At 40.7% G+C, this 286,408-nt stretch overlaps 12 protein-coding genes across 26 annotated transcripts; 7 read left to right on the forward strand and 5 right to left on the reverse strand.

Moving 5' to 3' along the window:
- Window positions 1–994: 994 nt before the first annotated feature.
- On the forward strand, window positions 995–38,813 carry DSE (dermatan sulfate epimerase). Of its 5 annotated transcripts, none has more exons than XM_072855725.1 (7): window positions 995–1,136; window positions 2,291–2,360; window positions 15,914–16,382; window positions 27,940–28,193; window positions 31,989–32,228; window positions 33,733–33,940; window positions 35,799–38,813. In XM_072855725.1, exons 3-7 carry the CDS (start codon window positions 15,967–15,969, stop codon window positions 37,558–37,560), a joined length of 2,880 nt encoding a protein of 959 aa, XP_072711826.1. In that variant the 5' UTR covers window positions 995–1,136; window positions 2,291–2,360; window positions 15,914–15,966; the 3' UTR covers window positions 37,561–38,813. The 5 variants fall into 5 exon arrangements, with proteins under 5 accessions (XP_072711826.1, XP_072711828.1, XP_072711825.1 ...); XM_072855727.1 differs by lacking the exon at window positions 995–1,136 and adding an exon at window positions 1,319–1,465; XM_072855724.1 differs by lacking the exon at window positions 995–1,136 and adding an exon at window positions 1,514–1,635.
- A 1,723-nt stretch (window positions 38,814–40,536) lies between these two features.
- CALHM6 (calcium homeostasis modulator family member 6) lies at window positions 40,537–54,845 on the forward strand. 4 transcript variants are annotated; one of them, XM_072855731.1, is made up of 5 exons: window positions 40,537–41,379; window positions 41,862–42,049; window positions 42,465–42,695; window positions 50,973–51,653; window positions 53,511–54,845. In XM_072855731.1, exons 4-5 carry the CDS (start codon window positions 51,120–51,122, stop codon window positions 53,925–53,927), a joined length of 951 nt encoding a protein of 316 aa, XP_072711832.1. In that variant the 5' UTR covers window positions 40,537–41,379; window positions 41,862–42,049; window positions 42,465–42,695; window positions 50,973–51,119; the 3' UTR covers window positions 53,928–54,845. The 4 variants fall into 4 exon arrangements, with proteins under 4 accessions (XP_072711832.1, XP_072711831.1, XP_072711833.1 ...); XM_072855730.1 differs by having other exon boundaries at window positions 41,862–41,911; XM_072855732.1 differs by lacking the exon at window positions 40,537–41,379 and having other exon boundaries at window positions 41,787–42,049; window positions 50,978–51,653.
- Window positions 54,846–59,067: 4,222 nt separating this feature from the next.
- On the reverse strand, window positions 59,068–93,721 carry TRAPPC3L (trafficking protein particle complex subunit 3L). 2 transcript variants are annotated; one of them, XM_072857886.1, is made up of 5 exons: window positions 93,424–93,721; window positions 77,976–78,073; window positions 74,904–75,003; window positions 61,028–61,213; window positions 59,068–59,954 (listed from the first exon to the last, which is right to left on the reverse strand). In XM_072857886.1, coding segments are annotated over exons 2-5 (408 nt in total). In that variant the 5' UTR covers window positions 77,978–78,073; window positions 93,424–93,721; the 3' UTR covers window positions 59,068–59,834. The 2 variants fall into 2 exon arrangements, with proteins under 2 accessions (XP_072713987.1, XP_072713986.1); XM_072857885.1 differs by lacking the exon at window positions 93,424–93,721 and adding an exon at window positions 81,327–81,398.
- Window positions 61,723–69,376, forward strand: CALHM5 (calcium homeostasis modulator family member 5). 2 transcript variants are annotated; one of them, XR_012041824.1, is made up of 3 exons: window positions 61,723–62,507; window positions 65,893–67,347; window positions 69,125–69,376. XR_012041824.1 is itself a non-coding variant. In XM_072857882.1 (2 exons), exons 1-2 carry the CDS (start codon window positions 61,968–61,970, stop codon window positions 66,280–66,282), a joined length of 930 nt encoding a protein of 309 aa, XP_072713983.1. In that variant the 5' UTR covers window positions 61,723–61,967; the 3' UTR covers window positions 66,283–67,641. The 2 variants fall into 2 exon arrangements, 1 of the variants encoding a protein (XP_072713983.1); XM_072857882.1 differs by lacking the exon at window positions 69,125–69,376 and having other exon boundaries at window positions 65,893–67,641.
- Window positions 87,752–89,566, forward strand: CALHM4 (calcium homeostasis modulator family member 4). Its single transcript, XM_072857884.1, has 2 exons — window positions 87,752–88,309; window positions 89,105–89,566. Exons 1-2 carry the CDS (start codon window positions 87,752–87,754, stop codon window positions 89,507–89,509), a joined length of 963 nt encoding a protein of 320 aa, XP_072713985.1. The 3' UTR covers window positions 89,510–89,566.
- An 89-nt stretch (window positions 93,722–93,810) lies between the features above and the next one.
- RWDD1 (RWD domain containing 1) lies at window positions 93,811–105,647 on the forward strand. The gene is made up of 7 exons (XM_072855733.1): window positions 93,811–93,992; window positions 95,816–95,881; window positions 97,126–97,256; window positions 98,238–98,381; window positions 99,404–99,536; window positions 101,314–101,376; window positions 103,194–105,647. Exons 1-7 carry the CDS (start codon window positions 93,920–93,922, stop codon window positions 103,304–103,306), a joined length of 723 nt encoding a protein of 240 aa, XP_072711834.1. The 5' UTR covers window positions 93,811–93,919; the 3' UTR covers window positions 103,307–105,647.
- A 3,702-nt stretch (window positions 105,648–109,349) lies between these two features.
- On the reverse strand, window positions 109,350–117,019 carry LOC140649879 (amine sulfotransferase-like). The gene is made up of 6 exons (XM_072857715.1): window positions 116,872–117,019; window positions 114,207–114,415; window positions 112,062–112,188; window positions 111,376–111,470; window positions 110,276–110,456; window positions 109,350–109,477 (listed from the first exon to the last, which is right to left on the reverse strand). The coding sequence occupies exons 1-6, from the start codon at window positions 117,008–117,010 to the stop codon at window positions 109,350–109,352; spliced, it is 879 nt and encodes a 292-aa protein (XP_072713816.1). The 5' UTR covers window positions 117,011–117,019.
- Window positions 117,020–134,087: 17,068 nt separating this feature from the next.
- Window positions 134,088–144,219, reverse strand: ZUP1 (zinc finger containing ubiquitin peptidase 1). 2 transcript variants are annotated; one of them, XM_072855740.1, is made up of 9 exons: window positions 143,780–144,219; window positions 141,549–141,665; window positions 140,552–140,661; window positions 139,584–139,752; window positions 137,922–138,110; window positions 137,435–137,603; window positions 136,648–136,799; window positions 136,085–136,305; window positions 134,088–134,859 (listed from the first exon to the last, which is right to left on the reverse strand). In XM_072855740.1, the coding sequence occupies exons 1-9, from the start codon at window positions 144,081–144,083 to the stop codon at window positions 134,812–134,814; spliced, it is 1,479 nt and encodes a 492-aa protein (XP_072711841.1). In that variant the 5' UTR covers window positions 144,084–144,219; the 3' UTR covers window positions 134,088–134,811. The 2 variants fall into 2 exon arrangements, with proteins under 2 accessions (XP_072711841.1, XP_072711842.1); XM_072855741.1 differs by lacking the exon at window positions 143,780–144,219 and adding an exon at window positions 142,101–143,507 and having other exon boundaries at window positions 134,089–134,859.
- Window positions 144,220–144,245: 26 nt separating this feature from the next.
- On the forward strand, window positions 144,246–166,039 carry KPNA5 (karyopherin subunit alpha 5). Of its 5 annotated transcripts, none has more exons than XM_072855735.1 (14): window positions 144,246–144,399; window positions 146,579–146,712; window positions 149,039–149,140; window positions 149,220–149,319; window positions 150,117–150,211; window positions 151,044–151,175; window positions 152,069–152,157; window positions 153,339–153,433; window positions 155,208–155,277; window positions 156,375–156,453; window positions 157,430–157,555; window positions 158,645–158,772; window positions 160,400–160,578; window positions 162,307–166,039. In XM_072855735.1, the coding sequence occupies exons 1-14, from the start codon at window positions 144,396–144,398 to the stop codon at window positions 162,492–162,494; spliced, it is 1,521 nt and encodes a 506-aa protein (XP_072711836.1). In that variant the 5' UTR covers window positions 144,246–144,395; the 3' UTR covers window positions 162,495–166,039. The 5 variants fall into 5 exon arrangements, with proteins under 5 accessions (XP_072711836.1, XP_072711835.1, XP_072711839.1 ...); XM_072855734.1 differs by having other exon boundaries at window positions 144,247–144,399; window positions 153,339–153,438; window positions 155,114–155,277; XM_072855739.1 differs by lacking the exons at window positions 144,246–144,399; window positions 146,579–146,712 and adding exons at window positions 147,431–147,475; window positions 147,694–147,767 and having other exon boundaries at window positions 153,339–153,438; window positions 155,114–155,277.
- On the reverse strand, window positions 165,998–171,050 carry FAM162B (family with sequence similarity 162 member B). Its single transcript, XM_072855742.1, has 4 exons — window positions 170,867–171,050; window positions 170,346–170,457; window positions 167,216–167,324; window positions 165,998–166,976 (listed from the first exon to the last, which is right to left on the reverse strand). The coding sequence occupies exons 1-4, from the start codon at window positions 170,982–170,984 to the stop codon at window positions 166,878–166,880; spliced, it is 438 nt and encodes a 145-aa protein (XP_072711843.1). The 5' UTR covers window positions 170,985–171,050; the 3' UTR covers window positions 165,998–166,877.
- A 5,330-nt stretch (window positions 171,051–176,380) lies between these two features.
- GPRC6A (G protein-coupled receptor class C group 6 member A) lies at window positions 176,381–189,085 on the reverse strand. Its single transcript, XM_072857887.1, has 6 exons — window positions 188,892–189,085; window positions 186,948–187,251; window positions 184,242–185,069; window positions 181,172–181,384; window positions 179,620–179,743; window positions 176,381–177,501 (listed from the first exon to the last, which is right to left on the reverse strand). The coding sequence occupies exons 1-6, from the start codon at window positions 189,083–189,085 to the stop codon at window positions 176,381–176,383; spliced, it is 2,784 nt and encodes a 927-aa protein (XP_072713988.1).
- Window positions 189,086–211,691: 22,606 nt separating this feature from the next.
- Window positions 211,692–248,587, forward strand: RFX6 (regulatory factor X6). Its single transcript, XM_072857888.1, has 19 exons — window positions 211,692–211,890; window positions 212,198–212,354; window positions 214,018–214,141; window positions 215,693–215,754; window positions 223,560–223,637; window positions 226,736–226,763; window positions 231,206–231,313; window positions 233,683–233,760; window positions 233,854–233,967; window positions 236,009–236,058; window positions 236,840–236,999; window positions 238,447–238,591; window positions 239,886–239,995; window positions 242,040–242,157; window positions 243,253–243,375; window positions 244,789–244,998; window positions 245,538–246,047; window positions 247,027–247,245; window positions 248,421–248,587. The coding sequence occupies exons 1-19, from the start codon at window positions 211,692–211,694 to the stop codon at window positions 248,585–248,587; spliced, it is 2,760 nt and encodes a 919-aa protein (XP_072713989.1).
- The last annotated feature ends 37,821 nt before the right edge of the window (window positions 248,588–286,408 follow it).

Genomic DNA, 286,408 nt, shown 5'->3' on the forward strand with positions numbered 1-286,408 from the left:
GTGTCACAACATTAACATTTTACAACTCTACTATCAATGCAGTATAGCATAATACCATTCAAATAGGTGTTTAGAAACATCTTTTCTAATGATTAATCTAGTGTTTCCATGACTGAAACTGAAGCACTTAGTGCTTTTAGGCATGTCATTACTGGTAAAAAAGCAAGGCTTCATTCCAGGCTCTGGCATTGCTCTCAGAGTTTGCAGCAACAGCTTGTGAATCCCTATTCATTTACGCTGAGACTGTCAACAGATACCGCTGGGAAATACAACAGGAGTGAAGGGGTGAAGGGAAATGTATAGTTTCTAGTTTCGTCTACTTTCCACAAGTTTATTAATCTTGATAGAACAGCAGGAAATCACACTGTAAACCACAAAGAGCCTGTTTAAAACCATCCTCAGAAAACACAGCTTTTACATTTTAAAGCCAGGGAACTGAGCACTTAGAGCCCACTGCCTGATTCAGTAACATCAGTAAATACATCATTAACATGAAGAATAAGCTTTGTGAAATGTAAACTTCAGGTAGTTGGACACCATCCTGATCTATCACATGTAAACATTTTTATTTTCTTTTCAGTAGGGTAGTCTGAAGATGGTAAAGCATGCTCAGCTTTCAGAACCCAACAAACATTTGGAATTCTTCACTTTCATACTTTTTATTGGTTATAGTGACTGAGAAAGCAAAGAGAACTGTTCCAAAGGAACACTTATTTTACCCTCTTTTATATTACTTTGCCAAGTATCTTCAGTTGAGTGGCTGCAAAAAAAAATGTCAGGATGGTTGGCTTAAATGGTCGTGGTGTTTCACGTTTTTGTTTTACATGGGAAACATCTATGTAAGTAGTCACACCATACTTAAAAGAGCAGATTGACAAACTGGCTTTTTGTCTCTTTGCTGGTTTGAGGGAACTTTTGGATGAGAGGTCCTATTACTCTCATACAGTGCGGTGACAGCACTAGAGATGGGTATCGCATGTGAATGCGTCACCCTGGATGCTTTAACCGCCACAGCCCGCCTTGCCCCAGCCGCGGCACCGCTGCCGTACTTCCTAGGTGCAGACCATCAAATTGCCGACACTCCGGCGCTGGGCCCTGCGGAGAAACGAGCCCTCCCGCTACAAGGGAGAACGGGGGTATTTCCGTGAACCACGAGCCGGGGAGGAGCGGGCGGGGGGAGGGGAAATCCGTGCGCACGCCAGAGTACAGACAGAAATAAGTAAGCGCACCCAGAGCCAAGCGAGCGCCCCGGGCCGGAGCGCGAGGCTGCGCGGCCCCTGTGCCCGGCCGCAGCCGCAGCCGCGGCGGCGGGGCCGTGAGGGCTCCCCCGCCGCTCCGCTCCGCGCCGCGCCGCGCCCGGCCGTGCCGGCCCCCCCGGCGGGTGGAGCGGGGCCGCGGCGCTGCCCGCCGCCGCCGCCATGGCGTGAGGGGCCGGGGGAGGAGGAGGAGGAGGAGGACCGGGGAGGTAAGGAAGGAGGGCGGGGAGGCGGGAGGTGGAGCGGGAGGGGGGAGTCACTTTCTTCCTGAGTTGAAAAACGCGCCCCCCGCTCCGTCCCCCGGGGCCGCGGAGGAGAAACTTTCTGGCTGCCGAGCGGCGGGTCCGCGCCGCGCCGCGCCAGGCAGGGGCCGCCGGCGGTGAGTGCCCGTGCGGTGCGGGGCAGCGCTCCGCTCCGGCCCGACCCCTCCCTCCCTCCATGCCGTCCCTCACGCTCCGCTCCGCCGGGCGGCCGCCCCCGCCCCTCCTGCCCGCGGCGGGCCCCGGGGCCGCTGGCGGCGGGGAGGGCCCCGGAGCCCCCCTCCGCCCGCGCCGGGCCGGCGGCGCCGGTTGCCGGCGGGTTTGGGAAGTGGGAGGTCGGACCCAGCGCTCCCCCCGCCCGCCACATGTGTCCCCATCCCCAAGGCGCGGGGCGCGCTGCGGGCGCTGGCGGCGGCAGCGGGCACCAGGTGTCGGCGGGGGCCGGGGAGCGGGGCCCGGGTCGATCCGGTGCGGGAGCGGGAACGGGGCGCGGTGGTGGCCGGGGGCGTCCCGCGGGGAGCAGCCTCCGGGCACGGGCTTTTCCGGGCTGCCCCCGGCGGAGCGGAGCGGAGCGCAGGGCGGGTCGGGGCGGCGTGGCGGTTCGGTGCGGGGTTCCGTCGGGGCACCGCCGCTCGGACAGCCGCACCGTTCCGGAGGTGCTGGGCAGCTCGCAGGATGGGCCCCGCGTGTCCGAGGGAGGTGCGTGCGGGGAGACAGCCCGGTGAAAGCTGTACCTCTGGGTGCCGTGTCTAACAGCTCTCTGCTCTTCCCTAGCACCGTTACCGCCAGAGCCTCCGAGCCTTTTGCTAATGAGCTAAGCCTCCCAAACATGCGTGTGTGAAAGGTAAGCCGTAGCATCCTTGTCTTGCACCTGGGGAGGTGAGAGACAGGAAAAGAACGATTTGCCCGATGCAACTTCCTGCCACTTTTATTTTTGTTGTTGGAAAAGTCCTAAGTGCCCTGGGACCACAGTTATTAACTCGTGCAGCCCACTCTCCTCAGCGCCAGGATAGCAAGTTGCAATTCCTTTAGCTATTGTATGAAGGCGATGCATCATCACTTGGTGCATCTCGTGCCAACGCTTGAAATTCAGTTTGGTATGAATGAAAGTAGCCATTCCCTCTACATTTCTGTCATTCCCTCTTGAAACAATATAAAGCTGTGATATTTTCCTGCATTTTCAAGCTGGAGTAGCGTCTTTTTTGGACATAAGCAATGGCAATATAAGAAATAGATACAATTGTGAATGAAATACAGGAAATATTGCTCAACTAATTGGAGATTTTTGGTCACCCTAAGAAGATCAATTGCAATTTAAATAACACTAAAGTTTTAATATGGTCTAAACAAAGGCAAAGAAAATCTCGGCTAAATATTGCCACATTATGTTTATCATGCCAACAATTATTATAACTCAGTGCAGTATTTCAAAAAAGGAACAATTCAGCTGAAGGGCAGCAGTGGGAATCAATAATTCAGATGCTGTTTATTACTCTGAAAGACTCTTGCTGGGTAGCCTCGGGCAAGCCACTCCACCTCTCCATGGCTCTGTCTCCTTCCTCGTAAAACAGATAAATGTGCTTGCTTGCTTCACAAGGGTGTTGAGAAGTTTAATTAATTAATTTGTTTCATAACTACTTGGAGATCCTCGGGTGCATTTTTCTACAGAAGCGCTAAATATTATTTCAACTATGAGTTCTTTTACTGTGTGTCATTGCTTATATGTGTTTCTTCAGTGACCTAAATTAGCTAAATTTTGAGAGGAAGGCAACAAAGTAGCAGGTCTGGATTGGGATTTTCTTGACTATCTGTAAACTTCACTGGGATGCAAAACCAAAATATACTAATCAGAGCGTATTTTGCTGGGACAGAACTACTGGTGCTTTAAGAAAATGTCATTTTATTTTCTTGTTATTCAAAATAAGAGCTTGCTTTTGTTGTTATGTTTGAAGCATTGTGATACTTTGCCTAATTTTGAATTGCCATGAAAAAAACTGAGTGCTGTTATTTAATACAAGGGCAAGAGACAAGAATAGTTTATAAACATACCTGTATCCTCTACTGTGGAGAGTGACCTCAGAAGACACTTGGTGCTGGTTTTCCACTGCATATTCATATACAATCTCTTCTAAAACCTGTTCTTTGGTCATAGAGGATACAAGTTGCAAAGGAAGAAGTACATGAACTGAACAAATTGATTGCCTATGGTAAAAGTGGATGGATTTTGGTTGCCTAAGCAAGCTCAGTGTTTATTACAGTGTATATTAGTTATTCTAACTAGATATTTAGTAAATGTCCGCACCGCAATGGAGAGGAAAATGTGTTTACCTGGCTAAATGTTAGATGTAATTTTCATAGGTTGCATACAGTTATAAGTAAAAAGGAGTAGCTGTAAGCCAGTTTTAGAGTGACATCTTGGTTTTGGTACTTTCTAAGGGCTCACGCCTTTAGAAACACTGTGCTCATGAGCTCTGTGTGTACCATTTCTTTTCCTCAAGTACGATGACAGCAAGCACATAAGCTTTTTCAAAACGGAATTCAAATAAAGCCTAGATCAGTGGTGGTAGAAAGTCATCACCAGGCAGCTGTTGGGTTGTGAATGAACGTAGTGAGTTTATATGCTGGTGGAGAAATGGTGACATTCATCATACCTAGCAGTCTGAGCAGTGAGAACTAGGGTTAAATGAGGCTCTAAGTGAGTCTGGAAACTGGAGTGTCCCTTCTCTCAGAAGTGATTGCATTTAGCTAAAACTGAGTCACATTCCTAGGCTTGTGTGTGGAAACTTGCACATCTGGCACCCACAACATACTCTAGCAATGAGCAGAAAGAAATTTAGTTACTACTGCTATTGTTCCTGGACATTTTGCAAGAAATAAAGCCCGTTTCCCCTGTCCTTATTCTGAAGGGATTAAAAAAAATAAAGAAAGAAACAACTTTCTGTCACCATTGTTTCCTGGTTTAGACTTGCTAATCCAGATGTCTGGAGAGAGAAAGAGAATATGACTTTTGTGTAGCAAGTTGTGTTTAATTGGTAAATATGATATCTCAGCAGCAAGTGTGTCCTGGCTCTTTACACTTTCTTTGCTGTCTCCATTCAGCTGAGTTAGATAAAAGAGCTTAGTTACAGTAGCGTAGTCCCCTAAAGCTGTTAAACCATGGTGCCAGTTTGTGTTCAAGACTGTAGCCACGTATTTATTATAAATAGGCTTGATATGTGGGAGAAAGCCCTTCCTTTGAGCTACTTTTCTGCTTCGGGGGGGTAAGCTTTGTACCCATGTCTGTTAGCCCAGCAAATGGTGGGTGAGGTGTGACAGAGCTGCATTAGCAAAAACCCCAAACCCTTGTGCGCTGCACTTGGGCTGGACTCGGTTATCTGCTCAGGATGGGAACAGAGCAGAGGAAGGGATTAAAGCCTGCTAGGGAAAAGGAAATTTAGCTGATGTAACCTAGGACCTTTCTCATGAATGCTTTTTCAGTAGAAGTTTAGCAGAAATGTTGGTAACGGAGGGCTGGCCGGAGGGGTCTGGCCATTTTGGGAATCACATGAAGGACAGAGCACTGGCAATAGTTTCTCACATCAGGTGCTGACATCACGCTTTCATCCGCTCTTGGGACATGGTCAGCTGTTAAAGCCCAGGCACAGTGAGGCCATTATGTACGCAGTCTGAAATTACCTTTGTTTGGTCTGTCTTTCTTTTTTCACCCTCGCTTAGACTCACAGAGTGTACAGTAGGAATTGGCAATAGCATTATTTAGAGCAGGCAATGGATCGTAAGGACCTTGGTCACGGCTCAGGCAGGTATTGTATTTCAGTACCAGATAAACGTAATTGTAACATAAGAGTTCTTTCACCGCAGTTGTCCTGGTATATATTCTTGGGGGTTTTTTGTTGTTTTTTATCAGAAATAGTAAATGCGATGAATGTTTGATACAAACCTGGTATGCCCTCTTAAGTCTTCTAATCGAATGGCTGCTGAGCTGTTAAAGTATTTTCAGAAGTTGTTTGAAAGCATTTCTGTGGATGTCACGGCATTTTAAAGCTTTTTAACCAGATCCTTTTAACTAAGGTGCATCACATTTTTTGCCAAAACGATGTCAGGTTTCAGTTCTGCTGCGAGAGCCGTGCCTGCACAACTCAAGGTCAGAAATGAGATTATACAATTCTAGATTTCATAATTAACTTGTAATGTAATGGCTGTGTTGATGCCTACTCACACAAATTGGTCATGCCAATTGAGAGTAGCTAAATTTTGCAGGAATAATGTAGCCTTTTAACTCCATTTGCATTTGATGCTTCTACCCATGAAAATGTAATTGTCACTTTTTATCAAGGGTATTCTGGGCGGCAGTGAAGACAGTAATAACCCCGAAGAAACTACAGGACAACACATTTTATTGTTTCTCCAAGTTTGTACCTTGAAAAAAATTGGCTGCATCTGGCTACATATGTATTATATCTATGGATAGATAGATAGATAAACTATATGCTACATTTAGATATCTATAGAAAATGTAGATAATGAGATAACATGAAAGTAGCAGAGGTAACAACAGAATTGTACCAATAATAATGAACAGCATGTTAATCTGCAGTGAGAAGTGACTACCAGGTAGAGTGGTGCAATTTAGGTCTACAAACACAGAGGCATTCATCCTGTAGCAAATGAAAGAGTAGTTCTGCTATGTGAATACACATTTGAGGTCTGCATACACACATCATAAGATTGTATGTAGATAATATAAAAGCAAGCGTTGATTTAAATTGCTTAGGTTGCAGTCTTTTTAGGTTCATAAATTGACTAGCATAGGTGCCTTTGGACTTTGCCTGGTGCTCCTATATACTGTCACAATACTTCAACATAAATAATAAATAAAATTTTAATATAGTTTTGTATGCAAGACTAAGTCATAAACAGGATATGGAAACATAGTTAAAATGCATTTTGATCCCATAGCAACTGAAGGATGTGACGCGTTTTAGAATTCCTGTCTATTAATATGACGTCCTGTGGAAATGCTTTACAAATAAAAATATTTATGCGATGTCTTCAGCTACTGAAGTCTGTAGATAGAGATAGATATACGGAGAGTGAGAACTGGTTTTGTAAAACTCCAGCAGAAACACTTCATTCGTTTCCAATGAATTGCCAATCTTGGCGGCAATTGAATGAAGGACAATAAAAACAATAAGCAGGAAAGATTAAAACTGTTAATTATACATAGTAGAGGAGAACAACAAACCAGGGGACTTAAAACATTTACAAGTATTTGGAAGAGTAAAGGTCAAGGCTAACAAAGAAGTATTAGTTGGAAAAGAGGATAGAAATTAAAGTCAGAAATGGAAACACTAGGCTCAGTATCAGAAGTTTCTGGTGCTGTAATCAGCCTCCTAAAAAGTGAGGGAAGCTGCATGGCATGCAGCAGTCTGAGTGGGCTGGATTAGGCACAAGGAGGAATTCTGCTTTGACAGCAGTAAAATTGGCTTTCCCCTTTTGCAGGTATGATTCTTTTTTTCTGTCCTTTGTTTGCGCCTCCTGGGCATTGCAATCGCCCTCTGAAGGTTTTCCAGCTCTTCCTGTGCACCGTGGTTGTACCACTCAATTCATGCAGAGACCGCGCTCTTGCTTACCTCAAATAATCTCTTCCATTACTCACTTCCTCTTGTGAGGCGCAGCTGCACTTTCGGGTTGTAGGCTGCTGTCAGATGAAACCCTAAACCTGATTTATGATACCCTGCACCAAAGGCTTCAACGCCCTTACAGACCCCCTGAATGGGTCTACGTGCAGGAAGATGGGTTACTTCTTAGCAGCTGCCAAAGTAATACGGTGTCACCAAGCAACTTGTTACAGGCGCTTTTGTTCTGTGCTTCTGCAGTGTCTGTTACTGTCATAGTCCTAGGCCCCAAAAGCGCCCCACGTGCTGTAACAATATAATAGATGGATGAGTGGTTTGATTGACTTCTGGGACATTAATCATAGAATTGTTTAGGTTGGAAAAGACCTTTAAGCTCATCAAGTCCAACCGGTAACCTAGCACTGCCAAGTCCACCACTAAACCCTGTCCCTAAGCATCACATCTACACGTCTTTTAAATACCTCCAGGGATGGTGACTCAACCACTTCCCTGGGCAGCCTGTATCAGTGCTTGACAACTCTTTTGGTGAAGAAATTTTTCCTAATATCCAATCTAAACCTCCCTTGGCGCAACTTGAGGGCATTTCCTCTTGTCATGTGGCTTGTTACTTGGGAGAAGAGACCGACCCCCACCTCTCTACAACCTCCTTTCAAGTGGCTGTAGAGAGCAATAAGCTCTCCCCTGAGCCTCCTTTTCTCCAGACTAAACAACCCCAGTTCCCTCAGCAGCTCCTCATCAGACTTGTGCTCCAGACCCTTCACCAGCTTCGTTGCCCTTCTCTGGACACGCTCCAGCACCTCAATGTCTCTCTTGTAGTGGGGGGCCCAAAACCAAACACAGTATTCGAGGTGCGGCCTCACCAGTGCCGAGTACAGGGGGACGATGGAGCGGACAAACATAGTTAATATATCCTTTTGGCCTATATGAAAATTCTCAAACTGTCTTCCATTAGTGTTAGCATCTGTGAAAACATTTCTGAAAAAAATAACTATGTTTTTAATTATAAAAATGTTTTTTTAAAAGTACTTCAGCTCAGGATACAATGCTGGTGCTCCAAAGGAAATCTTTCTGTAGTAGTTTATAGTTTTATGCCTTTGATGGTAAAAGTGACTGAGCTTTCATTCACTGAACTTGGATGCCTTAACGGGCATGTCTGTACTGGTTGGGAATGATCACCTTCAGGATTCTGGATATCAAAATGACTTTCTTACTCATTCTATACAGTGAAGTATGGAATAAAAGATCCCAGTAAGGGTTAGGAATAGTAATGTTAGTGCAGCAAAAAACTATTGAGAAAGCATTATATGGTAGGTTAAATTCTTTAATAGAAGAAAATTTCAAATTCCCAGATTACGGTTTGGGCATGCAGGCAGTTTAAATCTTGTTTTTGCTTGAGGCAGAGAGAAGGTTATGCATTCAGTGTGCGCATGTGTATGCCCTGTTAATTTATATATACAGCGGTAAAATAGACAAATAAGCTTTTAAATAAAAGGAATAAACAGATGAAACTTCCATCGCAGATACCTTACACATCCTACTGTAAACTGACAAAAACACTTTGCAGTTGTTGTCCTATCTGTAGCATGGTGGAGAATCAGTGCAACCCTCCGTTCTTCCAGAATGATGGTCTCACACGGCTGTGTACTGCTCTAAATAGATCCATTGAATTTTGTGCGTTGATCAAAGGACAGACACAAGATTAAATCTTGACTGCTGACGTGATGTCATATACTGATAATTCCTATAGGAGCTGGTTGGTTTCGGTTGCCTTTATGATTTTCATAGCACAGCTGTTATTCAGACATATAAGTTGATACAAAGCTTCTTTCAAGGTATTTCAGATCACTTCAGAACAAGTGCAATACTAACACCTGGGTACCTGAGCTATACTTTATTTATTGTAGATTTGATTCCGAGTTATATTTGGGATTTCAGTATTTAAGCTTTTAAATACCTGTGATGTTATATAATTATGATGAAGCATATTTCTCATAGTGAAAAAATCAGAGGAAGAAATGAAGTAATGTCCCCTGGTGGTTAAGGTCGTAAGTGGTATTTTTCAAGTTGTAAGCAGTGATTTTTACACCTTTCCAGCATTTTTATTGGAGAGACAGATGGTCACTGGTTTTACCTCAATCACCAAAAAGCAGGTGGAGGAAGGACTCTTGACTGCTCTTATCTTGGGACATGGGAGTTTCCTGCACTGGTGTCCAGCCCCGCAGCTTTGAGAGGGACTCAGCAGTACTACTTTCTGATGTGGGAACTATACAGCTTGGGACTTTGGTCAGTAGATTTATTGTGATTGTTACAGTACAAAGATAAGTTTATAGTTTTCTTGGTCCCACTCTGTCTACTGCCTAATTTTTCTGTATCAGGTATGTTTCTGTGAGTCAGTAGGAACCAAATGGCAATACATATGGGAATTAGTCTCTATTGACCCTTTCACCTCTCTGTTTTTGTGGACTTACCCTGCATTTTTTAGTACTTAAATGTAATTAGATTGAGTTAGAGGACTTAATTGCTCTCCCATTTTTAAATATGTTTGCAAAATATTTAGATCAGTGGTAAAACTGAAAATGTTGGACAAAATAGCCCTCCAGTTGATGTAAATGTCATGATTTTAAAACACAACCATTTCCAACTGATTAATTCAGTTTTAGAGATGCTGCTCCTCTTATCAGCAACAAAGTCAACTGCAATGTGTGTGAAAAGATTTGCTAATTATTTGAGGTATTTGGACGAAGTGCAAAAAAAGAGTTCCTACAGAAGTTTGCTTTTCTCCACTGTGATCTAACCTAGCACTCCTCATAGCAAGCAGTTATGTTTTGGCAGCTGTAAGCATCGATGCAAAAAGATGCACACCCATCTTTATTTAATGGGACAAGATACCATGCACATCTCATTGCAACGTTACCTATTGGTTTCATGGTATTGGATGGCAGCAGCTGTTTCTGGTGGCTGACCATTTCTTGTTAAAATATCTATGGGTCTCTCACCTGTTTTAGCATTGGGTGCTAAAATTGCTTATTTTAGTTTTAGTACTAGTACTTTTGAATGGCTTAACAAGGTGATCTTATGTAATTTAAGTCGTGACAAAAGTATAGTGACACTGTTGTTCAACATGAAATTGAGCATGACAATTATGAGCATTACAATTACAAGCATTACAAAAAACTGAGTAGAAGAAGTTTGCTTTCACTTTCAACAATTTATCAAGAAGTAATGCAAAATTATGAAAGTTAAGTCCTTGCTGATTCAGAGGTCATTGTCTAAGGTAAAACTTTGCAGGCTGAACCTGAAGATTTGCTTTTTGTCAGTATGGTGGAACAGATTTTCCATTAAATATTTGAACACAAGTCTTACCCAAACACTTGTGGGGGTAATTCAGGTAGCAATACTGAGAACTGTAGCCTTTGTGGAAAATAGGAGCTGCCCAAAAGAAGACAAAACCTTGTAAAATCTGTGGAGATAAGTCTTTAAAGGGTAATTTTGAATTTTAAACTAGTTAAAATATATATATATTTTTTTTCTTACAGGCATAAAGGTTGGATACTTGAGCTGAATGTCAGAGCTTCTCTTACCTTCTCTGAAGGCAGCTAGGCACTTTGCAGGGCGGTTCAGAGGAAAGCCAGCATATCCGCAGCAGAGTTGACAGGAGTTTGCCTGCAGCATCTCCTGAGCAATCTAGAAGAAGACAGCATGGGAGTGGGAAACCCAGCTCTCACCGAGGGTGTAACTCCATCCATCTTCTTCTGGCTGGAGAGTCCTGTTCCTGTTTGAGTGTTAGCCTTTCCCAGGGTACTCGGTGAGGTAGAGGAAGGCCTATGACTTCAATGGGTCATGCAGTGAAGTCAAGGAGGGACCATGACCTCGATGGGTCACGCAGTAAGGTGGAGGAGGGCCCGTGTCCTCGATGGGTCACGCAGTGAGGTGCAGGAGGGCCCGTGTCCTCGATGGGTCACGCAGTGAGGTGGAAGAGGGCCCATGACCTCGATGAGTCACGCAGTGAGGTGGAGGAGGGCCCATGTCCTCGATGAGTCACGCAGTGAGGTACAGGAGGGCCCGTGTCCTCGATGGGTCACGCAGTGAGGTGCAGGAGGGCCCATGACCTCAGCAAGTGAAGGCGAGAGCTGTGCGCTGTGACAGTCACTCCTGGTGTGACTGAGTGGGCAGGTCTGACTTGTCCATGTCCCAGCCCTGGGCTCTGGGAAGCTCTTTCATTCAGAAACCTGAGTAATCTGTGGTGTTGTGATGCCTCCAGTTTGTGGAAGTTTTAGTCACCAGAAATCTCATCTTTTCTGTTCCTGGCTGTAAATGTTGGTGAGATGCCCATGTCGGAGGTGAGTCACGGACTAGCGTTGGAGAAGCTAGCAGAGACACCTGCGATTTCTGCTTTTTTAAGAAGTGATACAAGTGTTGTCCCAGCAAAAAGCATCCGCAAAGCATAGTGGCTCTTCAGAACTGATACTGCAGAAAGCCACAATTCGTTACATGTTTTTATTTTTGTAACGATCCACAAGAAGGTCAGATTGCTTCAAGGATAGCTGTGCCAGCTGATGGTCCTAACGGTGCTGTCCTTTCCTCACCCCCCTCTGCTGCCCCTCTCCCACTCCTCTGCTCTCGCTGCTGGAGTGGCCTTTCTGGGCACGAGTGGCAGGAGTAAACAGGACCTCTCTTTTCCTTTAAATAGTGATTCGAACCAAGTTTATTTGGTGAACTTAATTGTATAAACCAATGTCCAGTTCAGTTACTGGCATCAGTTTTACAATACTTTTTTTTTGCTGCAGTTGAACATCTACTCATTGATGCAGATGGGGAGAACTGAAATAGTTAAGATTTAGTCTGTTTTTTCTAGAATAATTGATGTTCTTTACTGTTTGTTTCTGCTGGCAATGGAGTGGAAGTCACAGCAAATGCTCTTTCAATCTAGGACTAAGCAACAACCTTTTCAAAGCATATTGTATATTAGCATTTTCTTCCATGGGCAAGCATCCTTCACTGTCCTTTTAATTTTTACTACTTTATCAGGTCATGGTTTCCAAACTGAATAAAACCCCCTCATTTTTAGAAAAGGTTGAGTTGCTTGGTAAAGTTTTTCTTGGAAGATGTGGCTGGTAATGATGTAGTGTAATATGAGAGTAAGAAATTCTTTTAACTTTAAAAAATGGTATTCTGAGTGCAATTTAAGCGATGAGAAGGCCCAAGCTCCTATTCTTTTGAGCCGTGTGTATCAAACAAACTTGTAGCAGGTTCACTCACAACTGGTAGGTTGGAGCTTATGTGGCCAGTGATCTTTACATGCCTGGCTTCACCTAAACTATGCAGATCATCAAGGTTCATATGTGTGTCTTTGAACAGTGCTATGTGTTTCTTTAGCTTTCAGTATGCAAGTAAGTTAACTAAGGAAACCTAAAAGGATAGAGTTCAACACAGCTGAATATGCATTCTGCTTCAGTGTTTTTGGCTTGGTGTTCCCCCCCCGGGTACATTTATACCATTGTAATGAATTCTAAGTAGTCCCTAAATGTTACTGGTTTTGGTCACATTCTTCTGCTGAAGGTGCTTTGGTTCTTTTGCAACCACCTGATAATTTTGGAAGTGGTTTTATATATATCTTATGAATCAGTGTAGTTTCTAAACAGCTACTGAACTGAGGAATGGTGATCGCGCCCGTTAGCTCTACAGAGTTACCTTGATTAGTCAGTAAGGAAATGAAGTGTGTGGTCAGGTCTGGTCCTAGTCAGCGAAGTGCTTGGTGGTGTGCGTGGTTGAGGGTAGTTCTGCCGTTTGAAATCCCTGCAGGGGTGGTTTGGCATGGCTGTATCCAGAACCATCCAGTTTGTGTTTCCTCACTATCTGGCTGATAGTTTTTATTGCAAGTCCACACATTTATTCTGTTTGGATCTTTGTGGTTGTTTTCATTATTACTTTTGCTGGTCCTGCTTTTAAGGACATCACAGATGAGAAAATGTGGAACATGTGTCTCTCTCCTCACTCTCTGTAGCACCGTTTGAGCCATAGTCATGCCATCCTGGGGCCTCGCATGGACGATTCTCTCCACGTTGTTGTGGCTGGTGCCTCCACAGAGGTTTGGATGGAAAGGAAGGTGGACTCCCTTCTAGCTGCCTCCTCCCATCCACCAGTCACACCAGGCTGAGCCCTACAAAGTTATGGGACAGGGCTCACTGGCCTTACCAAATTGTGGCTGCCATGGGTTATTGTCTTCATATCATAGGACGGGTGTCAGTGTGATTTAACCAAGAATAAATAAGACTGACTTTGTAGTCCTGCTTTTGTCACTGCCTATTGACTTTCTTCCAGATCTCGACTCTGAATATGCTGCCTATGAATATACTATAGATCGGTTTTCCAGCTATTGCTGTTGTTAGTCTAAACAATGTAGTATGGTGGTTGCTTCTCATGTACAAGGTAAAAAAAGGGTTTACCTTCTCTATTAAATGCACACATGCATGAGGGGAGAAAATGAGGGGGGTTATTGAATTCTTAAAATATGGACTATGAATTTTAGATAACACTGGAGGTGTTTGATGTTGGTGAAATGCTGGGAAATGTGTGTCCAGATTTACAAAGAAGGAGTTCTGGGAAACCTTACTGTATACTCCCTAATTTCTGGTCAGAAAGACCCTAATTTAGGGAACTCTTAAAACCATCCCTAAATTTATGTATGTGCTTAATTCTCATTGATGTGCAGAAGTACTTACAGAAATCAAACCAAGGAAAAGAATGAATGAAGTCCTTAGTGCTAGCTTGGATTTTTTTCTGATTGCGTAAGCCAGGAAACTTCTTTTAATGTATGATCATCACAGAAAAAGTTACAGGCATTTTTTGCTTTTTTTCTGATTTTTGTTTTAGGTTCTTTCCTCTGTCCCCAGTTCTAAAGGATCATAGAGGCTTTAGAAAAAACTATGTTGTTGTTTGTTTTTTTTAATTATGAAAAAGCAGTTCTTTTCAACAGTTAAAAAATGACATTGTGTTTCAAACATAATGTACTGGTTTGGCTGGTTTTTACCTCATCCTTTCAAAATATACGGTTGTATGGTTTCCTTATAGATGAGAATATGAGTAGACTTGAGTATGCTTGTATAAACTATGGTGCATATTTCTTTGTATGTGTGTATGTGGTGAGAGACTATGTAGCTATAGTAAAAGTATTACCAAATAAACCACCCTGTGATCTGCATAATGTGTCCTGTAATGATTGGTTTACATCCAAAGAAGGGTAAAACTTACTTGTAAAATGCATTAAAATACTATGAAAATGTCATCTTCCATTACGCTCTGTTAAAGCAATTATGCTACGCACTGTACTATATAAATGTAGGCAGTTACAGGGTGCAATATTATTTTTACCCTAGGCAGGAATGCACAAGAAAATACGTACTTCTTGGCCAAAGATGTTTGCTCCCAAATTCATTTTAGGAGCTGAACACAAGCACCTAGAGGGTCTGTGTACCCAGTAGTCATGGAGGGACCCAGTCTATCAAGGTTGTCTCCTTGTCTATGATCATATTAATGACATCGTTGAATCAGGATGTGGGTCTCTAAATAAGGTTTTAGCAGCCTAAGTTTCTGTTAGAAAATTTTGGCATCTATAGGTAGGGAACTGTGGGGAGAAATAAAAGGTTGCTTTGTACTTCAGCTTCTTATGAGTTTTATGACTGAATCCTATGAAACAGGTTTTCCATGGAAAAAAACATTTCATATTTGTTTTTAGGTTTTCTTTCCTTCTGTGTATTTCTCCTTTTAATAATTGAAAACTACTGTTCATTATTTACATAAAACTGTCTCTCTTGGGTCTGCTTTCTGCAACCTTTCCCCTCGGAAGAATTCTAGGAATTTGCTGGCTTTCCTCAGGGGGATCCTGGCCATGTTTTATCTGAGACTTCAGGCTAGATAGTTGGTAATTTTTATGAAGTAACTTACTATGTTTAAATACTTGCATTTAACCTCTGCATAGATTTGTCATTTGAGCACATTTTGAGAAGTCATGTACGTAGGAAAATATGTGCTTTAATTCAACGTTCAGCCTTCTTGGTAGCTGGCAGTAAATCTCCACATGCAAAATGGAGAGCCCCTTAGAAAAATAATAATAATAATGCAAAAACTCTAAATGCCCTGAAGGCAAGGTATTTCAGCTGTTTTTCTAAGGCTTTGCCGCTTTCTCTTTCTCTTTTTTCTTTCTGACTTGTTCTTTTTTTTTTTTTTTTTTGAAAATGAAGACGTGTCAGAACCAGAGGCCTCGAGCGCGGTATAAAATGACCCCGGCACAAACCTCCAGCATTCCTCATCCTTCCCTCTCCAGCTGCTAACATCAGCCAAGGCAGCATGCAGGCTTGGCTGCCGCCAGCACAAACTCCCTGGCTCTCCCCCTTCCTCCTCCCCTCCTGCCCTTCTCTGCTTGCCAGTACAGTCAGCACTGCTTCATATTAGGCACCGTTGCAATTATTTGCAATCTCCAGTACAAGAGCTGTCAGCGCGTTCCTTTGCCTCGTATCAGCTACTAGAGGGAAAGATGTGGGAAGGAGGGGCTTTCTTCAAAGTGTACAGGTTTTTCTTTAGGATGAATTGCTCAGTAGGTATTTTGTCTGAAGTATTCATATAGAAATGATTTGAAAGCCACCTGGACAATACGTGAGGTTCTTTAAGTCTAGATGGAATCGTATTTCCTAGAGAGCATCCTGAATTATAGTGCCTCATGGACTCATTTTCTAACTCTCTCTTTCACGTCCATCTGCCATAGGATATTTCAAAGATGGTTTGGCTGCCATTGAGACTTGGAGATCTGATGCCACAATGAGGACTCACACACGGGGAGCCCCAAGTGTGTTTTTCATACACGCAGTTTGCTTCGCCTTTGCCTACGGCACCAGGGAAGACCCAGACGCCATGGTTCCTTTTGTCAATGCCAACTATGACAGCTACCCCATGCTCTACTTCTCCAAAGGGGACGTGGAGGCTCTGCGTCTCCAGGCTGCCACCACGCACCAGCACATCGCGGCTCGTCTGATTGAGGCAGTGCAAACGATGCTGTCGAATCCCCTGGAGTACCTTCCTCCCTGGGACCCAAAGGAGTTCAGCGCTCGGTGGAATGAAATTTATGGCAACAACCTCGGGGCCCTGGCAATGTTCTGTGTGCTCTACCCTGAAAACATCGAGGCCATCAACATGGCCAAGGATTACATGGAGAGGATGGCGGCTCAGCCTAGTTGGTAGATTTTTGTCTTTTTTTTTTTTAAGTTGTTCTTGCTGTATAAACTGTTTGCAGTTGGAGGAGTGAGTGGATGAGTGAATTGCTTAAATTATTTCAGTTGTTCTAACATTCACTTTAACAGTGACTAACTTGCTGAATGCATTTACCCTCATCTTGACCAGCAGTGACACACAGCTTTTCACCTTCACTGGACTTACCCTCTTGTAAATTGATGCTGAAAGAAGGAGCATGTCCCCTTGTGTACCATTCTAATTGCTGTAAAGTAAAAAAAAAAAAAAAATCCCAAACCACTCCCAATCAGAAGGCAGGGTTTCACACCTGATTTGTGGCAGGAAGTGCTGAAAGTGTTATTATTTTAATCTCTTTTTTTCCAGACTTGTGCATATCTTTTGGGTAATTCTTCCTTAGGAAGAATTCAAGAAAGGGGGGCCTATGAAAAAGGTATAATTAGGTGTAGGTAAAAATGGCACTTTTGAGTTTCTGCAGTCTGCTCTAACATCTGTCCGAGCTTCAGTTCAGACTTGCAGCTCCACTTGGCTGTACAGTTCTTGTGCTTCTCCTTAAAACATACTAGGACATGATAAAGATAGTTGTCCATCTGATTACTTTACTGGAATTACCTGAGTAACTGCCTGGGCATTTTGATAACCACCTCCTGGATCAACTTCACCTGGATATGAGTTGTCATCCACAAGTTCTCTGCCCTCACTGTGCCACATTCTTTCTATGGGGACAGAAGTTAATGTTCTCACTGTATGAGTGAGTCTAGCAATTGGGACCCCAAGGTCTCTCTCCTTCTCCTCATCTTCCTTTTTCATACCCACCAGCAATTTATCTCCCTTTTTTTCTCAGGCAGACACGTTTCCCCTACCCCCCTGCAGCAGTTGCCACTTGGTGCACCTTGCAGACCCCAGGGTTGCTGCCACAGTGAGGAGGTCAGAGGATGGAAACCTGGGCTTTGCCCAGACAGTGGCTTCTGCCCAGGGCAACGAGCTGGAGCTGCCATGGGGCACCGCTCCCCTCTGTGGCAGCTGCTGTCCTACAGCTCCGTGCTGGCAGCAGCTCAGCAGAAGTCTGAGTCAGGTTTCAAGTCAGCACAGGAAGAAGCATTAGCTGTTCAAGCAGTATTCATTGCTCAAACTACTATTCCTTACCTTCTTTGGGTTAAGACCAACTAGTAGTGTCCTGTAAATGGCATCCATCCATGGACCATCATTGGAATTATGCTGGATTTGAGCTAGCATAACTTAGGATCCATTTCCTCTTCATGGGCATGATTTAAAAGGCATTACAGTGTTGGGGTTCCCCTATACCAGGTATTAAAGTGGTGAATGCCACAGAAGTACAGGAACTAGAACAAAAGAAGTGGTGGGAGAGAGAAGGACACAGTGGGCTTAAGTTACTTGCATGTCACGGAAGAGAGGACACACAGGAGTTGGGAAGAAAAGTATTGGCACAACAGGATGGTGGTAATTTCCAAAAACTTCCACTGAATACAGTAGCAATACAAACAGTCTTACTTACCTCCAGAGGCAGTCTGTGTTTCTCCTGGCATGCTGGCAGAGGGATAGAGCTGTACAGAGGTGAATCCAAGGATGTGTAACCTTCTCCACCAGGACCTACGGACTGCTACAAAGTCAACACCTTCCTCCCTAGTTTCATTGTTCGCACTCTTTCTTAACTTGCTTTGGGTAGTGTAAACACATAGTTACATGGCCATCTGTTTTAATGCAATAAGAAAGAGGAGCAAGTAGTATTTTGAGTAGTGGAACTTACTTGTGTCTGTCTTTCTCAGTTTCCTACATCTCACTCACTGTCTAAATAACCTCATTTCAGTTCCTTGTGTCCTGTGATTGCTGCCCTGGATTAATTGTGGTTCCTCTGTCCCTTGCCATAATGCTCTGCTTTGTCCCAGCTGACCAGATACCAATCAGAACTGAGCAGATATCCTATTTCTACTTGGCTTTGATGATATTTACCTCCCCAAACTACTGGTTTTCTCAAGCAAGTATATTGCATTACCTCCGTGAAAGAGAAGCCATGTTTTTCCCATCTTTCCCTTCTGATATAGATATGTAATTCAGCAAACAATCAAGGTTTAATCAAAGTTCTCTGCTTTGCAAAAGAAGCGGGTGCAATGTGCTTAGTAGGGCAAGTACAGAAGGAGGAAATTAGAAACATAGGCGATAGGGCTGGGGTAAGCTGCCCTTTGGATAACCTCCAACTGGCCAGCTTTTCAGATGCTGTGACAGAAACATGGATCTGGTTTCCATTTTTGTTTTTCCCCTGAGAACTTATGGCTGAATGCTGTCAACATGGAGTTCACACTGTAGCTCCATCAGTAATGGCAGTAATATAGATCCCTCTCCCTTGTCCAACACTGGTTTTCAGGAAACTGTAGGAATGTAACATCTACGAGGCATGTACTGCTCTGTCTGGCTTTGCTCACATAGGTCAGCAGGTATAGAAGCTGAAGGAGTGGACAGACAGATTAGGTAAATCTGTTTTTCCTAAGAAACCCAACAAAAAAGTACCAGAAAACATATTACTGCACACACTTCTCCACTTAGGATAAGACTAGGAGAACAAACATGGCAAATAGGAGGGTGGTGGCCTGAGCACTACTAGCAGGCATTTGGATGTTATGACATCTAAAGCACTGCGTAAGACTGTACATGAACTGTTCTGGCAATGTCACAGTAATGGAATTTAAAAAAAAAAGTTGTCCAGTCTATTCAGGCATGTTTAGTTTCCCTCGGATTTTGGGGAAGATATCATTCTGGGTAATATATTACTAATGTTATCCTTATTAAATAATTTGAGGGCACACCTGTTCAGGAGGGTGGAAGGAAAGAGCAGTTTTGATGTTGCCCAAGTTTGGAGCCTTGAAAGTTAGGAGACTCATCTGCCAAAACTCCTTATGTCATCAGTAAATAGGACTTGTCCAGAGAGGTATCAGTAAGATAAGTAAATCAGAGGAACTTTTCTCTCCGTAGACTTCCTCTATAATGTAGGTGCCTAGACTGCCATGTAAATTGACCGAAAAATGTCCTTTTATCACTGACAGATTCATCAACGTGTGTTGGAAAGTTAAATCTGGTGGTGATATAGATTCCTTGTTGGCAGCTTGATTATTTCAGCAGTATAATCTGAATTTCTTTTGACTTCTGCTGACATGGCATTGACTCTAAAATAGCTCTAGAATTAAAAAAAAAAAAAAAAAAAATCCATTTGGATGAGTTTCCTCTAATTTTTGTGGTGATATTAAATAAAATTTAAGCCTTACCAGAAAACAAAAGTGTGTTTTGGTAGTGTGTGCAGTAGTTGGATAAAATAAATATGGTTTAAAATGTCACTGGTTATTTTTCCCAGAATGCCAGGAGATTAAGGAGACTGACATTTTAAATTTCATTTTTACATTAGTGAGAATCCTCAGTAGTCCAAATATGGTCCAATGTCTCAGGATACAATTATGAGAAAGTGTACTGGTAATTGATACATGAATGGAAGGGGCATGTAATTAAGCACTTTTGTCTTTTCTTATCTATTATAGTAGTCATTTTATATCACATAATAAAGTACATCCTTAATGGAGTTCCCATTCATGTAGGCTAACAGCTTGAGACGTTTGTCATAACAACCGATGTTGATAGGCATGTTGCTCGTAACAGAGCATCCGTAATTGCTACATCCTGCAGTAGGTTTACATTTTAAAATAAACAAAGGGGCGATGGCTAATAGCTAACTATAGCAATCACCCAAAATAATATGGAAACAGACAATGTTTTGGAGACTAGCAAGAGCAGGGAAATGTAGTGCATTAATATTTCAATAAAAATAGATGAACTTTAATGGTTTTGCCTGTAAAAATTAAAAGCTGGTTTTCCTGGGATTTGATATCTAGATGCTGCCTAAAATCTTAGGGAAAGTTTGTCCTTATATTTAAGCCATATTCTCTTATTTTACAGAGAACAGAGGATATAGATGTGTTTTCTGGCATTTTATCTCTGACTGGCCCCTAGAGCACTCCCCACCAGAAGTGCGTTTTTGGCCGAGGGGATCTACTCGTGATTCTTTCCATATGCCGCCTCGGCCCGTTCCCGCACTGAGCAGAGTGATGTAATCGGAGTCACACATCGTGCAGAAATAAGAGTCCAGTCAGATTCTGTGTTTTGGACAAAGCAGTGAAAAACTCTTTTCTTTACTAAGCCCGCCTTATAAACAAATGCCTTAGAAGTTCACAAATTCTGCACCGTTCTTACAGCAGGAGAGACGTACCCATTTGCAATTGCCAGACAAGAGATTTCTGTACTTTTTCTTTTTTTGCACGTAGTTGACGCACCATTTTTAAAGAGAAGTATGTTACCAATGTGCAGTAAGGTGTGGGATTTAACAGTAGGCCTGGCTCTGTGGGTTTCATAGGGGAGATAATTACTGTCGAGCACGTGCAAACATTCCAAGGAAATAGCAGCGAGTAAGGAGAAGCTAACGGGAGGCTTTGGCATAACAAAGCTATGGCCTTTCTGCTATTTCTTATTAACCAGCAATCCTATAGCCTTCTGTTAGTCCCTGTTTATTAAAAGTATTGGAGCATGCTGTAGGACCGTTGCTGTTAGTATCCCGATAGTGCTCGGTGTTGAACAACATGGATTACAAAGTAAAAATACATAAATAGAAATAATTAAATGTGTAGATAAATGTATAACTAAAATAAATGCACATGTGCCGAGTTGCAATAAAGCGAGTCTCTGTGCTGACACCACAAATTTAGAACATCTGTTTGACTCCCAATAATCAACCAGCAGTCACATTCAAAGAAAACTTAGGAGGGTTTTATAAGACTGCGGCATACTAAGAAGTTAGTATAAAAGAGGCTTGGGGGATGCTGAGATAGTCTCCTACAGGGAGGAAGAAAAAGAAAAGGAAGGGTAGGAGGATGAATTTGGTATCTGGAATATATATTATGTTAGTAAGTGAAATATCAAACCCTTATGCTGTTTTTATCTTTTTCATATGTAGCATTTAAAAATAGAAATTGTGCATGGCTGTGAAATTAAATGGCTAGCTGGATTTTGAAGAGTTTCTTTTATACCTTCTTTTTTAATTGATAGGATCTCTAGGAGATAAATTGTCACTGAAGCCCTGTGGTAGCTACAGGGAGCTCACTTTGTGGCATGCCTGGTATAAAAATTTGCTACAACAAAAGCTAGAGGTAATCTGTTGAAATAATAACATAACTAAATTTCTGTGTCTGCTTAGTATGGCACTGAAAACTACTAAAACAGACTCAGTTCTTGTTTATTAATGTGTCAACACAGAATGATCATGGTTGATAGTAAGAGCGAGTTGATAGTAAAAGGACTCTCCTGCGATCAAAGCCAAAATGAGAAACAGGATCTGAAAGAAGCTTTAGAAGTGGCAGAATGATGATTATAGACCTAAGGGGAAACAGAGAGAAAGAGAATAGAAAGTAGATGAAGGTTTCCAAAGGAGTAAAGTTTTCGTTGCCTCCTCAACATCCAAGCAGTACAACCCTACTTTTATAGTAAGCTCTTAAAACTTCTGAAAAATGTTGTCTATATGTTGCCTTTTTTTTTCCTTATTGATATGAATGTAGCCCTTTACATTTACCCACTCCTTTGCCTGTCTTCCTGTGAACTGAGCTGCAATGAACACGAGCATGTCGGAGCGGCTGCTGCTGAAACGCGACTGGTAAAGAGATAGGGGCAAACTTGTAATGTTTTACCTTAGACACCGGAAATATAAATCATCAATTTTTCAAGGACATTTTTTATTCTTAACATTTTTGTTGTTGCAAATGACCGAGCAACTTAGGTCGTGCAGATAATGGGGTTTTTGTTTTGGCAGTCAACCAGAAAAATGTGGAAAGGGTGAAAGCTGAGAGGTTGTTTTGGATGAAAGATTTTTTCAAGGATTTTTCTTTTTTCTTTCCAAAACAAAAATTGGAAGATATTGTTCCATTAATGAAGAAAATGTTCCATTTGAGCACAAGAAAATATTTTGTTTTGGAGGCTTTGTAAGAAAAATACTGAAAATTTAGTCTAGTTTATAAAATAAATGTTGGTGGTCTCATTCCCCTTGGTAGGTATACTCCCTCTTGGTATGTATACTCCCTCTGACCACGGAAGAATATTTCTCTTCTTTGCCTGACGAGAGGTTTAAAGCTGTATCTCCTTCTCCCAGAAGTGGGTCAGAACAATAGCAAGGGTCTGTGGAGTGCCAGGGCATGGCCATTGCCATTGCCATTGGGAAGACTACAATTACGCAATCAATTTCAGGATCAGTTGGCCCCATTGCGTGCCCCCTATTGCATGCCACATTTCCATCCACACTTGACATTTAATGTGCGTTAAACTCAACCATGCTGTTAGCTAGCTACCATGTCTAAGATAGATTGCGTCGAAATGCACTAGAGGGCTGTCCTTGAACTAATTTTCACCTGTGAGCCTTTAGAAAAGAGCCCTGACTCATTTCCTTTGCATCCACCTAGTGAGAGTGAGAGGTTCAGTACTGAGGATGGAGTATTGGCATGCTTCCTTCAATCATTAGCTTAATCTGCCCTCAACCTCCAAGAGTTACTCTGCAGTAAGTAATTTGTCATGGGAAAGTTCGGAGCATTAAACTTCAGGATGTGGATTACTTGTGTAATATACGTGTCAAGATGTGCTTAATGCTTCATTTTGCATGCAGTGATGCCATATTACTTATTGACAAAGAGGCTAGAAATCAGATCTCACACTGCCTGGAAGGGTATTCTATTTCTCAAGTTAGAGAGCGTTATTTTCCTGTTTGCTTCTATTTGTTGTTAAGAACTGGATACAAAGTGAAGGAAAGGCGATTCTAAACATCCCACAGATGATGATCAGGCAACTCACTTAGGCAGGAGTGTTTGATTTAAGTCCTGCCTTGAACTGGGCAGACAGTGTTTTTTCCCTCTTGGCTTATATTTCTTAGAGAAATGCTAATACTCCTGGCCTCAGGAAGGAAGTAGTTATTAGTAGAGAGAAATGAGGGAAAAATACAGAAAACCATTTCTACTGAGAGAAGAGACATTACTAGCATTAGGAATGTTGTCAAGAAATGGAGAGGTTGTGGTAATCTCACCACAATTTTTCTTGTTTTTATTGTTGTTGTTGATATTGATTTTTACTTCCCATCCAAAATTTTATACAATTGGTATACTTATTTAGAGCACAGAATCGCATTTAGTGAAGGTGGTATGTACACTCTTAGCCTTGGACAATGCAGTGCATGCGTCATGGTTCTTGACATCATAAATTGATGACTGAAGAACTGGGTCTTAACCCCCCCTTCAGATTCATTGTTCATTGTAGAAGGCAGCAAATCTAAAACAGATAACCACGTTGCACCATGCTAAAATTCTCAACACGTGTAGGAAAACCATAATACTTATCCATAATACCAACCTTATCCATGATCTCTATTTCTCCAGTTTCTTCATGGAGGATTTATATCAAACTCTAAATGTTTAAAATAAAGTAACAAAAATACTTTATATGACACAGATGAAGAGAACTTAACACCCCTGGCATGTATTTGTCCTGTGCCGTTCACAGAATTTGTCCAGACAGCAGTTCTTTGTGCGGAATGATGCATATGGCTTTGGATGTTTATAGAGTTTGATCATTAGGCAGCAAACCTGTTCAGCACTTTTTGCTCTTTTATAAACCTTCTCAAGTTTCCAGACAGGCACCTCTTCCAAATACAGGTATAGGTATATAGGTGTAAAAAAAAAAATTTTTTTTGTACTATCTGTAGGGATGCATTTATGGTTTAGCTGTTATTTTAAAATATGCTTTAGAATTTTTGGAACAACTGTCTTTGCAAAAAGTCCTTGTGTTTGCAACTAAGTAGTTGCTCTATACTAAAGAATCCATTACAGATATTTTTATTTGCTTTGGATTCTTTTTTGGTAACATCTGATATCTTTAAAAGACCGAAGAGGCTAATGCACCATTGAGGTAAAGGTTACTTGCTGTCTTCAGACACAGTTAATTGCTAAGCTGAGGTTCATACTATCTGATGCTAAGTTTTACTCCTGAGAGGCTTAGAAAATAGCTGTTTTCCAGTGCAAAGCATTGGCATGTTTTTATCTATCTTTATTTGTACAAACACACACAATTTTTCTTCAGTATTTCAGAGCAGAGTAGTTAATAGATAGCCCTGAAAACTCTTTTTTCACATACTATGTTCAGTGCAGGCCTATGGTACCATGCTTTCCCACGGTTTATCAGCCAGGCTGTTTACCAAATCTGACACTGGAGATCCACTTGAAAAATGAGAGCGTAATTTAGATACAAAAAGCATTTAGTGCTTGCTACTTGACCATTATTCTTGTGAATCATGTTCTACATTGTTTGGTGTACATTGCTTGGTTCCATTGAAATTCAGTTAATGGAGGCGCACTGATTTATATCAGCTAAAGATATATTACATCAAGAGAGCTTCATTTTAAGAACAGATGTTGACTGTGGTTTTGTATGTTTAGAAATGATGGTCTTTAAATCGTCATATTTAATTTTCTCTATTATTTGTGTGCATCTCCTGTGATATAGAAGTTCTATACAAGACTTACTATACAGAACTGCAATTTGAGGGAAGTTATGACAAAATTACTTTGTCTAACATGAGGTGGGTAACTATGCCAGTATGTAGGCTTAGGATTCCTAACATAAGGTTTGTTACACTGAAGGGGTTTTTTTTTGCTAAAGAAATTGACAATCTAACTGCAGTCATAACTGATTGATTTAGCACTTCCCGTGTAGAAGAGTGCTTTCTATTTTATCAGGAGTGGTGCCATAGAGACTAATATATACTCTTATACTATAGAATTTGATGCAGTATTGCATTCGAAACCAAACATAAAGTTAGTGTACATCTTAACAATGAAAGTTACAATAAATCAGTTCCACTGTCAAATCCCATTTAAGATGAAGTCAAGTAAAGATCATTAAATAGCTTTAAGCACATTCTAATTAGCAATTTGTATGTTGTTATAAGGATACTGAACTTTGAATTAAATGTTTTAAATTAACTCAAATTCTTTTATTGTTCTTTTGTTCCCCCTAATGTATAGCTTAGCCTCAATCACTTTGTAATTGTTCCACGCAGGGGCCTTTAAAGTGATATTTCCTGTACCCATTTGAACTCTGATTTCTGAATGTGCAAAGGTTTAGTGAAAGGCAAAACTAAAAATACTTTGGAAATTAGGATTCATTATATAGCTGGTCAAAGGTATGTTCGTGTGTCAGAGGATTTCTGACAGCAATCACAGTGCCAGGGTGTTGCATATAACCAGCATAGAATGCAACTTTACTTTCACATATAGGACTAACAACATTTTCAGAGCTTTTTCAATGATAAGGAAAGATGAAAAAGCAGAAATAAAGATGCAGAGAATTAACTGAGATTGGCAAATAATCAGTTAACTCGGATTTTCAATTTTTGTGCTTCAGTGATGCAGTATAAATAAATGTGGAGAGTCGGAAGAGTTGCTTGTCCAGTTCAGCTATGTTTTCTTCCAGTTAATCTGGAAATACAGAAAGAATGAGCATCTAGGAAAAGCATGTAAATGTTTTGGCTTACAGGTCTGTAATTTTTTGCACAACAATTAAGTGAAAACATAAGTAAGCAATTCTACTATGCCTGGCTGGAAGTCTTCACTGATAAGTTCAGAGTTTGAACCAGGGAAAAAACAACAGATAAATGTTCCTGATGTTGACCACAGAGAATAGCATGTGGATGTGGAGAAGATGAGTAGTAAATTTCTAGAACTTTTTTTCCTGATGCTTTGACAGTTATTTGTTACCACACTTATAGCTGTCTGTCTTAATATGGTTCACAACCATTTTCTGTCAATGCCTGTCTGTTAGTCAAGAAACAAAATTCTGCAAACAAAATAATCTAGACCAATAAAAACACTGGTTCAAAAAAAAAAAGTCAAATCCTGCTGCTCAATGCTGAATGCATTCATGTATTTAATTTAAAATCTGTGAGATAAAGATTTCATTTAAAAAAAGGAAAAATGAATGTATAACTTCCCTCAGCAGAAGATAGGATTGAAGCTGAGGGAAGGTGAACACTTAAAACTGTTGGAAATTCAGCTAATCAAAAAGCCTACAGAGGCTTTCCTTACATACAGGTGTGAATGTGCCAAGTTCATTTGAGTTATTCCAGTGATCTTAGATATACTGAAATAAAAATTAAAGGTCATTCTTCTCATTTGTACATGTTGTGTTTTACCATAGTTGCAGTGCCCTAGGCTGATGGTCATAATTTCTACGTGGTTCATTCATGCACATTGAGTGCAAATAAATGCTCCTATAGCAGAATGAGGATTTTTTAAAAATCTTGCTCTTTTGGTATTTTTTCTCATCTGTTTGTTCACACTACTGCTTACACAAATTAAGATGAAATCATATTTATAGAGTCATAGAATAGTTGAAGCTGGAAGGTGCATGTCTTCAAGAGCACAACACAATTTCCACAGATTGCAGTAGGACACTCTCTCATCTCAACAATTTAAAATTCATTTCTGTAATAAAAAATATATTGCAAAGAAAGTGAAAGAACAACCATGAAAGCAACTGATGATGGTTCAGTTTATCACAGATTTTTTTTTCACTATGTATTCCTTCACATTTCCTTTTCTGTAGAACCGTGGTTTGAAAGTACTGTCAGCACTGCAAAACTAAGTCTTTGATACACAATATATGCTTGATTTAAGAGAAGTATTTGTTCTACACTACCTCCACCTCCATTATGAATTTTCTTGGTACAAATTTACTATTTTGCTAAATTCAATGTAATCATTGAATACAAGCAGGTAGTTCCTAGAAAATAATTTTGAGTAGTGGCATCATTTTACCTCTATTTTATGTTAAACACTGTTTTTTTTAATGTTATTAAGTATGTTAATTTGAATTGTAGTCATGAAAGTAAATTTCATCATCTCTACTTCTATCCTTGAATGCATTTCGGAAATGAAGAAACAGCATAGTGAGTTATTTTATTATACTTGCTTTAAAGACAACTTCAGTCCCATAGCCACCATTCAGGAATTTATCAACATTTGGCTCCTTTGGAAAAGAAAAAGGTTGTTACAGATTTTTGGAGGAGTATAAACTCTGGGATATTACTTTCTCACAAAAATGATGTGAATCTTGCTTTAGATAAATAGATTCCATTTCTGTACAATCAATATTCTGCATATCATCTGTTTCTCCTAGCAAACCCCAGAATATTGCAAGCACTGTTTTAATATTTAACAACTTAATCTTTCTAATAAAATTAATGAGCTTTGAAGTTAATGTTGTCCATACTTAGGAAAGAAAAAAATGGTCTCAGAGACTTGGTAAGTAGCTTACTACTGTGTTAAAATTCCACATGAATTGCCTAACTTCAGAAACATTAAGTCATACACACCTCACAGTATGGTAATGGAGAAAAATAAGTAGGTGAAATCAGCATATTAATTAATTAATTAATTGATCGGCATCTTTCTTTATTGACAGGCTAGTGAAGGATGCCCCATGGGATGAGGTCCCTCTCGCTCACTCCTTAGTTGGTTTTGCCACTGCATATGACTTCTTGTACAGCTATCTTAGCAAGACTCAACAGGAGAGATTTCTTGAGGTAATTGCCAATGCCTCGGGATATATGTACGAAACATCATACAGACGTGGATGGGGCTTCCAGTACCTCCACAACCACCAGCCTACCAACTGTGTGGCCCTGCTGGCTGGGAGCCTGGTTCTGATGAATCAAGGTATGTGCTAAACCATAGGAACATTTTTCTGAAGTTTGTCAACTTAATCATTTATGCAGCAAAGTTCAGGAACTGATAGAAATGCCTCTGAGAGTACGGCTGGATTGGGTTTGCTCTTTTGCTGCTTAGAAAAATTTAATTTACTGAATAGAACAAAAGTCTGTGAGCAGATGTACAAGGTGTAATATGTATGCATATATCCCTGTGTATAAAAATTCAGTTATCTAAGTGATTCTGAAACTCTTATCTCACTGTTTGTAAGAATTAAAAATCCCCTTGTGTATAGTCTGTCCAGTCCAGATTTACAGACAGGGTCTTTCAGGGTAGATTATCAGTAAAGTGCGGTGCCCTTGGTCTCCTTACACAACACATTGAGAAGGTCAGCACTCCATGCTCTGAGCTGGGAGCTAGGCAACAGGATAACCTGGAATTTCATCCAAGACTTCTGTCCTGTCTCCCTGAGAGAGCTGTAAAGGTGTCACTTTATCCACCCAAAGGCCACAGCTCAGGACCTTTCTTTCCAGCATCCTTTTCTATGGCAATGAGCAGGACTTTACCTTTTTCCCTCTGAACTATGCCCTTGCACTCCGCAACCTTCCTCCAAGAGGTGTCTGTGCCAGGTGTCATCTCCTTCTTTGCTTCAGGGACGTCCTTCCCAGTTCCCAGGTGAATAACCTCACCAGTTCCTTTTGGCTGCTCTGCCTGGGACTATCCGTCTCCTCCTGTCTGAGTGATACACAGTGTAAACGAGAATGCAAGTCACAGAGTCAGAGGGAGAGAGCAGATAAGAAATCCTGACCTTAAACCCCAGTGGTACTTCGGCTGAGAGGTGGAAGTCATGGAGCCAGCTCCTGCTTTTATAAGAATGCGTCAGTATTTTATCAAGTGATTATTTAATATGTACTAGAAGTATTTTGAAAACAGGATGCCCAATGGAAATACTTAGTTGCTGCAAGTCAAGGAGAATCTAGTTTCTGGATGCTGATGGCATTGCCAAGCTCTACAGCCCTGCCAAGCAAAGGCACATCTGCACATTGTTGGAGCTTTCAGATGCCCAAAGAAGTGTGAAAAAAAACTTTGACACCTACTGTGTTTGGGAGGGTCATCTTTTTGTTGACTCTTTGTCAAAACAAGCACATTCACTGAAGTGCATGTGCTGAAAAGCAGCAAGAGTATGTGTGAAAGTTATTCCCTTTCCTCCTATCTTGCCTTGCACAAATTGAAGACTCAGATCATGTTTATTCAGTGGGTTTTGCTAAATTCCTCATAATTCCATCCTTCCCTGAGCCTCCGTTGTTGCAGAAAGCTGACAGTTTGCGAGATGACTCTGCTTTTCATTAGAGTATAGACCATAAGTATGCAAGTTGTGCCAGACAATGGTAACATCACAAAGTTGGGCAATATTTCTTTCACCAAAGGTTGGTGGGTTTGGGTTTTGGTTGTTTTTTTTTTTTGGGGGGGGGGAATTCAGCAACACTTGAGCAATTTGAAAATTTGTGCTGATATTTCAAATGAAAATAGGTCAAAACATCCAGACTCTATATTTCTGAATTAAAATTCTGTTGTTTTCAATATAAAGCAACTTTATTTTAAAAAAAATGAAATTTAAATGAAGTTCTTCTGTTTGTCTAAAACAAAAAAAAAATGGTTTCTTAAAAATTCTCATTCCAAGATGAAAGGCTTTTTCTGAAGGAGAAGAAAAAAAGGGAGGGAGAAAAGGAGTAAACATACTATTCTCCCTGTAGCAGATGCATAGCAATTGCAAATAGTGTATCCCAGTGTAGACCTTTCTTCCAAAAGGTTTAAATTTCAACTAATAATTTTAAACACTATTCAGCTATTGAAGCATGCAGAGACTAAGTAGCCAGATTAAAAACATGTAAACATTGTCATAGGACTGAAAAGTGAAACTAATTGAAATGAATTCCAGGCACACAGATATACTGAATTCTTTGCAGTTAAAATAAACACTCAGATATTCAAAAAAGAAACTTGAGTAAGGCCTAGTTTGATATAGATACTGCTAATTTTAGGTGAGATTTGTTCTGTTTTGTTGTGTAGCCTGACCCAGTGTTGAGTCTCTTACTTCTTTATTCTAACATATTATTATTCTTTTAATATTCTACAAGTATAGGGTTATAGCATAGATATAAACTAAGTAAACAGAACATATATGCATTACAATGGTAAATAGACTGTGAAGAACCATGGAAAATAGCATTCTTGCTAGTGCAGTAGTCAAAAGCTAGCTATTGTGGCTGTTAATGTCACAAGGGAAAACAAGGGTGGAAGCATTTGGGATTTTACTCGGACAGAGCGCTGTGCTCTCAACTCCATCAGAGTAATGAAGCATTGTCAAGATAGCTGTGAGTGAAGTAAGTAGAAGTTAAGTAGTTCCACCTGTCCCTGTTGCTCAGGCCTTCCCCACCGTATTTATCTCCTCCGCCAGCGGATAAAAATACCACGTTAGATTCAGGTTGTCTGTTTAATTTAGATATTGCAACTTTTTTTCCTCTCTGTTAACCAAGCAGGATTTGGCAGCCTTGACTAGTAGGAAGCCTGAATTGCTCATCACTCTGCTGAGCATAAATACAGTAATTGTGGCAATGACATGAAACAGTCTTAGTAGCAGGTTTGAATGTAGCTCATACTCACTTAGCCTGGCATGTGCACTTCATTCAGCAGGCACCGCTTCACAACGTAATGGGGCGTAATGTATGCCAGCTGAGCTCTGCTATATGGTGGAAATAAGTCTGGTTAAATCTGTGTCCAGACACTTTGAGCTGGGTAGACACTAAGTTGTCATATAGAAGCACGAGCCAGTTGGTCTCTCTTTAGTCCTACCTCTCTTGCCAGTGAATCCAAAAGAAAATAAGAGAAGGCACGTAGCCTTTCCTCTGCTGGGATCCACGTGCTGCCTTCTGCAATACATAAATGCAGTGCTGAGGCTCTTGTGCTTGTACTTGTTCCTTGGTGAAGGCAGACAAGCCCTGAGAAGGTCTTCTCACAACCTCTTCCCTGCTCTCGATTTGTGTAGAGCAGACAAAAATAGTAAGATCTCTGAAAGTCTTTTCTTTAGAAGAAATATAACTGTTTAGGGCTTGTATATGTGGAGGCTGAAACTTAACCTAGCTGGAAGAGTAATTTTACTCTGGAACTGAGGAATCTGCATTTGGAATTAACCATGCAAAACTTTTCCAAAATAAATTCTATTTGGATAACCCTTTAGGTTGTACAATAAAATAAAAATGAAAGTAGAACGGAGCATGTCTTAAAATAGAGCAAGTATTAGTAGAATATCAGTTGACTGCAGCTCAGATGTGAACTTCTTTGGTTTTTGAAACTCTGAGGACCTCCTTACCATGCTGGTGATCATGCCAGTGAAAAATGACTGATTAGAATATTTGCATTATTGGAGCCCTCTAGTGGGGATCGTAAGTCTGTTTTCATACGGCTTTAATTTGAAATACAGTAGTCTTGGCGTGGCTCTTCCCTTTTTGCATGTTCTGAATGCATTAAGGAAATTTTCTCTTTAAGATGGGAAGCATAATCCCACATTATTAGCAAAAGGCGTTTGATAGATTTTCCCTGCTCATGTGACCTTGCTTTGCTGTGTTTAAATATAGCGTTTTATTTTTCACCCTAGAACTACAGGGACGCTGCAGCTCTAGGTTGTATTTGAGAGCTCTGGATTGCAGATTCCTTGCTGCAAAGGATCCCACTGTGGGAGTACAGATGACATAATCTATGACCTATGGTGTTGTAATAAGATTTGCCAACATCTTTTTCTTTCAGGCTACCTTCAGGAAGCTTACTTGTGGACCAAGCAAGTGCTGGCAATCATGGAGAAGTCAGTAGTCCTGCTGCAGGAGGTCACAGATGGCTCCCTCTATGAAGGGGTGGCTTATGGCAGCTACACGACCAGATCGCTGTTTCAGTACATGTTTCTTGTCCAAAGGCACTTTGATATCAATCACTTCAGCCACCCCTGGCTCAAGCAGCACTTTGCATTTATGTACAGGACTGTCCTGCCAGGTAGGTCATTTGGGTGAATGAAGATGAATCTTCTAATTCTTGAAGCAGCAGTAAATTTCATACTTGAAGTAGGCCATTTTTAAATAACATTGTACTTGCATTTTTTTTTAAATAACCTTTTTCTTGGATTTTACCTTCATCATCCATCAAAACAGTGACATCCTTGTTTATCACTGCTTATTAAAGATCATTGTTTATTAAACTCTTTAAAAGCAGTCAAAAGATAGGAACATCATTTGGGAGAAAAAACAGTGATTCAGAATTTGATTTCTGGTTTTCAGAGTTTGAAACAGACCTGTTTCTGGGGTTTTCCATTTGAAAAATGATATTCTTCGAGATTCTAACGGGTTTTTTCCTTTGCCAAAAGTCACACACTAAAATACTAGGTGAAGGGAATAGAAAATGATGAAGCCAGGGGAAAAGTATCAACAAAGTATAGGAAAGTTTTATATGATCACCAGTTTTCCACAAAACACTGAAATAGATTTTTATACCATTTTTATTAAAATATTTTTTCATATGGAAAATGTAATTGACTCAAATGATAGGTTTCTCTGTGCAGGGGTACACAAACCATTTTCTTTTTTCAATGTGAAAATTAAACAGAAATATCTGATGTCACTAATGGATCAATTTTGCAGGCTTTTAATAGTTCTGTTCTTTTGCTGGATCTCTCCAATCTCTCACAGAGTGTTTTAGCATCTCTGATTTGAAGTCCTAGCTGTGACTGAAAGATGGAGATGTACAAATACGAAACCATTTATAAGTTAATAAATATTGCTGACCCCTTCTAGCTTCAGAAGAGATTTAGTTTCAGGCAGCCTTGCAAGTTTTAGATGATGGTTTTCTGTTGCTTATTTGCAGGACAATTAATTAGGAACTTATATTGTTCAAATTCCTGGTTGAAAAGACAGTGATAACTTTATTGGCTATAAGAATCGCAGATCTAGCTGTCTGTGTAAGGGGGGCTGAGTGCAGCTTTGGCATGCCAGCATAGGCATGTAAGGAGGTCTCTCCATGTGAGACCTCGGGCGTCTGCTGGGAAGAGGCTCCTAAGAGCAAAGTGAACTCATGCTAGCTGTTTCAGGGTGAAGCTGATTTTTTTTTCCTTGGGGGAACCTGTTTTCTTTCTTCAGAGAGTTTGGATTGATACTGTTTGGATTGATAGGAAAAGTGAAAGCTGTAAAGGGAAAGTTACCTTTGCCAGATTTGAGTGAGGAGAGGAAGTGGATGGGACATTGCTTCTTACACTTTTTTGTAGTACTTTGACTGTCTGTAGCCCATAGCCGAAGAAGAAAGGCGAGTATTCAAGTTAGCTACAGCAGAAGGAAACAGCTCCTGTGTAACCTGTTTATGGCTCATTTACAAGTAGGTCTATAAACATCTGAAAAGGCTGTTTCTGTTTGTGTCTGTTAGTACTGCTTGGCTTCACCGTCATGCCCTACAAATGCATCCTTGTACGTTTATTTGTTCTTTCTTACCTTCCTTTTCACTTTTTCCCAAGGGTTTCAGAGAACCGTGGCCATCGCAGATTCCAACTATAACTGGTTCTATGGGCCAGAGAGCCAGCTGGTGTTTCTCGACAAATTTGTCATGCGCAATGGCAGCGGAAACTGGTTGGCAGAGCAGATCAGAAGGAACCGAGTGGTGGAGGGCCCGGGGACACCATCCAAAGGGCAGAGGTGGTGCACTCTCCACACTGAATTTCTCTGGTATGAAAGGGAATGAGTGGGCTCAAACGGAACCTGACAGCTGTTTGCTATTAGTGATAATTCATTATCTTTAGATTTGTACTGTAGAAACAGAGATCAGACTGGCCGTGTGCGACCCAGATAGTCATTAGGGTCAGAAGAACTTCTTCACTTGGCATAGATGCACAGTATCTATCGCTACAAGGAACACCTTGGTCTTGTCCTACATCTGCTTTTGTGTTTACCTTCTGTTGTCTATTGCTTTTATAGATAAGCTTTCTTTTAAAAGCTAAAGTAATGTAAGCAGTAGGGCATTGTGCTCAGAAAAAAAATCATGATAGATGATCAGATCCATATTTTCCTTGTAATTTACAGCTCCGCTAACTTGTATGTCAGTCTTCTAAAGGTAAGAAATGAAAAGACCCAAGAGGCTTTAGATATACATATAAATTCCCTCAGTTTGTGGAGAGAACAAGTACATTTTTGAGGAGTCAGTGTAGCTCTATTTCTCTCTTTTACAAGAAAAATATTATTGAATATATATTGTTTTGCATTTATGGTACACCCATTAGAATGCATGTTTATTAGGCTCCAAGCACCCTTCATCTTGTTATTTGCAAAATACAGAATCTCTCCTCTACAACCCCATTCCATCATTCTTTTCTCCTGTGTCTCCACGGAAATCTTGGGAATTTATACTTAGAAAATTATTTTTGATGTCAAAGAGAAAGAAATTTTTTAAGAGCACCTGAGTAAAAAAAAAAAGAAGAAAAAAAGAAAAAAATTATCGGAGTATTCCCACAATTGCCTTTTCCCCATGCTGCAGTGTTGCTCTTGTGATGAGCGTGTCCACTTGCATTGGAGTCTCAGGAAAGAGGTCTGCTTTTAGGGGAATCTCCATCAGGGACCAGTAGATAAAGAGTAGGCTCCCGGCGCTGATTGGAATTACCTGAAGCTGTATGCAGGACGTAAGCTGTGATTGTCTAGGGCCTGACAGAGGCTCCTGGTTAGCTGTAGAGAGTAAATCTGATGAGGAACCATCTAACAGAAATATTACTGGGCTTAATTATGGTTTTGTTTATTTTGGTTGCTTAACAACAATGCCAGAAGGTTAGGTTTTGTTCTCCATGGTTGTTTTTTTTTGTTTGTTTTAACTCCTGTAGATCAAATAAAACAAAAATTATAAGCATTTTAACCTTTTCTGGAATTAAGACCTCTTTTTAAACTGAATGTCTTATATCTTACAATTTGTACAAGCAAGCCATGCAAATTTTTCTTCAACCTAGTTGGAGAAGGAAACTAACATACACCGTTATATAAATCATAAAAATTTATCCTTTAAAATGCCTTTTCATTAATTTTTAGCTTATTGCTAGTTCTGTTTGGAGACTACAGACTTCTATAACCATCAGTTTGGGGAAACAGATACTCTGCTTCTCTTGGTTAAGTAGTCAGTAAATAGGTGCAAATGTTGATGTCTAGTGTAAAATAGACAGTGTCTACAGCCTGGTCCTAATGTGCCTTTTTTAAAGATTTGTATTGCAGTCAGTAGCTTTATGATATAAGGCAAAACGTGGCTAGTTTGAAATTAGTGGTACTCTTATTTTTGGACTGCAGAAGGATTGCTTGCTTTAAATGTGGAGCAGATGCTTTCAGCTATTATTTTGTAAAAAGCACACAACAAATTTGTATAGGGATTAGTATGATAAATATAATTACAACTACATGACTAGTTCACTCAGGAAGCATACATGTAGGCTTTATATTGTTAGCTTGCTCCTTGATGTAAATATTGAATCGTTTTTTGAGTTTTGTGCAGGTGCTGATAATGGAATCAGTCAAGTGATTTGTAAACCCATTTTCCTCGTCTTTTTGGCAGGTATGATGCAAGTTTGCGCTCCGTACCTCCGCCAGACTACGGGGTTCCTAAGCTGCATTATTTTGAGGACTGGGGAGTAGTAACCTATGGAAGTGCTTTGCCGGCTGAAATCAACAGGCCTTTCCTTTCCTTCAAGTCAGGAAAGCTGGGAGGACGTGCAATATATGATATTGTTCATAAGAACAAGTACAAAGAGTGGATCAAGGGGTGGAGGAACTTTAATGCTGGCCATGAACACCCGGACCAAAACTCCTTTACTTTTGCTCCCAACGGCGTACCTTTCATAACAGAAGCTCTGTATGGGCCAAAATATACTTTTTTTAATAATGTGTTGATGTTTTCCCCTGCCGTGTCCAAGAGCTGCTTCTCCCCATGGGAAGGGCAGATTACAGAGGACTGTTCCTCAAAGTGGCTTAAATATAAACATGACTTGGCTGGTGACTGTCAGGGACGAGTGGTTGCTGCCATGGAGAGAAGCGGGGTGGTTTTTATCAGGGGAGAAGGAGTGGGTGCATACAATCCTAAACTGAAGCTGAGAAAATTGCAAAGAAACCTCATACTTCTCCATCCCCAGCTTCTCTTGCTAGTGGACCAAATCCATCTAGAAGATGACAGCCCCCTGGAGGCAGCGACCAGTTTCTTCCACAATGTGGATGTGCCTTTTGAAGAAACAGTTGTTGATGATGTCCATGGGGCCTTTATTAGGCACCGTGATGGGATATATAAGATGTACTGGATGGATGACACTGGCCACAGCGAGAAAGCTACCATTGCCTCAAGGATGTATCCCCGGGGCTACCCATACAATGGAACGAACTATGTGAATGTAACAACCTTCTTGCGGCACCCCGTCACGAGGGCCATTTACCTTTTCATTGGGCCCTCTGTCGACGTGCAGAGCTTCACCGTCCGTGGAGATTCTCCACAGCTGGATGTTTTCGTTACCACCAGCGAGCACGCCTACGCAGTGTACCTGTGGCCCGTTGAGGATGGGTCCCGCTCTGCCTTTGCACAGGTTATTGCAGACCGCCAGAAAATTGTCTTTGACCGAGCCTCTGCCATTAGGACCTCCGCAGTGCCAGAAGTGAAGGACTACGTAGGGATCGTGGAGAGGAACCTGCAGCATTTTAAGCCTGTTTTCCAGCAGCTCGAGAAGCAGATCTTATCTCGTGTACGCAACACGGCTAGCTTTAGGAAGACTGCTGAGCGCCTGCTGAGGTTTTCAGATAAGAGACAGACAGAGGAGGCCATTGACAGGATATTTGCAATCTCACAGAGGCAGCAGCAGCAGCACGGCAGAGCAAAGAAAAACAGAAAGGTAGCCAAAGGCTACAAATTTGTTGATGCCGTTCCTGACATTTTTGCACAAATTGAGGTAAATGAAAGAAAAGTGCGACAAAAGGCACAGACTCAAGCACAAAAAGAGTTGCCTGTAGATGAAGACGAGGAAATGAAAGATCTTCTGGATTTTGCAGATATCACTTATGTGAAGCATAAAACTGGGGTGTCAATCAAAGGCCGATCAGGGCTGGCACAGATGGTGACGACTGCTCGAAGTAGTGCCCCATCAATATCAGCTTCTTATACCCGCCTCTTTCTAATTCTCAACATTGCTATTTTTTTTGTCATGTTAGCAATGCAGCTCACATATTTTCAGAAGGCCAAGAGACTGCATGGCCAAAGATGTCTGTATGCAATACTTTTAGTAGACAGCTGTATATTATTGTGGCTGTATTCTTCCTGTTCTCAGTCACAATGTTAGCAGAAGACCTCTACTAGTCGACCAGTTTATGGTCATATATGTCTATGCAAAAGCATTAACCCTAATAGGGCCAAAGTTTATCTTCTTTTTTCAGAAACATTCCAAAAACAGCTGGGGAAAGATTGGTTTCAGACCAGAAGGGATGGAAGAATAGGGCAAGCAATGAATATCTCAGAAAACTAAGTACTTAATAAGTACTCCTCCTTTGTGTTTTGAGTTGGGCCTCACATCTGAGGGAATGTTATGCTTTGTTCATCAGAGTTCAGTAATGTAAAGTTGTAATTAATTTTTTGGTGAGAAGAGCCCTTGTGATAGATTTGTTTCTAAGGGCTTTCTTTTTTATACAGAATTGGGTTTGCATTTAGTGAGTTTTCATTTCAGGCTGCTATGGATGTCTCAGGACATTCAAACACAAGTATGCAAGGCAGATCTTAGCAGTAGACTTCATTTCTCTCTGCCAAACCAAAGAATGCTTCAATATGGGATACTCCTGTATAATTATTGCAGACCCTTACATCATGTCATCTCTTCCATGCTTTACAATCATCTGGCATGGTGGGAAGTGGCAATCATGTCAGTACTTTCCAAGTGAGAGGCACAATGCCTAGTAGGCAGTAGCAGAAGGCAAATACAGGGCTAACTCAAAGTATAAAGGAACACAATTCTCAGGAAAAAAAACCTTTATCTTTCAGTCAAGTGTAGACTGTAGAAGGATGAATGCTATAGGGTCTGTTCTCAATTTTACAAGGCAGGGTTTCACAAAAGCTTTCTGTAGTTTGAAGCACATCTTAGTAGGGAAATAATGTCCTAGATCACTGCCCTTCCATATGCAATTGTAAAAATACAAACAAAAAACCAAAGCAATCCTGTGGTAACCTCAGCAATTGCCAGTATGGAAAAAGAGGTATTAAGGAAGTATTTAATGTCTTTTTTCTGTTCACACGGCTAGAAACAGAGGACAGTTAAAACTGTGTGAACAGCCTGTTCTCTATAAAGCAGCAGCAAGGGTTCTGCAAGCTCTTGGTGGCCCCAGGTCAATTATTTGGGGATTAGTGGTAAATGGAATAATGTGGTTTATGACAAAAATAAGTTTGACGTCTCCACATATATCCCCTTCTGTTCATTAAATTGATTTCAAAAAATCGTAGCTATTTGAGAGAGTGGAAGCTCTATGGAATTGCGGCATATCTGTATGTCTTTACAGAAAAACAGTTCTTCCAGTACATTTGCTAAATAAAAGCATTATAATTGTCTCTGTGGAAAAGTTGTTTTTCTTTGATTAAAATATTTTTCCCGATAATTCCAGTAGTGATGTTCATCAGCACTTTGTTCAAACCACAAACCTTTGTTTCCTCTTCCTTACACCTGGTTAGGTATCTGTTATCTACATTGCTGCTGTTAAGCCTTCTGCAAGTCTGTGTGTTGAAATGTGATGAGCTTTCCTTGTCTAAACATCTTCAGTGAACAGATCAGAATATTTTCACTAGGTTCCAGCTACTGAGCCAGTTCTGAGCACTGTATTCACATACATAGGCCCTACTACAGTCTCCAATGCCTGGATTTAGCCAATGAAATTTGGTACATTTGGTCTGAGCAAAGATTTAGGACCCCAGTTAATTTCTGATCCATGCATAGTCAGTGGAGAAAGAGAGCCTTCAGATAGCTACTTGGTCCACCTAAGACCTTGAAACACCTTCAAGACATACCTTTCCCTTTTCCCTAATTGCTAAAGGCATGTAGGGTGGTTAATCACCTATTTCAATTCACCCACTTAATTGCTTAAGGTGAAGGGAGCTGAGCCTGGGGAGCGTTGTCCAGTATAGCTCCATGTTTGTAGTGGTACCTGCTGAAAGTATGACTAGATTGTGACAGGCTGTGTATCACTGGAAATCTCCTTATTTCTGCCTTTGCACTGTGATGACATGAAGACACACAGAAATAGCTGTTGGGTTATGTTCCGTTTCAAAGACACTGTTGCTTAGTTTTCCAATATTAGGTGATATGTTATTGGCCATGAAACACTGAAAAATCAAGACACAGGTACTGTTGCAGTTTAGTTGTACGGCCTGGCACATCCCTCCACTGGGAGCTGGTGCCATAAAATTGCCCCAGGTTAATTCAGGGAGTTGTTATTCCTTATAAGCAAATAACCTGTGCTTGTGTCTCCATGTCCTCTTTGTAGACATATGAACCTTCAGGAAAATAAAGAGCTGTGGTAGCTTTTAGCCTTTATTGGGCTAATGTCAACAGTGGAGTTCATACAAATATTTCACTTCATTTCATGTCTATGCACATGTACCATGTGTCAATTTGCTATTGCTTTGAACAATCAGCTATAGAAAGCCAACCTATAGTCTAGAAGACTTTTGAGAAATACCTTCATTTCTTGGTCTGCTTTGTAGTGTGGCATCTGAATTCTAGCATGGGATTTGTGTAGCTGTCAAATGAAACTGCAGAATTACAGAGATTAGAAAGTAAGGTATGGTCGTGCACATTAGTGCTCATTTACACTATGCTTGTCTGCACTGTTCTAGCAATGCAAAGGGAAAGAGGTGGTTGCAAGAGCTGCCCATGCTCACAGCCAGGTCTTAAAGTAGCTTTTAAAGCAGACCAGCATTCAAATTAATAGTGTACATGCCATGATGGCGTGAAAGGAAATGAAATGGGTCAGGTCTCCTCCTGAATGGGAGACCAGATCCATTTCAGCATAAAGTGGGAAGCCAAGGGTTTTCCAGCCTGTGCTTGGTTTGCATCTGATACCTTTCTATTAAAAATTTATGCATTACCTGCATATGACTGTCATTACTGGCCACTCTGAACTCCGCTTACACAGATGTAACTTTGATTCAGATAGGGCAACTACAGTTTCCTTCAACTATTGATGAAGCTGTAATCATGCTGAGTATATTTCAGATATGAAAAGAATCTTGTGTACTGTCTTACTTATTATTTTCCAGGTCAGAGCCTTTCAAAAGTCCCTCTCCAATGGTCGTGTAAGTTTTGTTTCTATTCTTTGCTTCCATTCTTCGTCCCTCTCATTTCTTATCAAAGATCATAATTTTTTAATGGAATTTGAAGCAAATGGCAGAACAGATGGTTCCATGCCATCAGCAACCAGCAACTCGGGCTGTTGGGTAGAAGTGTCTGTGTCACAATGAAGAAACAGTTCGAGCCCTCAGATGGCAGCATACACTGAAAAATCTGAGCTGCCCTTGCTTTACTAGGAAGTGCGGTGAGGAAGAGCAGGTAAATGGGATCAGTCCAGAGAGCCGTCCTGGCCGGTGGGAGGGCTGGAGAAGGTTGGTGTTCCTCAACACTTGCTGACACAAGAGAGGATGCTGTCCTTGCCTGTGTGTCCTTTGTCTGAAATGCAAGAGCGAAGCAGTCTCAGTAAGCAATACATCCACGGCAGAGGCACTTAGCACTAGTTTCATCTGGATTGGGTATACTCAACAATTTTTGAAATGTCACTGTATGGTACCCAGTAGCGAAGTTATCTTTCACTCCTTATTTTAAATGGAGTCGCAACACTGAAGTGTTTTCTGGCACATGCCTCTGCTCCCATTCTTATTCTGCTTCTTTTTGGTTTCTAGAAATGTTAATTTTCTGCATCTCTGGCCACAGGAAAAGATGGCTATCCTACATCTGAGTGTATGTGGATGGGTTCCTGTATTCATCTGAGACCCCGCTGACTTCACTCAACTTCTCTTCAATAGCTGATGTTCAGTCATGCATGCTTCAGTTCGGGGCTGCAGTCTAAATTAGTCTAAAGTTAGTTCAGTGTATTCTGAACAAAGCGAATGGGAATTCAGCCCACAGGTAGCAGTGTGTATGTTTGGGGGTGGAATCTGGTTCTTAGATTTTTTTTAATGATTTTTTGAATCCAGCTACAAATTGGCTATCTATATTCTATATACGTCATTGTGACTAAAGGAAGCAAAGGGAATGGAGTACATTACCTCATTTCTTAAAACTTGTAAGATCAAAGCTTATTCTGAAGGTTTATATGTCTGAAATACATCAAATTCTTCTGTTGGCCTATGTATTTTCCACTGATGAAAAGTTTTTTCTCAGTGTTTGAAAGCACATAGCGTTTGGAAAATAGCTGTATTTCTGCACCGGGACATTACATTCACATTTATTTGGTCTGCAAAAGTCTTAGCTGGGATCAAACGTACTTTTGTCTAACTTTAATCCCTTTGCTCTGGCTACTCTGTTAAAATTCAGTAGGGTAACTTCAAGCTGGTAAGTCAGACTCAGCTAACGAAGCCAAGATGTGATTTTCTGTCTTTTCTTGGCAGTTGACTCCAGGAGCACTCTGCAGCAGGAGGCCTATGCAATCCAGTGCTGGGTATGTCCACACTGTCATCAGTACACAGACTGTTTTCTAAATGAGTTCAACCTTGAAACAAATAATGTCAAAGCACTTCAAAGAAAGAGCCCAGGATCCTTTCCAGGAAGGAACATAGCTGTTGTCTGCTTGAGGCAGGTGGGAGAACTGGACCCAACCCAACTACACAATATATAAGTCCATTCTAAAAAATACTCTGAAAAACAGAGTTATCGTTGGGTCTTCCACAAAGCTAGCATCAGTTTTTCTCCTGATAATAACTAATACAGATGGGTGACTAACTTAAATTTGTGCTTGCCTTGGTTGCTACTCTACACTGCATAGTGTCTGCAACCATTTAAGTCAACAGGAAAACTAATTTCATGAGAATTTAGATTTTATCTTCAGTGAAACTGAACATAACTGCAGTGGCCATGAGATACTAAGGAGCACATGCATCCATATATACAAGGCCATATCCTCTCTGCTTTAATTCATATTAATAAAAATAGCAAGAGAACAATGCAAATCATGCATGTGGTAGTGATGTTCTTGTGGTAACTGAATTATGCAGTTAAATCCCACAGATTTGTTCTCAGTCAAATTCCAAAAGGCAGAAAAAAGCAGGAGGAGAGATGCTGTTGGCATGCCTTTATATGTCCATGCTCACCACAAGAATGCCTGCAACACTACCAGAGTTACTGTGGGAATCCTCATTATACTGAAAGACAAGCAGTGGGATCCTAATAGTCCCCCTGGGCCTTGGTGATGCTGTGAAAGCTGTGCTCTTCTCATCTGTTCTCAGGTAAGCTTTAACTTGTAGGTGTAAGGTGAGCTGGGACTTCAGAGCTCTTCAGAGTCTAATCTTGAGCTCTTCAGAGTCTAATCAGAATCTAACTTGGGGCTGGCCAACATATGGCCCCATCCATCCGGGCTGCAGATATTCACCAGTCACAGAAAGGAAAAGCACTGTGGGGTCCCCTAGGAAAGACAGCCATGAGGAATGGGCTGTGACCACCATTTGTCTGGCTGGTAGCCTGCTCTGTCTATGAGAGACCCCTGGGGAAGACATCAGTCCGGTAGGGTCTCCGTGACTTGTCACAGTGGTGACAGCCCACTCCCAGCTTCCCTCTTTTCCAAGAACCTCTGACACGTAGGCAGGCAGCAGCATACTGATGTTCACATGCACAGCATACACACAGAAAGGTTGGCATGTGTCAAGCCTACTACGCATGAGTTGTATCACATTCAGTCATTTGACAGGACAGGGTCCAGTACGTGTGTCTTCCATGACATACATAGTGTATCCCACTGCAACAGCAAAGTTGGGCATTGCCACCTAAGCAAGGGGCACTTGCTTTTTCCTCATACATAAGCCTGCTGTAGGCAATGAGCTGTGGCACAGGCATATGCCTCTATGAGGAAAGAAGCTCTCAATCTTGTTATCCTGTTTGCCATTTTATCCCAGTGTATTTAGCCATTCCTTCAGCTAAATGCATGTGTAGCATTTCCCCCAGATGCTATCTGTCCTACCAGGTTCCTCAGGCTGATAAAAGAAAACAGCATTCATAGCATTTATGATGATTTTCCAGAAGTTTAGGGACTCAGAGAAAAAATGCTTAGCATTTGAAATGCATTGTTGTGTAAGCTATTTAGCAGCCTTTTTTCCCTTTGACCTGTGCCCAAACCCACCAGTGATTTTACTGGTTTCACTCCTAACTGACCCTGGGACAATCAAGAGGAAAGCTGTCCCCCTTCAGCCCCAGGGCTGTGCTACCATGAACAATAATCTGTAACAAAAGGATATATGAATTTATGATTTTCCCCAAAACATTAACAGACATTTTTTCACCAGTAAGCACTTTCACTCCAAACTTTACACACTCAGTTTAGCTACGTACCTACCACCAGTTGGAAGGCAATCTTCAAGGAGGTGGAATGATTCTAAAATCATAAGTACAAAATCTCTGGTTTTCCACTTTGTCTTCGTAAAGGTAGTAACACAGGAAGCTAGGAATGCCAGGAAAGATGGGCCCATTGGATCTGCCCACAGGAAATGCCAGTGAAGAAAACTTGAGGAGGATGGGGCACAGAAACTTCCCTAGACTGCCACACTGCTGTGAGAGTAAGCTAGATGAATTTAGCCTGTGGCAAGAGAGAGTAGGTGATCAGCATATGCATTTATTTTTCTCCCTGAAGAACAGGACTATCCTTAGGATAAAGAGCTGAACTCTTCAGGACATGCTAAGGAAGGCCAAGTTGCTTCATGACCTAGTAAAGATGCTAAAGCAGTTATAGTAGATCTTAACTGATAATTATAGTCTAGATCTATATTAACTTCTCTCATGCTTGTCTTTTTTTAGATGGCATAACCCTTATTTTGATCAAGTAAAGTAATTGTATTCTTTCATTTATTGTTTGTCAGGGAATGCAGGTGACTGTGATTGACCCATTGGCAATGATGAGATCCCATTTCCCTAGTGAGTGGTGAACAGTATGCAATGGATTAGCCTTTAAATGTCATATATCTTACTCTGCCTCAGAGGGCCCAAGGCTCCACAGGACACTCCTCCAATAAGGTGTGTGGAGGATCCTGCTCTGACAGCAGAAGTGGTAAACTCTGGTAAAACACAGTCTTGTATGCCTCATGAAGTTTCCTCTGGTGGACCCAACTGCACGTTGCTAGCAATGGGAAAATGGGCAGAGGACCAGAGTCCCTGGGAGGCACTTAAATAACTCTGTCTTTATGTAAGGTAGAGGAATATAGAAGATGTTCACTAATGCTATAGAAACGCTTACAGCTGCAAATGCCTTGCAAATAAAATGACAATGATGATGGAATATTTGAGCATTGCAGAATAAATGAGGGCAGACCCAGAGACTTGGAAAGTTACTGCTAACATAAAATATAGGCAACTGGGAATGCTTTCTCCTTATGTCCCAACTATCATTCTTTCCTTTTGACTCATATCTTCCTATCAAAAAAAGAAAAAAAGATTTTCTCTGCCAGTTACAATGTCGTAGATTCTCCCAAATGGCAGGACAGGCTGACAGCAGGACTAGCTGCGTACAAAAGGCAAGTACTGCAAGCGCACACACAAGTGCTGTTGAGTGTGATAGAGTTCAGCCTTTAAGACAAGCCAGACGTAGCTACCATAGAGTCTGACACAGCTCATACATTTGTGGTAAACTGAAACAGCTTGGGTATTCTGCAGGTAAGGAATGAGATTGATTAGAAAAACTATATGAACAAGTGAGGTTGAGGACCAGAAGCCAGAAACTTTTCAATTCTGTAAGAACAAAACTCAGTTACAGGAGACTGAGACCATTTCTAGACCTCCCTCATGATCATCATTGCTGAATGAAGAGCAGGATGAATGTTCATTCTGCAGAAAGAAATGTATGCTAAATTTTAATTAGATGCTATATGTAGTATATCATGTAGGCTCTTTGGTGGGAGAGGGGTTGAAAAATCTGCGGTGAAGCCTAGTCACCCTTCATTTCCTTTGACAAAGTAGTGCTTCCTGGTGAAGTTATCTTCCTCCAGGGGTATGTTAGAAGTAGTAGCTGTTGCTACAAATTTCTTTTCACTGGTAAAAGTGTATTAATATTTTTGAGCAGTTTCTTCTATATAGATGATTGGTTTGCCTGTCTTCTAAACTTATTGAGAAGAAATGACTGGCATCCCTTCACAGGAAGATTCATTAGGTTTCTTTGTTTTCATTCTTAACTTGCTCACCTGATTTTGCCCAGAGGAGACTGCGAACTTATTGGCATAACTCAGATAGCTGCATGTGGACAGCTTTGAAAGGGATAGGGTCTCAGCTCTTGTACTGCCTTACTGTTAGAAAAAAATACTTTAAGTAACAAAATTTGGGCAGCAAAGGAGCCCAGGGTGGGAAACTGGAGACAGGGGAAAGGAGTGTACTACCATGAACTGAAGAACTAGTTAATTAGTTAAAGTTTAAAAAGAGGGGGAAGGATTAATTGAATGAAAAAGTACAGAGCATATTTTGTAGCATATGATCAGACAGCATTAGGCCACACACACACACAGAAGGAGTGGAACAGAATCAAATCTCAGCTATCAGCAATTCCAAGACAGCAAGATGTGATGGCATGAACTGAAGAAAGCAAGGACACATGGAATACAAAACATTTATAATAAGAGTATAGAAATATTACAGGTTTAATGTGCTTAGATTTGCAAAGTAATTTTATGGCATTTCATTTTCCACAGTAAATGAAAAAGACTGAGCTTTGTTTTCTTAGAACTGACTAGTTGACTACCCAGGGTGATTTACCTGATTACAAATGAGTTAACTCTATAATCTGCCTCACTAAGGCTCCTTAATTTCATCATAAAACCTGACTACTTCTAGCTTTCTAATCCTGTGAAAATATCATATATTTTCTTACAAACTCAGCAAATATTTTTCACTTAATCCACAGCCAACACTTAAAGAATTGCGCAGACTTATTTATGGCGTGTATAGATTGTAGATTAGCGTAGATTGAACAGTAAAGCCCTCACAGTGCTGGTTGCTGTAGGACACTTGGCTGGGGTTACAGGACCCTCCCCGTCCAGAAATGAGACCTGTAGTGGACCTTTAGTTAGAAGAGCAGCAGTAAATAATAGCAAAAGAAAATGAGTGCAATGGCTTATGTGACTGTGTACCAGGGCTCACCCCTCCTTCAGAGCTACGCTTGTGTTTGCAGACCTGGTTCCTTCCTACCCACTAAAATTCGTTTTCAGCCAAAAACTGCTAATAAATGTAATGCCTTAAAATAGCAGTATAATGTACACAAATGCTTGTAAGCTGTACATGCCCAGTCACAGTGCTACTTCTCAGGCTGCTGCTCTGCTAAGTATTAGTACTATTAATGATTTATGTGGTGCCACTGAGCTGTGTGACACTTCACAAACATGTAAGAAGACTGGTTCAACTGTAAAGTCAGAATAACTTCCTCGGTTTCACAAACTGAGGTAATGGCCCTCCAGGGGAGGTCAGTCCACCTGGAGGGTAGGTACAGATCTGCTTGCGGACAAGACTCCCACTAGTTAAGCATTAATTTCACCTGGAACGAGACAAAAGGCGTTGCAAGAATTTTCCTAGAATAAAAATACTTTTCCATATGTCTTTTTGAACTGGGCACTGATAAAGGCAGCTTACACTTTAAGAAGCAAGTCCAGTTGTTAGAAAAGGAAGGCCAGTGCTGAGGTGCTCTTTTCCATTGTATCCATGGATGTACAAGATTTTAGATGAATAATGTGAAGAGGAAGTTGAGCTTGATAATGACTGGAATTTAGGACAGGATGGGCCTTGGTCAGAGCAGCTAGAAAGAGAATGATTTGTAGAAAAACAAAACCGGTCTTTTGCTATTCCAAACAAATAGCAAATATCCCAGCAAAATAATAAATAACCTATTGTAAGGACTTACTAACACAACTGAAACAAGATCTACTCAGTATGTACTGGCAAAGCCCCCAGCGCGCATGCACACACACGCTGCATTTAAGACCGGTATTATGCATTTGATGGAACCACAGAACTAGTTAGACTACAGCTTTTTCCGCCTAGAAAATGTCTGAGATTCATTCAGCTGCAAATAAAAGGACAGAAATTAAAACATCAGGGAGAAACTTGATAAAATATTAAACAAGTCAATTTGTTTTCAGCTGACCCCTTCATTTTAATAAAGTGTATCTCAAAATGAAAAGATGTTTCAAATAACAAGAATAATCTTTTTGTTCTAAAAATGTCCGTCTTTTTCATTCTGGCATTGTTTTCATTGCCCTTGGAAGGCATGAAATTTAATGCAAATCAATGCAAAAACAACCATTAAATTGGAATTCTGGGTTCTTTAACAGAAGACTATTTTTCTGAACACTTCCCAGTTAATGCTTTACAGCTGTTGCGGCCAGACAAGTGTTACTTCAGAGGGCAAGAAAGAGCTGCCCTGGGAGAACGATGCTCTGAGGTGAACAGGACGCCAGAAGCAGCTGGGCCCTATGGCTCCCCGCTCCCCTGCCCCCCCGGCTCCTCCTGCCCGGGACCCTCCAGCTCCCGGCTCCCGGGGCTGCCCGCAGCGGGGCTCGCCCGGGCCATCGCTGCCCCCCACTTGGCTCCCAGCACAGCTATTCCCCCGCTTTCCAACCAGGGTGGTCTCTCCTCCCTCTCCCACCTCTTTCTGCGAGTATTTACTGGAAACACGTTTGCTCGGAGGGGAAGGTTAATCCTTTTTCACACAGAGCTCCCCTCCCTTTTCCCAGGAAGCTTGTTGCTGAAGTTATATTTTATTACAGATAAACAAAGCACGGCTAAAATTAGGCTCTGAAGGCGAAGTAGCAGGGTTTCTTGGCTGTATTCTTTCCCCTGTGTGGTCGTTATCTGCTCCGGAGAGCTGCAGCTGGTCGTTAGGTTCCCTTGTCAAACCAGTGGTTCTCAGAGGCAGCCCATGTCCCTGCCTCCATAATGAGGTGCCTTTGCAGCGATTTCACCCTGCTCCTGTTATTTCTGCCATCCTGACATCTGCTAAGACCTTTTCAGACATGGTGAATTCTGGTTTCAAGGGAGGCTAACCTTTGCCTCTAGCTGCCTCTAGGTAAAAATCAGGGCAACAGTATTTGCCAATAATACAAAGTTATTCTGGAGAGTTAAAAACAAACCTCTGCTTTAAAGAACTGCAGATATACTTTCTTAGACTGCCTGACCAGAAAGCAAAACAGCAGGTCAAATTCAGTGTAGAAGAAGTGGTGTTCAAAGTGAAACCAAATCCAACCTTCATATATACACTGATAGACTCTGAGCTGACTGACAGTACCCCTCAGGGCTGAGATTTTTTTATTATAGTACATAGCTCACTAAAATACCAACTCAGTGCTTCACGGATGATCAAAAAGCAGTTAAAATTCTAGAAATTATTACAAGGAAATAGAAAGCAAAGTCATGTCAGTATGCTGTTATAGCAAACTGTGATTCAGCTGTGCCTTCAATGCACTGCAAATCTGGTATACCCCCCATTTCCCCTCATGTAAAAAATGATACCTGAATCCTAGAGAACGGTTCAGGTGGCAACATGGATTAAAAAAAAGAGTATACAAGGAATGGCTAAATATATTAGGGGCTCCTCAGCCTGTAAAAGAGGGGGCTATGATGAAGGTGTACAGGATCATGAGTTGATGGAGACACCAGGTAGGGATCCACTGTTTTATCTCTTCCCCTTCCAGAATATGGGGGCATCGAATGGGGTGGTGTCACATTTGAATGAAGGTTAAGCACGCTTGGTATACGATGTTTTGGATGTTAAAAAGTATGCATGGGTTAAAATTAAAACCAGACAAATTTACAGAATAAATACCTCAACAGGTGTTAGACACAAAGGAAATCTCTGAAATGCAGATTCACAGGGTGTGAGTGCGTTCCTGAGCTTGCCTCCCCTGTCCCTGTGCTCCTCCTCAGCTATCCGCTGTAACCCAGAGGTGACCAGACTAACTCAACCTTCAGTCTGATTCACTCTTGCTGCTTTTACGTCCTTTTTGGTTTTATGTCTTTATGTTATACTGTTGTATACAAAGCAAAGGCTCCTCCAGATCAAGGCAAGCATTTCAGTTAGTGGCATGTTTTCCTCTGCAGCAGAAGCTTGGTGCTGAGCACAGCATGTCTGGTGCAAGCCTGGTGGCCACCTGCACCAGTGCTGCCTGCTCTGGCTCCTCCATGCCATCTACTCAGCTGCCCAAAGAGCTGCAAGGACCCTCTGGAAGGTTTAAATGACCCCCAAAGTTCATTGGAAGTAATTTAGGTTCTCACAGAGTTTTGACAAGCCATTGTGTTTCCACCGTGCCTGGTTCCTGCAGCCCTGGGTACTGCATGGAGTGATACAGGCAGCATCACGCAGCGCTGTCTTGCCTGAAGTAGCCAGTACCAAAATCAGGCTGGCCCAGCTGGAGGCAATGTTTGCCGGAGCCTGGGGTGAGGCTCTGCCTTTGTGGTTAACCTCTGTGCCATGATAATGCCCAGGAAGAATCAGTGCAGTATAAATTGCAGCATTCGAAATCTGACCAGGATGAATTCATATTGCTGATGCACCCAGTGAGGCCAGAGAGCTCCCGGTTCATGCAAGAGGCAGGTGATTTTGACTCTAAAATCCCGGATAAGTAGTTGTGGCAGAGAAGATGACAGTGACCTCGAGCTCCCCGGCTGCACATCTGGGCATTGCCAAGCATGTGCCCACAGCAAACTACTGCACTGCCTACGTTGCCTCGGAGAGCTTCAGCTACGTGGCTACGAGCAAGCAACAAAGCTTCAACTTCCTTAATTCTGAGTGCCAGTTCGCCTCATCTAGATTTAGCCAAGACAAACCTTAGCTAGGAGCCTGGTTGAGCTCCCTCAGAGTGTGAATGAAACCTAGGACTCTGGGAGCAAATGTTTTCATAGGCAGCTCAGTCTTCCAAGCCCAGGAATCCCTTCCAGATATTTTTCTTCATTATGCAAGCCTTCTCCATCATTTTTCCACCTCATGCCATCTACTTAGTTTCTGTTGGTTTAGGGGTGGGTTTTTTTCTGGGCTACAAAGCTGCCGCTACCTGCTATAGAGGAGGCAGTCCAAAGCCTGGTTCCTGGCAAATGGTACTCTGGTAGCTGGAGCTTCAGTGGAAACCACTGGCTGGGTCATTGCTATGTGTACACTGGCTAATTTGCTCTAACTACTTTAAAAAGATTAATTGAGTAGCTGGAAAAATTAACATGATCATAGTTAAATTTTCCTCCATAAGAGAATAAGCCATATCGTATTGCTAATAATAAGGCAGGACAACAAACTGTACACAGTTCTGGGTGGTTTTCTCATGTTTTATTCCCACTTTGAATCTGTTGCCTCACTGAAAAGCTTCACTGAAAAGATGATGAGGTTTAAGCCATTGCTAGTTACAATGCATGTGTGGACAAATACAAACCATTTTTATAGAAACAAAGATAGATCTTGGTTGTTCTGATGTTGATTACTGGGGGGGGCTTCTGCTGTGGTCTCCACTTGACCTTGATACTGTGCAATGAGGCTCTGCTCTGTTGTTTCCTCTAAGGACAGCTGCTTCCCCGCCTCACTACTGCCAGCAGAAAGTGAAAGCTCTGCAAGTTTTTCTAAGCTGTGAGAACTTCAGGACATTTCTCTTTCTCTTTTCCTTCTCTGACTGAGATTCTTCTCTCCTCAAAGTAAGAGGGGGCAGAAAATGGATAAGCTACACAAGGTGCTGGATTTCTGCATCCACCACCAGACCATTCTGGGTTACAGCACTGTGTCCCTGCTGACGGCTGCCAGCGAGCACATCTTCTCCTCTGTGGTGTTCAAGTGTCCCTGCAATTCTGAGAACATGCTGTACGGCTCTGTCTTCCTCATAGTGCCTGCCTTCATCCTCTTTCTGCTCGGCTACGTGGTGAACGCCAGGACATGGCACCTGCTGACGGGCAGCTGCCCTCCAGAGAAGCGCTGCAGCTGCAGCCTTCGTGGAACCTGTGCCCGCTACTGCCTCGTGCTGGCGCCGGTGACAGCCAGAGCCCTGGTGGCCCCCCTCACCTGGATCGCGGTGGCCCTGCTTGGAGCCAGCTTCTACGAGTGCGCAGCCAGCGGGAATGGCCTGATAAAGAGCTTCATGTGTAAAGATAAAGGACAAGAGTGCCACAACCTGCTGGCCAAAATACCCTGCAATGTGAAGTTATTGGAGAAGATACCGGATGAACTCCCCAGCCTTCAGGCACAGTCTCAGGTAATGCCTCGCCACTCTTCACTCTATGGGCTTCAACCCTGGCTGCTCAATGTATGCTGGTACCTGCTGGGGACTGTAAACAGTCCTTCTCTCTCGTGCTACGTAATTGCCAAAAGTACACGATTAGCAAAAATTCATTGGCAAAAAAACACTAACAGAAAGGTAATAAATGCATACTTGTGCTATTTTCTGGTTTTGCATGTTTGCATGGCAATTGCTTGGCACTGCTATTTACAAAACCTCTTTCAAAGCTGGGCAGGGAACCAGCCTAGAGACCAGGACTTTCCACAGCAAGTTTTCTTTTCATTTAACTTAGGCATGCTGCGAGTTCTTCTCTTTCTCCACTTTTACCCCTCTAAGTATCTCTAAATGTCTCAAACTTTTGTAAGTACGCATTAGCTAAGGGGAAGTTGAATAGAGCTGATGTCTCCCAGCGACAGAGAACTGGCAAGTGAAACAAATAAGAACAGCTTGTTTGACTATGAATCTCAATGCTTGAACTTATTAATAATTTCACACATGTATTCTAAAAGAATAGTTAAAATACGTATCTGTCTTGTTAAAGTGTTCTTGTGCTGAAGGCCAACTGCATGATCAAAAAAATAGCACTTGTGGGTGGATTTCTTTGTCTGAAGTGAAATGAAACCCCCAAATTTTGGCAGCACTCCAGTTTTGTTTCTAGGTTTGTTTGGTCGTCGTCTTAACTCCAGTAGAAAAATCAGGTTTTATCACTTTTTCTCAGTAAAATATTAAGGCTGGTTAATGGAGTTAAGTTTATAAGAGATTATAATTACTTGGATTTTTATAAGTTCCTGTTTAGTACAAATGCTTATTAAAATACAAAAAGTGTTTACATTTCTTAAATATTTAGCATGTTCCTCCTCCAAGAAAAAGGCTGAAAAGGGGCAAACTCTATACCATTGGATTCAGATAGGGTAAGAAAGGAGCAAAATCAAGGAAGACTGACTGTTACTGGTATTGCAATGAAATCTAAAAGAAACAAACCAGTCAAACAAAAAGAGAAAAAGTGTGCGAGCATTTTTATTACTGACCATTATTTTTAATATCTGATCTAGTTTCAATAAAATTAAGAACCAAAAAGAACACAAACTCATTTTTCTTTAGCACTCAATGTTTTTCCCTTGAAAAAAAATCAGCTGGAGGTGCAAGGGGATCCTGTGAGATCTCTGCCTGGAGCTTCCAGCTAAGTACCACTGGGTAGTACTTAAGGGGGGATCAGCATCTACTAGGACACCCGCTTTAGGTGGGGCCTCTGAGACTTATCTAGGGATGTTAAAATCATGTATAAAACAAGAATGAATTCCCATATTCGATAGTCAAATCCATGTCCTGCCTACAAAAGACACAGGACACAACTTTTCCTGTGTGCTGTGGCAACTGGCTATTTTTTGCAGGCTCAGACATCAGGGAGAGGAGGTACCTTCCAAGAGCAGATAAAACACAGTCAGCAGAAGGTCTGATTCACAGCACCAGAAGTGGACAGGGTGATTCTGCACCCTCTGTACCATAAATCTGACCACAACTGCAGAAACTGCTAGTCAGTATCTTGACTTTAAAGTTAAGAAAGCTGGATATAAGTGAGGAAAGAACCTCACTCCACCTTCTCTTTTTTTGGTATTCATCCTCAGTCCAACAAGATCAGCTCAGGGGTGCAGAAGCTCTGTAAGGCTGGCTGAATTGTGTGCATGGGATCCTCTCTTTCCGCAGTGAGCAGACTGTTACAGGCACTCCAGGGTGTCTTCACTTACAGTTTTCAGGTCTGCTTCAATGTTAAGTTCTATACTCCTACATATGACCATGCAAAACCACCGTTAACCCATCTATCTCTTTTCCAAGCTGATAGGATGGCTCCTGATAGCCAGCATCATGACTGTGGCACTGATTTCCACATGTGTCAGCCGCTGTTACTCCCCGGTTAGCTATCTTCAGCTCAAGTTCTGGAAAATGTACTTGGAGAAGGAACAGGACCTCTTTCAGATCAAGGCTAAAGAGCATGCAACCAAGCTGGCAGAAACAAATATTAATTGCTTTTTTGAAGCCACAGACCCAGCACCGTTTCAGACTCCCAGCAATGAAGACTGGCGGAAGATTTCATTCTTGTATACCTTTGATTCGGAAGAGCAGTATTACAGCATGATACACAAGTACATTAACACAAACAGAGGCAAGAACGTCAGATTCGGGGAAGAAGGTCAGAAACCCTCTGTTTTAGGATTTGTGGATGAAACAAGCGCAAACGAATCAGGGTTTTAATGAAACAAATCCTTTGCATGCTGGCATTCTTTTAACCCTACTGATATAAGAAGAGTCTTATTCTGTGCTTTTATTGAAATCTATGCAAATTGTATGTAAAAGCTGATAGTTGTAACCCTCAGCAGATTTGTTTTTAAATACACTTTATTACTTTTGGTTGAGTACATTTAAGTAAATACATCTGTCACGATGGGAGTTTTCATATGTCGTTGTTCATTAAGAAGAGTCTCACATGTAAAATAATAAGCATCCACAAAGATGACAGCACATACTATGTCAAATTATTACCAAACACCTTAAGGGCATTTGGCAGCTGGAGTCACGATATCAAACCTTCATACCTGGTAGTATCAAAGAGACAAAAAGGAATAGAAGTTTTGATCAGAAATTCAGCTTAGTTTATTAGCTCTCACTTGACAATATATCTTTCAGTGGAGCATAGAGTGAGCTCTAGACTAAAATACTTACTTTCAGTCAATTAGTTTCTCAAGGTAAGGACCGTATCTTTTAAAATCTGGGAAGCCGTTAGCATTTTGGAGCCACCTGTGCACAACAAAGGAGTCCATCGGAATTACTTCAGCTGCTTATCATTTTGAACAGATGAGCAGAAAGATTCCAGCCTTTTTACCTCTACATGCTTAGCGGCTTTAAGTAATAACAGTGAAAGTAAAAACTTCCATGGTGGTGAATTTTCTTTACCCCTGCCTGATCTTGATCACCTTTTGCAGCAGGCCTTCTTAATTAGCTCTACTGCACATTTTCTGTAATTGTAAAGCTCTTTAATGGAAAAAAATAGGCATTGGAATACTGCAGGGAAAACACACCCACATTAAACTTCCTGTTTATATCCCATTTATATTTTGTCTATTTTTTTCTGAAAAATACGTAATTATTATGGGGTTTTTTTAATATATAATATTACATATAGGATTTTGGCCCCGGCATCAGTACCTAAGCTACACCTGGATGTCCCTGCCAAATACACTATTTAACTTGATCCAGAATGGAGTCTAAGTGCAAATTAGCATACCTTGAGGGGTTAGGCTTATGCATAACATGGCAGTATAGGTGAAGCTTGTATTAACAAACATTTATAGCACAGCTACATATAAAGGACATTATAAGGACATTATAAATCTGAAATCCGTATTAGCAAATAATAACATTCTTATCAAATAACATTTAATTATAAGAAACAAAGACACCATTTCTGAGTGAAGAATGATAAAGTTCAGTTTTTCTCTGAAAAGGTTTTTTTAGAGAGCATTTTAGAGAGGTGAGTCAGACTGTTTGGTCAGGGCTGTCCTTTCACTCCTCCTAGAAATCTTCTCCTTCCAGACAGTAAACTCTAACTTGGAAACTATTCAGACAGACAGAGAGGAATCCCATGAAGTTGGTTGTTACAGTCATTTTCCACAGAAGAAGGAAGGGAAGAGCCTATTTTTAACAAGCTGAATATAACTAGCTCGGAAGCTTCATTCTTCTTATAAACTGAAAATATAACACATAAAGGGAAAACAAGATTTGATTCTGTATGTGAAAATAATTTTTAAAAGCATTCTTTTTGTCACGGAGTCACTGACTTGCTCAGTGCTCTTTTCCTTCCAAGAAACTTGATGATAATAGAGTAACAAGTGTCCAGTTTGTTACTTGTGCCTCCAGGAAGCACGGCTGTTAAAAATGTTCCATTTCACCTCTCATATTGAAGAGTTAATTTGTTCATTGACATCTAGAGAAGGATAAATCTACTCTGGAGTGTCATAAATGGGAAGGAAACAATGTCCTGGCCCCACTGCGATCAGTGCCAAAATGTTGCTTGACACAGTGGGGCCAGGCTTTATGTTAGAGAGATAAAATACTTCAGGATAGACTGAAAGCCTCCAGGAACAAGCCATGCCTTATTTCATTTCCTGACGAGAAGCTGCAGTGAAAACACCCTCAGAATTCGTGTTAATCCCCTCAGCTGCATCTGGGTGGGCTTTTGCCACTTCCCACTGTGAGGGTGTGCTTCGCCCCCCTCCCCACCTAACCTTTATCTCCCATAACCCCACTCAAATGATAACCACCCGTGGTGGTCCTCATGGGTGCATCTGGTCATGATGGCTGCATCTGGCTCAAAGTGGATTTGGGGGACAGTCAATAACACAATAGCCAAGGGCTAATTTGAGCGGTGCCCACCTAACCACAGTGCTGGTCAATGTCCAACTCAAGCCAAATTTGGAAGAAGCTAAAGTCTGTGGTCGGTATGCAAACATGACTATGGGGCAATCATCTTACCCCCATAAATCGTGAGCAGCCCAAGAGCCCTTTGAGCTCTCCTGCACGGCAGCGGACTACACGCCAGGATCTCCCCTTGAGCAGGGACGCCTCTCAAGGTTACGCCTGCCACAGAGATCCCTTACTCCTCAATACTGAGAGAATCCTTGCTGCAACAGATCCTTGGTAAGTGACTAATAGCTTGCTAAACTTTGTAAGCTTCGCTAAGATTATATTTTGGATTGATTGTGCACATATAATCCTTTAGACATAAACCATTGACCAAGTCCAGGACTAAGTTTGGATCCAGCCGCACCTAGACTTCTCTAAGGGAAGGAGTTTAGAACACAAAGAGGTCCTCTCTGAACCTCGTGACTCAACGGGAGGGTCTCCCGAACAGTTTTGTCTGACGCTGTCCTCTATGCAGTAAATAATCAAGTGTACCTTGCCATCGAATCTTGTTAAACCACTGTAGCATTTACTGTCAAACTTTCTTAAATCGCTGTTTTATATCAATAAACATATTGCTGCTTCTCTCTTACGGGTGGAGTGCATCTCTCCATCCATGACACCCATTCACGGTCGCAACTGCCAGGGTCTCGTTACCAAAGCTGCCTCGGCTTTCCAGGGAAGACATAGAGCCGGCACTTCTCATTAAAATCAATGAGCAAAGGCTTCAAATGAGACTGCAAGATATATCTTCAAGTTTGCTGGCAATTATGGCAGTCTATTTTTCACAGATAAAGTGACTTTTGGGGAAAGGAAAAAATTTATATCTATGTATAAGGATAGAAGCAGATATTTATATATTGGTTTTGTATGCAGTCATGTTTAAATTTTGATTTTTCCTCATGTTTATGTAACACTCATATCTTCTGTATGTAATTACATTTATAACAAGAAATTTCAAAGAGAATCTTCAGCACACTTGTGAGTGCTCTGTTAGACACCTTCAAAAGAAGGGCCTATACTAAAATGAAACACTGAGGAACACTTCTGCCAATATGCTACCAAGCGAGGCAAGCAAAAAACTGTATGTGCATAGGGTAGCTAATGTCAGCAACTAATGGTAACATAGTGTGGGTCACTGTTTTTTCTATTGTTTATTACTGGGTTTCTACCTAACATTTACTTAGTCCATCTTTAGAATACAATGGACGAGGTGATCCAGTGTAGGAAAAAAATGCAAAAAACACTAACAGCAAAACGTGTGCATTGAGCGTGTCTGCCCAGCACAGAGCGGAGCCAAGAGGAGTGATTGCTGCACAACCAAATGCACAAGCAGGATATGGCATGAGTAGGAACTAGCACCCAGCCTAGTCTGGCAGTCTCATGTCACCTCTTGGCTTGATCTCCAATCTGTGCTGCTTCGACTGGCTCAGGCATTTCTGCTGTATGTTCATTTGCACAGTGGAAGCTTATCCTTCAAAATCTACTGTGTCCAAGTAGAAGTAAAAATTTCCTCAGGCTGTTTATTCTGAAATACCGAAACCTAAAGAAACAGCTTTGATGTCCTACATGGAGCATCACTGCAAATGTTTGACATTGAAGGAAGGGAAGGAAGCCTTGGCCACACGAAAGCCAGTGTGGTAAGACTGCAGAGGCCCCAGGATGATGCTAATGGTCCTTGCTTTAAAAACGTAATATCCAGCCTTGACTTTGCTAGCTAATGCTTGCAGGCAGAAACTCTTTAATAGGCCCTGAATACACAGGAGCCAGCCTAGAATACACAGGAGCCAGACTACGGGTCACTGCAATGTGGTGACTGACGCTTTTTAGCCAGAGCAGACCTCGACAGAAAATGTTACCATGGGTGTGTGCATGCACACACACCTGCGTGCAAGTCTAATGCAACACAGGTTTAAGTAAGAGAATTGTATCTTACAAAACAAGGACAGTACAGGTTATTCACTTTCCAGATAATAATAAAAAGAGGAGAATATTCGGTTGGTAGCATGTTGCTGGAAAAAGGAGAAATGGCCATTGCCTTGTAAAGAACCTTTCTGTGGTCAGCCAAAGTTGCCAGGTGTCCATCTCAGCCAGCTGGGCATAACCAGCAAAAATCCCACCAAGGGCTCCTGCACAGGCAGTGAAATCAGGCAAATTCCACAAGACCTTTCAGCCCTGAATAAAAAAAGAAAAAAAAAAAGTAGGGAAACTTGTTCCTGGTTGTAACACATTGTTACATGTTGTAACTCGTTATTCCTGGCAGGTAACAGCGTGTTGGGCTGAGCCCAAGGCTGGGTAATGAATAGCTTAGGTTTTGTTCTGTACAAAATTATTCTCTTAAAGCTCCATTACACTATGCCACCACTGTACGACACTGTTAAGACAAATGAAGGGAGAAAGATTATCGTGAGGATTGTACAGATCTGGTGGGAATGCACCCCACTGTCCCCAAGGTAAGAAGTACCCCTCACTTAGCAGGATTAAGAGGCAAACAGACTGAGGGAAAAATAGGAGATGAGGGTACAAATCACAGTGATAAAATCAGAGTTAACTCTGGGCTTCACTGAACTGAACTGGGGGGGTTTGTATTTCGGTTTAAAATAAGTGCTTTTGTGAGAAGAAGGCGAGCTGGCTTTGTGGGTAGGCTACTGTGCTGCTTGGGTTTTTGTCCAACCCTTACCCAGATATCTTGCATTACACTGGACAACATTAAACCCTTCCTATAACTCACGTCTCTGCGAGGCTGCTATTTCTCTACTTCCCAGTCATGTTTTGGTAAGACGTCCACTGCCAAGGGGAAGATGTTCAACAGCTGGTGATGAAGGTCAGGTAAGAACAGACACAACAACCAGCAACCAGCTGTGTGGCAATCTCTGAATTTTTATTCAAGTTTCCTTAGGTGAGTACAGATCCACAGTGACAACACATTAAAGAGGGCATGCTTTGTTCAGTTTGGTCATAAGATCAGTGCTCTTGAAGAGAAGACGGACATAAAGAGGCCCATAGCTTGAAGCAACACAAGCATTGCTGCAGTCATCAGAGTGCTGCAGCCTGCCGTATGCACGGGGCTGAACAGGCACGACAGCAAAACTGCATGTGGGGCCTGAGAGAGCAGTAACGAACTGAACCGGCTCCTGCCATTGCTGAAGCTGCATCCCTCTCTGGTTTTAAAGGGAGCGGGATGTCCGGTGTGGAGGACAACGAATGGCAAACTATCATGCATGAAAACAGGCACCTGACAGCGAGACATGGCATACAGCAGTCACAGCAGATGAATTCATTACTCCCACCCACAAACAGCCAGGGAATAAAGCACCTCTTAGCAACCATGCTTTGAAACATTACCAACAAACAAAACGGGAAAAGGTGGTCATGTTTAGCTGAAAACAGTTGGTGTCCGAATGAATATTTTGCATCCAGCATGCACCGAATACTGAGACCAAACTTTCATTGAGCATAAGACCATGGTTATGTGAGAAGGAAGGGCAGGCCATTTGGGTCTTTTATACTGATCTCTGTGCCATGACAATTAACATTGCTCTCCCCCTGCTTTGCCCCTCCTGTTTCCTGCCCAGCTCTCTTCACCTTTCAAACGCATGACTGGTGCAGCTGGCTCAGCAAAGCCATTTTTACCCTGCATGTCTTCTTCAGAAACAAAAGGCGCAAAATATCCCTCAGCAAGGGTTTCTTCCAATATTTCTTTCATTTATTTCTTTTGTGCTTTCTGTCTTCAGCCTTCCTTAAAAACGTAATTCCTATTTCTGTCACAGCATCGCCCTTCAGCCTGTCCTGGAGGAAGGTAACTTCTGCTGCTAAGTGAACCTAGAAAGAATCAGGTCTGATCAGTTAGCAAAGAAATGCCCAGTTTTTCTCCCTCCTCCAGTATAACAAGCTTTTTCTCTCTCTCTTACCACAAGGAGACCCCCTTTCTCAGGTTTTGTAAGAAACAGATTTTGAGATCATTTTAAAATATCTTTCCTAACTAAGTTAATAAAAAGGAAGTTTATAGACACTGGAATTTGTATAATGCTTTAGCCTTCATTCCAGTGCTTTGCTTTCTTCCAAGAACCTAAATTATGTACTTGATGATTGTGTGATCACAAAATTTCCTGGTCACGTGCTAACGGTTATGATATAATACTTTTGCTAATTAGTCTTATATCAGATACTATAATTCTGAGACTGATGTACATACATAGTACTTGTACAGCTTTTGTTTGCTTGAAATATAAGATATATGACAAATTAGATATTGACAGAAACATAAAGCAGCCCAAAAGCCCAAAAATCTTCCAGAAAATGGCACAGAAGCTGTACCACTCAGTGGCTTTCAAATGATGTCCTTTGTTTATTCTTTTGTAAAAGTCTTAAATCTAAGAACAAAACTTGGAATGCCATCTGATACACTTCTGATGCTTTGGTTTTAACATTATACTCATCCACACTTTGTTCTGCCTTTCAGCAGGCGCTGCGGTAACCTGAGAATATAATTTATCTTCATGTATTTGGAAAGAATCAGGGATGGCTATTACTGGTTACCCCTATGCAGGAAAATGAGACCGGCTCAAGGAGCAGCGGAGTCGTCCAGCATGCCCCCCCGGCTCTCCACATTACGTGTTAGCTGGCTCCCCGGTCCCGCCGGGCTTTTGCACCCGAGTCAGCCACTGAAGAGCCAAGCAGGGACAGTGTGGAGGTGGAGGTGAGCCAACACGTGTGCTTCTCTGCCTCGGGATCCAGGATCAGTCTGGCCCCCTTTTATTTAGGTAGAGACATTTAATCTGAGAGAGAGATTAAACACTACTAAATTTCCTTCATTTATCTGAGCAAGTGGTTTTGCTTTCCTGTGCCTCTGCATATTAACAAAGAATGGAGAAAACGTTTGTGCATTTCCTTACCATTTCCAAGGCACCTCGAATCACCCCGCAGAGGAGGTTACAGTAGCAAAGTGATGCTCGTTCTGCTGGCAGCTCCTCCACAAAGTCCACTAGTGGGTTTTTGTCCAGGATTAAGGAGAATTCATTTCCTGTGGCACTACTGCAGCTCACACTAGGGGTGACCCCAAGGTACATCTTGAAAGCAACCTGCAAAAGGATGAAACTCCGCTGCTTGAACCTGTTGTATGCAAACCAGAGGTGAAACTTGAGGATGCAGCATCCTACAGACCAGCTTTACCCAGGGAAATAGGGGGAAGGGCCAGACAGGTTGGAAATCAAACTAGATTTGTCTCTTCTGTGATCAGCTTGAGCAAGAGACACAAATCTGGAGCTATGTGATACTCCAGGGAAGTACAGCAGAAGGCTGCTTATTCTGTCTTTGATGTTCCTACATTTACAACCCCATACAAAGTGGTTTTACTGTTATCACTCGTCTGCTTTCAGTCACGTCACACTCCCTTGGGACCATTAGCATCTATATTAGCTCCTTCACTACTTTGCCGGCAACTTTGATAATCACAGCTCAAGAACTCCTGCAATTGGTGAGTATGTGCTTTTACTCTGATCTCCATCTGCAGTCACAAAAAACCCAACAACCCACCAAGAATAAGACTGCCAAGACTGCAAACTTATTTGATTATATAGAGCATTGCTCGCTTTCCTTCTGCTGCTGCTGAATGTTACTGTAAATGTGCAACATCTGCTCTGCTAGTGGAGGGGTCCCCTGTGAGCGCGTTTCTCCAGACAGTGACATCACGGCGTTATCTAGGCAGCGCATACGCAGGCAGGCTAGCAGCAGGCTATTCTTCCTCTGGAGAGCTCTCCCCTGCTACACCACTACAGCCTGCTACAAGCGAAGATAAAAGTGTCTTGATTTTTACCTCTTTAGTGAGTATCAAACATGGACGGTTTCCAAACAATCCTGAAATTCTTTATGAACCGGAAAACCGCTATAGGTTACAGTTTTATGGCGCTGCTGACAATGGGAGGTGAACGTGTGTTTTCTCTTGTTGCTTTCAGATGCCCCTGCAGCAATGAAAACTTCAGGTACGGTTTGGTATTTCTCTTCTCCCCAGCTTTTGTTTTGCTAGTTATTGGATATTTCTTGAACAGCAAGACCTGGAAACTCTTTACAGGCTGCTGGGTGAATCCCAGAAAAATATTCCCCAGAGGGAATATCTGCCATTTCTTCTACGTCTTCGGACAAATCACTTTAAACGCTCTGGTAGCCCCAGTGATGTGGCTTTCTGTGGCTTTGCTCAACGGGACTTTTTATGAATGTGCCATGAGTGGCTTGAAAAATCCTGCCTACTTACATGCAGTTTGCCACAGCAAATCTGCAAAGTGCTTCGAAGAGCTACACAAGGTAGCCTGTGACAAAAGCTCCATGCCCTTTTCAGAGAGTGACGAACTGAAACGAACTCTTCAAGCACAGTCCCAGGTAAGAAAAATAAATAAAGAGCATTATGCAGTTTGTACTGCCGCTGTGATTTATCTGTGGAAGATCCTGATGTCAGATGCTAAGATAAAACTGTTGGTTTCACATAAAGAAAGTTTTGGCATGATGTAGCCTTGCAAAATACAATCAATCCATCTTCTAGTTCAGTTTGAGCTGTGCCGTGCTTCCTGGGGGGCCCCACTGATGGCAGCATCAAAAGACCAGATAACCTAAAGCTTTCTTCCTGAATGAAGATTGCTCTAAAATCCATACCACACTCTCCTATTTTATACCATCATGGTAACTGTAATGAAATCTTAGGTCACTAATAGTAGAAAAATACTGGAAAATAAGATTTGTGACAGATTTGTGGCTGCTTACATAATATGTTTCTGTTTGTGTTCCTCATGTTCATGATGCCAGATAAGAGCATGTTTCTGTCCTGCTTGCGGGAAGGAAGAAACACTAAAATAGAACAAGCAGAACATGGAAAGCTGAGATAGTATTACATTTTACCATATTTGTGTGATACAGTTCTGCTCACTGCCTTGTAATGTAAATAAATTCAGAGACAAAAAATCAAAACAAAGGGGAAAAAAAAAGAAAAAAAGGCTACAGAAAATGATGGAAAGATGATTGTCAGCAGGAAGGAAAAACAATCTGTGGAGCCAGTAAGTTTTTGTTGGACAATTGTATCCATCTGGAACCATTTCCTCCCCAAGAGCTGGTTTTATTTTCAAGTCCTCATGCAAATAGGACTGGAATGCAGACAAAGCCTGCACTGCAGACGAAGCGATTTATTTGAGAGTTTTAGAAGGAAATAACAAACAGTGCTTAAGACTTCAAGTTGTATGTATAGGAAATAGTGAAAGACCCACAGTGACTCAGTTTATAGACGAGAATACATGGATTATACCCCAAGCTGCAAGAAAGTGAAAACCTGCTAAAAAGAGCAGTTTCTCAAATACCCATAGAAATCACTGGTCAGTACAAAGTGACTGGAAAAATAAAAGAAAACAAAGCTATTCTTCCATACCAGTCCCTAAGAATAACTGTTTGTCAAGTTTCTCTGTTTCATACATTTCCCTGAGGAAAGTTTCTATATTGCCTCAGCTAAATACAGATTTTTACTGGCGGTCATTTTTTTTAAATCAGTGCAAGAATTCACATGAGAAAGGTTGCAGCTCTCCATATCATCACCATTAAAGCATGGGAAATCAGTTCCAGTTCATATGGGTCTCTGAAACCTAGAAGATTTGCTCCACACTGGAATTTGTTCCACTGTTTGAAAACAAGTAATTTTTTTGCAAATGTTACACATTGCAGTGGAGTAGGTGGGTAAAACTATTGGCTAGGCCAGTGGCACTAGGCATGAAAAAAATTGTGTTCGCACCTCTGCCCTCCTTAGAGGAGAACATCCCACAATAAGAATTTCAAGCACATTTTCCCACCCTCAGCCCTTGCTCTAATCCTGGACGTAGCTCTTTATTTTAAAATGTTCTTAACAGAATTTTGTCAAACTCTGAAGTTGCTACAAAAAAAGTTGAGTGATGCTGGAAAAGCATATTTTAGCAAAAACAAAGTTCTCTGAAAATAGAGCAACTATTTCTAATCAGTGTGTAGATGAATTGGGCTCTATTCCAGTGCCAACACAGCCCTGCCAACACACACGCTATTTCTTCTTTCTCATGCCCTCTCCTCCCAGCATTCTCACAGGATTGGGCAAGAAGGCAATTTAAAACCCGTTTTGACATAAAAATGATTTTCCACTACAAAGGGCTGATTCATCAAAGTCAAAAAAAGTTCACAAGAATAGCACAGATTTCAGTGAATCTCCTGATAAAAGAATTGGTGAACACTTTTTAAATTCAAGACCATCTTTTCTATTCCTGTTAGCTAATTAATGCAGTTGTTGGGTTTTTTTAATTAAAAAGAAGTCTGAAAACAACACATCTAAAAATGGTCACAGTTTAAAAGATTGATTGCCCTGGTTTTGGCTGGGATAGAGTTAATTTTCCTCCTAGTAGCTGGTAGAGTGCTGTGTTTTGGATTTAGTATGAGAACAATGTTGATAACACACTGATGTTTTGGTTGTTGCTAAGCGGTGTTTACACTGGTCAAGGACTTTTCAGCTTCCCATGCTCTGCCAGGTGCACAAGAAGCTGGGAGGGGGCACAGCCAGGACAGCTGACCCACACTGCCCAAAGGGCTATTCCATACCATATGGCATCATGCTCAGCATAGAAACTGGGGGAGTTGTCTGGGAGGCAGCGATCGCTGCTTGGGGCCTGGCTGGGCATCGGTGGGTGGGTGGTGAGCAGTTGCATCACTGGGGGTTTTTTGTTTTTTCCCTGGGTTTTGTTCCTTTCTCTCTCCTTCTTTTGTTATTTGCCTTTTCATTACAATTTTTTTATTATTATTATCACTATTATTATAATAATATTTTATGTCAATTATTAAACTGTTCTTATCTCAGCCCACGAGTTTTCTTATTTTTGCTTTTCAGATTCTCCCCCCCATTCCACCAGGAGGGACTGATTGATCTGGGACAAAAGTTACTTACCCTTTTTGGTTTTGTAGTTTGTCACAATTCAGAATTGTGTCTTAATCCTAATTCTTGCTGGGTAATTTTATTTAACTCTTTCAGGAGATAGAAAACCATTTACCATCTAGTGATTGTGATATTTTATTCTCCCTATGCACTTTTCCCTTTGTGTGACAGAATTCAGTGAGCAATTCCAACACACTACATGCCAGATGGTTATAGTTTTGCAAGAAACTCTCATCAATACCCTCTCTAAATTACCCGGACACTACTCCTGCTACTCCTGCTCTCAGGTCCGCTCCATCTTCTGTATAGCTCTATTCAGCCATAACATTATTTGATTGATCATTTAGACCTCTCTTAGATTTTTCTTCATACACAGTCTTGTAGTTGAGGTCTGATTTGAGATCATCTGTCCCTGACCCTGCCATTGCCGTTGCGCTGGACACGTCTCTTCAGCTGTTGTTATCTGAGTTCCCTTCATTATAAAATGGGATGGGGAGGCAGCCAAACTCTAATATAAACCAACTTTTCTTGAGCGTTTTACCTTCCACTGTAAAAATCAACCACCTTTTGCCTGCCTGAGAAAGAGACATCAAAATGAACACTATCAAGAAGCCTCAATCCTGATGTCTTCTGCTTCCCTTTGGTCCCCATATGGACGCCCCATTAACACTAATGCCAGGCACCGAATGCAAACTGGGACGAGACACCCGCAGGAGAGTCCCAAGAGGAGCGGCAGGCCCCCCATACAAAGTCTGGTCGCTCCGTCAGACACTTGATTTAAGTAGCATTTTCACTTGGGCCTTTTTAACCTGAAACTCATTTCTTTTGTTTTCCCAGATTTTAGGCTGGTGTGTGATCGTCACCACAGCTCTTCTCTCCCTGCTAACCACTTGCTGTGCCAGCTGCCAGTCGAAAGTCAGCCACCTCCAGCTGATGTTCTGGAGGGTGTACACAGAGAAGGAGAAGGAGCAACTGGAGCAGATTTTCCAGCTGTATGCCACCAAGCTGAGCGAGCGAAACCTGAAGTGCTTTTTTGAGAACAAGGAACCAGAAGCAATTCCCCTGCCAGCTTTTCAGGCATGGGAAGATGCTTCCCAGCTCTACTCTTTCAGCGGGAGCAAACAGCATTATAGCACAATTCACAGGCTAGTTGAAGAAGGCCAGAAAGAAATCAATGAGGAAAGAGAGACCATGCTGGACATTGTAGACAGAAGGGAAATACCATAGATCAAACATATTTTCAGCTTCTTTATATCTTGCTAATACAGCATACTTCTAGCTGGTTTCATCTTTATATTTTTTCACAATGGCCTCTTTCTTCTTCATCACATTCCCTCCCAGTTACAAACTTGCTCCAAAAGGACGGAATGAAATTATTTCCCTACATCAGTGAAAAGGCTGCAGTCCTCAATGGCACTTAGGGTTCATGCCCTACTAATGTCACTGGCTCTGGATCAAGAGCTGACAGCAAAAAGAGATTAATAATAACTTCTACAAAAGGGTTTTAACAATATCCTATGTAAAAGGCGCTATACTATGCTCGTCCTATGTAAATCAAGAGACTATCATAAAGTAACACCATGTAAAAGGCGTGAATATAATAACAGAAGATGTGTGTGGCTTTCTGACAGCCCACAGAAAGTAAAGGTTTTGCTTCCAGGTCCTTTGCAGCTACAGCATTGTTCTGAGGCACCAGTGGTCACTCAAGGCATCTCAGTGTCTTTGGACTCCTGTTGCACCTAGAACGCCACAGATGGTCACATCCATCAGCCTTGGTCTTCTAGTCCCTGAGACATCTGCCTGGGACATGGGGCAGTGACCTCCACTGACGGCAAAGTGCCAGGCAGTCCTTTAGACAAATCTTACAGCCAAAGTGTAGGCTACCAAGAACTTGAAATTACCAAATCGTTCAGCATTTTTGTGTTTTTGTTAAAAAACGACATGCTATTTTGATACATAATAAGTTGTTGTTAGTGCTTTGTTACTATAATGAAAATGCATCACTGATATTTTGCCTCCACAGAGTACTCGGTATTATCTTCTCCCACTGAGAATTTCTCTTTGTATGGCTATAAAGCTCCTGTTTCGAGTGGGTTTCGGGCACTGGGTGCAGCCTGTAGAGCTATGTAATATTGTTTGTACTGGGCCTGCAGCCAGTGTATGACAGAGGGCCTGGAAGGAAATTCCACATTTTAAGACAAGAAAATATTTTTGCAGCAGGCTGATTTTCATTTTTCTGAATATCTTAGGAAACTTAGTGTCTGGAGCAAGAGGAACCGGCAGGCAACGCAGGTGAGGCGACTGCACGATCAGTGCTTCTGACAAATGAGTTTCACCCCAGAAGCCTACACTTTACCTCACCCACTTGGAATTCACCACGTGGCTCTCACACGGGGTGTCCAGAGTCTTTGCAAATACTGTATAAAAGGATAACAAAGCTTCTGCAAGTTTCTTTCCCTGGGGTGACTGGGCAGGCTTTTATGCAGCATTTTACTGCCAGTCTCCCTGAGCCTGCAAAGAATCATATTTTTGCCCTGCTTGAATCAGGCTCTTATCAACAAACCAGGGTACTCTGCCCAGCTGTTCTCATACTCACTGCGCTTCTTCAGCAGAAAAAAACATCTATCTGCATTTACGGACTACTACTCTTTTTTAAAATAAAATCCAAGAGCTTATTGCACTGTCTGCTTAGAATTTTCTCTGTGTGTTTTGAAGAACTTGTGGTCTTTGAGCAAATGTTTTAACATTTTTTATCCCAGCTGACCCACTTTGCAGCAAACTTAGAACATGTTATATGCCTAAATGTACCTGCTGCAGCTGAATGCACAGAGGCAACACTGCCAAAATGCAAGTCACAACAGCAGGCATGTCTGACACCATGTCTGGCACATATGCATGTTTTTCCCCGGGCTCCTCTCCTGGCATAGCAACTATCTAATTCCAGGGTACACGTCCCTTCCCATTTGCCTGCTTTTCTCTTTCTTTATGAGAGATGCCCCAACATTTACTGCCCAGCCCCATCTCAGCTCCTCCCTACATGCATGGGGAGAGGAGACACCACCTAACAGGATGTCCCCACTGCCTGGGCCAAACTTCCCTTCCCAAAACCATCTTTCCACCTCCTTCCTCACTGGTGCCACAGAAAAACAAAGCAAGTAGGGATGCAAAGGGAAGGACACTAAGTAGGTGTCGTGGCTTAACCCCAGTCGGCAACTGAGCACCACACAGCCACTCACTCACCCCCGCCTCCCCAGTGGACTGGGGGAGAGAATCAGAAAAAAAAAAGTAAAACCCGTCAGTTGAGATAGAGGTAGTTTAATAGAACAGCAAAGGAAGAGAAAATGAAATAATAATAACAACAACAACAACAAAAATGATAAAAGAATGTACAAAACAAGTGATGCACAATGCAATTGCTCACCACCCACTGACCGATGCCCAGCCAGCCCCCGAGCAGCGATCGCTGCCCCCTGGCCAGCTCCCCCAGTTTCTATGCTGAGCATGATGCCATATGGTATGGAATAGCCCTTTGGCCAGTTGGGGTCAGCTGTCCTGGCTGTGCCCCCTCCCAGCTCCTTGTGCACCTGGCAGAGCATGGGAAGCTGAAAAGTCCTTGATTTAGTATAAGCACTGCTTAACAACAACTAAAACGTCAGTGTGTTGTCAACATTATTCTCATACTAAATCCAAAACACAGCACTCTACCAGCTACTAGGAAGAAAATTAACTCTATCCCAGCCAAAACCAGGAGAGTAGGCTAATGAGCTGATCAAGGAATATGGGAAACAGGTGGGCTGATGTAAGGATGAGGTCTCCACTGTGATATAAGAGCTGGGACACAGAGGCAAGAGCATAGCTGGCAGAGGGAAAGGTGGGAGGAGAGAGGTATCCCACTCTGGGTTTTTGGCACCCTTTTTTTCCTCAGGAGAAAGCTCAAAGCTCTGCATCTGAGTAGCCAGGACCATCTGAAACAGGCGTGTTTCCCAGCCCAGCCTTCTCCTTTATCATGGAGGGGCAAAACCAAGGTGCTTTCTCCTCTCCTCACCCTTGCCCTGCTTCATGTTCACAGGTAACTCATGTTGAGAGGGTCTCCACCTCCAAGAGCAGCTACTGAACACTTAGTGCTGCAGCACGTGCCTCGTAGGAGCCTGCATCTCTCGCTGACCCTCATTCCCAGGGCTGTGTTACTCTAACTGTGTTGTCTTACCAAAGTGCCTGTGACTTCATGCAATTGCCATGTGGATGCTGGAATACTTCTACAAAAACAGACAAAAACAAAAGCCAGTTTGACCCTATGTTTTCAACTGGAATCTGGTTTTGGCAAATTTAACCCTGTCCCTCAAGCAGCTATCGCAAAAGCTGTTTTGTATCAATGTTGTCCCTGAATTAATGTTCAGCAGCTACCATGGCAGCTCAGAAAGAGGCGAAGACTATTGTCAACACCAGCCAAAACAAAGTGGAAAAAACCCCTCAGACAGCAGAATCAACATTTTCTTTTGGAAAATTTAGATTTTGTATTAACTGTGATGTCCATCAAAATATGAGTGCACAAATAAACAGGAAACTTCTGTTCAATTCTCTGTGCTTTGTCCCTCGGTTTACTATTTCTTCTCCTCTGTGAGAAGCCAATTTTCTCATTTAAATTCTCTTAACTCTTCTTCCGTTACACATTTGCTGCTCCATTAAGCTTCAAGTCTTTGTTACAAGAACAAAAACTAGTTAACCATGCTAGGTCCTCATATGCTTTCAATTTCATTTCAGCTGTACTTTGCATTAAAGTATGATGAAACTGTCCAAATTCTATTGTTAAAATTTCCTGTGTAAAAGAGAACTTGCATGGAAACTATGCAAAACCAGTAGCTAGTTTGCAATGGAGCACCAAATTAAGGCAAAATTCAAAGCTATGAAGTGAAAATTGTAAAAAAGTCTCAGCAGAAAAAATAATTTAAGTACATAGATAAGTAATTCAATGAATAGATATGAACATTTTTTTTAAAACCAGGCTGTGACTGGACAGAAATTCCTTTAAAACTACCATACACAACTTCTCAGAGGGTAAAACAAAGGTCTTTTCAATCTTTCTTTGTGACTCCAAAAGACAGGGAAGTAAAACGAATGAGCAGTTTTGAAAGCTGCATCCATAAATCTGTCTCATTTCTATCTATATGAAATGGAAGATAAAATAATATCTATTTAGACATGTACGTAGGCTGACCATCAAAGTGACACCCATATAAAGCAAAATCTCTCTTTTGAAAATGTTACTTGCAACTCTATGGGATTATATATTGCTCAATGTCAAACAACAAATCCATGCAGTCAGAATTAAAAAAGTACCACTGCCCTTTTTCAAAGTCTCAACCAGCATCCCATCTCTCTAAATTCATTAACATTTTGATGGTGTTCAAATGTAGTCTAGAGTTACTGAACTATTTAGGAGGCCACTAACTTATCCGTCCCTTTATATACTAGTGGGGACTTTTCACTACCAAACATTGTATGTGTAAGTAATGTTGCAAAGTAAGTGATAATATAGACTGTTAAAAAAACTGAAACTATAATTTCAGATGACATAATAACAAGATTAATGAAGGACCAGAATTAATCTGCTTAGAAGGGGAAAGGCAGCCAAAATAACATTTTTGCTAGCATACTTTTCATTCTTAGTACGTTTCCACAGTCAGTGTTTGGGAAGAGCAAGATGCTTTAAAGGTCTTGCCATCTGTTCCTGATTCCATGTACTCACAAACTTTTCTTTACTCTTTACAGTGCAGCACTTCATTTTTCAGTTTACTGTCTACCACTTAGCACAGCAACCTGCTGTATGCACTTCCCTCTCACTGTTGAGATCTGAGAAACAACATTTACCAGCTTCGTAAATTCTGCCAGCTTCTGTCAGACTTTCAAACTGGCCATATGTCAATATATAGGGACCTTGTGTGGCAGGGCCTCCCACGGGAAGGGGAATCACATCTCTTGTCCTACAGCTCTGGGCTTGGGGGTGACATGGTTGGATTACCCCAGCCCTGGTGGTCCCCAAGGGCCTCTCCACAAGCAGCTGCACAGACGTATGTTTGCTGCATTCGTGGGGTACTGAGCTTCCACAATAAAGCCCATCTCTCCAGCCACTGCTTCCCAGCAAGGGATATATCCTTAGGCATAGCACTGTATTAACACAACTCTGGAGCCTGTGAGCCAGCACTGGCTCACTGTGGACCAGAGGGTACGGCCCGGCTGCTCCCACCTGTAGCACACACAGACACCTCCTGGGGCACGGTGACATTGTGCTATAGAAGGTAACACTCCTCTGGGATTAGACATAAAACCAGAAGCTGTTTATTTTTTGCATCTCTTTCGATCAGATCAATGATGTCAAGGTCTTGTGAGGAGGCATTGAAGTAACAGTTTGATGTTGTAGGATTATAGAGGAAAATTATCACTCTCTTTTCAAAAGTAATCCTCAGTTATACTGAGATCCAAATTCTGAATCCAGTCTTGGACATTACTTCTTCAACTGACCTTTGTTCTTAATACCATTCCTCAATTGCTTTCCATTTTCTTACCCCAATTTGGCAGCCTACATGTAAAAATCTACTTTTACATGGCCTGTTTTATCTTTTTGTATTCAGTCCCGACTCTAACCACGCAAAGTCACAGCACCAACAGGAGAAGTCAAGTGAGCACCATGGGAACTCGGTGTAGAAGGCCTCGCTTTGGCTCATCATCAAAACTTGTTGGCCCTTCTCCAGTCCAGTATAAGCTAGCAGTAAATCCCAGGCTTTGCAGTCTGAACCAGTGGTTGAAGTTTTAAGCCCGCAGTCTCTGCCTTAGGTGCACCCTTCCTCTGGTATTTATTTCTTAATATGGCAAGCTGGCTTTGTACTCCTCATTTTATGTTTTTTCCTTTGCTTCATCTCTTTCCATTTCCACAGGGAACACCGACAGCCTGACCTTACAGACTTCTCCTTTGCTTTCCAAAGGACTGCAGGATAACAGCTATGTTTACAGGACATTTGGCTCTCACTACTTGAACTGCTTAACTGCCTTAATTACTTTAATTTTTAACTGGTTTTACGCTACACACTCATCCTCAAACAGATTTCTACCTCAGAATAGTCAATGCAGTTAAGTATTTAAGCACTTTCTCCTGGCTGAGAACATTACTGCTGAAGAGTTAAAGAGATTATGTAAACAACTGTGTAATTCTGAACCAATAACTTTAACAGCGTATTTGCAGTTACTTGCTGGGTCATTTTACATATGTTTTGTTGGTATGTGCCTCAGACAAATGCGCTTGAAGACTATTTAAAAAACGTTTTGCCAAAGAAATGTGAAAATGCTTTCCATATCACATTTTGTCTCAGAAAGGTTATACTCCTACTACGGAACTCCTCTTTTAGTTTGCTAAAAATAGTCTTTTCAAGAGACTGTGTGCTTTAAAGTCTGTTCCAATCTTTCCAAGTAATTTTATTTCTCTCAGTAAGTGTCTTTTGAAGTACAATCTGCAATCTTCTTCCTTACTTTGATGATTAATTTCTCACTATAATTTGTTGTTGAATCCCCTGTACTTAAGAATGATGGTTCAACTGTACTAAAGCATTTGTAAATAAGGGAACCATGAGAAATAAGACTCAGAAAACCAGAGATCTGGCATATATGTGAAAATCCAGAGAAAATAAAGTACAAGTACCACCTGAAGAAGAACATAAGAGTGAACAAAAACATGATTTTGCAGCCTGGTATCATTCCCTTAACAAGGCAGTGCATTTTAATAGCGATTGAAATTCTGCTTGTCTCATGGTTTTCATTCCGCTGCCCTCGCTGTCACCAATGGATCCTCTACCCTGGCTCAGCTCCTCCAGTGGAGGAGCTTTGTTATACATCATCCTGATTTGAGACTCCAAAATACACTTTACTTCAGGAAGAAATTTAGTTTCCACTCTTTTATGAGCTAATGGGATCTGGCTGGCTTTTAGTTGTGTCACCTGCTTCTGCTTTAAACTTTGGCAGATCATGGTGTATGCGTGTGTTGTGCACATGTGCACTTTATAGTCCTACCAGCAACAGCAAATGCAAAGAGGTCCTTTATTTCTGTGACAGCCATCAGTTCCTCTATAACAAGCATTTTAGAATGGTAACATAACTTCTGTCCTTCCATTTCAGTCAGATGTAACATAGGTATTTCTGACATGGGTAACGTGAGCAGGATCACACATCACCCGATAACATCCACGTACACTTTGAACTAAGATACTCCGGTATAACCAGCATATACTGGTGCCTTAGTTCACTGTACAGAAAGCCTGATGTTTCCCAGTTCTGCAGTCAGCGGTTAAACATAATGCTCACATTTAGCTGATGCTGCTGGTAATTCTCAAGCAATCAAAAAGTATGCCAGGCATATTTTTGTCTCCTAAAACGAGCCAATGGAAATGAATCTCAGTTCAATTAAGTGATGCCCTGATCTCTCCTCTTAAAACAAACGACTACCTAGCAAACGGTTCTTTGCTATAAAGTGTGGTTAATTTTTGCCATTGGGAAAGGCCATTGGCAACACTTCAGAGCTGAAAATCATAAAGGATAAAAGGGATCATTCACCATGACCTGAGCAGGTATTAGTCTGAGCTAACTCAGTATCTGTGAACTACCACCTCTTTTACAGTGACTCAGCAGTCTAAAGTGGCTGGATGTCCTATGGATTTCTCTTTGAGCTTCCCCAGGAAATCTGACTTGCCCATGGGGGCAAAAATACATCTTTAGAAACCTGTGTATTGCCACTAAATTTCCTCCTAGATCTTTCTTGTCTGACAATAGTGTGAAAGACTACTCAATAAAAGGGAAATTTCCATCAAAGAAGGCGAAAGTACCCACTCTGATTTTATCCTTTTGATTTTATTATTAGATTTTTGGGTAGTGAGGAAAAGGTTCCTCTCATTTTCTTTTCCTGAAGTTCTTCTCTGCTACGACTGAGTTTTCCTTTTGCAGAAAATGCTGCAGCTTATTCCTAATATTACCACTTTAAGGTTAAAAAACATCTAAGATAATTATGGAGATGCTGAGGTGATTCAGATGGCAGGAGTAAGAATATCAAAGTTTAAGATCTGTATGAGATGGTTAAGGCTTATGCTCCTAGAAAAAGAGAAAAAGCGAGGGAATATATGATTTGAAGTTTGTTAAAACTGGATAATTTTTTGTTGTTTGCTGCATTCTCTGGCAAGAGTAGAAGAAATCAGCTTAAGCTGCAGCAAACAAAAAGAAACTTTTAAATTCTTCTAATGACAAAACGCCTCATGGGCTACTAGGAACAGAAGAAATTTAATTTCAGTTTAGCGACTGACTTTAAGGTCAGTTTAGGTCAGGGGCTGGCAGCCTCTCAGAGGTGGTATCCCATTTTGTGTTCTCTGTCCTCAGCTCTGATATAAAACTAATACCCATGTGAACCAATTCTGTGGTTCTGATGACTCTTTGTGGTTAACTTACGACTGTGGGTTTATCAAGACCATCCGCAAAATTCTTATCTCACTAAACATCACATTTTTTGTGTTCTGTTGAATGTTGTTTTTTTCCCAGCCTGATGTAGCACTATGCTACAGAGGTAGAAACTGATGTCTCCTCTCAAGGCCAACCTTTGTGAGCCACTAGTTGATATGAAGTTGTAGATAAGGAAAAGGCTGTACTTCCCCCAATAGAAGCATGGCTGTGATTGTGGAGATGAGTGGTTTTTGATAAGACAATCATGATATAGCAGAAAATGTAGGTAACTGTTCTGGCGCAAAGTGATAGAGGAGGAGGGCAAAGCTAAGCCCATTGAAGCTGATGAAGCTCTAGAGAATGTAAATTTTATTTACCTGTGCAATCACGTCTGCCGTTTCAGAATAACTGCGGCACTTTTTCACAGCTGAATGAGCTAAAAAATCGTCAATCAGCCTTATGCCAATGCCATATCCCCTAAGGAGAAAACAAAGAAAGTTAACATGCAAAATGGGGGACTTCTTTCCACCTACCATCTCCCTAATCTTTCTCTTGTGCTTTCTCCTCAAAACAGCTGCATGTTCCTAAATGAATGGCTTTGAGGGACAACAGATTTTGCTGGTCTAGATTCTTCTTTCTACCGCATTTTGCAGTACAGTGGAATTGCTGTTCATGTAGTCATTTAAGGAATCATACTCCTTTAAGCACGATACTCCTGGCAAGGATGACATGAATGTTGTTCATATATACATTATCTATACATACATTTATATTTACATATATGAATAAATATTAGATGTTAGATAGATGAGTAGAATATATAAATAGTATACAAATAATACATCTGATTAATACTGCTTTGTCACTAAAAATAGGATAGGGTAACATAGCACAGGATTTTCTCCGTTCCTCTGTGATCCCCAGAGTTCATCTCACAGTGTCTCTGTCAAGGAGAACAGAGCAACTGCCCCTTCAGGTCACAGCATTCGCCTCTGGGCTGGCACGGAGTTCAGCAAATGCTGGGCACCCTCACTGCAGCGTTTGGGTACCAGGAAAGCCCATAGGAAATGGACTCACACCTGATCTCTTTCACTTTATCCTCTTATCTCTTCACCTCATTTTTCTCTCTCCCTCCACATTTTCCTCTTTGTCTTTTTTCTAACATGTTCTCCCCCTTCATCTACTAGTTGCAGAAAGAATCCAGAAGTTGCTAGTTAATATGCAGTTTCAGTACACCACTACCTTCATTTTGTATTTAAAACACTACAATTTCAGAGAAATGAAATAAAGAAGGATGGAAGTTAATGGAATTTTTTATAAAACAAATATTCGTTCCTAGCTCTCACACAGTAACAAAGGTCAGCAACTACACAGCGTGCAAAATAGCCATGCCTCCAAGCATTTTTTGAAAAGGGGAAAGAGATTGACACAAATGTTATGAAAGAATGTGAACTCAACTCAGAAATGTTTATAGGGAATTTTTCCCTTCCACGTATGTGGATGTTGGCAGTCTCTGCCTGTTTGTCAGAGGCCCTACACCCTCAGTGAAGCAGCCTGAACTCGATGGAGTTTCTTACTGATTTTGACACGTCTTTGACAAGAAGCCAAGAAGTGATCAGATGTCTAATGTGATGACAAGACCAAAAAGTGGTTTTGGCAGCGTGAAGTTTAAAATTGCAGTATGTCATGCATCAGAAAACAATGAAATATTTATTTATCGCCTAAGTATCAATATCAATAACGTTGGTAAATGTCATCAGCAGTTAGCAAGGTATGTATTGGTGATGTACAAGACTACTTAGATCCTTTTCAACTTTTAGGCCTTAGATTTGCAAAGTCAAATGAATAATAAATTGACAAGCAGCTATTTGGCAACTGTACAGTGAAAAACACCCTTCTCACTACGGATTACATATGCACATATATAGAGAGAGTGCACTAAGAATACAGTCCCCAACTGCCACAGGTCTGCTAATCTATAAGGTTTCTTCCTGAAGCTGGGCTGTTTTCATCTTCACAAAAGCAAAGATGGCCATATTGCTTTAATGAAACCTGTCATTATTTTATCAAGTCTTTATCAAGACAAAACCAAAAAGATTTTACAGAAACAGCTATAATAATAAAAACACAAGGAGCAAAATATGTCTCCATACCTTCCAAAACTACCCTTTAGTAATTTCTACCATAGCATCATAAAGAAGCCTGTGTATTTTTTAAATGTATCATTTTAATCAGAGCTGAATGAGAGGTGAAATAAAATAAATATCTGAGAGATGTTGTCCCTTCTTAGTTTGTGAATAAATTTCTTTTTTCCAATCAATGACTTTCTTTACTCACTTCCGTAGATAGCTATTGGACTATAGCTTGTTTGCAAACTTTCTGATTAACAGCAAAGTAGTCAGGTATTCTGTGCACTGTGATTGTTGTAAATCCATTTTGCATGTCCATTTTGCCTGAAAACACAAGCCTTACTCTTCTGCCAAAGATCTTAGTACACCATCTTGTTAACCAGCTCAAAAGTTGTTTCTTGCTGATTTTCTGTGATATCATTATGTTTACTGTGATAATGCCTCGGAATCTCAGCCAGGATGACAGGATCCTATAAACATAGGATCGTCATTTTCCAAAGAGGTTATCCATGTAAAAATCAGTTCCTCATTGACCATTTGTGCTATCTCACTCATTGCAGCATGGTCTTTTAAAGGTGAGAGGCCCGTCTGCCCCTGACCCAGGGAGTGGGGAAGAGAGCCAGCCCACAAGGGACAATTCAGAGTGCCCAAGCCAGAGACCTGAATTACATCCTCGAGGAAGGCGACGGACTGCACAAGGAGGCTGCCTATTGACTGACTCACCTAAGCCAAACCCCTGCAACCTGGAATTGTGATATTTCTTAGCTGGCCAAGTCATAAAACCACCATGTAGCTAGATGAGGGGGAGCCATGGGAAGGCCACATTGACACAGTGAACACAGACATGCACGTTAACTAGAAAATACCTGTGAGACACAAAAAGGTTGTCTAGTTTGAAATAACATGGGTACGAAGAAATAGAAGAGGAGGGTTAACGTGGAAGTTGAAATTTAATACATGGATATAGGAGACGAAATTTAGAAGTTTATAGCATAAACTTAGAAGTTTAAGCATAAACGTAGCATAAACTTTAGAAGTTTATAGTTTAATTAGCATAACAAAGGATCAACAAGGAACAAGCATAAGCTATCAAAACAATCCTGACACTTTTATTCTGAGAATTCAAGAGCTAGTTGTTGATCTTAATTCACAAACTAGTGTTATTACTGTTGACAGAATATTGAACCTTATCCCCCTGATCTCTGTAATCCTAGACAGAGTGCTGGAACTCGTTAAGATAACAGACATAAAGCTTAAAGGTAACGTATAGGTGGACAAATAGCATTATCGATGAAGTTGAACAGTTAAAGCAGTACTTACATTCTATCTAAACAGGTGTTGACATCTTCATCTTTTTCATAGTCCTTGCACAGCTGGGCTACCAAAGCCCCATACGTGAGTACAAAAAGCTCTCTGCTCTGCCAGAAAAGGTGGAAATCAAAAATGAAGCAAACTAGAATCAAACTTTTCCATGCTTTTGAGCTACTACTGTATTAAAAGCAAGTAAAAATAACATTTACATTAATAAAAAAACTTTTGTCCATGGACGTGTAATCACTGAAATCCATATTTCAAGTGTGACAGAACCTGAATTGATCATCAATTGAGGCTCTGTACAGGGATTTTGCTTGTCAGAAATACCATTTCTTGGGATACACCTACTTTCCTCAGGTGCATTCTTGCATCCTATAACCACACATGTGTACGTTGGATTGATAAATGCTGTCAAATGCCATCCAAGATTAATGACAAGCATTTAGTTGCAGGAAGAATAATAGAGGCAATGAGCTATTAGTCCTTTTAAAATAGGAACAACAGTATATACACTGAAATTCCAGTTCCTTCACAAAGGTATGGTTGATCTGATGCAGATCATCAGCTGCTTTCCCAAAAAAATAAAAAGTAGATTAAAAAATTAGCTCAGAATAATGAAAAAATACTATAATTCAGCACAAGTGTAAAGAATAACAACAAGCAGAGCAGAAAAGAATCAGTCCCACTGACATTTCCCCTTCTTTATCAGTCTTCACAAGTAACTTGAATCACTGTCAATACTAGCTGTCCAAATGCCTGGACAATCTCGTTGTGACGTTATTTCTGTATCTTAGTACAGAAGATGTGGTTGGTTTGGCTCCACTGCATGAGCAAGATGAAGGGGATGGGTGACGATTACAGCCGCCTGCCCAAGGAGCATGGAGAGCAACTGAAGAGGTCAAAGGCATAGCTCTGCACAGATCCTGTCACAAGCACTAGTCGGGGATCTTCAGCTGTGCCCCAATCTGGAAGAAAGTTTTCTTCCCTCCCTGCCCTGCCAGATCACCTCCATGGCACTGCAGAATTGCCTGTATTTAGCAGGAGTAGCAGCGGGCCTTTAGGCGAGAGACTAGGTTGACTCTCACTAAACTTCTTGGATAGGAATTAATTAAAGGTAGTGCTACAGGCCTGTGGGCAGACTAGAGGTGCTTTTTGTTTATAGCCTGTGGAAAAATAGTAGTGAATACCACTGAAAATAATAGAACAAATCACACAAGGAAAGGAAGAATGGCTTGGTGGAAAGACCTCTTCCTGCTCCCTTTGCATCAAAAGCTGGGAGTTTAATCAATGTTCCCATTTTAACAAGTCACTGTTCAAAATCTTAAGTAGTATGGAACCATTTCCTAAACTCGCCTTGGTGATAACTCCTGTTTACAATAATATTGCACACTTTGCCAAATTCTCGTTAACAAGTTTTTAATGGAGTAAATGGATGTCATATAGGTTCTGTATTGTTCTAGTCTCAGCAAAAAGTCTGTGTTGTATTAAGACAAATACCTTAGAGAAACTTAAGCATACTATATCAACATAATTGCATTTATCAGCCACTCTTGCAATCCGTTGGAGTATTTTTTGTCCATAAACTTATATATATTAACTTTAATTATATTATATTATATTATATTATATTATATTATATTATATTATATTATATTGTATTGTATTATATTGTATTATATTGTATTATATTGTATTTTTCTATTTCTTTTTCAGTGGAGACCTCAATCCCCTTTTCAGAAATTGACACAACATTGTCTTAAAGCCTTCTGGAACTTCTCCACTGCCCCAACTCCTATCAAAAATCACCATTCACCATCCAGAGAGCCCTAAGGCTCTAAGTTCCTGAAGAAAGATTTGTGTGGAACTGAACCATCCAAACACAGAACACAGATCTCCTTCTCTCTGTGTTTCATTTAATGACTGTCTAACCACAGAGGCACATAAACTTGGCTGGCATTTCTACCTTTGACCATAAACCTCTCTAAGCACTTAGATCTCTGCTTCTGAACAGATCCCAGACTCAGAAACTTTGTGCCCATCTTTGCTAAGCCTGTTCAGAATCTCAGCACCAGGGATAAAGTAAAAACATGCAGTTAAGTGCCCAGTGAGTGAGACAGTCACTTTGTTTTTGTTATCAGTCCTCTACAGTTGTCTATGTTCTCTTTTCCTTACTAGCAACTTCCTCTCTCTTCAGCTTGTTATACATATGTATACATAGATACGTGTGTCATAATTATACTTTAGGATGCAAACATATTCTCTTCAAGACACAATACTATTACTGAGGTTTTTAAACCTCTGTGGCCTTATTTCCACATTACAGCACTTTGGTTTTTTGGACTTGTGGTAAAATATTCCTAAACAGTTAGAAATTTTCAACCACAGATGGAGATTCTGAGGAAACTTGCTATCTGAATTTTTCGTATTTAGACACACCACTGCCAGAGAACAGGAAGGAGAATAACTGATGTCTTTAATGGCACAAAATCCTGCTTTTTGTGACGGTGCAGTCTAAGAGGGCCTCTTGGGAAAATCTTGCATAGAGTATATTTAAAACAACTGCTGGAGCTTTAGGAGAATATTAACATGAAGTGCAGAAAAAGAAGGAAGTTTTGGTCTATATAACTTCTATTTGATAGAATTCTGTGCTATGTGATCAAGGGTCAAAGCCAACATTCAAAGACAATGGTTACAGTTCTACCATTGTTTCCCCAAGAACCAGATTTTGGCCTTAAAGCCAGATGTTGAGATCCTGTGATGGTGCACTCCCTGTGCATAGAAAAATCACAACATTAGGAGGATGAAGAAGGACCCCTGCTCATGCAACATCACCCCCAAAAGAAGATGTGGTCTGCTATGTAGGAGGCACACAGTGGGTACCAGGTACGCTGTGGTTCCAGATGAACCATCTCTTCCTGTAACTGTTCATGGGGTAGAGATGTGGCTGGCACAGCTTCTTTTCTCCAAAACGAGACAGAATTTTGGCCTCAAGGATTCATATTGAGGGCAGGACTGTCTGAAAATCATTTCATGTCATAGTCAAGGTAGCTGGAGAGATATGAAGGCTCCTAGAGCAAATCTCAATATTACTGCTCAGTCAAAGAGACTCCAAGTCCTATGAGCAGGCTTTTTAATGTCACTGCTTAATAGCTGACAGCTTGTTGGCAGCTCACAAGGGGGTCCCACTGTAGCCATAAATGCTGCTAGCGCCTCTGCTCTCATACTGGCAGACTCATCCCCACCCTCTCCATACTTTCAGGCTATTCGGAAATATGACTGTATAAAACACATCAATACAATAATAGCTTATTCTTACTCCATGCACAATTTTAATCGCACATTACAAAAATGTCTTACTATTTTGTGGTTCTCCTGCTTTCTTCCTGGTGGCCGAGACATGTTGCTTGTGTCGCACCTGATGTACTTGATTGTCAGTTTATGTCTTTTCTTCCTCAGGCAGCATAGTTTTCTCTCAATCACTGTATTTTCTCTTCCCCTTCTCTAAAGTTTTCTTCTTACTGCTCTTCTGCCTTTTGCATGAGATGTGTTTGCTGCAATCTGTAATGCTGCTGATGCTCCTCCTATTCTCTACGTGTACCGAGCCCTTTGGGAGGAATTTGACTGGCAACAGATCTGTCCTTGTACACAGCATAAACAACTGCTCCATCCATAAGAATGATTCGTAATCAAATACACAGCAAACAGCCATGGGAAGTCAAACCAGGCAGCCCCAAGAGATTCACAGGTCTTAAGTTTTTAGGGACAGCAAATTCATTCTGTTATTTGTGTCAGGTTTTGGTGTTTGGAGAGTTAAGAAAAGCTCCCTCTCTGAAGAGTAAAAACACAATTGCAAAATACTGCTGCACGAGGTAATTAAAAATTGATCATTTTCAACTTAAAGGAGCTATAGTCCTCTGTCAGCTCTGACTGCTTTAGTCTGGTGAGTCAACGTCTGCCTAGGCAGGAGCAGTATGGGTTACAAGGCACTACTACCACCATGTTGCTGCAAAGCTGGCAGGACAGATCTAGAACACCCAAACTCCCAGGGGAATAAACTGTGTACCTGCTACAGCTGACAGCTTGTGCAAATGGCACTTTCATTAATGATGTTTCTAGGGGATCTTATTTCATTCCTAACCTATTATAACCCCTATTTGTAAACATCCCTGCTATGAACATCCAGGAAGGTTCAGCTTACTTTTTCTGTTTTCCCCTGAGTTAAATTTGGCCTATTCTGTTAGATTAGATTTGAAATACATTTAGACTATGGTCACTAGTGAATTTAGAAATGAATCAGGTAGCTGTCTTTCCTTATAGGACTTACCTACACATATATTCCCACTCAGTCCTCTCAGGAAAGGAAGTAAAAATACATGGCCTCATCTGAATGCCATGCTGTTATTACATTTCAATTAATTAATAGATTCGGTGCTAGAGTAAAGTTACAGGTATTTACTACTCCAGATACACCGAAAGCAGCAGATGTGATTCATTAGGGATAAGAAGGATTAATTTACTTTAAAAAATGGTAGTTTAAAGTTATGACACAATTCAACAACAAAAAATAGGACAGATAAAATGATTTTCAGCTTTTTCTGTGGAAAACACAGTCATCCTAACAGCTTTCATTTTACACAGAACGAGCTGGTGTTGACAACTTTACAATATAATAAGCCTCTTCCATTTTTTTCTAGGCACTTTTCTGGCCCTGTAAAATCCGACTCCATCTTGTAAATGAAACTATTGTAGGTACTTCCCATATCTAAATTTAAATAAGTTATAAAGCCAGGCATTACAATTCTCTAGATAGTTACTTGAATTTCTAAATTGAATCTGAGATGGGTTTGTTTCTCAGATTGTCTCCAACTGGCGACAAGCACCTAATATGTCTCTCATTGCAAGAGACATCCCATATTCCATAAGAAAGTGTACTGCATTGCATTTTAAAAAACAGCTCTAAAAGATTATCTTTAGCACAATTTAACTGCAGTGAAACCATCACAAGGCATTTAAGGCTACCCATAAATGACCACCATTTTATCTACCCAGTTCTGAATATAAGGATGAATTACTTCAGCCTGCGTTATTAATACTACAATCATGAAGGAACACTGTGGACCAGACAGTGCAATGCATGGTAAGAACACATCAGCATTGTTTGGAAAACACATACGTGCACACATGTATACATGTAAATTCACACATATAATATGATGTATTAGGTAGAATGTACTATGTTTTGAAAGGTTTGTGCATGATTGGGAAAATGAAGCTGAAATGGCGTGTCCAAATAAACTGGGGATTCAGTGGCGCCAGTGAGGGAAACAAGTCAATGGTGGACTGCATCCACATCTGCAGGAACAGAACAAAACCACCTTCTTAATTTTAACTGTCGTCTGACCTGCAGCCCTGTGAAAAGAGCAGAGGTTGACACATATCTGGCACCTGTTTTAAACCTTAACATAGACTTCTCAGAAATAAACCAAGGCAATTTGAATAGTGAGGAAGTTAGCATCTCCCTCCACCTCCCTTTCTGTCATGTTTGTCAGGAGAAGATTTTAGCCTTCAGCCCCAAGAAGGTTGGTCTGGAACACTGCTTGAGTATTAGACTATACCAGTTCTCTTCATTCCCATCAAACTGAAAAAAAACAACCCACATAATATCTCCTGAAGTTCAAAAGCATGCATAAAAGTGTGCACCAGCACCCTGTCTCTTATAGTGGACTGACTATTGTGGGAAAGCTGAAACCTGTAGAGCTAAGCACATGATCTCTTTAGTAGTCCAGTATCTAAGGATTCTCCAAAACATGAATATCCCAGAGCAGACTGCAATATAAAAGTCAATAATGAATTAGGTGTCAAGTGCCTAAAAAAATACCTAAAAAAGTTTTTTGAGCCAAAACAAGAATACACTTGCCACAAAAGATGGGTGTCCAAATTAATACAATACAGGATCAGGCTTTTGTTTGCTCTCTGTCTCCAGCTCAATAGTTCTTGTGTTAAATATTTCACTCACAGAAAATTGAATTCTTTCAAATCACAAGAAGGTAGGTGATGGGGGTTTGAAGCTACATGAAAAAAAAGTACTTGAACACAGGTTTCCCACATCAGAAATGAGTGCTTTTACTCAAAGTCCACTGCGGCTTCTGCTTTGGCCATATTTCAGATAAAGCAGTGCTGTTGCTGCCACCTTGCCTGTAGTGCCCTGCCTGGGAAGCGTTTTTAGCGTGAGCTGCTGAAACTTCCTTGGTTAGGTTAGGCATCTCAGGAACTGTTTTCAAGACAGTGGTTTTGGATTCGGGTGCTTACTTTCTGCTGAAACTCCCTGCAGGCACCTAAAATCTCATATAAATTTGCCTATAAAGCACAGCTGAATTCTGAAGCAAAAGATGTAAGTTAAAAATATCATTAACAGGTTTCTATTCTTCCCTTAACATAAAGCTTATTGATGATTTTCTCATCAGTGCTTGTCCTGGTTAAGGGGAGAGGAACTTCTCCCTTTACCAGGCCAAAAAGACCATGAAAATGACTTGGCAGCCTGAAGCCAACCTGCGACCAGGCAGAACACAGGACATGGGCAGTGCTCCCCTATGCTCCCACAGGAAATCTGCCATGCAGGTACTTTCATAGCATGCTTTCTAACATGCACAGGCAGGCTTGACATCCATGCAAAATATAACTCAAAATGCAGCTAGAGGAGGCACAGAATGTCAGCCTTTTGACTGCTAACTCAGTGATGAAAACACTTGTGCAGGACTGCAGAGACCAGGGTTCAGTCTTCTCCTTCAAACTTCACAGGAAGCAACCTTCAGATGGAAAATAGAAGAACACTTCCCCTTTTCTCTCTACCTTTTCCTGGCCATTAGGTAACAAAATCCTAATCTTTTTCTGATCCAATAAACATCAAAATCCTCTCTGTGGGGAACTAAGTGCAACTGGTAGAACTATGGCAGGAAAGCTGGAGAATATAGCTTCTTCCCACCACAGTCACACCACATCACTAATAATAACTGAGCTCTTGGAAGAAAGAGATGAGTGAGCGAGTTTTGACTGGATCAGGTGGAGAAGGGAACCGAAACCAATCTCTCCCTTCTGCTGTGGCTGCTTTATTTCAACAAAAAGCCAACAAAAGAATAAAAACTGTTTGCTTGTGTATGGGAGGATAGGAAGGTGTAAAATGTCTTCCAATAACTATGTTTTAAAAGAAACTGACAAACCATTCTCAGTTCTTCGAAAAAATCACTTATTCTTGTAAGTGAGGTTCTTGGCAGTGAATTTAAGCTGACAGAGCCCTACAAAATGACAAGCAAAACCATGGCTAAGGCTTGCCCATGTATCCTATTTGCCCCAGACATCAGCTATAAGCATCTCTTTGCCTCAGAGGCAAGCTGGCTGTCACCTCAGGTAGTGGTATTTTGGATTGCATTCAGTCCTAACTCTTCCTGGGCATCAGTCAGATAATGAGCCTAAATGTCTACCTCAGGACTCCGGGTTCCTCTGCAAAGGCGAGTGCTTAAAGGTTTGATGTGCTGCCCAAGCTCTTAATTGGATCCAACCTTGTAATTTGTTCCACAATAGGATGAGCCAGCAGGATTATTTACAGCACAGCATGAAAGCAAATGCCAAAGTGACAATGCAGGAGTACAAAGTTGTTGTATTGATTGAATAAATTGCCTCATTCAACAGCCTTAGGCTGACTATGAATATTTCAGTGTTGTACCTCTCTTCAGTTTCACATCTAATGTGTTTCTTGAGTAAACAAGTGATGCTTGGGAAAGCCTTCCTCCCTTAATACAAAATAAGACATGGGTTCCCAAAGAAAGCTCAGCAGCAATCAATGAGAGATTTTAATATTAACTGAGGCATAATGGAAGACTCTTATAAAACACCTCTTCAAAATAATTCTGCCATGGCCAGATGGGTTTATTCCACTGAATTTAAAGGAGGTAAATTTTTTCAAAATATAATGCCACTAGTACAAAATAAAGTTATTGAAAATCCTGTGATACTGAAAGAAAATGAAGTTTCAAAATGGCAGTGTTCAGACAGCACTGGGATTTTGTGCTACTACTCTGCCCAAACAACCAAGAACTTATCAACAGGTTCCAGAAAAGCTGTGGCAAACTGCTGCCGGATGTTTCAGCATGTTTCTCTGTCGCTTTTAATTTTATGTAATGGTGTCACATAGTCTTGAGAGGCAATTACCAGCAAGGACCTCGTTCACAGATTATGACTGGGGATGAGATGAGCAGGCGTCCACCCTAACAGCACGCTGGAGGAGCAAGGTCTTGCCTAGTAAACAGGCAAGACATGCATAACATGCCATCCATGCGTATAACAGCTGTGAGAGTGTCTCTGCTATCCAAGCAGATACCATGGGTGCTAAAACTACTTTTTGAGCTGAAAGTTATTATTAGCAACCCTCTCTGCAAGGGGAGAGAAGAGGCTGTGCAGCCAGACACTATTATATCATGCAACCAAGTCCGCATATGCTGGAGATAGCCATCTGTAATGGTAAGACAATTTTCCCCATAGATTTTCTGGCTAATTTTTTTCTGTTCTTGGTAAAAATGTTTATATTACAGACAGTTAGACTTCTCAGAACTTAAACACAAGTATTTGCATATTCCGATCAGCGTAGGATATGCAATGTGCAGAACTACTGGATAGTATGACCATAGAAAAGTGTGACCTGGAGAAAATAATCAGGAGCGAAACGTTTTAAATTAACCTCTGTTTAAGGCTTGCTTTCTGAGAGCTGGGGAGAGCCCAGATCATACATCCCAAAATTCAGAAACCAGCTCTGGAAAAATTTAACTGAAAAATTTCTATCTACCTCTGCCCACAGAACGGGACTGACAATACCTACAGAAAATCTTAAAACTTGTAGTCACAAGCATGCTATATAAATGCCAGCTATTACTATGAGCATGCCTGAAGCTGGCTTGACACTGTGAAGTGAATAGCAGGTTACACATTACCAAAAACACTTTCCGAAGGAAACATTCAACACTGTCAGGAAAAGAGACTTGCTAGCTTCTTGCCACCTACAGGTGAAACACGAAAATCCTCATGGTCCAGAAGCTAACTACATCTCAGACTCCAGTGTTTGGGGAGCAAATTGCCTCAGAACCAGAACTGACATTAAATATGAACAGCATTGGGATTCCAAACTTTGCGCAACTTATGGAATCTTTCCTGGTTTTATTTTAAAGTTGAAGCATTTTAAATTTTAAATGCTTGTTTTTTTTATAATCAGTCCATTTGACAAGGCTTTGTTTGGTTAGTTTTTTATGAAGAATAGCTGAAAGATCTCCTTTTTTCCTTTTTTTTTTTTCCTAGTCCCACGCCATGCTTCTGCTAATTACCACTGATTAGCAAACAGCTTGCCAATTAACCCTGACAGGGTAGTCATCGGTTTGATAGCACTGCATGTCATCTGAAAGGTAGGGAGAATTTCTTGTTAGTTTCAGACAATTAGCAAGGGGCTCGCAGAGCTCACAATTGCCTAAAGCTAAATGTTCCAGAACCGCTGAGACAAATTATTTAATCAATTAAAACACGTGATTGGATGTCTGTAAGTATATTTAAAGCTAGCAAACAAGCTTCTAGCTGTCATGGAGCAGAATCAAAAATTAGTGGGAGGAGAAAGACTAGCAGGGTTTTTTTTTTTAAGCTGTTGGAGTTTGTTCTGTTCTAGTCTGCCATTAACATTAGTAAGATATAACTAAAAGCTAGTATTGACTTAAAGCAAAAGCATCTGGTAAAGAGTAAGATCTAAAATGACTTTCCTTCCAAAGTGGTTAACTTTTCTAAAAGGCAAAGAGATTGTTATTGCTAATGCTATAATTGCAATATTGACAATTGGTGGGCAGCAACTTTTCTCTTTTTTTACATTCAGCTGTCCCTGTCATGTTGGGCAGAATCTTATCTATGGGCTGGCTTTCCTAGGAGTTCCTGCACTGATCCTTCTGGTTGTTGGCTATGCCCTGAATAACCAGACTTGGAGGCTGGTTACAGGCAAAAGGTCTCCTCTTGAGGAAGTGACTACACCAAACCGGTTACTGCAATGCAAACTGATCTGCTTTGTCTTGTGCAGCATCACTGGGAGAGCACTGGTTGCTCCAGTAACGTGGCTAGCAGTTACCCTGATAAATGGTTCCTATTATGTCTGTGCCATGAGTGAGTATGTCTCTGTGCATTATTATGGAGCTAATCCTAATGCTACTGCTAGCGAACGCAGAACGATATTGGCTGCATTTCCATGCAGTCAGTTAGTTCCACCGGAGCTGACCCGGGCAAGAGATGAAGTGATTCTCCTACTCCGATACCAGTCACAAGTGAGTAACTCATGTTGCTTCTGTTGCCTGCAGATCTAATGATGAGAACTAGAGTTAATTCAGCAAGCAAAGTGTTAGGATAAAACAGGATCGGTATCTCCTGCCTTGAGTGCCAAATCTCTATGTGTTTTGAAGCCTGCCTTGTTCCTGTGAGTGGAACTGAACTTTAGGTATATAAATTACTATGTCTGGCTGTCCCATTTGTTACCTGCTACTGGAGGATATATTCTTCCTTGCGTAGTATCTTGAAAAGTACTATCAAGTAAAACAAATGGAAGTTCAAGAGCCAGGGAGGGTATGAAGTTTCTTCATTCAAGCACAAGAAACGTGTGACTAAGGGGTCCAGGCTATGAGAGCTCCACATGAACCAAATTAAAATCTTGGTTTTAGATCAGACTCAATTCTAAAAGCTTACATACTGGGTAAATAATAGGGGGAATATTAAGTTGTCACTTCAGAGAAAATCGGTTTTAAATAGGCTATAAGCCAATATAGGCTAGGAATTAGATGGCTTCTCTTCTCACAATAACAGCTGTGGAGGCAAAATCCTTAGCAAATTATACAACAGAACTTCCTTAAACTTAACAGAAAGAAGCAGCGTTACTACATGGCTACCTCCAGTAGGCGGGGACTGGGTTTGATGGCAACAGACCCTTACCAGGCTTATACCTTGTTAACCTTATTATTCAGGAAAAGCAAGTAAAGATCATTTTAAGGATTTTTCTGATGCTCAGAAGTTACCACTGTGAGTATTTTCAGCTGTAACAGGTTTTATCTTTTCTTTTTCTTTGTAAGGTGGCTGGCTGGCTTCTGATTGCTGTGGTAGTCATTACTGTCTTCCTGTCTTACTGCCTGGCAAGCTGTTTCTCCCCACTCAGCTTTCTACATTTCAGATACTGGAGCAGCTATGTTCACAATGAGCAGGAGCTCTTTGATGAAGCAACAGACCAGCACTCCAGGCTCTATGCCATGCAGCATGTAAGGAAGTTCTTTGGCTTTGTCCCAGGGAGTGAAAATGTAAAGGAAATCCGTATCCCATCTCTCAGAGAGTGGCAAGCTATTTCTGGACTGGCCTTTCTAAAACGAGTGGATGAGGAGCACTATGACTACAGCCTCCTCCATGACTGGGCACTCAAGGAGTCTGTAAATGGAAAATACCTGAAGACTGATGAAGACCCTGTGATCAGAACACAGCCCTGAGGGTCCAAGCCCCCACCAACACCTTGCAGAAAAGCAGGAACGTGTCTAGCTCCACATCTGACCTGAGCTGCTCTGGAACTTTTCGATGCCTTATTACACTGATATATAAAGTATGTGAGCAAGTACATCTTGTTACTGTAGTCCTTTAGCACATGCGTACAGATGCCTTTCCTGATTATGTCTGACTCCTGTGGGATGTGATGGTCTATGTCTAGATTAGGGTGGGCTGTTTCAAGCTGCAGCTCTCTGCTTTCTCATACTTGTGCTAAAAGGATGAGTATGTACTGGGGGAGAAAGTGATTCCCAAATGCTTTTTCTTTCCTCCCATTAAAAAATTTTTAAAAATTAATAGCTACTTTGATTGGATCCTATGAGTTAGTCCATTCTGTACAGAGCAAAAGCAGATATCCAGCTTTGTCTTAGTGATCCTTAGCGGAAATGCCTTATTTCTGCTCTTCCACATCTTGTATTACGTGAATAAAATATAGTGAGCTAACTACAAGCTAAGTCTGTGGCTATAGCAGCACAGAAAAAACATATGGGGGAACTTCAGCAACAAAGGCTGGGTCTAGATACAGTGATAAGAGAACTTTCAATTCTGCTAAGGCGATAAAATGCCCACTGAGAGGCACAGGATGGAGGGGTGCAACATGTAGCAGCTGTATGAACAAACCCTTTACATGTGGAAAACTGAGTTTAAATGTATTCTGGCTGAAAGCAATAGCAAGGTCAGTCTCCTGATCTTTTTAGATATACTTCAAAATCTCTTGGGTGTTTGTGTGCTTGTCTACTGTACAAATAGCAAATCAGGATGGGAAACAAACCTCACTGCAGTAAGGTTTGCTTTGCCTGTGAAAAACCTACAATTTAGTTGTACAACTGTGTGCATGAATATTACTGTGATTAAAAACTACTGAATTTAGTGAAAGAAGGCTTAATGGTGTTTTTGTGTTAATTCAGTGTGGTATGATGTGATGTTACTGCATCTCATCTCTAACTCCCTGTGCAGACATTTCTAACTCTAAGGGGGGAAAAATGCATACCATAGTTTTTCCTAATGCTTCCTGTATTGCCTTGCCATGTACATGTGTGTGCTACAAAGCCATATGCTAGATTATGACACTATCTGCTGTTAATAAGTCACCCCAGAGTGTTGAAGTGGAAAAATATAATTTAGTACATTTTACTAGAAAATGCAGGAGCCAGAAGTAAGTTAAATTGCAGATCTTGGTAAATGTGTTTGGTCTTGAAAACTTAAACTTTGAAACAAAAGCAAGCACTTTAGAAAAAGCAAATGATGTATGTGCTGAATAACTGGAGAATGATACATATTTTACATCACTAAAATTCTTAAATTCCCACACATGTATTTCATCTGAATCCTAAACTTTCAGGTATGCTGTGGGTCGACTGTGGCTGGATGCCAGGTCAACCCACCAAAGCTGCTCTTGTCACTCCCCTCCTCAGCTGGACAGGGGAGAGAAAAATACAAGGAAAGGCTCGTAGGTCAAGATAAGGACAGGGAGAGATCACTCAGCAATTGCTGTCACAGGCAAAACACACTCAATGTGGGCGAATTAGTTTAATTTATTACCAATCAAATCAGGGTAAGATAATAAGAAATAAAACCAAATCTTAAAAACACCTTCCCCCCACCCCTCCCTTCTTCCCAGGCTTAACTTTACTCCTGAATTCTCTACCTCCTGCCCCGCAGCAGCACAGAGGGACCGGGAATGGGAGTTGCAGTCAGTTCATCACATGCTGTCGCTGCTGCTGCTCCTCCTTCCTCCTCAGGGGGAGGACTCCTCACACTCCTCCCCTGCTCCACCTGGGGTCCCTCCCACAGGAGACAGTGCTCCATGAACTTCTGCAACGTGGGTCCTTCCCATGGGCTGCAGTTCTTCAGGAACTGCTCCAGAGTGGGTCCCTTCCATGGGGTGCAGTCCTTCAGGAACAGACTGCTCCAGCATGGGTCCCCCATGGGGTCACAAGCCCTGCCAGCAAACCTGCTCCAGCATGGGCTCCTCTCTGTCCACAGGTCCTGCCAGGAGCCTGCTCCAGCACAGGCTTCCCACAGGCTTACAGCCTCCTTTGGGCATCCACCTGCTCCAGCATGAGGTCCTCCATGGGCTGCAGGTGGATATCTGCTCCACCATTAACCTCCATGGGCTGCAGGAGGACAGTCTGCCTCACAATGGTCTTCTCCACAGGCTGCAGGGGAATCTCTGCTCCAGCACCCAGAGGGCCTCCTCCCCCTCCTTCTTCACTGACCTTGGAGCCTGCAGAGTTGTTTCTCTCACATATTCTCACTCCTCTCTTCAGCTTCAGTTGCACAGTTTTCTTTTTCCCCTTCTTAAATATGTTATCCCAGAGGCACTACCACCATCACTGACTGGCTCAGCCTTGGCCAGCGGCGGGTCTGTCTTGGAGCCAGCTGGCATTGGTTCTATCAGACACAGGGGAAGCTTCTAGCAGCTTCTCACAGAAGCTATCCCTGTAGCCCCCCCGCTACCAAAACCCTGCTACCAAACCCAATACAAGGTAATAGAACTGCACTGTTTATATGAACTCCTTAAGAAGCAAAGTACCTCTGTTAGTAAACACAATCTCTAATTTAACTTTAAAAATCTTTAAGTAAGATGGAACACTATGTGTAATCTGGAATACATGCAACTGACTTGTGTATCTGAAAGTTTTAGCAAAAAACCCCTATGCTGATGTGTGGATCCAAACAACAAAAAACTAACTGCTGTCTTTATTCTATGTGGGTTCTTTCCACTTCTTCCCTTGTTTTACAGCACCACTATAAAATGATGCAATGTTTGCAGCTAAGAGTGAGCTGTCAAATTCTTTTAACTTCTTGCTAAACTAACTTTTAAATTAAACTTCATGTTTTCCAATTTTGTCCCAATTGCTGTCCTGTATTTTTTTTATAGTTTATAATTTAAAATACTGAGTGGAAGTACTAGCTGTATCTGCCATTGTGAAATCAGCCCACCAGTACACAAATACACTATCAGCCTGTTAGCATATATTAATCCACAGTACTAAATACAGCTGTAGTACTACAGGTGATTTGGTGTATTTCCCTTCACTCCTCTGCTCCCTGAAACACATCATGGACTGGTAGTGAAAGCACAGCTTTCAAAAGAATTCATGATTACAGAAAAATCAATGAGTTGGTACTGAACAGTCTAACTGTGCCTGCTAAAACCTGAGTAATCTTACCCAAAATCAATTTAGAATTGCAGTTTGCTCACTTGAAGTGAAAATCCTTCTCTTTATGTCCACAGTAAAAGTTTTCTGGAAACTCTGAGCTTGTAAAATGCACCTGAAGGAAAAGTGCTGGCCATACACCCAGGAAACTGATGCACCTTAAAACTACTCTGTGTACCAAGTACCCATCTTAAAACTACTCTGTGTACCAAGTACCCATCAGGGTCTGCTCTTGTTTAACCCTCAACAGTCTTAAATTCATCCTTGCAGGTAACCCACAAGTATGGGAGCTCCCAGTATCACTTGCCTTGACAACTCCTGTTCTGCACTTCCATATGATTCTGCTTATGCAATGCAACTTCTGAAACCAGTGTGAACGTCTCCTGGCAAGTTCACAGGTGGCTTTTAACTCCAAGCTGTACCACCAACTGATTTTTCCAGCTGCATCGAATTAACTTCCAACTTCAGGCTGAAATGGCATTCAGCTGCCACCATGGCACCCTTATGCTATTCCTAGAGCAACAGTTTTGAATCCCCTTCAGTTTGCTGATCCCTATAAATTTTCAATGAAAGAATAACAAACAGGGAAGACCAGCCTAGCAGCAATGCACTTTTAAAAAGTAACTCTGAAGCCTGCGTCTTTACGTGGGAGTCCACAGACCTTCAGAAGCTGAAGTAACAGAGCCTGGCTACCTCACCGCTTCAAACCGCTGCGATTCCCAGCGGGGGAGGGGGAAGCCAGAGCAGGTGTGGTGCAGACGAAGAAGACAGCATTTTTCGAGCCCGTCAGGTACAGGGGGGTAAACACATCAAGTCCGTTGTGCCCAGAGAGATGAACGCCGAGCGGCAAGTACTAGAATTAACTGGCCAGAAGGCACCACACTGGATCACTCCTTGTGAAGGCAACCCAAAACCAGTCAGGCTAATTAGCTGCACCCTCAAACGGCTTTCGAGCCCGCCCGCTCTGGGCCGCCCGCCTCAGCGGAGGGCGCGGGCCGCTCGCCAGCTGCCGCACCTCCCACCTCCCCCTCAGCCCAAAGGCATCCACCGCCGATCAGGGACGCGCGGGAACGGCGCTAGGCATGCCTAGCCGATGCCGGAGGGGAGCGCGCATGCGCGGGCCGCCGTGAGCAGCGGGGTGGGGGTCGCTTCGCGGTGCGGGCGGCCCATGGCCGGTGGCGGCGGCGGGCGACCATGACCGACTACAGCGAGGAGCAGCGCAACGAGCTGGAGGCCTTGGAGTCCATCTACCCGGACTCGTTCACGGGTGAGCCGCGGCGGGGCCCGCGCCTCGCACAGCCGCGGCGAGCCGGTATGAGGGAGGAGCGGGAGGCCCCGCCGGGCGGCAGCCGCCCCCCGCGCCGTGCCTGCCCGGGCTCCTTCGGGCGTCTCCTTGCCTGTAGCTGCGCGGGTTGAGTATTTTTCGTCTTTTTCTCGGTTTGCCCTAGGCGGGAAAACCAAAGCGCTTGATGGCGCTTTTCGCCGGGCTCTGTGTTGCCGGCGTGGGCGCTGCCCGCCTCAGCGGCGTGTAACGCCGTGGTACCGCAGCCCAGCGTGGGCTCCCGTTCCTGTATCTGACCCGAGTTGTGGCTAGTGGAAGGATGATGCTCTTTGGAGAAACCTTTCAAAAGCTGCGGCCCTGGGTGGAAATTGGGGAATTGGCTTGTGTGTCGACCAGTTTTCCCTTCTGGTAACGGCTTTTCACAGCCGTGGAGCACGGGATGTTTTGGGGTACTTAAAGGTGCGTGGCCAGCATCTGCCTTATTCCATTGCAGATCTGTGGTGGAACAAAGGCAAGCTTTAATTCCCAGGTGCAGTATGTTATATTGTGAAACTTTCATCTGATGGATACGTTGGTTCATCAGATTTTCAGGACTTCCTAGTTACCGTCAAACAATTAAGAGTATCTGCCGTGCTAGCTAATGCAACGTGATTTATGGTGCCCAGTAGCCAAAGAATTTTGATGGTGAAAACCCCTGCATTTTCTCTTTCCTTCTTGCACAGTATCTACTCTGCCCGAAGTCCCACAGTGTCTTACTTGGCAGTAACTTCATCACACAGATACTTGCTCAGTACATTTGCCCATTGCTTTAATCTGAAAATCTTTTAGGTTCTTCAGTTTTGTGTTAAAGGTATATGAATTGATCTCTGGTAGCTGGGGGTGCTGAATCACTGGTGTATATATATGGAAGTAATACACTTTCATGTAGCCTCTACTCTGATGTTTACTCTGAGTTATTGTTCATTCATGTAATGCTCTTATGCCCAAAAGAAGAGGGAGCAAAAAGGATGGTAGTAGTAGTAGTACATTAGCAATTAATACTGTGAGAGCATACATATTAGATTGGGCATAGGTTATAACAGTGATACAGAGCAGTTCTAATTTGAGGATATGGTCTGCAACCCACAATTGTGTGATGAGGTTTCTAGTCTGTGAAACTTTAGATCACAGGGCTTGCATTTTGTGCATCTCTATAGAGCCGCTTGTTGTCTGTCTTCTAGCTGCCTCATTCATGCAATTTCATTCTAGTATATTACTTGAGTAGCACATTCTTGAAGGAGAGCACTGTGTATTCCTTTTTTGTTTTAAGAAGCATTTGTTACATTAAGCTGTCCTAAATATAGAAATAGGTGCAGACATACTGTAAAAATAGTCCAGGGTCAAGAGTGCACTGGATGCTTATCATGCATATCTAGTGCAATAAAGAAAATTAGCTTTGGGAGCTTTCTGCACACATTCAGTGCGCTAACGTAAGTCATTTGATGGTAGGTAGATTTGCACTTGTTGGAAAAATGAAACTTCCGAAAGAGAAAACTTTCCAAAAGAGAAACTTTTTGGTATTGTTGATATTATATGGTCTCATTCAAAGAGAACTCCAAACATCACATCATATGGAAAATAGCTGTTAATTGAAAAGTATGAATGAAAAGGAAATGAAAAGTATTCATTAATAAGGTAAAAAGGCCCTTAACGCTGTATCAAGAGCTTCCTTGCTTCGTTAGTCCTTGAGAAGTTCAGATTTAATGACGGGAAGAAGTAGTTGTCTGATTTTAAGGAATCTGTCTCTTTTTTTTTTTTTCTTTGAACAGTATTGTCAGAAAAGCCAACGACATTCACAATCACTGTGACATCTGAAGCGGGAGAAAATGATGAAAGTGAGTTGATCATGTCTTAAACATATGTAGGAGGAGTTTCTGTGTAAGCCTAATTCTATCGCCAACAACTAGGTATACCTCAACTTAAGTCCTCCTAGGGGCCTGATCCAGCAAGCATTCCTCAGAAGGTGTAGTTCAAGGATTCTGGTGATCTGTGTTTAGTTTACAGAAATGTTGCACTCTGTCACTAGGGCTACTTTCTGACATGCTGAATCTCAAATGCTTTGTAGTGTAGCTTCAAAAAGTATGGGTTGTCATCATCCCCATAGTAGCTTACAGCCATGTTGTGGGGTCATTTTTTTTTTTCCTAGCAGCTGTATGTGTACCAGCCACACAGGAGAGTTGAGTCTGTGTATTGTGAATATGCAGCCCTTAAGGAACAGTTCCAGAGAAAAGAGCTGTGGGTCCCAAGTCCCTATGTATTTGTTGGGTATCAGTGGTTGCACAGGCTTGTTGTAAGCAAGCCTTGCTCCAAGTAAGTTTGAGAGCTGCTCTTCTGGGTTACTGTATAAGAAGGAAGAAACTGGTGCTGTCTCCTTCAGTTTTAAAGGAGCAAGTCCTGCTCAGAGCAGGTGTCATGTTTTGAAGAGAATGCTGGGCTGCCAGAACTGTGAGTCTGGAACTGAAGGAAGTCTTCTCCCTGGTATTCTGGCAGGATGCGTGAAAGGAACTTGATTCTCTTTTGCCTTGTTTCCATGTTATCCTAGCTCTGGGTGGCTTCAGGTAGAATGCGTTCTCCTTAGGCCATTCTCTGCTTAATAACATCTACTGGACATTGTGTCCTTGTCATATAATTTATGTGGAGCCCTGGTACCCAACGCAGAGGTTGATACTCCAGCCAGGCACGCAGAATTTAAAGCATTAATATGCTGAGATTCTCTCTAGATAGATCTGTTGTTAGGACTCTTCCTCATTTTCTCCAGCTTTAAGTGGAATATGAGGGAAAAGAGATTACTGCTCTAGTACCCACCGTACCACAGAAGGTTTTCCAGTTTTTCTAAAGACCTTTCAGACATTAGTAGCCTGTAATAGTTTATGTAAGGGTAAACGTCATCGTCTTAATTTCTCAGAACTCATGCGTTATATTTAAATCTGTTCATATAGTTTTAACATCTGTGTAAGATGGCTGTTCCTTTAAGACAAGAATATTTTATACTTTAAAATCTTCAGGATGCAATAGAAAAATATACAATTAAAGTTATGTAGAGTTATCACCATAAGAATATGTGTTTTTTATTTTGTAGCTGTCCAAACAACCCTTAAATTTACCTATAGAGAAAAATATCCTGATGAAACTCCACTTTATGAAATTGTCTCACAGGAGAATCTTGACGATAATGATGTCACGGACATAATAAAACTACTAGAACAACAGGTAAGGAAAATGGAATATCTCAGTTCAGCTTGATATCACTTCATACTTTGGCCAGAATTTCTCTCTCAAATCAGTTCTGTTCTGAGGTATGTGCTACTGATTTGAAACCTATTGCATACTGTAGGGACTGACTTTGAGGTTTGAGTTTGGTAAATGACATTATTGAGGCAAATTATGTTAATGAGGTAAAATATAGGGCTAACTCAGTGTGCACAGGTACAATAATGAAATGGAAGTGCTCTAGGTCTTCCCCTCTTTTGCAGTTCTAGCTTTAAGGTGAATTTGTTTAACTGTATATATAGTGTTTGTGGAAATAAGCCACTTTATTTCGAAAGATTAAAAAATGCTGCATTGATTCTTGATTCTTTTTAATAACTATTTGGAGGGGGGGTGAGGATCTCTTCAACCTTTGGCATCAGTGAGATTGTGAAGGAATGAGAAGGAGACGCTTTGGTTTCAGGAATTCTTGACAAGTCCTCCCTTCCTTGAAATTGCCATAATATGTTCAGTAGGCATTCTTGCTTTTCAGTTTGTCATATAACCTTCCTTCCATCAACTGATGTTTTTTGTTTTTCCTGGGAAACTCTCCCACTTCAAAGGGGCATGTAATGGGATTAAGAAATAAGCCGTTTCAGGAGAGGAAAGGTTCTGAGTGACTGTTGTCTCTTATGATTTATGATATTAAAATCTTGGAGTTGTATTCCTATTATAGGTTTTGTTTTATTAATGAAAAAGCCTTCCAGATGTGTTGATAACCTGAGCACAGGTGTTCATCATCGGTGTTTTGCTGCACACCCATTTGGGAGTAACTTTTGGGCCAATTGACTTGAATTTTCAGCGCGCTTTTGAGACTGGTGCAAAGTGCCTCAGCTGTGTTATCTGCATTTGCACAGCATACTGCTTTCTGAACATACTTATGCATTCAGCTGCTGAAGGTTTGAGGTTCTCCTTCTGTTTGAAGTTGCCTTCTTTGTGTTGTAGGCAGAAGAAAATTTAGGAATGGTAATGATCTTCACTCTAGTCTCAGCAGTACAGGAGAAATTAAATGAAATAGTGGATCAAATAAAAACACGAAGAGAAGAGGAAAAGAAACAGAAAGAAAGAGAAGCAGAAGAAGAAGAAAAAGTATGTAAAATAATGTTATCCACTAAAAAATTCCTGCTTTTTTTACATGTGTGGGTTTGATGCAGGAGCAGTTCTCGGTTGCAGTGGGAGAGGAACATCTCTCCCAAAACTGATATAATTAACACTTAAGTGCACTAAAGAATCTTTTAGTCCTTAAGTGATTCCCCTGCCCCCGTTTTCTAAAGGAGTCTTTTCAGAGACATATTGCATGTTCACAGTCCCTTCTAGCATTACTTCCTAAGGTAGGGGCAGGGATTTTTCCCAAATGAAATCAAAGTTACTGTAGCCAGTTTTTTGCTTGAAGAGGCAAGAGGGGATGGGGAGCAAAAAAGGCTAGAATATGGCATGCTGCACACAGGCTGCATGGGCTGAGGAAGCCTCTCTTCCTTGGTAGACTGAGTGGGTAGGGTGGAAGCAGTGGGACCAGTCTTCAAGACTGGTTTGTCCTCTCTGCACATGTCCCTTCTACCAGCCACTGTGGAATAGTTTCTCCATTCATGGAATGTGTTGTGATAAGTCCTACTACTGAGTCTTCACTTTCTTCCTCAGAAATAGCTAGAGGGTGATGGGACTTGGAAGGTTCCATTTCTGAAAATGGCAGAAAAATAGCTGGGAGAAAAGCATCCTTTTTTCTGTCTCAACAAGATAGAAGGTTTAATGTATTTTAATGGAAAATATTTCAGTGTAGATTGCACTTAGCAGCTGATAAGAAGTGCTGCCTGCTTATAGATAGCCTGTATTAGTGGTGTGTTGCTAACTATTGCACTGTAGGTCCAAAAGTAGTACGCGGGGTTTTTCCATAAGAATTTCCACCTCATTACAGCTCTCTGAAGGGAGAGTCCCATGACAAAAAACCCAGTAAGATTGTGTTCTTTGTATATTCTCAGAGTTAGAATTAATTTCTCAGAATACTTCACAGCAAGCAGTGCTTCTGGAATGTTGTAATATAAATAATTAAGAGAATGCTCATCTTCACTCGTAGCTTTGCAAGTTGTGTTTGCAGCCTTGTTTTCTGTTTTCAGCAACGTTTTCACGGCACTCCTGTTACCATTGAGAATTTTCTAAGTTGGAAAGCGAAGTTTGATGCAGAACTGCTAGAAATAAAAAGGAAAAAAATGAAAGAAGAAGAACAAGCAGGCAAAAATAAATTAAGCGGTATGATTTAAAACTGGTCCTGAAGCTTTTGCGATGTTACCAGACTATAACAACAAGCCTAAGAGTAATTTTTACACTGAAAGATGATGGTAGTAAATAAACTCTTAATGCAGTATTTTATTATTGTCCTCCATGTCGCATGAGGTCTTTCTGAGTGCTGGTTTGGGGCTAAATACAAAGCTAATAGATTCAGGATTTCTGCTGAAGTCATTACTGTTCCCAACCTGTGTGTTTAAGCTTCTTGGGTTTTATGCCAGAGAGTATGTCACTTGGAGCTGCCACTGACAAGCTTTGTTCTGGCAGAAGTAGTTGGGGTTTGTTAAGCAACAGAAAGAATTACGTCAGACAGTTTTTTGGTTTGGCCTTTATTGCACTGGATTGTACAGTGACTTCAGATTATTCAAGTGCACGTACGAGTTTGGGATGCTGTTGCTGGACTGAAGCAACAGAGAGGCTGGCTACTGCGTATGACAAGCTTATGATGACGAGTGAGAATGGCTCTGATATTTTGGGGAAGAGTTTGTCATAGCAGTGGTTTTGGGCTCTTTGTTTTGCAGATCACAGTTTGTCTAGCAGAAAGCAAACTCTGTTTCCAGAGGGCAAAATGTGGAGGAAATGACTTTCCTTATGAGAACCTGTAGATAAGAATTAAAACTTGGGCATCCTCCACTCTGTCCATGGCTTAGCTTTGGACTGGTTCTCCTGTGATGTTGGATCTACTTTTTAACCTGATTACCTGAGAAAACATGACCAGTGTGATCATGCTGTATCACTGCTGTCTTTTGTCCTCCCTTCTGAAGGCTTTTGAAAGTTTTGGCTAGTTTTGATGGAATTTCACAGAAATACGGAGATTTTAATGGTAGTAAGTTTCATGAAAAGCTGTACAGGGCAGGGGACATGTTTGATTCCCCTCTGAAGGGAATGCATTTGGGAATCTGCAAAGATGAAATAGTAGAAATCAGGCTTCTTCTAGTTTTCCTGTTCTTAAAATTCTTGTTAGCATGCTGTGTCAATTTTGCTCTATACAAGTATAATTTATAGAAGCTCACCTTTACAAAACTAAAAACAGGCTTATTCTCAGATGTCATGAGTGTAACCCCAGTAGAGGTAAAAGGTGTCTTAAATGTTTTACCATGAACACCAACCAGTCTTGTTGGTGGAAGCTTGCATAAGCAATGCAAATACAGATGGAAGACAGGTAGTTTATGTGGAAAGAGTCCTGAGCTTTTCTTCCCCTACCTCCCAATTAGAAAGGCTTCACTTTGCCTTGTGTGATGTTTCCTTCACAGATGTGTGTGTGCAGGAGATGGTGATTTGTGCGTAGATCCAAGTTGCTTTTCGAATGGGAGGATATATAGAAAAAGATGGAGGAGGCAGCTAATTTCCTTTCCAGTTCTCACAGTGGATTTCTTGTGGAATGCAAGACAAGGACTAAAGCAATAAGGACTGAGCAAAGGCTGTGGGCCAGTATGGTGTACATTTTCCCACCCTCCATTATTAAAGCCATAGTAACATGAAAGTGACTATAAGAAACAGTGACCCATTTCACATATAAGAAGAGGAAGCCTGTTGGCGTGGAAGAATCCTGGATGAATAGTCAAAAAATCAGAATGGGGAACTCATAGAAACGAGCAGCTTAAAAAAAAAAAAAAAAAAGACTGCCTGACTTGGTTAATTTGAAAAGCCTAAAATACATGTGCTAACTATTGTTGCCTTAGGTTGATAGTTATTTCAGAATTCTACTTGCTTATATATTATTTTTTTATTTTATTTCTAGGTAAACAGCTGTTTGAAATGGATCACAACCTTGACACCTCTGACATCCAGTTCTTGGAGGAAGGTAAATTTCTGTTTGTTTCCACAACTGAAAGACAGTGGCTTAAAATAGGTCAAAATTCTTAAGCAAAATCTGTATTATATTTCTGACTTAACAGCATACCTCAGTATCACTTTTACATCAGAAGAACTTTCTAAGAAGTACTGTTTTGCAGATTGAACAGAAGTTATTTTAACTGCTTTCAAAAACAAACAAAACATTTTCAAGATGCTCAAGCGTATTTATTCGCAGTTTTGAGCTTGAGTTGGTCTTATTTCTGTTGCTTCTATTGAAGTGTTTGGACTGGAAGCAATACCAAAAACAAGCAAAGCAAAACAAAAATAAAACAAAAAACCCCCAACCAAACCCTGCTGCTGCTTTTTTTCCTGATAGCCAGCCTTCTTACCCTGATTTCAAGCACAGATCTTGAAGTTGTGTCTCCTCTCTGAACCTCAACACCAATAGTAAACATCTTGTAGGTCAAATTAAATGCTATTTGCCTCTGTGTAACTCAGTTCTTCTTCATGGTTTTGTGCAGATTTGTCTGTTATCTTACTGAAAATATCTGACCTGGTGCCAGCTGAAAATTTTGTAAGCTTGTGCCAAAAGATATTAAACTTGGAAAATTTGTTGGAGATAAATTAAATAAATCTACTCACAGTCACATATCTATTTAATTTTCTGTACTGCCTTTTATCATCCTAGTTTAAAAGACCGATTTTTTCAGTTAAGACAATTCTTTAATGTCTATTATCATATCTACCAGCATTATCTACTGGTATTGCAAAATACACATGCAGAAGAGAGTCAATAATTTTCTCTGCAAGTAACAATTTAAAAAAAAAAGTTGATTAACATCAGTGAGTATAAACTTGAAATGTCAGTAATGGGGGAGTTGAGTTTCTTTTAGTTAGAGGGCATAATTTAACCTTGTCTTCCTCCGGAATGCCTAAAGTGAAGATGGGTTGTTGATGGAACATTTGGCTGTCTCGGGAAGGAACGCATCTCTCTATGTGGGCTCTGTGCCCAAATGATTTGAGATTAATGTATTAACTTTTAATCCTGTTGCTATCGGTGATTAAAAACTCCTGTCCTTATTGCTGTTTGCGTTCTATCATAAATGCAACAGGTTACTAACTGCAATTTAATATTACAATACCGTGTAATAAGTAATATTAATTTTCACAGCTTAAACAGGGTAATGGCGTTATCTTTTAGGCAGAAACGGTTATAAAGGCTCTTTCAAATCCATGAAAGAACAGGACCTTATTCAGGGGCCAGAAGATGTCGCTGTTGGTACACACAAATAAAATAGCAATAGTCCTCAAGTTTTATCCTTAGGTCAGCATCTCTTTCAGAAGAAAATGTGAAAGCATACAAATAATCATATGGCTTTTAAAATTTAAATCTGAAAACAAATGTAGATATATATAAATGGTGTGTAAGGGGTTTTTTTTAAGAAACCTTATGTGTTTCTGTGGCTATGATAGTTGTAACTGTTCCAGCTGTGGGGTCCTGAGCTCCTACTTTGACAATACCTAGGAGAAAGAATCTCTGCTTCTGGGAACATCAGAATGTTAACTTCATTCTCCCAATGGATTCTGAGGTCCTGTGTGACATTTCTCTTGACTAGGTTTTGGTATGAGGGAAAAAAGCTTCACTTTAGCTGTAAAAAGATAAAATGTGGAATTTCCTTTTCCATATCTATTTGATATATAAAAAGCCAAGTAAGTTAACAGCTACCTACATTGAAGAATAAATATGAAAGTGTTGTGTATTTTGTTGTTCAGGTACTGTTTTCCTACTTGCATGAAAATAAATTATTTTTCTGTTCTTTGCAGCTGGAAACAGCGTGGAGGTTGATGAATCTTTATTCCAAGAAATGGATGATTTAGAATTGGAGGATGAAGAGGATGACCCTGACTACAACCCCGTTAATTTAGATAGTGATTAGACTTTTTTTGAACTGGCTCTGTCATCAGTATGGACGTATGTAAGGAGAGAAGGGCAGGCAGGAAAGCCACAGCATCTGTGGTTTTAGTAATGTGTATCAGTTTTCTTTTTTTTCTTTCCTTTTTTTCTTTTTTCCCAAAGAAAAAAAACCAAAATATTTTAAATCCAGGAGAATGGTCTTCTGATGACTTTCATAATAAATAAATTGACTTTAATATTTCAAATGAAAAATTTGATGAATATTGATCTGTCTGAAAAAGCTATTCTAGTTTCTCTTATTTTTCCTTCCCATTTCTGTAACTGTCCTTTGAAGAGATGTAACAACGAGCAAGATGGAAAGATTTTATAGCAAGTGCTAAACACACCTGCATCTGAAGGCTGAGTAGCTGTTCTGCTATCTTCCACCTAGGATATACATGGGCAGATTTGGTGAATAAAAGGGATCACATACCATGCAGTTTTTTTTTTTTTCTTCTGTGGAATTTTATAACACTTCAAGTAATGGTCAGTTCTGGTGCCCCAACCTATGAGCTGTAGATAGGCAGCACTAGTCACCTTTTTAATAAGGTATAGCCTTATTAAAGTTTAATGGAAACCATTTTCATGCTGCTAGAGTAAAATCTTTTGCCGCAGTTGAGGATAATAGTTTCAAAATGACTAGTTCAAGTCTGTAGGAAAAAAATCAGAATGAGATTAAGTTCTCTTAAAGTTTGGTTGATGTGTTCAGAGACTGTTTTTTTTATTTTGAACTTGTGCGTCAATGGACTTCCACGGAAAGAAAACCCAACACCCTAGGAAAATTAGTTTGCTTTTGGCAACAGACTACGTTGAAATACTCTCAGTGGAGTGCAGAATACAGAACCAGGATTTATAGAGTACTTATAGGTTTGAATATAATGGGTGGTGTTTTAGAAGCATCTTGTTGGCAGCCCATAAAGGTTAGCACAACACACAGTAAAGCTACACATCAACTCGTGGATGTTAACCATCCTGCAGAGTTGCTTGTGGAGCTAATAGCTTGATGTTAGACTCCTTCTCCCTTTCCACCCCCAAAAAAAACCCCAAAACACTGCAAAAACTGGTGTTTAAGCTAGAAGAATGATGGTATGGATGCAGGTTTCAAAAGACGGCTCTCCAAATAGAGAACCACCAGGCACCTCAATGGTTAAACACTGTGTGCTGAATTTTAAAATACTGTTAGTAGACTGTCTTAATGGCACCAGCTTCAACCTCTGAAGAGGATTGCACTAAAGTATCACACAGTGCTTAGAGGAATAATAGATTTATGAACTTTAATATTTGGAAATTCTGTATTCAAAATGAGAAATTTAATTCTGGAAATAATTTAATGGTGTATAAGATTCTCTGCTCATATCACTTGAGAACATCTGTTTAGGATGATCTCCTTTAACATGTTTCAGTAGTCTTTTCTTTTTGTATTCAAGATGAATGCGTTTCTATTAGAAATAAATGTTCAAGTACCCTGTAAATAATTTTATAAATTAACCATGTGCCTTTGTTCCTACTGTCCTCTATTTGATCTTTTTAATTTTGACTACTAAGAACGCTAGACAAGCATCTAGGGTTCAATGATAATGTATGTTTCAAAGCAATAAGCAGGATCTGTGTTTCAGCAGAGTTACCAAATATATTAAAAAATTGTGAGCTGGTGTGATATTAAATCTGACTTTTCCAAAGATATGGTTGGATTGAAAGCTTCATAGTGACTACATCCAGCTTCCTGTGTAATTGCTAGTATGCTTTAAAATGCTGGTCAGCACTGAACTTAATTTACTTCTGGAATGTCTCAATTCAGCTGCATAAAAACATTTAACTCTTAAGGCTGCTTTCCATTTTCAGCTATGTATGTTTAAAACTAGTCTTTTTTCATAAAAGGAGTGAATTAGTTCTCTCTAAATCTGGACTGAATCCAAGAATGCTGTGTAGTCTGTGCAAAATGTGGTAATCTGAGAAAATTTTCCAAGTGGGTCACCAACAAGAATCACCTGTGTATTAAAAATAAGTTTCTTGTTAATGGTATTTCTAGATTGATGAGATTTTCTAGTCTGTTTTCACACTAACATATTTATTGGTTTTCATGCAGAGGATGTATAGCTTAAAAATGCTAAAACGATGTCAAGTTAAAATGTGAAACTGTGTTTTCACTGTTACATCTTACATTTCAAAGCAGAGGAAATAATAAGGGTTAAAGTGACAAAAAATTGTGTAAAGTCCATTCCTCCAAGTCTTTGGAACAAGTTTCAGTGACTCAATCTGAACTTCAGATTTGTTTAGCTTTATTAGCAGTTAACTTCTGTGAAATAAAAGGGAATTGACTGAGAGTGAACTTGGCTATGTTTGCGTGTTTTAGTTTGCTGAAATGGACTGAGATACTTTTTTTTTTTTGTGGAAGAAGTTTAGGTGAGAGATTTAAAGTTACTTATGCACTTTGGATTACATTGAAGTAATTCATATTAATCTAATAAAATTCCATTGATAAACTTTGATGAAATTTTAGTAATTCAAAATCATGGTGCTGACAACTGTGCTTGTATCTTGCTTTTAATTTTCTAAGTCCAAAGCTTACACTGTAATGCATGTAGGGAGATTATTTCGAGTTGCAACACTGCACTACAACCAGAGCTAATTTAGATTTGATCATGCTGAACTTTTTCAATAGCTGGTGCCTGAGCTCTATTAAAATTCAGAGGATCGTGCCCACCACATCAAGATGCTGTAGGAGTACAAGCTTGGGCATGCTGCAAAGCCTAGGATTTTGCATCCAAATTATGATTGCATTGTGATCTGCTTTAAAGCAAACAAAACCTAGGGGTGGTATACTTCTCTCTCCCCCCCCCCCCCCCTTTTTCCTTCTCTCTCTCTTCCCCCCCCCCTCTTTTTTTCCCCCTCCTCTCTTTTTTTTTTCCCTTCTTTCTCTCTTTTTTTTCTTTCCCCTTTTTCTAATAGGTCAGTGGTCAGTGTATTTTGGCCAAAAATGGGAAGCTTGAAGTACAATTCCTGCGGGGAGAATCGGCTTCAGTCTTTCTTCTAGGAGACTTATAACCATTAGGCTACCTTTTAAACTGTGTGGTTACTAAAATAAATTCAGAGTTTGTTGGACCAGGCAGTAGACTGTGCCTGGATCCAAGATGCTGATACCCTAGGTCCTGAGAGAAAGAGCTGTCATGTGAGTGCTCTCTTTTGTGTTGCAGAATCTGACAGGGCCTGAAATAGTACTTTTTTGTTTGGTTGGGGGGGAGGGGTGTTCGTGTTTTTTTTTTAAATTTTAAATTAGCCCTTCAGTGCCTTGCAACTTGGCTCAGAGTAGAGGGAGAAAGAGAGGGGGAGAGGTGTTTCAATTATTTGACATAATTGCATTTATTGCCATGAACTTGATTTTACTTTCTGCACTGCGTGCTCATGAAATCTGCAACTGATAGTGAGCTGATGGCATTGGGCTGCGGCATACAGCGTAGTGTGAGGTTTATGTGGCTTTTATTACTATGCTGGGACTTCCCGTCATTGGAAAAAGAGTAAAGATCAAGGTCCTACTTGTAATCAGGAGTTCTGTTTGTACTTACAGCAATTTCAGCAAAAGGCCTGTGTTAGGCTTCTGACTTTGAACTAGTTTCACCTTTGCTGTGGCCAGGGTAGATATGTACAGGTGAAAAAAGTCACTGGTCCCCTTGTGGGAAGTTCAAACTCAGAGGTCAGTGGTTATGTAAGTCGCATAAGGGGTTTCTTTGAACTTATTTTCTTGGTATTGGGGATGCAAAGTTCCAGAATGAAAGATGATCTGGCAGTACCATTAAAGGACATGGAAATACTGGTTTGTAGGCGAATTATATGAGGTCACCTTTGCCTAATAGTCCCTAACAGCATGCTGCGCATGAAGTAATTCTGTCCAGGAAAAAAGTGGGTACAATGTATCAGAAGGCTAAAATGGGTGGATTGAAAATGAGAAGAAAGAGCTGGTCCCTTGGGACCAGTGACGGAAGTAAACAAACAAAAAAGCCGGTATGTGAACTGGAAGGATTTTTTATGTTTTCCAAACAGTTTATGGGAAAGCCAAGGTTAGATGTTCTTTGTCAAATCAAAATGATAATTTGAAATGTTTTTGAAATTAGAAGTTATATCCTGCTGTGGCTGCTTGGTAGGACACTGAATCAATAGCAACCAAAAGCAGTTGCCATAGTTTGATCATGTAGACACCATAGCAGGAAGCAGGAATGAGGGTCCAAAACTTGCCTTCCCCGCCAGGGAAGTGCAGTTGATGTGTCAAAAAAAGTTAGAACAAAATGTTTCCTCCTCAGATCATGTCCTTTCCCTCTGCCCTCCTGATTGAGGCTGTGCTGAAAAGGATGGATTGGAGGGGAAAAAAATGTTAGAGATGTATCACAGACTTAAAAGTGCATACATGGGGAGAGGAGGAATTACAGCTCTAGTTTGTGAGTAGTTTCAATGGATTGAGTTGAGAAATATGCAGGAGTTGGACTTCCCTTGTAAGCAACATAAAAGGCATTACTGTCTACAAAGGTGATGTGCCAGTTTTGATGGGATAGAGTTTAATTTTCTTCACAGTAGCTAGTATGGGGCTATGTTTTGGATTTGTGCTGGAAACAGTGTTGATATCACAGGGATGTTTTTGTTATTGCTGAGCAGTGCTCACACAGAGTCAAGGCCTTTTCTGCTTCTCACCCCACCCCACCAGCGAGTAGGCTGGGGGTGCATAAGAAGCTGGGAGGGGACACAGCTGGGACAGCTGACCCCAACTGACCAAAGGGCTATTCCATACCATATGGCGTCATGCTCAGCATATAAAGCTGGGGGAAGAAGGAAGGGGGGGGGGGATGTTTGGAGTGATGGCGTTTGTCTTCCCAAGTAACCGTTATGCGTGATGGAGCCCTGCTTTCCTGGAGATGGCTGAACACCTGCCTGCCCGTGGGAAGGAGTGAATGACTTCCCTGTTTTGCTTTGCTGTGTGTGCAGCTTTTGCTTTCCCTATTAAACTGTCTTTATCTCAACCCATGAGTTTTGTCACTTTTACTCTTCCAATTCTCTCCCCCATCCCACCAGGGGGGAGTGAGCAAGTGGCTGTGTGGGGCTTAGTTGCCAGCTGGGGTTAAACCACAACAGGTGTATATATCATAGACCATATGCATGTCAGGAGTGGGGTTGTTGAATTTGCAACTATTTTTTGAGTTGTTGATAGAAAAAAATCTTGTGTTACGTCTCTGTACTTATCTTCTCAGGGGAAGCCCATGGGCAAGCTGCTGCACAGACATGAATCATGAACAGGTTAAACCGTGATAGTGAGTCAATGAATATATGAGGAAGCATGTAGTCATAGATAGCTGGTAGTTTTTTACACCAGTAGCCCTAGCAGGTCATCAGGTACGATAGAGTGGATGTTCACTTAAAAACTGCTATGACTATGGCTTGTCTTTTTTCTCAATATTTCAAGTAGCAAATTGTCAGACATGACCTCGAGAACCATAACAGACAGTGCAATGAAGTGTTTCAGTCAACAGGCAACACCAGAGAATGCAACGTAAGGTCACTTTAATAGCAAATGGTTGATTATCAGTGTTTACCAAGGAAACAGGTAAGGAACTCAGACATATCAAAGTATAACCATACCACAGTTTGTCACTCTTACTTCCAGTCTGGGCATTGAAGCTTCTACCAAAAGAAGCCTCATGAAATGCACAAGTGAAACATTTTTCAGAAAGTTTTTAGCAACACCAATCTGTCCTCACTTGGTTATCTACAACTCTGGTGTTATTGAAGCCCATGAAATTAAAAGCAAACATGAAGAAAGGAAGTCAATTTACTAAGAAAGTTAATTAAAATACCTTGTAAAATTACAAACAGGAAACTGGTGGAATTGAATATCTTCCTCAGACAACTCACATCTTGTGACTGAGTTGTCATCATTATTATTTCTATAACATAGCTGAAAATGGATGTGTGTTCTTCTTCCAGAACTTCAGATACGTCCATCCAGCATAAACACCAAAGGATGATGGAACTCAAAAACCAGCCTATGTTTCATCATTAATATCCCAGATGAATTTGATAGGCAGGAGGGTCTTCATTTTCTCTTTAAGAACTTCATCAAACCTTTCACTCTGTGCCACTGTCATGATGTTTTTCCAGTCTCCAACAGTGCCTGAGGAAAGAGACAGCAAAGGGAGGTAAGAAGCAGAAGGTGCACCTCTCTGAAGGCCGCTGCAAAGAGCGAGTGCTAGGCTTGGGAAGCAATTCCTGGCTTCCTCAGCATCTCCCAGTCACTGGCCTGCCGAGTGAGGTTCTGTGTGCTCTTTTGAGGACGTGCTTCCAAATCTAGGTGCTGTGAATAAAACACAGCGTAGACCTAAAATCCTGACTTCTCATAAAGTTATTCAGCTCATTTGTTCTGGTGTTTTACTGATTCCTTTGAGATCAAAGAGGAAATTATTAAATGCAACACCTCTTGTTTTTCTCTCAGTGCACCACTCTCTCTAATCCCTGGAGTTCTCCTACGCTGAGCATTAGGACATCTTAGCAATGCCCAGGAGCCCAGGGATGCCATGTATGGACTCAGAGGGTAGTTGGTCAAGGAGGTCTATGCTTACACAATTAAGGTGACTCTTGCCTTGAAAAGTAAGAAACAGTAAAAAAAAAAAAAAAAAAAGTATTATCTTACCCCTGGCTTGGTACAACCCTTAAATCCTTTCCTGTATCTGACAAGCCTGTTACAACTTGCATTACAATCAGTAAAACATTACCTTTTTATTATCCTCAGGAAAATACGGTAAAATTACTGATGCCACAGCAATAAAACTGCTTTTATAAGTTTAATTTGCCACTAACCTGAACTCTTCCTCTGAAAATGGGGCATTCCAGCTGAGACCAGAAACCCTACGTTCATCTCACACCAAGAAATGTGGGATTAAATAGTTGTTGCATCAGACTGCTTCCACTTTACCTTTTCGTAGAAAGCCACCCTTGTCTTTCACTACCATGTCATCTGGCAGGTTCTTATAGTTTGCCCTGGGATCTTTTATCATGTTCTCAAATGTAGCCTGTCTCACAACACTGTCCACTTCCTCTTCGCTCAGCTTCTTGCCCAGGAAGTTGCAGATCTTTAGCACAGCACTTCTGAGATCCTGCAATAACGTTACTTTGAAGAGTCTTGATGATGCAAAGAACTAAATGCATACAGTAGTGGAATACAGGATAATAAAGGACATACATTTGGGTGCAAAACTGACCATAATTTTTACGTGAGCATCGTCTTGCTTGCATCAGTTGAATACTGGAGAGCAGTGACGCAGTAGCTCACTGCAGCAGCGTGCCCTGGGAGATGGGGAATTCTGTGTTCTGCTCCCCATGCTACAAACCCAGTCTGCATCTCGCGTCAGATGCCCTGGCAAAGTCACCCCTGGAATCTTGCCTGTCACTGTGAAGGCACTCAACCTGTGGGGGTTTTGTCAGTCTTGTTGTCCTAGCAAGTGACTTGACGTGAGCAACCCCAGGCTCCGAAGGGTGAGGGACCTGTGCAGTGGATGTGACATGGGCTGCGCTGCCGTGGCTGGGGTGCTCTGGGGCTTGCCCATGAGGAGAAGGGCAGCCACCTCAGAGAAATGAGAAGTTGTACAAAGGCGTGGGCAGCCACCAAGCAGGAAACTTCTGGTCAGCAATTTGATTGCTCCTCAGGTACTTTAGAGCCTGCCTCTTAAGCATTTCTTTCCTTTAGTGGAACTGTCCTTATGAGCACAGAATTCCTATTGAAGATACTTGAGAAAGTCTTGTTCTGTGCTATTTCAGAAAGGGTTTTTTGGGGTGGCAGTGAAGAAAACTTCTGTCATATTGGAAAGTGTTTTACCTAATAATTGTCTAGTAATTGATAAGACCTTGAACCAGTGAGACAAATTACTTCATCCTCTTAGAAGTCTCAATTTGAATCTACTCCACAACAGATTAAGCACTTTCCAATATAAAGTGTTCCAATATAAAGAGCTGTCTGAAAATGCACTCAATATAGGAAGAGAGTATCTTGAATACAGTGATGCTAATTGACCTCACCTTTTTCATTTCTTCGTAGGTAAGGAAGAGTATATTGAAATCCTCTGCATGACTGTACCAGCCTGCAACGTGATCCAGCCACGAACTGGCAAGTACTTAGCAAGGGAAATCATTAAAACAAAAAAATAAAGAGAAATACTATTAACAGCTAACAGTAAAACAGTAAAATTATCAGTCATTTAGGTCTTTGAAAGAGTTTTTTTAAATAATATTTTTTGATAATTTGAGGGATGCATGCTCACAGTCTTTGTGACAATTCTCTGAGCTAATGTGGCAACTCCCCTTTTGTTTCTAGTAACCTGAACTAATACTGGCAGAAGCAAAAAACTACTACTCTGTCTTTGCTGTACAGTGTTTATTCTTATGCGTTCAGCTCCACTAACCAAGTGCAGAAAGTGTTAAGAGATTTTCAGTCATAATAGTTATATTCTGAATCAGCATCCAATTCAGATAAAATAAGCAGCTTGTATGTTGTAGGGGAGCAGCAAAGCCATGACTATGCTACTCCCTTTGGACCAGCTTTCATCAGAAAATTGTGTCAAGCTCAGACAACCTCTGCAGCTTTGGATTCAGGTTATGGCACAGCTGAGGATTCTAGTCAGTGATATTTACTGATATAATTAATCTCGATTCAATCTGAGGTCATGGAATAGGATTTGGGCTCCTTAGTAAAAAAGATATCCTACCTTTGCCAGCTAAAAATCTCTCCATAAAAAGGTTAAAATCTGGTACTTCCTCTAGCAGGGACATGAATTTGGAGAAGTGGTAGTAAGAAACCATAACATCCTTAGGGTTCCTGGTAACATAAATAATCTGCAAAACAATAAGAAGGCTAGTCTCAGAGATATTAAAGTACTCCATTATGCTGACCATCAGTGCATTTTTCCATACAGGTCCCACTAAAAATGTGTGGAAACAGTCTGAAGGTGACAATCACATTAGGTAAATTCTGGATAAGGTAGTGCTGTCAATTTGTTTATAGGTGGTGGTATTTCTGTAGTTGCAGTCATTCAGTGCCTGTGGCTAACTCTTCACTTGATCAGTGGGACAGGCTTCAGTGATACTGTTCACTTGTGCAAGGCAGTCAGGTTGCAATAACAACACTAGAAAATCATTAGGTTGATTCAGCTTCACATTTCTGTGTACAGTCATGATGAAATGAAGAAAAGTTTCTTGTAAATCCCAGCTTTGGTAGTGTTGACAGCATCAGTACTCTGTGAACTAAACGCCTGGCCCAGCCAAAGGCAGCACGCAGGCAGATTTTGAATGACATGTAAGAGAGAACCCTGGCATCTTAAAAGAAGGAGCTGTTATGGGCAAGAGTTATTTTGGCTCCTGCTGACTCCTGACCACAGGAGAGCTGCTGCCTCAGGTACAGACCAGGCACCACCAGTGAGATGGGCAGCCTTCTGCCTCTTGACTGGCAGCATGTGCCAGCTTCTACTTAAGTTTCTGCTCCTTAACGCTTAGTTTCTAATTAGGGAGAGAAAATAGAGCCTGGCATGTTGCCCTTATGAAGTTACAAAGGTTTGCAGGGAGAGATAGAAGAATCATGCTCTCGTACTGCCTTTCTAACTGGGTAAAATTACTACTTTTGATTCGTGATAATTGAAAATGTATCTGATTATCTTTAGCAAAACCAAAACCATTATTTCCAAGGTATATAAAGTAAGGATTCCTAAACACATTGCAGGAAAATTCAATAAACGCCTAGTTCAAAAGCTCTGACCTGAAATCACAGACAAAGTTATTCTACGGTTTGATACAAAAACAAACAATCTGAGTGACATATTCAAGCAGAGGTGGAAAAGATCCCCTCCACAAGCAATATTTTCCTTAAGTCACAATAATTTCCATATTTTCTCATATGTGTCCTCTGTGTGATTTTGGGGCAATTTTCTCATGCTTTGTTGGGCATCATTTGGATTTCAAATCTTCTGCATGTGAGCCTTCTCTTCCAGACTTCACTGGTACTGTGAAGAAAATGGTGAGCACATTGCAGTTTCCCATTGCACCTGTATCTGTGAAGAAGGTAACGCAGCACTAAGAACTTGCCTCCGTAGCCCCTGCAGGCAGAGCTCTGCCACAGCTCTCTGCTCACTCAGCCATGGGAAGCCCTACATCAGAGATAAGGATGGAAGGGGCAGAAGTCATTGGGACCACTATAAGAAAGACTAGCAGAAGTATGAGATCCTTTGCCAGGGAGCAAAGTAACAACTTGCTGTAAGGTGCCTAAGGCAATTGTTGGTGTGCTGTTAGAAGTATACATCCCATATACATCTTCAGACTTGCCCGTATGTCTGTGTTCTGTCAGTGAGCCTTAGTGTAGCAGCCTGGTTACACCTGTCTCTAAGGAGGCATTTTTCATGGGAGACAGGCCCTGAGCACAGTTCATGATGGAGAGTCCTATTCAGAAACTCACAGCACTGGGGAGCAAGAAAAGGCAGTTCTCACATTCCCTCTCTACCTACTGTAGTCCTGTCCTCTCCTATTTCAGCGTGGGAGACTTTTTTTCAGACTTACAACTTCGCTGGAATTGGACGTTTTCACAAGGGGAAAATCAGCGCAAGTCTTTGACCCTGGCAGATCCTCCTGAGATGCACCACCCCTCTCTCTAACAGTGTTGGGGCTGTGAGATTTGGCAAAAGGAGACAGAAGAAATGGGCTTTAGAAGGTCCCTGATCTCCCCACATATACGAAGCAGATGATATTTAGCAGTGTCCCCCAAGACGTGGGGAACTGAAAGAGGAAAAAGGTAGGATTTGGACCAATTCACCGAGGCAAATTGGCATGATTGGTTTTAAGGAAATTGTAAAAATAACATCACTTACACGTCCTCTTTTGTTTCTCAGGTCTCTTGGAACTAGGTAGTAAGGCAGGTGGGTGGCAAAAGCACGAGGCAAAGGAAGATCTGCATAATCCTTATTTTTTGTTTTGTATTCCAGCCATGGGATTCTGTTCATGGTCTCCACATTTTCTGTTCCATTACGGTGGCCTTCATGAATTATTAAGCTCAAAATGTTCTGAGTCCACACAGTTCCTGAGAAGGAAACCTTTTTATTTGAACCTCGCTTAATTTTTTTTTTAAATTAAAGATAGTATATTGTCATAAACAGAGCTTCTCCACAGCTATAATGAGTTTCACTTTGTGAATATAAATACAACTTCACATACTGAAGAAAGCAAACACTTTCTTGGTGACTGTTGAGTGCAGAAGAGAAGCATATTTTTGTTTTGTCCCTGCAGAAAAGCTATGGCCAGTAACTAAACCTTCAGTTCCTTCACCAAATATACTCAACTTCCACACAAATTATGTCTGTCCTTACCCTCTTGTGGCAACATGAATTGGTGCATCTCTGTGGGCCACGCACCTGAAAATATCTCATACTGAGTGGATCTGGAAAAGACCTTTGCTTCTAGAACTCCTGCAAAGTGTTGTGAGATGTCATGAAACAAACAGCTGATAACACCATGTTTGTAAAGCACAAATGAGCCCCACAAAGCAAATGCTTGTGGCAACAGGCTCTCTAAAGTTCCTTGGGAAGGTTTAACTCCTGGGTCACAGCTGCTGGCAAGGATGATCTAAAAAGGCAGGACCTTGAAGGTGGCTGACCGCTGTGCCAGTATGTGTTCATGTGCCAGCTGGTAATGGTGGGAGGCAAATCCTGAATGATTAGCCCACTTGGGCAATGAGCAGCACTGTTTAGCTCCGGGTCCTGTGGCCTTCTCAGCACTATACTTGCACCGGTTCCTTTCCCTTTTTATACCATAGCCTGGTAAAGATGGACACTTGAGAGAATTCAAATCAATGCAGAAGAGCATTGAATTATTGCTGTAGGTTACCCTGAACAAGCAGAGAGAAAGGAAGGCATCTGAAACTGAAGCCTAGTTGTTAAGACCTCACCTGGGAAGGAAGCTCTTGGTTCTGGAGATTAGACTTTATGCATGTTGTAGATTTAAAGTCACTGGGCAAGAAAAAGAAATAGCCCTAGGATTCAGAGGAACAATACCTGGTGATTTCACAGCTGTAGTGACTGTCTTGCTCTGCTTGCCATAATCAACCTGGACAATTTTTCTGCACAGTGGTAGAAATTCAACAGAAGGATTGGAAGGTACCTTAGATTGATAACTGGTGAGGAAGAAAGAGGATGGTGGGACAGGATAGAGGAAAAGGTGTGAATGAGAGAGAGATGACATTCTGTGCAATTCATAACTCAAAATCACCTTCCAACTCCTTCCTGTCCCAGGGTAGCCCATCCCTTTGCAACATGAAACTTCTACTTCCAAAGATGTGCCATCTCATCTCAGTGCCATAACGTCTTTACCCCTTAAATACTGCCTTCTTATCCTCCCTCTCTGCCTTACAGCTCACCCTGCCTTACAGCTCTCTTGGACAGCTCACCCCGGTGCTGCCTGACAACGAGCTAGCATCATCTGGGCTCCCTGTCCCCTCGCTCTGTCGCCCATGACCCCTGCACAGGCTTCTCATCACATCTACCTTCACCACAACCAAATCTGGTGCTCGCTGCCACTCTTTCTGGGCTTCACTCAAGAGTGTCTTTCTGAATTCCAGCAAGAATTCCAGCAAGATGTTCAGTGACCCTAGGAAAAGGATATATGCTAACAAAACACTGGTTATGTTATCCAAAGGCTGTGTCTTGAAGGCTGCTGAAGAAAACCTAAGGATAATGGCAGAGGTTCCCAAGAGCACAAACAGAGGCCTTCAAAGTACAAGCACAGACTGGTACCAGAGATGTCAAGGCTTTAGTCATAAATCACTGCTTAATGCATGATAAAGTCATTAATTACTAATCACTAAAGAAATGTAATCTTGAAAAATGGGTATACCAGTTTTAGAGCATAAAGTGAACCTGTAAGGAAACATACAGGTCTATGCATGTCAAGGCTTTAGATGCTATGTAAGATGACAGTGAAGCCAGGTGGTTGCTCAGTTGCATTTGCTTCAGAAATAGGAATGCAGAATTCATCACACTGGTGTCCTGTATTGCTATGTAGGTAAATGGTAGTTCATTATCCTTGAAAGGAGATGTATATCATTGACTCACATTTGCTCTGATCTCCTGCTTGGTTGTAATTTGGATGCAGCAACCCCCAAACCACCTTCCATGTGAGCCCACAAATCATTCCAGATATCCCACAGTCATCTCCAACAGTCATGCACCCAGCCCTACCAAAACTATATATGTGTTTTGTGAGGCACAGGAGGTCAGTTTGGTTTGTGTGTAGCTTGCTCTGAGTACACCTACAAGATTGAGTCCAAGAACGAGGTAGACCAGTTTGGTTGGACACGAGCAGGACCCTTGTGTCTGGCTGTTCAGGCCATGGCTATGCAGGGTTTGTACTTAATGCCACGCTGCATATACTCAGAGACGATTCAGGCCTAAAAGCAAAGCTAACAATCCTAGGTACTTCTGCAGTTAGATGGCTGAATAAAGGTGGATTTTTTCCTCCCTTTAGAAACAATTCCATTCTTACCTGATTTTGGGTAAGTAGCTATAAATATGTCACTATCTTTGATTTCAAAATCCTCCAGGGAAGCTACATACTCAAGTGAAGTATTTACACCAAAATAAAACCCTTTGTATTTGAATAGATATTCTTTTGATGGTTCCATTGTTAATCTGTTGTCCTTATAGGCGAATAACCTGCAATAACAAAATATAAAGTTATATCTTTTTCTTTGGTTGTCATCTCACAGAAACAAACAAACAAACGAACAAACGAGTAATTCAAACAAAGAATCCAGTGCTGGCAAATTTTAGCAAAATGCATTTCAGCAAAATTCTGGAAACAATACACTGAAATTTAGCTTTCAGATTTTCACAGGAACATCACTCAGGATATATTTCTAATGAAAAAAAAAAAGAAAGGTGTATAGCAATACCCTTTACTCATATACAAGTGTATGCCACGTGCATGTAAAAACTAATATAACTGAAGGCAACCTATGTAAAAATCACTTGTCAAGATTCCTCTAGGATCTGAGTGACTGTAGAGTTTTCTTTGGGTTGTCAGTAGCTCTTGAAGAGAGCTAGCTTAGCTACCAAGTTCTCATTCTGAATTTTGTGACTGAAACTGTGTTCAGAATATCTTATTACAATTTCTGCCTCCTTCTACTTATTCTCTGTCTCATTACTAATGTTTCTCCCATAGTAAGCATAATTTCTGCAAACTAGGACGGGTAATCATGAACATGTGTTATTTTCTTAAACACGCCTACTGATTTTATGAGATTGTTGTCTTGTGTCTCATTAACACCATTGCCATATATTTGCCAGAAAAAGACATTAATCATCATTGTTGTGGTGACTAGGGAAGAGCAAACGCTTGGGGAGATACATGAAGAGTAACAGAGAGACTGAAGAGAGAGACTGACGCCTGTAGCTGAGCCAGAGCCAGATGGAGCATCTAGGTTTGAAGGTTTTGGTCTGTGTCTCTTCTGCAGTCTTTGAGCTGAACGAGGCATCCATGGATTTCAGTGAGCTTAACATCCTGGTCCCTCCTTCCCTACTCTGTAGATGAACTCTTTATTAATACCATTAGACAATGTACAAGCCTTGGCAGAAATTACATAAGCAAGTTCACTTCCAGACTTGGATATCACAAGCATTGTCTTATGTGGGTTAAAACATATTCGGAAAGACAGACTTTCCTATCTGGAATTTTCTCTGGGTTGCTGTCCCCTGCCTTCTCCTTGCAATGCGACCATTCCCATGCCTTCCTGGACTGCTGCGTTTGCCACTGCTTCACCGTCGGGATATCACCATTGCTCCGCCGTTGGGATATCACCCTTGCCCAGAAGTGTCGAATCAGCAGATTGTGCAAGACGTACTGGCCAAGCGATCTGAATTCACCACAACAGGCAGTCCTTGGAAATGAGGCTGCCGATCCCACCTGTTATCGGTAGTTTCTCTCCAGTTCGTGCTCTGCTTCCCCTTTGCCTTCCTGGTCTGTGAACCCCCCTGGCCGGGCGCGTGTTCCCCGCCCGGCCCGTGCCGGGCCCCGCTGGGCGCCAGCAGGGCTGCTGTGGTGGGAGCACTGCCCTTCAACCCACCCAGCCGGGGACGTGCTCTCCCGCTCGGACGCCTCGGAAGGCACCTGGGGCTCTGCGGTGGCGTGGCCGCTCGGGCTGGGTGGCAGGGCAGGGGAAGGGGTGTAGTGGCCACTGACAGGGACCAGGACCGGGGAACCCCGGCAGACAGGGCCGGGTTACCGCCAGCGGCCACTGACAGGGACCAGGACTGGGGAGCCCCGGCAGACGGGGCCGGATTACCTCCAGCGGCCACTGACGGGGACCAGGACTGGGGAGCCCCGGCAGACGGGGCCGGATTACCTCCAGCGGCCGCAGGAGGACACAGGGACATCCCTCAGACGCGGCAAAGGCTGTGGCAGGCCCTGATCTAAACAACTCCTTGGGCGTGCAGTGCTACCAAGTTTTAAGACAAACACATGCCTTTGTATTATGAGATTAATCAAATTTAGTTTCTCCTATTAACACCCGCACTTGGTATCATCAGACAACAAAAAAATCCTTTGCTTTGGGGGATGCACAAGCTCAGTTCTACTGCCAAAGACCCGCGGGCAAAGGAATGCGGCTGGATGTCTCCTTCCTGGGAGTACCGACCCCTGTGCTTGCGCTGCGCTCCCTCCACCCATGATGGCGGCATGGGCCATGGCCAGGACAGGGAGGGCAGGGAGGGCAGGGCGGGCAGCGAGGGAGGGGAGCCGCTGCTGCGTGTGATGAGGGGCTGCCTGCCTCACCTCACGGCGACGGGCATCGCCCGCATCAAAGCCTGTAAGGTGCTTCAGCCTCACAGCAAAGCCTGCGTTTCACTGACTGAAACAACCCCCAACAAATCGGAGCTCTAAATGGAGAAAAACCCACGTTCAGAAACAAAGGGATTGGTACACTTTTAAATTCAAGTTGTGATAACAAAGCTGGGGAAGTCCTAAGAATGCAAAGATATGGAGAATGAATGAAAAAAGTTACTGACACAGGAGAAAGAGCAGGAATTTGTGGGAAACAAAAAGGGGACACATTCAATGCACAGTATACAGCAACCTTCTTGATCTTGTTCTGTCAAAACCATGAGTTTTTCTATCACTTTTGGATAAAGGTTATTGCACTGGTTGGTTCTTACAGATGTATGAACATACCATGAAAAAATATACCATGGAAAAAAAAGCTTTGCCCCATTTCCTGGAAAGCCTATTCATGATCTAGTGTATATGATGGGAGAAAAAATAAACATTCAGGTGTGCTCATACCGGCCAGCTACGCATCTCAAAAAAGCATCTCAAAAATCTGTGTCCAGATGCAGACACCATGGTGTCTGCCAGTTTATCTCCTAAATCCACAGTGACCGCACACTTTTACTCTGCTTAGTTAATTATCTCACAGCTACGACTCCAATTTCTTTGTTGAGTGATACAGAAAAGCCCATGTGAGACTCCGGTTTCCACACCAGCACTGAGATAACCCTGCTCTGGACAGCCGTCCTCCTCTCAAGCACGGACCAGCTCTAGCCCCTAGTTCTCTGCAACTCTTTCTGGCAGTACCTGCCAAAACAGTCTACAAAAGAGGTCTATGTACAACTATTATTATTGTACTGAGAGGGTAACAGAGCATCATTTAACTCACACATCTACCGTTCTAATAATTTCAGGCATACTTACCTCCTCTGCTCTCCATGTGGTGCCCACGGAGATGTATGCTACTACTTCCCAGCTCGGTGAATGCGAGTAATTCTAGAGAGGCGTGAGCCATCACATTTCCTTTTTAACTGAGATGTGAACCCGTGGACGCTGTGCTGGCTCGCTTGCTTTCAATATTTGCTTATCTTTAACGCAGACAGCGATTAGAGAACTAATACAACTCGCGAAAAAGTGAAAGCAGTCCAGATTTTTTTTAATTATTTAAATGCTCATTTTGATTTCTGTTCCTCCTTTTTTCATCAACAGCACTGTTGAGGAAGATCGGAGAGGAGCAGAAGTGAATAAAATCTATTGCTTTTTGCTAGATTTGGGGTTTTTTTTCTCAGTTTTCACTGAACTTTTGCCCCAATTGGTTTTTATCTCCAAGCTATGTGTGACAGTAGTCTCAAAGAATAGCCTGAATCCACTACTCCAGTGAAGTGATTGATCAGACTGGTCCAACCTGGTCTCAGCCATGAGCCTGGAATGAGCTACTTGGGTTAATCACGTGTATGTGCTCATGTTAAGTTTTTCTGTGAGGTATTTTATAACTGAAATAAAATAATGCCTGAGACATTTCTCACTGAAACCTGCACTCCAGCAACATCACAAAGAAGAACGTTTTGTTCTCCAGTTCTGTGTTGTGTTTTGTATAGGGTTACTTTTTAACCTGGATCAATGCCCCAGGTAGTCCCTGAACTTGCACAACCGCTCAGTCAGGTTGGTCAGCATGGGAATGAGCCAGAAAGAGGAGTAGGGCTGAGATTTTTTTCACCACAGAGGAAACACGGCGAAAGATTAAGCCTGTTTTTCTTTGCTTTCTGCTCCAATCAGGCATGTGTCTAGTATTTTTTAACTGCAATTTCTATTCTAAGTGTTTAATAATAATGAAAGACAACATCTATCCATCCCAAAACTGGATGGGGAGGTGCTCCACCAGGTGTTCCAGCCCCTGGCACATCGCTCTGAAGAATCCAAAGAGTAACAGCTATGGTCCCACATCAGCTTCGTGAACTAGCTGGAAAGCCAACAAGGTGTGAGTTAGGGCAAGAAGCGATGTTTTCCAGTGAAAAGAAATAGCGTGTGAAGCCATTTGGCCTTTGGACAGATAGTGAGTGGGGAAAGCATATGAATCCTAAGGATATTGTAAAACGTCAGCATCCTAAAGTTAGGATTTGTCCATGCTTGTCAGTAACACTGAATAACAGTCTATCTGCAGTTAACTGAACATAGGTTTCATGTATATTATCTTTTTCAGGATAAATAGGCCATTGCAATATTAATAATTAATTTCCTAACATATATTGCAGGTGCCGTTGCACAAAGTTCAGTGGGAGACTGGGAAAGGAAATGCATGGTTTATTGTATAATTTAAACAAAACCAGTGTTCTCAGTGCTATTAACATCCTGTGTCCTTCTCTGGTTGTTTCCTCTGGTACTTTGCACCAATACATTCCTGTGCATACTAATCATAGTTCTTTCACAAGCCTCTACAGTGACAGCAAACTGGTGTAGCTCTGAAGTTCCCTATACAGACAATAGACAGGTCTCCTGCCTACCTATACTCTAAAATGAAAATGTAAAGTAAATGCCTAAATTAGGCACATGGAATCCCACAATAAGTTTCATGTAAGTTACTGCAAAATACATTCAAGATGTCATAGCAAAAAAGGGCAAACTAAATTAGACCACTTCAACACTCATTTTAGGAATCTGCATGGGAACAGATTGTTGCCCACCAACGGAGGGGAAAAAAAAAAAAAGTTTGTAAGGCATTCCTTTATTTTAGACATGCCTCAGGTACTATTACATACCAATAACATCTAGTATTGACTCTTATGGCACAAAATCCATGCCAAAGATACATGATGCCTGAGTTACTAGAGAAGCTTCTCAGAAGTTAGCATTACCTAAGAGCCACAGTCAGTGTGGAAGGCTCAGTGTAGCCATATCTCATGAACACTGTGTCTGCTCTCTCCTACAGGATTTCTGTCACCGGCATACTCTGTCTCCCTCTTTTCTTTCACTCCTGTAATTCACAACTGAATGTGTCTTACCTGTGTGTCTTGTATCCAAGTTCCCAAGTTCAGCAAAGTGGCAGGGGGATTTTAGGTTGCCACAACAATTCTGAAACACTATGAAACGGATTTGTCTTTGGAAGATGAGGCGTTTGGACAGTTTTGTTTGTGTATCCCCGCTAATGCACCCAAGCAGGATTCCAGCAGAGATGCTTAAACAAGTGCTGTTAATTTGAGGGTACATTTTTTTCTTTCTTTGAGAGACAGTTTTCTCTCTGATAGTCATTAGTTTGTGTTCTGTCCCCAAAGATTTCTAGCTAGAATGAGGGAAGAGTTTGGTGCATTTTACACTGCAGAAAAATGAACAGGGTGAAATTGAGGCCTGAGTAGTTTGGAAAGAGTTAGAGGGATGGTGTCAAAGCCAAACGTATATGCTGCACACTGGGAATCACACGCTTTCACATAACGTGAGTGGTATGTGAAAAGGAGATGTGGCCAGGGCTAAGTGTATAGCAGTCACAAGGAGGATTGGGCTAATTTTCCTCAGCAAAGGATATGGAATGGTGAACCAAATAGGTTTACCATTTGGTGAAACAAATTCTGAATTTTCTACTATTATGTGTATTATTTGCACGCTTTAACTTGCATTTATCTGTTACTTTTCTTCTGGGAAAGCAAACTAATTAACATGAATGTCAGTGACTTAGCTGTGGGCTAGCTGCAAGTGCTTGCTCCTTGACTCATACGCTCCAGAGGATATGTCAGTAAATATGAATTTCCATGCTGTTTTCAAATGGATAAAAAAACCCCTAGAAAACAAGCTAGTCCAGCTAAAAAAAAGTGCTTGATCACCCTAATATTTTTCAGTCTTTAGATACAAACTCATTTTACAAAGTTAAGCTCATAGGGAATGGGATGAATCTTGAGTAACACCTTGGTAAGGGAAGTACGAGAACCAGGACAGGAGGTGGTCTAGAAAAGATCACTTTTGTTATATTTTTTGCTTAATTTTTTACTAGACCCTGACCCCCTGGTTCAGTATATTACTCGTCAATGAAAGTCAGAGTTTCAAAATATATACAGTGAAGAATAATATCAGCTATTTAAGAAAAGCAGGCTAACAGCCTGAGCACGGGATTCCTCTGTTCTAGTTTCAAAAATAGTGTCTTCCTTTTGAGTATGAGGAATTGACTAGTGCTGCATTATAACCCATTTTTCATAGGTTCTGCTTTTACTGGGAGATCAAAGTCATAACCAAACTGAAAGATGAATGATTTACAAGAGTGTGTTAAATTTTGAATGGAGAATCTGAGAACATCATGCCCAAGAAAGCAACTGTCAACTGGAAAACAGCTTTTTAAAACTATAATGACTTTTTTCCAATAATTTAAAATACTAAAATCCACTAGGGTAAGAGGAAACTGAGAGGAATGTTAAAAATTATAAACATTAAATGTTGTAAAATATGTCTGGCCTAAGAAATGTGACAAAACCAATGATATGACAATAGTCTCACCTTTGAATTAGGCCTAAAACTCTCTCTTTTAACAAAGTCTAGCCACTTACTTTGTCTAGAGCTGAGCATTGAACTCTCCATTTCACACAACACTGTGGAGCCATCTCCTTGCATTTCCTGCCTTACAGTAAAATATGCCTGTGGTCACAGTTATCCATGTATTTAATTCACATCTGTGTGTGTGTGCACATGTTTTAACAGAATTAAAAAAAAAAACAAACCTTGAAAAGTCCAGGGATTGAAGAACATAATTTTCTTTTATCTCAGTTAGAGTAAAGACCTCAGATCCTTCAAATTGCTTTGCATGTCCAGTAGCTGAAAAGCCTTACACCATCTACACAGTTTTTCTGTATGCATAGCAAAAATTATCAACTAGATATCTTATTACTTCTGTCTTGGCTGTTCTCCTCTAAAATTTTCTGTATCTTTTCCACAAGCCTCCACCCTTTCAAGAACTATTTAAAGTGTTACTGGTTTATGCTGTTGTAATGTTGTTTGCTTAACCCTGTTACACTTTCTTGTATTCAAGGTATTTACAAGCACTTGTCTTTTACAGCTCTGCTTTTCTCCCTTTAGCCTGATTCAACTTCTGATATATCAGCTTGACACTCTTGTTTGACATTTGAATGAAAACTTTCTCCTTAAATCTATTTGGAAAGACCTCATAGTTTGCCTTGGGATCATTTTTTGTATCTTCGGATGTAACCTGTTCCCACCACAGGCTCCAGTTCACCTTTTATTCAGATTTTTTTCTTCAGAGCTGTAGATTTTCAACACAGCATCTCTCACATCCTGTGAAGGAAGGAGTAGATCCTGTGAAGGAAGGAGTAGATGGGGGCTGGAGGACTATACCATTAAATATCCCATTTGCTCCATTCAAGATGAGGTTTATCGAGGCACTTTTTGACATTTCACCTCTACATGCCACTTCGAACAAAGTTAAGTGCCAAAAACTCTATGTTGGGAAGAGGAACTCTTGATGTCTCTGGATTTGAACCAATTAATGGAGAAATCTATTTGCTTAGTCTGTCTACTTTGAGACTTCTTCTCCAAGTGAGATGATGGGCTAATGCTGATTTTGGTCTTTAAAATCTCCAATTTTTTTTCTCAAAATTCTACAGACTCTCCAGTTTGTTAAACCACTGCAAAGGACATAGGCTTTTTTTCTGTGGAATTTAAGCTAGGATGCCACAAACTATATTATAGGTGACATAACACACAAAAACCAGAGCTGTAATCTTGGGGCCACTAGCTGTCCATAGAGGAATGAAAAGTATTACCCTGTTGTAAACTGCTGAACATCTGAGAATGAGGAACAGACTTTGCGTGTTTTTCACTGGTAAGTCTTGCACTCTGTGATCCCACTTAGAATATGATTTGTCCTGTGTTATCATGTAGCCATCAGTCCAGTTAAAGTTGCAGCTCATTGCCTACATTGCACTGGAAGTTTGAGGTGAAAGGTAAATGAGAAAAAAGCTGTAGCGAAAACATGATATGAAATTATATCCCTGCGAGGAAAAGTATTGTCTGAAAGTGAACACAAAAGAAAATTGCAAACTGCAGAGAGCAGAATTCACTCCATAGCCCTGCTTCTGAAGATAGCAAGGGAAGAGATTGGAAAGGTGGCAAAAATCCTTGTTTGTTTGCTTGTTTGTTTATTGTGTCACTATCATGCAATTATTTTTATCAATTAGAGCTTATTTAATTATCCTTCTGTTACAGATTATTCACATCTTTTCATGAATATATTCCCTCATCAATACTGCCTAGTTCATGGATGGATCATATCATGGATCTGAGGCTGATACAGACTTCAAATATCTTCTTCCTTACCCACAAGGAAGTTACAAAGACAATGAATATCACTGCACTTAACATATTGTATCTAGTTTTAATTTGCTCACACAATACAGTGTACAAGAGACTGAAATACATGAAACTCTCAAGTACGTAACAGCTATTGATCTGATTTCATAAAGTATGGGGTTTTCAAAGTTTTTGGGAAAAAACTAAGATGAGTAACAGTACCAAATTAAGAACCAGGTAGTGACATATGCAGAAAAATTTTCTGTGGGCTTTAGATGCGGACTCCCCCTTGCACTCTAACACTTCCACAAGGAGAAGGAGGGTGTGAGATCATTCCTTACCATGTCTGTCACCCCACAACCCTCCCTTTTTTTCGGTGCAAAACTGTAGGCATGACACACCTGATACGTAGGTAGCTTTTTACATTTACATACCTATATAAGCTGCAAATGTGAACCCACTGTGATTTATAGTATACAGATACACAAGTAAACCCTCTGGCAAAACCCGTTTCTTTATCAAGCCACATCCAAAAGAACAGTGCCTTGAGCTGAAACTTTTATTTGCCCTTTTTTTTTTGCTTTTTGTTTTCTTTTTTCTGTTGGCAGGCTCTGGAGGTGGAGAAGGGAAGGGGAAGAAGAAAGGCCTTAAAAGCTCCTAAATCCACCATTCACATGGAGGAGGAGAAGTTTATGCTGGGAACATGTGTTAAGGACAAGGGCTTATAATGCATTATCTGTGATCTCTAAACAAGTTGCAGAAATAACATTCTCTCCTACCTCTCTGCTCTTTCCTTTCCTGGAGCTGAATGGTAAAGCAAGTGCATAGCAAACAAATGAGGTGATGGTCCATGTTATTTAAAATAAACCCCTGCCATAGATTCTTAGCCCTTATTTCCATGCCTTGTCTTCCTCAGAAAAGATTAAACTCAAAATATTCTGAGCCCACATAGTCTCTTGAAAGAAAATAAAGGCCCCTGAAGGCTATTTTATTATCATGTTATTCATTTAGGTGCAATAGTGCCTCATAAACACATCTCTTAACAGCTACCTTTGGTTTCAGATTATCTAAGTCAAAGTATACATTTAAAGGTAAAAAAGTAATAAACTCTTGGAATTCATCTGTACAGCTGGAAAGCATTATATTTTGGTAAACTATGATTGCAGTGCAGATCAGCCATGGCCTCACCTATCATCTGACAAGCATTATATTGCCAGCCTCCACAACAGGGCAAGAGTGACAAAGAACTGAGTTTTCTCCTCAATTCCTCTGTATGCAGGGGTATCTCTGTTCATAGTACATAGAACAGGTCACCGACACATACAATATCTTCTGTTTTAAAGCATTTGAAAATACTATTTGATTTAAAGGAGCCTGAAAAATACTGCGGACTGCCATGGACCAGCTGGTGTGATTATACGGTCAGAGCTCAGCACAGCCTCCGAGACAGCTAAGGCAGATGAAGGATTGTATCTAGAGGATACTACTATTACATTATGTTCCTCCCACTGCTGACCCAAAGGTTGAGCCCTTGTAAAAGATTGAAAAATACACTAGTTCTTTAGGAATAAGTTGAATTCAAAACTCAACAGAGGACATAATTCACTTTTTCATAACTCCTCTGACTTCTTCCTGGCAGAAATTGATGTGCTGGTAAGAGAACACATAAAAATGGAACAACGCTATTTATAAAATCCTCATGGAGGAAGAGGAAAAATAAAACAATCTTTGCTTTTCATGGAAAGCTCAGCTCCCCCTTGTTGTGGCCCTGTAAGAGAAGTCCCTGTGCTTTGGGATGGCAGCTGCTGTTATATCCCTGCCTGCCTCTCTCCCATCTCCTGGGACGCTGCCATCACATGCCAGAGGCCGGGCTCTTGCAACAAGAGTCGCTTTATAGCACTGGGATGACTCTGGAGGGCAGAGGCACAGGCAGTAGGAGCCTTTGCTAGCAAGATGTAGTGTATACAAGTAGAGCAAATCACAACAAGCTGCGACCAGCTTGATCCCCCTTGCAGGTGCGGTTCTCCGTGGTGGGAGACATGGGACCTCGATGAATGGTCCTTCCTCCTTCTGTGAAGGGGCTGCTGCAGCGTGTCATTCAACCTACACAGTACCTCCTTTCACCATCTACAGACATATATTAGGCTTTATCAGAATAGTTATATTTGGCAAGACAATGAAATCATCCTAGTTTCAGGTCACTTCGTCCCAGTTCCACATCAAAGTGCTCCTATCAGCAGCAGTCTCATTTCAACAAGCTAGTAATATACTTAGAGGTCCTACGTATCAGCAAAAGATTCGCCACAGTTGCAATTACCAGCAAAACAGAACTATAAAAGTGTATACTGAACACAGGTAAGCGATGAAGAAGTCTATGCGTCTGGCTATGCTATTGCATAGGATTGCGTTGGCCCAAGTGAGACGATGGGAAGGCCTCTGGCAGTGGTACGGCTGTTTCTGCTTTTAGCTGTGATATGAACCTGGCTGGGACTAACAATATTTTTCCAGTTCCTCAGGGGGTCCAGAGGTATTACCTTCTGCCAAGGGGATATGCTCCTCCAGGAGTGGCATGGGGGAAGGCAGCTACAGATGTCCACATTTTAATCACAGGGTCCTTTAATTTGAGGAAGCAGGTTCCTTTACATTTAGTGTTGGGCTTTACCAGAAAGCATCTCAGGAAAGTTAGTTTTTAAAAATAGTCATTGTTCTTTGAGTGCTTATTGCTGTTCACCTTTGATATAAGCATTGAGACTGTTTTTACCTTGTTCTTGTCCTGAGAAATGAAGAGCATGCCAAATTCATCCTTGTGTGCATACCAACCCTTTAAACGGTCAAACCAAGAGCTTCCCACCACTGCTAGCAAAACAAGATGACAAACTATGCTTATCAGCTATCCTGGTAGTTTATACAATGATTTCCCATGTGTTTTTACTGGGCTACGAGAGGTTGTACGTGGTTGGATGGAAGCCATGCAACAGTCTATCTATCTCAGTCTCTCTGTGACTCCATGCAGCCAACAGAAAGGGTAAGAAAGACCTTTTGTCTATGTATTGTATCATACGTTAGACATTATATCATAACAACAAGGTCCAAAAGTGTCGTCTTCAGTCTTTGCCTTTGACAAAATTCAAACAAATTAGCAAATTAAGCTGCTCATGCATGTGTGATGAAAAAGAATGAGTATAAATAGACACTGAGAGTAAGGCACAACAAATAGACGCTCTCTGTTTTCTGCTTACTTCTTGTAAAAGAAGTTCCAAAACTGTTTGTCTGTTAGTCATCTGAAACTGTGACCTTCCAATTTTTGTTCTTTTAAGTAACAGTCACCACTAAAAAAGAGCAGGGAGGAACAAATTCCAAAGAGTCCGTCAATGTAGAGGCCATCAATAATGTACATATCAGTTGATATAAATGTCTCCTATGGATCTGCAAGAACATGATGAACATATTTGGCTCCTTCTCCCTTAAACTTGTGAAGCAAATACTCTTTGCCTGTCCAAGTCCCACTTTGTCAGCAGAAGAAAGAAGGAAGTTTGCCTGCACTTTCAAGATTTAGACAGTTTATTTCCTCCTACCTCTTTTCTTTTTCAGTGTTAAGGACCTTTAAGTGACCTTCATGTCATCTTCTATCACACTCCTGTGATATTCTTCATCATACCTAAGACAAATGCCTTCTAAACACCTACAAAACAAGATCGTTTTTCTTCCTTAAATCCCTTCTTCAGACAGCCCTATGCGATGATACCTGTAAACCACTTGTCAGCAGATGGACATTCATTGCTGTGATCATTGTCTATCACACTGACTAATTCTGTCTCCTTATTTCCTTTTTCTCTGGGACATGGGTATGTCCATCTGTTCGTTGCCTTATTTTTAGATTGTAAATGCATTAATCCTCTGTGTGTGCACTTAGCATTCTGGAATTTGACTAGGCATTTAGGCTTTTAGGCACTACTTCAGTATAAATTCATAACGTTTTTTATAATGAATTGATAAATGAAATGTCAATACTAAATGTTAATAAAACAATGTAAACTTTGGGACATTCTTCCTTCTATCATACCACAGGCAAAACAAATGCATACTCAACTACACTGGCCACAGGTGAAACCAACAATATACAAGATACTGTTGTGATCTCAAGAGAGAGGAATGAACATTCAGATGGAGATATAAAATGGAGAAAATGTCGTGGTGTCAGTCACCCTGCTCCTGTGATCAGAACAAAAGCAGGTAAAGAAATAAACCAAAGGAATTCTGATGCATAGACACATGGAGAAAGTTTTTTGAACAGAACCAACAGCATGTTGTCAAACTGACCAGCCTTTATTTTTTTTATTGGAATTTCCAGGCAGTATCTGAAAGTTGCATAAAGAAAAAAGGGACCAGAATCAAGACAAGCAGATATTCATGATGAAACCTATGTGTAGGTTACAACTTCTTTTATGAAGCTTTGTACAGATTTGACTAGTTTTCCTACGTCATTTCAATAACCTCTTTTGATCTGAGGCAATAGTTTTCATTGTACCACTATCAACACTTTATTAAGTGCACCTCAGCTGTTTATGTGCTTTTGGCACATCTGGTTGTAAAAGTCGTTTATTGCTACTTACTGCTCAATACTTTCTTCATAAGAAAGAAGAAGAGTCATTCCTGTGCATACACTAACCTTTACCCTGATCTAACAATGAGATGATTGCCATAACAAGTAGAGGACAAAAAAAACACAACAGAAATAATCTATTAATGTATGAACTACTGTGAACTCGTGATATGCAAGTTTCATAAGCCAGGCAGGACAGTAACAGGGAACTGCTGCCATAAACCTCACCCATTGCTTTTATTTGAAGATGATGGGGAGAGGGAAAGGAAAAGTCAAAGGGAACAGAAGAGTTCTGGAAAAAAAGATTAGACAGAAGGAATTGAAAAATAGTTAAAGGAGGTTTTGATTTTTTTTTTTACATTTGGATTTTTTACTGAGGTATATAAAGAGGTAATTTATTCAACTTAAAAAATATTTTAATAAGTAAAATATCACATTTCAAGGATTCATTGTCAGTAATGGATGTGCTGCATGAAAAGCAGGCAACTTGAGAGGGAGTAGTTGCATACCGACATTTTGTTCTTTCCTCAAGCAAGAGCTTTATGATATTTCCTCTCCTATTTATTTAGGAGAAACTCACTTTTTTACACAATAACAACTGCTTTGCTTAAGTGACAGTGGATAAACCCTTATCTTTTCTCTCTTCAGGAAATCCTCCAGATTTGATTTCTCTAACCTGATTATGCTTTTGAAGGAATGAATAAAGACTAACCTATCCTTAAATTTTCTATAGACACGAATAGTCTGCAAGAAAACTTTTTTTTTTAAAAAAAAAACCTCAGGGAAGATACATTACCTCAAAACATTAATTAGATGTGATTTAGAAACAGACACAAATTCTCCATGAGAATGAATTTATCACCCAAGATGCCAGAATGGGCAGAGATGAATGCTGACTTTGTGCTGACACTACAAAATAATGAAACACTGATGTATGACACCTGACAGCTTTCAGGAAATAAATGCTTCCCAACTGGAACATAAGCCCTCTCATCACTTGCTGCTTAGCAATACATATGGTATGAAGAATACTGTTTTTATAATTTGCGCTCAAATGGCAGTGGTTCCTCATAGCAACACCCTTCTCTAAACTCTTCATCTCTAGAATCTGACTGCCATTAAAAAAACATAGAAAACCTTTATCTGCTTTGCTTGCATGGAAGACACAGTGTAACCCATACAGTGGTGTCTGAATGTTCTCTGCGTATGAAAACTATTATGAAATAACCATGAGATGGAATTAAAACTTATCGCTTCTCTCCAGTCTACAGGTGCCTCCTGCATGACTCCCTGGGATGTCCCCATGCCAGCTGTAAAAAGTAGAGGAACGGCACTGAAATAATATGCTTGAAAACACCCCGTACAGGTGAGTTCTTGTCTGCGCAGAGGAAATCATCACTTTCAGGGCTGGAGGATGCAATGAAATTCACTGCCATATAGCCCAAGAGAATAATTGGAATGTGTTGAAATTTTTTTCTGTGAGAAAAATCTAGGGGTCACCAAAATCCATATTTTTCACTGGAACCCTCAATTAGGAACATTTAATCTAAAAATGCCTACCTATAAAGCAATGTGAATTAGAATTAAATACTAGAATTACTAGAATATTACTAACATACTAGAATTAGATGACTTTATTTTTTGCTTCAAAATAACATTCACATTAAAGTCTCTAGAAGTTCTTAATATTATAGTATATAAGATAAATTGAATATAAATAGACAAAAAAGAATGAAACTTTGCCCCTAAAATTTGGAATTTACAGAGAGTTTTGGCATTGTTCCCAATGAGAAATTAACACATTTTCAAAATCGTGGTAAACAGTTACAGCTTCTGAAGAATCCAAGTGGCAATTTTCACAATAATCACCTGAAGCTTTTCTGCAAGTTAGTTTATTCCATGTAAAGAATAAACTGCTTCAGCACTCGATGTATAGCAGACTCAGGAGGCCTTTCAGTAATCAGTTTGTGCTCTGTCTTGCATAGGTTCATAGACACTCCTTCACTGCTTTTTTCAGAAAATACAGTTTGCAGCTGAACACGAACAGCTAGGACCCCCAGCAATGACAGCAAAGTCTCTGTGATTTACTTCTGATTACAAAAGTGTGCTACTCCTTCCGTTGCCCTGCCACCTGGGAAGAGAAAAGTGGATCAAAGTCCTTCTTGGAATTTCAGGAACACACCATCAGTTTCTTCACCCAAGTGGTTAATAAAATATTCAGGGTCTTGCAAACAGATCCAAACAGGATCCTGTTGTTTCTCTGAGGCAACTATTTGCAAAGAAAATAAAAAGTTCAGCTTCTGTGAACCCAGGGGAGTCCAACGATAAGAGGCAACATCCCTTAAGCAGTTATTTTAGTTAGTATTGAGCCCAAATGTATTCATTCTCTCTCAGGGCAAACTTTTGGTAGCAATTCAGGCTATAGTCCTGGGTCTCATTAGGGTTATTTTAATGTTTTGTTACCCCACTGCTTTCTTTCCAGCAGTGCCCAACTAATGTTTGAAAGTGACCCCATTACCCTGCCCCAGCTGCAATTCCCTGAAAAGGCTATTTTTTGTTATACCATGACTACCTTGCTTGGTCAGACCTTTATATGGCATCCCTGGAGTCAAGCTGAAACAAGTGAGACAACAGGAACATGACCTTAATAAATCTGTAATTAGGCTTGTGTTGCTCTGACACTCCCAGAGTGCTTGTTAAAAAAAAAAAAAACAAAACCCAAACAAACAAAAACATACAACAAAACCACAAAACACCAAACAAAAAAACCCCAACAAAACAAAGACAACAAAATTAATTGGTATCTTGGCATAAGGTCATGCTTACATGGGCAATCAAACATCTCAAGTGGCTGGTCACTGTCCAGGTGGTGCCTGGAATCACCGTTGCAAGGGCTCTTGCAGAGGCATCTTTAGCTGGATCAAGTGAGACTCCACTCTTCTGCTCCCTTGTTATCTAGCTGCCTCATGGTGACTACGTAGGAATCAAACAGCACGTACAAGGCAGTACAAAGAGGTATTTCAAATCTGGCACATTATAGCATTTCACTGAAACACCAGCTTAGTCCCAATGGCAGTTTGAACACATTAGTGAAGAGCGAGGGCTGAGCTGCAATTCCTGCTTCTTAGGCTTGCACATCTGGACACAGTGTCACACTGGGAAAGAACATACTCGGTCTGGAATTAGCAGAGCCTTAGCCAGGAACAGACCCAGCCCCAGTCACAGGGAAGGTGAGGGAAGAGTGCAGAAAAGATCGAAGTGTATCTGTGAAAGGTTTTGCATGGCTGCAAAACCTCACATGGCCCAAGAACACGTGCCACACAGACCAGGGCTTATGTGGGAGCAGATGGTCCCCCAATTCCCAGGAACTCTGTCCCTAGACTTAGCCTTTCCAGTGTCCTAAATATTTAACCCTTTCACAAGCTACAGGTCACTTCTACATACCTACTGGAATTCATGCATTTTCATAATTAAAATTTTTACTTCCATGCATGTTTCAGAAAAATTACCGATTTATAGGTTGTAATATCTTTACATGTTCCCGCATTTCACTGCTTCCAAAGATTACTAGTTCTTCTTGCCAGAGCATATTAAACATGAGAGAAACAGATTAAGGGTAAAACTTCTACACCTACACCTAGGTGTCAACATGCAAGAGTCTAAATGAAAGGGAAGTATATTAACTCTAGTTACAGTAAATGGATATCATGGCATGATTCAGTTGCTTAAACAAGGCATCTAGTGCTCTTTGCAACACACTCGACCATCCCTCCCACGCTCCAGCTGCCCTGCTGGAGAGGCATGACTCTTACATTCAGCCACAGCAGCATCTCTTAAGAGACAGTTCAGTGCCTCAAACACCCAAAGATACTTGTCTCAGCAGATAGCTCTAGTGTCTTAAATGGCACCACCCATGCACTATGGAGCCCCTAGTCAACAGTCAGTTCAAATGTCCTTTTGAGATCCCTCTGAAGCCTAGGGGCTGTACATTATAAAACATACACAAAAAATAGAAATTTAAAAAAGTATGAAATAAAGATGAAATAAACACTTTTAAAAAATTTTATTTATTCGTGGTACAAAAGAAATACTTTCTTCCTATACCCCAACGGATTGTCCTGCATAGCCCCTAGTGCGCACACACCCCAATTTGGACACCACTGTCTCAGACCTCACAGCCAATGCTAACACTGATCCAGCTCCTAAGCACACACGTTAATGTTTAAAAGTGATACATCTAGAGAAGCCAGCTAACTGAAAAGAAGTTCAGTAGTAAACTAATCCCTGGTGGAACAGACTGTATCATGTGAAATCATTGAACGGTCTCTGTACATTGCAAATAGTTGCAGGAGAATTTGCTGAGGCATAATAGATATTTGTTGATCAAATTTGGCCAGAGTCAGCATAAATATATTTACAGAGGCACTCCAATAAAGTAGTTCCATGGTATCTCTTATCCACTGCTTATTGACAGTTAACTATGGTGCATAGTTTGCTACAGGATGGTAGGTGTTGCTTTGTGATTTAAGCAACTAAGAAAATAGCAAATTTTCTAGTAAGACAAGGACTGTAATACTTCAGAGTTACAGATTCATCAGGAGGGCAGTTTTGACTGAAGATCAAAACTACAGGTTTACTCCAGCGTTGTGCTTCTCCAGAACGCCCAAACATTTATGGAGACATAGTTTAAGTCTAGAAATTGTTGAGTTAGGGTCACAGTCCAGATATTTTAATGTTTTGCATCCAGCAGACTCCAGAAGAGGTAATAAAGGCATCCTTTAAGGAATCTTCTCTGATGTTAAGACCTGAGAAGCACAGCAGCGAGCCTAAAAAAAGGTGGGGAGAAGGGAAAGAGAATAGTTTACTGAATGAAAATGCCACTTTAAAGAGCATTTTCCAAATTAGTAGTTTAGTAAGCTTTATGAGTATAAGGGGTTATATTTCATCTTAATTAAATGGGAGATTTCAAGACAAAATTCTAAATAACTGACATTTTTAAATATAAATCAAATCTTTGAAAAGAGGAAAAAACCTAAAACCAAAGCACCCCACACAAATCCCATACAACACTCTTCCTTTTACTGTGTCCTGAATTGTAAAGTTTTTGCCAGTAGGAGGAAAAGAGGATGGCTGTGTTTCATTGCTATATGTGACATGTTCAGGGCCAGCAAACACTTAAGACAATACCTCATTTCAATATACAGATGTTAAATACAGTTGAGCAGGTGACTCAGTCACCAGTTATTTCATAGTTTAAATAAAAGTCTGTCCCGATGCTTGAACATGCTGAACAGTGCTGATAAGACACCACAGAATTGGAACATGGTTCATCAGAATCAATTTGTTAGTGCAGGAAAGAGAAGGCTTAAGAAACAAAAATCATATCTGACATTCAGCTGAAAACTTCTAAGGTCTTAAAAAGTTACAATGCCCAAAGTGAAACATGTGGATAGGATTTATAAAAATGCTGACACCTCAAACATGTAAGTTGCTCAGAGCTGTGTTTTGAATATAGGAAGTTCTAATTACTTTCAGAAAGCAGAAGGCACTAGTTCTAGTGTCCAAGCTGAGGAGACATTGGCTGGTTAGGCCTCAGTATCTGTGCGCCTTGTTCTTCACCTATCAAAGGCTGATGGACACCACATAGCTCTACAAAGTTGCAATAAAAACCCCTGAACATAATTTTGGACTATGAATTCTTTGTAAGTACCTTGTATGCCCACAATAAGTTACTTAAGAGAAAATATTGTAAGAAAATGAAAAGAAAAAAAAGAAGCCTAATTTACACGTGCAAATGGCTGCAAGCTTCATAAAAGACTTAGAAGTTGTCAGTTACATCAAGATGGCATGCATTTACATGCAAAACCTTTTTGGTACTGATATCCTGTGATTCTGCTTATTCTCTTTGTAGCAGACAAGAACAATGAGGAAAGTGAAGAGATAAAAAAAATTCACCATGCAACCATACATGCATATGCATTTGAATATTAAAGAAGAGATGCAGATTCTCTTAAATTTTCTTAGACAGAAACTATTTTCCAAAATACTTACAGCTTTCTCTTCCGATGAGAGTACACCATCTACAGCCACTATCTGGTATTGCTTTTCTTTTAAGCTACCCACAAATTTCCGAAGTAGTTTGAGACTAGTACCATCACTGTTTTGTTTTAGCAGTTTCTGCATTTCTTGGGAAGGGCATCCCGGGTCAAACAGTAGCAAACATAAGGTTTTATTCTTCTTCTCTTCTATTCCAACAACAGTACGGCTATGACCTAATTTCAAAATAGATTTTCAGTATTTTAAAAACACATAAATCCCATTTACTTCCTCGTAGCAAACTAATTATTTTCAGATCAAGGAAGATATTACTTCAAATTTAACAAGGTAGTTATAAGTAAAGAACAGATGTCAAAAAGTTGAGATCCCAGTCACACCCAGTCTTCCATCCAATAAAAATACAAACTTTAATGTTGCTCTTACTAAATAAAAAAATAACAGGAAATAAAGCCATGACTTCGAATAAATGAAGAAGGAATGTAAAACGCTGCTCTGAATTGCAGCACATATAAAGAAAGATAAAGAACAGAAAGAAACCAGGATATCGTGATACTGACCTTGATGTTGCAAGTAGATAGGTGGTTTGGAAGTACACACTACCTTTGCACCACCTTCATTATCTGTAGAATAGTAACGCAAAACCCACTCAAATAAACGAGGATGCGTACCCATAGGGCCAGTCGGTTTGTGAAAGTCAATGATTTGACACCTACAGAACATTTAGAATGAAAACAACAATAAAATTTCAAGCAGGTTGTTTGTTAAAGACATCTTTTTCACCTCTCAGTCCCTTCTTCCTACACCAAGAATGTCTTGTAGACACAGCAATTCCAGGCACCTAGTGGTCATTACCACATTTTTTAAAAAATACAGGAGTAGAGGACACATAATTACAAAGCAATACAATATATACTGTTCAAAACTGGAAGATTTATTCTGTAACAAAGAAACACTCTGTTCAGTCTAACAAGAACTTGTGAAGCTTGCAAAAATTAAAATGTTTTATTTTGTGTGATACACATACACTAGAGAATCCAAGTAACAGCTTTCAGAATATGCAAGCGAATAGCTGAAATTCAGATTCTTCTTGAGAAGAAACTTCTAGAGAAATTAAGTTTTTAACCAATGTTTGATTTTATGCATGTGTGACATAATTCTTCATCAAGTCTCAATGATCTATTAGCATAGCATAAAGCTGTGTAACATCAGCTCTGTTTTTAGGTTGGTTAAATTTAAAGCCACTAAGGTGGCTTTGTCATTGCAGCGTTGGTAATTCTGACCTTTAAAGGTACAGTACTTCAATCAGCACTTAAAAATAATAACAACAAAAAAAGCAATATTTACTTTATCCTGAGACTGGTTAACAGTGAATAAATTTCACATGCTCCTATCCATGCTTTGGAACCGTGTAATCTGTTGTTGAAGTGAGATGCCCCATGAGGATCAAAGCCTTCTCTCCAGGCATCTTCAATCATGGACTGAATCTTTGGTATACTAGGAATTAGTGTAGTATCTGGAACAGAAAAGCTTTTGAATTATGGTTACCATTACTGAAATAGATGATAAATTAAAAATATTCAGCTTCTTTTATAAGAGGCGGGTAATGTTACAAAGATGCACCAAAAAACCCTAAAGCTAAAACTTCAACCACATCATGCCTTGACAGTATTCACCCCTCTGATTCTTTCCACAGTAAGCTGCAGTGGTATAACAAGCATTTACTAGGTATCATTGACCTAGTAAGCCTTGCTGTGTAAATGAAAGTAAAACATCAGTCAGCAGGTTGTCATCCAAAGTATGTGAAAAAAATAGGCAGCTTTTTGTTTAATACCTCTCAAGCAGTCATTATACAAGCTGGTTTGCAACAGTGAGGAAAGGAGCATTTGGAAATTCCTGTAACCGCATCCCCAGCCTCTGTCGCCCAAAGATGAGTGGAAGTGATCTACTCCTGTTGAAAGCCATACACGCCTCACATCTTTGTTTTCATTCTGATAATACTTGCACAATGCTTCAATGACTCCTAAAAGAAGACCAAATATAAAGTTTATCTGTAAAATGAACTATAAAATTTGACAGAAAAAGATTCTTTACCCATCTTGGAACAGATACAGGTTGAGACAATTTATTTTAAAACTTCTAAGTGATCCTACGTTACATCTAGAACCCAAATCACAAAAACAGTGGACATTGCACCTATTTCATTTCAATGGTCTTTACTTTGATGAATTTATGTACTACAAAGCTTTCAGAATTCAAGCTATTTTTTCACTGCTGCTACACAATGAATATTTTAAATTAAACAGCTTGGACTACATTATAAACTGTGATATGCACAGGAACTATTACAATGAAACAGGAAAAGTAATGTCACCAATAAAGCATTTCTATGCCACCGCCACCTCCAGTACAACATCCCCTTAAAAACATTGAAACACTTATGCATACTATGTAATCCTTTTATTCCCCCCAAATTACTTCTCCTGGAGAAACTAAGACAAGAAAAGGAATGGCACAGAATCTGAGAATTACTGTAAATATTTTTTTAAAATCCACTCGCAGGGTATTTCAAATCCTCCTTTGTTACATGAAAGAACATGCTTGCGAGTACTCTCTCCAATCTGTATACATAAATTCTGAAAGGCCCTTTATTGCCATGCTATTGTGAGGACAATCATTCCATAGCCATCACAGATTATTTTCTGAATTCCTCTCCGAAGTCTAAAATCATTACCAAGAATGAAAACTTTAAAGGTATTATTTCCACTCAATACATTTTACAGAAGAAATTTTGTTTTACCTGTCAAGAACCAAATGGGTATTTTGTAAGCTAGAACAACTAGCAATAAGCTAAAAGACCTTTGAACTGTGGTCTTGGCAAGTAAAGACAAGAAAGCCTCTTGAAAGGGACACAGAAATCCATTGGCACTGCATTTTTGTACCAATTATAAAACATTTCAAAGAAGATGTATCTACTCCATCAAGGTGTCTACTCCTCCCAGTCCTCCCTTGGACTTTGTAATCAGATGAACACTGTGCTTACCTGGGACCAGCTTACACAATACCACAACTAACTGAAACACAAGATTAAAAGCTACTGTAAGTGTTAGCAACACCAGGTAAGGAACCAATGAGTACTGAACAGTAAACAAGCATACACTCAAGGACAACCAACTTGTAATAAGACATTTGCATAATTTGATACATATTGTATTTGGGCCCTTAACCAGACAACTTGGTTCCAAGGTTCCACAGAAAAAAGAAAAAAAAAAGAAAAAAGTCTTCAGGTTAAAATAAATATTAGAAATATACCAAGCTTTAATTTCCTTATTACTTTAGGACTAAAATGGTTCAGATTGATCTAGAAAATAAGGATTAGAATTAGGACATAACCAATATTAAACATCCAATTATATGCTTTGTTAAAGACAGGTTTGGTCACTACAACCTAGGTCTAAAAAATACAGTCTTAGCTGTATAATTTCAGCATTTTTACCTGAGGTCTTTGTTTTCCCATCATCTATACCAAAAGCTAAAGATTCCATCATGTCAGCTTTTCTCTTGTGATATTCAAAAGGCTGCATCCTTCCTCTATCAACTTCCCTTTCCATATTCTTTAGGAATTGCTGCTTGTAGCCTCCAGAATTATCCAAGCCATACCGTCTCTGTTAGGGATGGAATGTGCATGATTTAAATCACATTTTTTAAATTCACCTTTAGTGATTCTGAGAAGCTGCATGCACAATCAGTAACTTTGAAAAATAGTGAACAGTGACAGATAAAAACTTCAGATTTATTGTATTTTAGAGCTGAAGGCCAAGCTTCACTCCTGAATAGGAATGTGGGACTAGGAAAGTCACACGTGGAAGAGCAGGCACATCCCTCTGCTCCCTCTTGGGCAGACAGCCATTGGCACAGAGGCAGTCAATGGCCAGGAGGTAGCGAGAGGGAGAAATGAGCTATCAGGGCTGTCAGGGGGGAGGGAGAGGGAAGCAGGACCTAGCAGGGGAGTGGTCACTGGAGCAGGTGATGGTATCCAGGAAGAGGATAGCCAGGATGCTCAGGGCCTCAAGCTCTCTGTCAGGGAACACGCTGCAGGCTGCACTGCAAGGCTGAGCACTAGAGCTGGGTGGACTGCAGTACGAGGCAGCAGGCGTGCCAGGGCCCCTGGTGAGAGCAGTCTGTCAAGCACAGGGAGCACCTGCCCCCATCCTGAGCCAGCACCACTCAAAGCAGTAAAGCCAAGTAGCTCAAGGCAGGCATGCCCAGCACCTGTGCCAGGACCAGGGCTGCTGAGAGCTTGCATTTGCCTGCAACCCACTCCTGCACCACCACCTCAACACAGCCTGTCTGACTACACGGGTCTGACCTGGTATGTCTGTTCCAGGTCATTACAGTTCCAAAATACTCAGCTTCTAATGGCACAACTGTTCGAAATTTTACCATATAGAAATATTACTGTACTTGCAGCTTTTTAAATTCTTCCCTCTCTCGCTTCTCTTCTTCTGATCTCTGCCATTTATCTTCTTCAGTTTGGAGTTGCTGAGCCAGTTCTAGATCTCTTATGCCTCCACCTAGCCAGGAATAACATTCCAAAGAGAGAGGACTTAATCAGGACGTTAACAATGCTTTGATGGATCTGGGCATTAATTTTAGGAGATACATCCCACTATTTTGAGCTACTAGCAACGAACACTAAACAGGACTGACTGCATTCAGTCTACCAAGACTCAGACTCTTGACTTGGACAAAGTTTATGGAGAGTTACACAAGCAATTACTTGGAAAATAATGCATGTATCTCTACTACTAAGAAAACAGTTTTGATTTATTATGTTTCACTTCATTGTTACCAAGAAGTCCCAGTTTCTTGAATTCCACACACTTAGCAGCTTCTAGGATCACTGCCAGCAGTCTCGTAACAGTGACAAAAACAAATTTAGGATCAGAGAACTGGATAGGGAATCTCTAGGATTTTATTAGCCATACTCATAAATAAATTTGATTTTTATTCCTTTACTTTATCACTATTACTAATGAAGCATTTAGAGAAAAGCATTGAGAAAAAATTTGAAGTTTTTGTAAGCTATAGATTTTCAGCTCATCACACTGGAATGTACTACTCAATTCCATGTATGTAAACCTATAGAGCTAGAAAAAAATACATAATATGGCTGTCTTTTAAACATTTTTTGCTCTAAGTTTTAGTTTTGGCTAACATACAGTGCATTTACTTAACATGCATGCATAGATAAATATTTCTTTTAGCATGTGTAATTACGTAGAGCACTTCGGCAAGTGATAGGACTTGCTATTAACCATGTTAACTTCATTATGTATGTGTCCAGTTCTCTTTAAATAAGGAAATATTTAGTTTAAATTTTGTCTGAGATTCTATACTGCAACATGCAAATACTTGTAAATACTTTCAAGTATTATCAAGCCTATATCCTTCCATGTACCTCCCGAAAAGCTTTGTTCCTCTAAGTGTAAATCCACATGTTCTTCAAGAATCTGAATGTTTGTACAGGTAAGACTGCACATTGGACATTCATATAGCTGTTCACCATTTCCTGTGTCTGAAAAAGAAATGCAGTTTCTTGATTAATGCAATTCCTGTTTTTTGTGAGAATCTCCCCCCCAGCTGATACACAGCCAAAGATAAACACACAGTAATGAATTTGCCATTGTTGCCATTGAAATTCCCCAGTGAAAGGCAGCAAATTCTAAACAGCTGTTACTCTCTTAACCAATTAAGAATTTGTATCCAAATACCTGACGATTTTAAGACATATTTTCCTTCTATTAATGAAGTTTTGCTCCATTTAACTCATAGATCACAATTTGCTATGATAATATTTGTATTAAGAAATGCTTAGTCTGAAATATCAAACTGTTAATAAAAAGATCTGTCCTGCTAACACGACGACTTGCTTACAAAACTTTAATATTAATGTGATAACACAGCAGTTGGTTGGCAGAAAGAATGAAGTAAAACGTGCTGTCATTCTTACTTTTTGTTGGTCTTCCTGCGTCTCCTCAAATAAAAAAAATATTATTTCTGCAGTTTTAGTATTAGTAGTGAAGAGCACCACATAGAATAGGTAAGGTTCAAAAGGACTTCTAGAGATCATCTAGTCCATCAAAGCAGGGTCAAATTAAACAGGTTAAACAGTTACAAATTAAACAAATTAAACAGTTACATAGAGCCTTTTCCAATCAGTTTCGAGTAATTCCAAGGATAGACACTTCACAAGCTCCCCAGACAACTTATTCCAGCGTTTGACCGCTCTCACAGTAAAAAAACATAAAAGTGTTCTTGTGTTTAAATGGCATTTCCCATATTTCAACTTGTGCCCACTGCCTGTTGTCCTGTCACTGGACACCAGAGAGGAGAGACTGACTCCTCCTTTACTACCCTCCCTTAGATTTTACTTGCAACTTCCTAGGTTCACAAAACACAGGAATTAATATGCTATGTTAGCTGTTTCTGGAAAGCATTTGCCCAAGCCAGAAGTTCATGACTGGCTGGAAGGAAACTTGATGGTATAATAATCTAAATTCACCAGCAACATTTTGCATAATGCTGCAAATATATAGTTTCCTGAAATGCACTATGTACATAAAAAAAAAAAAATCCTTTAACACAACTATTTTTAAAATAGAAATTAGCATGCAGACAAGTAAATTATTTATTCAAGCTCTGCATTATTTGCACCCATAGAAGTAAAATATTATTCAATACTAAGATCTTGATTTTTTAAGAAAAACATATTTTTTAATCACAGAATATGTACTGTGGTTGATTATACTGCCACATTCTGCATCCTCATCATAATTTGTTTTTCTTGTCAGTATACGTAACTTGTTACATCAAGGATACTAGCCTTCTAAGAGAATTACCCACTAGCAGAGATGCCATTACTAAGTTTCTGAAATAGCTACCAGCAACTTTGGACAGTGAGTCAGAATAAAATTCTGACATGCTTAAAATAAAATACAGTATTCAAATAAATAACTCTTTTCCTCATTCCAACTTTATCCCCCGAAACATCCTTGTGGTCTCCAAATCAACGTTTAGTACTTCAGAATACTTCAGTGCTGGGTCTTTCCTAAGTCTTTACTTCAACCTGAAAACTACCTTTCCCTAACGAGTACTGCAGCTGCTCCACAGGATCCTGTCAAAGATGAGACTTCAAGAGGCAAATTCAAACCTTTGCGACCAAACGTACGCGAAATAGGTGAAAAACACCTCCCTACCCACAAAAGCTTTACAGTTTGCTTTCACTGACACGGATGGCGCTTTTTGGGCGTGCAAACCAGTGCAGGTTCCTCTGCATTAGTGTTTTTAGCTCTGTTCTGGAGCAGATTTTTCAAGTGACGCCCCCATCGTCTTCACTCACTGTCCCTCTCCAAGTGACTTCCCTCTACCGCCTGCAGTCGCCGCCCCTTGTCTGCACCCACGCGCGGTCTCGGAGCACTCCAGCTGCATCCGCCGAGACAACGCAGCGGCAGAGGCACTCCGGCAGCGCCCCCAACACAGTGCAGTCACCCCCGGGCAGCCAGTCCCTGGTACAGGCGGCAAAGCGCCGCAGCGCAGCTCTCCGCTCTCCGCCCGGCCGGCCAGCCCCAACCTCCGCGGGGCCCAGGCGCGACGCCCCCCGCCGCCGCCGCCGCCGCCGCCACCGCCCACCTGTGCCCGGGGCGCCCAGGAGCTGCCCATGCCGCGCCCTGACGTGCGCCTCCAGCTCCCGCCCCGCCGCCTCCCCACAGAAGGGGCACTCGGGCGGCCCCGCGGCGAGCTCAGGGCGGCGGGCGCCCGGCGGCTCCGGCTCCGGGTGGGCCGCCTCGATGTGCCGGCGAAGCTCCTCACAGCCCGGGGCGGCGGCACCGCAGAGCGGGCAGCGGGGCTGGTGGCCCAGGTGTGCGCGCCGCAGGTGCCGCCGCACCGCCGCCTCCGAGGACAGTGCCTGCCCGCAGACATCGCACACCAGCATCGCGCCGCCAACCGCTGCCTCCCCCGGGAAACGAAACCGCCGCACTCCCACCCAACGGCCGCCCCGCGCCGGCGGCTCGTCACGTCCTGCCGGCGCCCGCTGCCTGCTGGGAAGTGGCGTTTCCCTGCCCGGGGCGAGTGCCCGCGCGCGCAGAGCCTGCTGGGAGCGGAGGGGCCCGCCCCCCGGCCAGTGCGGCGCGCGGCGGGGCGGCGTCCGCCATCTTGAATTGCGATCCGCTGCCGGCCCCGCGGTCCGCAGCGGAGCGGGGTTTTCTCGCTCGGGGGGCGGCGGGCGCCGTGCGGCTCCGCTTCGATGGGTAAGAGCGCTAAGAGCCGGTGGGAAGGGGTAGGAGGGGCTGTGCCCCCCTCCGGGGCGGGGTGCGGTGCCCCTTGCTGTAAGGCTCCCCGGCGGAGGCCGGTCTCCTGTCTGCTCGAGGTCGGCTGGCAGCAGCGGGGCGTTGCCGCGCACGGCAGCTCGGTCCCCGCCAGGCGGGGCGGTCGGTGCTGGGACGGGGTCTTCCCGCGCTGTTCTCCGCCGCTTCCTCCGTCAGAGGGCTGCCTTCCTCCCGCTTCCCTGCCCTGCTGCTGAGGGAGGGGACTTTTCCACCCCCTCTTCAAGGGACGTGGGTGAAGAGCTTCTCTAGTCGCTCTTTTTGGCCGGGGTAGCTGTCTTCTCGGCCGGGCAGCCGGCAAGGGGACTTGCCGTCTGACCCGGCCCTGCGCCAGGGTCTTGGCCGGTGCGAAGCCTGCGGGCAGCCCCTGTAAGGCCGTGCCGCCTCCCCCGGCGCTGCCAGTCGGGGAGGGGGCGGTGGTACGGCGAGGCGCGCTATTTAGGGAGCCTTATGTAGGCAGGGAGAAAAAAACCTATTACTAGGGTAGGTCTTAGTCTAGGCACAACAAGTGGGCGAGATGCAGGATGTGGTGGGTAGAGGGATTTAGTGTTAAAACGAGCATAGTTTTGCAGAGCAGAAGTGCAGACTTGGATCTAGATGGAGAAGTTGTGAAGCCTGAATAGATCAGGCGCTGCTGACTTTTGCCCTTATGATGTCTATACCAAAACCCTTGTGCTGAATGAAGCTATAAATTCATAAGCTTTTCTTTTTGAAAATAGTTTTGATGGGAGCTTTCTCCCCGTTGTGTTTCTGTAACTCTTTATTGAGCTGGTGACCTAAACTGGGTTACTTTGAATGCACGCTTCTCTTGTTTGGTTCATTGCGTGGCCTGAGAGTTTTGTTGGCGCAACTAAATTGGCAAGACGTGGATTAAGGAAGTGATGATGTTCTAGGACTAGTTAAGCCAGTAGTGTTTTTGGGAAAATGATGTTCTTAAATTGTAGCTCAAAAGTTTTATGGCAGTTACTAGGAAATTGCTTTGTGGTCCAGAGATGGCAGTAGTTTACTAAGGCTCTTGTGAAGCAAATGTGTTTGGGTGAAACAGGCTGCTGAGTCCTCAGAGTGTCTTGTTGATGTCAGCCTAAGCCTGTGGGCTGTTTTCCTCTCATAGCTTGTGTTTATTGCTCAGCAGTCCTTGGTACTGCTGATACAAAAAAATAAATAGTCCCAGCGTGGAAGTTGATAGAGAATTGTGTGCAGCTCAAGAGATGTAGTTTAGATATTCTTCTGTCTGTTTTCATGTTGTGGAACAATTTCAAACAAGTGAGAGCTCATGTAGAGTCTTAAATCATATTTTTGACAGTTATTTCTCAGATGAAAGCTACAGTTTTAGCTTTAAAAACTAGCACCATGCTATTACCAACCTTTTTCAGTCAGTTTGATCATTTCAGTGACAGAATCATGTTTTATCGCTTTTATCTTTTCACAATTGATATGCCTGAAATGACAGACAGATTCTAATCCTCTAATCCATCAAAAGAGCTGTTAATTAGAATGGGTCAATCATTTTGTTAGTTTAAAATGGAAAAGAGTATGCCTGTCTGGGTGCTACTGACCCTTAATTTGTTTTACTGCAGAGTTTTTTCTGCATACAGTTTAGAAGGAAACACAGCATGACCTTTAGATCCTGTGTTATGTTTGCGAGATAGACATAAAAAAAAAAAAGAAACAATGCAGTAAGATAGTAAATGAAGCAGTAATTACTGCAGGTTTTCTTCTTGGATTTGTCCTTATTTTTTAATACATTTAATGTCTCCTTTATGAGAGGAGGAAGCAAATTCCTTTACTTGCTTACAGAATAAAAATTTAGCAATGTAATGTTTTTGCTTTTTTCTTTCTCAGTTTGCTCATAAGACCCATAACTTCTTTTTGCAGTAGCTTATGCCCTTTAATGAAGTATCTGATCCCTGAGATGATCTGTAGTTTAATCTGCAGTTTAGAAATGCCTGTCTAGGCAAAGATTTTTCTCTGATTTCTGCCTTAGAGATTTGTGTTGATGAACTGGGATTGCAAGCAGCTATAGCTGCTACTGTAGGTACTTTTGAGATGGCATGTTTGCCTTGCAGGGTTTGGCCTTTTAGAGTAATTTTTCTTTTTTTGATAGACAACATGGCAAGCCCGGGTAAAGATAACTTCAGAATGAAAAGCTACAAGAATAATGCACTTAATCCCCAAGAAATGCGCAGACGAAGAGAGGAGGAAGGAATCCAGCTTCGGAAACAGAAAAGGGAAGAACAGGTAAGTATCTTGGTGAGCTGTTAACTGTTAAGTACTTGAGAAGCTAAATTCAGATATGTGAAAGGACTTGAGCAGACTCGTCCTGTGGAGCAGAATCCAGAGTGCCAGGTTGAATGTCTGTTTTCTGTGCAGTCTTGGGGAGCACCAGGCACTTCTCAACAGGATCATAAAACAAAAAAGTGAACAGAAGCCCTCTTAAGTCACTAGGGCACACAGAGGAGAGACCCGTGTCTTAAGTTTAATCCTTAGTCTAGGTTTAAACATGTAAGACTGGGCTGAAAGGATACTCTTACTTCCAATAAGGATTAGAAACCTTGCATTCTCTTCTAGAGTTTGGACCAAAGTTGTACTGTTAGAAGGGAGAGGATTATTTTCATCTTTGAAGCCATACTTCAAATTGCCCAAGAGCTTGTCTACAGTAACTTAGTAAAGTGGCTACCAATTAATGATCCCTGAGCTATTATATATAACATTTGCAGTTTTCCTTATTGAATTTTTAGTGATCAGAGTACATGGAGCATTGTATAATTTAATGGTTCGTGGTAGTTCTTTTTCTCAAAATGTTTAGTAGTTTCTTGCCAGGAAAGTAAGGAATGTAGTTTTGTTTCTGCTTGGTCTAAAGTGGCTGAATTTGTCTCCCACAACCTAGAGAGTGTCCCAGGCACTGATCTACAGTCTTCTCTGAGGTGGGAATGCTTACCCTTCTCCTGGGAAAATGGTGCTACTGCATGGAAAAAGAATTTAAATTAGTTGGGCCAGAGAGGTAAGAGTAAGAAGTAGTGTCACACTGGAGCATTTACCTGTGAATGGGTAACTGCACTGCAGTTCCTGATGAAAGTTTTGTTTGTGTATTTTGTAGTAAATACTCCCTAGGTAAATTATGAAGATAATGGGTGTTTCCTCTCCCATGCTGACTGTTGTAATAATGAGAATACTGTTATGTTCTCCTTGATCTTAATTTGTTGGACTGGTGTTTTTCAGCTCTTCTTGAACTGGGGAGGACACGTTTATGCAGGGAGATGAGACCGCTGTTGCTCCAAAAGAAATTATAACTGGTAGATAGACCATGATCCTAAACAAAAACAGTTTATACATTTCAACCAAGAGCTTCTGTGTCCTTGTTGAGTGCTAGAAAGAATGGCTGGTCTTCCGAAAGAGAAATGTTATTTCTTCTTCCTTTTGGGTTAAATGGAGTTAAACTTTGTTCATGGCCAGGATTCTGCAGTTGTTTTGTGTCCAGGATTGTGCCCAATACAGAAGTGTGTTGAACAAGGGAGAGAATGCTTTGTTTTAGGTTCCTGTTTGAAATATAGGTAGATGTAAACATGGAGTTGCTTCTGCAGTTTTGGGCATGTACAATAGCAGAAGTTTGGGTGTCTATAGACACCTAGAGGACAAAACCTTCAGGATTTAGTAGGAGGTTTCATTATTATGCTTACAGATGAAATCTTAGTCAATGGACTGAGATTCTAACATTTATTTTTATATACCAACGTGATATTCTTAGAATTGTTAATTACAGTAGTTCTAAGTGTAGTATAGGATTAAAGATAAAAATTTAGGTTTGGTTTCTAGAAGAAAACAGGCTAATGCAAATGTTTTGCTTTTATGACAGAAAATGAAGAGGCAGTCATTAAGCACTACAGTGCAGGTATATATTTTGAGCATAGGCAGTGCCCGCAGCCAATGTTAAAGCGATTTTTGGCATAGAGAATGTTTAATGTTACATAATTTGAAAGTTCACCTTGAACCTACACCATTTTTTCTCCAAGTATATTAAAATAATGTTTCTGTTTTAATCTTTCTGCAACTGTATATTAAATATAGGTGCTGTTTAATTGGCATGCAAAGAAAGTACATAGATCTTAGACCTTCTGTTGAAGGGAGGAATGGGGTGTGCTGAGACACAAACATTGGCTCTGTGTTGATGACTTTAGCCTATAAACTAAAAAAGGAGAAAGTAGCTTGTAGAATACTGTTTCCTGCTTAAAAATAAATGCTAATTGTGGGGGATACAAGAATAAAAGTAAAAAGATCTTTCTTACATGTTGAAAAATTTATGGAACTTTGCTAATTAAAAAGAACTTCAGTTTTTAAATGTCTCTCTGAAAGTTGCAGTGCAGTTTATCAAGATACAGATATAGTAGTGTATTTCTCCTTTATGTTCTTTAAACTTTCATGTAGAATTCCATTTGCATGGATGAGTAGGAAGGTGAGTGGTTGAAATACTTTGCCTAGTATTGGTGAAAGCATTTCTTCAAGTGTATGTCATCAGTACCCACTCTATGGTAAGTTCAAATGTCTCAAAAGTTTCTTCTTTGTTTAGCTGTTTAAACGCCGAAATGTTTCTCTCCCGGGAAATGAAGAATCTATGGTAGAAAGTCCAATTCAGGATCCTGATGTCAGCTCTACTGTACCTATTCCAGAGGTAATTACTTTAGAGTGTGTTTAAAATGTTACCTGTTAATGTGCATAGTACTAGACATAAATCCTCCTTTCATTTTTAGGAAGAAGTTATTACAGTTGATATGGTGCAGATGATTTTCTCAGATGATCCTGATCAGCAACTCACAGCAACTCAGAAGTTCAGAAAATTACTATCTAAAGGTACGTAAACATTGCCTGATTTTAATTGTTCCCCCTGTGTTGTTATTACGAATTTTTGTCATAGAGATTCAGTTAACCTTTAGTTTTGTTTTACTTTTAAATAGAGCTTGCTGAAACTTCTAGTTCTGTGTATAGAGAAACGGTGCCAAATCTGTTCCGACCTAGTGGCTAAATACAGAAAGCTTCATTATTCTAATGTTAAGTCTTTCAGACAAAGTAACAAAAGCAAGGATATTTTGATAGAAGTGTCCAGGGCAGTAACTAACTGCACACTAACATTACTTACAGTACTTGTTGCAGTGATTCAACTTCTGATTCTCATTCTGTGTTTGAGGCGAGAAAAATTACATGGCTGCCAAAGAACAGTTGTAACTTATTTTTGTTGAGACTGTAAGACATGTAGTCTTAAATTGATGCTGGTATTTGTATAGCATGATACGTAAAGGTATGCTTGGTCATTTAAAATAGTATCTAATCATAATTACTCTTCCACTGACCTGAGCTACTGATTGAGGGAACAGCGTTTTGTAATGAGTTAATAACATGCCAATGGATAATAGTATGTGTTACTATTATTATACATAGTAGGGTGTTTACTAAATTGTAGAACTTTATGGAGATGATCCTGCAGTGTTCTAAAGTGTAAAGTTTAACTCCTTCATTTGACATTAAAATGTATGCTAAAAATTATGATAAGAACTGAGAATCGTATTAATGTTTTGTGTCATACTGAAAAAGTAATTTATTTGGTCTCTTTTTGTTAGACTTAAACAAATATGTTTGTTTTTATCCCCTAGAGCCTAATCCACCTATAGATGAAGTCATACAAAAACCAGGAGTAGTACAGAGATTTGTGAAATTTCTAGAGAGAAATGAGAATTACACTCTGCAAGTGAGTTTGGCTGGTACTGATTGGGGGTTTGGAATGGGATTAGAAGCCCTCCCAAACATCTTTGGAACGCATGTGATTATTATTTATTTTTTTAATAACCAAATTTGGTTATTTGTAACCACCAAAGCTGTGAATTTTAGTTGTCTAAAATGTCAGGTATTGCCACTGATTTTGACTTGACTCTTGCGGATTTCACAGTAGTCTTTAGGGTTGTGTATTCAACTGGTCAAATACATGGGTGTTGAAAGCAGAATGTGTTCAAGAGAGTTTCCAGACTGGTATATTAAGATCATCAGCATTGATGTGTGAGCAGAATCTCTTTTGTTTGTGTTGAGTGTATTGTACTAGTTTCCAGTTTTAATCTTGGAAAAGAAGAAAAATATACACTAAACTGAAAGACTTGTAGAAACCCCTTTAGAAAAATCTTAGAAAAATATATAACTAACGGTAGGAGTAACTAGTTCTGTCTACTTGTGATAGCCCATGGAATGGCACTTACACCTTGTGTACATTCGTACTAGAAGAATTAACTTAGTATAGAGTAAACAGAAGGGATTTGTACTAGTTAAGAGATTTGAAATCTTCCTTACAGTTAGAGCTGCAAGCCAAAACCTAAAAATAATTTAGATACTGAAAGTGCTTGTTAAATAGAGACTTTGTCAATCCCAATTATTTTATTGTATAGAAAGTACAATAATGGTAGTAATTGCATTTCAGTGGAAAGGAGAAAAAAAAGTTGGAAAATTAACCCCTGCAAAACTCTCATGTCAAACTGTTTTTTAAGCTTTACTGCTGAGTGGTTTAACATGGTCATCTTTGTGCTCCTCAACAGTTTGAAGCAGCGTGGGCTTTGACAAACATAGCATCTGGAACTTTTCTACACACCAAAGTTGTAATTGAAACCGGAGCTGTTCCAATTTTTATTAAGTTGCTTAGTTCAGAACATGAAGACGTACAGGAGCAGGTAACTGTTTTCTTGGGGTGTTTTATAACTACTTAAAATTAATTTATGAATGTCTTCTGGGGGTGTGTGTGGTTAGAGAGGTTTTGAGCCCCATTCAGCTGCTAGCCCATTGATCTGGCTCCAGGAAGATAAAAATTTACCTTCAGTGTATTTTTTCCTTCATGTGTTTTTTCTTATGATTCTTTCAGGTTTCTTTGAACCTGTTTTTTATTTCATGTTATTGAGTAATTTGAAGAAAGCACCTCATTTCTGTTGCAGCATTTACAGGTGGATGGGATCTAGAACACCATAATAGAAAGAATATAGTAGAAAACAATGTGGATTTTTTTTTCCCTATGTTATCTCGCAGCTTTATTTCCTATATACTTGTGCTCTTCCATCTTGTTACGTTACAGTCTTCATTAACATTTTCCTGAACTTGGGGTTTTTTGTTTGGTTTGGGGTTTTTTTTTGTTTGAGAGGCTGTAATTTACTGGCTTTTATTTAGCATGTTTGAAAGTTTGTATATTGAAAGTTCATGATTTAACTTTTTTATTCCTCACACATTGTTTGCAACTTTGAGCCAGTTTTATTGAATCTATTACACATAGTTAGCAAATGTAACTGTTGAAAAGAGTGCGTGTATCCTTTTTATTGAAAAGCACATAAATCAACATATTTTCATAACAAGACTTTCTTTCCTTGAAAGGATGACTTGAAGTGTAGGTAATTGACCTTGTGTGAATTCACAAAAAATACAATATAGAAATCAGTAGTCTTCTGAAATTTTATATTTGGAATGATACTGCTTTTTTACTTCTATAATATTTGCTGTAAAAAAAAAATGTATAGATGATCTGTAAAATTTGATTTGCAAGCAAGTATAAATTCACTTCGATGCTTTGCTTTTTAAGGCAGTGTGGGCTCTTGGTAACATTGCTGGTGATAATGCAGAATGCAGAGACTTTGTTTTAAACTGTGGGATATTACCACCCCTCTTGGAGTAAGTATTGTAAATTAATACTGTAACTATAGTGTACAGGTATAGATAACTGTAAACTTCAACTTAAAGTTTATTCAAAAAGAATACAAGCTTTTTGCTAAATTGAGAATGTTTCTTTTTTTATTGTATTGCTATGACTCTAATGTTTTGGATTACCTGAGCTTCATGCATATCTTAAGTCCATGACTGGAAGCTTTCCAGTGTTTGCAAAAGGAGAGAAGTGTTATTTCACAGGTATGAAATTTCTGTATTGTGCAGAACTCTGTGTTACCAGAGTTCTGGATATATAGGTTGGGAGAGATTATTTAATTCACACTTGTGTTTGTGTGATTCCAACTGGCTAGGCAATAGGCTGGTGTCACCACCTTTGTCCTGTAGCTCCAAGCTCTGGCCTTGCTATTTATCCGTTTGCTTGTTGAGACGAGCTGGCAGAGTAGCTGTTACATGAGCTGTGTTCCACCAGAAGATTTCTCTTCACTAGGAATATCATTCCAGCATTTACTGTACGCTTATGATAGGATGTAAGGTAGCTTCATCACAGGGAAAAATGTACACAACACTAATTTTGTTCAATTTGTTATTGCTTAAAATAATAAAATGGTTTAAAACATTTGTAAAATAGCTTAAAATAATAGAGGAGAATGTGATTACCTTCCTCAAGGATTTAAAGGATTAACAATTTTAGACATTTGGTATGTATCTGAAAGTGAACCTGTTTTTTCAGGTGTTGAATCTTTCGCATTCTATTCAGCAAAAACAGTAAAGTGTTAATTTTTTTTAGATCTTTTCAGTTCTAACTTTTTATGGAACTATTTTTATTATTATTAATTGTGTTCTTTCAATGAAAACCTCAAAATTAATTCAAGGGAGGGTTGTATCTCCTAGCCCCTTCTGAAGACCCTCAGAAAAGATTAGCTGAATGATTTTTCATATGAGCAATGGTTTACTTTATGCATGTACTTGATTTGGGAATGAGATGTCCATGCAAAAATACTCTATTCAGATTCAGTTGATTCTAAGAAAGTACTTGCAGCATGTAAGCTATGAAGAGAAATAAATTGAAACTATTGCCCAATAATAGGATTTCTTTTCCTGATTTGAAGTACTGTTGGTAATAATAGACATAAAAAGATGTACCTTTTCAATAAGAAATGATTATTATTGTTGTCTCTCTTTGATAGACTGTTAACAAATTCAAATCGTCTTACAACAACTAGAAATGCAGTCTGGGCTCTCTCAAATCTCTGTAGAGGAAAGAACCCTCCTCCAGACTTCAGTAAGGTATAATAAACTATTCATTTTGAGAAATGAGAAAGCTGAAGAAGACTTATGTTTGTAATATGTTATAATACACAGAATCTTTGAATTTGGAGATAGACTCAATTTTGTCTTTTTAATGTAATCACACAGTCTTGTCCATCTGTTGTATCTGCAAAAAATAATCTGCTTTGACACCTGTCAGCAATAAAATTAAATTACTTAAAAACTTGAGATTGTAGCTAGTGATATGCAAATAGTCATTCACTGGTATGAAATGATGGACAAATAATACATTCAGCACTAAACCCCTTGGGGCTGTATTTTCTCCAGATCTGTTTTAGAGGATGTGAGTTATGATTGAAGCTTTTTCAAAATTTTTTTCTTTGTTTATTTTTATTTTATGATTGTGAGTGCATGCTGCAGGAATAAAATTTCAAGTTTTCTGCTCTGTCAGATGCAGTTAAATCAGACTATGATGACAGAGGTGATTTGCCTGTATGCTTTCCCCTTCACTTCCTCCTCTCCTCCTGTATGTGGTTACAAAGACAGTAAGACTGTAGAGGCTAGTAGGAGTATTATTTATTTTTATTTTATCTTTATTTTCAGTATGAAATTAATTTCTGGTAAGGTTAATGACATTAAAGGATTAAAAGAACTGAACATTGGATATTCTGGTAGAAGAGGCTGAGGTTAAATGATCATTAAAGATAATCTGGAGAGAATTTACATGTCTTGAAGCTTACCTCATGAGGTAGTAATTACTGTCATTGCTACTTAATTCTTGGAGAGATTGACAAAAAGTGGGGATTTCTGATGTCAATTAATCAACCACCTCACAATTGCTCTGCCCAAGTTATATCCTTCAGTAGTGTTTTTTTCTGGTAGTAAAAAAACAACAAGATCTCTTGCTGCTTAAACACTTACAACTTCAGTGGAAAAGGATACCCTGTAGGCAGCTGCTAGTAAGAATAGCTCTTTTGCTTTTTGCCCTTTGTAGTAGCACTAATTGGACACAGAAAGGAGGCTGAATTGCATAATTGATGTAAGATAAAGAATTAAGTTCTACAAAGAATATGAAATTCCCAAGCTGTACAGCTGAAACCTGTCAAGTTCCAGGTGGTGTTAAGATGGTCTAGTTCATTTGTCTGTGTCTGTGTGGAACTTGTAGGAGATTAAGGCCAGAGGCTACGGTTGCGGTGAGAACTGAAGTGAGCCGTTGCTTGTTTGATTTGGTTCAGTGAATGTTGAGTCCTCTGTGAATTGCTCTGAGTTTCTTTGTGGTAAAGCAATTATAAATTGGTTATTTCAAATAACCTCCAGTACTCCTACAAAGAACAATATCAAAAAAAGGTTATTAGTTTGAAATTCTGTTCCCTGAGTGATTAAAAAAAGCATCAGTAATCTCTGATCGTCTGGTTACCTGTAAAAGCAGATGGTTTTTGTTTAAGCTGAACAATTATATACCTAATACAGTATCTCTAAATAAATAGGCTGTGAATCAGAATTTATCTAATTTGCTAGTTTGAATTGGATGTCTAGTTTAATCAGGAAGTGTTCCACCTAGGTCCTGGTTCATTAATGAGCTTGTGTGCTTTGGCAGTAAATAGTTTTGCAGTTCTATGCCTTTGCAGAATGTTGTCTGAAACTTGAAAAATAAGAAACACCTAATTTTATGTAATATTTTTCTTTAACCTAGGTTGCTCCTTGCTTAAATGTTTTATCAAGACTGTTGTTTAGCAGTGACCCAGATGTATTAGCAGATGCTTGCTGGGCCCTTTCTTACCTTTCAGATGGTCCCAATGATAAAATTCAAGCTGTTATTGATTCTGGAGTGTGTCGAAGATTGGTAGAGCTGCTTATGTAAGTCTTCAGCAAATAAATGTCTTACAGTACTGTTAATATTAAATTACTTCAAATTGAGTTGTTTTTTCTCACCTCAAGTCTGGATTTATTTTGTGAGAAGTGATGAGCATGAATTCAGTCTGAGACCTTTTTTTAAGTTGCTTGCTAGGTTGCTTGGCTCCTGGGATTTTTCCTAAGATTGATAGTGGAAAAAAGTTTTCTCCAAAGTATTCCATTATATTCTTTAAAATTTAATGTAGGGTTTCATTTACATGGAGGAGTAGAAAGGTGAAGACTGAAGACCAAGCTTGAATTGTAAATTAATCTCTCAGCTTATTTTTTTTATGTCACTGTTGTATTTTGTTTTCTTGCCTTTCTAGGAGATGTAGTTGCAATACAGACAGTTCTTGGACTCATGAAGTCCAGAGGCAGGCTTGTGCCACTTTTGAACTGTTCCAGTATATTTGGTTTATGGTTCATTATTTTCCTAGAAAGGGAGACTAAATCCCTGTGTTCACATGGGGACTGCAGAGAAGGTCAGGGATAGTAGTACCCAGCACTGACAGCTCAGCACAGTTCCCTGTGAAAAGCTCATTTGTATAGTGTTAGGAGAGGGTGAGGTTGCTTTCTCTTCTGTAGAAGCTTTAGGACAACTGAGTAGATTTCCTTCCCCCACACCTCAGACAGTTGAATATGGGAATATGGCCTTCATGTATTGGCTTCTAGGGTTACTGACTTACAAAAGGGGGAAGTTCACTTGCAAAGGAGGGCTGCTAAGTTTTAGTATACAGCTAAAAACACCCCTTTTGTTTCTGTGGCTATTGAATGATGCAGGCTCCAGTATTGTATTCAATAATACTTGAGTTGGGTGAAATGAATCTGCTGGACAGATAGATTGCTCGAAGTTGTGTTGTTCCATAGAGATGCCCCTTTCCTTGAATCAGCAATTCAGTTGTGGGCTTGCAGTTGTCACATTTGGCTAAATAGCGGGAAAGTGTAAGAAGTAATGCAGTGGTTTTTATAACTAAAAATTTAGCACCTGAAGTAAACCATTGTTCACTGAAAATGCAAAATTAACACTTGGTAATATCAAGCAATTTAATATTTGTCTCCAGGCATAATGATTACAAGGTGGTATCCCCTGCATTAAGAGCAGTTGGAAATATTGTTACTGGGGATGATATCCAAACACAGGTAAGACTAGTTGATTTAAGAAAAATGAATTGGCAGGACAGAATTATGTAAAAATTGTGACAAAATACATGTCCAGTACAGGTATCTGCATACGTCAGTGAAAGAGACTCTGTACAAATCTGTATTGTTAATTTGACAGTTTAGGCTGCTATTTTAAACATTAAATTACTGTAAGAATGAACACTTTCTTACAGCACTGTATGTAGTGGGTTGCTTCATTCCTGTACAATACTTTGACTGTTGCTTCCCATTCACGATGAAAGTAACTTCTTCCCCTGCCCCCCAGTGGGAGTTCAATTATTTATTATCATTCCCTTTTTTTAAGTCTTCAAATGCAGTCAAAGTTTTCACTTGTAAGCAACAGTCATACTTGATTTGTCCATGAATTTGTATGTGATAGTCTTACTGATGCAATTTGTTCTAAAGATTTATTTTTTAACTTTAGGCAATGGAATTGAGTTTGCAGCAATGCAGGAAATACTAAGACAGGTCCTGCTTTAAAGGAAGCTGTGTCTAAAAGGCTGACAGAACTAGTGTAAAGGGCAAATAAGGAAATAAGTTAATTACATAATTTGTTGTGAGCTCTGTGAGAGAGGATTTTGCTAAGGAATTAAATAGAAAACATCTGTCTCTTAAAAAAACAAATTAACAAACAACTATACAAATTGGATTTACACTGCTCAGTTATTCATATTCTAGAGGCAAGCAGCCTTATTTAGTCTTGCTGTTGTCAGTCTTCTGGTCTGAACTTAATCGAGGGCAGATTCTTTCAAATTGCTGGACTGTCTGTTCACACACTACAGCATTGAACACTTCAGTTTTGCAAGATGTTATCTATGATACTTTGTGTAACATAAATTTGTTGCAAAATCTTTTGAAGTCACCTGTAAAGTGCTTTTATATATATATCTATATTGCACAAGCCTATATATATGTATACTGTACAACCCAATTTTCAATTTTCACATTATTTTAGGTGATTCTAAACTGCTCTGCATTACCCTGTCTCTTGCACTTGCTTAGTAGTCCCAAGGAATCTATTCGAAAAGAAGCATGCTGGACTGTTTCTAATATTACTGCAGGAAACAGAGCTCAGATTCAGGTAAAGCCTGTATATTTGTTTCCTTCACAAGGAGAAATAAGTAGATACTACATTGACTCTGCATTATTTGTTTTAGTCCTAACTGTCTATAATTTTACCTAACTTAAATGTTTTCTTCTAAATTTTGAAAGATTATTATAAATAACTTCATAAAATAATACTTTAAAAATAGCTGTCATGATTTGTACTAGAGAAACTGATTCATTTCTCTCAAAGGAATTTAGTTGATGCTTATAAAAGAAATGAAAGGATACTTAAAATATTCTCTTAGATCTCATATCAACAGTTATTTTTCCCTGTGGGAGCATCATCTACCGGTATATTCTCTTTAATTTTGTTATGCATTGTAATAGACATGTTAAAGTAATAAGCCATTTTTCTTTTTAAAAAAGTTGAAACAAAACATCTTGCACAAACTAGTCTAGAGAAAAGTGGACAATTTACCAGTTCTACCTATTTGGAAATGTTGAACGTTTTGCTTGGATAAAAAACCTGCATGATGTCATCAATACTGAGTTGTATTCTTGTGGAAACTACTAAATCCCGACTATTGCTTCAGGTGTCTGGAGTTACCTGAAAAAAGGTGCTGTTTGACAAAAATGAGAATTCTGAATCAGAATACATGTTTCAATATGATTTTTTTTTTCTTCCCCCTCTACTTCAATCAGGGATGAAAATGTTACCTCTTAATGTCATTTAAAATACATAATATAGTCTTTCTGTGGAGACCACAAACTTGGACAAAGGGAAGTTTTGCCTGAGGCTTGATCTCCAGTTCAAAACCTCAGGTTTAGCGCTTATGTCATACGATATTTTTTAAACGGGCCTATCCAGTAAGCAGTATTCTGTCCACCAGAGACAGAGAAGTCAACAAAGAAGATACTCTGATGGCTGCTGTAGTGCAATGTTGGAATAATTCTGAATTTCAGTTTAGCGTTTCTAGTTAGTGTGGTGCCTTCTAAGAAAACATGGTTTGCTTTGATACCAGCAGGCATCACTGACCTTTGTAGTGAAGGGTAGTAATGTTCTTTCTCTGTGTATACTAAATCTTTATTAATTATTATAAAATATTATAATTTCATCTCTTAGGCTGTTATAGATGCAAATATTTTTCCAATATTGATCGAAATTCTTCAAAAAGCTGAATTTCGCACCAGAAAGGAAGCAGCATGGGCCATAACTAATGCAACATCAGGAGGAACCCCTGAACAGATTAGGTAAGTTTGTGCGTGTTACTATTTTCTCTGCCTAAGTATCTTTTGTAAGGCATTTTTATTTCTGCAGTTGAATCTTGACAAACATAGCAGCAAAATCCTAAACACAACCGTAACTCCTTGTAACTCTGTTGACACAGGGACTAAACATATAGAAGCTCAGAAGAATGAGTGAAATGTATGCAGTCGACTTAATAACAAATTGACTGATGCTGCTTTGTTTCAGTGATATTACAGCTAAAGCTTTCACAAGGTTATCTTCCAGAGTTGATACTATATTGTCAAACACAATTGGAACAGTTAACAAACAGTTTCAGTGTTTGAAAATGGAAAAATTTGGGATAGTTGTTTAGAAAACATGCTCAATGGGATTGTCAGGAATTTTCGTGGTTTCTTCATGTATTTTAAACTCACTATCAGTATTATTTTAAAGCAGATATTTAAACTCCTTTTTCACAATTGAGTTTGATTAAAATTTTACTGTCAGCAGCTATTTATGTGCTGCAAAGATTGGACTTCTTGAATGACTCGAATAAAACATTCTCTGGTTTCTCTGAATACCATCAGCATAGCGTTCAGTTTGAATCAGTAGTTGATAAATGGATTTAAAAATGACTGTATTATTTGGAAGCCAGAACTGAAAGTGATGTGATAACTCTTCCACCACATTTGGGAGATCTGTTGCAATAAGTGCATGCTGATTTACTTAAAATGTAAACGGTCCTGGTTTTCTTATAACCACTAAGTGTTATCAGAGGTAACAAAAGTTTGTTGATGTTTTTTTTTGCTATTATTTTGATTGCTTGCATAATGTAACATCTTAAAATTTAGCGTATTTTAATTCAGGATCTTCAAATAGTAAATGTGCATGTAATACCATAAAAGTAGCTTCTCATCACAAAATACAGATATGTTGTTATGTCATGAAATTTTAGCCCTTTTAACATCAAGGTACTACTGTCTAACTGCAGGATAATTTAAAACCACTAAATAAACTGTATTTAAGCAACCTTTTGTTGCTTGCAAACGTTCATTTTACTTGCACACTAGAAACAAGGACACAGGTTCCGACTTCCAAAATTCCTACACAATTTTGTGCAAAATTGGAAAAAGGAATAGGATACTCAGAATCCCATTATCTTTTTTGTATTTACAATTATGTCCTTCCTTTTACAGTAGGTAATGCTAATATCTTAATGGGCTGCTGGTGTGGACTACGTTAGTACATAGCAGCGTCCAATGTTCATATCTGTCTCTAACGTGTTTACTTGATGTTTTTGCCACTACAAAATTTGAAATGCCTGAGAAAAGAACTTACTGCTAAAACTAACTTTTCTATTCAGTTAAACTCATCTGAAGATCATAAGTGAAAAGGAGTTGAAAAGATTACAAATTCTGAACTCCAGTTAGGAATATGCACATTAAATTTTCTCATTGGGATAAATTAGAATATTTATTCAGTTTCAGACTAAGATTATCTTTGTGTTGTGGTTTAGAAATCTTTTGTTAGCCACTTCTTTTAGCAAAATTAAGGACCAGTAGTGATAGACAGGCATATCGGAATAAATGTGCTGGATTATCAGTCCTTCTTTTTCTCCCCATCCCCCTCTGTTTTTCTGCTGTTATAAAGGTATTTGGTAGCACTAGGTTGTACCAAGCCTCTTTGTGACCTCCTGACTGTGATGGATTCAAAAATAGTACAGGTGGCTTTAAATGGACTTGAAAATATTCTGCGTCTTGGAGAACAAGAGTCTAAGCAAAATGGAATGGGCATTAATCCTTATTGTGCCCTTATAGAGGAAGCATATGGTAAGAAATTACTTCTTGTAAAACTACATACCTGAACTTCCTTATTTCAGGCTGTAAAAACAAAACCATTGTGAACCATTTGTAGGTAAGTTTAATATTAGAATTTTTACTTCAAGCATAAGTGAACATGAATGCATCATAAATTAAGTAATGTAACATGATGGGAAAAGCAGTTAAACGCAGAAAACCTGCGGATGTTTGTGGTCAATTTAAGAAATGTGCCTCTAGAGAAACACTCTCAGAAGTATTTAATACACAGGTGTCCTAGTCTACTGGAGCCATGGTTTGGATAAATTTATCAGCCAATCCTAAATATAGTTTTATTACTTTAATAATAGTCCTGTCTAGTACAGTTTCATTACCAACAAGGATGCGAGATCAGAGTTTGTTTTACTTATTCCCAAAGTCGGATCACTTTTTAGCATAGTAAATATCAGTAATAGCAAAATCAACTTCAGATCATAAAATAAAATAAGTTTGTACTTAATTTGTGAAAGTATTTTGTTCTGTTTCTTCTTTTAAGAGTTGTTGAATTAAACCATTTTAAAAGCAGAGTTTCAAAACTAAAATAACGTTTGTGGAATTTCATGACTAGATGCTTTTGATTTAACAAAATTAATGTTAAACCTGGCTTATAATGAATCTGGCATTATTTATGGAGGGTTATCTTTTTGTAGCTCTGACAAAACAAAATTGGCAGACATTTGTGTTTCAGAAACTGCTAATAACAATTATAGTTGACCACATTATGTCTGATTAGATGGTACTAACTTTTCTGTAAAGCAGCCTTTAAATCTGAATTCCCTGTTACAGAGTTTCATTTCTAAAATCAAGTGCATACTTGGAGAACTTATTTTGCAATCTAACGTGTAAGAGGAATAAGTACTGAATACATTAATGGAATTTATTCTCTTCCAGATTTTGAGTCCGTTTATAATTTCAACTGTTGAATTTCTGGTTCTTTTTTTTTTTTTTCTTTACCAGTTAAGTGTAGGCTGCTGAAGCTGTAGAGTAAGTTCAAGTAGGGGAAACAGCTAATTACGTCACCCTCATTGCTGTGGACTCTGTAGTCACCAGAAGGGTTTGTATGAGCTCTTCCTAATCCAGCTTAAGTGAAAACTGAATTATCTTAAATAGCTAAAAAGGAGTTTTGAATCAACCTAGCTGACCGCCAAGCACTTAATTCTCCCAGCAGGGCAGAGGTTATGTCCTCTAGCTTGCAAATGATAAGCCTTTGGAAAGATAGTATCTTCAAATCTTAAAATTAAATTTGAAAAAAGATACTAGACTGTGCCCAGTGATGACTCCATAATAGGGGATAGAATTTAGAGTTGGGGAAGACTGAAAGAGTGAAAGAAAAGAAATGGGGATATTAGAAATTGCTATAGCAACCAGTTTTATGCTGCCCTAATTCTATACAGATGCAATTTCTTTGTAGGCATGGCATATTTCTTTGTAGTTACTACAGTCTCCTCCTCCTCCTCAGTTTAATTGTTATTCTTTTAGCATAGTTTTAAAGTCAGTTTGGACATCAGAAAATGCTGCGGAAAACGAAGACTAGAAATACACAACTTAGGAAATTAAGAGTCAATGATATTGAATGAATGGAGATGATTTGGGATTGCATTTTTTTATCTAAGAAGTACTACTATACTATAAGCTGTTTCCCTTTGAATTCATCATTCATTTAAGCAACTAGATTTTGAAAATGTTTTGTTTTGAATTTAGGACTTGATAAAATTGAATTTCTTCAGAGGCATGAAAACCAAGAGATCTACCAAAAGGCTTTTGAACTCATAGAACATTACTTTGGTGTTGAAGAAGAGGACTCCAGTATTGCACCTCAGGTGGATGAAAGTCAGCAGCAGTTTGTGTTTCAACAGCAGGAGGCTCCAATGGAGGGGTTTCAGCTGTAAACTATTGAAGTGAAGACAAGCATAAAATGTAAACACTTGTAGAGGTTTGGGTTTTTTTTCCCCAGAGGTCTTTTCTTTATGGCCAAAGTTAGAGGAAAAGTTGAATATGTTTTGCAGAAATAGATGAAGCAGCTCATGCACTTTTATATATTGTGTTAGATACAATTGTTCTTTGTTTTGTATTTGTGTTTTTCATTATCTCTTATGTACAGAAAACAACTGTGAGTAATCATGTCTAAAGTTAAAGCATTAAATGTGATTTAACAAGAACTGTTAAGCTAAGACTTGGTAGGATTTTAGGTAGTGGTTCTGAATTTTTCATGTAGTCTCAAACTGCATATCAGCAATACAGTTACTGACAGTTGCATTTTTGGCAGTAGGCTTGACTTGCCTGGTCTCTTTCAAATCTACCTCTTGTATTGAAGCAAAAACATTGCTTCAGAACTAAAGCATGAAATAAAGATGAGCTTGTAAGAAGCTGAATTGGAATGTGAAAAATATTTATTTAAATTGTGAAACTTTTATGCATTACTTGCTTTACAAAACACTGTTGGAATTTATTTATAAAATGTATTTTAAAACATAATAGATATAAGTATATAAAGCTAATTACCTAATATAATATCAAATATATGAAAAAGCTTTTTCTGAATTATGTGGGAAGAGGACTATTTCAGAGGTTTTCAAATTGGAATCAGCAGAGAGCTTGCTGGTCATTTGCTGTTGACTGTGTAATTAAAGCTGCTAAATGGCATTAAAAGTCAGCCACAAGTACAGTACTTTGCAGTGGAAGCAGTTGCTGTAGTTACCACAAGAATGCTGCGATTATCAATGACAGAGATGGTGATTTGCACAAATCACCAAGCAGATGGTTTACAGCTGTTTCCTGTCAAAATGTGGTAACATCACTTTAGTTTGAGAAACATTGCAATGTTTGCCTTTCTAGTGCAGTAGCTTCTTAAAAGTTTAGAGAGTAGGCATTATTTTTTTGACCAAATACGCTACCGCCATGTGAATTGTTCTTTAAGTTAACTAACTTGGTTTTCTTTTGGTAAGACAATAGAAATACTGCAGTGAAGAATGAATAGTGAATCACTCCTTTCCAGTTGAAGGAAAAGTTTGTTGTACTGTAAATAGCATTAAGTATGTGGACACCAAAACTAACTAGAAGTTATTGTCATCTAAATATTTAGGCTCTACAATGTCCAGTGTTTGCTGTTAAACACTAAAAGAAATAGAATTCTAACACTTACATTAACAATTTTGAATACAGAAAAATGTATGCTCTGCTTTTATTTGCATATAAGTAGTGTTTCTGGTGTATTAGTAGTATATCTCATTTGGAGAAATTAATACTTTGGGTTAACTCTGAAGTATGATTATTTTTTATTACCTGTAATTAATGTATTAACATAAAACTCCTGGGTTAAGTGAAATCCTTGACATACGAGAGCATTTCATGCTTCATAAAAAGCTGCAATTTAAACTTCAGATTACTTACCCCATGGCACTGTGCTTGTCACTAAACAATATTTTAATGCACTGAAAAATACAGGTTAAAGGTGGTATCATTTACAGTACCATTTTATATTTAGAATTTTTTTTACATGCAGGTTAAGATTCTAAGATGTTTCACTTTGATGTTACAGCAATATATACTATATTGTAATTGAACGGGGACTTGAAGTGGATTTTCTAAGATTAATGGTCAGTTTTGACTAAGATGTAACTGGGAGGGAAGAAACCTCTTTTTGAAGTCTTTTTAGTGGAAGATAGAAGTGTATATAGGAGTGCTGTTACTTTATGAACTCTGAATATTGAGATATTTTAGCAAATGACACTTTAAACCTAGATTTGTACAGCATACAACCGTTTTGAATAGTGTGATAATCTTGAGTACAGCTGCCAAATTTTCATATAATGTTAGATGATTGTATTTGTGCCCTTTTTACTCTCATAGTTTTAGGTTTTCATATACTGACCTTCCTTCTCCGCCCCCCCCCCACCCCCCCGCCATCTGTTCAAAGTACAGGGTAACAATCATGGAAATCTACCAGGATTACTAGTAAATGCTGAATTTCAGTGTTCTTTTAGTATAAGAAAATTATTCAGGTAACAGGGTATTCCATTGTTTCTAACAACCTTGCTTTGATAACATAACCAGCTGTGCCTGCTTTTTATTTGGAGAACCCTGTAAAAACTGCATTTATAAGCCTCTCTAAACCAAACCTGAACTATAAAAATCTTGATTAAAAGACTTGAAAATGAAGAAAAGAGGGGACATTTAAAGTATTATATTTGTTTTGAAAGACTGTCTTCAGTTTTGTGGATATATTGTTCTATATGTGTGAACAGTTAGTGACTGCACTTTACGCATTTAGATAAACTATATTTCATGCCTCTGATACATTTATATGTAATAGTTTAAAAGGGAACTAAAATTGATGGACTTTTGGCTAATGAAAATAATTATTTAAACTCAACATTTGGTTTACCCTAAAATTGTTAAAAAATAATAATGACAATTCTTCTTTAAAGGATAAATGTACAGGATAGCCTCTCCTATTTTATCACTGGGTTTACATCACACTTTGTTAAAAGCACATAAACGAACAATATAAAACCAGAGGTGATGACTTACGGTCAGCTCTGGTGTAGTCATTTGCAGGTAGGGGCGTGAATATGATGATGTTGCCTAAACAGATGAAACCAGTGTGGAGGGAAAAAAAAAAAACAACTGAGAGAAGAAAATCTCTTTGTTTGGTATTTTGTATGGAATCTGAAGTACCCCATCAGTTACAAAGTCTGTTTAAAAATACAGGGGTTTGGTTTTTGTGGTTTTGGTTTTAATTAAAAGGGTACCATTTGTTCTGCTTAAATGTGAATACTGACTAGCTAATCTATGCAACTATGCAAAGCATAAGATTTATTTTTTTTTTAGTTCCCTACTCTTGATACACTGAATCATATCTAATTTTTTCATCATTGCACTTTTGTCTGAGGACTGGTTCATACAGCTTTTTAATTTTCTAGTATTTGCTTTAAACACTGTTGCTAGCAGCAATCAGAAAATAGTAATAATGTTGGCACAGAAATAAGTTAGCTGTAGAACAAGTTTGCAACTGGAAAATATTTATTGTCGGGTCTGTCTTTAAAAAAAAAAAAAAAAAGAAAAGATGCACTATTGTCTTTCCTCCACGGTTAGTTCTCAGTTGGTTTAAATTTATTAAATTGTACAACTGAGGATTTTTGTAATAGGTCTGCCAATTGATATGCCAAGTTTAACTGTGACCTCAAGAGTTCACTGAAATCTGGAATGAGAAATTTCAGTTACTTATGGCACAATATCTTCATATAATGTGTGGAAACTAAAATACCTATACTAACTTCAGATAGTAATAGTGCATCTTTAAATCCAGGCCAAAGGCCCATTACTGTAATAGAACACATATGAGTAGTATGCAATATTATGGAATGTTAAATCTCCAAATACCATACAGAAACCAATAAAACCTATTTTACAGATGTTTATTGTATTTATTTAGTGTTTCAATAAGTGTGGCTTCTTAAACTAGAAAACACAAATGCCATTTTGAATACAGCATTGAGGCAAATGAATTCAAACTGGCTGATTTGTGCACTGTAAAACTAGGCACTGTCACCAGACAGAAAACGTTTTGGTTTTAAACGTTTTGTAAATATCTAACCAAACCTGTACTTGTACGATAACCACAGTTCTGTCTCTGCCTGCAGAACTGACCACTTCTTTGGGAATTCCCATGAAGTTTATAAGGCCTTGAGAATTTGTGGAATTATCAGCCTATTTCCCCTCCCCTCACTTCTCCAAACCATCTCTTCTCAGTGTATAAGACTTGTAATATTCTGGCTGATGACAGTTTGTTCTTTATTTGGAATTGCAAAAGTGAAGTTCATAAGTCTCCTTGTTTCTGCAGTTTTCACACCTTCGCTACTGCTTGGTCTTCGCTGCATTTAACCTTTCATTGAAAAATACAGCTAGCTTTTCTGTAAGGAACTCTTACCTGCGTAACAGCTCAAGATAAGCCTGAAAGAAAGTTTTTTAAGAAGGCTAGTGGAAACTTGGCTCCCTCCGTACCTGACATCCTTAGGAAACTACCTCATCTCCACTGAAATTAATTACTGCTTTTAATCATGTGCAAAACATTATAATTTTAATAATTTGAAACAAGTACATCGAATATCCCTAGTGAAAGAGACCCTGCGTTTCTCTCTGTGATCCTCTAACTACCCTTGTTGGCTCCAGCGTGTGCAATACTACGGTTTTCCATTTATTGGTGACATTCACTAACCGCTCAGCAACAGTTAATTTTGCTCCTAGAAGGACATTTGGCATTTCATATTAAGTTACTTGGTCTTCGACTCCGCTGCTAGCGCGGCCTCTTTCCGCCACTTGGCCTTCTTTGCCAGGTTCCAGCTTGTTAAGGACTCGTGACGTGCAGCAGCCTGCAGAAGTAGAACACTGCTTAAGAGTAGTGTAGTAGGAGTAACGATGCACCGCGGGGACAGCTACCCCATCGCAGCAACAGCCAGCAGCGACTTGCGTGTCAGGGGTGATGGGAACACAGGTTAGCCAAAACTAGGGCAGGTGTAAGCTGCTGCTGTTTGTTCAGGTTTGTCTACTTTTGACAGAATTCCATCAGTTTCAAGTATGCTATGTGATAACGAGCTAGTGCTCTACTCACCTTTTTAGCTGAGGCAATCACTGCAAAACAGGCAACAATCGAGAGTCCGATCATGATGTAACAAGCTTTAACTCGAGCTTTGTTTCTTGCCCTGTCTAGCATCTCTGGCCTGCAATTAAAGTTACAGAATTGAATCATTACAAAACTGTGAAGTATCTCTTCTTCAAAGCATTGCAGACATAACATCACCATTGAAAAATAGAATAACTTCTAAAACAAGCATCTTCAGCTTGCTATGAGTGGTTATGTACCACCCAAGAACTTTGCATTTTCTGACCCTAATCCATTGCCAGTGGAAAAGCAACATTTAATGGATTTAAGCTGATTTTTTAAAGATGGGGAAAAAAAATTGCTCATGCAATAAATATTTGCATTTAAATACCTGGGGTCAATACACCAGAAATCACACCTTAAGCTCTTTTTAAACATAGTGAAAAGTAAAGGGTTTTATCTATTTGAAACAGATGGAGAAGCGTATGTGGTGTCAACCAGATGTGGTGAAAGCAAGTTCCTTTTATTCAAAATTAACTTTAGAAATTAATTACTGTCATATCTAACCTGTTTAGATGGCATCCTGCATACTGTAGGCTAGGGACTTTATGTACTTGGATAGGTGATTAAAACAGTTTGTACTGCTACGAGTTAAGAGTTTTTAGTTCTTGAGGAAAGCAGCAGTTTTATGTAAAGTGGGCGGCTGATGTCAGCCTTCTCGCTATTCCAGGAACACACACCTAAACAAGAACAATCGACTTGATTGTTTTTGCTGGTCATCAAAGGCAAAAGTAATGAAAACTTCTCCCCTGCGTTTGGCAGTAACTGCTGCAAGAGAGGCACTGTACGGCCCAGCAAGCTGCACGGGTACAGCTCCCCTTTCCACCCTCCACCGCTGTGGGCAGGCTGCGTACCCCTGAGAACCAGCAGTACAGGAAATCTCCCTATCACTAAAATAGTCTCCAAACTTTCAGCTAAGCCTTCTTCTGAGTCAGACATTACACTTGGGAGTACAGATTTTAAGATGTTCATTATAATGCTGGCTCTGCACTATTCTCCTTTCATAAATCACATGAGAATGCTTTATATATATAAAGATATATATTCGTAAGATATAGAATATAAATATACATAATATAGTTATCATTTTATGCGTATATATACATAAAAGGATAGTTGCACAAAGAATTGATTTCATGTTGTGAGTAAAGATCTTTTAATGATCTCTTTCCCCCCAAACACCTTTAGCTTTACTTTAAAGAGGATGAGTGGTGGGATGGGGCAGAGCTGGAGTTTTTGTAGTGGAGGTTCTGCCCATGGCAGTGTGTGCCAAGGCTGAGGGTGCAGTGCTTCTCTTGAAGGCTTTAATGCAACAGAAGAGGGCAGGTCTGACGAGCGGCTACGCCATACTACCCCCCTCCCGGCCAACACACACACACACACTCATGTTGTACATGCCACGTTTCTTGCGGATGAGTGACAATGCCTGCAGTTCTAAGTAACTGCTTCTGTTTTGTACAATGGTAAACGCACATCATCTTTAAAACAAACCACACATCAGACTAGCACATAAAATCATTAATCCACTAATCCACTTGTAGCAACAAAAGCAAAACCATAAATGTTATTAGTCTGGCTTATTAGCCTAATCATATTTCACAATGCACTAATCAAAACACTTCTGAAGCAGATTTTCACTTTCTGCCTGCTTTCTGCTTCTGCTTTAAGGAAAACAGACCTTATTATGTTCTTCCCTAATTGCACATTAGGGCCTCTGCTCCTCAATCCTTTATCAAGACTCTGGTTAAACTGCTGCTGAAGTCAGTAACAGCTGTTTAAAAAAAAAATCAAACCACAACAACCCAACAACCTTGAATAAGGACTGCAGATTTGACCCTTAGTACAAACTATCTTCAGCAGCTAGACTGTGTTCACAGGTAACAATATTTTGCAATTCTTTCATTTTTTTTAACAGTTAGAGCAGTGACACAATTCAGCTTCAATGTCTCACAATTAACTTCTTTTAGTGTATTACTATTTATGATCTTACCGTTCTAAAAAGTCTTTGCTCACCCAGAAAGCACAAAGTAGTGACACGCACTTGGCAGGCAGCTACCGCACAGAAATGAGCAACTGGCATGTGCGTACGTGTATGCACTGGCAAATGTGTGTGTCTTTATAAACGCCTCCTGACGACTTGAATAGCTTTTAAAGCTTCTGAGACCTGTCTGAGCCTTTCTGTAGGGGAAGATGGTGGGACTAACACAGCGCAAGAGAGGTGGGACAATGGAAAGCCACTGTCCAGCTCAGGAAACATCAGTGAAACTGTCAGGAACCAACAGGAACAGGCAGAGGACGTACCTGTTGCTTAACGCAGCTCTGCACACTGCTTACGTGCAACTTACCACCCAAGACAGGGATGTACTGTGATGATAAAAAGTAGTGTCCTGGAGAGAGATGTCTAACACGCTATCGAACATCCTGAGAAAAAGGCAGCAACTGGCATTAGAGGGGTTTCACGTGTCCAGTGACTGACTTCCCCGGGGGATGCTAGCCTTCAGCAAGTCAGAGAACCACAGAATCAGCGTGGTTTGGGTGGGAAGGGACCTTCAAAGATCCTCTAGTCCAGTGGGTCAGCAAGAATGGGAGGCTAAGGCTATGTCAAGTACTCGGTTTTCCTTGGTGGGGGATGTTTCTCTCATAAGCTTCTTCTCTATTTTTCCTTAAATTCGATAATAAATCATCATTTGTTGGATGTAATCATTCAGTGACAGACAGCTCCCTTCGAACTGTTCATGGGAGCTATAAACAGAAAATATTGTTTACCAATAACATCTTTCCCTGATTGCACGTTAGGAATAAGCAAAATAAACAAGCCAGTACATAAATGTAACCAAGGCTATCTACTCAGATGGATCCAGTTCTTAATCCCAGGCTCTGGGGACCCCAGTAAGGAACATTTTTTCATCTTAACCTCTAACCAGGACAGGAAATTCTTTTGCCCTCTCATTTGTGTTTCCAAGTTTTCACTGTTGAAAAACTAACTGCTTCAAACTCTGTGGAAAAGCTTTAGATCAGGATCACGCCGCTGCTTTCCCTTTGGCTCCATGCTCCCCTTGGACAAGAGCAGCACACTTACGGGATCCTCGGAGGAATCTCTTCTTCTGCCTTGAAACGCCCAGTCCAGAGGAGGATTTTTTTGTCAAAATTCGAAGGTTTGTAACTTGCAACGACCTTGTGAGCCTGCTCAGCTTCAAGATTAGGAAGAAAACACTTCGTCAAACCGTGCACTAAGAGTCAATGATGGGTGGCAGTAAGGGTGGAAGGGGAAAACACCCGCCCGTCCTGCTCGTTGAAAGGGTAACTCGGGGATTAACCTTCCCCATCTCCGCCACGCAGAGTTATCTCCACGCCGTCTCTTGAACCCCCCGCGTTCCACCTCCCCGCAGCCAGCCGGGCGGGTCCCCCCGCCAGCAGGCGAACGCCTGGCGCCCCCCGAGCTGCCCTGCCACCCGCGGGCCGCGCTGCGGGCCCGGCCGCCGGGGAGCCCCAGCCCCGCTCCGCCGCGGCCCCGAGCCGCCCGCCCGCCGCCGCACCTCCCCGTCAGCCCCAGGCGCTGCCGCCGCCGCGGAGCCAGCCCCGCCGCCCCAGCCCCCTTACCGCGGGTGGGGCCCGGGCTCCGGGCGGGCTCCCCGCCGGCGGCGGCTCCCCGCGGCGCGGGCTGGCGGAGCGGCGCGGCGAGCAGGAGCCGCCGCGGGCGGAGGCGCGCCGGCAGCATGGCGAGGGCGGCGAGGAGCGGCGGGGCACTCCGCCTCGGCGGGAGCGGGAGCGGTCCCGGCCCCGGCCCCGGCCCCGGCCCCGGCACCGCCCGCCCCCGCCCCGTCCCGCCGACCCCCTCCGGCCGCGCCCGGAGGCGAGGCGAGGCGGGGCGGGGCGGCCGCCGGCAAGGGGGGGCCGGTCCTCCTGGGGAGCCGTCCTGCCCACCCGGCGCACCGGTGTGCGGCACCTCTGCCCTCGAAGCTTCAACGCTGAAGGCAAAACTCGGTGAAAGAAACACGCGAGGTGGTTCGGCTCCACGGCTCGGCGCAGGGTGGACTCAAGGCTGTAACGCAGACCCGCGCACGTCCGCGCTCTGTCATTTTACCGCTTCCAGGAGCTTCAGACGTACCGATTCTCATCACATGCTTTTCTGTTTATTTCAGATGAAAACACTTCTTTTTTCCTTTCACGTCCTGAGCAGAGTAAACCTTTATTTATGTGCCCCTGCACTCGGCACTGGTGAGGCCGCACCTCGAACACTGTGTTCAGTTTTGGGCCCCTCACTACAAGAGAGACATGGAGGTGCTGGAGCGTGTCCAGAGAAGGGCAACGAAGCTGGTGAAGGGTCTGGAGCACAAGTCTTCTGAGGAGCGGCTGAGGGAACTGGGGTTGTTTAGCCTGGAGAAAAGGAGGCTGAGGGGAGACCTTATGACTCTCTACAACCACCTGAAAGGAGGTTGTAGAGAGGTGGGGGTCGGTCTCTTCTCCCAAGTAACAAGCGATAGGACGAGAGGAAATGGCCTCAAGTTGCACCAGGAGAGGTTTAGATTGGATATTAGGAAAAATTTCTTTACTGAAAGGGTGGTCAAGCATTGGAACAGGCTGCCCAGAGAGGTGGTGGAGTCACCATCCCTGGAGGAGTTCAAAAAACATGTAGATGTGGCACTTCAGGACATGGTTTAGTAGGCATGGAGGTGTTGGGTTGACGGTTGGACTAGATGATCCTAGAGGTCTTTTCCAACCTTAATGATTCTATGATTCTATTAAAAAATGAAAAAATAAGAAATTCAGTACAAACACATCCTTGAAAAAATTAATTCAGAAAAGTCAGCACAGAATACATATTTAGTAAGCAACCGCCCGTGCCAGCACGATACCAGTGCCAGTACAACACCGTGTCTCAGCAGAAGGATGTCTGATGCACCAAACAGTGGAAGATTTTGCATCCGTCAACCAGGGCCATACTGCCTGCAGATGAGCGGCAGAAGCCCTGCTCCCCAGGGATGGGTCACTGCCCGGCAGCAGCTAAAGCCCTGTGCTCAGCGTGATGGCACGGATGAGGAGTCCTGAACCTTTTGTAGCCAAAACCTCCAGTTATCTATTTTCAGGAGCAGAGCCAGAGGTAAGCAGCTCTTTCTGAAAGCAAATCGTTGAGTAGAGGAAATCAGAAATTTGTTACCATGACTGAGTTCTAGGGTCCTCGATAGTAAAAGTTTTTTAAAATGCTGTTTGGACAACATTTCACTCTGGAAATATATTCAAAAAAGCATTTTCTATTCAGTAAGTAGTCCCATGGTGATGTTTTCTTATTCACACATGTACAGTTTCCATTCCAAAATCATTAAAGCAACAAAATGTCCTTATTAAAACATCAAAGCCATTCCAATCCATTTAACTCATACCAACTTAAAAAAAAAAAAAAATCAATCTTCCCACATTCTATTTCAGAACAAAATTTCTGTTTGCAAATGAGCCATTCTCTAAACAGAAGAACCCAGCTCCCTGAATCAAAGCCCCACACTGGCTTTCTCATGTCCTAAAAATAACAAAAAGAGTATGCACCTCTTTGCACACCCACCCACCCACCCCCCGAGCAGCTCTGCCATATTTCAGAACGTTGTTGGGGAGATGAAGACTAATCAATAGAAATGATCTAGAGGGTGATACTGGGCGTTACAGGTCCTAGTCTGCCCATAGCCTCTTTGCCTTTGCCTTCTTCCTGCTCAAAGAGAGCGGTGTAGCGTCAAGCAGTGCTCCTTGTCTCTGGAGACACAGCTGGGAAGGGTAGGAAGCGTCAGCACAGCTGGGCTGGGCTGCTCAGCATTGTGTGTTATGAGCAGCATCCCAAACACTGCTATTAGTTGCTAGTCATGCTGGTCACCCACACATTTAGAGTCATTGCAGTTCCAACAGCCATCGGCAGAGCTGCTGGGAGGAAGCCGGGAGCTCGCAGAAATAGTTCCCAGCACTCGCCAAAGAACTGCTCTACAGATTATGGGCAGCTGAAAGACATCTGCACAGCTAGAGCTGCTGAAATCCTGAGGGAATTATGCCCTGAAGGAGAGGGCTTGAAAAACTTGGTGGCCTTCATAGTCTTCAGTCTCCTTGAAGATACTGTACACTGTGTGACAGTGGCTTCAGAATGCATCATTTAACATTATTAACAATGGATGACATAAAACCCCAAAAGGGTAAACAGCAGCTGCATCCAGAGCAGCCTCCCACTGACCTCAACAAATGCCATTTTCACACTTGCCTTCTCTATAGACAGCACTGTATTTGGCGACCCTCTGTCCTCCCTGTTGCTCTTGGAAATAGAAAGCTTGCAGGTGGGCACATACGGATGTTAGCATTTTGAGAAGTAGTGTTGGGGTCTTTTCAAAGTAAGCAAGCAGAGCGTGCTCTGAGCTGGAAAGAAGAGCTGACCCCTTCGGCCCCGCATGGCCTGACCTACGGGCCATGGCTTCGCTATGACTCGGGAAGGTGGTTCCTGTGCTGTGCTCGGGTGAAAACCTGTTTCAGGCTCATTTAAAGTCTGTGCCTGGTAACAGGAATGGTTAATTGCTGGAATGCTTACTGTTCTGGGCAGGGGGATGCATGCAAATGCTCCCCTTAGTCTTGTGAACCCCTGTTTTCGGCTTTTTTATCCTCTGTATAGGATAGCACAATCCCCTTATGTTCTACCTACATATGATCGCTTGCTTCTTGCAGACGAGGGATTTAAAGACGCATGCAACACAGCTTGGTACAGTGTCTCCTTTTTTCTGGGAAGCCTAGCTAACAGATCTGTTACATCCTCTCAGCTCCACCCTTGACCGTGCTTTATGCAGAAGACCTGAGTAGCTGGAGAGGCAGACATGGTGTGCAGGACTCCTTTCAAATTCTGCCATATGTGATGTCTTTCCTTAAAGATACCTCTGTAGAGACCTTCAGATTGCTGTCCCCACTCCCTATTCCTCAAGACACTTTGCTCATTGTCCTGGAGGGGGAATGCCCTGCCGTACTTAGCTTTCAACCTAAAGGACATTTGTAAGAAGCAGACGGAGATCTACTGGGTGGAAACACTCTACAGGTGCGTGTATCGCTGCTGTTCAAGGCCAAACCAGAGTTCGTGGGGAAAGGTAAGGAAATTAAGTAAGCAAACTCAATTTTAAATAACAATATGGCTTTAATCATCCCCTTTCCTTATATCTTCAAGACAGGACATGCTCAACACTTTTGAAAACAATAAATACAGGTGCAATGTTCGAGCCAAATTAACTTTTCTAACCAGCTTAGTGCTGGCAGTCGTTGTGCAATGTAAGCTTTGCTTCTCTCTTTTAGGGAGAGACTCTTGCTGCATTGGCAGTCAAATTGCAGGAATTTTAACCTTATCGTACATAACTGCATATTCAGAACAGTATTTGCCACAACTAATGTATGAACAGCATTCGTCATATAAATAGATATGCAGAAACCTTCATTCTTCCAATCAGCTACAGAACTTACATAATTACTCAAATATGTATGTAAATTGCACCCTTGCCATTCAAATTACTTTAAAAATGTCTTCACAAATACGTAGTACATACATAGTCTACGTTACAGTAATTTCATTGCCTGTGTCCATTGTTGAAGCATGATTCATAGCTATTTTTAACAAAATATGAGTAGAAAAATCATATGGATAAGGGTTACAACATCTAAATAGAAATGATAGAAAAATAGATATATCGTACATAGCAATAATACAGTAAGTCTGTGTAACACCAAATCTACTGAACTTTATTTTGGCCTGCCACAACATCCAGTTATTCCAGATCTAAACAGAATCATGGACAAAACTCAAGAAATTTCATATTATTTCACAGTAACATGGCACAGAAGTTAAAATAGAAAATTTTCTGTGGTCTGAGCTTTATGAACACGGAAAAGTATTTTTCACCATCCTGGATTGGCAACATAGCTCTGCTGTTTAGGGTTTGAAAGAGCTCTGTGGTACCATTGTCCCAATAGAAAAATTCTTCCTTCTCTGAACGTGCCTTTTGCCTCTCACACAGAAGGCACAGCATAGCTGTACTGACGGAGCCACAGAGCAGAGACTCATCCAGTGCAGCTCATATGAGTTCATTCTGGTGCTATTTCTAGGTATCGGAATGGTGCCTTGTCATTTCCCTGTTGAAAATCAGTTTTTTTAAATATGTATCAAAAAAGCTAAAATTCCCAGGATGCGCTTATGCTGATCCTGGTCATTACATTATTTATGCTAATGAGAGGAATCAATTAGTGTTTATAAGTTTTGACATTACACATTGACATTACATCCTCAACTAGGAGGACACATGGGGACAAACATGGTGGGTCCCCTCTCCTCATGCATCAGAGGAGGTGCATGAGGTGAATCAGTGTATTTCCTCTGAGTATGGGGAAAAAAAGTAGATGAACACGCATATAACTACAGAGCTCCAGATAAATTATTTAATTTTTAGATAGACCTGTCTCTGTTTCATTATCATCCTGGTAAATACAAAGAACTTTAAAAGTTACTGCAGCACTCATCTGGAATAAGGTGTGCAATCTGGGGGAGGAAAAAAAAGGATTCACTGATACCAGGTGAAAAGGGTTACTTTTGGATGTTCAGGAGAATGGAAAGCCTGTCTTAAAAGGAGACTAAAGGACTGGGCTTGTTTATCCTAGCAAACAAAGGCTGGGAGAGGGTTCTGTTTGATCTGTAAAACAGAGCCAGGTGAGAAGAAGAGCTCCGTAAACAATTGGGCATCAAAGGCGCAAAAGAAGTGGGGTAAACCCATATGTTCCCACCTACATGTCTGTGAGAAATAATAGTTTCCTGATGCTTCTACCTCACTCGGGGAAGTAGGATTGCAGAATAGGTCCCTGCAGGTCTACGTGAGCGGGCTGGGGAAGGAAGGGAGCCCCTGAAGGGGCCTGCACCTCATGGTGCCTGCAGGAGCAGGGGCTGGACTCCGTGAGCAAGGAAAGCCTTGCAAATCTGGTAATGGATAACTGCTTAAGTACCAGAGGAGAAGGCATTTCGTGTGGCCTGCTCTCTTTGGGGATGCCAAAAGGAAAGAGATCTGAAAGAGAAATGGCTCCCAAAGATGGCTTTTCATCTTCTAGTACTTTAACGCTGCCCAGTCATATGCTGGAGAGTCTTTTCCTGGACATAGTCCTTGCACTATTTTTAGGAAGAACTTTCCCTTTTATTAGTCTCTGCCCAGGCACTTGGAAATGGCTGTTTCCAGTCACAGAGTTTTTCTCAGATTTACATGAGTCTGAGATAGTAGCTCGGGAGCTGGAAGACTTTGAATCCAAAGAAATCTGACTAACAGAAACGCTGCCTGCGCTCTTGGAGGAATATGTGTAAATCATTTTGAGAAAGGCAGATTTTGTGTTTGTTTCTTGCTTATAAATGATGATATAGCACTTTGGAAGAAAAGTGCAGCAGAGGATTCCATAATTGGATATTAAAACAACAATGATTTCCACTGCTGGCAGGTATTTGCCAAATGTAGTTGCATAGACAGGGATAAATACAATCCACGCTATAAAGTAAATTAGCATGCCAAAGGTGATGAATTTAGCCTCATTGTAGTTCTCTGGCAACTTCCTACCTTTAAAGGCAAATATGAAGCAAATGAAGGCTAGGGCAGCGATGTAGCCCAACATGATCCCAAAAGCCACAACAGAGCCCTCGTTGCACTCCAGAATTATTGCTCTCGGGATTGAGAAATTTTGCTTGACAAAAGGTGTCCTAAATATTAGCCAGAAGGTGCAAATGATAACTTGAATTCCAGTGCAGGTGACCACAGTGGGAATAGGTTTATACATGCATTTCAGGAAATTCTGCAGCTTGGGATCAAAGCTGAAGGCTAGTAAAATTTTTAGTGACTTTATTAAAATACATGAAATGCAGAGTGCAAAACTTATGCCAAAGAGGGCTTGCCTAGTTTTACACTTGAATTCTGTGGGTTCATCTATGAAGAAGACGGTGCTTAAAAAAATTAAGAAGTGGCCAAAGAGAATAATATAGCAGACAGTTAGACCTCCGGACGCCTTTACAACCGGCGTGTTCAAGTTTTTAGTAAATATTACGCTAATTGACAAAACCAGCACAACCCCAAAAGCGGAGAGGAAGAGGAGGAAAATAGCAAACCAGTCAGTCCAGGCGAGGAAATGGATTGTCTTCCTGTAGCATGTGGTACTGTTGATGGGAGCCCAGTAGGTTTTGTTGTTACATCGGTAGCAGTAATCCATATCTGAAAGAAGAAAAAGGAAGATAACTTAGAAACCCGAAGTAAATAAACTGCGAAGTGGATTATCGAGGCTTGAGATACAGGAGGAATGTGGGAAGGGATGCTAAGGGGAGTAGGCAGGGCTGATGGCTTCCGACTATTGCAGCCGCCGTCCGGGAGGAGGAGCTGCGGGGCTGCGGTGGCAGCGGTGGCAGAGGTGGCTGTGGTGGCTGCGGTGGCAGAGGTGGCAGAGGTGGCTGTGGTGGCAGAGGTGGCTGTGGTGGAGAGGTGGCAGAGGTGGCAGAGGTGGCAGTGGTGGCAGAGGCGGCAGAGGTGGCAGAGGTGGCTGTGGTGGCAGAGGTGGCTGTGGTGGAGAGGTGGCAGAGGTGGCAGAGGTGGCTGTGGTGGCAGAGGTGGCAGTGGTGGCTGTGGTGGCTGCGGTGGCAGAGGTGGCAGAGGTGGCTGTGGTGGCAGAGGTGGCAGTGGTGGCTGTGGTGGCAGAGGTAGCAGTGGTGGCTGTGGTGGCAGTGGTGGCAGAGGTTGCAGAGGTGGCAGTGGTGGCTGTAGTGGCTGTGGTGGCAGAGGTGGCTGTGGTGGAGAGGTGGCAGAGGTGGCAGAGATGGCAGTGGTGGCTGTGGTGGCAGAGGTGGCAGAGGTTGCAGAGGTGGCAGTGGTGGCTGCGGTGGCAGAGGTGGCAGAGGTGGCTGTGGTGGCAGAGGTGGCTGTGGTGGAGAGGTGGCAGAGGTGGCAGAGGTGGCTGTGGTGGCAGAGGTGGCAGTGGTGGCTGTGGTGGCTGCGGTGGCAGAGGTGGCAGAGGTGGCTGTGGTGGCAGAGGTGGCAGTGGTGGCTGTGGTGGCAGTGGTGGCTGTAGTGGCTGTGGTGGCAGAGGTGGCTGTGGTGGCAGAGGTGGCAGAGGTGGCTGTGGTGGCAGCTGTGGCTGCAGTGGCAGTGGCAGCAGGAGCAAAGGAGGAGTGCCTGCCAGCTGGGAGCAGGGGCTGCCTGCAGCCAGGGGCAGGGAGGGGACAGGGAGAATGAGAAGGATCCTAAAACTGCCTTGGTCATCGCTGACTGGCGATACAGAACCTGGCCAGAGCTCTGGACAGGCAAACTCGAACTGAAACCTGAATAATGACTTGAGAGTAAATCAGTTCTCTTGCAGAAATTGGAACTATGTTTCTCTCACCCATTTCAACGAGGAAAAAACCCAACTTTCTCTTTACAGACAGCTTTTAAAATACAACAGCAAGAATAAACATTGCTTTAGATTATGCTTTGAAAGGTTACTTTTGCTTTAAAATTCCTATCCTCTGATATGGAGAAATTTCACCATTATTTGAATTAAAAAGATAAAATTTCATTTCCTTCTGCTCTCAGGATATTAAAAGTACATTGTACTGCAATTTTCTTAATTCCATCTCTCTCCTCCATATTTAATTTTCCTCTTTAAAAAATTTTGCTCAAACCTATAAATGAACCAGTGGTAAAGTACACATCAGATTTTATACTAGAAAATATTACTGTACAGTTATATCAAACTTCGCAGTACTCCCTGGTAAGACAGAAAATATGCTGGTAAGCAAAATACACAGCCCTTGAACTTCATAGACTCATAGAATGGTTTGGGCTGGAAGGCACCTTCAAAGATCATCTAGTCCAACCCCCTGCAAAGATCAGGAATGTCTTTCCCTAGATCAGGTTGCTCAAAGCCCCATCCAACCTCAGTTTGAACACTTCCAGGGGTGGGGCATCCACAACTTCTCTGGACAACCTGTTCCAGTGCCTCACCACCCTCATCGTAAAAAAAAATTTCTTCCTTATTGGGCTGGGTGTACTGCAGAAGGACAGGGAAGCAAGGCTCTCTTTTAATGAGAGTCCGTCTCACTGATAAATCAGCCAGACTTTCCATCCTAACAAAGGATAATCCTAGTCAACTGGAAAATCTAATTGCTTTACATTTGGTCTTCTAAAAAGCGCTTAAACCAAGTTTTATAGGCCAAACACTCATATTTGGGAAACTGAGCATAAACACATATTTTAATCCCATTCCAAAGTTATACCCGAGGTTGCCAAGGCACATTATATGCAAACAAAACAACTGTATTGATATCTAAATAAACCTTTATTTGGATCACAATTCCTTACCTGTTTGATTGCTGTAATGGTTTTCTGGGCAGTAAACACACTCATAGCAGCATGTGTGTGGACTTTCTGTAACCTTTTTCATCTGGCCTGGCCTGCAGTGCTGGGAACATGTTGACTGAACCTTCTGCAGTGTGCAGAGAACAAAAAAAATCAGCTCAGGCCCAACTAATTACCAAGAACCATTAAAATAAACCTCCAGTAATTCTGCAATTTGCACTCTTTTTGTAGCTAACGTATTTTAAGGGAATCTGAAAATTTTGCTGAAAAAAGGCATTGTAGGCTCCACGTTTCTTGTATTTTCTCCACACATTCAACAAGTGACAGGATGGGGCATTATCTACCTGATAATTTTATTTTTTGGCCCTGAATGCCAATCAGTGGAACTGTCTGTATCTTTAAAATCCAGATCAAAGTGTCTCATCCAGCTTAGAACCTCGGATTTAGACTGCTGAGGATCAGCTCCAAAGAAAGCTCAGAAGTATCTGGTGGGGGATTCGAGTGGACTGCTTCACAAGCGAGAACCTGAAACTCTGCTCAGCCGCTCTGAGCCTGGTGGAGACACCTCGACTCGGGGAGACACCTGGGCAGGTGCTCTGCACTGCAGCTCCAACGTTCCTGACCCTTGGCAGCTCATCCCTGAGTCGTGAAGCACGACGCTGGGGGGTGTGATCAGGACCTTCTCTCGAGGTCTGAGTTCAGGTCCTCTTTCCAAAGACAATTTTTTGTAAAATGGAGAAGCAGTCCTGAGGGACACTACTATGTCTTCTCCCTTCAGGATGGTGGTCACAAGGAGGTGGAGACATTTCCTTGCCATCCTGGGCAATGCCACAAAGAGAGACAAGATTTGAGGTTTTCTTCTGTCCTCAGCCTTTTCTATCAGCTGAAACTCGAATTCAGGCCACCTAGTAAGCAGCCTCTCCCCGTCCCATTACTGGTGCATACTTTGCAGCACGGAGCTGCACAATGAACCAAGACCTCCACCCATGCACAGATGACAGATTATCCAGCTGGAACTGGCCAGGGCCACCGACTAGTCCTGTCTACACCAGCGCCAGGGCTCCAGGTGGTGCCACCTACCTCAGACTCCTGTAGCTGTGCTGACCCCAGCTCTAATAGGAGCAAATAATCAACAAAACCCTTTTCTTTTCTTTTTTTTTTAAACAGTAAAGTCAACAGATATGAGTCTTCATGTACAAAATAAACGGTGGTGTTACGTAAAAGAGGGGGCTTTTATACATAGTCATTTTTTATTTTAAATCCCCTTTTCAAGATTCTGGAATAGCATCCTTAGGACAGACATAACTTCTGTTGCTTATCTTAGTAGACCTCTTAGAAGCATTCTGGAGAAATAACTCAATTTCAAATCACTGAGCTTGCTCACAGGCTAACATGGTTCTCAGGGTGCATGAAGGTGGTCAAATAAACCCAGAGAGAATTCTTTGCTCTAACAGGACAACATGAAACCACAAGAGATTTTCAGTTGCAAATACTGGAGGGAGAAGAAGACACATGAAGCAAATTTCACATGTTATGTCAACAAATTAAAAGTTACCTTTAAATCCAGAAATTCTTTTTTTTTCTCCTCATTCTCAAAGATAAAGTCACCTTTCTCTGGGTCATATTCTGCCATAGTGGTGATTTCCATGTGGCCATCAATTTCTTTCCAAAGAAGTACATCGTAACTGGTGCTCATATCTCCCTTGGAGTCAAACTTGATTTCTTTATCATCATCAATGATTGTAACTTTTTTAAGTTCTTCAAGGAGCTGAACATAAGGAAAAATAACATACATCAGTATCGTGACAGCATGATAAACTCAATAGTTTAACATCTGTATGATAATACCAAGTTAAAAAGAAATGTTGCTTTTTAGGAGTAAAAGAAATCTTAAAATTAAAAGGCATCTTTATAACTGTTTAATTTGACATTCTGTGCAGAATTACATTATTCAGACAATCCTGTTGACCTTAAAAATCTATTAATAAAAAAATCGTCATTTCTTAACTCTATGCAATGCGTACAAATACTCATGTTATTATTTTTTCCTAGCCTTGAAAATTTTGGTTTGAAGATGGGAAAGAAAAGACTTTTTGCTTGCAAGAACTAACAGCCTTTTGGAACTCCCCTTCTTGTAAAGAACGACCGTGAATGATGCTCCTGTTGTTACTTTACTGTCACCAGAGTCAATCTGGGCAAGATTTGCTTCCACAGTAACCTCCCCCAGGGTGTCTGGAAATTTCTAACATTGTTTTCAGCTGTGACTCTGACTGATATTGTGTGTTGCAAGGTGAGACTCAGAACTGTTACATGAACAATACATGCCAGTTTGCTCAGATGAAGTGATCAGTGGCACAATGGCAATAAACAGCTAGGCCATATGTGATAGATCGTAGGAAATATCAGAACAAGCATGCTTTGATAAGGCAACTGTCCAGCTTCGTATTGCAACCCATTCTGTTCAACAGGGGGAAATTTCTGTCTCCCTCATCACAAACAGCCAGATCAAAAATTTCTGTGTGAATCTAGAAAAGGACAGGTCAAGGCACATATAACCCACTCCCAATTCATGGGGACACCATAGAAGGACTTTCATTAGCTACTGTGGTTCTTAACTGAAGCAAAAGCTTTATCCCTGTGAAAGCCTAATGATTTTTGGCATCAGTGATTAATTAACAAGAAAAAACCCCAAGGTTTTGGTGAAAGGCTGAATTTACTGCCCTTTGAAAAGCATGCTCTTACATGGATCCATTGTGATATTTATAGCATTTAATGAACATACCGACAGGTATATTACTTCAATAGGCTTTGGCAAATACATGTATATAACACATCTGGTATATATAATGTCATTTTTTCATGTATAATGTAATTTTTTTGAGAGTTCATATACTTTCACTGCATCTCTACCAATTTATGAAGAACCAAAGTGTGCTTCTAACCAATATTGCATTTGAGTTGGATGTTGCATAGTTGTGTGGGAATGAATAGGAATTTTTAAATTATATATACTCAGGCTAGTCATTTAATCTTTCTCTTCTCCACTTTTCCAATTTCTTTAACAGTATGGGAACAACAGAGCTTTTTGAATACATCTTGAGCTTCAGACAGAAGGGGCTAATAATTAGCAACATTTCATGTAAGTGATGGTTATTTTTGCAAAGTCTGTTACACCAATGACTCTGTTGTTGCTCTATATGTGGAGATGTGTGGTATGGATTAGTTGCATCCTAACCTTCATGTATATATATATCCATTTCTAGAGGGTTTAAATTTAGTGTAGAGGAAACATATTATGAAAACAGCACAGGGGGAATAACTGTCTCTTTCAGTTTTCTTCATGAGTTCTTAGCCTCATAACAGGACTTTTAGTTTGGGTGGTTTGCAATTTAATTCAGCAATGATGTAAATGCAGCTCCATAAAGTTGCATCCCCTGTAGAGCAGTCCTGAATTTGTCCCATTTGCATTTACAAATTCATGTAAGAGTCTGATTGTTACTGGGGTTTTTTTTTCAAATCTCCTATCTTGGTTTGACCTGCCCTGACCTAGGATAAGAGGTCAGAGCAAGTCAGAGTGCTACAGTGGTTGTTTGACTTTTAAATGAACTTTTGTTTAATCCTCTGAGTAAAAGTGTGTAAAAGTGAATACTCCTGAGCAGGTTCTTGGGTAAAAGGTCAGGTCAGGTTTACTTCTCTGATTTTTCCTCTTCTTTTCCCACCCAGTAGAGTTTGATAACAAGTACCTCACCCATCTTAAAGATTGTGTCTAATTTTCCTACCAGTCACTTCAGTATAAATCAAGATCAGACAGAAGAATAGTCTGTTGCATTTTCACTTTCAAGTAAAGATTCATTATAGAGGAAAATACCTGAATTAAAACAAAACAGAGACAATGGTGAGAGAGAGAGAGAAGAAAATTAAAACTCTTTGGTGAATGCTCCTATCCCACAATATCCCCGTCTCTCAAGAGCACTCGTTGCTGTGTATTACAGTGGTTTGCAGTAACAGGACCAACCACTAGTAGCTGAATAGCTGATAAGTCAACTGTAGATTGACTGTACTTTTTATTCTATCCCACATGAGTAGCTAGCAAGACGTTCCAGCAAGGAGCCTACAGACTGGAGCCTTCATCCAAGCTGGTGCCTACTCTGTGTGCTCTTTGAAGTTGATGGGGGAAGTGTTAGGGTAGCTAATGAAGCTCAGCAGCTAAAGATCCCTTCTGCACCTGTGGAGCCATGTGTTTACAGCCATTGCTATTGTATCCATGAAGGAGGAGATGGTGGGTATGCAGTTACTCACAATCAGTTAGCTATCCGTATGTGAAATGAAATAATCATTCTCTATCATCCACAGCAGAACACAGCCATGACTTAGCACCAGCAGCTTCTCTGTCTACATGGGCCAAAAAAAGGGATTAAAAACTGGATTCTAGTTCTCAGCACTGCAGCAGTTAGATAGTGCTGCTCCAGCACATAGTCTGTGATTTCAGTTGGTGAAGAAAGGCAGGAACAGGAATAAAAAGTCATTTAGTAAAAGGACAAAGTGAGTAAACCCAGGAATGTGGGAGCAAAAATGAGATGAAAGTTTTGCAGAGAGAATGAGACCTGAAAGAATTAACATCATACCTCCCAGGGGGTGAAGGCAGAGTGATCCTTGCAGTTTCTGTCTTTGCATTGCCCTTTAATGGCATGAGCAATGGCATAGACTGCAAGTATAGTGCTATGGATAAATCCTGGTTCAATGTTGGCATTCAAAAAATCATTTCTCCAGATCTGATGTTTATTTTCAACATTTTGCAATAGATCATCCTGGGACTGGTTTGAAATGCACGTTTGAAAATCATGGTATTCCAGGTGTGCACAGACTGACAAAAGCATAACGTATTCATGTAAAAACTTGTTGTTGTCAGTGGGCTTTTCATGAAGTTTTCTCAGAAAGTCTTGGAATGTGGAGATGTCTCCGCTTTTAAATCCAAATCCCACAATGGTCCCCAGCTGTCTGATATTGGGAATTGTACTGATTTTGACTGCAGCCGACCAATTATCACTTGCAATCCAGATTTTATTTACATTCCTCTCAATTGCCTTCTTAAACAGTTTTAGCACATGGAACTGTCTCATAAAGACAACAATAACATTTACTCTGGTTTCCTTGACAATCTTCTCAACTGCGTGATCAACTTTGGTGTGAAAGGTGTTGTCAGAGAGATAGGCAGGCAGCATTTCTTTAAAAGCTATGCAAACGTTGTTTGCCATGACCTGGACCCCAAAGCTCTCCAGAGCAAAGCGCCCATTGTCATCATCGGTGGCTATTACTCCAATCCAATTCCACCCAGACTCACAGATCAAGTGGGCCATTGCTCTTGTCTGATGGAAATCACTGGGGATAGTCCTGAAGAAAGAAGGAAACCGGATTTTGTCACTGAGGATTTCAGCTGATGATGCAGGGCTGACCTAGGAAGAGCAGACAATTCAGTTACGGAAGAGGTCTCCTGCAAAGGATGCCAAGAGATCCAAAACTGCCATGATTACTCTTTCATCCAGCCTGACCCAGGCCTCCCTCCTGCTGTGACTGGACATCAACAAGGTGCAGCCAAATGGGGCAGGTTCCCTCACCCTGCTGTTCGGATGCAGACTCATGCCCAGTACCGCTTCCACTATTTTCATCCTCATGCACATAATTACTTACTTCAGTAAGGGCAGGGAATAAAACCTTTCAAAATGGGTATGACAATTATGCTGGTATAAGGATTTTGTTTTACTCTGTTCAGATACCATCAACACGCTAGTCAAAATATTTAAAACATTGGAAGCATTAAGTATTGTTTGTGTTATTATTCAAATTGCTAGTACCCTTACATTTTGCAGTATTTTTCTGTCACTGAGTATGTTAGTATGGTTCACTCACATATGTATTTTCTCTCCAAGATTTAATTACTACATTTTGAAAGGATCATTAAGTCTGTTAGAAGAACCTCCCAGAAAAACAGTAACCAATACTACAGAATGCTATGATTCTTTAATATAAAAGATTTATTACCTTTTCCTTGTGAATGTAGCTAGGAAAAGGTAAAGGGAACATTGTTATTTAAATCTCTTTGGTTTTAATCCTTGTCTATTTGTTTGTAGGAGGGCTTTTTCCCTACACTTATATTTCATACGTCGCTTGACAGTTCTTAAAAAATAAATCTAAACTTTCCAAAGTAAGAGTCACCTGTCTGGAGGGGATACCATATCTTACTATTGTCAGAAGATTAGAGATGCTATTGATGAGAAAAATCTGCTGGGTCACCTTTTCCATCTCTATGTCCCAATGCAGATTTGTTTAATCACTTGTCTTTTGATTATGTTCAAGTGTGGCATTTTAATTTTCATACTTACTATTGCTCCTGTGGTGGAGCTGGAGGTCATAACTACTTCTTACCATTGCAGAGGAAAAGACTCAGTTAGAAGTTATGTTTACTTCAGATTTTGTGTCTTTTGCACGTTTGGTTACTCTGTTGCTACTTTGCAGTAAGGTAATTTATGTCAAATTGCCCAACTCAGCCTGCAACACAGGATGGTGTGGAAGTGGACCTCCTTTTTCTTTGTTGGTCCTGGCCTTGACCCCAACTCTTTTACAATGGTGAAAATAGAAATGTAAGCACTAGCCTAAGTGCAAGTGTAGTCCTAGAGAGGTCAGAAAGAGAGAAGGATGTTTTGGGAAGGACCAGTGTGGATCTAGACTTGTATTCCTTCTTTTCCATAGCTGCTTGAAGAGTAACAGGAGTAAAACTGTGTTTTAGAGCAAGATTCCTCACTTCCCTGTCCATAGTTAAAACGGACTCCAAAATCCAACCTATCTCAGGCAGGAGATAATTTCCAAATTTCTGGCCAGATTTGATTTTGTCTTCTTTTTTTTTTTTTTTCCAGTTTGAGATTAGGTATTGTCATATTCACCACCAGCCAGACTAGACACGGCGGGTGTAACTTGGTGGCCTGAATAAAGTCCTTGAGTGGCATCCGAGGTACACTAGAGTAACTGGCACAGCCATGCAGGACTGACTAATGGTGCTGCCAGGCTGACAAGAGCCCAGTGTCATCCTGAAATAGCACTTGGAGGCACATGCCTTGGGCATATAAAATAGCCCTTACTGCCTTTGTTTAGGCAAGTGAATCAAGCTCTCCATTTCGAGTTGGATCCCACCCCTCCTGATGTCCTTAGGTTGAGTCGAATCCTGCCCCGTAGCAAACATGTGGCTTTTGCAATCCCTATGATTAGAGCCGCACCTTTATTCTAAGCATGGTAAATTTGACCCTCTGTCCAAAATGAAATAGCTCCCTCAGACCTACCTGTGGGATTAGTTGCAAAGCCAACAGCCTTGAAACTGCCATTGACACCTCCGAGTAGCTGGCTCCAGTGACTGCCTTAATTCTCGGGATGTAGTCTGAGTAGTTACACTTGAACTCTACAACATCCTTTGAAGAATTGAATTTACCCAGGAACCTCAGAGCAGATGCCATGGCTTTTGTAACTTCTGCACATGTGTCATAGATTTCGTAGCCCAGAGTAACTCCAGATAAGAGTGTTGAATTGTTGATCATTTCAATAGCATGTATCATTGCAAGTGTCTGAAGAAAAATTTGAACTTCGAAGCTGTCAGGAAACACAGAAGTTTTATTTTAGAAAAACATTGCTGGGAACAAGGCTGAAGCAAAGTCCGTTTTGAGCATATCCCTTATAATTTGACAACTACTGAAAAGAAGTGATAGATAGTATGTTTTGTGTCATTTGCTTGGGTTTTAGTGTACAAAAGATTAGAAACCGTATATTTTTGTCTCACCTAAATGGGAGACTAAACAAAATAAACACAAAACTTAAGATATACCTGAATAAAAGTGTTTTCCTGAAAAAAAAAAAAAACAACCAACCAAAACAGGGTACTAAAAAATTAATTTTCATGTTACATGAAAATTTGCAAGTGATATCTTGCAAATTGGAATAGCTTCAGTGAAGCTATTCCAATTTACTTCCTCTGCCCAGTAAGCTTTTTTAAAAATGTATTTACTTTCACCAAAAGCATGAAACAAAGAAAAGAAAGGACTAAATATTTCAGAATAGAAGAAAATATTTCAGAGGTTGAGGTCTTCTAGTGGTTGCATCGATGTTCCTAAAATCCTCTCTAAACCTGATGAAGTTAGTACAGCTATTCCCCTTATCTCCAGTGGATATAACAGATGCTTAATCAGAACTGTGCTAGCACAAAATGTCTGCATTACAACCAACCCTCCTCTCAGGCACGCTTCTCTAAAGTTTACAAATCTTGCAAACTAAATTAAATTTCAAATGGACCTGAGACAATTTATGACTCCATAGAAAAATAATGGAAGATTGACAAAATTATCAACTTTGTCATCATTTTGAAATAAATCCAGATGAATACTCGCCTGTCCAGCTGATTATTAGATTCAGATGTGGGATTAAGTTGCATGTAAAATTCAAATAAAATTTGAGGATTTGCACCTGCATTAAAATTAAAGAAAATGCATATTTGTAATTCCTGGGCTTAGGAAAGCTTTATTATGTACTTAAAATGAAGTTCTTCACCAGGTTTCCTTTGCATTCTTTCCAGAAAAATGGATGTTTCAAGCACAGTAGGATTTGGAGCCAACAAAATAAATATTCTGATGCACAGTCTGAACCTGAATGCATATATGACATGGTGTTTACATATAGTCTATCTTGTAACATAATGTCCCAATTACAATACAAAGTGTAATGATTACAGTAATTATAACAATAATTACAATCTAGTCAGCAAGGTACTATCATAGATTACAACTGAGCTATCCTGTGAGGTGGGGGACCTACTTTGATATGTGCTTAGGTAAAATGGAACAGTCTGCCTGTGCTCAAATCATGTAGGTGCAACTTCATAACAAATAACGAACAACTGCACAGCAGAGTACTTCAGACATATAGCAACAAAGTAGCATTTACATGGAAATTAAACGATTGTCCAGCACAAACCTGCAGAGCTATTTGATTATATATGAAGATTGAAACAGGATCAAATGCTCATTCCCTTCCTCAGGCAGCCACAGTATTTTTTACTGTAACTTTGCCATACTTTGTCATTCTGTATTAATTTACGCACAATTTATGTGATGTCCAAGGTCTTTTTAAAGACTAAGAAATGCAGGAGAACCAGATTTTGCTGATCTTAGTATAAGAAGTACATGCCCCATGTCAGTGATCTCTTCTTTGCTATATATGTAATTTCCAGTATTACTCACCCAGCGCAATTCTGAATTACTGGCTTGATGGGATATTCTTCCGGACGCAGCATTTCACTATGAACTGCAAACAAGCCTCCAATAACAATGTCCCCCGGAGAACTGGCGCCCACGAAATCATCGGTGTTCTGGCAAGAGAAAGCGATATCAGTGCCGATCACAAAGCAGGGGATCAGAAAGCTAACGAATGCCATGTTTCTGTTTCCCTTGCTCACTACCAGCTTTAAGTCAATTAAGCGAGCTGCAGGGCCAACAAGGGCTCCTAGGTCATCTATAAACAGCTGCAAAGGGAAAAAAGGGCTGCACTCAGAAGTCAGTCACACCTCATAAGGTGCTTGTGTTTGCTTCACTGGCTGAGGCTATTTTATTGAAGGTACTAAAGCAATGCTGTCACATAAAATGTGAGGGTGCAGGGGTGTGAGAGTGAAGAGGGAGGGAGAAAGGTAAATGAGTTTAAAAGGAAATGTTGGACCTAAAATCTGTTCTGCTGTGTTCAAAGTTTATTATACCTTATCTGAAACAAATGGCAAATATTTTGGTATAAATTTTGCTTGTCTTGAATACCTTCCAACTGAGTGCAGGGTGAGAAGAAGCAATCATATAATACGGTAGTGATATTGCTGCAACCATATTTTAAGGATCTGGTCCAGAGAGTACTGATAAAAGAACCCCTTGCCACAGTGTGCTTTCGGTCAGACTCTGGTCCAAAAAAACCCACCCCAAAACTATCAAAAGACTGCTTTTCTCTCAATCCTTTCCTTATAATTTTTAAAATCTTGGTATAAAAATGGCTTGGATAAGCTAATATTTATGGTTCTGATGCACACACAGCACCTAGTGGCTTCAGTGGGCTTTGGATCAGGGTCTGTATTTACAAGCCAGGCCATGTCTGCTGATGGTTAATCTGACAAACACAGAGCAGTGGGAAAACATAATACTAGTCCTAGTTTTTTGACAGGAGAGAAGCATGCTCTCTTCCCCCTCTGACGGAGGACACCAGCACACGAGCAGCAGCTCCGGTGCTGTGGGAGGACTGGGAAGTATCTGGTTTTGGTGCCACTGTTTCCCTCCGATTCACAGGAATCAGATGCTGTGCCAGAAGGGAACTGGGGGAAAAGAGAAGCAGAGGCTGGACTCTCAGCTTTCATAAACTCCAACCATAAACACCAAAGTGAACCTCTTTAGGACAGAAACATGACCGATGCTACTAAACAATACCAATTTACTTAAGAGACACAGATTTGACAATAATCCTTTTCTGTTCTTGACATTGGCTTATTTCTCTGTTTTCTTATAATGGCTTCATCAGATTTTGCTTCTTTTGGTAGTATGTCAAAACACTTCCAGAAGAATGGGGTCAGTCATAGTGTTTATTGCCTATAATTTACTATAAAAAAAGCTGTGTTTTACACAGAAAATTTGAATTAAGGATTGTTTTCTGGCAAGCAAAAAAGATAAATGGGATGTCTGTTACATTTTTTTTCCAATAAGCATAATGCATACCATATAAATTATTTAAATTATTATACTTTGCTTTTTTTTCTCACTAGTCTCTGCATAGTTAGGGTATCCATTTACAACAGAGATATTTCTTGCAAATGCAAATGTTAATCCCCAGTGAAGTCACAATTCAGCCTCTTCTTTGTTATAATATAACAGCTTGTGTTTCTTTCATCTGCCTTCTTTCTTTCCATGTGTTTCTCTCACTGCTGGGTCAGGGCATATAGTAAACAGCTGCCTGCATTTTCTTTAATATATCTGATCACATGCATTTATGGGCAAGTGATGACACCAATCTATTCTGCTTCTGCACTGACTTGCAAAAATTCCAGTTATTCCAAAGGTTTTCCTCTTGACTTATAGCAACGTAAGGGTAGTCAGACTCTGGCCCTGAGTTATGAGACATTCACTTGCAAATATTCATGTACCCATTCCTTTCCATCCAGGTAATGCACCTTAAAGCCTGGCTCCATGGACTCTTGTGTTTCCTTTTCCCTGACTTTGCATATAACTTTGCATATAAACCTCCTGCCAAATGATACTTTATGTCCTTAAAGTATAAGATTGGAACTAGTCATTGCCTTAAGCAAGCCACAAGAATATTCAGCCATATGCTTCTAGTATAAAATGTAACTTTTAAGGAACTAACACTAAGAATTGCATTAGGGATTCAATGGAAATACGGTACTGATAATTTTAAACTGTAGATTTGTTATAATTTATGATTAGAAGCAGAAAAGAAACTCTAGTCTGTCCAGTCTCTAAAATGCTATTAATTTCTATAGAAAAGGATTTTACCTACAAACAAAAATCCTTACTTGGTCACTTTGGAAAGTGGAAGTTGACAAAATAAACCACATATAATTGGTGCATAATTTCATGTTATTTATAAAAACAACACAAAATGATGTGTGCTTCAAATTCAACTACATTGAGTTTACATCACAGTGTAGAGTATTTTCACAGGGAAGAGTTTTTATTGTTATTGTTTGTTTTCAAGACCTATATCTCATAATTACTGCTAGTGATGAGAAGTACTTAGAATTGTTACTGAGATAGCTCAGCCTAACCTAGTACTGCAGAATTAATTGGAAGTGTTTGCAAATACCCTTTTTCATTGACACTTAAGTACCAATAGAAATAAGTATATAGCACAAAATGTTCTTTGCTTAAGATTTAGTGACGTATTATTGTAACATCGCTAGACTTTCACAGTTGTCTGCATAGGAGCATTTCCTGGCAGGTAGAATCAAGCATAAGATTCAGGGGAAGTCTTGAAGTACCATCATCTCTAGAAAGCAACCTTTACAGGACTGTACAAAGGCAGAAAACAGGACCTACCAAACCCGGAGCTAATCTGAGAGCCGCAGAGGAATTCTAAGAGGCTTTAGAGAATCTGGTGGGAGACAGAGATACTCTGGTAGTATCACTGTATGCCTCAAAGTTACCTGCTGTCGTGCCAAAATGGCTACTGCTTCTACCTGGGCTTCAGCTGCCCTTTGAGAAGGACCAGAATAGGTGGGTTTTGGAAGACGGCCCTGTCAAGCTCAACACTAATCCTGCAGGTGACTTCTGGTAAATTTACAGTTAATAAATTTTTGAAAACAGTACCACATCTATTGAAAGGCTCCACAATCCAAAATGTGTGAAAGAAGCCAAGGGAACTTTGGATATTCTCACTGTTATTCAAAAGAGTGGGATAACCCCTCCTCACTCAGGCCAGGACCTACTCTGACACAAGGGAGATTACCATGTTTGGAGAACCCAGCAGCATTCAAATAAAATCCTGTCATTTGTAGGGAAGCTGATGCTTGTGTAAGTTAAGAGTCACCACTCCTTCTCGGATCATTCTTGGGGAAGACATGAGCCACAAAGAAAGGAAGATGAGCCATAATTTTAAAGCCCTGAACTGAGTGGGTTTTTTCCCAGTTCTAGCACTGACTTCTTGTGCCTGATCTGCACAGACTTCTGCCATGACTTCCCAACCCTAGTCAGTTGTTCACAGTCAGGTTTCTGAAAGACTCCTTCTCTCTCTCAAATTAAGTAGTGCCAAAATGCCTTGAAACTCTAGACTTCTTCTGATTCATATAATAACTGCAAAATAGAGAACAATGTTGCCTTTTCATCCAGATCATTAACTCTTTAGAATAACTACTGTCCTTCACTCATGGTGAGCCCCCAGATTGTATAGGGTATTTTGATACAAGTAATAAGTAACATAACAACAAGGCAGAAGAAAACAAGCTAAACTAAGCCAAGTTCAAGTATAAATCAGTGCTGCAATAGAGGAACATGACTTATTCATGTTTTACTGTAAAGAAGCTGTGTGTTTTCCCATCAGCCTTCATATTTTGCCTTGAATGAGGTGTTTATTTTAAAAAGTATGACTTTTCACGTAACGGCCTGGCAGTACTGTAAAATGCTGTGGTTGCAGAAGCCTTAACCCACCAGGGAGCTGTTCAGCAGCCTGTGTCGGCTGCCATCTCCCTTCTACTCAAGAGCAGATAGGGTATCGCATTGCTTTGGCCAGCAAGCCACCTCTCGGTTTGCCTTTGTTTTGAGGCAGTAACCAGCGTGCTTGAAAGGCTCCCAGGTAGCCCAGCTGCTGCTCCCGCATGGTCTTACTGAATTCCATGGGAGCTGCTGTGCCTCACAACCAAGGCTGAAAGGCTGGTTGAAGGCTAATGTACTGAAAAGAAAACCAGAGAGTCAAAGTGAGAAGCTCAGTATATATTGACTACGAGCAGAGTTTGGGAATGCTTCAAAAACCAGAAATACCAAGGAAACACGTGTGGAACTGCTCTCTAAAATCACCACTAAAAAACCCTGTGCAATTGGAAACAACCATTGTTTCCAGCAGGGAAACCGTTACAAATGAGTACGCCAGTAAGAAGGAATTGTCCCTTCTGAAATCATTTTATTTTCCATGCATTCCGTTTATGGAGCCATTTCCTTTCAGTAAGATAGACTGCATCTATACTAATAAAGACAGTAGATAGTGCTGAGGTCAAAACATTAAGAAGAGTAGATATTGGTTAGGATTGCCAGCTTTCTAGACCAATAGAACCATTGTATTTAACCCAATGATTTTGGATTACTCAGTTTCTTTTAAGGAAGTTTAAACAATGGAGAGAAAAAAAAAGAAGCAGGTATTGCATTACTTAATTTTAATTATCTTTTAAAAAATTATTCTATTTACTGGGACCCTACATAGCTTAATATTAAACATTAAAATTAAAGAATGGGAAGGAGAATACCCATTATTTTGATTTGTGGTCTGTCATAAAAAAAAAACAACTTAAAAATTAAAAACACATCAACAGTGAAATCGAATTTGGATAGAAGCCAAGTGGTCACATTAATTCCTGAGAAACAAACTAACTCAATTTTCAAGTTCATTGGGTTTGTCCTCTAGAGCGTGTCAGCTGAGCTGCATGATGGGGAGGACGAGTCCTGTTTTTCTCTGTCATGTCACAATACTATAAATTGTCTCCTGATGTTCTCTGAAAGCTGAATTTTCCCCTGATGCAAATGGCCTTGGTGGAGTACTTCTGGTAGAAAACTGAGATGCTGAAGGTCTGCCTAGAGGAGAGCTGTGACAGTGCCTTCAGCCTCCTGCTCAGACTGTCAGGGCAGTCCTGGGCAGCCCCACAGTAATTTCTTTTTCAGAAAGTGTTTTAGTCAATAGTCAGTGTTGTGCATGTTTGGTGCACCTCTGCTGTTTATATTACAATAGACCTGTAAGAAATTAAAGCAGAGTTGTGAAGGGGGGGAATACAACTAATTTCTGAGTTCAGAGCAGAGATTTTTGTTTCATTTATCTTCCCTAATATTTTAATATACTTAGATTAAAGTTCAAGTCAAATGTAATTTTGAAATGAAAGATCAAATAGATTTGACTTTTCTGATGTTGAGGACAAGTACTTTTAGCCATTCCAAAATTGAATTTCTCTATAAATGAACTGTTTTGGGGTTTTTTTTTCCAAATAATCTAGGAAGGCTGCTCCTATCCCACCCATCCAAGAAGATAGTCAGCTATCAGGACGGAGTCAGGATGGATGCAGGACAGTTTTTCATAAAAGCCAGCGTGGTAGGCATGACCCAGTTGATCGAGCTGCTATTTTCAGAATTCTTCATCAGGTTTTATTTCTCTCCTTTGTTCTGCGTCTTCTTCCCTGAATTGGAAAACAAGTGAGCAAAAACGTCATTCATCTATTGACTATGCAAACATTTGGGCCCAGCCTGTAGTAAAAGGGCCACCCAGAGGGAAAGAAAACCTCCAGCCTTGATATCTGGGCTTTCTCCTGAGAGGCTGGAGGCTGGGGGTCCTGCCCTTCTACCAATGACTGCTCACAATCCTATAGTGAGACCTTTGCTACATAAAGGAGGGGACTCAAGTCTTTCTGCTCCCAGTGCCCTCTACTCATTGGAATGTCATTGATGATTTGTTTGAGAAAGCCCTTCTAGCCTGAGCATTAGGAACCCTCCTCAGAGAGTCAGTATATTCAGAAACTGTCAGGGGTGTATTGCCTTGTATATACGGCACATTCTGGAAATGCCTATCTGCAAGAAAGCCAGGCTGGAGATCATCTCACATGAAGTTATTGATGCCAAACCTCTCAGCGTTATTAATACCGACCACACCTTAAAATAGAATTAGGCTTACAGGGATTTTGAGTTTAAAAATACACACAGTTGCAGTTTTTAGACATCTCCAATTGACTGTGGGGGACCTAAGCGTCTTAGTTTTGGATATAGAATGTTAAAGGGACAGCTAGCTACCTAAATCCAAATAGCTGTCTTAGTGTCCTTGTGCTTATTCTCATTGAATCACTTTTGTAAATAGTACTTAGTGATTTTTTAAGTCTTACAGTACTTGTCCCACATAAACTCCTTTAAAAATATGAGCACTTTGCTTCAGTCATTTTGGAGCTGAAACAGAAATGATAATATCAAACAGTAAGTAGAATAAGAGAAATAAAAAAGGGAAAAAAGGTTCAGTTTTGGGAGCAGGGACTGAAAGTCAGGTAGACTCTACTTTTAAGGGAATGCCTTGATCACTAGAAGATATCATGGAAATGCTTGCTTTCTCTCTGGCCCAAGCCTTCAATTACTCTGTGCAAATATCAGCATAGGAAAGAATGAGAACTCATTTGCTTCCCTTCCTCAGCATACTTTATCAAGAACGCTTTTGGAAAACATGGGTCTAAACCTCTTCAGATTGAAGAGAAAATCGAGTCCATGTCTCCCAAATGTGCTGGCTGACAGGATCTAGAACAGGACACCAGGGAAAGGGCTGGTTTTCACTTGCCCTGTCATACAAGTCCCTGTCTTGTCACTGTCTTGAAACCACATATCTGAGCAAGTGCAGATGTGTTTACCTTCTCCCTGAACACTGAGTTATTGGACACAGATAAAAATAATTTGGGGTTGGACTAGATGCTCTCCAGAGGTCCTTTCCGACCTCAACTAATGTGATTCTGTGATAATGCTGCTTTCAGCGGTATTTTGTGGGAAGGGCTGGTGTCCATAGGTGCCAAACTGTAGAAGATTTGGGATCTGAGGGTGATAGAAGGGTGGGATTTGAGGCTCCTCTCAGTACTGGCTACTGTAGGCAGTCCTGGGCTCAGCCAGCTGGTCTTGGGGAGAACCCTGTTTTTGGGAACCTAAATGTCCTTCAGTTCATACAGGAGGTAAGCTGTTAGGAGGTCCTTACTCAGCTGTAAGGAGCTCTGCAGGCAAGGGCCAAGATTCCTGAAGATAGATACGTTTTTATGCCTTAGTTAACTCAGTTCAGGTTTGATGCTTAAATACATTTAACATTGACTCGAAAACTTTTTCAACCCTAGGACTCCAGCTCTCAACTTATTTTGTCTTTTTTTTTGAGAATGGATTCAAGGTTGTCATTGTCACCCTTATTCTGGACTTTATTTATTTTGGTTTTCTTTTGAGATCTTAAAAGATCTCAGCTCACCTTACAAGGTTTAACTGATTGTGTTATAAAAGTAAACATACATCTGCAAGAGAGTACAGGCAGAACAGGTAACACTCATAAAAATTCCTTTCAGATAAGGAAAAGAACTCCAAACAGCAAATCTGCAGGAGTCACTTTGGAGACTGACTTCAATCTTCAGAGTTAAAGACTGAGGAAAAAAAAAGATCCACAAACTAAGGCCATTGGGAATGGTTCCTGCTAAAAAGTTCACTCCTAAAATCTTGTAGAATAGCATAGGACTCTACACACTTCCTACAGAATATTGTGCACTGTTGGTTAAGGAGAACTTGCATACACAAAAATACTGCACTTTGGCTAATGAGAAAATAGGACACAAGACTTTGCTTTAAGTCATTTGTGCTCCCTGACAAGAAATTGTCTTTGAAGACATACCACAAGAATGGATAAAATCGTTAATCTGCAGTTACGTCCCCATGTATTCTGCTTATCCACATCTTTTAGAAATACAGTACAAAGTAGTTAACAGTACATAAACCCATGATTGATCTTAAGTTTGGTATTAAATCTCTTTGCAATCACTCAGCCTTTAAAGCTGAGGGTGGTAGAACAACTATCATTAACTTCATTAACTGGAAGAAGAAACAAGTTATGTCAGCAGCTATCCAAAAGACAGCGAGAATTTACTAGAAGCAACCAAGGACAGAAAGAAAAAGCCATTAGCTATGTGAATTTTTCAGGTTTTTATTTTACATTTCTTCAGAGTAGATTTTCAGGCATTCAATTTCCTGCAATTTTCAGGTACTCCCATTGTGACCTATGCTGATGAAATCGTTATTGCCACACTGCAAGACAGAAATTGCGAGATTTCATAGGAAAGCAATGAAGTTTTATTTGAAAAATAAAAAAAATTAGCATTTTCCTAGAGGTGTATTTAAATATCTGTATTTTTAAAAGGTTACTTCCTTTACCAGTGTTTTCTGTTAAATAGACCCACTTTAAAATCTGAAAGGATGAGCATAAAACCTTGTCCTACAAGTTGCTCTGAAGATTTCCCTTGCTTCAACAGCAAAAGTGTTTTATATCAGCTTTATAATCCAGAGGGGCAGAGAGAAAAAAGATCTTCAGGAGTATGAAGCTAGGGCATGTAGTGTTTTCCCATCTGTTTTGTTTTGTTTTTTTTTAATCAGTATGGTTTCCTTCTCACACATCAACTTGTTTACATAGATTTCCATCACTCACTGGGGAAGTCCTGTTTTCACTTTATTCCTAGTGATAAGAAAAATCATATTTGTGGAGCACCTCAGAAAAACAAAACATAAACTTAAAAAAAGTCTTGATTTAAAGGAAACTACAGCTGTGATTTCATAACCAATGGCTGCCAAAGTTGTACTATGAACTCATAACTTTAATATACAAACTCATTAAAATCCTTCATCTACCTCAAATACATTGAAATGCAGATATTACTTTCTCTAAAACTATAGAATAAATGTTCTTGTTTACATGGATGCAGAGTTCTTTAACATACATTTGTCTAAGAAGCTGTATGTGGACTGCAGATTCTTAGACTCGTAGAATGGTTTGGGCTGGAAGGGACCTTCAAAGATCATCTAGTCCAACCCCCTGCCATGGGCCAGGACATCTCTCACTACATCAGGTTGCTCAAAGGCCCATCCAACCTGACTTTGAACACTTCCAGGGATGGGGCATCCACAACTTCTCTGGGCAACCTGTTCCAGTGCCTCACCACCCTCATCGTAAAAAATTTCTTCCATATATCCAATCTAAATCTACTCTCTTTCAATTTAAAACCATTGCCCCTTGTCCTGTCACTACAGGCCTTGGTAAACAGTCTTTCTCCATCTTTCTTGTAAGCCCCCTTTATATATTGAAAGGCCGCAAAAATGTTCTCATTGTTCTTGAGACAATGTTTTGTTTTTAAAAGATAATGTCGTTATTTCCACATACAAGCATTCATAAATCATCAACCAGGCACAATAAAAAAATGATGATGATGATAATGATGATGATGATGATGATGATGATGATGATGATGATGGTAGGTAGCATTTCCATTAGTTCTCATTAGAGTCTCTGAATATATCTATAGGTTAATGAAAGGTGATTTATAATTACATGGTTCCAAGAAGTAAGGCAGTAAGAAAGGTCTCTGCACAGGTACCACATCTAGTCCTATCTCATTAGTGAGAAATTAGGAAACAGAAAACCAAATTCTTTTCTGAATTACACCAGAGTAATTCACAGCTTAATTCTGCAGAGGTGTTTTGGCTACAATAGACTGATCTGTACTCTCCAGGACTGAACCATGACAGATCTCCAGATTAACTGAGACTATCACATTTAGGAATGCACCAACATACCTTCAAATTCAAAACACAATGCAACCTGTTAACTACCAAGGTCTTTGAAGACAGCATTTTTAATATATGGCAATGTAACATATGCATTGCATTATTAAGATATAAATGTTAATGGAAGAATGAAAGAAAAATGGAAATAGCTCATCTGCAAGAAATACTAGCTTTGTATATGCATCCAAGTAGCAAGCAAAAGCAAGCAGCTAGAACAAGGAAAACAATTACAGAATTATTTTGTCGTGAGTATGATTGCCTGTGGTATTATAGTATTCCTGACACATCATTCAGTATATGTATGTCAAACAGTTCCTTACCCTTCCCATCCTCTGCCCTTGCACAGATCATACATTTTGGTGACAGACTAACGTTCAATGCTTGCTGGCAGACTGATTCAAAACATCAAGTAGTAGAGCAGTAGACAATGTGATGTCAAGTTTGAATGCCAGTGAAAGACTACCTTGTTGTATTTAAGTATTCCTAAACTACGATGGCACCATTATTGTTTCTCATACACAAAAAACCCCAACCCAAAAGAACAACAAAAAAGTTCAGTTATAATCGCAAGTGAATCTTGTTAGTAGTAATTATTATACAGCCTTTATTTTGATACCTAAATGACTTGTCCACTGTTAAACGACAGGCAAAACAAATCCCCTTCCCTACCAGTACTGACAAGTGCTTAAAGAATGAAATGGACTTGTAAATGGACAGAACTCTTTTAAATAGTTCAACGTCTGAAGGGAGGCAGAATGAAGAGATGGATGAACATGTGAACTTGATCTAATTTTTTCCTAATCGCCTAGCTTTACACTAGATACCACTGAGCCAGACATTGATTGTTGTATCACCTATCCTACCTCTCATCAACAATAGCAAAACTCCTTCATAATAGAATAAAAAAAAGGAGCACTTATCTTGGGCCTGTTCACCTCTGGACAGTGATCTATGCTAAGAAGAGTGAAATTCTCTATAGCAGTTTTGCACAGAAAATCCTAAACTCTGGCCCCCATAGGTTGCCCATAGTTATGCTTCTCTAGGCTTAGAGTCATCCTACATTTTCTGGCATAGTGATCACACAGTAATCAGAAAATAAAAATTGAAGAGACATTCAAAATTAAAGGGGATCTATTCAAACAAATATTCACTGTAAAAATAATTTTATTCTGTGAGATAAGTAAGGAGGAAAAAAGGAAAACATCTCTGGTTCATGTCACTAATTGGAAAATTATGTTTCAGAAGATTTAACACATATGCACCGTCACTGGAAATCTCTATCCTAACCCCTTTTGCACATAAGTACACAGCTTCCTCTATGCTCACATTACAGATAATATCCTTGTTTGAAGACTAACTTAGGCACAGAAATTTTGAAAGTACTTCTTCAAAGTGCCTTTCCAGGACTACATTAATAGAGGAATTGAGGAAGTTGCTGCTGTTGTGAGCTATATAAAATGCCAGAGAAAAAAATCATTCTTAAATGCATATGTAGGTGTTCATCAAAAGTTCCATATGTGAATTTTAGGGTCAGAATTGTTTAATCCCATCAATCCAACACAAAATGTTTTGAAGAAACATAATCTCCAGAGTTTCTCATCATGAATTTCATTCCCATGAGAGCTCTCCTGTTCTTACCAGGTCTAGCCCTTATTCTGTCTGGTTTATTTATGTTATTTTCCATTTGTAAACAGTGCACGTCCAAGTGCCTTGTTTTTAATGAAGTGTAGCAGTAGCATTTGATTGGAATTTAGATAAACAAGCATATAAATCCATGTCTGTTTTCTGCAAGTTTATATGCATATATATGAAAAGTTAAAAATGTAGCTAGATAAATACCAAAGGCTGGTCTTTGTTACCATGTCTTATCATTTTTCACCCCAAAATAGAAAGTATTATGGGATCAACAAAGTTCTTTATGGGATTCCCCTTACTGTTGAAATAAAAGTATTATGAGTTAATCTCTTGTGGAGTCCTTATAAAGAATAGTAGGAGGGTTGCATGGAAAATTCAGAAAAAAATACACTTATAAAATATTAAGAACTTCTTTGTCCTGTACAAGATAATTGTAATGGCCCTTTTCATAAATATCAACATATACTATTACTTGTTGTATTTCAGTAGTTTGAGACTATAAGAATATGTATAGCATACTAGGCACTAGACATAGTAAGAAACAGTTCTTCCCCCAAAACATTTACAAGCTAACTGAACCCAAGGAACCATTTAACTTTATTTTACAGATAGAGCAGGTGACTTTTCCAAGGGCAAATCAGACGTGCTGGAAGCAAGCAATCAGACCTGTCTCTTACAGCACCCTTTACCGAGTACCATCACAACAACCCACCCATCACTTCAGTACGCCATTAACTTGAGCACACATTAGTTCAGATTGCAGTGGGATGTACTGCTAAATCCTGCACAAATGTTCTGTTTGCTTATTCTGTTGATAAGACGCATAGCAAAGACCTTTCTGATATTTTCAAAACATGTAGCAGGTTGAACAGGTGGTGTTGAAGGTGTTCTGGGTGAAGGAAAGGACTAGCTGAGGCTGGCTGGGGCTGAGGAGATACTCAACCTCCTTTGGCTTGGTGTGTTAAACTGAGCAGGAAATAAGCAAACTTGCTTATTTTGCGCCAGTGGTTTGGAAAGCGCCTTGCCCACCGGGAACCTGACGGTTACTGAATGTATCTATCTAGTACCCCTTTACCAAGCAACCTGTACCAATGCAGATCTCTCAGTCCTCGGCAGCATGGGAGGTTTCACACTGCGCTCTCCCCAGGGCACGGCTGGGTTTCTGTCCGCTATCCCAGGTATCCCAAGGATCTTGTCTTTGGCCAGTATTTATGCTCAGCTGCTGTGAAAGCAATGTGACCACTTTGTGGTTGGAGATAAGAGATCTTTGACAATAAGCAACGTCACTTCTCTGACATGGGTATCAGAGTCCATTTTTCTCCTGAGCAGATTCCAGAATCTGTTACAGGTAAGAACCTGTGGTTTCACGTAGAGCACAATACTTCTGTGACTGCGTACACGCAACAAACTGAACTTTTATCTATTGTTTACTTATCAAATAAGGACCTAATCAACAGCCCATTGAGGACAGTGGGCAGAATACTATTGCCTTTGGATCAGGCATTGAATTGCTCTGACATTGTCTGTCATTAAGCATAATATATATTAAAAATGCTTTAAAAAATATTGTCCAAATATACTATGCAGAAAAACACCATAATTTTTTCTTCTGTCCCAGAATTTAAAAATAACCAGCTATAATATGTCAATTTCTGGCAAGCACCATTGTGTCACTGACAATCAGGGACAGGTGACTGCAAACACTTGGTTCCTAACCTTAGAAAACTCTTGCTGGAATTGTTATAACTCAGAGACTAGTGAGTACATGAATCTGTCCAGGAAACAGATTCAGAGCCTGACTCCTGCAGCTCAATACAGAGCATACGCTACAAATGGGAATATGCAAAAGGGCAAGCAGTAGTTTTGTTTCCAGATTAATCAAGGGCCTGAGCAACTTCCAAGTGAAGGCACTGTCTGTCCCTGAGGCTTTCTGTAGACTGTGGCTAACCAATCTCAAGAAAAAAAATATTTTCTGGAGTGAAAAAACAGAATTATCCAAAGCAACAAAACACCAGACTCAGATACACCTAGTCATAACACTGAGTAGATTCCTAGTGCAGCGTGCTTCTGTTCACGCCTAGCAGGAAGAACATTGGTAATATTCTATAAAAGATGGAAAGTCAAGCCTGGGATTAAAAAAAAAAAAAGGAAAAAAGGAAGAGGTTAGTTATACATTACAGAATGGTAACATTGCACAGTATCTGTGTGAGATCATTTGTTTAACGAAGGCTGCATAAATCTAAGAAGCATCTTTTGCCAGTTGCATATCACCCATGACAACTATGAATATGTCTGCGGTTCCACAGACAATTCACAGATCTGACCGCTTATTGCTGCAGGACTGAGGAGATCTTGCTCCCCCCCCATCCTCACATACCCTCTCCCTCCTCTGTCCTACGCTGTCCTCCTTTCTTTTCCCTCACTCCCAGCTGTACCATCCCACCCATATTCTGGCTCTCATCACACTCCCTGGATGATTTAACTCATTGAAATGTCAGAAAGCTGTTCATTGGGTTTTCCTGGTCTTGTTTTCTGTTATTTCTGTGAATTAAACTGACACAGAAGTGTCTGACAAGTGCTGAAGCTGGCACAAGGTTAGCAGTGGGAGTGTGTGGCCAGGAACAGGGTGGACAGAGAGATACAGAAGGGGAAAACAACCTGTTTTCAGCAACGGTGAGTTGTCTGTGAAATGCGGCACTCTAGGGAGCGGTACCCAACTGGTGGTAGAAGCCTTTAGGAGTCGGCTTTACATAAAGAGAATAGTCCCTTGACTTTAGTGGTTTGCTTCTGTTAACACCTATTTAGCAGTTATTTGCAGATAGGCTAGGTATACAGGAACAAGTGTTGCTAATAGAGCTGTTTGGAGTATCTGCAGAAACTCTCAAAACCACTTCGTCAAGGGTGAACACATTCTCTAACCTCAGCTCTATTCTTGGATCATTCACAGGGAAACTGGAGATGTTTGTATAGCTTCCCAGTGAAAAACTTGGCTGGCCTCCTTACTTTTCTTCTCCTGGATGCTGCCCACCAAAGCACAGTGCAAATACATGAATAGTGAAGTGGCTGTTCAGTCTGCGAGCTTGTAGGAGCAGGTACTTCTATGAATACAAACATTTTCTCCCAATTTGGCAAAGGAAAACAGAATACATACTGAAAAATGGCATTTTAAAATCAAGATAAGCAACCTGAGATAACTGTCTAACATCAACTTGAGAGAGAGGTAATTGTGGGAAATTTTTACTTCCATGTAGCTACATAAGGTCAGACTACGATGTCCCCACCTGCAGTTCACTCCGACCTCCTACAGACTGTAGAGTTTCCCTGTGTTTGTAGAGGATGGAGACACATGAACTGTGAAGGGCTTAGTGTAAAACAAATATATAATGTTAGTTTATTTATTTTGAAGCTTGCTCTTTGGGGAGAAAAAAAGAAGCATCTACTTCTATAGAAAAGAGAAAGATTTTTCATTCAAAGATCGTAAGAGCAGGAGATAAGTAAAATGCCCAAATATAAAGAGACAGACAGACATATCTGGCTTTGTCAGCTGGAGACAGAGCAGGAAATACATTATTAAACATCACCATCTACTGGATGCCAGCATTTGTTCCTTACAAAGGGAACTCTAAGCTTCTATGGTGAATTAACTGGTCAGACAAGCCTCCACTTTCACAGATCTGACACTGCTTGTATAGTTATTGGCAGGCCAAGGTTTGTGGAAATTTTCAGCATCAGGCTGGGAAAAGATTTTCATCATTATGAAAACAAACACAAAAAGTTCTGGGTGATATAATGCAGGCTGTGAAATTGTTAATAGGCCACAACGGGAACTTTAAAAAGAGGTGGGGGTAGTCAGGCATGGGGGCAATAGCATCCTTTGGGTAATCGGTTTGTTTACTTGTGGTATGTTTGTGTAGACAGACGCACACACACATGCATAGCATGGGGCGGCACGGCCGTCCCCTGGGTAGCACATGATGGCTGCAGTTCCATAATTTTGAACATTATCTGCTCAATCTCTTGGCACAGATAATATTCAACCATATTTGTGTGATTTTACAGCATTGGGACTAGCAGCGGGGCTCACAGAGCTTGCTGAGGGCAAAAGGCACCAGTGCAGGTTGCACTCCCCTGCTGCAGCTGCTGGGCTGGCCCTGCTTGGGCAGTGAAGGGTGCTCCTGCCCTTCTCCACTGAGGACAGAAGTCCCTGGCCCCAAGTTAAGGATGGCTGTTTCTTTCCCTGATGCTTCTCTCCACCTCCTTTTTTCTTCAAACTTCAGAGAAGTCACAGCCCTGTGTGGCAGCAAGGGATGATACGCATATCCTCCTCTGCCACCAGAACTAAATAAATTCTTTAGAGAAATTATTTGAAAAACATTGCTGAGGTATAAACACCTTGGGAAGGGCTCAGGAAAAAGCTGCAATAAACATGCAAAGGCTAAGAAATTTTTCTTACAGTGAGTGATGCCCTAAAGCCATCATTACAATTAGTTTACCAAAAGCAATGATTGTATAACTATTGGAAACAATAAACCTAAGATTATGGAGGATGCTTCAATGCTTTGACCCTTTAATTCATAGATAGATATTTCCCTAAAGAAATTTGTGTTATTAAAAAATTTCTTCCTGGTTATATCCTTTCAAAAGGCATTGGCAGTGACAGGGCTAAATGCACAGGGGCTTTCAGCTTAGTGCACTGACTTTTTTTTCTCAAGAGCAAAATACTCAGAAAAAGTAAACACTGAAATGTGGCAAGGACCAAAAAAAATGGGAAAGCTGTCTTGTTTGAAGTGTTGGTAGTTAAAATTGTTCCTTGTAATGAGCCACAGGAAATGAGAAATGGAGCTTCAGAAAGAGCTAGATTCATGCTACATCAAGGCAGAGAGAATGACAAAGACTGATGATAATGAGAAATTACTTCATTATTTCCTTGTGGAATACTGGTATGCACCATACTGTACTGTTATTGTACTGTCAGCATATGTGGAAAGAAATAGGTGTTAGAGTCTACCAAATAGTCCTGACATCAACACGGTATCAGAGCTTCTATGTAGTTCATTTGTCTGGGGAGGATATGAAGTGAAACATTTTCCAACACTTATGTAAACATCATTAAATTACACAGGAACAGATCAATAACAAATTGTATTTCTATTGCTGCATTTACCTTCCAAGCCTTCTTCAGTTCAACACACAGAATCCCTCAAGTAAATTGTTGTTACTGCCAAGTCACACTGATATAAGTAAAGTTGGAAACATTTTGTTTCAATGATGTGCTGTGTTGGCAACAAGGAAAAGGAACATTGCAGCAAATTGACATGGTGCAATACCCGAGTGCCGGTAATTCTGCTGTGCTGCAGAGCACATGTATCTGAGCATTTACTCCAGGATGTATAACACAATCTGTTGAATTTTGGTGGGATTACACCATTACAAAATTCACCTAAAACTAAGCAAAACTTCCTAGGCTCTCAGGACAGACAAAGAAGAGAAACAGGTTTGCAAGAGGATGATTTGTTTCAGTGCCTAATGTGCCTGGTATGAATTATCCCTGGGAGACACCTTTTCTTCTCCACTGACTATGAAGGGAGACTGAGGTGACAGGATTAGACTCAGAAAACTAACTTTGAGACAAAGTTAAAGAAGATGTATCCCATGCTTCATGTCCAGGGACAAACACCATGATTGCAATTAGCATATATATATATAAGTGCAATTTTTGAATAGGAAAATAATAAACATATATATGTGGATATATGTTTTACCAGTTCTACTTCATAATTTAGATTTCCCTCAGTAATGAGCAATATTAATAGGATACCAATTCTCGATGGACACACCACCAAATGATAATAAAAATTCCTAGGCACTAGCAGTGCTATAATGTCCATGGTACTTACAGCTCCAGCTAGCCCAACTCTGCATCTGTCCCCTCCCTTCTGTCTGCCAAAGGCTGAGATCATACATCTTGGGTGGACTGTCCACTCCAGCAGCAGGGGCTTCAAATGGTGGATAGGATTGCCCACCTGCCTTAGCTTTTTGTGTCCCTCCTTTGCTCCAGCAAAGAGCTGGAGCACACAGAGCTGCCACTCAGAGAGGGTGTGTGGATCTCACAAGAGGATTGAGCTGGGGAGAGCTTGTGTGCTGGAATAGCCAGTCTCTTAATCCTGGGAACAGGAGAAGAGGATGAGGAGGTCCCAGGGCCCTGTGGCTCACTTTATTCTGCAGCCTGCACCAAACAGTAAAGTCACCAAGAGCTCAAATGTGGAGTTAATGATGAGAAAAAGAAAATTATATTCCAGGCCAACACAAACCACCCTGAGCCTCCCTGGCCTCATCTCCAAACAGGTCAGCAGTGCACAGTACTGTTTGATTCTAGTGTCAGGAAATGTTGAAACAGTGTTTCCCATCCCTGTGTCTATGGCACTGCTTACCAGAAACCAACCTCCTCACTAATACAGGATGGGAACCGTGTTCCCAGCTTCCTGGGAAACCTGAAACATACCTCTTCTCAGCTGCGGCAGCAAGTGTTCAAAACACAGATGATCAGATTTAGCCTTTGGCTAAAGAGCCTTTGGCTCTTCTTTCTTATGACATTACTAGCTTAAACATTTTTTTTTCTTAGGCAAAATATGAAATATCATGCTCTAAAATTACTGCTTCTTTGACTCCTAAGACACCTATAGAACATCCACCTGTAATCAACTGAAGTACAGGGACATTCTCCCCATCTGCTGCATTATTTGTTAGATGCTGCTGTGCTGATTCGCGCGCAGTGCAGGGAGAAAAGCAGTCCCTGCTGCAGGAGGGTTAGTCCAAGAGTCCATTCTTCTAAGCACATTGAGGCTATAGATGGACAATAGCTTAAAACTTGAGTTAGACCCTGAAGATTTGTTTCTACCATGGAATCCATTTTGAAAATTTTGGGCTTGCAGCTCAGAGATGTTTGCTAACTCAAGAGCACTTTTCTAGCCATGATATTAGCCTTGGAGGAGAGCACAAGGATGCTAAACGATAGTGAAAGCAGTATGTTTAGTTTATATGAAATATGACCTTTCCATCAGGATGAATGCTTCTAAGAGTACATCAAACAACAGAAAACTAGGAGTTTTGAGGTTAAAAGAGTGTGCCAGTTATTTTGTAAGAGACCTTTTCAGTTGCCTCAAATCAACACCTTCAATAGGCAGGTGTGAGAACGTCTCACATTTAAGGTCCAGTAAACAGAAGATGGACTCATGACAATTTGCTTATGCTGGAACAGGTACTTCAGAATACATTAGTGAGGCAAAGGCTCTAGGGAAGTCAGGCAAATAAACAAAAATAATAGCAAAGGGGTCACTGAAGGCAGAGTTGAAGTCTGGCTCAATAGACTGGTAAATGGACTTGAAAATTGAAGCAGCATGGTACAAAGAGAATGGTAGGAACTGGATGGAAGCAGGAATGGTCTGAAAGAAGGTAATGAGGGATGAAATAAGTAAGATAGAAGATGAAGACCAAAGCTAGGGCAATTGTTTTAGTTCCAAGAGTGTGAAGGTATCACAATTTTTAAGGAAGTTGTAAAGAAAATTGCAAAGTGGCGAAGAAAATTGCTTGAGACTGCAAACCCGTGGACAACTGCCTGGGCTTTTTGGCTGGGTTTGGCAGTCCATGTTGGGAGTTCCACGGTGCCATTAAAATACTACAGATGTACCATGCAGGTACCAGAAATATGACAATTAAAACTACTCTGAGAACTCCCTGACAGCAAAGCATGACATGGCGACTGCTGAGTAGGTATACTCTGAGGAATGGAAAACATATCTTCCATGGTGATACAAAAAGGCAAAAATAAGTTCAAGCAAAGAGAAAAAATAAGTTGAAAAGAGTTGGGAGGCTGGAGCAACAGTTGAAGACACAAGGAGGTGCAAGAAACTGGTACAGTCAATTTAATCATACTGGTTTGGTTTTAGTAATGAAATGACAGAGAGTCAGAGAGGAGACTTGATAACGGTCCTCAAATACTGAAAAAGTGATGAAAATAGAACTGAAAAGAGTAATCATGTTCTTAGATACTGTTCTCTGTCATCATGTTCTCTGAAAAGAGTAATCATTCTTAGACAGAAAAAAGAAGCAATGGACACAAGCTGAAGGGAGATTGTTTGACACTAATAAACATTTTTCATTGACAGATGATCTGGGTATGATGTGACCCTCCATCACCGGAGATCTTTAAGAACAAGTGAGACAAACAGTTTTGGGAATCATATAGGTATAAATACCTGCCTGTAATCCTGCCTTGTTTCCACTGGAAGGGATGGGATGGACAAGACGATCTCTATCAGTCCATTAAGTCTTTCAGCACTATAGTCCATGACTGTGAAAATGAGACTGAATGAGAGAATAAGCCAAAATTTCAAGAACATCAGCAGGAATAAATGGCAGAGGATAAGATACTGAACTTGAAAACTGTATGTCCACATTGCCAAGCACACCTACAGCACTAGTATAAGCAGGAGGGACAAGTTCATAATGACAAGAGTCATAGGCTGGCTGAGCTGAGCAGCAGTCCCTGTGACTTTGTAAACAGACACAGCACCAACCTCTGACTATAGAAAAATATTCTCTATAAAGCAAAAGGATTTGTCTGTTTTATTGCTGCACGAGTGAACAGTTCAAACACCACAATTTCCCTTTGCTTGCCAGTATTAATCTTTCCATCCTATAAATTACTTTAATTGCCAATGATTTCATATAGAACCTTTTAAAAACAATTTGAGTTTATTAAAGAGCACTGTCTGTCCCCTGTCAGAGGAAAATATTTAATATTTAATTTATTGTATGTTATTTATTTAAAAAAAATCCCTTATTTCTATTAATTATGGAGTAGATGTGTTTGCTCACATATTGGCACTGGATGATGTACCTGTTCTCGTGCATGCTTTAAACATTATGTGTTTACTTAGGAGCACTGGCCTGCCCACTTCTCTTTCTTTACTACTGTAAACATAAGCCTAGTTTTATACAAAACTGGTAACACCACACAACAGTCTTTCACTGGCTTTGAAAGAACAAGTAGGGGATGGTTTGTATGAGCCAGAAAAGGTTACTAGGTCCAAGGAGAACTTCTGTTTACTGAAAAAGCTCTTAAAAACATCACCAGTTTTAGGTAAAGCTAATTAAATCAGTGCCTGCCCTCAGATGGGACAGGAAGGGACTACAAATGGTTGTTGCTCCAAGGTAGAAACTAGCTGGCCCCTGGCCAGACCCCTCACTCAGTTACTCCCTGTGTTGATGGTGGCTAGAATTCATTAGCGTCACCAAGGATATTCTGACATCATAGCAAAGGGGAATCCTGCTCTTACGCAACAACTAACTACATTTAGCTCCATATTTCTAAAAAGACAATGGCATATTGGATTTTGCTCACAAAAGATTCAACACAACAATTAGTAGCTGGGAGGTTCTATTATACCATAGAAATACTGATCCTCGTGGGCCAAATTCTGAAGTACTTGGGTCAGCCAAAAGTCACAGAGGAGTCAGAGGGTCAAATGAAATTTTACTGTAACCTCAAAACAAAGCCATTGTAACCAGAAGTTGAACTGTCTCAGCCAGTTATGCTAAGCACTGATGCACTGACAAAGTCATGTATGGACACAGGCATATGGACAAAGTCATGTATAGCATCACATATGAAGTGAGAAGGGGATATGGGAACAGTGAAGAAATATTTAAATAGAGTAACCAGTAAGGAAGGAAATACATTTTATACAGTTAAGGGAAGAGGTGTAAGTAGAAGCAGCAGAAAGTTCAGGCTAAATGCCATTTTTGACTCTGGGACTCTCTCACAGGTCTTCCTCATTTCTGAAGTCCATCATTCATACTTGCGATGCGGTTTTGGGCCTTTTGGCAGATATGGGCACACCTAGGGCGTTGTTAAATATGGATATGATAGCTGATAGCTGGTCTGATAATGCGTCTGTGCAGGAGTGGAAGTGGTAATATTCTGCTGCTTTGTGCCAATGGGATCAATGACTTGAGGTGCAACAGATTGGAAGAGAATAGAAGGAAGAACAGCTCTTCACAAGCTTTGTGTCTGTGGCAGCCCAACAGTACTCGATGGCTAGAAGAACGCCTCTGACATCCATCAGATAGAGCGTTTCAGGGCTGCTTGCCACCACAAGCCATGCTACAGTTTCCCAGCCCTTACCTGGGAGGAGCACAGCGCCCAAGATTTTGCTTTAACAAGGACATATTAGAACAGTAGATGTTGCAGCCATCAGGCTAATTTTCCATTCTACTGACAACTTTGCTCTCTGGAGAAAGCAGGGACCATCTTTCTGTGATTGTCCCCCGCCATCTCTCTCAGTCAGCATGCTGAAACGGAGCAAAGCAAAGACACGTCTGCCAGATCCATGTGATTTATTTGTACGACATCAAGACGTTTTGTTCCAACACCCACACAATTCCACTAGGAACTGACAGTAACAGAGGGTGCCCAGGAGGGTCCCGCGGCCTGCCAGCCACGGCCGGCTCGCCCTCTTGGCCTTGTGGCTGTCAAGAGGCTGCTGCGAGGAGCCGGGCGCCCGTCGGCCGCCCCTCGCCTCACCCGGAGGGGATGAGGAGAGCGCCCGCGGCCGCCCTTTGCCGTGAAGAGAGGAGGGGAGCCCCCGCGGCCGCCCTCTGCCGTGAAGAGAGGAGGGGAGCCCCCGCGGCCGCCCCTTGCCTTCGCCGCGGCCGGGCGGCGGGCCAAGAGCCTTGTGTGAGGGACAGCCACCGCCGGCGGGAGTTAATCATTAAGTCCCCAGCAGATCCGCTCCCGGCCGGCTCCCCTGAACCTCCCGGACCTTCAGCCATGCCCCGTCCCCTCCCGGCCAGGCGCGACCAGCCTGACTGAGCACCGAGGCGGCGGGGAGGCGGGAGGCAGGGCCGGGGAGACCCGTCCGCTGCCGCCCGACAGCGACCTCCGGGACCCCATCCAAGGCGGAGCCCCCTCCGCGGGCGCGGGGGAGCTGCCGTGAGGAGGGAGTGGCGCCCGCGGGCCCGGCCGCCTCTGCCCGCACGGGAGCCATGCAGCCTCCCTGGAAGGCGCCGTAGGGCACACCTGTCCCCCGCCGCCTCCGCCCCCGCATCGCATCTCCTCCCCTGGCGCTGCCGGCGCCGGTGCTTGGCTGACACCGTCTCCCGCCGAGGTGACAGAGCCACGCACAAACGGCCGGCGCGGCCCATGCCCCAGCCGGCGCCCCCCGCGCCCTGAGGCCGCCGCCGCCGCCGCGCCCGCCCCGTCCCGTCCCGTCCCCTCCCGCCGCCCATGGGCGCCGCCTGCGCCGCGGCGGGGCTGAGCAGGCGCCGGTGAGGAGCATGGCCAAGGGACCCGAGCAAGAGGACGCCTTCCTGCACCTGCCGGCCGCGCAGGCAGTGTCCGCCGCCGCGCAGGAGGATTGCTACGCGGACTTGGTGGGGCGAGGCTTGCTGCCCTACGCCGAGGAGGGGCTGTGCGCCGCGGCGGGCGCCGAGAGGGGGCTCCCGGAGCCGGCGCTGCCCGCCGGCATCAAGTCAGGTAAGAGGTGGGGTGCCGGCAGCGTTCCCTTTTCAGCCCGCCGTCAGGGCAGGTGCGGGCGGCCAGGGCGAGGCGCGGCAGGCGCCCGAACCGTCGCTGCTGCTGGGGATGCGGCGGGGAGGCGAGGTAAGGCGGGCGCGGCTGCCTGGCCTCGGGGCGGCCGGGCCCGTCCCCTCAGGCAGCGGCGGGCAGCCGGCCGGTTAAACGGGCGCCTGCGGGGCCGCAGTCGCGTCGGGAGGAGGCGGCGTGCTGCCTGACCGTAACGATGCCCTCGGGTTTCTCTTCTTGTTCCCCCCGCGGCGCTCAGAAACACACTTTACCAGCGAAGCCCTCTCCTCGGAAGAAGAGGATGCGGATACTCGCGACGGCGCACTAAAAGCCGCGGACCAGAGCCCGTCTGCGAAGAAGAGCATCACGCAGATCATGAAGGACAAGAAGAAGCAGACGCAGCTCACCCTGCAATGGTAGGGCTCCGGCGGCGAGCCCCCGCTGCTCGCCCCCGCCCCGGGGCGGCCGCGCTGCGCGGCCGGCGGTGGCGGAGCCCCCGCGCCCGGAGCCCCGTCGGGGCCACGGGCCTGGCCGCTCGGCGGGGACAGCCCGCGTCTTCCCTGCGCTGCCAGCGGCAGGACCGAGCCGGTGTGTCCGTCAGGCCCAAAGGAACATTTCTTCAAAAGCTGAGCCGGCAAGGAGGGTTACATCTCACAGCTCTTTTAGAAATACTTGTCATTTGTGTTCTTTTTTTTTCCTAGATAAGCCTCGTCTACAAATAAGGACACCCACCCCCAAATCTGTGATTTTTTAAATTAGCAGAGGTTTATCAGTTAACAGAAATCTCTGTCAGATTCTCGCAATATGTGGCAATCAATGAAATGTAGAAAATCGATGAAATGTATCAAAAAATGTAGAAATGAAACATTACTTAAGAATTACATTTGTGAATGGATGTTTTAATTATCCTTTAAGGCTATGAATGTTAGGTTTTCACTGTCTTATAATGTATTTTTTTACATTATATTCTACCATCCATGGAAGCCCTAACTTTACTTAGTTTTATCTGGGCAAAAATTAACCAAATAAGAGGTCAAATTCTGCAGACATTAATTGATAAATGTTTCTATTAAAGCACACTTGAAATTAGGGAGGAGTGCTGCTGAATTAAATGGGAACTTAGTTACCAAATGCAAATGTAGATTTTTTTCCTTCTAACTGAAAAATTAGAGTAATCCAAATTTCCCAGTTTCTTGGTCTAGTTTACATCTGACTCCTGAGTGAAAATTGTAAGAATTTGAGTCTGGTGAGTCAGTGCAAAATTATTCAGTGTGCAGCGTCCACTACACACTATTTTCTTACAGATTTGTGTAATTTGAGAAATAAATTTATTACACATCATCCCAGGAGTAGCAAATAATGTAAACTGATAAAGAAAAGAAACAGGACAACAGTGAAATACCCAGCTGTTACCAAGAGTTCAATTCAAGTGAAGACAACCAGTTTTTTACTTCAGTTTTTTAAATTTACTTTAATGACCATCACTAGGCACTTGTATTCTGTAAACTGTTTGGGAAGCTACATAAAAATGCATCCCCTTCAGAAAAAGCCAGTTCTTTGCTTTTCAGTACGGTTTGGTCAAGAAACAGTTTAAGGTCCAGCGTGGAAATTAAAAAACAAAAGTAGGAAGAAAAGAGACATTAGCCTGGATGTCAAAGATACAGTGGGACAGAAGATGCAAGTTCAAGCCCCTGCTCTATTCAAAGGACAGACTTAAACCCAAGTCTTTCATAGTCTAGTTAGTGCTCTTATTTTCAGAGCAAGGCTGGCTCTTAGGTCATGTTCATTTAATAATTTAGAGAAAGCAAAAAATGTCCAGACATTGAAAAAAGACTCATTAAGAAAAGGGACCTGGCCCCAGGTTTTCTGTATTCTGCAACTACCCTAAGCACCAAGTATGGAATCAGTCTCTAGTGTCTGCCTCATTCAGTAGCAACTCATCTGTGTCCTCTCATGGAAATCTTCAGTAGAATTAAAAAAAAAAAAAAAAAAGAGGGCAGTACCAAAAACCAGAAGGAAAATAAAATGGGGAGACATGGCATGTTGCTTCTTACTCTGGCAGTTTCTTTCTCTGTACAGGCTGGAAGAAAACTACATTGTCTGTGAAGGAGTTTGTTTACCAAGATGCATCCTCTATGCACATTATTTAGACTTCTGCAGAAAAGAGAAGCTGGAACCTGCCTGTGCTGCAACTTTTGGGAAGGTAAAGAGCAAATGTCTTCATAATTTGTTAGCCTAATTCTTTGATAGAATGACAATTTAGTACACCTGAGTCAAAATGCCTCTCAAATTCACATGTTTTCTACTGCTAACGTACATGGAATCAAACTAACTACACTGTTCCATATGAAGGGATTTCATGACACCGCCGTATAGGAGAGTGAAGCTGAAATTCCCTTTGATTTCTTGTTATTTTGCATTAGGAAAAAAGCATTCTCTCCAGGAGCTTTTTTTTTCTTTTTTTTTTTCTTCTTTTTTGATGATGACATTAATAGGGTTCTTTCCACAAAAACAGATCTGACATGGAAGACACTTTTAATTATACTAAAGGCAGTGTAAAGTGAGATGTGACACAAGAAGCAATACAAGAAGAGGAATAAAAATTAATAACACAAAGAGCTCCTGAATGAAAAATTGTTGATTCATCCTCTTTTCTACTCTTCCCTACAATTAATCCTGAAATAATTTAATGAAAGGGAGATGTGAACTCTCCAAATTAAATCCTGAGTAGTTAGTGAAACAGGAAACCAAAAATGCTTCAAGGATCATCTTTTTTTAAACACTGCTGATCTAGTCATTGTTCATACATAGCAAAATGCATTAATTTAATTAAATAATAATAATGGATTTAAAATCTAGTTCATAAAATGTTAACTTACTAATTTTTTCCTCTTGAATTGGATATACTGAGAAAGTGTATATCTAATTTTCATTACACAGGTTCAGTATAAATGAGGAAGACAATAGCTTTCCATTTAAACATTGTTTTTACATTGATCTATTTATTAGATGTATCTATTAGATCTACCTCTATTACTGAATTACTTTTTTACTTAATAAACCTTTTGCCTTAAGCATCATTCTTTACAGGAAGAGTAGGATGTTTTTAGGGCACTAATCTCAATCTCAGGAGTCCAGTGACAGAATGTTTTGCTTGCCTTGGATTAAATCACATAACATGAATTCTTTATGTGCATCATAAAGCTAACAGAAACTTTCATAGGGTTTCAGTGAGCATAAATAAGTTTAAGACTGTCCAGCACTTTTGATAGTGGAGGACACAGAAATACCTGAGAGGCAAATATTTGCTTGCTTTAAGCTTCAGATCACACTTTTCAAATAAAAAATCAATTTATTTTTAGTTGTTTTACTTTGAAAACAGAATAGCTAGAGGGCACATCTTTCCCTGGTTCTGTTTAGATCTCTGAAGCAAAAGATACAGTTGTACTTTAGGGACCTGAATGAAACAGGATCCTGGCGAAGAAAATTAGCTTTTAAGCTGTAGAAGTGAAAACGGAAAGGAAGAACAGGTGGGAAGGTGGGAACAAGCTTATGGGTGGGAAGACTGGAGGTACACAGCAAGATGGACGAGGTTGGAAGGATCCCTGAAGTGTAAAACGTGCTTAATTGTTTATGTTGTGACATAAGTGTCACAAATATTTTTTCATGGACTACATTAGACCATATATTTACAGTACAGATTGCTAAGAAAGTATACCAGTGTTAGAAATTAATACAGTTATTTTCTCTTTAGACCATTCGCCAGAAATTCCCTCTCCTTACCACAAGGCGACTTGGAACAAGGGGCCATTCAAAGTAAGGCACGATTATCTGTGTATCCACTTACAGAATACATTCTAGGCATGACATGTTTTTCCGTGTCTCCATAATATGTACTAATTGGCAGGGAGGGTTATTCAGATGACAAGCTGCAAGTGATAACTTTCATGTACATGATGAAACTGATATGGAGTTTGAGTTTGAAAACATTGCTGCAGGCATAATTTCTAAAATTAAACTGATTAAGCTTCTAAAAATTGTCATTTTATTTATAGAACCATGCATTTTTTGCAAATATATGTCAAAATGTTATATATAAAAACATAATATAATACATATATCTTTGTTACAGCTGTTCATCTTTCTATAAATAATGTGCAATTTAACTATGATTTTATTTGCCTTTTGCAAACCTAACAATGTTCATTGTGTTCTCTACATAACAATATGGATTAATTTAAAGACACTAGAAAAAAGCATTGTCTTAAACTGAGAAGAAGGTATACGTCTGCTCTTTGTTGTGAGTGGTTTATAAAAACTCTGAAAAGTACACAACCTATAGTGCTGTCATTTCATAAATAAGGTATCCAATTAATTTGTATATTTGATCTGTGGAATATTAGGCTGTGAGAATAGATCCCAGATAATTCTATATCAACTGTGGTGATATTTTTATTAATTCTGGTTCTGGCATTATGCTTTTGGCCATGATAAAGTTATTGTAAAACTGTCGGGAACAGTGGTAACAACATATTCCCTTACATCCACCCTCCCTCCTATGGCCTGATATCAAGACTGCTGAGGAAGGACTGATGAATTGTACGCAATCTGATTTTGTTTTTTAATAGGGGAATGCTACTTCTTAAGGAAATGAAAAACTGTGCGGTGTATTAATGTAAGGAAAGTAGAGAAGTCAAAATAATGCTCTAGGGTATTGCTAGTGTCAAGCTATGAGTTAGGTAATTCTGGGAAACTATCCCTGTTTGGGGATTCACAAATACAACAGCTCTCTGTATTGCCTGAAACCAAGACTGGCTCTGAGCTTTTCTGACTGTTGTGCTTTAAATTGTTATTAGTGTTTATTAATATCTAGTTTTAAAAAATATTTAAACCTAAATAGTGTGCCCATACCATTCTACATAAAATCGGACTAGTTAAATAATTTTGTTCTTTTAAAATAACTCTCCAAAGAACTAATGGTTTTCAATCCCAAATCAAATTTAGACTAGATCCGTATCTGTATATTTCTATTGATTTCAAAACAAGTTTTCCTAAAAATAAGACATTGCTATGAGGAGCAAATTAGGATAGATATTGTGTCCAGCTTTCTGTGTATACACAGAAATTAAACATTAATTATTAATGCCTATATTTTAGGAGATGCATGCCTTTAAATATGTGAGTAGCCCTAGGATTTTTCTCATGCTTAAAATTGCAAATGTGTTTATGTACTTACTGAATAAGATTCATGGAACTATCCTTGACTTATAGAAGAAAGCACAAAGAGTTGATGGTTTATTGAAATACAACTAAACCCCAGAAAATTATCAAAGAAACATTTTGCTAATGAATAAGAGAGAAAACCAGAATACTGGTAGTAATAGAAGAAACTCAAACATTCTGTTTGTTTGGGAAAAATCTTTATTTTGAATGACTTAGCCTTGAAAGACAAAGTTACTCTTGTCTTTCAGTAATTTATAAGTAAAACTCAAAACAAAAGGAGACCGAAAAGGAAAAGAACTACAAGATTGTGGTTTTCCTAAGTGCTTGCAATATATTAGGAATGTCTGAAAGATGCATTGTTTACTTTTATAATTTTGGGGGGTCGTTTCATGTTGTTATGTTTGGTTTTCTTCCTGCCTTAGAGATATAAGAAATAGCCAGTTGATTCCACCTTAGTTCTGCTGAAGAATGCATAGGAGATGTCATTTGTGAATTTTAGGTTTTGTTGCATTATAAATGAAGGTGGGGAAGAATTTAAATTCCAAATTTTTACAAAGACATTCTATTTCTTGGGTATGTTTCAAGTATTTATTTTAAATAATCACTAATAAAAATAAAATCCAAAGGAAATAAAGCCTGCATAGAATATTTTTCCTTTTTTAACGGGGAACAGTTCTTTCTGTCATGGTCTTACAAATTTGCAATCCATTGTTTTTTTTTCAGGAGAGAGTACACAATCTGTATTGTATAGAGGAAAACTGGAACTAAAGTTCATTTCTCTTTTTGTAGATGACCTATAGATAATGAATAGAGGGGTTTTGAGGAGACTTACTATTAGAAAAGTTATTTATAGGGGAAAAGAGGGATTTCATATATTGTCTGCTGTGGTGAAGTTCAGGTATGGTTACAGGCATAAGCTGATGTAGACTTAGTCAGCTTTGCAAATGCATACTTGCTGCTGGTGTTGTGTTTAAGTTTTTAGGAGATCTGGCATTCACAATCTGTGCAGGAATATTTGACAACCTACTAGTTCATCAATGCCTTGGTTAAGTAAGTCTTAGTCAGGTTCATAACCTAACGTATTTGCAGAATCACTTTCAAGTTATAATGAATGAGAGAATACAAGTGGAAAAGTCTCCCAAACGCTCATTATATTTTTGATCTGACATATCTAATAAATTGATAAACAAGATCCAATCAGGATCCAAACTTCCTAAACATATCTGTATAACTTAAAGCACAGTAAGTCAAAGTCTATTAAGTAGAGGAGTATGTTTCAAATCTAGTTTTTGACATGGGAATCTAGCTACAAAATTAATTGTGTGCCGACATGTATCACTATATGCCTGTTTTCTCTAAGACATTTAACAGTATTAGCACAGAAACACCTCATGCCCAGCACTTCTTCAGCAGATCCCATATCCCTACTGACCTTGGTGGTATTATGTGCCATATTTTCATATGGATTAACTGTTCTTGAACAATTTCCTCAAAGGGATGAGGCATCAGCAGGTTTTGTTCGGACATCTGGCATTTGTTTCTTCTTATTTTTTTGTCAAAGTTTTCCTTAGAGACTTTTCCTCTGCAATTGTCATTTCCACTAAGGTACATTTACATTGTTTTTGTTGTGCAAAAAAGGGCCTCGCAAAAGGCACAAGTGACAATATCTCCAGTTCAGAGACTGAATACAGCAGCAAGTAGTCATAGAGAAGTGGCAGTATAAAATAAAAATCTCTGATTATTATTTCTCTGTCTCTGATGTTGTGGACCATATGCCCCTCAGAACCATGGTCTCAGTGAGGAGTGAATGAATTTCTGCTTTCACCAGGTAGCAGGTAGTCACACAAGTATCATTTACAGAAGTATTTCCATTAAATTCATAAGGAAATTAAGGGACTGTTCATCAGTTTCAGTAAATTATTAGTTACCCTCTGCTTTTATGTCAGCATGAACTCTAAATGTTGTAAGCTGTTTCTGTGTGGAACAAAGCTAGGTTACTAGGACTGGTAAGAGAGACTTCTTACTAGCAATTAAATCCTATTTTTTTAAGCATGGTAGTGCAGTGACATTGTTTTATTTCTGTTGTTGCTATCATCATTTCGATATAAAGCTAGTAGGAGCAGTAATAGTACTAACTATTCCTGACAGTCATGTTTTGTACTGCGGTATTGCCTGGGAGCTCTGATCATTCATTGTCCAAGGCTCTACTGAACCAGATGCTGCAAAAGCATGAAAGGAAAGAGGCAATTCTTCTCCAATGGAAGCATTGTTCTTATATTGCAAAGAAAGGCTAACTCCCCAGGAACAGAGTTCCTTGCTGCACACTGCATGCATACACAGTAATGTATTGATAGAGCCTGGCTGTGGTCAGAAGAAAGCAAAGAAAATTGGTTCCCTTTTCCATCATCTCCAAGGTGACAGAAGTTGATTTTCTCCCACACCAAAAAAAGGCAAAGCTCTTTCTAGCATTCTCATGAGAGTGAACTGGATTTGAGAAAGAACTGCTGCTCTAAGGTGTGGGATACAGGTGCTACTCTAAGGTGTGAGATACACAAATGTTAGTTCCTCCTCTGATTCCAAGCAGCATTTGTCATCTCCTCTTCTGGGAAAAGGAGAGATTTAAAAATGGGTCTAATAAATCCTAGAACTTTGAGTCAGAGTCTCTCTCTCTCTGTATTTACATCCAACAAGCCATTTGTACAAAAGCATCAATAATAAAACACTCATTTAAACATTTGGCCAAGAAGGGACAATACATGGGATACAATTTTGTTAACAAAGTTAATCCATCTCTCATGCCCATGCTAATCCCTCCAGACTGCTGAATGTAAGGGAAGTTTTCTATGTTCCTGCTGAGTGGAAGAAGATCCAGCACAATAAATACTGCAAACTGCTCTCTTAGATTAGTATTTCATAAGCAACAGTTGTCTGTGCAGCAGGTTCTGAATCCGCCTTTTTGCATAGGTAATGTTGAACATACTGTGGTGACTGCTAGAATTCAGTTATAATCTTCACGGTACATGAATTACCTGGAGCAGCTATTTGAGAAAACGTACATACTGCTCAGTCCATACACACAGAAGACTGTTTGAGCTCAAGTTACAATTTAATTTCTTTGTAGACTTTGATCAATGATGAATCTTAGCTTTTATCCATCATGTCTGAAAACGATTATCTTATTTATTAGGAGTGATTTAGTGGGTTAATAAAACTGATATGGCAGCTGGCCCCGTGATAACAAGTTATTGCAAGTCCCTGAACAGCTTAAGCCTATCATTTCCTTATCAGCTATCATTTGTGTCAGCGTATGCTAAAATCAGGGCTACTAGTTGCGTAGGAACATATGTTACAACAAACCACTGAAATTAAAAGAGGAAAGCAGTTCATCTTGTTTTTTAAAAGGTTTGTTACAAAAATTGAGAATAAGTTCCTTATGATGACTGGTTTAATGTTATTAATTATGCAATAGAAATATAAATAGTAAAATACATATATACTGTACATACACATAGAAATACGCATATAAAGAGACAGAAAGAAGGTACTTGAAGTTGTAGGTTAAAGATGTTATCAGTGTGTCTGGAATGGGTATAGTATTCTCAAAAGGGAGTCCAAAATAAGCTATTCAGCTAATTAATTCGGCTTGTAAAAGAATAAAAATCTTTATACCTTGTTAGTCTATGAAGTATGCCAGACAGAGCTTGAAAAGTACAGATTATAATTTTTTTAATTGCTTCTGTGTCATGACTGGAAAGCTGTATTTTTTTAGTACTAAAAATTCAACTACACAAATTGCTGAAGGAAATCAGAATGATAACTGCTTTGCCTTTAAGACACACTGAGTAGGTACTGCAAATATCTATTCTTTACATAACAAAATGTCACAATGGTAAATTCTGGTATCTTGGGGCATTCCAGAGCAAGAACAAGTATATTGCCTACCACTGGAAACCTAAGAATCCAAATCATACAATAGTTCCTGTTTCTAGCCCAAATATGTTTATATTGAATTAGATGTTGAATAATCTAGATATTGAATCCTGACTTTGTAAAGAAGTAATGCTTTTCCTTGCCTCTGGCCCACTCCAACTTTAGCAGGAGGGATTTTCAAATTTGTGGTGAAAGTGTGAAGTTTTATTTTTAGAATTTAAAAAATGGCATGTCATTGAAACTAGGAAATTTAGGGTGTTGGAATGAGATGTAGGCAACTGCTTGCTTACATGGCCAATGACAAATGTGCAGATAACATTGTTAAAGAAGTGGTCACAGCTCTATTTTGTTTTTCATCCTGTTCAATGCACAACCTTTGCAATGTCAGGACTAAGTAAATACTGTTATTTCAAAGAATCCATACATGTATATTTTCAATACCTCTTGTGTCACATCTAAAATTACTTCATTTTCATGAAAGAAGAAAAAATGTTCATGCCTTTAGCATTTGTGTCAGAACTCTGTCAAATATTATGAATTTCCAGATCCAGGTCTTTGGCCCAAGTCTATCTGTTTAATACTCCTAAAGCAAAAGAAGTGATGGAAAACCTTCAGGACTTTAATTCACAACATAGGTGACACAGTTCTGTATGTGAAATGGAGGACAACTGTCTAGCATTATGACATTTAATGAAAGGTCCCATCGGCATCCTAAACCACCTTGAGGTGTCACTTTGATCAGCCAGCTCTGACTTTAACAGATAAAAAGGGAACTGTTATGAGCAGATGGTCCTATGTCTGAGCTTCTGAGTATTAACGGGTATCTAAAAATGGTCAGTTCACTACATCACCATCCCTCAGCAAAATACACTTACAGGGCAAGAAAACTAACAGTGAAGAAATAGGTGAGAAACTTTTGGCCTTCCTATGGGTCACCAGGTCCTACTGCGATCTAGTGGTGTTATGTAGACTCATCAGTTTCAGGCAAACAGTAAAATCTATGATGTTTAACAGTAGCTACTTTTCTGTCACATTTCTTGTCTGTAAAACCCTGAAGGCACAGAACAGTGTCCAGAAACAGAATGACTATTTCAGCTGAGATTTTCAAAGCTACCTAGGCTAAGCAAATATATCATCCTAATGAAAATTTTCTTAAATATCATTTGTATCTAATGCCTTTAGTCAGCTTTGTAAATATAAGACATTTGAGGGTTTTGTTCTTATCTGTGACTGTCCCATACAAGAACCAACAGTAAGATTGTGATTTTTTTTTTTAATGGGCATCACCAGGAACAGCAGAGATGAGCTGAAAACTTTTGTTTATGTGTTTTATGAACTATTTGCTGGGGGCTTTGTGTCTTAAGAGTGCATTTCTTCAAGCTTTTGAGAAGTTTCAGTGAAATTAGTGCAATGCCTTGCAAAGTGTTACCTCTATGTTAGGCTTGGTTTACATGCAATGTACTTGAACTACAAGTGTTACTTTGAAGCAGTTCAGTTAAACCAGCTGCCATCGTGTTTTCAAGCTAACTTTAGTAAAAAACAAATAATCCTGAGTATACTGTCCATAACATTCTTAGACAAATTTGGTTTAACACAATCAGTTTTTAAATCTATTGAGTGGAATTTATAAGACAGGGCCTATCACCTTTGATAGATGAACTCAAGCAAACTTTGCTCTGACCAGTAAAGAAAGAGCTGCCCCCAGCTTGCTCTCCTGCCCTTCTCCTGAAGGTCACTTCTTTTGTAGCAAAATCAGTGGAAAGTAATAAGTATCTACTGCATAGCCAGTTTTCTTAGCACCAATCCACCCTCTTTAGTGTCTTTGCTTAAGGTGTTGGGCTCAGCACTGCAGAGGCTGAGCAATAGGAACGTGTTTCCTTCTTCCAACTTGGGGAGCAATAATTTCCAGGAGAGCAGCAAGGGAGACGAATGTGGATGAGAACTGCTTAAGCAGCTAAATAATTCAGCAAAGTTGGTCACCCTGAGAGAAGAATGAATGAATGACATGTTAGCATTTTTAGTCATAGGAGGCTGAATACTAATTTAGAGGGTACACTGGCGAGTTATTTTCACCTGAAAAGTGCTCTGTGGGACTGTCTAAATATAGCAGTGGTAAGCCAGATAAAATAAACCTGGTAGGCCAAACCCAGCACCCTTTCAATAAACGAAGTAAAGTGAAAGAGAATGCACATTAAGGAAAAGAGATGTAACATGTTTCTAGGAGATTTGCTGTTTCAGGAAAATTCTTGTAAGAGAGTAAGTATTTCAAATTTAAAGAAGATCCCAGCCTTGAATTTTGGATCAAATCATGACAATACTGTTTTCTATGAGACCAGATTTTGTTCCATGTCAGTGAAAGGAATTGGTAGACACTGTTAAGAAAAGTTTTCAGAAAGCATTGAAAATCAATTTGACAGTTTGCTTTACTTGACATGTCACTCATAAACACGCCTCTTTTTTTTCCACAGGTATCACTATTATGGAATTGGCATTAAAGAAAGTAGCGCATATTACCACTCTGTGTATTCTGGAAAAGGCTTAACCAGGTACAATAACACAAATTGTGAGACTTAGTCAGTAAAGTTCTAACTTTAACCTTCTCTTAGGAAGGTATTTGTAGGACAGTAATTGTTGTTGATATTAGAACTAGTATTGCTGCATATCTCAATGTCTGGCATGCCCAGATTTAGGTAGCAGTTTGCTCTCTAAAGACATCAATTTTCTTTTAGCAGATTGATCTACATCTTTTGCTAGTATCATCCAGTATGGCCTGACCTCAGTCAGTGTAGAGCTGCATCACTTATACCAGCAGAGGATTGGTTCAAGTTAGTGTAAGGCAGCAAAACACCATCTCCAGAACACTTGTCTCATTTTGTTTGCTTGTGTGTCACCCTCTGAGTTCTTTCCCCAGGACAGCTTCCCATTATGAAACGTCTGGAGAATGGTGTGAAGCTGGCACCTGTGGGCAGGAGGGAGGGGTCAGCGTAGATTAATATTTACAGGTCCTTTGACTGGCTAATATCAGTTTAAACCTAACCCAGGAAGCTCTAATTATATTTATTTAAGGGACAGCTAGCAGGATCAATATGTTACGATAGCTGCCTGTTGGTTTGCGAAAGATTAATAGTTCGTAAAACAAATGTCTCTGTTCACATATGGCTTGAATGATGGCTTTCATTGTCTACAGCAGTTTACCTGTATAAGTGGGGACTCTGAGAAATGAAAGGAATAAATGAGTTTATAATCACACATAGAAAATTCAACTGCTGGCAGATTTAGGTTATACCCAAAGAGACTTTTTCCAAACAAAGGACAAGTGTAAAAATCGAGGGTAATGTTGCCAGTGACGCTTAAAAGGAGGGATCTCTCCATTGCAGAACTTAAGGTATAATAGACTGGAATATGATATTTCCTTGTCCAGAAATGGCATTTATCCAGAGCTGCGGAGGTGTTGCTGGTACACAGCGAGATGACGTTCTTTCATAATACAGAATTATCTTGAACAAATTGCTCATTTAATTGACTAAAAGATAGTTATTTTCATTTAAGGGAATATAATCACTCAGTCCTCAGCTTTATGTCAGCCAGTGCCCTTTTCATGTAAAGCTCTGTCCTTGCACAATCTAGCAGCACTGAATGAAAAGAAAGTGGAGGTTCTGCAAAATTCCTCATGGCTGGATTTCCAACAGTATACGCTCACATAAAGACGGCATAGATACTCGCTAAGATTTTCAGAGTACTCACTAGATTCACTAGTTAGGAACCTTTTTTTTCTGTTAGGACTTGTGCTCTCCTGTATGAGATGTTGAATTTTCAGGGTCCAGCAGTCAAATTGCCTCCCTAGCTGATTTAGAACAGAAGCTCAAATGCTCATTTTGCACAGTTTGGGTCATCACTGTGGTTGAATTTGTCTGTGAAGAGAATGACGCAGTAGCATGGGGTTAAGAACGAGCTTCTGGGTAAGGAAAGAGTCAGGCAGTATAAAGATTCAAAATTGAGAGTGAATCTCCCAGTTGCTGGCTGCTGCATATAATGATCCGTCATAAAATCTTTCCTTTGTCTGATGTCTGTTCTGGTAGGTAAGCTATAAAAATGGTTCCTGGATCAAGCTTGGGGCAGAAATAGGCAGGGAACATATATGGGCTGATAAAGGTATCAGATGACACCATGCCCATGCACAAATATAGGCATATGGAGGCCTTTACCAAAAGGCTTGCATGTTAGATGGCAGCTTGTAAAAAGATTAGAAGGGACAATGGGCTTCAGTTTAGTTGCCTATATATAGGCCTCTACTGCCATTTCAAATTTAATTGGCATTCATGTATTAATATTTAGGTAATAGAGCTGAGTACAATAGTCCTTAAATGCAGGGTTGCAGATGCCTGAATCCTTAAATTCCACTGTAAATTTGACCTCCCGGTTCCTTTAAATATCAAGCCTTGCACTGTGAAAGGACCATACCTAACACCAAAAATCATGAGTATCCACAGCACTGTGTGAAGGGTAGCTTTTGCTAGCAATTAGGGCTCTGGAGGAGCAATGCTAGCAGATGCTGCCCCATGTTTTTGCTGTACATTCTGTGTACATTTTGCTGCATGTGCGGAAATCCACAGTCCGTAACAAATACATCCAGCTATGAAGCTAATTAGCTCCACGTTGTAATCAACTGAGTGACACCTTCTTTCATACTCATCTATTAACAACCAAGGGAACTCTGTAGGTAACATATGCTGGATAATCGTGTGATGGGAACTGTCAGACACCTGTGCCTGGCCTGGGCAGGAGGAATTCCACAACCGCTCAGCCTCTGGTTTTCTGTCCTGCCAGCAGAGCATCTCAACAGCATGAAATGACAATATTGGTGCTAATAATTATAAGATATCATGTTGCCCACAGTATCTTATCAGTTGGCAGCTAGCAGAATAGGAAATAACAATAATCAAACAACATTTATCATTATACTGATCCATTAGAATCTCTATCATTACACATTCTCTAGTTTAGTAGTTATAATTTAAAATGTGTGCTTTCTAATTTCTGCACTGAAGAGTTGCCTGATAGTCCAATGACTTCATTGGCAATCTCTCAATTGGACTTTTAATGGGACATTCACTATACTGCAACACATTTTTGACAGTTAATGAATCTTTGATCTCTGAAATGCATTTCACCTGCATCAAAATAATACTGTGGTGAAAAAGAATGGAAAATCGCTATGATTTCTTCATTTTCCTGAGAAGCGTAAATTCTAGATATAGGTTTTCTGTTCTAAATTTACTCAGCTGTATCAAAAACTTTATGTATTTCCTGGTAAAGACCTTATGGACTTGCACCCATGCTGCCCCTTAGATATTTGTGAAGTTGCAAAGATCCAAAGAAAAAAATGAAGCTGGGCTTTATACTTTACTGTTTGGTCAATGATCTGAATCTTCAGAAGACATCGGTAGGTTTCCTGATATCCTCAGGCACTTGCAAACCAATGGAAGAAGTTAAGAAAAAAACATGATTTTTATTATAATTTGGAGAAATGTGATATTTTTTCTAATTGATCTATTTTATATATCTATTTTATATGTGTATATATATACAAACTCTAAAAATGTTCTGCTTATGAAAAAATAATCAAATGTGTTTATTTTCAAAGGTTCTCTGGAAGCAAGTTAAAGAATGAGGTAAGTGCTGTAGTCTGTTTCCTTTCACTTCCATTATAATCCAAATATTATGTGACCTGTGGTTTTCTTCACATTCATTTCTTTGAAAATTAGAGCAATATTTTTCATTAAAGATTAGACTGCATAACCTTTTTTCATGAAGCTGAGTATTTGCTCCTCTAAATAGTCAAATGAAAATAAGATTGGAAGGCACCTTCTGGGGTTCCTGTTCCAATCCAGTTCCCCATAACCACAGAGGTTCATAATAGACCCTCTTAAGCAAAGGATCAAGCTCTAGCTTAATTTTTTGCATCCATTACTTTTGCAGGAGGGCTTTTTCAGAATCTCATTTGTCTGATTGGAAGCCAAAAGATGGTATTTTTAAATAAATTTTATTTTAGGAATTTTATACCTCCTGGTCAGGATTGTCTTTCTCTATTTTTTGCTCTTCATTACATTTTCCTGTGATATGTCTTTTAGCTGCTTTTGCTTGCTAGGTGGAACAAGCAGCCGCTTTCAGTCACTTCTGATCAGCCCTATAGCCTTTCACTGTACTTGTTCTGATTTGAATATCTTTATAGAAAAAAAATCATGTAATCAAGTCTTGTAAATGGCACGTCTCCAATTTCTATTGGAAATATCCCTTCTGATGAACCCTAGAACTGCGTTTGGTTTTTGGTTTTTTGTTAATTTGTTTTCTCCACAAGTAGCCTACATTTTCACTACTGTATACTATGGTACAGTCACTGTCATTCTGGTCATATTCATACTAGAAAATTATGGATTATTGTACATTAAGGGTTAAGGATTGCTCCCAGAATTGTTCTTTGACACTGAGTTCAACTGGCATGGAATACCCTGCATCCATATTATTAAACTCCTGAACCTACAAAACAACATAGGCACATCTCAGCCACATTGCCATGGAGAAAAGTCCCTAGCATGCAGTAACTGTTGAAGCATGACTAGGAATTGTTTGGGAGACTGCTAATTGGCATGGGCCAAAAGAATGCCAGGGGCCATTCTGGATAATACTGTTCTAATATTGCCTGGGAATGTTTCCTGACACCATTTAATTTACCAAACTAAATATACCCTCAGTGATCAACTGATACACAGCAAGCCTTTCTCCTTTTTCATTTCCAGATAAGCAACTCATAGCTGATAGCAGAAATTCTTATTGGTCCCTGAGAGTGTAGCTTTGCTCTATTGATTTACATCCCCTTTATTGCTATTATCTCAGAGCCATCCAGATCTTTCTACATGACCTCTTGGTCTTCCTCTTTATTGATGATTTCATTAGCTCATGTCAGCCAATTTAATCTATAAAATGTTCAGTGAGATCAGCCCCAAGTCTGATCTTTGAGAATCTTCACTTCAATCCCTTTTCATCCCAGTAGTTTTCCTGTCAACACAACTTGTTAGCATTTCAGCTGGAGTCAGTTTCTTAAACATTTTACATTCTTGTACTAATCCCCATTCTCACCAGCATAACTAATCATTTCCCATGGTGACACCACGTCAAGTATTTTAGTGAGGTTCAGATAGATTAGATCTGCTGCATTTTCCCTGTTCAGATAATCAGCTATCTTATCAAAAAAAGATAGTGCTATGCCTTGGGATATCCCCAACATATTCAAGGATTCATGAGCACTACTACAGCATTCATTCTTTCAGAGTTTTGGGATGGAAAATATCTGGTTCCCTTGGCATAAATGAATGCACGTTTACTTCCATGTCTGATGTGGCATTCCCAGTCTGTTTGGGAATTGACAGTCCCATAAACCTGTCTTGTTTCTGCCCCAAAGTTCAATACCTTTGTCCTCCCAGAAAAAGAATCACAGAGAAGTCGGTGGAAATAAGTGAGAAAGGGCACATCAGTATGAGTTCTTGATTGTCTTGCTCGATGTTGTCTGAAATTATTCAGGCAGGTCTTAAAAGAAAAAAAAGTCTTTTGTGTTCAAAACTGAATTTTAACAATCTCAGTCTACTGAAAATTTGGCATCATTAAAGTGAAAAGGTGATATATCCTTATTCATTTGCTTGAAAGTACATGCAATTAGGTATTCCAGAAAGATTTACAATGATTGCATAAGATGTAATTCTCAGTAGGAACATAAAGACATTGAAAAGACGTTAAAGCACTGATTGTCTAAATATACTGAGTAAATGGCATTTGAATGAACACTTATTGAGTGCCAGGGACACTGTTTACTTCTGGTATGTTTTATCACATTTTCTAGTATTCTCTCTGTAGGGGGAGATATCAGCAAATTCTTTTATCTAAACCAGTTAGTGCACCATTAGAGTCTGCATGGTTAATTAGGCAGATAATATTACTGTCATTATCTTAATGTTAAATGGCCATTAGAAACAGATGGCATTAAATTGAAAGGGCAAGTGGCAGTGGGTTAAAATATTAAGCCTAGAACTGAGGCACAGTCGTATAAATCCATTAGCAAGGTAAAAAACATTGCAGATAATCTTCTCTTAAACCTCCCACCACCATCACTGCCTTCTTTTAAATGAACTAATCCCTTTTAATCAGAGCTTTTAATATATTTCATGGGTAATTGCATAATAAAATCATTGAGATTACTCCTGTTATTAAAAAACCCAAACCTGCTGATATTGATAGGCAATTATAAAACTGCAAAAGTATTGACATGAAGAAGTATTAATGTTTCTAAATTTCTACAATTTCTTTGACTTAGAGCTTTATATGTATTTGAATAGTAGATAGCACAGGCAAAGTGTGTTTAAGTAATGTTTGCTTTCATTCCTTGCTGTCTGTTTTGGCAGACATATCACCCTATAAAAATAGGGATATATATATGGTGAATAAGTCAGTTACAGCTATAGTTTTCTGAATTCAGTATCGGAGAGAATTTCACTTGAAACTGGCCTCCAATTCATGAGTCAACGTTTACAGGAAAATACTCCCTTTTGCACACTTTTACACTATATGTTACACTATATAACTACTGTTCCCACTTCAGTGAAATCTGACTGTATGCAAAGAAGTAGGAAAAGGCCACTTCAGGTACCATTCAAATGCCTTGTGCATGGTCATAAATTCCATCCATTAGTACAAAGGGAATCTGCACAGTAGTGGATTTACTGCAGGAATATGCAGAAGCCCTGCAGAAGGCTCTGTACACTGCCTTGACATAAGGACTGGGTTGGCTAAAATGGAAAAAAGGGTTTCAGCCAAATAGTCCTCTCTAGGTTTGAATGCAATCCTATGAGAATAAGTACAATTCAGTCAGTAAGGACAGAATCATAATACAGATTTTATTGCTTCTCTTGAGGATGAGGGTTTAATCTTAATTATATCATTTGAGAGCTTAATAAGTGTAATATGGTGTGCATTATAAATATAAGCATAGTAACACTACATCACTACAGAATGTTACTGCTCAGCTTTACTGAGAAGTAGACTAAATCAGATTTTGTGAGAATATTAGGTTAGGAGTCTAAACAAGTGTTGATTTACCATATATTGCTTCATGGTCAGTATCCACACATACAAGGCTGCTTGTTGTTTCATCCTTCAATCCCATGTCTCCAAAGGCTAGCATCTGATAATTATTCAAGATCTTGTCTCAGTCTGTAACTACTACAAGATGTGTCTACGATATTTCAGATGTCACAAGCCTAAAGAGGCTTAAGAGTTGAACTCTGAGAACTGAAAGATACTCTCAGATCAGCAGAATTTTGCACAATTCAGGAGGAATTTATCTTGTCTCCAGGTCAGCATTGACCGTGTCTCAACAAAGTAACTGGAGAACACTAAATGGCTGGGAGTATTGTTCTTATTGAGATATGAAACTCTTATTGAGATATTCAAGTCAAGTCTGCCGCAATCAGAGAGAGCTATATAAAATACTTAGTTCAGAAGTGTCCATAAACCCTACATACCATCACATCCATAACACCATAAAATATTATCAAACTTTATGATAAACTAAAATAGTGGTTACCATAGTAAAACAGCAGAAATCACTGTTGCCATGCTATCAGAGCAGGAAGAGAGCAGGGGAGAACAATATCTCCCGTACACTAGATCCTTGCACTAGAAAGATATATATTAAGTAAAACTTAGGGTCTCCCTGAGGATATCACAGTCCATACTGTAGAGGAGAGTAGTATTCTACTTTAGTTTTTAAACATAGATTAAATCCAAAGCTTGTAGAATTCCATGAAGTAATGTGGCTCAAAGGCTGCTTCACTCTGAAAACTGTATTTGGTGGAGTTTAGGTCTAGGCACATATTTAATTACCTTGCTGAGCTGGAATCCAGATCTGGGTAAGCACCAATGTTTTGGAAGCATTATCTGAATGTAAATATGCTGGAACATTGAGAGACTCATGAGATAATATGCAAGTTTGGCATGAATTGTTGGTTTCAGTTGAATCTATATTAGCTATTTCAATGTTCCTGTTTTTTCCCTTCCATTTCAGGGTGGTTTCACTCGTAAATATTCTCTGAGTTCCAAAACTGGAACTCTCCTCCCAGAGTTTCCAAGTGCTCAACACCTTTTGCTTCAAGGGTCCATTTCTAAAGACAAGGTAAAATGTGAGCTACTTCTCTTCAGATTTACAGATCAAAAATTGCCACAGAATGTTTCTTCATATCTTGGCCTTTGAGGTATTGACATGAAAGAGCCAGAAATGTCCATAATCAAACAGAGGTGACTGATTTATAGAGGGGGCAAACCTTTACTAACACCGATTAACTGGCTTTCCACTGGAAAGGTGGTTGAATTATTTACCTATTAACTGACCTAGTATTTTACAAACTGATGGTATGTAAGACGGGGAGAGCAAAACAAACAAATAACTGAGAGTTGTATTCATTCCAAATGCCTTTGGATTTAAGGTAAATTTTGTTCTGATTAGATCAGAACAAATAATTCACAACAAATAATTAGATGAACTTTACTCTCTTTCATTAATTGTTTGAAAAGAGACTGACAATCTGAGCATTTTTTTTTTTAAATTAGTGAAATCGTACTCCTTAAATCAATACTCAGTATTGCTCATCCTAAGAGCTGGCATATGTTTTATGTCTTTGACTCCTTGCGTGTATGTTACATCTGTGTTGTTTCTGGTCACGTTACAGGCTGCTACATCCCTGAACTGTGCTAGAAACCTTTTGGTACACATTGTGAACTCTCCAGTTTAGCCTCCAGTACAGGTCATGATGGTGGCTGTCTTGAGATATGTTGCTTTAAAGCTTTTTGTTTTATGAGCCCTTCCTCTTAAGTTTGTTCTGTGAAAGTAGTGAAGCCTAGGATTCCTGTTGTGAGGAGTTAAACAAAAGGAGCCATCTGTAGCACAGAGATCTTAGATGGAAATCTTACAGTTCCTAAAGAAAGCCCAAGAACTGGTGTACGCAGCAGTGTGCATCACCTGCTGCCATAGTCTCCATCAGTGAATTGACATCTCTCATATATACAGCATTCTCACAACATTTAAATCTGAAGAGCATTTGAGGTTCTTTGCAGACCCAACACAGCAGTGTAAGCAAAACTGAATTTTACCCCTCCAACAATGAAGAAAAAGGTGCAACTCATTTTCTCTTCATTTTTGGGTCAGCAGCATGTAGTTGCTCTGGTGTCGGGACCAGATGATGGGAGGGCCCAGCAGGGCTTTGCGGGTGACTCTGCCTGGGGACAGACTCATGGAGTTATGAGGAAACTGTGGAAAGAGAGATGAATTTCTATGTGTCTCCCTCTCTCTCTTTCCTTGCTGCTCTTTCCTCATTCCTTGTTCTATTATTTCCTGTTTTCTTTCCTTACTGTCTTTCCCCTCCTTCAGCTTAGCTGACGAAGGGTTATTGAACCTAAGATATTTAGGTACTCTGTTGAAGAGAGCCCGTACTTTAAGTTTGACTCCTGCATTAAAATCCTAAGAAATTGCATGCAACTGAAGTCTCTGGAGAGTCCATAAGTGTAGCAGTCTGCACTAAAATAGATTGATAATTTCTGCATTTTATGTTTCTGAAGAAAACTCACCCAAACTTCAAACTTCCATCAACCCCTTCCAAAAAATTCTTTAAAATGTTCTTGAATCTCACCCTTTGCCATTGTTTTTCAAAGATACATAGTTACAGAAGCAGCTCTGAAAGTCAGCAAGGTCTGTTTTCAAATAAATCTGTATGCTAAACCTATTGAAATAAGGTGGTACTAGGTTCATTTGAAACCTGATATCGGTTTGCCAGAGAATTTCACAAGCTGTAACAAACTTTCTGTGATTCTGGACCATAAGAACGGTTTTGCTAGCATTTTCCTTCCTTAAAATACTTTACAAAATTCTTCTTTTATAATTTGCTACAAATTAAAAAATTTACTACCATTTTTTACAAAGTCTTGTAATACCTCTGCAGAGTTATTAAAATAAGGGAACACTCCACTCAGATAAATTAGCCTGATGAGATGAAAGGGAGTTCTGCTTTTTAAAGCTCAGTTCTTGTAAGGCAGTGATTAAACTTTGACCAAATGACTGGCAGCTATTTTCTCATTTGTCCAACTAGATGATGTTTCAGAACACTCATAGACGCCTATAGTAGCCTAATGATTAACTTGCACTACTCTTTGGGATTAATCTTGGTTTCAGAAAGGTGAATTTACTTTACCATCTGACTGGCTAATCTAGCTATTGCCTTACTTTGATATCCACATTTTCACAGTGTATACAGATTCAGATGCTACATTTCTGACAACAGCATTGACGCTTAAAGGTGTTGAAAAAAACTAGAGATGAGTAACCTCCTCATCACTTCTGGATATACAGACTGCCTATTTGTAAATATGCATTGTAATACAGTTTATATTCTATATTTAAATGCTAGCTACAGAAAGCAGAAACCTAGATCACTATAGCAGTAAAGGAGAGAGCTAAGAAACTCTGTTTAATCTTTCTTTCTTCCAAAATAGGTAGATACTCTTATCATGATGTACAAAACACACTGTCAGTGTGTCCTTGACAATGCAATTAATGGGAACTTTGAAGAGGTAAGGTTGGTTGAACACACATTCTTGGTATATATGCACAGGTAGCCAAGAATGCATTATTTATGTCCATGAATCTGGTTCCTACTCCTTTAGATTCAGCATTTCTTATTACATTTTTGGCAAGGAATGCCTGACCATCTTCTTCCCCTGCTTGAAAATCCCGTCATCGTTGACATCTTCTGTGTTTGTGACTCAATACTGTATAAGGTAAGTTAAGCATTTGGCTACATGGATAATCTCAACCACATTACAGCTTTTGCGTGTGTAAAAACAGCATTAAAGTTAGAATAACAGGATGCCATGACTGCTTTCTGCCTCTTACCTGTGTAAATTAGCAAGGATTCCATTGAAATCAAGAGCATAAAACTGGCACATGTAAGAGCTGAACTCCAGTCTCAGCTCTGCTCCACAGTTGATGTGTGACTACAGGCAGCACACTAATGGTGAAATCCTGACCTACTTGTTTGAATGTAGCTAAAAGAAATGCTTGTGTGCTTCACTGACAAGGCTGACTAAGTTAAGCCTGGATGAAAACTGAAGCCTTAAAACATTATTGCAATTTCTACCAGCAAAGAGAGTCTGTGGCAGATCAGCGAGGTGATTCCACATGCGAATCTGCTACTCACAGGTTATGTCAAGCCATGGTTTCACATTACAGAGCTGGAACAATACTGGGTTAAGATATTCCTGCCTCTCCTGCCTGCTACGCTTCATTTCTGTTCCTATGCTGCTAGATGTACCAGCAAAACTGCTGCACTCTGAACTGGTTTGGGTTTAAAAAAAAAATCTAAGGAACATTTGTTTTGCAGAGTTTTTGTGCCATATAAGTTCTTTGATCTAGTTCACTGCATGATCACACAAACAGTTGAAACTAAGTGAAAGTAAGGAGTACTGCAAGGTCAGGATTAAGTGATAGAGCACTGGGGAAAAAATAAAGGAAGTAATGTCACCAAAGTTTCCTGAGTTTTTAATTTGGAAAATCAGATCAGATCATTAATTAATAGCTGCAAAGCACTTTAAGTTTCTCTGATAGGACATGCCATATAAATAGAAAAGGATTGTCACCCTCTCTCTAACACATTTCACAACCTCATATTGATGGGAAGAAGTAACTATGGCATAACAGTAAACACCAAGCAGTCAAAGCAAGAGACTTGGGGCTGTTTAGCACTGAGTGCCTATAGTCATTCTTTACTGCACAAAAATATAGGGGAAAAATCCAGAAAAGATTAAAATACATATTTCTTAGAAGTATATCAAGCTGTGAAGTAAGAAGAGATGTTTTAGTTAGCAGAGTGAAGTAAAAGTGATTAGCATCAGAGATCATAATTACGACCCTGGAGATGAGCCATTAAGCCTCATTTACTTGCAGAGGTTATATTGTACCTTGAGTTTATGAGTTTTTTCCTGCTCGAAACATGCTGTCCCAATAGATCCATTATTAACTTTATTTGTAATAAATATTTAGTGTGACAGAAGAAGAAATACTGCAGGAGCACTAAATTATAAATTGAATAAGACAGAATTTCTCAAAAGTTCATAAATTTATTATTGTGCTTCTTCTCTATCTCTCACTGTTTCTCACTTATAATCATGTTAGATATTCTTGACAGCACAGCTGCCAGAAAGAAGGAGGAATTTTATTGCATTGTTATCAAACCATTTACATTAGTAGTGGAAACAGATTTTTGGGATATAGGCTAACAAACAACTTTGCCCTCTGCAATAGCATTCCCCAGAAGGCATGCCAGACGGCACAGTTTTTTGCCAAAACAGTTCCACACCACACTTAGCTATAGGGGATTTGCCCTAAACTCTGAACGCCTTCAGTGCCACATGTAGTATGGCAGAAAGAAGAGTCAAGTGGCTAATAGCACTCAAGTCCTTGGGAGATGCTTGAGTATCTGCTTTACTGAGACTCAGTGATGGTAGAAAAGACAAAGCGTTTATGCATCTCACTTCTACTGATTTCCCTACTGTAAGACACGAGTGATAGCACTTTCTTGTTTTACTGGCACGCTGGCATACATTAAGAATGGGAGTTATCTAGGTATATAAATATCTCACATGTTCCTATCTAAAAGTGATGGGAGAAATCTAGGTATATAAATATCTGGACAATAGGTTGAATGGCTTTATTCTGTATAAATTTCCTGTCCTTATCACTTTGCAATCTAAGTAGACAAGACAGAGATGAATGAATAAATGGCCAGTGGAAGCTTGATATCATTTTGTTACCTTTTTGAAGGTCCTTACAGATGTACTCATCCCTGCAACAATGCAAGAAATGCCAGAAAGGTAGGTATTTGACAATAATAATGCTACATTCTGTTTGTTAGGCATATTCCAGTTAAATAGCATAAATTCTATATCCTAGAGAAATTTTCTCACAATATTTATGCTCATTTTTAGAACAGTAGAGTATGTATGGCAAAATACTGTCAGCTCTGAGGACAGCTATAGAACAGCCTTAAAATATTACACAGTATTTTAATGTCCCATTTTACTGCCTTGTTGGATATTTTGAAATAGGTTTCTTCTACAATAAAGCCCTAGAAGATAAAAAAAGAAACAAATGTACTTGTGTTGTTTAAAGAAAAATAATTGTTACCTTTTTTTCAGAATACTTTTCAGGTTTGTAGCCTATGCATCACCATAATATCTAAGCATTTTCTCAACAAGACATTAATAAGAGGATTATTATAAGTTACCTTTGAATCTTCTCATCTTTTCCTTGAAGGTCATCTTGTTTGGGGTTTTATGTCTGACTAAGGCCTTTAGCTTCAGATATCTCTAATGGGTTTTGGATTTCTTATGGTCTATTCTTAAAGCTAGTGTTTTTCAACCTATTTCAATTGGCAGATGGTTTACAATTTTTCTCAGAGGAGGTACAGATCAATATATAGTCAATTTTAGCCTTTTGATGACTGGTCATTTTCTGTTCCCTTTTGGTGACACCTGAGGTGTAATTCACGGATATGTCCAGGAGTCTGTTAATCATAGATTGAAACCCAATTATTTAAACTGATGCAAGACAATTTTTATTGATGTTTCTCTAAAACACATTTTTTTCCTGTAGTCTACTGGCAGATATAAGAAATTTTGCAAAAAACTGGGAACAGTGGGTTGTTTCCTCTTTGGAAAATCTACCAGAAAACCTGACAGATAAGAAACTGCCTATTGCAAGAAGATTTGTTTCCTCCCTGAAAAGACAGACATCATTCCTACACCTAGCACAGGTAAACAGAGTAAGATTATACATCCCAAAAATTGTCAATTACATTCAGTGCACCTTTCTGGCTATGAGATATAATGCATTGTTTTGTCAAGATTCAACTTCAGCCATGGAAGACTTGAATCTTGTAGTTTTAACCATGCAAGAAGGAAGTGGCCATAAATAGATCTGACCAAAACTTCAAACTTTTGTAGTAGAAAAGAGAGAAAATACCATGGTTATAATGAACTACTATCATGGGAACTTTTGGCAATCAAATGATGAGGTGGAATATATGGGTATTTGTTTTAGTTCCAAATTGGAAAATACCAGATGATCCTTCTTGCCTAGCAAAGGTTCACTGTCTTGTCCATGGTGTCCTTTAGTGAGCTTATTTCTTTTTGAGTTTTGACTGAAAGGAGAACATGTGAATGACAGGTAGCTGAGGGCTCCAAGGCTGTGTTGGCAGTATACAGGTGTCTGCAATGAGGAGGCACCTCCATGTGATGATTTGGTAGATTATACAAAAGGATACAATGCCTTTCAGGGAACTTAAGTGCTAACAGCTTGGGCTTTGAGGTGGTAGTCCTCATGAATAACTGTAGATGCACCATATATTCATCTTGGCTTAGTTTTCTCTTTCATAAATACTAAGACAGAAGTAGCATGTGGGTGATATCGTGAAGATGGTCTCATAGGAAGGCACATTAGAAGAGCCTTAGAAGTCTAATGAAGGGGAAACACTGTCTTATCTGATCTACGAAAAACCCAGCCATGATAAGAGAATTAAACAGAATATGATTCTTCTCTGAGGAGTTATTCAGGTGATCCCCAAGTGTGGATCTGTGCTCGTTTTGGCTGGGATAGAGTTAATTTTCTTTGTAGGAGCTAGTATGGGGCTATGTTTTGGATTTGTGCTGGAAACAGTGTTGATATCACAGGGATGTTTTCGTTACTGCTGAGCAGTGCTTACACAGAGTCAAGGCCTTTTCTGCTCCTCACCCCACCCCACCAGCGAGTAGGCTGGGGGGCACAAGAAGCTGGGAGGGGACACAGCTGGGACAGCTGACCCCAACTGACCAAAGGGAGATTCCATACCATATGATGTCATGCTCAGCAATAAAACTAGGGGGGATGTTGGCGGGGGGATTGCTGCTCAGGGACTGGCTGGGCATTGGTCTGTTGGTGGTAACCAATTGTTTTAATTTGCATTACTTGTCTTTCTTGGGTTGTATTTTTCTCTCTGTTATTTTTTTCCCTTTTCCTTACATCATCATCATTATTAATTTTTTTTTTTAAATTATTAAACTGATTTTATCTCAACCCACGAGTTTTCTTACTTTTACACTTCCGATTCTCTCCCCCATCCCACCAGGGGTTGAGGAGTGAGCGAGCGGCTGCGTGGTGCTTAGTTGCCAGCTGGTGTTAAACCACGACAGGGTCTCAGTATTTTACCTTGCCTTCTCTTACAGATTGCTCGGCCAGCCCTTTTTGACCAGCATGTGGTGAATTCCATGGTGTCGGATATTGAAAAAGTTGATTTGAATAGTATTGGCTCTCAGGCACTCCTTGCAGTTTCAGGAAGCACAGATTCTGATGGGGAGGTCTACAGTGAATGTAAGTCCATGGTGATATATTTGTGTCATTAAAAGTAATTCACTTTTTCATTCCATGCCACACTAGTCTACTTGGAGATGGACTGAGAAAAGGCACACGTAGACACTGCGTTCTCTAATCTAGCTCAGTGTTAACTTTAGTAGCTTAAGAAAACCAGTTGGTTGCCCTAGCATGTCCTACAAGAACAGAAGCTTACGCTGGGAAGTCATCCCAGTTAGATGACTTTAAATGGTTGCTGAAAAAATAATTTACATGTCAGTTGCTAAGTGTAATAAAATCTCTTTTGAAGTTTTGTCCTAATCATATAGGGATATTAGCACAGATCAATTCTTGAAAGATGTCTCAAAAATTCCATATCATTATGGCTTAATTTATTGGATATTTGAGCTAGTTTACTTTTTTTTTACATGAATAGATTTTTTTTTTACTGAAAGTTGATCTTTAAAAAAATACATAATTGTCTATAAAGTGTAACAGCTATTTTCATACACAGAACAGAGTGGAGTAAAGTACAAATTTTGAAGGTGTTAATTTTCATATACATACCTGTTGTTGAAAAAAGATATAGCCCTTTTCTCTATTAAAAAGATATTTTTTGTCACAGGAATCATGTTGATCAGAGTTTGGAGAGCTGAAAGGAGAGCAATAGCAATATGTTGTCTTCTAAATATCGTTGCTTTGATCATGAAAGTTTGTTCTCTTTCACAATCTTATTCACATTTTCACAATCCTATTCACATTTTCATTTGAGTTGCCCATTTCCTACTTTTTGTGTAATTGTTTTCTGTTTTGTTCTTTGTCTTCTTTCACACTGATTAAAAAAAGAAAAGGAGAAGAGAAATAACTGGTCATTCAGGCACTTTTTCAAAAATGTGAATTGGGGAAGTTAGCTTTACATTATTTTGTGAGAAATTTGTAAAATATAAAGGAAACCTAAGACAATATACAAGTCTGCCACATTACAGATAAAGCTTTACTACTAAACTAAGTAATAGAAAGGTTTTCAAGGCTGAATCTTAAAATGAATGGAAAATATCAGAATTGTTTTTTGCTTTTATTTTCCTGTAAAACTTCATTGTCTTACAACCTGTATCATTGTAATGCTTAAGTAATTAAAATATATATGTGTGATGGATGTGTGTCTGCTTGCTTTGCTGGGGAATTGCTCATTTCTTCACTGCTCTAATTCTTTGCTTTTCCTTTCCATGCTACAATATTGTAATATGGCTGGTGAGTGGCTTTTTCTCATGTTCAGAATAGCGTGCAATGATATGTTCTCCTTTTTACATGGTAGATGACTCTATTACAGTGTTCCAAGAACTGAAGGACCTTCTAAAGAAGAATGCCACTGTGGAATCGTTTATTGAATGGTTGGATACTGTGGTTGAGCAAAGGGTTATCAAGGTACCTTTCAAACGTTCTGCCTGACTCAAGACTAAATCCTACTCCCCTTACTCCTTACACAGTCCCGTACTTATGCAGTCCCATTGGTTTCCCACATGGGATTCTCATCTCTGCTCATATCTCCTTATTGTAACAGGGGAGTTCTTCATGTGGTGTGAAAGGTTCCAGTGCTGTTAGTTCTAATTAATCATGTTGAGTGCTGTTGAACAGCCTTATGTGTGTGACAAGCTAAGAGTATCGTAACTAAAACATTAAAGTCAGCACTGTCATAAACTGTACATGAAAGAAACCTGTACACCTTATCTGTGCATGCAGAATCACAGGGGTATTGCCCAGTGAGTAAGGTGAACAAAAGTTGTTCCTCAGAGAAGCAATTCTTTCTTTCACGGTATTTGGATGCTACTGTATGTGATATAAGTTAATGTAGCAGATGGATTCAGCAGTAGCTAACCCATAGAAGGATTTCTACAGACCAGGATGGAAGATACAGTTTTGTAGCTTCATAAGGTGCTTAACTCAGTAATGGATGGTTTTAGTGGGATCTGCCCCCCCCCCCCCCCCCCAATTTACATGATGCTTTATAATAACAAGTATTTTATGCATGTAGTTATACTGGAATGATTACACTATAGTTCCGAACAAAATAATTGAGTTCTGAGTTATAGCTCAAGTAAGAGATATTTACCCAATTTGTGACTCTAATGAACGTAAACTAGCAGAATAAAATATTACACATTGCTTGCCAATAGCTAAACACTGGTCTTCTCATCATGTTCTGTCTGGAAATGCAATATCTTATCCATCGTTTTAGGGAGCATCTTGATATGAATGGATGCAAGAGGAGGAGACAGTGCAGTTAGCTTTGACTGGCTTGCAGAAGAGTGACTGCCACTTACAGAATAACCGTGGGCATGTCCTTTTTCCTTTCTTCTCCTGTTTCCCCAAATTTCAATGGAGACAGTGATAATTTCTTTCTTTTTAAAGCACTCTGAGTTTCCTAACATTTGCTGTCATATGTGAGCAACACAGTGAGGAGCTTTGGATGATTGAGGGCAGCAGAGCCAAAGCAAGTCCTCATACACACTTACTTAGACACAAAACTCCCACTGAAGCTGAGCAATCACTATGTATTTTAGAACTGAATTATTATGGTCTAAAACTGATTCCACAATTTCAGAAGACAATTCCTTATAAACAAGCCAGGCAGAAAAGGTGAAGCACTCTCCCATTCAGCAGCTACTATGTGATACTATATTATTAAAGTTAACAGGTATGGTTCCTAGCATTGTTTTCCTGTAGTTAGGGGTAAGAAATACCTACAAGTCCTGATATGCAGCTAGGTCAACTAAGCAGAAGTTAATAATTTACAGAACATGTAATCCTTCCATTGCTGTCTGCCTTCTGTTCATGCTAAAGTGTTGTTACTGTCAAACTCGCACAACAGCTTCTTTCTGCTTGCTGTTTGAGAAAGCAACAGGGCATACATTACCACACGAACAAATCACTGCCAGAGCAAAGTGACAGTATGAAATGAGCAGCATTAAAAGCGTCAATGTTAGGATAGTAAACATACCATTTTGTAAGAGAAAGTCTGGCCAGTATTATACAGATTACATTAAAGTACAAAGACTAATTTCTGTTCCCTGTTTATGTGGAATAATATAGTGCCAGAGGGTGTTTTGTTTTCTTTCTGCCTTGTACACCTGTATATTTACAGAATAATTTGGCACTTTTAATACTAGAATATGATCTAATTTATATACCTTCAGGGCACAGCAAAGCCCAAGCAGTAAGCAGTTTGCTTTATCTAACATTGTCAGAGCTCTACTCTGGTTGCACCGAAAAGAGTGAATGATGCTCTTCTTCATCACTTTAGGATACACATTATGAAGACAGTGTGAATCGGGCAGCTTGATCCACCCTGCCGCATCAGCCTGAGTCAAGGACTCCTTGAACTCTCAAGCATATTCAGTTGCCTTTTCTTTTCTCCTGTGTGCAGAAAGCAAGTTAGCATACTTAACAGTATTTTACTATTCTCTTCCAGGCAAGCAAGCAAAATGGGAGGTCATTAAAGAAGAGGGCTCAAGACTTCCTTCTCAAATGGAGTTTTTTTGGTGCTCGAGTGATGCATAACCTAACCCTAAACAACGCGTCAAGTTTTGGTACCTGGGCTTTGTAAAAACAGTCATATTTTGTACATATGTGCTAGCACTTACCAGTTTTCTACCATTTCCTCAGCAGAGGAGTCTGTCCTAGTCTAAAGATTCTTTGATCAAAGCCACAAATGCTGTGTAACGTGTTTTTCAAACTAACATTTCACAGTAAATGCTAGCAATATTTTGTTGGTGACCTGTGTCACATGTTCATTTTTCCAAAGTATTTTTCTTTTGAATTGCCGTTTGATACTGCTTTGCCATTTAAGAGCTAGAAGCTCTGTTTGTTTTGATATGGCAATGGAAGTGTAACTGTATATCTCAGTGTAGGAGACAGAAGATTCAAATTATTAGTTTTACATGTGGATCAGTTTGGTAAAAAATTACTGCTGTATAGGAGTTATTGTGCATGGTATGTTTTCATAAAAGCAAAAAGAATTTGACAGATTACCACTCATTTAATTCTGGGATCAGCAGACAGGCAATTCAACAGTGTTTATGGCTTTTAAAAATTAAGGTTCACATGTTCATCTTCAGAAATGTTTACATTTTGGGGGACTCTCAGAACATTTTATAAAATAGAAGATGGTAGAGCAAGTGAAACTCACTTTAAATCTAGTACATAATTTCCTAAGTTTAGTTGTAGGTACATTGTTATCTAAAATTCAGAGGGTATTTGAAATGGCTGTAAGGAGACGCACATTTTTAATGTGATATATCCTTGAAATAAGGTCAAAGACTTCACCAGTTATTGTCTGGTTATTTAGCACAAGGCAAACAGAAATAGAGCAGAGGCATTCTAGCAGACTTCGGCCTTATCTAGCTCCACTGTGTGCCCTCTTCAAGTATAAAGCATGTCTCACTTTCATCAGTATTTTTCTTTGATGTAATTAGTGGTCAAATAGCCTGCAGGACAGTAAACAATTGAGCTAGGTGGGCCAGTGCAAAGAGAGATTAGAGCTAGAAGTTAGGCACTCTTCCTTGTTGGTCTTGCCAGGTCATTTAAAGTCCACAATTATTTGTTTGTTTCACTCGCTTCTTGTAGAGTGGTGAGAGATGGTCACAAAGATAACTCAGCTACTCTCTCTCTTTCTCCTCCAAAAGGTTCTTTTCATTTGATCCGCATGCTACTAGATGAGTACATCCTGCTCGCCATGGAGACACAGTTCAACAATGACAAAGAACAAGAACTCCAGAATCTACTGGACAAATACATGAAGAATTTAGGTAACTAGAACTTGGTTTCTTTTGAATGTACTCCTGTATTTTTAGAAGTTGACATAGTTGTTTAACTTTAAACAAAGGCAGGCTAACTATCTTCTCCTGAAGGTGTAGTTTTATGCAACATTGTCAAATTCACCTGAAAAGCTTGTGACCATTCACTCAGCAATTCATTCCCACCTTCCTACCATAGTTCACTTAATAACATTTTGTGGGAATGTGAATACATTGGATCACTGAAATGATCTTGGAGGCAACAAACACTTGTAGGTACATCTGAAGGGTCACAACCTGAAGTGTGAAAAGAGGTATAAGGAACAGAAAGGGCAGGAATTCCTAATCCAGTTTTTCTGCCAAAGCTTAAATATGTAATTACACCTTGAACTAGGAATGTATTAAATGTTACCAAAATGCAAATATCCTTGCAAGGCTGGAACACAAGTTTGGATCCCTATTTAGCATCTGGCTGAAGTACTACTATGTGGAAGAAAAACAAAATGAATTTAAAACAGTATCCTTAACATTTTCCATCTACCAGGCTTCTTCAAGGTTAGGCAGTTGGAAGTCATATGCTCCAGGTCTTTTGCTATAAAATGAATGAAGATTGATTTGGATCAAATTCTGGTCCAAGTTAATCCCTAAAAATCCAGTGAAATTCAACTGGGTTCTGCTGAACTATTTTTTATTAATATTAGCACCAGCAATCAATCTTTTACTTTTTGGTTGTTGTTACTCTAAATCTGCACTTTGCTGCAAGAAACTTGCATAGAATTTGTCTGATAGTAGATGCTGCGCTTTTTCTTTTAATTCAGCCTTCAGGAAAAAAACTTGTCGTATGTAGCAGTTGCCTTATCCTTGGATACTTCGGTGAAGTACTTGAAACCATAAGGTAAAGTCATGGTTTCCACTGAAGGACAGCAAAACTTCCACTGAGTTTATCAACAGTCTGCAGAAAACTGAAGAACTACTGAGTATAACAAATGCTTTTCTCTAGATCTTAGTATGAAAATAGAGTTCAAGCATTCTGAAACTCCCATTGTTAATTCTTTAGGATGAAATGTCATGAGCCTGATTCACTCTTAGTACAATTTACTTGACTTCATTGCTGACATTTACTTCAAGGGAATAAATCTGATTCATACCTTCACTATGATGGCTTCAGTAAGGAGCTGATACTCTGTGATGTAGATCTGTGGTCAGGGAATATGATACAAAGAGTTCCACTGGGAAGATCAAGACTAGAGCAATATTTGTATTCATTGGCTACATGCAAAATATGGAGGCTTCACTGGGTTTTAAAATAAGCAACCAAAGATACAAACAAATCAGGCAGCTCATATGCTGTCTATATACTAGTGGTGAATTTATGTGCAATGAGCCTACATAGCAGCCACCAAGAGTTTTCACTTACTCTTCCAGATGCAAGCAAAGCCACCTTTACCGCATCACCAAGCTCTTGCTTCCTAGCAAATCGTAACAAAGCTGCTCCTCTGCCCAGTGACACTTCAGTCAAAAATGAGTGTCTAGCAGAGCAAACCTATGTGCCCTTGTCAGCTAGTCAGCCCAGCAGTGTACCTTCTGGTCTGAACCCCTTCGCCACAGGAGACAGTGAGAATATGCAGCTGACAGGTATGTATCAGTTCTTCTAGTTTCTCCTTCTCTTATTTGCTTGTTAGCCTTTCAGCCCACAGTAACATGTTGCTGTAGGAGGAGCAATGACCATATGCATTTACAAAGACCTCTAGTAAATAATGTTTCATGAGCTCACCCTCTGTGCTGATTTACAGAAGGTGGCAATTGTAGAGCCCTGCTAGTAACAGATCCTCTTGGAACAACGATAAAACTATCCTATACCTCTTGGCTTGGTGAGGTTCTTGTGAGGAGAGAATGAACAATAACACCTGGAGCACACCAGGCTTGTAACTGCTGGAATTTCCCACTGAATGTGGCAGCCTCCAAGCTGGAGAATGAAAGTGGGAAGCTTTATAGCGTGAAGCCATGGATTAAAGAGTGTGTGTTGTATAGGTGGGGCCAATGCATAAAATCCTTTGTAAAGGTTTCAGATGATAATGTACACTTCACTAGAGGGTTAGTGTCTTAACAGATCCGCTCTATTCATCAGTACTGCAGTATGAATGCTAATCATGGCTAATGCTTATTTATTCCAGGCCAGATGGAGCTGTCTCAAAGCACTGGTCACCTGATGACTCCACCCATTTCACCAGCCATGGTCAGCCGAGGAAGTGTTATCAACCAGGGGCCAATGGCTGTGAGACCTCCAAGTGTAGGTCCAGTGTTATCCACACATTCACAGTGCTCTTCCTACTCAGAACCCCTTTATCAGACTTTGTCACAAACTAATCAGAATTACTATGGAAACAATTCCAATTACCAGGCTATGTTCAGAACTCAGGCCCATTCCACTTCAGGAGTTTACCATCACAGAGCAGAGCTCAGCCGATTCAATGCCTTGAGTGAACAGCAGTTCTCCAGAGACTACTTCAGCAACAGTTGTGCTGTGTCTCCATACAATGTCAGATCTCCTTCCAGCTATGGTCCCTCACCCATGTCTCAGGACACACACAATATGCAGTTTCTGAATACTGGGAGTTTCAATTTCTTGAGCAACTCAGTATCTACGTGCCCAGGAGCAGCATATCCCACTAATGCTTCCAACGGTATTAATATATATTTTCTTTTTCCCTTCTGTTTCTCTTTCCTTGCTGGAGTAAAACACTTTTTCCTCTGCTTTTTTCTATGGAAGATGTTTTTCAGCTCTTATTTATACCTTCCTGTTTTCCACTTCTCTGATGACACACAGAGACACTAAAGCAGCTTAACAAGCTTCTTAAGGATTTATTTTCCTCTGGTGAATCCTCAGTTGACCTCAAATGAATCTGCTGCACCTATGCTAATCTTCCTTTGGCACCATCACCATGTCTTGCACAAAGGAAGCAAAACCAGGATGACCTTGTGATTTAACAATCCCTTGAAAAGCCCCCAAAACCTCTACTATGAAATAGAGCAGGCGTAAGAAAGCTTACCTCTGGGATCAGCATAATGGACCATTCTAGTCACAGGGTCAGGATGGTGAAACGAAGTATAAAAATGTGCATTAGCATTAGTTTGAGACTTTGGCCCTAATATTTCTCATACTTCAAACGTATGCCACAATCTGCTTCAGAGATGCAGTCAGAAAAAACACCTCTCCCTTCTGGAGGAAAGACACAGTGGAAATGTTACTTTTATATGGATTTGTATATGCAGTATTACCATGCAGATTTTATTTCCAGGTATACTTTCCTCGATTGTGAGCTTCAGAAGGGAGCACTGAACTGTGGATAGGAGTCCCCAGGGTGTCTCTTATGGCCACTGATTGCAGGCTACTGTTTGATTCTGAACTTAGAATGGAAGGGCAATTCTGTACTGAAGGCATGACTGAACTCAGGATCTTTTTGCTCCCTTGTTACCACCCCTCTTTTGGGTCAGTCACTGAATATGCTACTAGTGTTACTAGGCTGTACGTGTACATAAATAATCTTATTCTCAAGGTACTCAGCTGGTAACAATCCCCTTTTGTCCCAGGTTATCACAGGCTCCTGCCCTTTCTCTTCAACAGTAGTTTCACTCTGCTTTTTTCCAATCTCCTGTCAATAGGATATTATGGAAACAATATAAATTATCCAGAATCTGACAGACTTGGAACAATGGTGGATCAACATGTTTCTGTAATCAGCAGTGTAAGCAGCATTCGATCATTGCCATCATACAATGATATACATGATCCACTGAGTATCTTGGATGACAGCGCAAGAAAACAAACAGGCTCATACTACACAGAGTCCTCACCTTCAATTGTCTGTCGGACTCCTATGCGTAAGTATAGCCAACAACTGAGGGAGAGCTATGAACCTTTTAGCATCCTAACAAGTGCTGAGTATTAAACTGTAGCTCACATATATAGTATATGAGATACATATAGAGATAAAATAGCTCAGTACCTAGAATGTACCATAAGATGTGTTTTCCTTAAAATTGCAGGACAGTGGTTTAATAACTCTTCACTCCCATAAGGAGGACTATGATCCATTGTCCATGAGGAGTGGAATGACTGGCCTGAATTGCAGAAAAGTCCATATTAGGAAACACTTTCTAACTATTAAGTGAGCTAATAATGGACTGGGCTCTTCTAAGGACTCTTAAGGATCCTCACTGTCAAGCAGATCAAATGAACCCTGGGTCAGGGATGTCTAGATATATACTACCTGTGGTATAGTCCCTTCCTGTCCTATGCTTTAACAACTGTGTGTATTAGGCAAAGCTCCCACTGACAGTGAATTTTAGGTGAAATTACCTAACCCCAAAGGGTTTGTTTTGGTATATGCATTAAACAAATTACAGCTGCGTTTGGTCTCATATTCCAAAAAGGGTTGCATGGAAGATATAAACTAGGGCACCATTTGTTTCTCCACAAGATTACCTCTTCCTACTACTTACCTGTTAACCTTGCACAGAAGATCAGACATTACTTGCCTCATTAAGGCTCTGCAAAAATTCAGTGCTCAGTCCTTTAAAGGATGCTAGAGGGGGAAAAAAACTCAGCAGCACCACACCAGGACTGTGCCCATCAAGTATCTTCTGTATTCTATGTTGATATGTGCCAGGTGGTGGCAGTGATACCACCAGTGAATATGGACTTGAATGGTGCAAGATATGGAAAGACGAGCGTAGCGCACATAAATAGCTTTGCACACTTTTCACGGAAGATGGCTCATATGCAAGCCGCAAACTTCAGGCCTGTAGCTGGATTTTTAGCAGAGTTCACTTACTTATACATGGGTTTTGACCTATCCCCTGATGGCATGAGGAGCCACTGAAGAAAAGTTATAGAAGTATAGGTAAATTGAGTGAAGTATAGAAGTGTTGACATTTCCGTCCTTCAGATGGTGTGCCTGGTAGATAAGGGTTTCCATCAGATGAAATTGGATTGTGTTTTTTTTAATTTCAATAGATAGAAAACTTGCAATGATAGTAACCTTTTTTCCCCACAGCTTCAAACATGCAAACCACACCTTCTTCCCAATGTATGTATGGAACATCTGGTCAGTTCCCTTCTCAGGAGAATGTGGAGTCCCATGGCCCACCAAGCAGAGATATGGTGTCATCTTTACCACCAATCAACACTGTCTTCATGGGAGCAGCTGCTGGAGGAACCTGAACTGGGAGAGACATGTCAGTGCCTTAAGCTTACTTCCCAAATCCAGACATTAAGGCTATGATGACAATCCCCTTCAAATTGGTGGTATAGAAAAATATTACATAGAGATGTTAAAGGAGCCATTTTAGAAAGATTAGCAGCCCTCCACACAAAAAAAATAGCTATATTCAGATTTGGTCCTGCTTGTGAATCACTCAGGATGGTTCTCACCATTACAGCTTTTCAGTCAGAAATTCAGGGCGAGCAGAAAGAACCAGAGATTCTTGCAAGCAAGACTAAGTTGTAAAGAAATTATTACATCTATTCCTAATTTATTAAAAATGCTATTTTAGTCTTTCACTTATATCTTTTTGTATAAAAGTGTTTATTTAATGCCTCTGTTCCTCATTATTTATTAGGATCACAGAGTAACTGTTTACTTTCTCTTATTTGACAGATTGTCAAATGTATGCATCCTACCTCCTATGGAAATGTTTACAAGGTCAATTTTTACTGTTTTAAATGAAACTAAGCCAAATTCTTAAGTTTTTTACTGTTGTGCTCTGGAAAGTCAGTTTCAAATGTTTAGTGCCTACTTGTGTAAGTGAAAGTCCTCAGGAAATAAACAAAACATATTGTGGGGATTTTTTTTTCTTTTAAAATAAACCACTTCCTCTTAAAATAAAACCAACAAAACATGCAAATATCATAAGCTAACTAATTGCAGTAGCCTGCTACTGTATCTGGATAACTGAAACAAATGAAACTATGCCACAAAATATCATGGGATTTCGAAATTACTTGTGGTATGAGCCCAAAATTTCTACTGGTGGAAATCCACAGAAAGCTGTCCATCAGCTTTCATGGGTTTAGGGCAACTGTGTATACTGAGACCAAAAGTAGTAAAGATGATTAAAAATTATCGCAACCCTCCAGATCAGCTGTTTTAATAAAAAAATATTTTAGAGGTGCCATGATATTCTGTATACAAACATGCATTTATGTATGTTCCTGGAGAAGCCAGGTGAAGAATATTCACTAACGGTATTAAAGAGGGAAGGGAAGGGAAGGGAAGGGAAGGGAAGGGAAGGGAAGGGAAGGGAAGGGAAGGGAAGGGAAGGGAAGGGAAGGGAAAAGAGACTTACAAAACAAGCTTCTTGCTACACATTCATGAAATAACAGGTGTTATTTTATAATCAGATTGTCCCATCATCAGATTCGGATTTGGATTTAAATCCAGTCTTCTGAGGTTATTTGATGTCCATATTCCCGTTCAGCCCATTGAATATATGCTGGATATTGTGGAATTAGATAGTAGGGTATTTTTGGTGGAAGAAAATGCATGATACTGTGATGAAGTTTTTATTTCTATCCTGTATACCTTCCTTTAGAGTTTTCTATCATGAGAAGTCTGACTGCAGCAGAAAAGTAATAAGGAGCATTGACTGGGCTAGCTCTCGAATAATTCCTGATATGAAATACTTTATGCAGAAATAAGACACCATAGTTCAGTAATTGAGATGTAGAAGACTTCAGCTCAATTGCTTCCTAACTCAGGATGAAGTCTTAAGTTGTGACTAAAAATGCCATAATGATGCAAGAGAGTTTTGGTTTCAATAAAAATTCTCAATGACATGTAGTGGTAATATAGACTGTTCAAACAAATATTTATTGGGCAAGGCTTTACAGCATGTGAAGAAAGTACTGCAAAAGAGTTCTTTCTTCATGATTATTCAGAACAGGATATATTTTCTCCTAAAATTAGTCCTATAAAGGCCAGGTTCCCCATCTAAGCGGGTCACACAGATTTCCTCTATAGTCAGTGAAGAGAGAGACATCCCTCCCATTCCAAGTGAGATAAGAGGGGACAGGCAGTACGAAGAGAAGGGATATGTCACTATCCTGAAATGCTTGGCTCCCTCTACTGACAAATGGCATGGCCTAAATAATTACTTTAAGCTGGAAACTTCTCAATTGCTGAATTTACTTGAGAGCAATATTTAGAATTTAGAGGAAGAGGCAGTCACTAGCAGACAGGGTCTTAGTCCATCATGCCCTACATAAAAAGCGTAGTTGGTGGCACATAGTGACTCTCACGTGATTTATATGCATTTCCAATAATTTTCTTTTTTTCATTTGAACTATTTTGCATTGTGAGGGTTTTTTTGGTGTAAATTACTTTATCTGCACTTTACCTGAGATAAGAAACTATATTGTATCATTAAATGTGCAGATTCTTGTGATGGCTACAAAATGCAGAGTAGCATGAAGTATCACACTGTTGTAAATTTCAGTTCATTATCAACAGCAAAGAGCACTAAAAAATATTCTGATATTCAAGCCAGTTAAGAGGCATCTCTCATAGTGCTGAAGAACAAGACAAACCCATAATAATTGTAACTAGCAAAACCAAATGAGAAATTTCCATCTTATGACCCATTAGTTCAGTCAAATATGTGGTTTGATGAATTCAGTAAGTTTTGTCTGTGGGAAATGAAATAATTCATAGCTTTTGTGGATTGGGAAGATTTTTACCCTTGGTAGTGTAGCAGCATTACAGTAAATAATATGAAGAATCAATGGAGTCACCACCTGGTGGTCTTGTATTTCTCAATTCAGTTGCATTTTTGTGGATGCATTAATATGTTGGTTTTAATACATACATACCAGAAAATCTGTGATAAAAAATTGTAGATATTGAGTACAATCAGTGTCAAATGAATATTGCCTAAAGGGGGAAAAAAGCTTTTTTTTTTCTGAGAAGGAAAAATGAAAAATGAAATCCTTTTGATCTATTTGCCAATATCACTCAATTTGAACTGGTGCTAGAAAAGGCGAAAGAGAGATGGATGAATAGGTCAAATCTGCTGCCAATTCTAAAGTAAAACTGATTCTAACACAAATTATATCAACCAAGACAAAGCACTATTTGGAGAAGAACCAATTGTCTTGTGTGCCGTGGTCCCGTGCCTAGCAAGCAACAGGGAAACTTACAGAATTCATGCTGGAAGAGACGTGCAGTTCTTCGACTCTGAAGGCAATTAGGACCATGGGAATTTTGCTCCAGACTGAAAATTAGCAAAAGAAAGTTTGACTTTACCGTCAAATGCGTAGTGATAGCACAGTGTAATGACTTGTAAAAAGGGTGGAACTGCAATGAAGTGGGCATTCAATACTGGTTTGATGCAATCAGTTCCTACTGCATACTCCACAGTGAACCTGTGTATCATACTGTCATCCCACATGCCCAATGCATCTTACTGGTCTGATCAGCATCCTGCCAGCTACCTCTGTCCAGTACGTGAGTAGTCAGTGGTCACAGAGAGGAAGGGAGCCTGCAGTGCAGCGGGTAGAGATGAGCCATTTAGCAGAACCTTGTATTTAAGGCAGACTATTAGAAGACCACAGATATGCTGGAATGGGAACAGATTCTTTATCTCACTCAGCGCAGTGCTGTTTCCCTCGGTGTGGGACCAGAACTGAGTAGACTTTAGGTTTATGGAGCAAGTCGTCCAGAGAAGAAACAACTACAAAAACCCCCCACTCTTAGCGCACTTAAAGAAAAAACTGTAGAGATGTTCTCACTCTTGGAATAGCAGATATTTGACACTAAAGCAACTGAATCTGTTAGGAACAGAATCAAAGATCAGGCAGAGAAATGCAAGAATCTGTAGAAGCAAGAGAGTAACAATACAGGTCACCAATGCCATACCCCTGGATAAAGATGTGCTGCTACAGGCCGGGAGACCCCCAGCAGACAATACTACTGTGCTAAAATAAAAGGGACCACCAAGCTAAAGTTAAAATATTTGAGGCTGCCTGCTAGTGATTAGATCTAGGTAATACAGGAGGCCTTACCTGGTTTGGATAACTGGGAAGAGAGAGATTAGAGCTAGTTTTGGGGCTGACATGCCCCAGGTTGTAAGTAACAGCCTTTTGTGTGAATAGCTTTGGGCTACAGTTTAATTGGAATCAGTAATCTAGCTTTAGGGATTGGATTAAATTCTATATTAGGCTTGGGGTTGGAGTCTGGGCAAGGGTGGGCTGGCTAGTATGGGTCTTATGACTGTTGCAAATAAAGGCCTACAAGGCGATAGTAAATTGCCAGTCTGAAACAGGTCACAGCTCTAGCTTTTATGATGAACTCTGTTGGATTTGGAAACAGCTACAACTGGGCTTATGGGATTGGAGTCAGGCTAGTATGTTGGATGAGCCTGAATAATGCCTGAGCTTGGCTTATGGCTCTTGCCAGTAAGGCCTGCATGATACGCTTAACTTAACTTAGTTAAATTCAGGAAAGTTTGCTTCTTTCTTCTTAGTGATATACTCAGGGTGGAGCTTAAATCTGAGTTAGCTTTGGCATCAGGGTTAACTTCAAGGGTTGGGTCAACATGAAGCTGAGACCATGAGTCAATACTGGATTTAGAAGTGGCCATCAAGATTGGCTTAATGCTGCTGCTTAGAGGGACCCACAAACTATGCTTAGTTCTAGATAAAACAGAATGTAAGGAGACCAGTATAGATTAATATTACAGTCAGAATTAAAATTAAGATTTACTTGGGCAGGAACTGGTGAAAGTGGGTTGTTTCTGCATTTAGCAGGAGTTGTTTAGCATATATGAAACCTACTGCTAGACCAGGTGATCTGCTGTCCACACGATTCCACTGCCCAGCTGGGAGGGTTTGGGTTTGAAAAGCAGGGGAAAGCTATGTATTTCCTAAGCTATGTATTTCCTAAGCTATGTAGGGGAAAGTTATGATTCCTTCAAGGTCTAGTCTTAAGAGTAGACTGAAAATTGATTTGAAATTTACATTTGGAAATGAAAGAACATGAGCCATTTAGGTTAAAGCCAGGTCTAGAAGAAATTGAGGAAGACTACTTTGAGGGTTTAGGTGATGGAGACCAAATTGTCAATCATACTTTTGAGGCTGGCACTGGGGAATTTAAAGTCATGGTTGGGGTTCAGGCCAACATGAAGCAATGAATCTGAACTAATTATGAATTTAAGACCTGCAAGGATCTATGCTTATTATTGAAATTAGTAAGAGTCACTGACATAGTCATTAGCTTCAGCTAAGAGGTGGTATAAAAGGCTAGGACTAAGTTGGAATAAAAGGCCAGGACTAGGTCAGTAATGGTGTGAGCCAGGATCAATGCCCATCTAAGTAGTCATTAGCTGAAACATCTCTGATGGAAAAGAGATGCATCTTTCACATCCTAAGACAAGAATGATATCCTTAATGGAAAGACTGTAGGTATCTGTAGCCTCTAGAGAAATGCTGCATCATTGCTAGTGATAAGACCTCAAGTAATCAACATTACTGGGATGGTGAAAGATCAGGAAAGCAGGAGATCCTACCACAAACTATGCTGCTTCCATGGTCACCAGATATTTGCAGCACTTACAAGGCTCAGCAGAATCACTTCTCACCAGGACCTGGGCCTGCCAGCCGAGGCATGAGCAGGCAAAATAGGAGAGAAGCAGGGCTAGGATCTGAAATGGAGGGAGGCAAAATATCATGCCCATTGCATAATTAGTGACACCAAATACCATTTCTCTACATTTTGGATTCTTTGTTATTTGCATAGTTTTTTTTCCATTTAACAATGGCTGCATGTTACAATGCGGCATGGAGCAATGGTTACACAATTGGAGACACGTAAAAGATTATATTAGCGGCTGAACTAGGAAAATCTACTTCCCTTCCTTTTGGCTTAGTTGATTATTATCCTTGACCAAATAAAGGGCCACATGTTCATAGTGCCCTTGTGCCCTTCTTGCTACAGTAAAGAGAGACATACAGTGAAATTGTACATTTAGAGTTTAATATTATATGCCTTTTTAATTCTTGTCATATTTAATTTTCTCATATCATTCGGTTTTGTTCAGAAGCTGACTTTATTGATTAGTCACCTGTTTCACAGTAAGATACATAGAAATCACTCAAAATTTAATTAAAATGACATGTTTTAGAAAATCTCCACTACAGTAAAAATACCAACTGTATGTAATGCAGGGGTGGACAATAAGCAGCCCTTCCTTTCTTTCTAATACAGTCTTTACCAAGCTTCATCTTCAAAGTATGATCAGCCTTCAAAAACTACCCTCGATGTACAGCATCCTCAAACAGCATCTTTACTTTGAGTCTACAAGTTTTTTCACAAGCAGGTGTGCCATCCACTGACTGATATACTGGATCAGTCCTCCTCCACACCCAATCCACAGAGGCTATGAGTTTCTGGCAGTCTTCAGCTTTCAGTTCTTGGCAAGTACTTTAATTTTAGAGATCACATGCCCAATCTCCAGAAATGCTTAAGATAGCAGTTATCCAGCTTCTGGCTCCTGAAAAAGAGCTGATGAACTACCTTCAGTGCCCTAGATGTAACAGTTCTCTTTCAGTTCCATTTCTGAAACTACTAAAATACTCGTCATTGTATAATTGATAGTTAAAAGAATAGTTAAAAGATAGTTTAAAGACATTTAGAAGGGAATATAAAAGGTTACCTACACTATTAAGGTCCTTCTAAAACTGAAAGGTGAATTTCATTCTAAATGAAGGGTATGTGGAAAAATCTAGGGAAATTAATTTTTAAAAGAGTAAAATACTGAGGATGAGACTGAAATGGACTCAGTCCATTGTATTGGGGATATAACACTTTGCTTAAATATATAAATATGAACTGAGCCACAGATTAAGTTTCATATTGAGCTATTCCAGCTGATCATGGTGTTTGCTCATTTGGAAGAAAATCAGATCTCTGATCCTACTCCAAAGTTTACATAAAGTGGAACAGTGCCATCAAGAAGAAGCTAAAGACATATCTATATAGTCAGCTTGGTTTCCTCCTCTGCTTTACAGAGTGGTCTTTATCTCCTGATTATACAGCCCATCCCATATAACTGCTGGAATACCTGGCTTCACCCTCAAGCCAAGCAGTTCCCTCTGCAGGAAAACAGTATAAATAAAAAGTTTGTCCACTCCAGCGTCCACATCTACTCTACATCATCAGTGTGAAACAGATTTTCCTCCCCAGCCCTTCACAGTCTTCCAAGAGTAGCCTCACAGGTCTCCTGCTCTCTTCAAGGAGCTGGGAATAAGGTTCACACTACTTCTGCTAGCAGTGAAGACATGATCTGTCACTGATAAGTGATATGCCCCAGATTCCTGGACAACTCAGACACAAGCAAAGCTGAACTATTTAGGCCTGGAACTGTGTCCCTCTCTCGTCTACCTCCAGGCAAAATAGAGTTTGGCAGGTGGCTGTCCCCAGGAGATGCTTTTGCTCAACAAATCCCTTTGCTTAGCACTTGTTGCTCACACAGATTCTTAGAGTTGTGGCTCACATGATTTCCATGTGAAACATGAGCCTCTCCACGCATCCTATGGGGATCCTAGATGCCTCGGTTGAGGTTGAGAAGTCTGGTTGGCAACAGGACATGCAGTAGTTATGCCGTAGAGTACATGATAAGTTTTAAGTCCCTTCATGGGTGTTAGCCCTGGAAAGTCTTAGTGCAGTCTGCAAGGTCAGGGACAGATGTTTTCCCACCTGCTTGGGCTACTGTGAGCTCCAGCCCCAAGCTGGCTGCAGCCCTGCAACAACGCAGTCAATGAGAGTTAACAGCAGCCTCCAAGAAATCCTAGTCACTTAGCAGAGCAGATTGAACTGGGCATCACACAGCATCTCAGCTCAAATTGGGTGATGTCCAGATACCGTGCAGTGGAGAAGGTGTGTTTAATCAACATCTGGCTACGCATTACATGTCCTGGGGGCTAAGCTGAGAGGTGACCAGAGAGATAAGCTAACAAGTGCCCGAGCATTTTTGAAAATGGAGTTTGGAGTTTAGCTTTATTAACACGGATGGGTGCAGAGAGCTTTTGATACATATGAGGATCTAATCCTTAATCCTGTAAGGATTAGAAGATACCGTCTAAAAAATCCAGGCATCTAATTTGTAGAAAACTTACTTCTATAGCAATACTTACCTATCTATCTTTGAAGAAACGGATCTTCACCCTTGCAATGCTGAGCGGAACAACACATGAAAACATGTAAGAAACCTATTAGACTGCTGGTCCAACGCTTGAAAATGCTAGCCTCCGTTCTTTCCGCTTACTGACAATTTGAAAGGTAAGGCAAGAATTCCACATCTGCATTTAGTTTCTCAAGTAAACAAACAGTTCTTCTGAAGTGTTGCACACTCAGCAGTTCCTGCTGCCTGGCATTAACAAAATGGCTTTGCCAGGCAAGTGCATGCTGAAGAGCCAGAGATACAAACAAAATTCACAGAGTGGGGGTGGGCGTGGGGGGGGACTGGTCTTGCTTCATGTCACTGGCCTAAGTTAGCACCAGGTAAAATGCTGCACTTTTTCACAACAGCTACAGCGTGGTACAAAGGTCCTTGTTTAGGAAAGGAAATAAATAGAAACATGCAATTTCTTTACAAGGGGGATAGAAATTAGTGAAAACCAGTATCATTGGTAACAGTGGTTATTGTTGTCAGACAGGATTGAATTAAATGGAATTTCTCACCCACCTACAATCACACTGCATTGACCAATTTTCTTTCAGCCTCCAGGAATTTTGAAGAAAATGTCATTTTCCTGAGACAGGTTCATGAAGCGAGTAGGTGGGGCAGGCCATGTAAGACACACCAAAGGGTGGCCAGCCCTCTTATCTACATGTGCAAATGCAGCCTCAGGAGTCCTGGTGTGCTTGCACTGCTTAACAGCAAAAATCTGCCTCTCTCAAGCACTGCTTTATCTGCTGTCCCCAAAAAGAGCTTCAGAAGCTATAACACTTCAAATGCTTCAGAAGCTTCAAAAGCAAACAAACTTGGGCTGAGATCAAAGCGTAGGTCTACACAACGTATGTGACGGGCATGATATGTGGGAGAACAATTGGATCCAATATTTAGGGATATAGAACATTTGCTGTCTGATTTAGCCCTTTCATCTGTCCTGAAAGAAAATTCTTCTTTGGCAAACTAGAACAAGAGAAAAAAAGTGAATCTGCTCAGTACCACTGGGAAGATTCCCTGCCACTTGTATATTTCTCTTTTTTTTTCAATACCTCAGGTTTATGTGACAAGACGTGAGAGTGCATTTCTCTCATGCACTGGTCCAAAGAGCTCTGCCGAGCTGACTGCCAGTAAGAAAATGTAGGTGAACACACAAAACTGAGGCAAGATGAAGCAAAATTAAAAGACATTTTTAACTAAGGGGTGCACAAAGATGTCTGACCTAGTGATTTAAATTCAGAGCAGCAAACCAGGTATAAAGAATCCAGGCTTCTGATTAACTTTACACATGTAAAATAGGAAAAACACTACTTTACCTCAGCACACGTTCAGCATGCATTTGGATCTGCTGAAGCTGCAGACCAAACCAACCCAGTGAAACAAAACAAAACAAAAGAATCCCACACAACTGGGAAAAGGGAAAAGACGCTGATAATTTGTTTTACCGATGCAGAGAAAGACAGCCCAGGTTTTAATACGTAGCAGTATTACTATCATAACTGTTTCGGCTAAGATAATCTTTTTTGCATTGACTTAGTTACACTGGTGAAAGTCCAGAATTTGGTGTTGCCAAGTGCTAATGCTCATTTTGCTGGGAATGCCGGAGTGTTACACCCCTGGAACAGTTCGCTATGGCTTTCTCCATACTGACTTATTGCAACTTGCAGGAGTAGGCAAATCCTAAAGGATTTGTCCAAGATTATACAGGCAGTGGTGCTACTGTTTGAGCAGCATTGAAAACTTCAGATACAAGGTGTTGGTTGTCCTGGTCAGCAAGGGAGGTACACAGGGTGGTCAACAGACACAAAAAGCTTCACAAAATCTGCTGCTCTGTCTTCTGCCTCAACCCTTTCTTCTGTTTTCTTTCCCTAAGCACAAAGAGCTCAGTGGTTCCCCACACGAGCAGCACCCTGGTAGAGCCCAGGCTCCATCCCCTTTCCTTACTTCTCCCAGGGGAAGTCCCTGGCGAGGGCCGAGCAGCCAGGAAAGGCAGGAGCCCCGCTCGGAAGCCCTCTACTTAGCCCCTGCGACCAGGGGACAGGAGGAGCCAGGAGTGGAAGTCCTACATGCACCTCCCCTTGCAAGGAGCGAAAGCTCCGTGAGCTTTTGCACGTTGTCTTAGAAAAAGGGAATTATCCTCATTTTCCCTTTCTACCCCCATCGTAAGAGGGGCTTTGCAATTAAGAACACGATGGCGTTTTGTGCCTGGAGAGGAGGGGTGGAGCGGGGGGTGGGGAAATCGCCCATGTACCATAACAGATGGTTTAAGTACGGTGATTACAAAATCCTGAAGTTAAAATAGTTTAATTACAAAGTCAATACTGCCTCCAACCTCTGCTAAGCCTTCAGTGTAAAAACAACAGACGGTATAGTGCAAACGGTAGGACAATATTTAACCAGAACTTTGCATTAGCTACTGCAGTACAGCTCTCCATCAGGCCTTCAGCAAACGGAAGATCAACTGATTTTCCCAGCTTGTATTTGTTAACCATCTCTGCTTCAGTATCAATGGGTAGCTGCGAGAGAGCCACAAACAAACCTAAGGAAACAAACTGCAATACTATACTGCAAGCTGAGGCTCAGCAAGGTTGTATGTAAAGTCCAATATTGCAAGTGTACAACTGAGACAATTATTAACACCTTACCAGGAATTAATACAGAGGTAAAAAAAATGAGCAGGTAAAGTTATTTCTATATCAAATGAAAATAAAATTTGGTGAAATAAGTAACGTTTTATTTTAGACTATGGATTTTATAGATAAAGTAACAGGACATGGGAAGGCACAGGGAAAGGAAAATTTGGGGATGGTTTCAAATGACACACATTTGATCTTTCACATGCAGGGAAAGCAGCAACTCTACAGCATGTTGTAGGAAACCCTCACTAAGCTGTGCTCTTGCAGCTGAGAGCCTTGGTCTTGGTCTTTACCGAGCGTGTACATATTCTTTAACAGAGACAAACCCTCTCTCTGTTGGCTTGCGCCGCTTACAAACATCAACTCAAACATGGAGCCAGAAGAGTCAGAGGAAGTCTGGCTCAGCTTTGTTAGCAATTTGCTAAAATCCAGTCCCATCTGCCTCCATCACGACATGGCGTAAGATACCCACCATCCACACTACGTACGAAACACTGTGAGGCACTGCTCTGTTACCAGGCTGGATGGGTAAAAGCAGGGTCTGACAAGCTGGTGATGAGAGATACGGACTCATGAAAGTAAAAGCAAAAATAGACAAACGGGAGATCATCTTCAACACCTCCTCCTACCACTGACCCTCACTGACCCCAAAGCAAAATCAGAAGCTAAAGCAAGAGGGAAAACGGGCACCAGCAGTGACACTACAACACGGAGGGGGGTCTCACAAGTGTGTTACCCTTTTGTAATTTTTTTACAGAGTTTGAGAGATGAAGAGTAACTTTGGGTGTCTGAGATCATATCTGCTAAGTCAAATAAGAGTTTCTAGTAGCTGACCTGTTTTCCTGGGGTTCTTAATAAATAACAGCATTCGGGTCAGAGAGCTGCGCTGGCTAAAATGGGGGGGCGAGGGACACTCTAGTGAATCTAAAGGAAAATAATTTTTAATCATTAAGAGGAAAGAGGAAAAATTCCTAGGGCCTGATCCCGTAAATTGCTGCATATTGCAGTCCTGCTTTTATTAAATTAACTTTACATATATGAGTAGATTCATTGACTTTCAATTAAGACTAAGTGCAGGCTAAAGTGCTTCATTTCATTAGTGTGGACCTGATCCTCTGTAATAACACAAAAAACCATAAACTAATGTTCTGCTGGAAATCATAGCATGACTCTGGCATAGCACTGACAACACAAAAGCAATTTGAATTATTTCTTTATATGAATAGAAGATATTTGTATTTTTTCCTAGAATATGATAATAACTGATTTTGTTACTATCTATAATAACAAATAGCCCTTTAAAGCATATTTTAGAGGCCTTTTGAATTTCTAGTAATTTATTTTATTCTCTTGCTTGCCTCCCTTTTTTACCCTAAGCATGTACTTGTAACCAGGAAATCAATCCAAAGAAATAAGGCACGGTCATAGCATTTTAATAAAAGTGAGCCCAGGGCAGAACCCAGAAGTTTGTATCAGATCTTAGCCTCTCCCTGTACTGCACGTGGGACACAATTGCCATGTCTGCTGCCAGGAAAATTCTGTATTTAAGCCAGTAACTCTTTAATGACTGCTCTCAGCAAGAACCACTGGGCCTGATGCGCAGCGCCCAGTTGTGGGAGCGGGACTCTTCTCCACCAGGAGAGGAAGAGGACCCTGGGCACCCCTTGCCTGGGCAGATACCTTGAGGGAGAAGCTGTGAAGTGAAAGCACCACCTCCTTCTCCTTCTGAACCCCAACAGGAGCTGAGGGCTGAGGCTGCCTTCTCTGAAGAGCCAATTCCTACTGGTGTGCATTAGGTAGATCACATATATAGTGATGCATAGGAGTTTGGGTACCTAAGGTCCAGGTGGGGTTTGGTACCTAAGCGCTCCTCATCTCTCCTGAACTGACACTTTACAGCTGGTTCTGACTCTGTTTTTTTGCCCCAATATCACATCAAGTGCCCACTGTTTGGAAAGGGCCTTGTATCCTGAGCAGGGTACAAGAAAGTAGGGTGATTCAAGTGTTTTCAGGCTATCGTCGTTGCTAGATAAGCACATCACCAGGAAAAGCATGCTAACATAGCAGTTATAATGTTTTTCAAGAAACACTTGTTTTTCAAGAAACACAAAAGATCTTTGGAAGAAAGTGCTCCTGGTGATCAAGTATAATAGTGCTATTAAGTCAGGCTGCCCGACAGCAGCTGTTTCACATGATGCACGTTCAGGATAAGCTCTGGGGGCCAGCTAGAAACCATAGCATCCAAAGTCTGCCTTCCTCTGCCACACTAAATGTTGATTTCAGTAGTGATTTTATGAGTACATCAGGCAGAATTTGGTCCTAATGATGGGAGTTCACACACTCACACACTCACATGAGACTATTCCTGCAGCAGTAATTCTTCGTAGGAGCTCTGCACTCTGAAGAGGGCTGATTTCACTCTGAATTCATTGGTAAGGCTTTGGATACAACTTGCCGGCACAAGGACTATCGGTGCCATCATCGCTGTTATCGGTGCTCTCAAAGCACTTGGTGACGCTGCCGGGGATTACGGCCCTGCTGTGCTGGCGGCTCTTCAGGTGCAGGGAGGAGGAGGAAGGCAAGTTCCCACCACCCAAAGCTCACCCTCTGAAAGTTTGGAGGTGAAATGGCAGCACAAGCTTGTTCAAGGCCTCACTGAAAAGCAGGGGACCTGAATTCAGCCTGAAATATACCTGTGTGTTAGAAACAAAATGGATTTTTAACAGAGGAAGATATGTTTAAAAAAGCTAAGCAGTGGAAAACCTGTTGTTGTAGACCTGACCTTTTCTTCTCCCAACAAACATTTACCCAGAGTTGTCTCATGACTGGTCGACTTTTGTAATCCATTAGAAAGTGATGCAGTTGCATGACATGATCAAACACCAAATGCAGCAGAAAGGCCATAACTGTATCTAAAAAGCCTTTGCTTTGTCAAAGCCTTTCACTAATGCTGGCAACAAAATTATTGAGGTCTGTAATAAGCTGCTTTCTTGTCAAATAAACCTCCTTAAGAGCAGTGTTAAACTTTATATCTGCTTTTAAATTAAACACTTTGGGTTTATTAATGTTTCCTTTCCTCTCCAAATTTCTTTGTTGAGAAGAGGTGCCAGAGGAAATCTACTAGCAACAGTAGGATGTGAAGTATGGTTTAGAATACATTAAACATATGTTGATGGGGCCATTAGCAGAGTTTATAGATACCACCACCTGTCTCTTATTCCACTTGCCATTACTTTAGTGACAGAAAACATACTGTAAGAGAGGTGATATGCTACCATTAAATCTTTACTCCTGTATTAGGAGGAACATAGTAGCAAATTCCTGCCTTATTGCTAAAAAGATTTTCCAATAATGGCTCATTTATTGAGATAAATAAACCTGGGTAAATAAACCTGAATAAATAAGGGGGGGTAGGGGCTAAAGAATAAATATCAATCTGCTTTTGGATGCAAGAGAGCCACTGAATATCTGAGAGGGAAATACTTTGCCGTTATAAATGTACAGCGGGGCAGTTAACGTTTTACTTGTTCCTTTCAAGCTAGCAAGCATATCCCTTTAATCAGTACTGCAAGACCCACTCTTAGACCTACCAAAAGTAGGTAGGGTGGTTTTTGCCTTCAGGCAAAACAAGAAAATAAAACAAAACAAAACGAAATTAAATGAAATGAAATATGAAATGAAATGAAATGAAATAATGAAGTGAAATGAAATGAAATGAAATGAAATGAAATGAAATGAAATGAAATAAAATAAAATAAATAAAGGTAAATAAGCGCCGCTACAGCAGGCCGCCGGGGCAGGCCATGCCGCCTCGGCCCTGGGGCGCCCCCTGGCGGGCGCGTCGCGGAGCAGCGCGTCGCGGCGCTGCGGCCCCGGCGGGCGCGGTGCGGTGCGGGCGCGGTGAGGCGCGGTGAGGTGCGGTGCGGTGCGGTGCGGGCGCGGTGAGGCGCGGTGCGGTGCGGACGCGGTGAGGCGCAGTGAGGTGTGGTGCGGGCGTGGTGAGGTGCGGTCCGGTGAGGTGCGGGCGCGGTGAGGTGCGGTGAGGTGCGCGCAGGGCCGCGCAGGCGGCGCCGCGGAGGAGCCGCCAGAGGAGCGGAGGGCGGGCTCACGGCCGGCAGCGGTTTTGTCTACATCTGCGGTCAGAACTGTGCCCCGCTTGCTCTAACACCGCGGCCCAGCGTTCCTGCTGCAGGGGGACAAAGCCCAAAAAGCACCCTTGGCGTCATGGGAAAAAGGGACGCGCGCCACCGCCACGCCGTCGCTCCATGTGAGGGAAAGGAGGAGCGCGAGTGGCAGGGAGGCGGCTGGTACAGCATCGTCTGGGGGGGAGAGCGCTCAGGGAAAAGAGAAAGGTGAAAGTCACAGTATTGAGGTGGGGAGAGGAGCGGAGATTGGGCAAAGACCCACAGGCCTCAGGTTGTACCTCGGAGGTGGGCAAGTAGTGAATGCATCAAAAAAGGTGGGTTTGGACATGTTGAAAAAAGCCTTTCTAAAAATCTAGGCTGAATTTCCCAAACATTTTAATTCAGAAAATGTTCCTCATCTTCCCAGAATGGGCCAAGCCTTTGCCCAGCCTCTCCTGTGCCTGCTGGGGCAAAGGGAGGAGGGCCCTGAGCAGGAGCACCTCCCGGCAGCTCTGGTCCTCCTCCGAGTCCAGCCGCTCACGGGTGTCCTCGGCAAAAACATTCACGCCAAACAGAGCAGGCGAGAGCAAGGGGAAGCGGTTCCTTGCAGAGCAGGTACCGGCAGAGCTAGAGGTCAAAGGCCATTGTCTGTCCTTTCTGGAACGAGAAGGAAGAAGGTTGCTAGCCTTCCTCTCGGCCGGCTTCCAGCAGGGGAAGCCTCGGGTTTGATCAGGAGATGGCAGCACAGTCTTGGAAAGCTCGAAAAACTCCCCCACACATGGTCCCTGTTAGCAAAATCCCAGGAGGCTCAGGGACCCGAAGCACCCTTGTGCCCACTGGAAGAAGAGTTTAAAAGGGAAAAACACGCGCGTGTCCAGTATTTGAACTGAATTGCAAAGAACCCAGTTAAAAATCAAAACTGAAATTGCATCTGTGCATCACAGGAGTCCTTCAGCATGACGCTGGCAGCACACCCTTCTCCAAAATGTTGCAACCTCCCACAAAAGGAAAAAAAAAAAGGGCCAGAGATACCACTGTAGACTTCATTGCTTCAGTGCTGCTACCAGTTTATATGAAAGCATGCACATATCACCGACAGAACCATAAAGCTTCATAACAGAAAGATAAAATTGTGAAGTTTCTCTTCCCTGTTTTTCCAGTATTTGTTGTAAATGGGTGGAAAAGAAAAAATCTGCCAGCCTGGTAGGCAGGCTTTATGTCAGACTCGCAAAGAATCTGCTCCATGATGCACACAGAGCCGATGCAGTTTTGCTATGACCTTTGCTTAATTTCATTCCAAAAGAAAAAAAAAATAACAAACCTGTAGAGAACGTAGAGTCCCTGTAGCAAGCACGTTCCTAAGTCAAACAAACCTGAGCAAGACTGAAGTCACTACAGGCAGGCTGTTCTGACTTATTCCTTGATGAGCTTTCAATCGGAAGCTGCAGGCAGAGGTCGTATTTTCAAGCCGTGTATTTTGCTTCTCTCTTGCCCCAGACTCTAGGCTTGCTCAATCAGTGATTGAGGGATTCCCACAGACCTGCAGGTGTTGCCAGGAAAAAACCTTGCAATTCATTAGGTGGTGCTGAAAGACTTTGCTGGAAGTGCCGTCATGTTGACCTTGTCAGCATTTTCTAGAGCTGGTCCACCTGAGAGCTTAATGAGGGGAGATGCTGTTGGAAAAGCTGTTTGGAGTTAGTTTGGCACCAATTCTGGCACCCTAGCCAGATTGAAGACCTTTTGGTATTCACTGAATATACAAATCAGTGCACGTAACCCCTTTTTTTGCTCTCCAACATATTCATAGATCTATCTCATTTTTTGACACTTTATTTAGTGTTGGAAACATTCAATAAATGGAAGTGTAATAAATGGAAATTTAGGGTTTAACCAGATTGTATCAATTGTTGGTATTGGAACATCAAGGGAGCTCAAACAAGTTTCACTTGGCAAGACAACGGCACAAAAGCATTTGATGTTGAATCACAAGCTGTTTTCAAGGTTCATACACACAAAAGGGTTCAAATATAAGCAAATTAAAGCCCCAGTATTAATGAAATATGTTCTCGTTTCCTTTCCACTTGCCAACTATTTAACCTGGTCAGGAGACAAATTCATGTGGGATTAATTCTATGGAGCCAACCTCAGATTCCTCCTGGGCTTCCTTGAAATGAGGTATCCTTCGCTTCCTATCCTGCACGGTTTTGTAATGCAGCTGCACATTGTTGAAAAATTGCCACAATTCATGGCAGGGTGGCTGCGCTTCAGCAATGAGAGAAGTTATTTGGAATACATATATCTATATTTGCATGCTTGTGAAGCTTACGTGTCTGGCTTGTTAAGCTCTAGGAAGCTCCTTGATGGACAACACCATGATACAGGGTGGATGGCAATTAAGCCATGAACCTGAGTGAAGAGAGGCTGATCCTCAGCACTGTGAACTCCAAAGGAACTTCAGAGTATTTTTGTAATTCAAAAGGGTAAAGGGTCTGTAGAGCAGAAAAATATGTGGAAGATGAAGAAGAGGTGAAAAATCCTTTCCACAGCCAGTGACACCTGCGTGCCGTACAGTCTGGGATCACCCGTTAGAGCCAGGTGGCCTCGGGGGTCTCCTCTCTTTGCACAGTGCGCCAGTGAGAGGTATGACCACGAGGAGCCCACGGGAGGCAGCTCCTGACACCACTCCTGTTCCATGCCTGTGGGTCTGCCCAGGCCAGGTCAGGCACTGGTGGGCACAGGCGGAGCATGCTGAACTGGCGTTACAGTCATTCTTCCAAGGTTTTAGGCTTGCTTGCCTCCTTCTTTCTCCTGCCATGTGATAGAGAGGGAGCGTTTGGCCTGGCAGTATAATCCCTTTCTGTTTTGGAGCAGGATGGCAAAAGGGGAGAAGAAGCAGAGGTTGTGGCTGTAATCTCAGTGCTCCCATCTCCCCCAGGAGCTGAAGCACATTCCTTGCACACGTACTCGGGAGGTACCTCAGGAGGATGGTACTCAGTGACTGCAAAGGGCTCAACAGAGCCTGAATGACTTTCACTCCTGCACATAAAGGTGTGATGACTGGGAGAGGGAAGAGCTGGGGCTCATTCAGATCCACGCTGGATTAACTAAACACCTGTATCTGCAAACCAAACTCACAACCCAGGTAGGCTACAACACAGGAACACGAGCAACAGATTTGCTCAATGGCCAGCTAATTGGGAACCGAAAAAATAAATCTCTCCCTGCAACACGTAGTGGCTGGCACAGTAACATGTGCTCGTCTGTGCTCGTTTGGTACTTAAAGAAACATCTTGTTGCCTCCCAGACGCACCCATTCTGTAAGGACTTTTGGTGCCCTTATGCCTACGCAGGTCCTGAGAAAATCATGGAGCAGAAGCCCACGCTTTTTCCATCTTTTTATTTAAACCCAAATGGTGTGTCCAGGAGCATTTTTAAGCTGACGTGATGAAGTCCCTCTCCAAAAGGCCAGAGGGAGGTGGGCACAAAAGGTCTGATAATACTCCTGACCGTACCCCTCCCCATGGTGCTGGGTCGGTCCCCAGGCTGGAGGAGCGGCTACATAGCCCCACTAGCCATCGGCACGGAAGCTGGGAATGGAAAACAATTTTGACATTGGCAGCCTGGAGTCCTGCCCTTTGCAAACACATTTGATGTTCATACATGGTCTCTTGGCTGCTGCTGCTGGGGACCATCTGTTGGGATGGCTTCGTGCCTGATCAAATGGTGGTATGCCAGTTTCACTGGGACATGAAATAGATGCCAAACAAAACGCGTCTGGTTTTACTTCTATTACTCTGAATTCAAAGCACATGCTAAGACTAATCCCCCTTTTAACACTGTTGTGGTGCCAGTTAAACCTTCATTTTTTCCCACTATCTGCCAGATTTCTATCACGTATTTAGGCGCTTAACAAAATCCGGCAGAAATTGGTGCTGTTGAGTTCACACAAACAGGGCACTGTTTGCAGGGGTTTGGTGAGAGGTGTTAGCGCTAACGACAGAGGTGAATGCGTGAGAGTTTCCTATACACATAGCACAGGATCCTTGAAGGAGCTGGGCTGGGGCATTTCTTTAAAAGTTGCTCCTGAAACCACATCCAGCTATCACAGAATTTTCTCCTTGATGGAAATGTGACTTATCAATTTTAAAATGCTATGGTAAACCAGGCATAGCTTTTTTTTTTAAAAAAAGAAGCCTCTACTAAATGTGCAAAAGGCTTTGAGCATTATGAGAATACTAACCTGAGATGCTCTAAAGACATTTTCTTTTCAGTGTGCTATGAGTTCACCATAGCTCTAACCCTGATCTATAGTAAAATCTTCCATGTTGTGGCTGGCTTTGCTGTCTGGGTTTATATGACTAACTCCTTGTGAATGTTCCACATTCAGAGAAGTGTGTTCCTGACCTCAGCCAAGATGAATATTATTGTCAAAACTGCCATCACTACAGCTACTGTGGGTTTGCAGATTCCTCTAGTGTTTGTGGGGAAAATCCATCTGCTACATCTGAACATCCTGTTCCCTTGGATGACGGATTTTCTCCTCTAGTCCCATAGCGGATCAGGAAAGCCTAAGGGAGCATCCCCTGATGGGCTTCCCTTTGCTCTTCATCCTTTTTCTGCTTTGCAATGCTAAGAGGTTGGACATCGTGGACACCTCCTGCCACCTCCTCCTCCTCCGCCCTCTGCTCCCAGGGAGGGAGATGACAAAGCCTCGGCGCTGGCCTCCCCTGGCTGGATCCCCGCTGTGTGCAGCGTGGGCAGGCTCCAGATGCGTCAGCTGAGGTTCCCGGTTTTAAGAAGGGCTGGGACTTGACTACCTGGTTAAGTGTTTAATTCCTCAGCTCCTGGATTCATAACCATTTAAAGCACTTCATTTTGTTAATGATGCAACAGATTCCTGTGTTACTATCATTTAATAATCTTAATTAACTTTTTAACCGCCTTGCTTACACTGCCTTCTTGTATATTCCTAAAGTAAAAGTTACTATGGAAATCTGAAAAAAATTACCATTAACAGTTAAGGAAAGTTGGGGAATGTGGAAGTTAGTTTCTGTTTGGTTTAGCATTGTACTACAAAAAAAGAAAGAAAAAGAAAATTATTTGAATCTCCCAAGTAAATATGGCAGGGCCAGGAGCATAGGCCGAGCAGTGGCATGTGGACCGGCCATAAAATTAAAAATAAACTTAAGAGTAAATGTGCAGCTAAATGCAGACTGTGGGGATAGGATGTGAACTTCAGCTATTTCCTGGAGCTAGTGTGGTTCCAAAGTTTAACAGCTTTAGCCTTTGGAGACCCGGAGGCGTGCATACTTGTTTTCAGTTTCTCCTCCTTTCATCTCCCCCCACTCGGAGCCCTACCACCTCCCAGCTGCCCTGCTCGCTCCATCTCTCCCTGCAGAAGGCCACTCCTCTCACCCTCTAACGAACGTCCCGCATGGCTCTTGGCGCAGAGCATCACCGCGCAGCAGCGGTGCCTCCCTTACCCTCCTTCTGTCTTCCAGCCCTCGCCGGCAGGATGGGGGCCCGGATTCCCATTTTGCCCCCAAGGCTCACTGGTCTGCAGAGGATTGACTGCTACCTGCCGAGTGCCATCCAGGGAGGTGAGCAGCTGCCAGCTGCTCTCTGGGCATGCTGGCTCATGCCTAACAATTAAGCTTTTTATGACAACTTTCAATCTTGAACTTTCTTTCTTTAATGAGGTTGGTTTTGGTTAAAACAACCATAGAGGTAATGGGGAAGGGTTAGTGGAATAGCTAACACGTCCTTATCTCACAGGGGCTGTATGATAGCAAAGAGATACTTTCAGGCATAAATTTGTTATTAGGGGATGTACTACGAAGCTCAAAAGGATCTCACTAAGCCTAGATTGAGCTTTGTGTTCTTTTTGCTTGTGATCCTCATGCCTGCATAGACTGAAGGCCAAATTCAATTTAGGAATGTGTTGCTAAAGAGTGTCTTGATGTCTCTCTCATTTATGGTAAACTTTAATTTCATGCTCATTTCTCCTAATACCATATGATAGTTTTCTTTGTTAAAATAGAAATGCACATAAAAACAAACTCTAGTGTAACTCCTTGAATGCCTTGAAAAATCATCATTAATTATTTTTCATCATTCGAATTACATTGTTCCAGTAGTGCCAATCTCCTAACCCAAATCTCCAAGATACGTACATCCCCCCCTTCTCCCTGTTTGGCAGTGGCACTCAGCAACGTCCTTTCCATTAAAACCTTTTCTCCCCTTGTCACCTGCGGAAATCCTCCAATTGTACAGTAACAGACAAAATAGCAGAATAGATAAACAGCAGAAGAAACCTGGGGTACATTTTAATGAACTTTCAAGAAGTTTGTTTACACTTTTGAAATGTATAGGAGGAGGATGAGCAAAGATGTGTACACATAAACCTTATTCTTTCTAGTTCTTGATTTTGCCTAGAAGAAAATGTGTTGAATAGAGTCGAAGAATGGAAGAACAATGTAAACTGCAAACACAACAGTGGAGGCTTTCTTATAGGAGGCAGAGAGAAAAATAACACCATTGGACAGAACAGAATTAAGGAATTTGGATTTCTACATTCAAATACTTGTGCTTCGATTATCTATGCTACAGCTACAGGTGTCATGAGATGCATGTTATTTTTACTGCCTTTCAAGGTAAATTCAAGACATGCTTTCACCTAGCAGTGCCCCTAATTGACAACACAGCTAAATTTATCTTAATGCAAAATCCATAGTAACATGTTCTTTCTGTAGTCCTTTGTATCCGTCCTCCTCCCGCATCAAAAAGAAACTTACTATGAAGAAAGGAATGATAACAGGAAATAAATATTTAACCATAATCCCTCTTCAAAAAACATTCATAGCATTCTCACCTACTTAACATCTTTCCTGAAATGAATCCTAAGAAAGTCCATTATGCATCCCTTCATGAACCGAAATTAAGAATTAGTTGTACAATCATCCTACAGCAGCTAATAAACCCTAGGTTAAAGTTCCCATGGCATAGCAGGGTGAGTTAAAGACACAATGGCAAGCTTAATAGACAATATTTTCTATTAAAGTATTTATAATTAGTTCCCTATTAACTTACAGATGAACAAACTTATAATATGTATATGTATATGTATATGTATATGTATATTTATATGTATATTCACATCACATGTGTGATGTTTGTACTTTCTTCTTTCACACAGAATATGTTAGCAAAGTGCTATTGTACCTAAACAAATGTTTCTCTCTGCCAAAACTTTGGTGCTACATAACTGTAATTTATTAAAAATACATTGGCCATTGCAAAAGGCTCAATTCTGGGTAGCAACAAACAACATCTTCCAGAGCTGAAACCTCAGTGGACAAGATCTACAAAGAGGGAGAAGAGACCTTCATATGCTCTTATAACACTATTTTATTTAACCATAGAGCCTTAAGGTCCCATTAAGAACTGGGGTGATATATGAAAACAATGGTGCCTGCTTTATGTGGCTTGCAATCCACCTCTGTACCAATTTTCCATACACGCTATCTTCCAATACTGTTTTACAGTTATTACAAATGTTATTGTGTTATACTGTTATATGGTTATTACATATGTTATTACAAATGTAGTAAGTAGCATGCCATCACAGCAAATACCAGAAAATCACCAGGATGAATAGGCATATATGGTATTTGTAAGTGTTTCTAAGAATTCTACTTATATGAAGGGTTTTCTGGTTCCCCCAAAATAATTTCCTCCCCACACTGTAAGTCAGAGAAGACAGAGAAGTCAGAGGCTCACACAAGGAACTTGGGAGAGGAAAACACCAGATTTCGGTTTCTCCTTTTCTTTTTCTCCGGCAATGAAGACTTAATTACAGACAGATTTTTCCATATGATGCCTTTATGTTTGCATATCTTTAGCATGCAGCTACTCTACCAGTGACCCCTTCAGGTCCATGGCTGCTTTGAGCTTACAAAATTATCAATCCTGCAAATGATCTCCCAGACTGACGGCTGTGAGGGGAAAACCCTCAGCGTGCTTAAGCCATGTGGTGGTAAGTGAAGCAGTTCTCAAAACAAAGGGGCTAGAAGTAATCCTATATTTGGACTACTGACCGGAGTTTCATCACATGAAGTAACCCTTCATCAGTACAATCAGTCTTCAAAATGTTTCAACAGCTGGGGCTAGTTGTCACTTCCAGAAGAACATTATCACCTGTTAAGGAAATAGGACATTTGGGGACACGCTTCGCTAGCAATTTAGGGAGAGCTTTCTTCCCAGAACTGAAGGGGGGGAAAAAAACAGAGTGAGATTTTTTGAGCTATATCATCCAGTGTGCAACACCTAGAAGAAAAAGTATTTTGTACGTGAATTGTTTGAGGAAGCCTTCCTCTGAAGTGACCTTTTCTGTAACAGTGCTTTCATGAGCAGCCTGTGAAAATAGCAGCTTTGCCGAGCGTGTTGATAACACCGGTTTGTACATTGCAAACTGTTTCATGGGTCACCAGTGAAGATGGAGTTCGTTAAAAGATAATTTAAGTTCTTCTACGGTCTGAGTTATACTGGGGGAAATCCAATGTAAGCCAATGACTTCATGTTATCAATTAAAAAATAAAATTTCCTGAACAGTCTTAACTCTGCTTCACTGTACATATGCACTGCAACACAGCCTTGAAGTACACCACTGTATGCTGCTTCACCCCCGCCCCAACATGTGTTTCAGCTGATTCTGATGGGATGATGAAGGGGCATTTAAAATACTCAATTTTGTACGTAGCCTTCAATGCATGGCATTTTTTGTAGTATACTGCAAATTACAGTTCCCCAGCACAGCATTCATCTCATTCATGGTCAAGAAACCCTAATTATTTAGACTCTGTAGGCATCTTGCTCATCTGACCTATTTTAGACAACCACTCAGGGTGAGTTGTGTCTCTTGATTTAGAGACCTGCATTTCATGTGAAATGATCGAGTCAGTACCCTCAGCTTCCAGATCAAACACTGATGTGGTCTAGGATGATCAAATCTCTCTTTCTCTCTTCTTCTTTTTTTTTTTTTCCCCAAGATCTTCTGAGTTCCTTGTCTAAAAAACCACAGTCTCCTGAACATTAATTCTGAGAGTTTAGGGTAGGGCTATCTATAAAGTTATTAGGTTCAGTGAAGAAGGTAAATGGGTGAAAAGAAGATACCAGACTTGAACAAGAAAGCTGATTAAACGATCCAGTGATGTTTTCTGAACAGTAACACTGGCTGTCATTTATTCTCAATCCTGAATCACTTGCCATAGCTTACTTCTTTGGTAAAAATGATGCTCAATTCTTTGGGCCAGCATTAAAATTCCGATTAAAACATCTTCAAATGTGGGATGGAATCAGCGCTCACCCCCAGATCTAGGTCCAAGTGCACTATGTAAGGCCTCAAACACTAAAAATGAACTGAATCAACGCCCTTCCAAGAAGGTTGCAAATTTCTGAATTCCTTCAACTGGAGTCACTCCAGAGTTTGTTCACTCCTTCTTTAACTGAGTTAAACCAAACTTTTTAGTCTGACTATTGATTGACATTTCTTTTTTTTTTCCCTCCTTAATTGTCTAACCATTGAACCGTGGTAATACAACTGTATGGCAGGGTTTTGTTTAGTCAGACACATTTTTCAGGCACTATTCAGGGAAAGAGGGAGAATGTCTTTTGTTATGGTACATGAATTTTGGGTGTGTAGCATCTACTCCTTGCTCTGCCAGAGGCTTCCCAGGGAGGCTGTCTGAAGTCTCTGAGAGTCACCTGTACCGAACTGCAGTCCCCAGTTGGGACTTTGTCTCCTCTGTGCTTCCTTGGTCCCAGGAAAGGAACAGGCACGTCCCCAAGGGTGAGTGCGGCCTGTGGCAGGCTGACTCTCCCTTGGAGGACGCCCATCTCTCAATCTCTGCATGACTCAGCTTCCCATGTGTAAATATGGATAGGAATCCTCCCCTTCCAGTTAGCCTGGAAGTTCCCAATTGCAAAGACTTATCTTTTACTGCCAGTCTTACTCTTGGCATATATAATGTATCTCTGTTCTTGGTACCTCTGTGTTATAATATGCATTACTGTTGTATTATACATAGTTATCAACATTGTCTATTAGCACTTGTATTAAAATGTTTGTGCAATGTTTCCCCTTTCCACACATTTATCTTTTACACCAAGAGGTAAATAGCATTGCTTTATTTCACATATTCGTCCTTCACCTAATCTACTTATTGAGCAATATGAGCTAGAAAATGTGGAGAAGTACCATGTGACTCAGCAGTGAAAGAATATTCTGATATCTGCAGTGGCTGATGGATCATAAACCCACTTGCCTCCCAACCTGAGCAGAGCTGCGGTGCTGGAGCAGTGCACACCAGCTCTGCCATCAGGCATTACAAGCATTTCTCTCATTGGTGGTAAATATCTGGGAAATCTCTCTGCATTTTTGGCACTGTAAATCTTATGCTCAGCTATAACTTATAGATAAATTATGGTACATTCAGCTGCCATTAGTTTCAAATTAGCAGTGTCACTTAGATTTCTTTTTGTATAAATATTATTAAAGCTACAGATTCCAGAAGTTAGGACGTATATTAACAGAGTGTGCTCACTAATCCTGGGAAGAGCATGCCTCCTGCTCCACAGGATTTAGGCTTGTCTCTGATTCAAACAGATCTGTGGTGTGAAATGTTAAACAGTGCTGCTGGTGACTAGTTTTTCGCAAAGGCCAACGCTGATACCTCATTTTTCTTGTCCTCACACACCCTTGATTGCACTGGAAACTGCTCCTTTGAAAACAAAGCAACAAGTGAAAAAAGCCACGGTGTTTTCTTCCATGGTTAGCTGCCAGTAGTTGGCAAAATAAAAGCCTGGACAGAGAAATTAAGGCTTTTTCTGTTGTTATCCCTCGCCATACTGAAGGGGACTCATGACCTGCAGTACGCACGAGTAATCCAGCTAGTTGTGCCCTTCACCCTGAGCTGCTTGCTGCAGCCTGTGAGGCAGGGTGAGAGCAGAGCCAAGTGACAGGATGCTGACACTGCTTTCTGGTGGCCACTGTCAAAAAACTTTTAATTTATATGCTTTGCCATACGTGTACAGCAATTCCCTTGGCCCCTGTCAAGACTCTGGAAGGGAGAGCCAAGTCATGTCCCTTGGCTTGGTTCATCCCTGGCAGACGTTCAAGCTTTCAGCTTGCCTTGGAGCAGATGACATTCACTTACAGCTATCCTTCGTAAATGTTCGGCCTTCAGAAGATAGTTAGTGGTCTCTGCTACTTTATATTGGTCCTGTTTGAAGCTGCCGGGTTTGAGGCCTGAGCACTTTCCATCCTTATAGAGAGTATCATGTGGTAACTGGGGACGTCTACGGGTTCTGTGGTGCATCAGAGCAAATGAAAACATTTGTCTCATAATAAGACTTTTCTAAATTCCTTTTTTATTTTCTTAAGAATGAGAGAGACAACCTAAGGCTTTAGAAAATATTTAATAATGTTGATTTGTGCTGGATAAAATCCTCCTTCAAGATGTAAATGATCAGACGTTGACAGTCATTCATCTCAGGTACCAAGCCAGCCAGATGCAAGTCAGAAGATGTATCCCTGTTAGCACTAAACTGAGACGGAGGCAACAGATGCTACCTCTCAGCAGGGCTTATTAGACCATGCTCAACAGCAAGTTGACATAGTTACACGGTATCCCAACTTCTTCTGGCCTGCAACTGCTTAGCTCATCGCAAAGGCAAAGGAGCAGGCAACTGCACAAAACCTGGCAGACATGCCTTCACTCTAAGACACTGGGTTTGTGGAAGACTTTTAAAAGCATCAGCAGGAGCCGAAAGCTCAGTTGTTCTTTGCACTTTTGAAAAGTCTCCCTCTCGTGATTAGCACACCAATCCCTACACCATGGCTCTCAAGCCACCTGCGTAGCAGACCATTTATTTGTACTGTAGATGGGCTGTTGTGGTTGCACATGTGCACTGACTGTGGACTGAGTATGTGCACTGGACACCAGATTCTTACATAGAGAGGTAGTCATACCATTCAACTAGCAAAGAATAGCTATCAGAAGTAAATTGAATGAAAGCTGCACTTTTATCCTCCTTTTCCCTCCCTGCTCCCCCCATCAGTGCCCCAGGCTTGTTGCGTGCTGCTTTATGTTGGTGCTTACACTAATAGTGTTTGCTTTTCATATGTAGGCAGCATATAGTGTCTTGTGGGTACCTGCTGTGGCTTTCAATGCACAAATGTTAAATTATTGTTCCAATTTTTAATTCAAAATTATTTTAAAAATTTATTGTTTTAGCCAAGTCTCATCTTGCAGCAGTGACTGCCCAAAGAGCTGTCTTGCATCAAACTGTTCAATGATATTATGATGCACATAATCTGAAACTAAAGTAAAGTTGTGTATGTTTTACCTGGTAATGATCGATAATTTTAATTAATGTCTTCAGCATTTTATGGAAGGGCAGTTTAAGTAATTCAGAATACAAAGAAGGTAGTTCCAGTACTCTTTTGGAGACTTGATCATATTCAGCAATTTGTACATTTAATTTCTAAAAAAAGTCTAGGTTTTATGGTTTCAGAACAAATCTGCTATCCACGTATCTGTGTTGCTTTGTTTGAAACTACAGCTAGCAAGCCAAAAATACATCTTCCAACTGACTAGTCCTATGGGATACTAATTCTGAGATGCAGGTGCTAACAATGCAATGGTGACTGTCATTGCAAGTGCCTCAGGTGACGCCAGCCTGTAAACAGGGCTAGACAAGATGAAAAAAAACCCTCTTAAAACTAACTATCTTCTTCCAACCATTTCTGGACTGTTCTTGACCAGTGTCTGGTTCTGTTTGAAATACACCATTTGCACAGTTTGCCTGTGAAGACTATTCCAGAGACTAACAGATGCACTTTTCCATAAAGTTTATTTTTTCCAGTCTAGTCTTTCCCCTGTATTAATTTTTTCAGTTAGTCCAAGGGTCTAGTAAGCTGCCAGAGAAAATAACAGCAGAAGTTCTGGTAGATGGAGAATGGAGAACTAAAGAAAAGGACATGGGGAGAGCTACTGTTTGCAGAAGGACTAAGTAAAGGAAAGATTTTTTGGTGAAGGCAGCAGCCAAGTGTGCCATACTTATTCTGTCACCTTTTCTCTGCAAGTCACAAGTTGTTTTCTTTCCAGAGCTTCATTTCATTTACCTCAACAGTGAGAACAAGCAGAAGGTCTGGGATAATTTGACTCACAGGGCAATAAAATATTTTCATAAAGGATTTCCAGTGTCAGTGAGTATCAAGGCAATCAAGACCCAACTGCAGTTAGCTACCAAGTCAAGCTTTTGGACAGAAATGACCACTCAGCTTCACCAGTGGTTGTATCTACAGGGACAACAAGGAGCCAAGACTTGGACCGCCTCATCATGCCTTGCTTGCCTGAACACCAGTCCCAGAAACCAGCTTATTCTTATCCCAGACTCATTCTTTCAAAGTTTATTTCTTTCTTGGGTGCATGTCACTTCAAAATACTTTGTTTATTTTTGAGTCTTTGAACTTTTACGAGACCAATAAAACAGTAGGAGGAAAGGCAGAAAAAATGGTTTCTTTATATACTACAATATCACAAACCACCTAAATGAACTTGATGCACAACGAGATGTTAGACTGGCTGTGCTTACTCCTGCAGGTCAGGTGCAATCATTTAAAAGCACATCCTTATAGACCCAGTCTTCGGTTTTAGCCCATCCACCAAATCCCATCTGTTTGATACACTTCTGCGACAGATATGATGACTTCCAAAATGAGCAGTCAGGGCAAAAGCCTAACTGTTGAGATAGTGAACGTAGCATTCCTCAAACTTATGAAAACATAGCGTCTAAAGGCAGATGAAATGACAGTGACCTGAAATAACAGGAAGCTGGCCTCAGTTATATATCTGGCAGGGGCTGAGGGTGATGGAAGCTTGTGAGCTGTATCCAAACCTATGAAATATAGCCCTGCCCCTGAATGAACTGGAAGGTATATTTCAGCCTACAGTAAGTCAAAGTTCAAGCACCACTGGCCTTCAGGACTTCTGTTCAGTCCTTGTTCAGTCCCAGATATGGAAGCTTTGGAGTGATTTTTTCACTCTGCTGCTGAATTTCACTGGCACCTAAGTCTTCCCATCTATTCAGCTGTGGGCTTTCCCCAACGCATTCACCAGCATTCATATTTCCCTTGTCAAAAATGGGAATGAGAGAGAAAAGTAAACTCTTGCGTTAACTCAAACCCTCTCCTGGGAGTCTGGAAGGGAGTGCTGGAGAATCCAAACTTTTGCAACCCTTTTTTGTTTGCCTTGGAATATGCAGCTCTTTCTGAAATCTGTTCTGCAAAATGGTTAGCAAGAGGTGAAAGGAAATCTCTAGGAAAAAAAGGAAGATGCAAAGTAAAAACAGAGCCAGATTAAAAAAAAATTGCTTGAATCTAGGAATCTGAATTATTCCATCAGAGAGGGAAAAAGCAAATTAATGCTCTGTATGGAAAAATTGCATGTGGTGATGCACACAACTGTGCCTAAGGAAGCTTGATGGGAGAAATGCTAATAGACAAATACAATCTGACATGCATATTGAGTCAAAAGGTCTCTGCTCAAAATTAACCACAATTCTTCTAATTGAACACTCGTGTAAACTTCTGGCTGGCCCTCTCTGCATTCAGAGACATCACACACCACAAACACATGGATTCATGATGTGCTGAGGCCAATCTAGATGCTGGCTCTCCCCGAGAAGGACAGTTTTGTTGTCCCTGATCCCCTGCCTGTGTATCCTGCCCCGTCCCGTGTATCAGTTCAGTAAGCCGCATCATCCATCGACTGCTTTGCTCTTCTTCACTGCCAGCTTCCAGCCAGAGCAGCCAGCAGAGGTGGCTCAGCCTGGCCATGCAGCAGCTGGGTGGCAGCGACCAGGGAGAGGACATGTAACGTGGTCCAGAGAGGAGGAGAGCTGGCCTGTTTCTCCATCGGCAGCTCATAGCGTAAGTTGATAGTGAAACTGCACCCCAGAGCTACCCGTTATAACATGATATGGGGAACTGATCACTTTGTGCTTGGAAATAGAAGCCTCTTAATGGGACTGAGCTGTTGCTGCTCACAGCAGTGGTGTTCATGCCAGGGTCTCCAGTTAAAAACGCTAATAATCATTGCTTTTGGTATGATTTAAAGGATTGCTAGTGCTAACTAGCTTTGTTAAAATCTTGTTTGCTTTGGTGGGTCAGCACTGGATCCCCAATCTTTTGAGGATGGTCCAAAGCGATTTTAGAGTTCATGCTCAAAAAGTTTCATCATGCCCTGATTGCTCATTGTGGAGGTACAGTGGCACACTGGCAAAGGGAGGCGGTTTTACAGCCCTTCCCACCTCACTGCTTAAGTCCTTTGGGGTTTTGTGGTGGTACACAACATTTGGGTAGGAAATAGGTTATGGAACACCAGAGAACAAAGAACCAGAAAGGGCACGGGCATCCTGCTATGCAAGGAGTATTTCTAGTCTTGCCTCCTAGTCTGCTTAGAGGGGAGGGCAGGGGTTTTTTCACTGGCAGTTATGAAGATTTCTGCCGTGGCCATTGGTAGGGAGTCAACACAGTGTCCCAAGATCACTGCTGCCAAACCTGATAGGTTTGTTGGCTCCCTCAGTTTATGGGCAATGTCCCTACGCCCATTGTAGGACTACAGGACAGAAGGAGAAATTTGCTCTTCCAAGGACTGCGGGCCTCAGCCCCATACAGGACCACGCTAGAAACTGCTTCCCTTCAGCAGCTGTGTGCTTTTGGCTAGTATCTGCTGGTGGCACAGCTGGAGGTGGGTATTGCATGAACACCCAAGAGGGAGGGGTGAGACACCAAGACAACTGTGACTATACCTTCTGGAAAGCATTCTCAATAGGACTGCTGTATTTCCACATTTGCATTTGAAAGGTCTTGTGCACGGTCACATTTTTAGCATAACCAGAGTCAGTGCATGAAGGTGTGAGAGACTGACAGATTCAAAATTTTAGCCTGCCCATTTTTTAAAATGGAAAATGGTGGTTGCGTAAGCACCGTAACCATATATCACAAAAACATCTGTCTCATGTCTGAGATAGCCCGAGTATAGTTCAGCTAGGTATTGTGCTTTAAGAAAGCACAAAAGGTCTTTCAAGTCTTTCATTATTTAAAGATTATTCCAATTTATGAAAGTGGGGCTGTATTGTTAACTACACGTACTTTGTGTGTGTACAGATATGGAATTAAATGCAATTTCTGTCTGACTGTGTTTTAATATACGACACACAGATTGAACTTTCAGCCTTCAACTTGCAGTCTTTCCTAACAGTCATCTGAAAATTATAAAAGCATTGAACCTGGCCACCTATGAACCACCAATGTTATTGTGGTGACTCAGGTTCTTATTTGAAAATATTGAAAGAAGATCATACTCCAGCAGGAGAAAGATGAGATTCAGTATTTTTCCTGTCGGTCTTCATAGCTCTCACGTATTTGTTTCTGTATTGGTAGTGATTCATATCACAGATGCCTTTGTCCATTTCTCTCTTTCTGCTACAATAGCCCAAGTAATTAACTAAGTGAAGAGGCTGTCAATTAAACACTGATACTAATCTTGGCATAAAAGCTCCCTTAAGAAACACTGAGTTGGAACATATTTTACAGCGTCACCGCTGCCTTCATTCAGCTCACTTCTCGGACAATTAAGTGCTCCAAATGTTTGTGTGTCATCTGGGCAACATTAGTAGCATGAACGACCCCTGCTATAGATACAGTCCCTGCAAAGAATGCCTGGGGAATACAATGCCTATTGTGCCAGCAAGGCTGATTTTATCAAGCAAGGGACATTATATAGTTAATTAATGCCAAGATCTTTAATGATAAGATTGTCAAGGACAATTAAGAAGATGATTATAAGTGTCCTTGGTAACAAGAATGCAATACTGATTTTAGCTTACTTTCACTAAGTGTGGCTTAAAGGTCAGTTTCTCTGAAGTGTGAATACTTAAGCATTCTTTGGATAGATGCCATTATACATTAATCTCAGGAGGAAAACACATTTTTCTAATCTATCCGTGCAGCAAATGAAAATTAATGTGAAACTCTTGCTAGAAAATGAAGGTAACATATTTCAGCGAGAAACATCGAGCCAGTGACGCATCCTCAGCAACAGCTCTGGGTCCACACTCTGAGATGAAGTCAATGGAAAGACTCGCTCCAACTTCAGCCCATCTGGTTCAAGACCACGACCATGCAGCCGGTAGATGAACAGGCCCTCCTCAGTCAGCCCACCCGTGCTCAGTAAGCTGCTTCTGTTTCTCACCAGCCCAATATTGGATCCAGCTTTACTGTGTCTTGCTCATGCACCAAAACCAAGCTCAAATGGCATTTGACATAAAATCCCTCTGTGAACTGGATAAGCTCACAGAAGAATAGTGATGGATACTGGTAGCACAGATTGCACTTTGAATGTTAACATAGGAATTAATTTGTCCATTAGAACTGGAGAAGGGCGTGATGCAAGAGGAAGTTTCAGCCTTCTACAAATACATTGTCAATGCAAGGCACTTTATGATTTAAAGTTTTAGGTAATTACATTAAAGATGGATCTATTGTCGCATGTATGTTTAGGGATGAACAAATCCTACTGTATCTGTCCATAATCCCCCAACTTCTAATGGACACTTTATGATGCTAGTAACAAAGCTCTTACAGCTTTTGTAAAAGGAATAAGCAAGAGAGTTTTCTTACCACACTATCCCTTACAAGTTAATTCAGTATTTGGCTTCTCTCTGATGAGCAAAGTATTAATCACTGACTTAAAAATAAAATATAAAGAAAACACATTTGCCAAGGTGAGAATATTTTAATCTAATGTTCTTTTATGTGATGGGAGCAGACCAGAGCAGAGATTGGCATACGTGAAACTTGAATCTTCCAAAAGCTTTTAGTGGTTGCTAGCACACTTGGAAATCAGTTTTAAGTAGGAATTGTTTGAGGAATGGATGACCAGTAGATTCAATTCCACAGATATGAAAAAAAAAAATTGCTTAGAAAAATCTGTCCTAGTTAAAAATAGATATAAACATTTGATATAATTTTTAAAAATTACAACAGTTATAAGGAGGCAAGAAAAGGAAAGCTTTCAGCTATAAAATGTAATACACAATTTCCATTCAGAGAAATTAAAGGAATATCTAAAATATCAGTGGCCATTTCATTAAAACTAAAGATAAGGCATTAAAAAAATATACAATAGATAAATCCACACCAGGCAACAGGATAATATAGGAACAGATGGTATAATTAGAAATGGGGTACAGAAAAAATAAAGATATTTAAGAGAGACTGCTGCGCCACCTTTAGAACAAATAATTCTATATGGAGCTATAAATGGAAGAGGAAGCTTATTGTTTGCGGAAAAAAAGAACATGAGGAAAGCATTTGTTAAAATTACTTATTTTCAAAATCAACAGGTTCAAACTTGCTTCCACCGTCCTGAAGGATAAGCTAAGGAGCTCTTCAGATCAGAATTTGGTTTGAAGCACTCAGTAATAAACTAAGAAGATAACTTAAAGGTAGAAAACTAACCTTTTTTTTTTTTTAAAGAAAGGGGAAATGACTAAAGAAGTTGGCCTAGGGAAACTTGTGGCAGTTACCTGGTGTCAATCCTGAGCAAAATAATGAAAGTCTGTTCAAGGCTACCAAGAAAGAAGTATGTTCAAATCTACCAAGACTAAGAAACTACAAGCTACAAAAATATGGTTAAAGGTAACCAGCACATTTTGTGAAACGTCAGTCTTCTTAAACATAAAAAGCACTAAGAGTACACATTTGGTCAATAAATGCAACTATTTTCTGATAGTATAACTTTGATTTATCCCAGGTATTTGATATAGTACCAAATGCCATATTGATTTTAAAAACCCAGTTCACTCTGAACCAGAGACACGTTTTGTTTGCCGGTGCCTGGTTTAACAGGTTGGGAAGCCTGGCCACCACCATAACACAAAACGGGATATAACAATAGCATGTGACCTTGGAAACTGCTTACATACAACCTTGCTCAGTCACCCCAGAGAAAGTATACTCTTTTTTTTTAAAGGGTTTTCCAGAGGAATCAAGATCTGGCCCTTCCTTTTAGCACAAAAATGCTTTTCAAACAGTGCAGAAGAAGACTGCAGTTCTGCAATGTAATCAGAACACATAAAATATTTTTTCACTTATTTCATAGTTAACTATCTCCACTTCAGCTGAGACAACTGCTCTTCAGATTTTAGCCCCCACAACATAAACACATTCACTGGGGCATGCCTGTCAGTCTGTAAGCTGCTACGCGCTGAGATGTTGTTTCTGCACCTATTTTTATTTTGGAGAGGTGATGCCCAGTCATGTACTCAGAGCACCGTGGAAGCCAAGAGCTCGCCCCATTCTCCCCAGGCATTTACCGAACACATGGCCGCACGCAACCCCCCCAGCTGCATCCCACCATCAGAAGACGTCTGCTTTGCTTAAGGATGTGAAAAGCTGGAAGCTACCAAAGGGCTCCGTACACAAACATCCCACATCCCCCATTTGACAGCCTTCTTTTCCCTTTTTTCCCTTTTGTTCTCCCATACAGCAGATTCACTTCATCTCTCTGGCAGGTCCTAAGCTGGTGGGCAGGAAGACATGATACAAAAATGTGTTTTAGGTGAACCCAGGCTCCACACCTGGGGGCAAGAACAGAGCTAAGAGGTGTTGAAAGTCAAAACCAGGAGTAAAATATTGATAAATATCCATTACAATTGCCTCTACTTTTTCTTTCCTTCTCTCCCATCCCCTCTCCAATTATTATTTCCATTTGGTCCTGATCTTTCCCCTGCTCATCTCCACACCTAATGCTCTGAAGCCTACTTAGGGCTTTCTGTGAAAAAAAGTTGATTCATAGTTTAATTTTCAAGGGGGCAAATGTTTGTGTCACTACATGTACCAGCACAGCTGTCAGAGAGCATCCCCTTTGCAGCCATACCACAGTGTGCACCACCGAGAAGAGACTCAAAGAGAGAAAATAAATAATATTGTGGCTCACTGGCACAGGGGACGAATTCTCTGCTGGTTTACTTCCATGCTTGAGCATGTTTCTGAGTAGAGATGGGACTCAGTGAGCAAAAGGCTGAACCTGGAAGCACACCCACTTACCCCCTTCCCACCAGAAGCTGCATGTATACTACCAGCTTCAGAGCCCACCCTTCAATTTACTCTGCACACTTGGAAAATTAAGAGGTTTGTTTGCATGTGAGAAACAGACAGAAATTTTGAAGCATCAGCACTAGAAAAAAAATACACTGATGCTTTTTTGCTACACAGAAATAAATCTGTTTGCCGGAAGGTGGAAGAAGAGTAGTGAATAAAATCAAAAGTGCTAGGTTTTTGCACAACACTTCATGTTTGGCATCAAAGCTGTTTTGCCACCAAGGATATACTGATATAAGCAGCAGCTGCTGCTCAGCAAGTCTGTTATTCTTAACTACCTTATAATTTCTATATTATTAATCAATCCCATTGCATGCTAAATTGCAAAGAAATTGCAGTTCTGATTGTCCATTGACACACAACAGTTTTATTCAGCAGGCTGCCTTCCTGGCAAACTGGTGGATTGCTTTTGCTGGCTCAGAAACTCGAACACACAGCCTTTCTGATGCTGACAGATTCCATCTGCTCCCCTTTAATTAACATCTAATATGTAAACCAACTAATACATGTAACACTGCATAACAAGGGATTAAGAAATAGAAGGTAACCCTTCATCATAAAGCTGTGTCATCTCTTAGGATCTCATTACAAACTGTAAACAGTACCAAAACAAAATGGGAACTACACACTAGCAGAAACAGCAACATGTAGGTACTCTCGCCGCGACAAGTATAAACATATATGAACACAGAGTCAAAATAAAGTGGAAGGTGTAGCAGTTTTCATAAATGGATTCGCATAGGTACCTCTCCAGCTCAGACATCAGCTGATTTAATACAATTACAAGGAAGAATGGGATCTACTAATTTGTGTTCCCAATTTTGCTAGCTAGACAAGAAGCATTATTTCTATAAGACTCTGGTGCAATCCATTAAACCCATTAAAAGTGCTAATTAGCTCATGTTCTACAAATGAAAGTGTCCAGGCTGCACTCTGCTGTCTAATACTTGCCAGCAGCCAAAAGCTGGGGATGAAAATATACAAAGAACACCTTCTAGGAAAGCCCTGTAACCAAATTAAGATGTCAAAAGTAAGGGAGATAAAATGCTCTTCTGCATCACAGCAGCTGATGAACAGGCATGAAATTTATGTGGCTGGGGGACAGGGCTTGCCACCATTCACGGCTAGCTGAGTTATGTGAGAGGTCAAGGCTGCTATGTTTTCATGATAACAACTAAGCAGAACACAAGCATTTGGAGAGTCTCATCCACACATCTATCTAGTGAGTTAGATTAAACTCATGCAGAACAGCTGCAACAAGGCTTGCAATGCTCAACAAAGGGCAGGAAGATTAGAGACCTTGATAATAAGACATGAAAGACCCTAATGGCAAGAGGAGAAGGGGAACTGTGCTCACTAACCCACAGCAATGACAAAATCATTTGAAGCCTCTTAGAAACGACCAAAAGAGAGGGGCAGGGAGGAACAGGGGGACGGTGTGAGATCAACACCTCCTGGCAGGGTTGGCCTTTGGTTTTCTGCAGCATGTGAGCTATAATCTTGTGGTACGAGCTCTTGAGCTCATAATATTAAGTTGTACCAGTTGTTTTCCATTTGCTCAAAATGGATCTGGGAGGCCAGTCCCCAAAAGCACGCTCACTGAAACTGCTCTATAGCGTGGGCTGAGCAGGTCTCCAACAGGAGAGAGGAAAGAACTGCTCTCATGTCATTAAGGCATATACATATTTATTTGTGTTTCCCCCTTCCCTCCTTCCAGTGTGTAAGGTGTGTAAGCACACACCTAGCTCCAACCCACACGAGACAGCACAGGAACCCATCATTCACAGTATCTTCAGTGGGGCCTGGTCAAAAGCTCGAGGTGAGAAACAAGGTTCTCAGTGGGATCCGTCCCATCTGGGACTGATTATTCAATCAATGACTGTTGTCATCAAAGTGGAAAAAAAAGAGATTGCCCTGGAGTCAGTGCAAATCCACATGAGCTTACTTTAGTATGTGCCTCACATCTCTGGTTCTTAGAGCTTGGGTACCTCATACTATGCATATTTAAGAAGCAATGAAAATAAATAAAGTTCACGAAGACCACAGACAGATGGCAAGGAAGTGCCTCACAAGAAATGTGCCAATGCTACCAACTACCCCAAATACAGAGATCCGTACTTACTGCTAACAAAAGACACTGGAGTTTAGCATGCCAGAGGTGCTCAGCAAATAGTTCTCAAAAGTCAAAAAGTTTCTCATATTTGCTTTGTTTTCTGTCCACCTTTCTTAACTTTTCTGTTTACACCACTGTTTTTGAATGCTGGAAAGGTATATCTTTGTCAGGGCTGTCTGTTCATGGCATACTCATCCTGTCCTCTTCACTCCAGTTAATGCTAATGTTTACACTGTCGCAAAGGCAGTGTCTCAGTGCTCCTTAATAAAACACTCATATCAATATTGTGACAAGGCACAAGTTTTGCTTGCCTGAACTATGTACTGTTTAGGCATTATATACTCTGTGCTATCTGTAATTTAGTACTGTCTTGAGAAAAGACCTAAAGGGGAAGCAAAAAAACCCCCCAAGTCCAGGTCTTTATTCAGTTCTTCCTAAAAGAGGTGTTTTTTTCCATGTATTATGTTTATTTGCTAAATATACAGATAAATTGCTTTCTGACCCTATTGTTTCCTCTGAATGTTTTTGAAGAGAATGAACCTTCTACTCAGTTAATTTATGTGCTGAGATTTGCTTCATAGTACTTTTAAGATCAGTCCTGGATTTCCTAACCCTTTTCTTTTTCTTTCTTTCCTGCCACAGGCTAAATGCATTAGACAGATACATGATCATTCAGAAGCCATTAAATCTTCCTTTTGAGAAGAGACTCTCTAGCTAG

This window comes from Ciconia boyciana, chromosome 3, assembly GCF_034638445.1.
Source record: "Ciconia boyciana chromosome 3, ASM3463844v1, whole genome shotgun sequence".
Lineage (NCBI taxonomy): Eukaryota > Metazoa > Chordata > Aves > Ciconiiformes > Ciconiidae > Ciconia > Ciconia boyciana.

What these genes read in the sequence shown, in the direction of transcription:
- DSE (XM_072855725.1), top strand. Translation starts at nt 15,967, where the DNA reads ATGAGGACTCACACACGGGGAGCCCCAAGTGTGTTTTTCATACACGCA. An exon ending in CCTGGTTCTGATGAATCAAG is followed by an intron (nt 28,194 to 31,988) that starts GTATGTGCTAAA and finishes TTTTTCTTTCAG; the next exon opens with GCTACCTTCAGGAAGCTTAC. An exon ending in CTCCACACTGAATTTCTCTG is followed by an intron (nt 33,941 to 35,798) that starts GTATGAAAGGGA and finishes TCTTTTTGGCAG; the next exon opens with GTATGATGCAAGTTTGCGCT.
- CALHM6 (XM_072855731.1), top strand. Translation starts at nt 51,120, where the DNA reads ATGGATAAGCTACACAAGGTGCTGGATTTCTGCATCCACCACCAGACC. An exon ending in GCCTTCAGGCACAGTCTCAG is followed by an intron (nt 51,654 to 53,510) that starts GTAATGCCTCGC and finishes CTCTTTTCCAAG; the next exon opens with CTGATAGGATGGCTCCTGAT.
- CALHM5 (XM_072857882.1), top strand. Translation starts at nt 61,968, where the DNA reads ATGGACGGTTTCCAAACAATCCTGAAATTCTTTATGAACCGGAAAACC. An exon ending in CTCTTCAAGCACAGTCCCAG is followed by an intron (nt 62,508 to 65,892) that starts GTAAGAAAAATA and finishes TTGTTTTCCCAG; the next exon opens with ATTTTAGGCTGGTGTGTGAT.
- TRAPPC3L (XM_072857885.1), bottom strand. Translation starts at nt 81,368, where the DNA reads ATGTCTCGGCCACCAGGAAGAAAGCAGGAGAACCACAAAATA. An exon ending in AGCAGGAGAACCACAAAATA is followed by an intron (nt 78,074 to 81,326) that starts GTAAGACATTTT and finishes CTTTTCTGGCAG; the next exon opens with AGCAGAGAGCTTTTTGTACT. An exon ending in AACACCTGTTTAGATAGAAT is followed by an intron (nt 75,004 to 77,975) that starts GTAAGTACTGCT and finishes TTTTCTCCTTAG; the next exon opens with GGGATATGGCATTGGCATAA.
- CALHM4 (XM_072857884.1), top strand. Translation starts at nt 87,752, where the DNA reads ATGACTTTCCTTCCAAAGTGGTTAACTTTTCTAAAAGGCAAAGAGATT. An exon ending in TACTCCGATACCAGTCACAA is followed by an intron (nt 88,310 to 89,104) that starts GTGAGTAACTCA and finishes TTTCTTTGTAAG; the next exon opens with GTGGCTGGCTGGCTTCTGAT.
- RWDD1 (XM_072855733.1), top strand. Translation starts at nt 93,920, where the DNA reads ATGACCGACTACAGCGAGGAGCAGCGCAACGAGCTGGAGGCCTTGGAG. An exon ending in TAAAACTACTAGAACAACAG is followed by an intron (nt 97,257 to 98,237) that starts GTAAGGAAAATG and finishes TTTGTGTTGTAG; the next exon opens with GCAGAAGAAAATTTAGGAAT. An exon ending in CATCCAGTTCTTGGAGGAAG is followed by an intron (nt 101,377 to 103,193) that starts GTAAATTTCTGT and finishes TGTTCTTTGCAG; the next exon opens with CTGGAAACAGCGTGGAGGTT.
- LOC140649879 (XM_072857715.1), bottom strand. Translation starts at nt 117,010, where the DNA reads ATGGAACCATCAAAAGAATATCTATTCAAATACAAAGGGTTTTATTTT. An exon ending in AGCTACTTACCCAAAATCAG is followed by an intron (nt 114,416 to 116,871) that starts GTAAGAATGGAA and finishes TTTCCTTCTCAG; the next exon opens with GAACTGTGTGGACTCAGAAC. An exon ending in CCTACGAAGAAATGAAAAAG is followed by an intron (nt 110,457 to 111,375) that starts GTGAGGTCAATT and finishes ACGTTATTGCAG; the next exon opens with GATCTCAGAAGTGCTGTGCT.
- ZUP1 (XM_072855740.1), bottom strand. Translation starts at nt 144,083, where the DNA reads ATGCTGGTGTGCGATGTCTGCGGGCAGGCACTGTCCTCGGAGGCGGCG. An exon ending in GTATAATGACTGCTTGAGAG is followed by an intron (nt 137,604 to 137,921) that starts GTATTAAACAAA and finishes TTTCTGTTCCAG; the next exon opens with ATACTACACTAATTCCTAGT. An exon ending in TATCTACTTGCAACATCAAG is followed by an intron (nt 136,306 to 136,647) that starts GTCAGTATCACG and finishes TTTTGAAATTAG; the next exon opens with GTCATAGCCGTACTGTTGTT.
- KPNA5 (XM_072855734.1), top strand. An exon ending in ATGAGAATTACACTCTGCAA is followed by an intron (nt 150,212 to 151,043) that starts GTGAGTTTGGCT and finishes GCTCCTCAACAG; the next exon opens with TTTGAAGCAGCGTGGGCTTT. An exon ending in GGAACCCCTGAACAGATTAG is followed by an intron (nt 158,773 to 160,399) that starts GTAAGTTTGTGC and finishes GCTGTTATAAAG; the next exon opens with GTATTTGGTAGCACTAGGTT.
- FAM162B (XM_072855742.1), bottom strand. Translation starts at nt 170,984, where the DNA reads ATGCTGCCGGCGCGCCTCCGCCCGCGGCGGCTCCTGCTCGCCGCGCCG. An exon ending in GAGCCCGGGCCCCACCCGCG is followed by an intron (nt 170,458 to 170,866) that starts GTAAGGGGGCTG and finishes CTAATCTTGAAG; the next exon opens with CTGAGCAGGCTCACAAGGTC. An exon ending in TGATTGCCTCAGCTAAAAAG is followed by an intron (nt 166,977 to 167,215) that starts GTGAGTAGAGCA and finishes CTACTTCTGCAG; the next exon opens with GCTGCTGCACGTCACGAGTC.
- GPRC6A (XM_072857887.1), bottom strand. Translation starts at nt 189,085, where the DNA reads ATGGCATTCGTTAGCTTTCTGATCCCCTGCTTTGTGATCGGCACTGAT. An exon ending in AAGAATTTCTGGATTTAAAG is followed by an intron (nt 179,744 to 181,171) that starts GTAACTTTTAAT and finishes TGCACACTGCAG; the next exon opens with AAGGTTCAGTCAACATGTTC. An exon ending in CCATTACAGCAATCAAACAG is followed by an intron (nt 177,502 to 179,619) that starts GTAAGGAATTGT and finishes TTCTTCTTTCAG; the next exon opens with ATATGGATTACTGCTACCGA.
- RFX6 (XM_072857888.1), top strand. Translation starts at nt 211,692, where the DNA reads ATGGCCAAGGGACCCGAGCAAGAGGACGCCTTCCTGCACCTGCCGGCC. An exon ending in ACGCAGCTCACCCTGCAATG is followed by an intron (nt 212,355 to 214,017) that starts GTAGGGCTCCGG and finishes TTCTCTGTACAG; the next exon opens with GCTGGAAGAAAACTACATTG. An exon ending in GGTCCATTTCTAAAGACAAG is followed by an intron (nt 231,314 to 233,682) that starts GTAAAATGTGAG and finishes CTTCCAAAATAG; the next exon opens with GTAGATACTCTTATCATGAT.